Raw genomic sequence first — 278882 nt, 5'->3', positions numbered from 1 at the left:
ACAGTAATGTGAGGACAAGCTTTTGTTTTGCTGTTGTTTTCACGTCCATTTCTGCGGTGCAGAAAGTGGCAGCAGGACAGGCAGGCCGGCACAAAGAAAGAAGGTCTGTCTCAGTGCCAGAGTGAGGTGTAAGGTTTCCTGAGACTTGTTTTCCTGACTTAGGGCTCCTGTTAGCCCCCTCATCCATTTCCCTACTTACAAACTCACACACACACCGACGCACACACTACTCCCCCTCAAATCTCTCGACATATCTCTCGAGATAGAGGGTTTTTTGGAAAACTGAGCCCGGTTCCCCTGGGCTATTCCCAAACTTGATCTCTGGTTACACCACCGTGTTCCAGAGTGCAGTTCCTCAGCGGCGGGCCTCGTTTACTTAGGGAGACCCTTCTCTCCTCAAAAATGCTGCACAATCAACCCCCAGAGAACCTAATCTGTATTATTGGAAACCTGCTCCTATCGGTCTCCTTCCAGCTAAATATTATTAGAAATAGATATGATAATTAGCTGCAACAAATATGTGGAATAACACTGGGGAAGCTCAGCGTGCTCTCGACTTTGGCAGTATAAATTTATGTTAATTTGAGAAGTGTCCACATGTAGCTGTTGGCTCAGAAGTGCACGAGTGAAAGCACAAAGTTCAGTGAAGGTGAAAGCTTAGCATGACCGACGTTAATGGTTGGTGAAAGTGACTAAAAGCTTTTAAACAATCCATCAACTTTTTCACAGTGAATACGACATGTAGCTTCTACGTTATAAAAAGTGATTAATGGATCTAAGCAATGCGTCGACTTTAGAAGACAGATGATACAGAAGTTTTGAACCGATCCTTTTCTAACTTCCTGCAGCGGCTACTTGTGCTACCAGTGTAATATGTATGCTAGCTTGGACAAAAAGTGGAGATTCAGTTTTTTAGAGCATCTTGGTTGAGCAAAAATAATACTTTATTGCTGTTTCAGTAAGCTTACTGCAGATTACAGTTTTTACACCCTACAAAGACCACAAGGGGGCAGAAACCCAAGCAACCCCCCACCGTTAAATACAGAGATCTGTATGAAATGGACTGCAATCTCTTAGATTTAATACTAAACACATCTCTTGAAACTCCAGCTCCAAATAGTAGGACTAATACTTTATTGGCATTCAAATTGTATTTTTTCCTGAAGCTCTGGTGAGTTTTATGACAAATTACCTGATAAGTTTGAGGAAAGTAGCCAGTAAATTTCATGAAAGTAACTCAAGGGTTTCTGTAAAAGTTTAAGGAGAAATTATCCCAGAGAGTACACATGTGATGGTAGTTGGCAAATTCAAGTAACTTAAGAGTTTAAGTGAAAGTACCTGGTTCCAAGGAAGATCCTGTAAGTCCGTAATAAGATCTAGAAATAGTTCACGAGTCCAAGGAGCGTTCTAGAAACTAAACTGTAAGTTACATTAAAGTTGCCTCTAAATTCTGAGAAAGCATGGGCTGAAAAGTCAAATATCCAGTGTCATCCATAGTCAAAATGTTTGTGGTTCAAATCATGAGACAGCGCATCAACTCTAAGTTGTTGTTTTTTTCCCTCAACATCGTCGTAGCTAATGTGATGAATGTTTAATTTTCGATTAAAAGAAAGGAAAGCTCTCTGGGCTCTCAGGTTTGGATTCAGGTGACTGTTTGCTGTAAAGCTTGAAATGTCTGAGGGAAAACATTTGCTCTCTGACCCAGTGTGCTACAGAATCTCACGAACAACTTAAGATGTTGTTCAAACTCTCACAAACTCACGCATGCAATGGAAGGTGTCATTTTCTTCACAATTTCTGGAATACATTTGACTGGAGCTTGTTAAACATGGAGTTCTATGCAAAACCATTTGATCACCCTTTTTTTTTTAACGAGTCTAAAGAGCCATACTTAGCTTTAATATTTTAAAGTAGGGTTGATAAATAGCTCTCTAGTTTATGTAAAACAAAATTCAGCATTTTTTCTTTGGACTAGTTGTTATTGTACCCATTTACCCAGTATGTCTCTATCTGTTGATCCACTCAACTCTGACCCGACCTGGAAAGCATTCTGGTCCTTTCCACACCAGCAGGAAGATTTTTTTTTTTTGCTGCATTTGAACCTCTTGTTGAAATGTACAGTTTGGGTAAGAAACCGTACAAGTTATTTGAGATTCCTACGAATACTTTATAAAATTAAGATTTGAGGGGAAAAAAAGTTTAGAAAGAAAACTTTATGGCCCATTCTGCATGCTGCTCTGTGGAGCGCGGAGCAGCATGCAGCAAAACTTACAGCATATTTTGTAAGTTTTGTCTGAAAGAAATGGAAGTCATTTTCTTGAGAGAAAGTGCATAAAAAAACAAGAGCCACAATTGCTTTGGCCCTATATTTTGGTTATTCAGCCTAGCCTAGCATAGCCTTAGCCGTGCCTGTTCTTTTTAGTTTTTGAAACTGTTAATGTTGACGCAATCCCCTCTCACAGATATTACAGTGAGTTTGTCCGGAATGCTGGAGTGCATTAGAAAATAATATCTGTTTTTAAAAAATAAAAATATATACAGTATATATATATATATATATATATATATATATATATATATATATATATATATATATATATATATATATATATATATATATATATATATATATATATATACAGTATGTCGAGTTGTGTAGCTAAAGCCTCAGGCATAGCTAAAGCAATGGACCACTGTCGTGTTGGCACAAAATAGAAAACTTTACCCACTTTTGCAAGCAGTCTGTCAAAAACGTACTGCTAATTCCATTTCTTTCATTTGAACCTATAAAGAGTAAAATTTGACACATGTGAGGGTATTTCAGGCCCTACTAAGTCCCGACGCGTTCTTGGCTGAAAACCTGACATACAGTAGATTATCATCTGGACTATAAAAAATCTGTTTAAGGGTTTTTTTCTGGATTCTTTGTCCCTTTCTTAATGGCACAGCCTCCAGAAGACATCACTTTGGTCAAATGGTAATTAAAAAGCAGCCAAAACCCAAAGAAAAACATTGAAAGAACTTCTGATTGAAACCAGGTTTACGCATTAGACAAAGGACCGACTCAAGCTGGAGTATAATTACCTTGCACAATGTCCCACTGACTTTATGTCTCCCCAGTGTTTAGTGACAAACAGGAAGAATCCTCATGCTAGACAAGGTTAAAGAGGGTCAAATGAAGGTACCCCATGCAACAAAATACTTTGCTATATTTGACACGTTCCACATTGCATACCGGTGGTAGCAATGGCAGATGGACATCACTGGAACTGTAGAAATCCAGAAGCCACAAGTACAAGTTGGTTTTCTTCCTCCTCGCCTTCCCCAAAGCCAAACCACTCTGTCTGAGACTCGGCCTCTCTCCAGATGATTCAGTCAACCATCCACCCACAAAAGAAAACTGAAACAAAGAGAGAACGCAGTACACTTAGCTTATACTTTTCAAACCACACGGTCGAGATCCCTCTCTGCCACACACACACACACACATGCTGTATTTACTCATCCGGATACAGGTTACGTGCGCACACGTATTGTATTACACAAAGTCTTGTTCATCGTTTTGTCTCCATCCACACCGACACATGCTCTGTCTTTTCCTAAAGCGAGGCCCAAACACAACACCCATCCACCGCACCGCAGATCTTGATCCGCTTCAAGCCCCAGACCTGGGTTGGGATGACATCATTCCAGTGTGCTCTCCCCCTGCCCCCCAACTCCTTCCTCTCTGTCTGCAGCCATCCTGCTCTAATAAAGGCCCCAACACAAATCAGCCATCCTTGTTCCTAATGACAGGGTACAGCTAAGTGATGCCAGGGGGGCAGGAGAGCTGGGGGTACTTTGGTCTTGGATTCTGCCCGCAGAGGAATCCTCCCTGAAACATGTGGTTTGCTTCTCTCTTCCTCTCCCTCTTCTGACTGGAGCTCAAACCGAGGGATGGATGGATGAGGAGACCAGGGAGCGGGGAAGAAGGGAGACCACAAAGTAAGCTCGCAGCCCAAAAAGGAAGAGATCCTTTGCAGCTCAGGTGGGATATGATGGCGCTTTCATCTCGGGGTGGCTTTCTCCTGCGGAAAGTGGAAGCGTAACCGTAGGACAAAATATAACGATGAGGTTTAAATGTGCAACTCAATCGCTTTTGCAAATTTCCTCCTGACATCAGGGCATATGGGTGCTATTTAATCCCGTGGTTAGGTTTCGGGTTATGCACATGACATGACCGAGGTTTATTTTTAGTGCCAGGCTGCACGTAAAGGCAATAGATGGAGGAAATAATGAAGTTTTTCAGCAGTGGTGGAGCAGTGGATCTTTTTCCGAGACTTTAAAGCAATACAGATGGATAAAATAGTAGGATTTCCTTAGGGTGATTTATGAACCTGTCCTCTGCAGCTCTTTTAAAGAGTAGGTTGATCCATTAAGTTATGTTTTCACGGACGAGTCCAAACCCAGACGCAGGTGAGGCTTTAGCAGTAAAATCAGTTTTAAACTGTGGCCTCAATTGATTTGGAAGTAAATTTCAAAATGATTTTTTTTTATTTTTGAAGATTGGTTGTGTAGAGTATTAATTAGCAGGTATACTTAAACATCGAAAGGACAAACATATATTGAGTTTAAAGGACAAGATTTTAAAAAGTTTTTTTTTTTTTTTTTTAGAAAAACTAAATTAAAAAAAAGTTACGATTTTGTAAATCCCAATCTGTGCTTTACAAAATCTCAGATCAGTGTAGAATAACTTCTCTGCTCTATATATCTTGTCTGAACCCGGTTTTGGTTTTTATGCTCGTCTTTTTCCAATAATGACCCTACGTAACCCAAATAAAATTTAAAAAAACAAATCTATTTAAGTATAGTTCTAAAATGAGAACAAATAAAGTTATAGTAAGACGTCTTGTGTCCTGAAAGGCGGGTTCAGGTCAGGTCTCGAGTCATCTAGGACCAAAGGAAGTCTCATGTTTTGCGAAGCCAGTTTTAGTTACAGCTTCTTTAAGAAGCCCAGGAACCAGGTAGAAGGAAATCTGAGACAAGCCCAGTATCAAGTCAATCAGATCAAACAGCTCACTAATTAAACCTCAAGTTCTTCAGAAGAACTCGACGCGACGCCAGCAGGAGTAATTACAGTTTAGTCTTGCAACGCAATCCTAAGACTGGCTCGGGTTCACATCACCAACAGCAGCGCGCCACTTTAAATAGGACAAGATGATATTTCAAATATTGCCGACCTTCAGCCACTGAACAGACGTATTACTTCCAATATGAGAGGAGAAAACAAACACCCATGGTTTGGCAATGAACAGATTCTTGGTGGTCAGAACCAGGATCGTGGTTCCAATATTTAGCAACTGTGCTACTGATCCAAAAATTAATAATAATAATAAAAAAGTTTAGTTTTCTGTCCTGGCCTTCATGAAATGTATGATTTCAAGGAAAAGACAGTTGCCCAGAATTCAATTAAACTTCAGAAGAAACCAAACCTGGTGGTAGAACCATCCGATCACAAATTTCTTCTGCTGATCAGAAATTTAAAGGACTCTTGGAGCAAATGTCTGTAAGTTTTTTTTTTTTTTGACACCAATCCTCTATATTTTCCTGTTTCCTAGTCACTAGTTTGTAACCTACCAACATTGTGTCCAATGGGCTGTGGTGGGCAGCAGTTTCTGACAAGCTAACATTTTCTGACGATGAAAAACCCCAACAACCCTAAACATACACCCAGAGATCAATCGAAGCATATTCCTGTGTTGAAATGGCCCAGTCAAAGTCCAGTCAAAATTCTCTATCAAACCGGCTTATTCACACAAAACAAAACTACTACATGGTCTATGTGAAGTATTTGTTCTCCCTACATTCCAGCTTTATCCTCCAAGAAATGTTTAGATTTCCTTCTTCAACATTTTGCCTTTTTCTTTCCTCGTTAAATTCCAGTCTAAACAATAAAAAACCGTAGAAAAGCACCCAAAAGCTTGCGAAGTGTCATGTTTTAATTTGAAAGAAAATATAGCACGAGTTAGCAACATGCTTGTTTTTCCTTGCGTTTAACTAAAACATAGTTATCGTTCCGCACTTATACTGTTTTCTCCTAAATATGTAGCTAAAGAAAGACTTTGCTTGCGTAACATAATAGAGCTGACCTGTCCTGCTGATTTCTAGATAATTGAAGCTTTCTTTTATTTGTCTGACAGATATGTAAGAAAACAAAGGGGGGGGGGAAACCAAACTCTGGGGCTGCTTTCTTCAAGATTGATGCAGTTGTTCCTGTACGGCTGAAAACAGATGTCAGCCACTGGTTACAAATCCAGAATCGAGAGTCATTTTCTCCTCTCGTTTGTAGGCATTCCTCCATCGCCTGCTACTGCCAGGACAACCACTGACTTTAACAACCTGGCAAAGAAAACTTTCAACTGAAACAAATACAGCGGTCAGAGGCAGACAGGGAAAAGCAACTAATACTTAGTTCCTGCAATGAGTCTGCGTCTGACATTGTTTGGGGATCGATGTTGGTGTGGAGATTGTTCCTAGTTTTTTTTGTTTTTGTTTTTTTTCTACACAATGAATTTGTTATACTCAGGTTTTATTTGACAATGTCACAGTTCAACATCTGCCTCGTGCTGACCTATTATCCTTTGTTCAATAGCAGGTACCTCTTGGTGCTTCGCCGTGTGCATGTGAGCATCAGATCTGACCAATCACGGGCAAGAACTGCTTCCTGTCCAGGTAAACACGCTACGGCCGTCCTGAATCTTTGTTTTTATGGCTCTAAAATGTTACGTTGAAAGAGTCTGAATCTTTGTGAGTCTGAATCTTTTATTTTTGAAACATTATTTTTCTTTTATGTTTGTATTTATTTTATGTTTCTTATATGAATTATGGTTTCTTTGTTTGTTAACTAATTTTAGATAATTAGTTACTTGTAAAATCTTTTTATTGAATAGAAAGAATGAAACAGAAGATTTGTCCACCAGGACAATTTGCTTATGTTCTTTGTCATCTAATTCTAAAGAAGCAATAGAATCCATTTTTCTCATTGGCTGTTTATCCCAGTGTTCTTGAAGAAGGCCTCCGATTGGCTGATCGGGCTCTCTTGATGACTCCTTCCTAAAACTCACACACTGTTAGAACATTTGTTTAGTATTTGTCCAAAGTCCACGCACAGATTTTGTTTGAAACTTTATTCACATTAATATTACTAGAGCAATACCAAAAACAGAAAGGACAAAATTAATTTTTAATGAAATCAATGAGTCTCTCTTTGATATTCTCCTGTTTTCTAGGCTAAATTTAGTAACAGTTTAAGCAAATTTTAGGTCAAATCTACACCATGGTTATAGATAGACTTACCATTCACTCATGTCTAAATGAAGTTTAACCTTAGCAGGAAAATAAAGTCTGTTGCTCAGTGGGGAAGCTTTAGTAGCAGACAGAATTATCTTTGTACTGTCTTTGCGTTTCTCTCAACTCAGTTAAAATCGATAGTGATATAGATTAGTGTGATAATCATAAATCATCCGTTAGATAGTATTTTTGTTGGATTAAAAAGATTGATCCTGATTATTTGTGCAGAATAATGTATATTTTGAATGTCACAGCATCATTCGCTGTGATCATTTTTCTTTTCCTCTTGTAATATTAGCCGGTCATGTTTGTTTTCGTCTCTCTGCCTTGGATTAGTCATTAAACCTTTTTTGTTTCCAGGCCCATTCAACCACAGACTGTGACGATTTGAACTTCCGTCAATATTTCTGCTAAAAAATACCCCCCAAAAAACCCCGACAAGCTTTTCATACGCCCGATCCTACGCATTAAAGTTCAATGAAAAACTGAAACGAAAGATTCTTGAATCACTGCTTCATTATCGCATTGTTCCAGTACCAGATGAGGTCAGATATTGAAATCTCATCTGCGAGCCTCCGATGAAGGCGAACCTTTGGGGAGCCAAGTCATAAAGCAACCAGTCATCATCTTCACTTTCATTCAGCTTCACTCTGCTTTCCACACTATCCAAGCCTCTGCAAATTTGAAACCCTTTCTCTCTTTTTTTTTGAGCATTATCTGAAAAAAAATGTCTATAACTGTAAAAAAAATTAAAAAAGAAAGAAAAGAGAGAGCATATCTCTGTGACAGAATCACTAACGATGAAATAAATTTTTTTTATTTTTTTGCTGGCATGCAGGACTAACAGCACGCTGAACACCACACACACTGTCTGGATACTTTTCAGTCCTCCTGCTCTGTCTTACAGCTGTCAGAAAAGAAAAACACAACACACTTTATCCAACATACATGACAATAAGTGATTCCTTACAGATTACCAACATGAGATTGTTAGTGATTTTTTTTTTTTGTAGACTACTTGAAATTAAATCGACCTTGTTGAATTAAATCTGGACATTAGCTAGAATCAGTGCTGGTTTAAGTTTGATGTCATCCACATTTAGGGGTCACATGCTTGGCTCTATCTCTGCAAAACCTATCATTGTTCTGGGCCAGCTCCCTGAGGACGCCCTTAACTCCCACTGCATGGACACGCTGCAATACTGCACACCTCTTCTTCCTCCTCCTCTTGCTCCTCTTGCTCCGTGGGGAAGCAGCCAGGAGCGGACAGTCTGTCTTCCGTCAAGGCGTCCAAAATTCCTCAACTTTCCCAGAATTCCCTCTCAGAACCAAGTCATCTAATGGGTTGTTAAATCCTCGAGGCCCTGATGAAAACTCACGTGGAACACGCAGGCGCTCAACCGCTCGGCGTTTGCTCATAAATACAACACAAAGTTAAATGCAGCTCAACACGCAACAGTTGTCAAACTGGCTCAATTCAAGGACAGTTAAATCTCCTTCTACTTTTGCATATGTTTTGTAACGGTCCACCCACAAACTTCAACGCGTGGAACTGCTTGGGGTTTTAGATGACAGAACGATAAAGTATCTCATAAATGCAGGTGGGAAACGACAGGTCAATTTCACAATTCTTTATAAATGAAAATCTGGATTGTATTTTTATTCCACCTCTTCTAGCTAATCTTATTCGGCGTTATGTTTCTAGCAGTATGGAAGAGGCGGAGACTGATTTTTTTTTTTTTTTTAAATTTTGCCCATTTAGGTTCTTTTAGACTAAAAGAAACGTTTTTCTGACAAATTCTCAATTAGATTTAGGACTGTACTTTGACTAGGACATTCTAACATTTTTATTTTAAAACAGTTGCACATGAGTTTGATATTTCTAATGACTACACAGTATATTATTATTATTATTATGATGATGATGATTATTATTACTGTTGATATTGTTAATCTTGCTTTTTTAAAAATATTTTCTTTTATCACTTTACAAACTTGTTGTGTGAACCTTTACAGCTGATTCTGCAACAGATTCTACTTCTCTGATTAAAGCTCTCTTTGCCCAACCTTTCAGTTCAGATGGACGATCATGTCTTGGTACTTGTGCGGTCATCTAATGGTTAGATGACATCAGAAGGGAACTTACGGCTCTCGGTTTTATTTATGGTTATCAGAGAAAAGGGGGCTGAATCAGATGCATGCTGTTGTTTTCAAATTTGCATTTACAAAAAACAAAAAATAAATAAAAAACAGAGAAGCGTGAATTGTTTCCCATCCACTGAGGAATTGTCCTCCCCTTTGTGTCGGTCAGTCAGATAAAACCCACTGAAGTCTGTTGCAACAATGTGACATGCGAAACGTTTTAACGGGCATGAATCACACAAAGCCAAACGTTTAATCATCTTTCTATTTAAACCAAATCGCAACAACAACACCGTGAAGCCGAATGAAAACACTGTGACTCATTCAGTCCTGTTGCACGCTGAGCTAAACTAAAACATGACTCTGTATGTCACATTAGATCATCCTCGTTGCACATTTGACCGTTATTTTTATTGCACAACACACTGTTAACGAGCTCTGTGAAACGCCGGACATTATGTTGTGCTCCTAGTATAATTCTTAGGCCCTGTTTGGAAGGAGTCCCTCAAACTGAATAGAAGAAGAAAATGTCCCGCCAGGAAATATGAATGAAAACAGCTCCACTAAGAATAATAACAATAATAATAATAAAAAAGTAGTTTCGAGAGCTTTCCACGTTTTCTTTTAAGTGAGTGATGACTTTGATAGGCTGCAGAGTCGTTTAAGCGAATGCATGTGTCAGGCATTAAGGTGGCAGATGAATCATGTCCACTTCTCCCTCCACTCTTCTCTCTTCCTGGCTTTTTTCGAGAGCTTTTGGAAAAGCATAACGTGATCGCTTACAGCTCTGGCCCTGGTTGTCGGTAACCCTGCCTAAATCAACAGCCGGCCTGCAGTTCTGGTGCAAAAAGACGTTTTAAAGATTGTAATGGGCCTGTAAAACGGAAACCTGCCATACACCGCTGATTGACGGCCAGTCCTGCACACACGCGCGGGCCGTGATGTAGTGGTGTGTGCTTGGGATGGGTGATGATAATATTTCACTCGTGGGTGCGTGTGTGTGTGTGTGTGAGAGAGAGAGAGAGAGAGAGAGAGAGAGAAAAAAAGAGAGAGAGAGAACCCTAAGTGAAATGTAATTGTGGTTTGCAGCATTTTGTTTCCAAGAAATCAATCAAACAAGAGACAACCAAGTTAAAGCAGAAATACATTGGCCTATAAGAGAGATTCTCCTCCCATTGAAGGGAGGAGGGGGGAACAAAATCCTATAAAAATACAGGAAATATTAAGGCCTTTTTAAAACTTTGAACTCCAACTGATTGCTCAAATGTTTCCTCCTGAGGTCCGCTCGTGGATACCGGCCAGCAGACAGGCTTTTGGCACTCTTGAAGCCATATTTAAAAATTTCCTACTTACCTCACACAGAAGTGTTGCTTAATCACACTCAGCGCCTGAGGAATCGTGAAGAAATGGGGCTTCATTAAGTTAGGCCACGAGTGCATCTGAGCCCTCTTTGTTCCGACATGTTTTTGCCTTTCTTTGGGAGATTTATCAAGTGTAATGCTCTAAAAAAAAAAACAACAATCTCATATTTGTATTGAAAACAGAACACACTGAGTATTAGGGAGGTACGCTGTCTTGCAAAACCATTGGTACCATTTGAGATTTTCCACATTTCCTCACAAAACAACCACTGTTTTGTATCACTGTGCTGCAATTACAGCGGAAAATCCTTTGCACAAATAGAGGTTGAAAGTTCTGCCAATACTTTTCAAGTCGGACCTCTGATTTGCAATTTGCATCAAGGTCAGGACTTTGGCTAGGCCTGCAGCTTTGATCTGAGCACTTGAACTCTGCGTCGTTATCCAACGTCTCAAGTTTTTCCAGTCTCTAAAAAAAAAAAAAAACACACACGTAGCATGATGCTGCCACCACCAGTTGTGTTGTTGGAACATTTTTTGTCCCAGTTTCCATAGCATCTTATGCAGAATGATTGATTTTACTGTTCATGGATAAAAACAGACTGAAAACTCTGGGGGAGTTTAGATGCAATTAGATAAAATTGAATCCATGTGGAATGGCTGGACGATTTGGAGAAGTAGCCAATTAGACTTAATCTGAAGTTTCAAATAACAAAAGTAAATCTATGTGTTGCATAATAAGCTAAGTCTATTACATTCTAAATATGCTGCCTATAACAAAATGATTTTTAACCTACAGATATAAGAAGAAGGAAATCATAAAAATGGATTGTTCTTGTGTTGCTGTTCCACCTTTTAAGGAACATGGGTAGTTTACTGGTGTAGATTTTTCTCCTCATGTATGCTTTCACTGTAGAAACCAAGGCTGAAACTGAAAAAAGCAGAAATTTTACAGAAAAACGGCACTTAACCATAATGAAATTCTCATAAGTTATTGCATCTTTAGGTAGCCAGTAGGAATCCTGATCGGGGCTCTCCTTTCTGGGTCTATTTAAAATCCATTCCAACACACAGTTTTTAACGGTGGTCTGTGACTGTTAAGGTGTAACCACCGTGAACAAAAAAATTATAATCTGAGAATAATACTGTGTTACTCATATTTCACCAATGTTAAACACGTCCTGAACTCCACTGATTGAAAGACCTGCACGGCATCATGGGGCGTGATCTACATAAACAGTCCAGTTTTCAGAGCCTAGTGGAAATGGTATAACACACACACACACACACACACACACACGCACGCACGCACACACACACACACACACACACCTTTTTACGCACCTGGCTGTTTATGTGTGTTATGTCCGTTTGTTTGTGATACCTTCTGGGGACCATTTCCTGACACACACTACGCTGTGGGGACCCACTGCTCCTTGTGGGGACCAGACTTCAGTCCCCACAAGGAGAAACGCTGTTTTTGGGTCAGAGGTTAGATTTAGAACTAAGGTGTGAATTGAGTTTTGGTGAGGACTAGGGTTAGGATATGGGTAAGGTTTAGGCTGTAGAAATGAATGGAAGTCAATGGAAAGTCCCCACAAAGATAGCCACGCAAACATGCGTGTTCTGGGAAGCTTCGGAGAAACCGATTGTGGAAACACGCCCTTCGACTTCACTTGTTAGTGTTTTAGCTAAATCTATACTGAAACTAAAATGCCTACAAATGACTAAATTACAACTAAATCTTTGTTAGATTTTAGTCTGGATGAAAGATTGTGATTGTAAAAAGAGAAAGTTGGTACAGTGTGATGGCAAAATATAAACACAAAACAAGACAGGTGGAGTGTTTGGAGTTCAATTAAGCCATTTTAGTCACCTTGTGATGCTGCAGGCCCAGCTAACTCCAGGCCATACCGGTGAGTTGGTGTGTGGGATCAACCTCTCTGGCCTGCTGGGTGGCCAGCCGTCGTCTTTCTCCTTCTTCCCGACGTTGCTTCAGCCGGAAACCGTCTGTTTCCACAGCCGCGCGCCTGCTGAGATCCAAGAATGCGGACGGCACTCCAGTAAATTGCTTTTCAAGGCCGTACGTTTGAGATGTCAAACCTGGGGCCTACTTGGTTTGTAAGAGGAAACCTAACTGTGTTGTATTTTTTTATTGATCTTTTTTTTGTTGAAGCACAGGAGGAGCCTTAATACCTTTACTTAGGGAGCATGTTGATGAAATTTGGTCAGGTGGCTGGAGGTACACTTTTGATGTTTGTCACAAAAAGTACAATCAGTATTTCAAAGGTAAGGTACCTTGACAGAGAATGAAAATACTCAGTGCACTCAAACTTTTGTTTTTGGTAGAAAATATGCTCCTACATGGCAACTTTACTACTGGGTGCCCTAGAAAAGTTAAGAAATGATCATTCTGTGTAAGTAAATCATTATATGAAACAGGTGGATTCATCCATTCATTGCATCTGTTTGTCCACACAGAGGGAACATTCAGGTTATCAGTCACATAATTCAAGCCACAGTTGTCTGGGCAAAACAAATACTTCCATTTAGCAGTTTAACTGTTTGTTTTGTTTTTTTTAAATAACTTTAATTGTATGGTCACTTGTTACCATTTTTCTTTGCCCCTCTTCATTTTATGAAAATGTGACAATTGTATGGTAAAGCAATGACTTTTTGACAAATGAAGAAGTAATTTATGTACGTATTTGAAAGTATTGCACAATGTCTTAGCTACGGACAATTTACGATATCTCCAATAGCATTGTACTTCATTGGATTGAAGGTTCTCTGATTGGATTTTATGATACAATATTTTGCCATAATTTCCACAACCATTTTCAACAATGTGCAATAGAGAGGAAATGCCGTTGAAGTGGGTGCTTCAACAACCCCAAAGTACACACCAGTAAGTGAGCAGCATCTTGGTGTAAGAACAATAGAACAATAGGACCTGATCCTCGGTCTTTAATCCAATAGAAAACATCAAGCAAGCTGTTTCTAAGGCAAAACCAAACGTAGAAGAAGTATGGACGGCACTTCAATCACCCTGGGCTCACAGTTGCCAGAATTTGTTGACTCTATGCAAAGCAGTTCGGCTGTACAACTAAATCTTAGTCTGGTGATTAACAGGGTGAGTTTCCAGTTTATTCAGATATTTTTCTTTCTTTCAAGTAGATCAATTTCCCTTCGTGTTTTGATAGTCGTACAAGCCAAATCCCTTCCTAAAGCCTCTCTCCTTTCCCCTTCCTTCAGTTTCGACCCTTGTTCCCATGGCAATTAAAAAGAAACCTCAGCTAATTAGCTTCTTTTTTTTTTTTTTTTTTTACGAGATGCAGAGTGCTCCGAGGACGTGTCGCCACTTTCCAAACCTTCCTCAATAGAGATTTGTGTGACGGGTTAATGGCCGGGGAAGAAAAAGAGCTGCGGTGGCGATATTGTTGCGTTGGTGTTTGGTTTGAAGTGCGCCGTGACCTCTCGCAGTGTTTTATACAGACATGGGATGGGTGTCCCTCCATGTCGCACTGAATGTGATGCGAAGCTCATCAACAGGACTAGACAACACACACACACACACACACACACAGAGAGAGAGAGAGAGAGAGAGAGAGAGAGAGAGAGAGAGAGAGAGAGAGAGATGAAAAGGCGGCCATCAGCTCCAAGGTGCCCCTGTTTCAGAGGAGGAGAGATTTACGCAGTGAGTTTGGGTGTGCACGACTCCTCCGGCAGTCACTCATGAAGGAGTGGGGAGGGGGGGCCTCAAAGCCTAGGGCCCTCGCCTCACGGCCTGACCGGCTCAGCAGCAGAGATCGAGTATCTTTCTCTATTCTGCGTGGAGGTGACGCGTCCCCAGAAGAATGCGCTTCTCTTCCGCTCGTCGTTCGCTTCAGTTTCCCCTCTGGCTGCTTACTTCACTCGCACGGCCACGGAGCTGTCGCTTGAGGAATCTGGAAAACACCAGCGGGGGAATGAGAGGAATTTCTACTTCTTTTTTTTTTTTTTTTCGTTTTCTCCTTAGCCGCCACTTCCCCTCCTCTTCTCCCGCTCCCTCACCCCTCGGCTCTCCTATTTGCTTTAGACGCCTCCAAGCAGCCGCGCTCTTGAGTTTTCTCTTGTTTCTGAACACCGTCCAACAATAACAACCTCTCATAAACACAAGGGGGTTGTTGATTGGTGGTGGGGGAGTGGCGATCACTGGCAACGACGATCCACCCCCCCCCCCCCCCAAAAAAAAAAAAGAGTGGAGGCCACACGGAGGACCGTGAGGGATTTAAGGGGGGACTTTAGGAAAGTAGCATCTCTGAAGAACCATAAACACATGCTTTGGTTCTTTCTTAATCCATCTTTCCCCCAGAAGCACTTTGATGGACAAAACTCCTAAAGTGGAAGCTGGTCAATGTCAGGAAACCACAAAAGTGCAGAAGGAAAGGGGGGAGAAAAAAAAAAAGAAAATCAGTTTAGAAATTCTCTGCTTTTACACCACTAGTGGTCTCGTAAAGGGAGTCTGGACCACATCGAGTGGGTTTCTGAAAGGCCCATCGTGGATCTGCCCCGTCAGTTCAGCCTATGGATAATACTGCATGCACATTAAACCCAAAGTCTCTTGACGGGGAGATGATAATGCAAACCAATCTGTCTTAGAATAACTTCGGCTCTGGGGTTTCCATTTTAGGGGAAAAAAAAATAACATCTTGCACATTACGCTCCTTCTTGCTGTTGAAGTGATTTTTTTGAGTCCCACATCATCTAAAAGCAAATAAAACGTCAAAGAAGGCTCAAAAGGAGACGTGTAAACAAACTTTTACATTTTATTATAATTACTTACATACTGCATACCAGAGTGAGACTTTTAGAAATACAAAGATTCTCCCCCAACCCCCTGTCTTAAAATAAAGCTTTCCCCGGTTCAGTGCCTTTCAGAACAGGAGGGGATAGTACGCCCCCTTATGGTCGACAAAAACACGATCACTTATTACATTTTTAATGGTTGACTTTATTTAAGTAGAAACGCATCCAAAGCAGTCAGAACAATCGGTAAGTATTTCACTCAGGCACACACCAAGCACTCCGAAAACATATTCATGATTTCAATAGCATCAGTGAGCAGGACTTCTGTGGGATGATCCGCCTTCATTTCTCTGCAGGCTTGAACGGATCGGACCAGATCTTCACACCTTCAGACAAAGACAAAACCAAAAAAAATGAAAACACAGAAATTCAGAAAACACAGGAATACCTTTCACATAGCAGTGACAATTCTCAATTGAAGCATTATATTATTTTGACATTAATGATTGGGATATAACTATCTGAGAAGGTTTCTCCTCTTCTATAGCATTTCCTTCTTTTTTCTTCTTCTCTCTTTTTCACTCTAGTCCTAGATGTAAGTGCTCTGCAGGTTTCTGATGCGTCTTAGCTCCAAAACTGCTGATTCAAACGACTTAATCGCCTCCTCAGCATGCTACCTATAGCTCATTAGAAAACAATTGTTTTGATTCATGTGTGCCGACTAGGGCAACATCTAAAACAGGCAGTGCAGCGGTGTTGATGATTGACTTTGGACACCTTTGCTATTGAAGAATTGACTGCATATCAAGTACATTTCGACAATTTAGTTTATGTTTTGGAGCAGGGATATAAACAAAAAATGCCGAACGGAAAAGTTTGACACCTCTGCGTTAGACCTCCTCTTCAAATGGACTCGTCCCTCTGAGGTTCTATAGATCTAAAAGGGTTGTTCTAGATCCTTATCCTATTGAGAAAAGGATTTTCAGTTTTCTAGCTGATTTTTAATGATACTCTCTTGGTATTTCACGAGGTGCCATGGGCGTACATTTTGGGAGAACCACTGTATATGAGAACCAGGTGGGATCAGATAATTGTAAATAAGCTCTGATCAATATTGAACAAGTACTCGCACCATACTGGTTATATAAACCTAGATGTCTGCACCTGTGTGGATGAGAAACTTACACTGTTGCTACTAGTGCTACTTTAGAAAAAAAATTTGTGGGGGAAAAAATCCTGTTTGGCTTTGAGCTTTTCTGATTTATTGTGACATTTAAGTTAGATAAAAGCAGGCAGAACTTTAAGTCTGAGCAGCTTTCTCACCTGCAGGCTGAATATCGGCCTGGTTGATTCCTGCCCGGTTCACCTTCTGGACTTCTCCTAGCAGAGGACAACAGGATCTAGGTTAAATGTTACACTGCGGTCACATGTTTTTATGAATGAACTCCTGAAAAGCACTAGCACGTTGTTGGTAATTCTCATTATTGTATTTCCTAACAAGTCTTCAGTCAGAGGCCTCTTCAGATTCGCTGCAAGGCTGACTGCTACCAGAGGTTCTTCCAGCTCACAACAAACTTTGTTAAGATACTTGAATAATCCGTTATGACGTTTAATTTTCCTTCTAGGTAAATAAAGTGATTCTGGATTGAGTTGAATGTCTAATCAAACAAGCAAAAATACAGAAATCCATTCAAATCGTCTCCAACAACACTTCTCATTGTTGCTCCCAGACAAACCAGAGGACGTTGAACAGAAACCATTAAAACGATTGGTGAAATTACACAAAGACGATTCTGATTGGTTAATTTTATTTAAATGGAAAAACCGACACTGCGTTTAGCTGTGACTTTAACTAGACGTCAACATGATACAAAACTTTGTTTACAACATAGTCTTTGCGGTTACTTACTGTATTCCTCCTTATGTGTCAGAGGGTAGACAAATATGGGATAAAGCGCGGCGGCCACCGCCGTTATAAAGCCTCCAAACACCAGAACTATTTTAGTGTTTTTAGACATCTTTTTGTTACATGTGAAGCTACCTGTCACCTCCAGAAGCTCTCAGGGTTTACTTTACAGGACTGCTTCCGGTGGGAGAGGTTACAGCCAGCGTGCCGGATGAGTCGTCACGATTGGCTGCGCCCCATTTTCCAGCCGGCGAGCCAAACGGGCGCGTGGCGGAGGCGGGGTTAGCCTCTTAAACTTGTACCGAGTAAAGAAAATATTGCAAAATGACCACTAAAAATATTAATAATAGCACAATAATAAAAGCAAAAAAACCAACAAGTGACACAAGTTGTAAAAATTGAGAGAATAAAATAAATAATACACTAGTAGCACTGTGCGTCTATATGTTGTGTATGTTTCAGTTGACCTTATTAAACCAATGACAAAAAGCAACAAGAGCATAAAACAAAAGAAATAAATGAATAAATACAGAATAAACTTTTAAAAAATACTGTGTTCATAGTTTAACACGAAATTGTTACATTTACACAAAATTAATCCGTTTAAATGTGGTAGTTGTAAAAATTGAGTTTCGAAAATTAAACAACGGATGAAATAACAAGAACATGTAGGGAAATGCAAAAATAACCATACAAAATATTGTAGAAGTTACAGAAAATAAGTATATTTAAATAAAACAGTAACAATAAAATTATTAAGAAGATATAAAAAAGTAACTTATAATAAATGGATTTTACTGAACCAATGACAAAAATAATAGGTGCATTAAAACCAAGTAGGTGAGAAGCACACAACTTTTGATATACTGACAAAACAAATAGAGTTAATAAAATAATAATAAAAAAAAATAGATTACTACAGCGGAGTTGTTGATACATGTGTGCTCTTCAATTTTTATCCCTACTTCTTTCATTAAATGGATTTCACTCAACCAATAACAATGAAGCTCTTCGTCCACCTCTTACAGTTGCTAAACTCCTCCCACGCCGCTTGGTCGACGCTGCCACCTACGTCAACCGGCGGCTGACTGTAAAGGAGGCGAGTCCAGTCACATGCTCTTTACAAAACAATAATAAGGAAACGAGGAAGTGTTGGTGAACGCTAGGGAGCTCATCGCCAAAGCTCCTGTCGCCTTTTTGAGCTGACAAAATGCATCTTTTATCCCTCATCGTGTTCGTTTTCTGGTTCTGTTCGGGTAAAACTTCCGGAGAGGACCAGCCCATTCAAACATTTGTGATTCCTCACAGCCACATGGATGTAGGCTGGGTGTACACCATCCAGGTTGTTGTGTTCATGCTACAGTCATCCCATAGAGCGCCGTTTTATTTTATTCTAAACATGAGTGTGTCCTGCAGGAGAGCATGCACGCCTACGCGGCCAACGTGTACAGCAGCGTGACGGAGGAGCTGTCAAAGGTGAAGGAGCGCAGGTTTATCTCTGTGGAGCAGGAGTTTTTCAGACTGTGGTGGGACTCGGTGGCCTCCGACACTCAAAAGAAACAAGTATGGACGCGCATCTACAATCACATGATTAGCTATCTTCTACTGACTAGAAGTGGGCGACGCTGCATATTTCGGCATTGATCCGATACCAAGTAAATATAATATCGGTGTTGCTGATACTGATACCAGTACCGATACTTATTAATTAAGTGTATCAACAAACTTCTGACTTTTAGGCAGTGTTGTAGTTTTTTCTTTGAATAATTTGTTTTTATTAAATCCCAGGACAGGCGTCTACAAAATGATATGTTTACACGATAAGCACCTAAAAACAAAGCAAATTTGTGTGGATTATTTTCTAAAAAGTACAAAAAATAAGTTTCTGAGAGCAAATCACAGCAAAATCTTTTTATGATAGAGTTGAGAAACTACAATACAAACATAAAATACAGTTTCGAGAGGGAATCCACAAAAATATCAATCTTATCAACACGTCAGTATTGATATTTTTGGATCGATCCGCCCACCTCTGGTTCTGACTGTTACAGGCAGGCATACTGTAATCATTTTTCTTTTACTACAGCTCTTGAAAGCTAACCTCCTTGCAATAAATGCCGTTTTGTTTTGTTATTATGAATTAAAAGCACCATGACTGGCACCTTGGAGGCCAAATGTAAACAGAGAAATGTGGCTCCAGAGTTTTTATTTACTCACCATAAAAGCATATATTTTCTGTGACTGAGATCAGTGGCAGTTCTCGCATGTATGATGCCCTGGGCAACCGTCTATTTGTGCTCACCGCCTCAATCCCACCTTCCCACACCACCAAAGAGACATACAGTCCCAGATAAACCTGTTCTGCAAAACTGACTTCTAAATTCCCAGTTAGCCTTGAATGCAGCATCAGAAGTTTAAAAGATCTTTTGGTATTTTGAAATGTTGGCTAAAAAATAGTTGGTTTACATGAACTTACGGAACAAAATACAACTGCAACATGACCTTAAGGAATTAAACCAGTTTCAAACTGCATTTGACTCATTATTAAGTTACCTTCCTTTGAAAGATTTCCTTAAAAATCGAAATGAATTAAGAAAACCTTGTCTTTTGGGTGTTATTTGTCCTGGTGAGTGATTAATATTACTTTGCTGCAGGATTTAAGCTGAACTTGTGAATTCACCCATCTAGGTCCGGCAGCTCGTGAAAGAAGGTCGCCTGGAGTTCATCATCGGAGGCCAAGTGATGCACGATGAGGCGGTGACGGACCTGGAAGACGAGATCTTGCAGCTGACCGGTAACCCTACTCCTGCTCCTCTCGGTCCCCGCGGGTTTGCCGTCGAGACTCACCCGTCCTGCTGACTCTGCCGTCATTTCAGAGGGCCACGGCTTCCTGTACCAAACGTTCGGCGTGCGTCCGCAGTTCTCCTGGCACGTGGATCCGTTTGGCGCCTCGGCCACCACGCCGGTGCTGTTCTCCCTGGCTGGGTTCAACGCTCACCTCATCTCTCGCATCGACTATGACCTCAAAGACGGCATGCAGAAAAACAAGGTGGCCTTGGCCCTGCAGACTGCAATAGGAAGCGGATTGAGGTGTTTTGCTAACTGGTTGTTTTCTGACTTCAGAAACTTCAGTTTGTGTGGAGAGGGTCTCCCTCTTTGAAAGCCCAACAGGAGATCTTCACACACACCATGGACCAGTACAGCTACTGCACGCCGTCTCACATACCGTTCTCCAACAGGTGCTTTATGTTAATATTTCTTTCTTTAACTACAGTGCCTTACAAAGTGATTTGTACCCTTTAACTTTTCTTCATTGTGTCACTTTAAAAGCACAACCTTTATTGTATTTTATTGGGATTTAATACGATGGACCAACAAAAAGTAGAGAATAATAGGGAAGAGATGCATCTATAGTTTTCAATGGGTTTTTACTAATAAAATCTAAAAAGTATGGCATCCATTCATATTGAGTCAGTACTAAGCATAACCACCATCCACAACCAAACCTCCACAAGAAACCTGGTTCCGTTTGTTAGCATAGCAAAACCTAATTTACTCCAGTTTTAATAACTAAAAGCTTGCTCTTCCACCTCAGATCCGGTTTCTACTGGAACGGCGTCGCTTTGTTCCCGGATCCCCCCAAAGATGGAGTCTACCCCAACATGAGCCTCCCCGTCACCAAGGAGACGGTGCACGCGTACGCTCAGACCATGGCGGAGAACATCAAGCAGAGGGCTGCGTGGTTCAGGACCAACCATTTGCTCTGGCCTTGGGTGGGGGAATGCAAACTGTCATTTTCCTGATTTTTATCCTGGAAAGGGTTTTAGTCTTGAAGTCAGTTTCAGAATCTTTGTTGTTTTTTTTGTTTGTTTGTTTGTTTTTTTAGGGCTGCGACAAACAGTTTTACAACTCATCAGTGCAGTTCAGGAACATGGACCCTCTGATGACGTACATCAACCAGAACAGCAAGGAGTTTGGCGTAACGGTGCAGTATGCAACGCTGAGCGAGTACTTCCAGTCAGTCCACCAATCAAATCTTACCTGGGATGTCCGTGGGAGTGAGGATTTTCTACCATATTCTACAGGTGTGTGTAAGCAGTGTTTATTTTCGCAGAGTAAATGATGGGAAGTTGGAAATTCTTTCACAAATGAAGGAATATTTGTTTTTCCAGACTTTATTCCCATCATTGCCATAAATTTATTGTAAACTTAAGTATTTGTTATCTTGAAAACTGTCGTTCAGGACTACAAACTCTGAAAATTTGAGTGTGGAAAAGTTTTTAATTTCCAGATGAACCCTGACAGTTGCGAGTAACATGCACACATACAGGAAGTGTTTTTGCTGCGTTTCCCAGAGCCCTTTCAGGCATGGACGGGGTTTTACGCTTCTAGAAATGTCCTGAAGGGAGTGGCGAGGCGGGCCAGTTCCCGGCTGCGCGCAGCAGAGACGCTCTTCACCCGCTACCGGATCAGCTTCCCAGACGGACCGGTAGCTAAAGACTGGGCTCTGGAGAAACTCAGGGCTCTGCGCTGGGCTGTCTCCGAGGTGATCCGCCTCGGCTTTTGCATCCAAATCATGATGCGCAAAGATATCATTTAACATGAAGAAGTGAATGGGAATTGATACGTACTGTAATTCTTTCCAGGTCCAGCACCATGACGGCATCACTGGTACCGAGTCTCCCAAAGTGGCGGAAATGTACGTGCAGCACCTGCTGCAAGGCATGATGGGAGCTGAGGAGCTTCTAGCCGCGCTCTTCCTGCTGCCGCAGAACCTGGACGTCTCCGGCGCTCCCAGCAGAAGCTTCCAGGGAAAAGGTACGAGCTGAAACCCTTCCATTTTTTTATGAACGTACATTCCTGGGATGATATTTATTGTATTGCTTGGCGTGAGAAATTTCTCATTATGATCGTTTTGATTTGTCGTTGACTTGATAAATTCCAAATCATGATTTTTGAAAGAAAAAAAGAACCCCGGAACTGTTATTTTTACTTTTTTTCTCCACCATTTGCTCCATGAGAGCGTCTATAAATATCAATAAATTTGAAAATATGGTTAAATGCAGTTACAGTGAGCAGTATGATTTAAGAAACTGACTTCCTGAAGAAGTGTATTTCATGTACATTTTACCTAAAAAAGATGGAATAAATAGCTTTTTAAATTGTTTTTTGACATAATATTAGCACCATAAAATATTATGATTAATTTTGAAGCCCAAATCACCCACCCCGAAGTGACGCGTCCCCAGAATTGGGTTCTTATGCATTATTATAATAAATAATTAACACCATGTAAGTAGGTTTTGTCACTGGAATAAAACTTTGAATTAAACATAACTCGGCATGTGGACTTCTGAAAGCGACAAACCAAGAAAACATTGCACAAGGTTTATTTTTTGATGGTTTTTCTCTTATCTTGTAACTGAGAACATTGTACAAACCGAGGTACGGTGGAGGCAGCGTCATGCTGTGGTGATGAGATGGTGAAAAGCAAGTTGCTAGCTCCAAATTCTTCAACTTTAAATCAAGTCCACGCGCTTATTCCTGAAACTCTGAGAAAGTTTTTGTTGCGTCTGACTTTTCGATTTCTTCTTCTTCATGCCTCGTGTTTCTGACATCACCTCTTTGGTTTAACAGAACTTTGATGGGGTTCAGGAAACAAATGGCTTTCTCCAGCATTCAGTTGCGGATGTTTATTTATGTTCCTATTTTAGGTGCCGGTCAGGCTCTGGAGCAACACGTGATCATTTACAACCCGCTGGCGTGGAACATCACCTCTGTCGTTAACATGACTGTAACCTTCCCGAGCGCAGTCGTCCATGACGACGACGGACAGCCCGTCCCTGTGCAGGTCCATGAAAGTCTCCTCCTGTTTGAGGTAATTTAGTGCAACCATCACCTTCTGACGTCAACTTTCTCTCTCTCTCCTTCTGTGTCGCAGATCCAGAGGTCGGCACAGTGCAACGCCTCCTACGACCTCTTCTTTGTGGTGCAGCTCGGCGGCCTTCAGCACAGGAAGTACTCGATCCAGTTTTCTGAGACGCTGTGTTCTGGGAAGTTCAAGTGCAAGCGCACCTACGAAGCTCAAGGAGTTGCGTTCGAGCGGCGGCATGTGAGGGACTGGAGGAAAACGGGAAGGCGGCTTCTGCCCGTTATGAACGGCTGCTACAAACTCATGTTTGACCAGGACACCAACCTCCTGCACAGCGCCACCTACCTGTGAGTTTTACACCTCCTAAACAACCAGACGTTCCTCTCATGTTGACAGGGCACTTAGCATTTTACACGTTTTCAACAGGATGTAGTTCCAGCAGAGAGAGTTTGTCTGTTGATTTGGTCATGAAGGAAAATCTACCAGTCTGAATAATTAAATCTACTTGATTTTTATGTCGAACCTCCCTCCATTGTTCATTTGTATGAAATAAATGTGACAGAATGGACATTAGAAATAATTCAACCCCTCTCCTTTCTTACTTTATTTAAAGACTTCTGTTTGATTATAGAAATTATTTTTAAGCTGCACTTCTATTCAAACTGAAGGGCTTTATACAGTGAGCATTCCTGACTCAGCGAGCCAACGGCTATTCAGCGCCGTAACGGCTGATTAGCGGCAGGCGCTCACTGTCGAGTTTGTCTGTTGTTAATAGTTTTCAACAATAAAAGAACATGCGAAAATCAAACTGATTAATTATTAAGTGTGCAACATAAACTAAAATGCCTCTCTGGGAAAACGGCTTGTGCTTCTTCACCGGCAGAAAGGAGCAAAGGCGAATCATGATGACGCAGGACTTCTGGGAATATGACGCGAATGGAGACGTGAAAGCAGGACCCATCTCTGATAACTACATCTTCAGCGCTAACGGGTCGGCTGTTCGGGCCTATAAGGCCGTGGAAATGGAGATAATCCCGGGAAAGGTGCTCACCGAGATCAGGCAGCGGTTCTACAGGTCGGTGACTGGAGATTGGAACTACGTACACTGCTAAAACACAAAATCGTATCAAGTATTTTTGGTCAAGGTTCTACTGTAAATGTCTTAGTACACTTGAAATAGGACAAACCTGATTACAAGTAACCTTCGAGGAAGATATAGGAGCTTTTTAGGTCAATAATTGCTTAATATTGATGAGAAAGTGCTAGTTCTAAGTTAAATATTTTGCCAGTTGAGCTAGTACTTTTTGTTATCAATATTCTGACTATTTCTTGACGAAACGTTAGTTTTGTACTGAGATATTTGCACTAGAAACTAGATCAAAAATACTTGGTCAGACTTTGTGTTTATGCGGTGTAACCAAGAAGATTTCATCTCCTTCTATGGTGGACGACCAACTCTGATTGACCTCTCTAGAGAGGACGGTGATGAGGACTACGCCTACTCGATCACCACGCGCGTCCCAGAGTATTCGGAGGCCGGGCCCTGGTGCCACAGGCTGGAGCAGACCTACTCTCTGGGCCCCCTGCGCCTCAACACAGAGGTGGTCCTCAGAAGCAGCTCCTCCCTCAACAACAACAGGACTCTGTACTCGGATGACAATGGCTACCAAATGATGAAGAGAACCTACAAGAAGTTCACCAATAACACTGTAGCAAGGGTAAGATATTTGACAAACGGTGTGCTTTTTCAGGTTTGGTGTTTGGTGGTAAATATGCTCCATTTCCCTGTCTGCAGAATTACTTCCCCATGGTCCGAACGACCTACATCCAGGACGACATCAGCCGCCTGGTGCTCCTCAGCGACAGAGCTCACGGCGTCTCCAGTCAAGCCGACGGACAGCTAGAGGTAACAACGAAACACTAACTGCCACTCGCTTTGTGATTTCCAGTCACAGACGTATTTTAGAAAGTGTTCATTTTCTCTCAGGTGATGCTCCATCGCCGACTTTGGAACAACTTGCAGTGGAACCTCGGCTACAACCTCACGCTGAACGACAGCTCGGTTGTGAGGCCCACCCTTTGGATGATCCTTGGTTCTGTGGCTGCAACATCCAAGCTGTACCAGAGGGGGGCGGTAGAGCTGCAGCACAGACCCGTCGTCATGCCAATAGACCGGCCTAGTAAGTATCTTCATAGGAAGGAGACACGCTGATCTGCCGATGCTGGTTTGAGTTGAATTTGTCTTCAAGACATTTTGTCTTAAAGTTCAAAATTATTTTATTGTAAAGGGTTTTAATATTGATGAATAATTACAAAGTATCTTATTTTTTTTTAAATTGCTGTTTTTGTCTACCTTGTTGATAGTTTGGGGTTTTACTTTACTGACAGAACCTGCAGATAAACCCAAACATCTTTAACAATAGACCGTTTGTACTTGCTTAGTACAACGTCTCATTTAGATTGTTGTCAAAGCATGATTAAAGCTATAGAGAGATCACAAACTCTGCTTTGAAGAATCTGTTTTTATTGAAGGATAAGCCATTTCAGATTTCTCAAAGCATTAAAGATTTTGAAATAGTGCTAACGCAAGTTTGTCCACAGATCAAACTTGGATAAACTTGGGTTAGCAAGTTGATCACATTATAATTATTATTAAAGGGATAATGTGAAATATTCTTTTTCAAATTAAAGGCCAACTTTGGCATTGTGGAGTTTCATGAATTAAAGATAATAACATTTGATTACATAAGGAAGTCTATGACTGTTGAAAAGTTTGAAAGTTACAACTGTAAGAGCATATAAGAACAACGTTGAGAACATTTTCTCTAGACTTACTGCTTTTAGTAGGCATTATTTTTCTTATCAGAAGCAAATCAGGATTTTTACTCAAGATGGCGGCGCGCGTAGACGCAGCGGCTTTGTGCTCACCGACTCGAAGTTTGTCTTTTCCACTTTGCGCGGTTAAAAACACCTACAACTGACAAAATTTACTGGCCATTATACACATAACCTGCATCTTAACTCGAGTCGAGCAAATCTCAATCTCGTAATCTGTTGATGATAATGACAATAAATCTTATCTTATCTTAAAAAATGGAGCACTGGCGTTAGCATCTTATATTAGCGCAGTTTGCATAGCATAGTTAGAATGGCAGTCTCTGTGTGCGTTTTCTAGAGAATGTAAATTCTATTACAATTTCAAAAAAGCTGCCAACATTTGCAAACCATTGTTTTATCATAAAACCGACTGATAAGGATAAAACAGAGCAGTGTTTATTGTACTCCTTTTAGCCTTCCTGTTGTCTGCTGGAAGTCTGGCTCGCTCTTACCTGAATGAACCTCAGATAAGCTTAGACTTGCTGTAGAAAACTGTTTTATTTTTTAATAGCCTCTTACACATTTGGTGCTTTCTTCCATTTTAAACACCTCATATGAAAATAAAGTGTTCTTGCATTCACCGATCGGGAAAAAGGTGAAATTCTTACATTTCTGACTGACCCGTCACTGATCAAGCTACAAAATTGTCAGATTGCAGTGACCTGATGCCTTTGTGCATTTTTGCATAAGAAACAAACAAACAACATGTTCTTGTTAGCTTGAGCTTTTTTGTTAGCTTGAGTTTAAAAAGCTGTCTTGTCTTTTTTAATAGGTAAGTCCTGGAAGGACAAAGAGTCCAGATTTAACTCCCCGGTGCCTCCAGTTGTTCTGCCTCCCAACCTCCACCTGCTCAGCCTCAGCATCCCAGGATGGAACTACACCTCCGACCACGATCTTCACCTGAGCCACCTGCATTCAGGTTCTCTGTGACTGGATGACGCATCTGCAGATTTTCTTAACATTCAGATGTTTTTCTCATGCGTTTTTGTCGTCACTGTTTGAAATGTAAACAGGAAGGGAGGTGCGCTCTGAGCCGGACTACGATCGGGTTCTGCTGAGAGTCGTGCATCTGTTTGAGGAGGGAGAGGACCCCGAGCTTTCCAAGCCAGTCACAGTAAACCTAAAGGTACAGTTGCAAAAACACAAATAAAACGTGGATGTATCGATGTAAAACAATTCACACTTTGTCATGTTGCAAGCAACAAACTTCTTTGCATTTTGGCGGGACTTTATTTGACCGACTCTTCTCTTGCGATCAGGACGTTTTAAAGGGGCTCGGGGAAGTGCGGGACCTGGACGAGCGTTCGCTTACAGGGACCTGGAATATCACAAGCCTGCAAAGGTGGAGGTGGAAAACTGCGGACACCTCCGGGAAAAGTGAGGAATGGTCCAAACGAGACAGGAAAGAAATTAGACTTTTTCTTTTTAATTAAAAATATTTCTCGCCTTCTGTTTTAGAAAATGACCAACATAAGAGGAATCAGGGTTTCACCGTCACCATCTCACCCAAAGAGATCAGGACCTTCTTCATTCACTTCAGCTCCAGAAACGATTAATCTTCTGTGAAGATCTCAGCTCTTTTGACAAATTATGTTACTTTGGAAGATTTAATACTTTTGCTGCTCAATGATTCAATGCAGTTTTTTGCACAATGTGTTGATTGTCGTTTTCTAAACAGAGAATGATGTGCAGGAGGATGAATTTGTGACTCAGATGGATTAAAGTGATTATTTCTTTTCCACTTGTCTTAATGTTTCCTTCATTTTTTTTTTCCACAACAGACATAAATCTTGTCAGATTTATGTGGCTCACAGAGGAGGAAGTCAAAAATGTTGGTAAGTTCATTCAACTAGTGAAACAAACTAAATCCAAATGGGTTGTAAAAAATCTTTGAATAAAGACAGAACAATTTGAATGCCAAACGTCTAGAATCAAGGAACTACTTGCATAGAACCCGTCACAACCAAAAGATCCCCAAAACCAACACTTCATACTCTGATGTAAAGAAATTAAATAACAGACGAGAAACAAAGTCACTGATCAATCAGTCTGGAAAGAGTTATTTCTAAAGGTTTAGGACTCCAGTGAAGTGCAGTTGGAGCCATTTTTTATTGTTGTGGTTAAATTTGAACAGTTCTGCAAGAACATTTGTCAGAAATTCATTTACAGCCATATGAAACTCTCGTTGCTAATTGGTGCAAATACCTGATAGAAGTTGTTGTTCCCCAAGCTGGCCCGTCCAGTTATTAGGTTTAAAGGGCAATGGCTTTTTAGATCGAGCCAGGTCGAGTTGAATAATGTTTTCCACTTAATCAATGAAACCATTATTGGAAAACTGTTTTGCATTCACTCAAGTTATCTATGATATTTAGTTTAGTCTGATAGTTTTCACACTGAGTACAACCTCCTCCCCTCCAGTAATCCCCTTCCCCCCCAGCCCTCTCCTACTAACACTGCGATTAATGTCCCCATTTGCCACTTTGCAATTCTCTGGCTGGATATTTGACAGCCCTTCTTGGCAAAATGGGTCAAGTTCCATTTAAGTGGTTTGTTTCCTGGCATTGTATTCAGCTTGTAAACACAGTCCACAAATTTTTTATGTTGCTGAGGTTGGGGCAATTCCAGAAGCTTAATGACTTTGATGTGTGTTTGGGATCATTGTCCTATTGGATAAGGACAATAAACAGCATTTGGAGTTAGTCCCTTTGCATAACTCCATCCGCCTTTGTGCAACACATTAGTAGTGGTTGCAGCAAACTGAGCCCTCAACATATTCCTATTAGACTTTAAGGCCTTGCACGGACTCCTTCAAACATATTTCTTACCAGTGTTGCTAAATGGAGTGCTTTATGTTATTCCTTTAACAATGAAAACCTATTTCCAGAAGGTATTTGGTTGGTCCGTGTGGGCAGCTACATTTTTTTTACACGTCCTGTTAGTATATGAGGGTAACAGGTGAAGTACCGTTTTACTTAAGAAGGGTAATCATACATTTCCGGTAAAATGTATTTTCCTGTCGGTAGATGGTAAAAAGTCTGCTCTACCATGTTGGTAAGGCTAGTTCACTGTGAACCGGAGTTGCAGTTTACGCTGGTGGCCACTAGGAGGAGGCACACCCTCATCATTACACTGCTGCCAACAGCCAATACGGACAGACAACACCCAGGGAGAGCTTCGTTTAGGCTGAGTTAGCTATAAAATACACAGGCTATAGCTAAATGGCAGAGAATATGTTTTTAAAAATGACACGAGTTGATTCATGAGTTGAGCGCCTGCTAGAAGAGAGATTGTGATTTATTATAAGATGAGCAGTGCCGGTGTAAGTAGTGTGTTTTTACGTGTGGCTGCATCTAACGTGATGTTTTCTGTTTCTTCACAGCCTCGTTTGTCGTAGTTTTAAATGGGATATCTTGTAAATGTAAAAGGAGACGCCTTTTAAATGTATAAAGGAGATCCTAGGAAGATGTGAGGAGGCGTTGCTAAGATACAAGACCGGAAGGGTTCTTATTGGTTGCATCACTCGGACGTGCTATGGATCGTATTGGTGTTTTCTTTGAGCCTCATGTTAATTTGTGTCCGAACAGAAGAAAGAGAGGGAGCAGAAGAGGAAGCTGCAGCACTTTTTGAATGACTTGGCTTTACTCGGATCGTTACAGGTTTGGTCATCATCACACACTTTATTCAGAGGTGATATGAAGCAGCTCATGCGCCCCAAACACACACGTCATGTTGTTTATTCCGCAGGGATTTAAATACTTCCAGCCCTGGCTAAGAGGAAAAGAAGAGCTGCTGCTGACTGTAGTCAATGAGGATCTGGTTAGTTTCATTAGGTTTGCAGACTCACACATTCAAAGATAAACTGTTTATTATATAGCAGAGCACAGTCCTGATATTCTATTTTATTTGCTATTTGGATCAGTTTATTTGGATCCAATAAGACATTACAGTGCCATACTTTTTTCTTTTTTTTTTTACCCATTGGTAATTTACACATTACAATCACAAACGTCAATCTAGTGTATTGGGATAAACCCAACATAACAACTGACTTTATTTTTAAAAGATCAATTTGTAATCAGCCCCTTTAGTTGGGTGCCCTAAATAAATAAATGACTCTTTGCTTTCCAATTTTTCCAAAAAGTTCTCAACTAATAATAAAACTGTGGACATATTTTCTACCTTAACCTTAGGTGACTTATGAGGGCAATACTAAAATACTACACACATATACAATTTTTATAAGTCAAAAAAATCATGTATCATTTAACTTCACACTTATGCATTACATTATGGCAGTTTATCATAAATATTCTAATAAAATACATTGATATTTGTGTTTCTGAAGCGGTACAATATGAAAAATATCTATTCCTTCCCAATTTAGAGTAGTTTTGTCTCTCTCCTGTCCAACTTTGCAGGGCTGGCGCTCCCCAGGTTTTTTGGTTTCCAGGGTGTCGTCGTACTCGTCCAGCAGCAGCTGCGTGTCACCCAGCAGCAGCTCTCCTAGCCTGGACAGCAGGAGCAGCTCCCCCCTGCCCAGGGAGCCTCGGGGCCCGCCAGATGTCCAGACGACTAACTCCCATTCCAGGACGCCGACACAAACCGACAGGTGACTGATGTGACCTCGTGTGTGTCTGCTTACATTGACGTGTAGGTGTTTAGTTTCAGAAGAGGGTGTCTTTATTTTTTTTTTTCTGTTTGATTTTACAAATGTCTGACGTGATTCTGAATGTCGGTCCTCCACTAACTCGCTGATCCGTTTTTCTTGCCTATAGGGAACCAAACGGTGAGGAGCATCTTCTCCCAGCCTCTCCCAGTGAGGGGGAGATAGCCGTACCAGTAAGTGCATGCTGACACACACTAACACGTTTCGCTCTGTTTCTCCGGTGAGATTAACTCTTGAACTCCTTCGACAGGAGGTGAACTGCACTCTGTTTCTCCTGGCCGGTTACGTCAAGTACGGACGCCCGTACGCCTGGATTCGCTCCAATCACGAGCGGCTGGTCAGCATCGGTGGCATGGATTCAATGGTCAAGGACACGCCCATGAAGCTGAAGTCCATCACAGACTGGCAGACGAGAGGTATGGAAACAATGCGAGGAATCCAAGCTGCAGGAGGTTACTGTTTCAGTGAACAGCTTCGGGAATAATTACCCGAGTTTCCATGAGTTGGGCCAGAAGAGGTTGGCTTCTGGATTTCTTCTGAGATTGTTTAGTTCAGTTTAGGTATGTGTTTGTTCTTGTTGTTGTTGTTATTAAAAAAAGTACTTTCTTTAATAGCCAATGATTTTAATGATGTTCAGGAGGTAAAAGTTTTTATCTCTGTAGGTATTCGTGTCTGGGACATTGTGAGTGAGCTGGTGTGCCTGTGCTCCGTTCCCTCTCCCTCCAACCCCCTCGCCCTGGACATGCGTTACATCAAAACCCTTCCCCTCCACGACCGCTTCCTAGTCACAGGAGCCCTCCTCAGCTTCCTGGAGACTTATCTGATTTACGGGAATCGGGACGAGCTGCACTATGACAAAGGTGTCTTTTCATGCGAAAATATTACAGTTACTATTAAAGTCTGCAGGTGGTGCTGTTTAGCTACCTTACCATTATAATCAGTATTCGTCTCAGACCACTTAAGGACATTAATCATCATTTCCTTTTCATTTGTGTTTAGGCTCGCGATTGTTTTCTTTCTTTTATTTTTATTTGTATAAACAAAATAAGAAGCAAAGTGAATATCCAAAAAGTGAATCTTTATCGGAATATTTATTTAATATGTAGGAGGAAGTCAGCAAAATGTCTGAGAGTATTAGACTGGAGACCGAACAGCTCGCCATCTTTCTATGGATCTAAATCTTTCTCTTTTAGTCCGTCATACCAATAATTTACTGCGGATGAAGAAAAGGTGATTGTGATAGAAACAAAAATTATGACAGCAAAAAAAGTTAAGCATAATTTCTGCTCCTGTTCTGACCAGCATTGTTACTATGACCTAATTCTACATGTAGGGCTACACACCAGGATCAGATGGTTACACCGATTATGACTGAAAAACAGCATCTCTGGTTAGATGTGTTTTCCTTCATTTGGCTCAGACACAGAGAAAAAAAACCTATGCTGCCACAGTTAATTATTGGCAAATGACAGCATTTTTTGGCCTAATCAACTTTATGCTAACAAACAACTACAGCTGCCTTGTTGGTCTAGTTGTCGAGTACCAGCTTGAGCTATCCGGTGTAGCTTTAGCATTACCTGGGCTCTGTCCTCTTTCCTCAGGTTTAGCTTGTTTCTTCCCTTTAATCCAAGTTAACATAGCCCGGGTACAAAAGTTGGTTCCAGCAGAGAGACTGGTTCAGGGGGATAAATCCATCCTCCCTATATATGTTTACTTCCTTTGAGCTCACCTGCACTTTCTGCACACATTATCTTTGTAACTAAACAGATTGGTTTCTATCAAGAAAACAATCTGTTCTGTGATTTTGTGAGAGATTTCCAAACGGTGCAGGCGTTATATCCATATATGGTAAGGCCTTTCTGTTTAGAGGATGTGGCTTACAGGGATGTCTTTGTGTCACAAAAGTCCAAATTTATTTTAAAATTATGTACCAACTTCAAAAACATTGGAAAGGTCAAATCTGTTTTGTTGTTGTTGTTTTTCTGGCTTCTGAATATGACATATTAAAACTACTGGAAAAGGTTAATTTTTGTTTTTGATTATATGAATTTCTCTTTTCAGTGGTAGAGGAAGTGAAACCCCTGAGGCGTCTGCATTTCCAGGCCCTGCTGGAGCTACAGCGACTCAGAGAGAGAGCGCTGGAAAGCCCAGTGGCTCCACAAGGCAGGACTCTTCAAGATGAAATCCCTTCTGTGCAACAAGTGGCTTTTATTGAGTGATGTTTTATTGGTGCACCGACTGCAGTTTATTGGTCGATCGCCGGTTACTGATCTTTAAAAAACCTGACTTACTGATTCCGATTTTGTCCGATGCCAGTTTTGTTTTTGTCTGAAATTTCACTAGTTAACTGCAAACGTGCAGACATGACCTGGTGGGTCGGTTTATCAGTCGAACCTCTCTCACAGCAGAGCAGAAGCGGACAGTGGTTTATTTTTAGACCTTTGCTGAGGTAGATAAGATCTGCTTCACGTGTTAAGTATCGGCTGATCACCAATCTCCTAAGAGTAAGGAAATCAGTGCCGATAAATCGGTGCACCCTTAGTAATATTTAATTTTTTTTATTGGATTTGATGTTCTCACTTTCTTAATAGTTTAAACTGGAGTTTGGCAGGTTATTCCTATCAAGCTATACCAGTTTTTAAACGTTATGGTTCCAACACTGCAAGCATTTTCCATCATACAGTTCTGATGGTTTTAATATCTCCAACTGTATAACTAAATAGCCATGGTGTACCATGCTTTTTCAAACATTTTTTAAACTGCAGTTAGCTAGTTACCTGAGCGCATAGTCTGACTAAAATGTTTGTCTTATTATGTCACTATGAGCAATTAGTGTACGTTTATTCTGTCTCATCACTTAGATTTGTTGTAATAAATGCTTAAAATGGTGGCTTCATTATCAAGTCTTCAGTGTTATTTTTCTCGTTAAAAAGCGATTACGCCCCTCTGGTTTTAGATTTTTGTCTAAATATCCGATTTAAAACTTCTAAAATCAAGGTTAAACAGTGAGGAACTTTTTCCAGCTCATTCACGGTTTGATCCAAGTCTTAATTTGGGTTTGTGCTACATAGGCTGTTATTTCATCCATATTCCCAGTCAAGCTGCATCTGCAGTGGGAAGGAACTCACGTGAAAAGAGACAAGTTGAAACAGAGAAACAACATTGAGAAATGACTCGCATGACGGATTATGAATCCCAGGACCCTTTTAATAGACCTGCAATAACATCTCCAAAACTCTTCAATCCTCCTCCTTCACAAACACAGAGGACAAGGTTTGTTTGCGTTAAGCTAAATATAGCTCTCAAAACTAAAGTTTGGAAGCAAACATAAGCAGGGTGCAGTCTGGTTTTGTATGCGTTACTGAAACTTAAAAGAAATATGCACATACAAAGCCAGTATAAAAACTTTTAATATTCCATAAAATACATATTTAGATAAATATGTACAGTACAATGATAAAATACATCTTAAAGCAGGCACAGATATTTTCTTTCAGATAGAGCTGTCCCTTTAGTAAGAATCGGTGAACATAAAATCTTAAAATTCACTTTAAAAATAGTGGCACATAAAAAAAACAAACAAACAAAAACTTTAAAAAAAATCAAAGTTTCTAGCTTAGTTTAGGAATAATAAAAATGAGAACATGATGGTAGGCTAAAGGCACACCATTTATCCTCAAGTCTCAATTGTAAACCTAACACATAAATCATCATGAGGAGTACGTTTTACACTGCAGCACACAAAAAAAGATTAAATAAAAGTATGCAGCTGCTGGAGAGGCACAGTTATGGCTGGACATGAGGAATTTGAGATGATTCCTGATCTCAGATTTCTCCTGGCGTGGAATGCAGGTGCATGACTGTGCATTCCTCACCGAGGCTCCGCATGGGAACACAATGTCCTCCGGTGTTTGGGTGCCAAGCTAGCGCCACGGGAGCTTTACGACGTACGTGCAAATTCACGGACGTTTCTTTTTATGTGCAGTTTGTAGCCAGTGAAGATGATTTGCAGTAACTTGGTGATGGCGCAGTAACCAGAGCTGTCATGCAGTTCATAGAAACTGAAGTCCACGTAATGAGCAGAAAACACTTGGGGTTTCTGTAGGAGGTTCATTGGCAGGAGAGCATAGAAAGTGCTCTGGAAGTAACAGGAACCACCTTTACGAACAGTAGAGACAGTTTAACTTCATTTGATGAGCCAACATTCTCCCCTCTGAATCCTAAATATCTGTTTAATAGAGCAGCAAACGTGTAAATGCCACCATGAATATAAAACATGACTTGGTACAAGTTGCCTGTTAAACATTAAAACATCCCACCTCTGTCTTTTTACCCCCAGGTTTGCTGATGGATGATTCAGCCAGCAGCTATCTCGCGTTCAACATCACACACTCTGGCTGCTCAGGACCCAGTCTCGTCCTAAAGCAGCCTGTTGCAAGCCCATCCTCGTTTCCGTCTCGCGTCATTAACATTTAACTCCAAACACTCGTCAGTTATGATGATAACACCCTTACAAGCAGTCATTATGTCACCAAATATGGATCAAGTTGGCAGCTTGAGCCTCTTCGTCTTGTAAGTCAGTCCCTCCCAAATTTCCTTCCTTCGTTCCCTCTTGCAGTGCTTCCACCCTTAAAGTTGTCAGCAGGTCAATGTAGAACCTTTGTCCAATCAGAGGTTCAGCTCCAGCTGTCGGTGGCCGATCCTCTCCTGGTGATGCCTTTGAGGGGGCCTCGGGACGCAGAGCCCGTTCTCTTCCAGCGAACTGAGGAGGAGATAAATGGCATTGATGATTTGAATTTCAGGTATAAACTCGCTTTTTTTAATACTAACTAGGTTAGGGCAACGAATTCTTGACGTAGCGACGCTGTTGGTTGCTAAGGTTTTCCCGTCTCCTCACCTTTTCCCAGCCCAGCCGGCAGCGTTGAGCTCTTGGCGTTGGATGCAGAGTTACAAGACTCCTCCAAACGTTTGACCTTCGCATCTCCCGGGGGCAGAGAGGCCGAGCCATCCTGCCAGTCGTTCAGCGCCCGCTGGAAGGAGCGCGCCAGGCAGGCCGTCATGTCGCGCGCGCGCTCTGCCCGGCTGCACCAGAACACCCGGCACTGCAGCTGCTGGCCCTGATGCTTGCAGATGTACAGGAAGACGTTGGGTCGGCCGGCGTCGGCGGCGCAGTACGCAATGTCCTGCAGGTACGTCTTGGTCAGCTGGCGCCCCGTGCTCAGCTCCTTGACCTCTACGTATCTCGGCCGCACGACCAGAGCGTGATCTTTGCCCAGCTTCTTCCCGTTTGCGATACCTTCAATCAGGTGTGAGATGGCCTCCTGGGCTTGCTCTCGGTCAAGAGAGAAGATCTTCACCGTGCCCAGGTAGTGGACCTTGAACAGAGGGTCGCCGTGGGAGAGCAGCTCCGTCCGGTCCCGGCGGAAGCGGCGTCGAAAGGCAGCTGGGGAGTTTTTGAGGGTCTGCATGAGGTTCAAACTACCGAGAGCCATGGCGCCCTTCAGGTTGGGTTTGGAAGAAGCTTTGGGTAAGGTGTAACTGCTCGACTTGAGCTTGTCTTCTTCTGACTTTTTTCCAATCATCCAGCTTTCTTCGACAGATGTAGCGTAGTCAGATCCAGTGTTTTTATCTGGAAAAATGCAAAAGAAAAGATTTTAACAACAGACAAGACGATAAAACTGTTACATAAAATGAAACAGAAGCTTGTGAACGAAAGGTACAGGACACGGTTTCTGCACGGTCACACTCATCTCTTTGAAGGAAGAAAAACAAAACCTGCAAGTCAGTACGGCTTGCAGTTAAAGGCCACGGAACAGGATTGGTCACAAATGTGACGTGCTCAGAGTCAAATATTCATCTCTTGTAAACACTAATTAAATATTTTCTGACTGGTTAGTTTGGGTTCCAGACCAGCAAACTCATTGATTGAGCTGGAAACAGGCCAAAAATAAATGGAAGGTTACTTTAGAAGAATCAAAAGTAACAAGTTCATACTTCTGTTTAATTTCAACTTGAAAACTTTTGAGACATTTCAAACTCTTGCGTTATGCAACCATAACCAACCTCCCTTTGTTTTCCTCACTTTAGTCCCACTCGACCTGCCTGGTCTCCCATTGTTTCCTTACTTGTCCCCTCTCTGTCTGTTTTTTTTTTGGGGGGGGGGGGCATTCTTTTAACATCCGAGCTTCGTCCTCAGGAGAGAATCTCACAGAGAACCACCAATGGATTTTGAGGAGGTGACCATTGTTAGTAAAACCCCCTGTGCAGGAAACAGCCTTGCATTCCCCGTCCACCTCTCCCCCAAAAATATTTCTCCTGCAGACAATAGAAATGTTTCTGAAACTGCGTCAAGTCACAAAAGTTGATGCACGCTGACCCACAGCCCTGTATACCGACCCAAAACAGCAGATGGCTCACAAACATGGAAAAGTACTCGCACCGCTAGCTTTGAATCAAAACAAAGCCTACGTGAGACTCTCTTACCACTGTGCAGAGGCGTGAAAGTCAACAAGGTAGCAAATGTAATTCAAATGCAAGAACAGTTATGACATAACCTTTATGCTCTGAATGAAGTTTAAAATGGACCAAAAAATTAAAACAAAAACATCTTGAATCCCTTCATTGGCCTTGGCAGATCAAGTCAGATGTATTGATAAATAAATGAGAATAATCTTGTAGTACAGTAAATTCCTGATCAATGCATCTTTAAATATAAGCCACACAGCTTTTCCACACATGCAAACAGCTTTATAGAGTCAGACTATACAGTTGATGCACTTACGAAAGATCTCTGCCTTTGTAAATATTTGCAATATTAAAAGAGCATGTGTGACGAATGTAAACAAGCTCTTGACATTTCCTGAACTGCAGGACGTCTAGCAGCTTTTTCAACTTTCCTAAACAAAAGTGGATATAACTTGAAATATGGTTTACCCACCCTTCATTTCCCCAAGGGATCACAGACATTTATCAGCATCCTAAATGGAAAACAGAAAATATTCTCTACTTGACATTTATTGGGGGCTAAAAAAAAATAGCTGGCATTCACAACAGTATCAGAGTCGTCTATTAAATGGGTGGAATTATAGAGGCAGTGCAGAAAGATAGTCTGTACTCTGTCCCACATGGTCTGTACAGAAGTACAAAAAAATAAAGAAAGATTTAAATTATACAAATAAATACGTTTGCAGTAGTCCGCAATTCATTATCTTGAGCTATGGTAATAGTAATTTAAAATGAATCGTTTAAATTCAATATAATCAATTCTCAAAGCCGAATAAACCGATATGGCATAAGGATGTATAAATAAACTTAAAAAGTCTCAGAATACCAAGTTAATTTGAAGACGTTTCAAACTTCGGGTGAAATTGGAAGTTTTCCATCAGGCTTTTGCATTAGTCAGAGAGCTGTTACATATGCGCATTGATTTTTGCAGTTTTCAAAAAGACAAAGGCATTATACTGGTGAGCAAACTATCGTTGAAGAGTTTTGTTTAACTAAAAGTAGGTACATTTATACGCATAGCGTGTTGTTCTTGTTAATCTTACCGGAGTAGAGTTTCATGCAAACGGCGTCCTCCTAAGCTTCAGGTGAATCACCGCGTCCTGTGAGATTTAAAACCACCAAACGGGCAGCAGCAGGAAACCGACAGGAAACCGCCGTCTTGTTCCAAGTGAAGAAGCTAAATTAATAAACCCTCGCTGAGACTCTTCCATATATGCCTCGGACGCGGACACGGCGACAGAGTGACGGTGACAGACAAACTACCGAATGAGCTCATGTACGCCCGTGTGGACCCGCGTGCTGCTCCGAACCAACTGAACCACGCAGCTCGCGGGAGGAGCTGTTTTAAAAGATGCAGGCGCGCGCGCGCTCGGCAGTGTCGGCGCACGTGAACGAGCATCCGAGAAGGAGCCAGCCTGCCCGCCCAGCTGTGAGGAGGAGGAGGAGGAAGTGCTGACCAGGAGCAGAAAGGTGATGATTTACATCAGAGAGAGGGACGTTACTGTCCCACAGCGTGGACAATCATTGACCTGAGTTTGGTTCACTTACTGGCAGCCACGATTAAACCTGACGATTTAACCCTAACCCTACCTTCCCAAAAACGTTCAGCCATTTTCTTCATCCATCCATCCATCCATTTTCTGGTCACCCTTTGTCCCTAATGGGGTCGGGAGGGTTGCCGGTGCCTGTCTCCAGCTACGTTCCGGGCGAGAGGCGGGGTACTCTTGCCCGGTACACAGGTCGCCAGTCTGTCGCAGGGCAACACAGAGACAGACAGGACAAACAACCATGCACACACACACTCACACCTAGGGAGAAGAAAGAGAAAGAGACCAATTAACCTGACAGTCATGTTTTTGGACTGTGGGAGGAAGCCAGAGTACCCGGAGAGAACCCACGCATGAATAGCGAGAACTTGCAAACTCCATGCAGAAAGACCCCAGTCGGGAATCGAATCCAGGACCTTCATGCTGCAAGGCAACAGTGCCCCCATTTTCTTCAATTAATATTCAAATTCAAATTAATAAAAAAAAAAAAATAGTAGTATATTACTAGATTATTCCAAAAACTTTCAGTTATTTTCTTTTCAAATTCAATTCAAATATATACTATTGATCCCAAAGAGAAATTAAATGTGTATATATAGGGTTAGGGGTTAAGGTTAACTCTACCCTAACCCTTAATCTAGTTTACAGTTTATATAATGAAATAATTTTTACATTGCGCCACACTAAACTTTTTTTCTGGCTTGGTCTGGCCAAGGGAGCGCCAGTGCCTATTGGTAACTCAGCAAGAAATTTAAACTACTATTATAGAGATTCAACATATACATGTATATTTCAAATGATCATTTTTTTGAGTAGGACTCACAGCTAGTTTAAACAAAAAATTAAGTTTTTGAGAATCTTAGAATATTACATAAGATAAAAATCTAAAACATTTTATGTCCTTGAAGAGTTGTGACTTAACTATTGTCATTAACATCCAAGGTAAGCTTCAAAATAGTCGCTGCTGTAGACGCTAGCTGTTCACAGCGTTTTGTTATTTAAAGCATTTTATCAGAAATGCTTTAAATAAATCCCTATAAGGATGGTCAATTTATATATGTGCTCCCAACTTTTTTTAACAGAATTAGTGATATAAGTTTACTCTTCTGTAATATTGTCATTTATTGAGATTCACCTTACTGACACTGTTAATGAGAGCCTAACATTTAAAACATACATTTTCAAATACAAACATCCACTCTAGGCCCCAATGTCTTCTTGTTTTGCTTCCTTTCAAATCCCATGTTCAAAAAGCATCATATCTCATTTTTATTTTTATCTAATCATCCTCAGCTTCTTCTGTTTGCATCAGATAATAGCTGTTCATGCTTATATTTAGACCTTGCTGATTTATCTTTTAGATGGACAACCTGGAATGAATGTGAACTTTTTTAACCTGAACAAAAACTAAGCAGAAAATATTTTTGTCCTGGACTGCAAACAAACCACTCACACAGTATCACCAGCACAAAAATGTGAAATATTTCTAAGGTACAACACTGTTTAGCTTTTAAGGAGATGATGTCTCACTTGCTGATAACTTGTGCATAAATCCCAATTAGCTGGGCAGTTAGCTTTAGCGGCTAAAGCTAACTGCTAATCTGAGAGGAGCCAAAACAGAGGATTGTCCTAAAATAAGTCCACTCTTTAAAACATCACAGTGGGTTAGAGAAATGCAGCTTTGGTTTACAGAAAAGCTCATAGCTAGCAGGTTTGGCTGGAGGCATTCAAAGGCTGTTGAATCAAGTAGAGAAAGTGGAAAATATCAACTGCTATGACATCATTTACATAGATCACTGTTTCAGTAAGTCTAGATTAACTGCTTGATTTAGTCAAATAGCTTTTTAAAACAAAATTTCCTGATCTCAGTTAATCATTCTTCGGTTTACTCTACAGTAGAAATGACGTTCTGGTTTTACCGATGCAAAGTGAGCATTTGCTAGCTGATATTTTCGCTTGAATCCCGAAATGTGCTCTGCACTCTGTGGAAAACGTGGGTTATTTTTCAAACCCAGCGACAGGTTTCATCTTTCTTTATGCCGACATCTGCAGAACCCCATTCTGGGGGAACATCTGAAACCCACTACGTCTCATTATCAGGACATTGCGTCACATCTCATCTGTAATGGTGATTGCCAGCCTTCTTGGCTCAGTAATGTTTGTCCTGGGGACATTTGAACAGTGGCAGGGGGAAAACTCAAATCGGTTCCATGTGTGCATGCGTCTTTACGTGTCTGGTTCTGTGTGACTGGGGCGTGTCTGGCTGGGGTGGAAACAGTAGGGCCCCTGTTCCGTCTGGGTTTGGCCCCAAGTTCTGGACGTCACACTTAGCCTCATTGCTAAACGTGGCACACTGCAACTATTATTGGTCCGCTGCTGACATAATGGACCATCTCGCATGGGACCTGCCCTACATGACGACCACCGACAGCAGAGTCAGCATCCAAGTCATGACACAGGCAGGGCTGCAGCTGGAGACGCAGAACATTCTGTAGAGCTGCATGCTGCAGTTCAGGAACACTGCACACATTTATCTAGCTAAATAGTAGAAGAAAATCGTCTGTTGTGGCCATTTGTGTTAAATTTTGAAAATTGTTATTTCTATCAATTTAATTATTTTTTGGGTGGTTAGAATAGTTAGTTATAACCAAAATCTGTAATAATTTTTTATATTTGGAATTGTTTAGATCACTTTGGTAACCGTTAGACCCTCCCAGAACAGACTGGATGTGCGGTGGAGGTCTATTGTTTGGGCAAATGTCCAGTTTTTGTAAAATAGTTTTTTTTTTTGTTTTTTTTGCCACTTTTGGAACTTGAAATGTCCGATGAAGTTAGATTTTTTTTCAACTAAGTTGTCAGAGATTTTTAGCGACTATTTTGTCTATTTTTATTTATTTATTTATTTATTTATTTATTTATTTATTTATTTATTTATTTATTTTTTACAACAAATAAAGCATATATATTTTTTCAAACAATCAAGTCGGAAGTGCGTGCAAGAATCAAACCACCTGTTAACACCCACAGCGTTTGTTGGATATTTTGGTTTTGGAATCTAAAAGGCTGCAACATCTTCATTTGCACCGTTGATTAGAAAAAATTCTGATGCCCAACACTATCTTCAAATTAGATCAAATAGATGAATGGCATCAATTTGCATGCATCATACTAAAATCTAACCATTTTTCTTCTGAGCTCTTTGAGTATCTCTGAGGTCAACTCCCAAGATGGCTGCTGCATACATAAATGGTGTGAACATTACAAATATAGATTGCTCATGAGAATTCCTGATATTTATTTTTTGCCTGAAGCTAAGGAAGAAATACATTTCACTTGTACTTTGACCATTAGCATCACCACAATCAGCAAATTCCCAACTTAAACGCTCTCAATCTGAGTGTGACATCGTTCTCGGATCCCAGCGCAGACCTCATAGCTGCTACTTTTGTAATCGAAGGTCATTGTTTATCCTCGCTACCTCTGGAGTTCCAACAATAGCCTGTACTGTCTTAGCAGGAATACAGAACCACCCAACATACTTTTCAGCCGGTACGCTACATGCTGGATCTCATACTTCTTTTTAATTTGGGGGACAGGTGGACCATGGGGACATTGGAGTAACGGCATTAACAATGGAGTTGCTACCGACACGCTCTGTTGTTCTGATGTTAATTGGCAGCTATTCATTTTAAATGTCCCGAGTACAGCTTGTGACTGAAACCCAGAAGTTAGCAGCCCTCTTAGGAGGTAATCATGAGAATGATTACCTCCTTTGTGAGCTAACGACATCAATCTCCAACCTCAATGAGCAAAGTGACAACAAAGGCGACATTTACTCCTATTTGAGCTGATCGCTGTCTGAGGCGAGTAATGTTTCTGCGACCAAAACAGGCAATAAAGAGCTAAACACTTGATGAGATTTTGTATAAATAAATATAAATACATGGCCACAATTGGAAGTTGTTTCAAAGGCAAGGAACATCAGAAACTAAAATCCAGCTGAGACCCGAATGAAATGGGAAAAACAAAAACAAAAGATTTTTCTTTCAGTTTGCCAGGTCCTGGTTTTTTTGGGGGGGGGGGGGGGGGGGGGGGTTAGAGTGTATATCTTGAGAACAAGGATGTAACTATCCTATAATTAGAAGCATAGCAAACATAACATTTAGGGAAGTAAAAATTCCCACTACATATCAGCCTTCATCCATTCATCGTATAAGAGTTTTACAGCCAGTTCTCGTTTTCATAAGCATCTTAAATCAAGTGAAGTGTATCTACTCACGAGTATTTACCTTTGGGAGCTATCCTCCACTTTACTGTCACAGAGTTTCATTCAAGGAAGAGAATATGTAGAAAGACTAAAGCTTTTTTTATTAATTAAAAACAAACATGTTTCAATAATTGCTGAATAAACTGCTAAAATATAAAATCTAGGCTTTGTAAAGCAGTAGAATATTCTATCAGCTGTTTTATGTTAAATATGTTTAATGTTTTGTTCAGAGTAATTATTAGATCAAACTTTTAATTTGCACTTCTTCTAAAGAAGAAAACAAAAGGAATTATAAAAATGACAACAAAAAACACAAAGTAAGTTGAACTTATGAGATGAAATACAACATATTGGGGTTATAAAAATGAGACATGATTTTGCAATATATTTTGGAAAACTGAAAATCCCTTTTTTCACAAATCACTAACTGTTATTTTCAGAATCAATGATCAACGTAGAGAATTTTTGTCATGGTTTTGTAATTGTATACATTTTGTTTTCCCCCTTTCTTTTTTCTTAGCATGTTTAACTTTAAAATGGTCTTAATACAAGAAACTAACACAAATGCTTTAATTGTTTTCAAGAATAGGATAATGTTTTCAGACTGTGTTTCAAACAATCTATTCAGAGAGCAGGTTTATCCAGTTAGCCATTGAACTAGTTGTGACCAGATGCAGCACATATTCATTTAGAACCTGAAGTAACTATACTACAGATAGGAAGCTTTGAAGTAGATGCTAACTTTAGCATCGTTAGCAGCTAACGGTTAGCCAGTTTCTGCATTTTCATGGCTCGTATTATTCACTGTGTCTTGCCTGCCGTGTGCCACAACAGTGGACTGTAAAATTATTTAAATTACTCTTCAAGTCCAACAAAATTAGACCGATCACGGGTTCAAAACATTACAGATTTCTAAGAACAGCACAACCTCAAACGACACACATTGACCAAGGTTACGTTTACTTTTCTTTGAATAGCTATATTATAATTTAAAAAAAAGGGAAACAAAATGATTTAGACTTTTCATAAATACGGAGTTTGGAGACGTATTGAGTTGACCACAGAGAGCCCAAACAGAGAAGTGGTTTTAGTGCCGTTTTCTTTACAGTTCTACAGATAAATTAGCTTTGTTAAGGATTAAAAAATATGTGCAGTATATATTTACATCAAAACTCATTTGGCTATGGATAATGTAAGGGAGTAGTTTCAAGTTACTGGGCATCATTCAACCTTCACCGTTTTATGGTTTAAAGTGCTGAGACTCCGGTCATTTATGTTATAAGCTAGATTATGTAGAATGTTTTCTCTTCAGAAGTTTGTTCCTCATGCCTCTTTGTTTCAAAGAACTAAAACTGCATGTAGTGTCCGCATTGACGAGATACAGCAGTGATGCATTTCCAGGGTTGAACTGTGGCCTTGCAGGAAGTTGAACGCAGCTTGGTAATAATGAAAACAGGAATGATCACTTCACTGACTGCTCTGTTGCATCACCATTACGACAATAGAAAACACAAAGGGAGTAGTTTTATTTGTTTTTTCTGCCCATGCATGGTTTTGACAGGAGCCCGGTACAACCGGCTGTTTCTGAGATCGGGGGTTAACTTCAGGTTACGAATTACGCGTTCCGTAGCGTCGTCACTTAATAACCTCAAGGCATCATGAGGTTTTGCTTTGTAATGATGAGTATAATTGTGCCAAACTGAATGAACGTCTCTGTTCTTATGAAATACGAGCGAATGTGAAAGTAACTCTGAGCCGATTCCCCATTTTGTATCCATTAATTGTTGTGAATGATCCCTAAAATGCTTAAATCTCACATAGGATTCAATGCAATAATATGTTCTTGCATGAGGATTGTTTTAACTCCACTGATTGTACTTCAACTAGACCAACCAGCTCTCATGAAATATGACAGAACTCGGCAGTGCCAGTTCCTAGACGTTATTTATAGTCACATAATGACATAACTATTAAGCTCAATAGGAGTAGACTGTAGAAAATGACTGCAGATTATTGTTTGTCAAAATAGAATAAGAACTTCAGATCATTATTTGTCAAAGCTGGTTCAAAAGGCTTGTAAAAGCCTATACATGCTCCAGAAAAACAAAGAAATTAGTTCTTTTACTAGCAGGAACAAGACATTATTCCCAGACATTATTTGAATTTATGTATGATGTAATGTAAATGGATTGTCCCCAGGGCAGGTGTGAAGTGACGAATAAATTGGTACAAACATCTCCGAGACAGATGTGAACTGTGTGGTAGCTTCTTCTTTTTTATTTCCCCGAGAAGGGTAAGAATTATTTTTTGTTTAGTACGAGGTATCTCATGGAAGAGGATTTCTTTACTTTCCAAAAAACATAAAAATAAAATGGTAAAAGGGTTCTGCTGAGTGAAAAGGGAAGAAAAAGAAATTACATTCAAAGAGTGTGATTATGATTGAATTAGGAATAAAATGTCACCAAGGCGGCTATAAACTGTTTGGTACAAAACGTTCCCTGTGTTTATCTACATGCTTTCCAGTGATAGTAGCAACTAAATAAGCTGGAAGCATAAATTCTGGGCTTTTCACTCATGTACTCGCTGATCTTTCTGAGTAAGATTAGCAGTCATTCTGTTTCATTGAGGAAAACTGCTTTCCTAGAATAACGGTAAACTTTTCCTCTTACTTATTGAAGTTTAAATGAATCAGATACGGGCGAAATAAATCAGAGATAAAAGTGTCAAATAAAATTTTTATATATATGTATATATATATATATATATAGCCTGGGAATTGAAAAACTACACCGCAAATATTGACTTCATTATCTGATGGGTGTATGGACTTTACTGGCCTCATCTGAACACGTCCCAGTTTTTGGCTCTGTCCCAGGCTTTGATGCCTCCTTACCGTTTCCTCAGGATGTTTCTGCAGCAGCTCATGTGTTATTGTATGTTTGGAGCTTTTAAAAACACTATGCGCATTACTCAAGCTGCAGGTTCTGCTGCTGCTTTTACTGGTAATTTCATGTTTACGTGTTTCAATGATTTTTACGTATAGCTACAGATTAAGTGGGGTTATGTGTTTCCTCTTTGTAGAAAGTCAGACCAAGCATGTATGGTAATAAAGGTGTACTTGTAACTTCAAATTAGAAAGAGTTCATGAGTGCTGAAAATACAAAAATAAAACAACCTCTGCGTGACCGCTGACATGAAATGCAGATGTTTAATCTTTTTTTGTAATTTCAGTAGTAGAACGTGTGTGAAGCTGCATTGTAGTTAGGAAAATGTAGGTCTTCTAGGAAGGTAAATACAAAACATTTGATAGTATTTCAAGCTTTTTTGTCTTCAGAAGGTTACATTTCTTCCACCGTGTCTTTACTTTAATCAATCTGGTAGCTGCAGCTCATCCAAAACGCTGCTGCCAGACTCCTGACCAATTCCAGGAAAATGAATCACATTACTTGTAACTCACTGCTTTGGTTTCCCATTTGTAGTATGTCTGACTTTCCTTCTTGCTTACCGGTGTGTAGGAACTAAAGGGCCTTGGACCGAAACATATTCCTGAGTTACTTGTCTAACACAAACCATGTAGATCCATGTTTCCTGTTTCCGTCTTCCCAGGACCAGAAGTAAACAAAGTGAAGTAGCATTTAGTCCCTCTGCTCTTCAACTCTGTAATAAAGTCATTGAAAACCTGAGATACTATTTTTTCATTTAACCCTCTATGGCATGACTTTTTATTTTTGTGGGGAAGAAATATTTTCCTGCATTCTTTGGGAGCTTGGTGGTCCCTAATTACATGTCAATCATAAAATCGGACTCTGACACCTCCTGGAACCAGATTTGGGTTTGTTGCCTCAGGGTAACATTGGTCTAGAACACCAAGATTGTCTACACTGATTATGAGAAATGAAATACAAATCAAACAAAAACTATATTCATAAAAGAACTATTTTTTGGACAAAAATATGTCAAAAATCATGCCCCCCAAAAAATAAAATAAAGGAGCAATGTGAGGTACAGCTATGTGGTTTGTTGCCTGAGGGCAACGCCATGCTTAAATCAGGGCTGACAACATTTTTGAGTCCATGCAGTTTTTGATCTAAGTATTTGACTAATGAATTGTTAGAAACATTTGTTTCTTTTATGCACTGGTTTTATGTTCGTTTTTTTGTCTCTCCTTTTGATGCAAAGCCGTTTGAATTGCCTTGTGGTGCATATAAACAAACCTACCTCACATTCTCAGGAGGTTCAATAGGATTCAGGACAAACATTACAAACTTTGAACACTTTGGGCTCTCTCTGTTTGCAGTAAAAAATTAAATTAATATCAAAGTAGCTGTAAGAATTGACACTTTTTGTCTTATTTTTAATTTGGACTTTTTTTATATAATTTGTGCTGTTGCCTCCTTGTGTTGGTTTATGCAATAAAGAATAGCAAAACTAATGGCGTTCTTATCTAACACTAGATTAAAGCCCAGTTAAACTCTTGGGAGACAGATCAGATAGGAAGTGAAATTCTCAAATGATTAAAAAGAAAAGAGAAAAAGAAGGGAGTGACTATTTCACAAGAAAACAAAACACTTATCAGTTGCATGTCTAATCAGGAGCTAATTTGGTGATTTTTTGTACCGTATTTTAAAAGTAAAACATATTTTAATGTGAAACGTTTCATTTTACAAGCCCAGCAATTCCATAAACCAACCGTATTTAAAAAGTTATAGACATGTTGGAAAAGACAGTGGCTCATCTGGAAATCACATAAATCAGATGTGCAAAAAGGTGATGTTGAAACGTTTTACAAATACAGTTACATTCAAACGCATCAAATAAAGCACCACCAGAGACACACAAGGTAGATAAGGAGTAGAGCGATGCATGGAGGTCAGACGCAATGCTTGTCTGTAGAATGTAAATTCAGAGCGCTTTATGTCAGAGCAACTAAACGTTTAGCGTTACAAATCAGTCATACAAGAATGAAACATGAAAATGGGTCAGCTGGACTGAAAAATTGATTAAAATCAGTCAACCCTTTAGGTCGACGTCTGGCTCCTTGGACAGTTGAAAGAAGTGGTGGATGAGCCGAGACGTTTTCGCAGTTCTGCTTGGTCGGACGTCTTCGCCCGTCTGGAGAGACGTCAGTCACCTTCGCGCTCGGAAAGACGCTCCAGGCTACCTGGAACATTTTCACCCGCGATTCTTGTTTACTGTTGAGACAGACTCGCCACGTCACATGTTGTTTGTCAGTAAATGATTCGCGAGGTCGAGTGACCTCAGTTTTGACCCTTCCTTCATGCCTTAAAGTGGAACAGGAAATGTGTTTCTTCTGCAGGCAACAGATCTGGACCCAGAAAGGGAAGCTGCTTGGTTTACATAGCTGTTATCACCAGAGTAGAAATACAACGCTTATAAATGAGTCTTTTTTGTGTGTGTGTGTGTGTGTGTGTGCGTGTGTGTTTGAGGAGTTTATGAATTCTGTAATTTAGCCCACACTGACAGCACAGATTTGATGTTTGCCAAAGGATTACAAAACTCTCCACTGAAACCTTACACAACAGCGTTCAAAACGGACACTACAGTGGAGCCGCGCCAGGACGCAGAACTCGGCTGTCTATTTATCTTTTCCCGAAAATGTACCTGCAGTGCTATTGTTCAGTTTTCTCCTGCCAGCTTCCTCCTCGGCAGGAGCCTCGCAGGGTGACCCGACCTTCAGGGGAGTCACATGACTCAGGCTGTCTGGAGGAGGGAAAGGAGAGGGTGGGGGGAACCAAAAATCAACATCTGCCGTATGACTAGCACCACAACACGCGCGCAGCTGCCGATGTCCTAATAAGGCATGTTAATGGGAGCAGAGGGAATGACACCATGTCTGCCTCCCTCGCCATCAGTTGTCTTGACTTGAGAGTTGCATCAGTCTGCAGATGAGATAATTTCCCTTTTTTTTCCCACTCATCTCTGTGAGCTTGAACAAGCAGACAGACAGGAGGGAAGATCCTGGTTTATTTGCAAAATGTGAAAACCATTCGGCATTCGTATGTTAATTGACTTGGATTTTTATATTTAAAGTATTTGGTATAGAACCAAAAATCAACTAAAAATATGGAATCATTTATGAACAGACATATACTGCTCTCATATTTTATATCATGGATAGAAAGCTGAAGAAAGTGTCCTAAAAAGGCGATTTAAGGAGGATGCAGTGGGAGGAGGCGAAGGTGGCTCCCTGTTGTGTTTTGACTGTTTTTATTTTGGTGCTTCAAAAAAAAAGTTGATAAATGAAATGCTAACTTCTTTCTTGTTCCCATGCTCTCCAGCTCAGGGACCAATCAGAGCTCAGACTAAACAGGAAGAGGATGTGGCTTCCTGTAAGGCCCTCAGAAGCAAATCTTTGTAGGCGTGCTGCATCCAGGCGGTGAGTGCGCCGGACCCACTTTCTCAGAAACAATAGCTCTGCCGACTCAGGATCCAACCGGGGCCTCGCAGATGGGTGACAAGCATTTCTGAGAAGTTTAAAGTTACAGAATGTCTGACCGGTAAATGTGAAACTGAAGATGGTTAAAAAAGTTAAAAAAAGAGACATAATGTCCTGTTTGGAGCTGCACTTTTATTGACAGTCTTCAATCTGACAGTTCAACATGCAAACAAATAACTGGTTTGGTCCAGACTGGGTTGGTCTGGACCAAAAAAATTTTAGAATATTTTAAAAAATGGATTTATACACCTGAGAAATTATCTGCATGGAGTAAAATTGGCAGTACAAGGGACAAGAGGTCCATGCTAAACATCGCTAACGAGTGTAACTCCTAGATTTTTCAAATTGCCTTTTAATAATGAACAGTTTCAGCACAAAAGTAAAGCTTGAAAACATAGGAAAAAAAGGGCAAAAATTAGCTATGTGTGTTGTTTTCAGAGCACTATACATCATCACTTACAAGTCTAAATGCCCAAAGTGGTTTAAAATGTCACTTTTCCCTGTGAAGTCTGTCACTGAAACTAGAATTAATCATCAAATACTCTGTTTCTGTTGCACAACACAGCAGAGAATGATGTTTGGTACGAATACCTGCCTCCTTTTCATGTTATTTTTGCATTTTGTACGTAAAACTTGTTGCAACTCTGCTCTTGTTTTATGTTCAGGGCCTGATTTTCTTAGACTAGCTTAGTTTTAATTAAGTAGAGTTGCTTAATTATGCTATTTTATACATATTGTAGCTGCAGTGTAACTATAAGTACAGTAGAATGTAAGCTATTTTTTTCCATACTCTCAACAAGATCAATAAAAATTGATGAATGTTGCGTAAATGCTGGGTCAGGAAACAAGCCAAACTGAATGGATTTTACCAAAATCTGAGGAATTACAAATAGCGACCAGTGTTGCCAACCGACTATTAGTAGCAATGGATTTAGATTCACACTGGATATCTGGATGCTACTGCTAGCTCAGATTATAGCATGTAATCTGATCAGTTACTATTACTTACTCCAGCTGAACGGAAACAAATTTAAATGATCTCTGTTGTATTAAAACAAACTAAACGGTTCAAATAAACCATTAAAGCCCTCAAATGAACAAATTGCTTATATTCATAATGAAGGTAAGCACTTTTCTTACTGGAAGGGCTGTAATAATTAGAAGAGCTTCCACCAGAACCATAACTGGCCTGGAGAACCCGGGTTTAGTAGGTGGAGCTCACTGAGAAACACATCAGGCTGTGTTAATGAAACCAGGAGTTGGCTGCGCTGCTTTTTCCAAACTGACCTTTTAAAGCTGGCACAGAGGAAGCCATGTATCCTGAGGTGTGAACAATGCCAGTGTTATGTAACCACGGATCTGCTCATGCATTTTAACAGGAGCGAGGCAACTTTGGATGATTAGGTTGGCCTCTTGGAGTCATTCTGAGATTTGGATATTTTGCTTGTCTCTTGCAATATAATCATAGTGTACATATGCATAATGGTGTTGCTTTATTTCTTGTTTTGTATCAACCGTACATCTACAGTACAGACCAAATGTTTGGACACAACTGTGTGTCCAAACTTTTGGTCTGTACTGTATATGTACACAATTCTGCTGCCAAAGGTGCAGTGTCTGACTTTTTGGATTTCTTTATTTTAATTAATCAAATCTCATTCTTTAATTAGTCATATTAAGCAGACAAATGCCTTGCGATGTGTGTCACGTTTTTACAGAACATGCAAAGTCTTTAGAAAATGACTCCAGGCCAGGATTCAAACCCAGGACCCTCAGTACATTTGTAATCATTGCAGTTTGTCAACAGTGGTGTTTGGTGCATGAACAGTGCCTTGGGTGAGAGCCCCGTTTTTGCCTTCTCCACCCATTGGAGAGGGAGGGTGGAGAGACAAACAGACAAACAGCCAAACACAAATCTGTATCCCGAGAATTTATTATTTTTTTACACTGCATCTTATCAGAAACTGATCTGTTTATAGTTGTGTTGTAAAAAATAAAAATAAAAATACATCAAAGACTGACAAGAAAGCATTAGGATAACCACAAACTAAACACTTCCTGAATAAGGATTGGATGAGCATACAATTAATTTTTAAAAATTATTTTAAAGCCTCTGAAGACTTGAAAACGAACATGAATGAGATCAAATTCACACTTATAATGCACGACTGACACCAGTGAGTCAGCAAACCTACGCTGACTGTAGGTGGATCTGTCGCCATTGCTTCACAATTGTTCTTCATTTATAGCGTTCAGGTTATTCTGAGTGTGTCAGGACAAATGAGGCATTTAGCAACATTGTGACAGAGTTCATGTGAGAAACCTGCAACTTAAAATTAGATCAATTCAGAACAGTCTTTAACGCCCTTTCCTCTGATCTTAAGAAAGTTTCCTTCTCCATATTCGCTTTGTTTGTGAATATGAATCTATTCATGTTCTAATCTGTTTTCTGTTCTTGACTGTGGGAAGGAGGAAGTAGACAAGCAAAATGTTTAACTCATACGTAAGATTTCTAGGCAGAGTAGAGACACGGATTTGAAGAAAGAGTTGGGGACAAAAGTCCGAGTCAGGATTGGGGACAAAATCCTTTCAGGCATTCCACAGATTGGGAAGTTAGTTCGAAAACAAACAAACTTATCCAAAAGCTGCGGGCGTGGGCACGCATCCAAAAGCCAAAGAACAAAACAGGGTCGAAAACAATGAGGACTTACACTGGGAGAATAATGGGAAACTCAAAGATGGACAAAGATAATGGAAAATAAACCCCCCAAAAAAAACAAGAACAGACTGTATTCAGGTCACAGAGGCTGAGCTTAACTTCTGCTCTGTGACCCTGAAGAGGCTTCAGTTTGGACATTTTTTGGCCTTTTCGCTCATGGAAATGTGGCTACGTGACTCCAACACATCAGAACCACAGCGAAATTATTTAGCCATGAAACTTTAGGCACTTTGATAAATGTCCTTCTCAAAAATATATCAAAACACTTAACGACCAAGAAACGTACACAGATACTCTGTGATTATGTGTCAACGTACAAAATGTTCTTTTAATAATTAGAAAATTGAGGCTATTCAGAGCCGAGCTTCAAAGCAACTAAATTTAAAAAACTGACCCAGAGCTTTCTGTTATGTTTCTTGTTCTGTGCTTCCAGAGGAACAAGTGGATCAGAAGAGGTAGCAGAACAGAACAGCACCGACGAGGCTGCAAACACCAACAACATGTGTTTAACCCTACGAAATGGGACATTCCTCATGCTTATGTTAGAAAAGGCACCAAAGACTTCCACTCGAAAGCTCACACATGACCAGCTTGATTAGTGGGTTATGTAGGAGAAGGGATAATCTCCAGAGAGCTCAAAATGAGCTAAATTGATCTGGAACCATCTACAGCGGAGAAACAATCCAAAACGTCACCCACGTAACCTCAGTTGAAGAAAAGCAAAAGCATTCCGGGGGTTTACGGATGTAACACTTTCCTCCACGTTATTCAGAGGCATGAGGGAATGAAAAGACACTGGAAATTACGCAGCATTTGGACGCAAGCGGTCATTTTCTCTGAGACTTCTAGCATTGTTATAAAGTGTGTAGGCTAGTAAAAGACCCCGCGGTTTCTTACGCACACTCGACTGACTAATATTGGCTACAATGTCTCTACTCCTTGCTGCCTCCGAGGCCCCGTCTGCGTCTGTACAAACAGTCAGGGGCGTCTCACGCACGTCATCAGCGGTGCCAGAGAGGCCGCTGATGAAAACGGTGGCAATGCTCTGCTTTTTCTGCCTACGTCTCATGAAAGGAACCGTTAGTCAGTCTTAAAGAGACACACCGTCTCTCTCCGGAGCTATTAATAGCCACACAGGCTGTCTTTCTCTTCGCTGACCACCAAGCATTTTGAGGTGAGCCCAGAAAAAAAAAAAAAAAAAAAAACCCATAAAATTCCCCCTTTCTCTGCTCATTTCCTCCCCACCCTGGATTCTGCAGAAAGCCGTACACTGTGACAAATAGCTCACTGGGGTTATTTTTAGCTTCAAGCGTCCAGCGCCTCCTATTTATGCTGCAACATGTGCCCAGAATCGGCCCATTGCGAGGGAAAGCAGCGAGGTAGACATGTTAGTTAGACAGTCAGTGCACTGAACCGCAACCAGGTTAACATACCTGATGGCGTAAGACATATCCGAAATGTGAATCACCCTTTAATTATTAGGCTACAGCAGATTTCCCACACGAAAGAGCCTGCTTTCTCTGTAAAATGTCTGCTTTCTCTGAGGTTTCACACCACAATTTAATGTAATGATTACACAGGGATTACACAGTGAGCTTTGGTGTTTTAATGAAATAATGTACAATTTAGAAAGAAAACAAAGTTCACTGGTTGTTTAGAGTGCAGTTTTTTGTTTTTATTTAAACCAAATCATGCCATCATACTTTTGATCAGTGATGTAAAGTTAAATTTTAGATGGAATAAAAATTAGGTTTATTTTTCTTTCCATGAGCAAACTTACGCATTTTTAGAGATAAGGACAACCTTTGATGAAGTATGGAAGATAAAGACGGCTGCTGCTGAACTTTCAGTAGAGGTCAGACCACTATTGAAACTGTTAGATGTTTTTTGTAACCTATAGGGATAGATATTGTCTAGAGAAGAGAAATCTAGGTTTGTTTCAGTGATTACTTAAGATAGCTACCAAATAAAAAAGAATAACTGTTAAAAACACACTTTTTAAAAAAACAGAACAAAGCTGCAATACTAAAATAAAAGACAAGTTGTACAACTATTGTGTCAAGCTAATTTATGAACTCGTGTTCATAAATTAGAACATGAGTGAGTTTATGCAATAAAATATGCATTTCTTTATTTCTAAGCTCAAACTTAAACTTGTTGTCGTCAAAGATGACTGACAAAAACACTAAAGGGAAGTCAAGTTCCTCTTAGTTGCAAGTTGACTCATTCCTGATGTGAACAGAATCATATTTTAATCCCATGCAGATGAATCGGTCAATATTGGTCAAATGTTTGCACCCATTTGGTGTGACTGAGTCAGACAAACAAACATTTTTTGACTTTGGATTTCACGGGAGAAAGTCGTGAATGTTCATGTGGAATGAAAACCCTATCCGTGCATGATCACAGTTTTTTCAATAATCTAAATTGACATGACAGATTTCTGGTGGGGAAAAAACAAACATGGGAACAACATTCTCATTTTGTTCCTGTGTGGTGAAGAACCCACCAAGAAAAGTCAAAACCTATCAACTATAAACATTACAGCATGAACTAAGTTGATCAAATGTTTTCGTTCAAACAGCAGACGGCTCACAGTTCCTCTATCTCTGTAGTTGTTCCCAGTGGGTTTGTCTCCAATTGTGTAAAATAATGAGATCATCCTTATTTTTGCTGCTGGGGATTCACAGTTTGATGACGTATCCACAATGTTCGTCATCATTCCTGCCTGTTTCACCAAAACAGGAGCCCCACTTGTGATTAGACCTTTTCTAAAACATTCAAACAGTAACGTATGATGAGTTAAAAAGGCAAAGTATGGGCGATGCTTGAACTGATTCACTGTGAAATACAGAGAAACCCAAAGAAATTTGTGAAAGTATGAGTCAATGTCTCAAACTCAGTGCTACATTTATTTATTTATTTTTTACTGTATTATTGTTAATGAAAACACAGAGAAATGTCATCTTTAACAAATATTTATAGAAATAATTTGGGTCAACAGAGGTCTCTGTCATTATGAGTTATTACGCTCATATTGCCTCAGAAAACAAGCTTGTCAAAACTAGATTTGGCAACTACGCCCCCTACAGGCAATCATCATATATTCTCAAAATATCTGAAATTTAAAAGAAAACTTTTATTATGAAGGGGTTGCCTGCTGTAATGCTACTAATTACCATGAATATTTTGACATGCCATCTTCAATAAAATGTAAAAAAAAAAAAAGAAACATTTCTTTTGTCATTAATACTTGTTTTACATGTTTCAACATCCTTTGAGAGATGTTTGTGTCATTGTTTGCCACATACAGTTTTCAATCTATATCTGCCAGGTTGCTTTTGGGGTTAATTGTATGTGAACTGAGTTAAGCTGTAAACCGTACGCTAGTGGAGGAAATTCAATACCAGCAGCGAAGCCACAGGCAAATCAGAGCATGTAGATTTACACAATGATAAAAATATAAAAACAGAGGCTAAGAACAACAGACGACAGGAAGAGCAAGTGTATAGCATAAGAAAATACTGGACAGTTATTAAACATACCATACTCTGACTCTAAAAAATATGAACCTGAATAGTTTTAAGAAATCACAGTTGTGCAAAGAAAAACAGAAGTGGAAGAAAACTGCAAATAACAGCAGGAATGTTATTTGAAAATGAGGAAAAACAGCAGAAGTGTAAACATTTACTGAGTTTTTTGCCTGTCGGGAGCAACAGCTGCTGGGAGGAGGGAGCTATAATCCAGCAGTCTGACACTGACGAGCTCTCTAGTTCAGAAACAGCTGACAGATGATTGGTGTTATTTTTGTTCTCCTAAACATATTTAGATGCTACATTTTTTTAAACCCTTTCACAAATTCCAGTTTTATGTTCTGCTAGATGCTCTCCATGTGTACAAATGGACATTTACTACTTTTTTGTGCATTTCTTTGAAATACGTCCTGCATTAATTCTTTTTTCTTCGATTAGTTAAACCGGGCCGCAGCACCACCTAGAGGATCAAAGAGAGCACTGCAAGAGGAAGAGACGGCATGGTTAAAGTAACAGCGCAGACAGGGTATTATTATTATTATTATTATTATTATTATTATTATTATTATTATTATTATTATTATTATTATTATTATTGCCCTTTTAAACTATTTCCTTTACTATTTCACAGTAAAGGGGGAAAAATTCACAGTAATAGTGAATAACCTCCTGATAATAAAGGTTCAAGCAGGAGCAGGGACTCACTGCGTGTTGTTTCGGACTATGCTTCATTAATATAAAAGAAGAAGAAGAAGAAGAAAAAATCTAGTTCTGATGAGGTACGAGCATCTTTTAGTGTGAAAGCGGGGGCTGCTTCTTCCTCCAGCCCCTTCCTCCTTCCTGGGGGGCGGGGAGGCCGCTATCGGTTCCGTCTCCAGCCTGCCTACGGAGGTCGAGCGGTGGGCTGCGGGTCAAAGTCAAACTCTTCCCAGTTAAACCCCGCCTGAGCAGCAGCAGCAGCAGCAGCAGCAGCAGCAGCAGCAGCAGCAGCAGCAGCAGCAGCAGCTCCGCGCATCCATCTGCGGACATGGACTTCTCCATCAGAGCGGCGAACGTGGAGGACTGCAAGGACATCGCGCGGATGATCAGGGTGAGCGAGACACGTGCGGACCGAGCGGCGTAATTACTCCTGCTTACGTCAGGAGATTTTTTTTTTTTTTTTTTTTTTTGCAAACCAGCCGTTGATATTGTTTTATTAAGCTTGTAAATGCTTCTTTTGGTTTTTTCCCTGGATGTGACCACAGCTGTTTGGAGCTCTGGGGTTTTGTTGCCAACAGGCTTCATGTGAGCGGAAAGACCTGAAAAGACACGTATGATGATGTCAACTGATGTAAACATTTGTTTCCCCTTCCCAGGAGCTGGCAGAGTACGAGAAAGTGGCTGATCAGGTTAAAGTCACACAGAAAGGTAATTATATTGGCTGGCTCACTGCGACAGCCATCTTTTTATGTAATTGGTGCATGAAAGAATGTCCCGGGTGGTACCAGTTTACCGAGCTTCACTAAATCAAAAATAATTTAATTCTGAAAACCTTTTTTTAAGAAAAGAGTCCTATGAATGTCTAATTATCGACCAATAAGAGGAGAATACATCAAAAATAATAATGAAAATCATCATCCAGATACTGAGATTGTTTGCTGTCAGAGGTCACATGGTGTTTCTCCAGCTGATGGAGATGAGTAAACTGTCTGATATCAATATTAATGTGGATTAACAGGCAGCTGGAGTATTTAGCAGCGAAGGAAATGACTGATGGAAAGCCATAAAGCTGATCTGTTATAAACCCATCATCAATATTCATGAACTCTTTTTAAACATAAGCGGTATCTGAACAGTGCATTCGTATCACTTTCACTATTTTCCTCGTTGGTCCTGTTACAAGCATAAAAACCTGAAAAGCATGGAGTGCATTTTTGTTCAGTGGCTTCTGAAGGGAGTGACTGTGTTTTGAGTATGTTTAGGGAAATCATAGTAAAGGGAGCTAAATAAAAATACATGCTAATTTAAAAGAAACAACAACAGGAAAGTCAGTTATAATTTTCCTTCTATTTCATAAGTTACATACGAAGTTTCTGACTGCAACATGACAAAATGTATAAACGGCATGAACAGGTTTTCAAGGTGTTGCGTCCTCTTTTGTTTCCCAGCGACAGCATTCAGATTTAAAGTCGCAGCGAAAAGCAGAATTTAACGCCCTTCGTTTGGAGAAATCGCAGATTTCTCACATTCAGGCTTCTCTCTGTCAACGTTTTCCCAGACTTGGAGCAAGACGGCTTCTCCAAGAATCCGTTCTTTCACGGCATCGTTGCCGAGGTGCCGGAACAGCACAGAACCAAAGAAGGTGAGAACAAGTGTCCGCTAATTGCAGAGCCCCATTGTCTAAGTGGGAGTGATATGGGAGCGTGACGGGGAGGTTTGTGTCATTTCTCGGCGCTCTTAATGTAGCAGCGCTCTTAATGTTGCCTAATGTAGCAGGACGCTGCTACATTGTGTTCTCTCCCTTTATTCACCTCTTACGTAATAAAGTTGATACTCTGCTTCCTCTGTGTGCAGTAATGAGCTCATTAGTACATGCTCCGCTGCTCAGCTCGACCTTTTTCCATGCAGTCGTCACCGATCACCCTCTGCTGGACTCGGATGTCTGACTGCACAGTCAGGAGGGGCGGCATGCTTCCGCGTTAGATACTCCAAGACTCTAACACAGATACTGTTGCACACACGTACAGTCATGGGAAAAAGAAAGTACACCCTCCGTTTGATTCTGACGTTTTAACGTGTGAAGGATTTACACCAGGGATGTTCAAAATGCGGCCCGGGGGCCGTTTGTGGACACACTTTGTCCACCGACCACAATTGAAGAGCGGCACATGTTTGGTCCAAGGCAGAAAACGTTTTACTGACAAAGTCTTTTCAGAAGGAAAATTTCATAGGTTCAACACAAAGCATTCATATTTGCTTTCTTGTTGTTTTTATTATTTTATTTTTTTTTGCATTTTATTGATTTATAAAACTAATACAAACTAAATACTGCAAAAGTTTTTGAAGAAGCTATTTTCTGAAAAATAGCGACTCAGATCCTCTTCTAGCTGCTAAGAATAGACAAGATAAATATGTCTAGACGTGTAATCTAGACATAGCAGATTATACTGTCATTAAAATGATTTTATGTCCTTATTAAACAGAGATGACGCCAAAATGTAAATGTTTGTAAAAAAAAAAACAACTTAATACCCCCCCCCCCCCCCACCTCAAAACACCAGACATGTACTAAACCCTATTGAAAGTGTAAGTGCTGTTTTTGGTAATTTGCAGCGTTGTTGAATTTTTCATGTAAATCTCAAGAAATCTTATTATTAGGACAGCTGGAAGCAGAAAGGGATTGATATAAAGCTCAATATTGGGGGTTTGGTTAATTAAGAATAAGGGAAAATAAGTGCCAAAAACTCAGAGAGCAGAGTTTGAGTGTAAAGAAATCCCTGAACACGTCTAACGGTCACCGTTTCGCTTTCAGGACATACGAAGATTGGCTATGCACTTTACTTCTACTCCTACAGCTCCTGGGCAGGAAGATCCGTTTACATGGAGGACTTGTACGTGATGCCAGAATTTCGAGGTAAATCATTTTCTTCATTGATTGTTGTTGTTAATATAACGATGTGCATCAATGTATCTTAATTTTTAATCTCTGTCCTATAAGGGAAGGGAATTGGAAAAGCACTTATGAGCAAGGTAGCACAGGTGAGCAACATCAGCGCATCGTTAAAAAAAATGAACATGTAAAAGAAGAAAGTGCTAATGTTTAGCTAATGTCTTTTGGTGGCCTACAGCTGGGTCTGGCCGCTGGATGCAACCAGCTCAACTTTACGGTTCTGGACTGGAACAAGTCATCTGTGGACTTTTACCTGAGCCAGGGCTGCGTCGATGTCACGGATAAAATAGGCTACCACTGCATGCGCTGCGAGGGTGAGGCACTGGAGCACCTGGCACAACCGTAACCCGACGCTGCGACTTTTGAAACCCCTGAAGTCGGTCCAGGCAACGCAGAGCTCCACTTTACGGCCCATTGTTTAAAACGTCATGATGGTTTGTAAATCAGTGGCTTTTTCTTGCCAAACCTTTTGCACCTTAAGTCATTAATTATTTATCCGACGGACCTTAAAGCCATTTTAGGGCTCGATTTACCCACGACAATTATGCAAAAATGTCCAAATGAAGTTTTTTCATTATTTTGTATCTTCAACAAGAAAAATCAGGGTAGCCTTTTTAAAATTTCACTCCACAACTATATTTTTATGGTAGTTTTTGGTAGAAAATCTGTGTTTTTAGTCAAGATCCACATTATATCCTTTTAAAGCTACACAGCAATATTTGGAAGATATTGGCAGAATGAACCATCATAAACCAACACAACAGATTTGATGTCAAATCAGTTTTACTCAAAAGTGTGGGAGAACGTTTATATGCACAAAAATCCAGGTTTCTAGATGCAGAAATCAGATTTAATGTCACGGGAAGAAAAGGCAACACTTTCTTTGACGGGGTGTGCATAAGATTGACATGTTCATAAACATGATATAACATCTGTTATGAACATGAAGGAGTCTTCATGAATGCTTATGACTGTTGTCATGTAGTGTCATTTGGTAAATAATGACACTTTTGATCATTTTAATAGACTTTTAATACAACTTTTAAAGCAACTTTGCATTAAAAGTGTCATTATTTGCCAAATGACGCTTCATGACAACAGTCATAAGCCTTCATGAAGGCTCCTTCATGTTCATGACAGATGTTATGTCATGTTTATGACAGCGCCATGTCAGTCTTATGCACACCCATCAAATATAGTGTTACGGAAAAAGGTATCCTTGTCCTTGAGTACAGTGATGGAGAATAAAAACTAAGTACACCCCTGCTGATTTAATAGGGGAAGTAGCACCATTTATGTGGGGTGTACCGTATTTTCCGGACTATAGAGCCTCGCTGTAAGCCACATCTACAATGTTCTTTTTTTATAAAAAAAAAAAATGGAAACGTACATATATAGGCCTCACCTGGAACCAATGATTCACTTCCTGCTAAAGAGCCCCCTGGTGGTTGAAGAAAAATCCTCAGAAAAGCCTCACCGGGCTAAAAGCCGGATGGTTCGAAGCGTGGGGAAAAATGTAGCGGCTTATAATCTGAAAAATACGATACTTAGTTTTTCATGACTGTATTGAAGGTCTCTGATTTTTTTTTTTTTTTTCTCCACCTGACAAGCCAGTGGATTTAACATCAGCTTACTAGCCGATTGCATCTCGCCTCCTCCTTGTATGCACACTGTGCTAATTAAAATTAATTTAACTAAAAATCCAAGCGCATTCAACACATCCTGAAAGAGATTTTATCCTTCGCTGTTGTGCCAACATCTGGATTCATCAGAATAAACCTAAAGCCCTGCGCTTTAGAAATGTACTCGCGCTGATTGGGATTATTTTTAGAGCAACAATTTAGCACCGCATTACTTATTAAAATGATTAAATCATGCATGAATATAAAAGCACAAAGACTTTGTAGAGAGCCACTGCTCAGTTTGTCAAACACTCAAACGAGAGAATCGAGCGTTTTAGAAATAAAAAAACCTCCTCTAAAATAACTGTGCTGCGTTTTTATGTGTTAATAGACCCTGAAGTCATTATGGTGAACCGTTACTGCCATTTCCTCGGTTGAACTCCTTACTAGTTGCCCACTGCTGTCGTTGTGGGCCGGTAATTGGCAATGTTGGTGTTCATAGTTGTCGCTTGGCAGCAGAGCTTCTGGAAAACCCTCACCTGAAGGGCAAAACAACAAAGCAGCACTAATCTGCCCTTCAGCCATCCTCTCAAAATTCAGCTTTCAGATCCACTAATCAACACAAACAGACGTCTGCAGGGAGTTTTTAAAGGAATCCTGTGGAAAAAGAAACTCGCCGTTTAGTGTAAATGCAGGTTATGTTTTTTATTGTTTAGGCTTTTATTTTGTATTAGAATTTTTTGATAAAGTGTTTTTATTGGTACAGTTTTATGCCATGAAGCTTGTTTACTGAGTTTATGGTTTGCTGCTAATGTTAGCTCCTTTAATCTTTTACTCGTTTACGTGTTGGTGATTGAAAAAGCACGCGGTGGTTTTAGGGCATGACACTAATGTGCCAGATCAAAGCTACCGTAAAGGCCCATGTGAATAACACGTATGTGTTGGAGACACACCCAACATTTACCGGCTAAAGTGAGACCTGGCAAAGGTGAAGGTGCTTAATTGGGACACCTGGTGAAGATTTTTAATGGCCGCGATGCTAAAATTCACATAATGGCAGAGACTTTGTGTAATTATAATAAAAGGCAAAAGTGAGATAACCGTAGCTGATACTGACATCAAAATTTTCAGTAATATTAACTTAGTTATGTGGGGTTTATTGGCTATCTTGTACCCCTGATCCAGATGAAATGTACTTTTAAAAACTGTCATCCTGAAACATGAGAAATTTAAATATGAGGAAATATTTAATTTCCCTTTGGGATCAATCAATCGTTTCGTTTTCGAATTCTCTGAACGCCGAACTGGAGCTCTGGGAAAGACGCAGCCTCTTCCAGCGATCCAGAGTCTTCAATGTTTGTAGTTTGTCTTGATATCTCAGTTTCACTTGCGACGTCAAGGAAAACCGAGATGAGAGGCGTCTCGACTTTGATGCAGGTGGAAACTTTTCCTTCCTGCAGTTTTTCCTGCTGTGCACAAACTCTCCGTCGTTGGCTGCCGTCATAAAGCGATTACTTTGCCGACCGAAGACGATCAAATGCCTGAAAACTATGACTACGCGGGTATTAAGCTCTGGCTGACAGCTAAAGTTTTCCATCCTGCCTTTGCTGTAGTTCGACTCGGTTCTGATTGGATAAAACCCGAGCGAGATCAGAGGCTTTTTTTTTAATTAGGCTTTCTGAAGGAGCGCTGAACCTCCTCCTGTCCGTCGGCTGGCCAAAAGAAGGCTGTTTCACGCTTCCATTGCTCACCGCACTAATTTGGCTGCTTGGCAGTATTTCCAATCATAAAAATGTTGTTTAGTTATGTTGTCCAAACTAGACCACCCATCGGTCTTATTAACATAGATTTGGTTTTATAGTATTCTAATCCTGTGAATAACTCTTACTAATCAAGGTGGGATTTGGGGAGCGGAAATAGGATCCTAATTCCTAAAGAGGTGTGTATGTCTTAACGTGTCTGTTGCTAAGCCAGCGGATGATGAGTCTACTGTTTGACCGCAGTTGATATTGTGTGCTCACTCCGTCGTGTTCTTTGTGCACTGAAGGAATCGTTTAGAGCGCAAAGCTTCTCCTATGCAGCCAAACTCGGAGTGCAGCTTTCAGAGAAATGGATGAAGCCCAAATTCAAACCAAAACAATCCACTCAGTGGAATTTGGGGTGGGGGGGGATAGAAAAAAACCCCATAAAGCTTGAAAAGTGGGCTGGTTGCACAACTTTAAGCTTGTCATGCTTAAATGAAAGTGGCATTATTCTGGTCTGAACCACCAGTTTTTCTCTTGGTATTTTTTTTGTACGGTCTTCTGCAGTTTTATGAAAATATGCTAAGTTTTATTTGCATTGTTTCTGTTCCACTCAGACAAGTAAAAACCACTGACCCTTCTTTGCAACGTTTGCATTTTGGCATGGAAATGTATCCAGGAATGCATTTCATAGGCCATTATTCTGCTGCTGCAAACTGCAAGGCGCAAAGACTGAGGGAGCATGAGAGATTTTGATTCTTTTATAGCGTGCAACTTCCCGTCAACGTGAGTCCGCGAGTGCAAGTCATACAAATATATATATAAAAAAACATCTATGAAAAATCCAACCCAATTTAAAAATCACTGTTTCTTCCTAACACACCTGCAATAAATCACCAAGGTGGAACGTTACCGGTGTTTGTTCAGGTTTACGTCGTGTAGCTGTGTGTTTGAGTAACAACTATGCAGTGTATCTGTCAGAATAAGTGGATGAAACATCCGTGTTTGTGTGTTTCGGCGTTCAGAAAGGACGCCGGCGCGTTGTGCACCCGCTCCACATTCGGTGTCGAAGTGTCCTCTACATGTGATTTACTGCGTGCAAAATCATTTTAACATGCGTTTGATTTAATAATAGGTTAAAGGGAGGCCTGGTGGGAAAGTGTGTCTAAAGCTGACACTGTGGCGTTCAGGCTTGAACTGAGTCTTGACTGGGATTTTGTTTTGAGATGCGTCCTGGTGTGAAACACAGAGCATAAAAAAACTGAACATACATATATATATATATTCCGCTGGAACCATCAAACTGTTGTGATTTTACAAAAACACTACACTGTATTCAGTTATGTGACTGTACAAGAAAAAGAAAATGTTTGTTTTAGAAGTATTTAGCAGGTTTTGCGTGATGAACGGGTCTTGTAATCGGTCTGTTTTTATTTCCTGCGTGTGTTGGACGTCTCTGCTCAGTGATCAAAGAAATAAAAACATACACACAGCACCTCAGGATGTGTACGTTTATAGTTGCTCACTTTGTGGGTTTTCTTTTTGAGTAGGTGATTTTCTCATTTTGAGAAATAATAATAATTTTTAAAAAAAGTCCAGTAAATGAAGAAAGTGTATCTTAAATAAAAATGGAGTCACATTCGACCCATAGAGGGCACACTAACACCATCAGTTCCTTTAAACCTCATGTTGTTACAGAGCTTTGATTATTAGTTTGCATACAGGAATGTTAATATTATTTTTATCACGGCGTCATAATTTGAAAACTTTAGAAAAAATCTGTTTGAGATCAATTTGAATTCAGTTATTCAGTGTGGGAAAAAATGCTTAGAAAGAATTGTTAACACAATTTTGTTTACACTTTCGGCACTTGACACAATTTCTGTGCGACACGCTACGGTTACTTTATACTTTAGTCGTGTGACATGATTTGTTTTTTATTAAATCTTAATTTGTAGTCAGTGATCTTTTGTTTTCCTGAGATTTAAATGTAATGTGACAGACGCATTCTTTAAAATGGGAAAGCCAAAAAAAAGGAACCTGCCAGTTAAATGAAGCAAACGGATGCTGATCTTTATAGGTCAAGTAGGGGCTACAAGAAAAAACGTAAACTACGTTCACACAGCAGGCAAATGTGACCCATGTCCAACTTTGAACAACCTAATTCCTTTTTTTTTTTTTAACCTCATCCCAATAAATCCAATTTGGGCCACTTCTAGATGGGGTACTAACTTGAATATGTGCCCAATAGTTTCCAAATCATCTGCAGTCTGAACAGTGTATCGTTGACGTAAGACGCGCGTCACAATTCTGAACCAGGAGAAGCCAGATGCTGTAAATCCAGGTGTAAACATTGGCAAAACCAAGCGGTGCCGACACTTAGCTACTTTTTTGTTCTTAGCGTCCTTCGCCTGGTTCAGATATTGTGACGATGCTGTTGGCTCCCGCTGCTCAACAACTGTTGCAGTTGATCTGTAGGCAGCAGCTGTGCACATGCGTGTCACTTTGGAGTAGCAAACAGAAGCTTGATTTAGTTAGCACTGTGAAAGGCCTCGCAAGAAAAGTCGGATTTAAGCCAAAAAAAACCCCCAAAACAAATCGGAACTGAACATCAGGATTTGCTGTTTGAACGAAGCTTAATTACCTAAACCGTCTCATAATTGAAACATTCAAAACTACTTGAATTGTGATAAACATGGCCGACCCAGGTTTATCTCACAAGTTAGAAAACTTCAGACGCTCAAAGAGCGGTTTCTTGGGATCATGGCAGGAAAACCACATAACGTGTGGATCGACTGGGACTGAAACTGGAACAGATGGCTTCAGTCTGTAACCCTAAGGCGGACCTTTTCTGCAACTATTTTCAGGTAGGTCAGGACGAAGATGTGGGGCAAAACAACTCATTTCCACGGTGGAGGATCTGTGATGCTGTGGGGCTGTTTCTTTTCCAAACACCCTGGGAGCCCTGTCAGAGTCCTTGTCGTTCGAAATCCCTTGAACAGCAAGTTTATCTGAATGAAAATCTAGCGCCATCATTAGACAGAAAAATGTAAGACGACAGTATAAAGGACGTAAACAAAAGACCAAAATCAATGCAAGAGAATTTGCTTAGAGGAATTATTAAAGATTTATGTTTCTTTTTCTGCTCCAACCTATTAAAATGTCCTAAAAGACAAAGGATGTTAAAGGAAAATAGTAGATTTAGCAACAAATAAACACGCAAGCCATAGCGTTAATCAATATTAAATCTACCATCAGCATGAATTATTTATCAATTTCACATATTTTCTGAGAAGTCCTAGATGCATCAAAGCTTTCCCCAAGCATGACACTTCCTCTACCGTTCTACAAAGCCGGAAGGAAGTTTTGGACCTGGAAACCCGTCTGTGGAGACAAATAAAGTCAGTCCCCAAAGATAGTTTTTCAATTCAAGAAGTGATTTTGTGACACTTTTGGATCTTTACTCAGATGTGTTTTGAGCGTAGGGATTCTTCTTTCCATGTGTTTGATCTCACTCAAATGAAAAAAAAATAAAAAATTGATTTATGAGACGGCTGGTATCTGAAGAGGTTACGGATTGAATATTTCCCCGTCAAAATAAAACCAAAGGGGATCAAACTAAACATTTTTCAAAGGAAGCTTGCTTGTATCTGCTCTTGCTGACTCTGACATTCATCAACTGTTTATATCTGAAACATGACCAGAAAAAATGTGGCAATGAGCCAACGCAGGAAGGGAGGAAAAATGCAACGAATAAAAAACCCCAGAAACGGCAAGATTTTTCAGGTTGGTGGGGAGAAAAAGGTGAAGGTAATTCATGGTGACTGCACAAGGTTTTCCAATTTTAGTGGCTTCACTGCGATGCCGATGCTGAAGAATCAAATTCTACTTCTGTAGTTAGAAAACTAGCCGGTGTGTTTTGTTTGTCTTTTCAGGGAGGTATCAATAAGACGATACATCTTATTACGCTTATTTTATTTCATATCTGTTATGAGTTTGTATCTGTTTGTGTTTTCCACTGGGGTATTGAAATTATTTACAGGATATTTATAATAAAGTCCATTTTAAGTTTCGATTGCAGTTTGCCAGAGGTATCGTATATGTGGAGGAAAACATGCTGTGCACCATCCCCACTGTGAAACACGGTGGTGGCAGTATTATGATGCGCGAGAGGGGAGCTAAAATACAGGAAAATCTTGTGAAGAGCTTTTTTTTAAAGAGGAATTTGCACAAATGCAAATTAGACTTGTAGCTAAAACGAGTCTTGTTAGCTGTAGGTAGTTAAAAGACTTACATTAGCTAATTGGAACTTTCTATTTTTCTGTCTCAGAAAGTCCCAGCAAAAAAAAAAAGAAGAATGTTTTGGTTATAATGTCACAAAACGAGGAAAACCTGAAGAGGTGTGGATACTTTTTGCAATTGTTTATTGGTGCATCTTCACCACCTCCTGAAACACAACTCAATGTTGGGATTTGGATTTAAAAATATACACATATATTTTAAAAGCATCTAAAACATTCAGGTGCATTTATTTACTTTTTGTTTGCGTCCCTCGTATAAGTTTCATCTTTCATGACTTTTTTTCACCTGTTGATAAAGTGCAGACGAACTAAAAAACCCCATCCACAGAGTGCCTCTACAGCCGCCTGGTGGCCAGAAGCGGTACTGTTGCCGACACGACTGGCACACATAAATAAGGCAAGTCCCTTGATGAAAGTGATTTGACGGGCAGCAGAAGCTCCGGTGCGCCTCCTGTGCGTTTTCTTTGCGCGCACGCCTTTGATGGTGTCACGCAAACCCCCCACGGCGGCGTGTGTGTGCGTGCTCAGTCCGTCTGGCTGTCTGTCTAATAAGACTGACCCCCCAGCAAGCGGTTTAAAGGGAACACAAGAGCGCTGAGTCAACGAATCGCAAGCAGAAGGATGCAACAGTTGATGTGCGCATAAATGTGCAGAGTTTTTCTCGCGTTTGGAGACGCTCTGCTCACAAGGAGGATGGTGGCCGTGATCCATCAGGGGAAACGGCTCCAATCTTAGATTGCTTTAAAAAAAAAGAAGAAGAAGAAGAAGAAGAAGAAGAAGAAGAAGAAGAAATTAAGAAAACTGCATATTTGTTCCTCCACAAGGCAGTGACAAAAAAAAAAAAAAGAGAGCAAGCGCTGCTCTCTCTACAAATAAATGGGACGTTTTGGACTGAAACGCATTCGAGTGGACTTTCGCGCTCTGCTGGAATGGAGTTAATGCATGAATTTCAGATGGTCTGCGGCGGCGAGTGAGCGATCTGCCGAGCGGAGTGCAGCAAACATGCAGCGGATTCTGCAGAGGAGGCGAGTGCGCAAGCTGCGAGTCGTCTGGGCTTCCCTGGCCCTGGTGGCTCTGTCTCTGGCCGCCTGCAGCGCGCTGTTCACGGCGTGGACCTGGCGACAGACGCGGGACCTGTCCCAGTCCTTCCAGATCCTGCAGGACCGACTCGAGCAGGTTCGGTGTCTCACTTTTGAAAGTAAACCAGGCAGCGCCGCGCGTGCATGCAGGCGTTTGCGCTTTTGCAAAGCGATGATATTCACTCGGCTGCAACTTTGACAGGCATTTTACGGGTTTGTGTAAGATCTTTCTTGGTTGCACCTATATGGCTAAACGCAAATCACACACTTAACCCCAGTGTCTTCCTACTCTTGTTGCTGATTTGTGTCTGATTTGATCGCGTAGTGCTTCCCAGAGTTGGATTAAAGCGTGAGCAACACACAAATACACCAGCGGGGTGTCACAGGAGTCAGGTTTATTAATGCATGCACTTCCTGTGCTTCGCCTGAACTTAACTGAGTTAATATTCTTTGAGTGCAAAAGGCGATATCATAACATGTTAAACAATTCACACAAAAATGGGGGAAGACTGATGACTTGTCCAGCTGGAAGTCGTCGACACCCTGACGAAGTAGGGCAAGGCAACCAAGGTCATTGGTGAAAAACAAAACAAAAACTGGCAGCTGAGACGTTTAGTGGAAGGACAAAGTGTGACAAGTGGGATAATCGCATCTTTCAGAGAGGATTGCGAGCCAAATTCCAGTGGGGGTAGATGCACCAAATGGGGAGTAGTCTGTCCAAGAAAATTATTGGAAAGTTGAGTGGAAGGAAAATGTTGTCATAGGACTGCAGCCTGGAGAGGATTGTCACAATCAAACCGTTGATTGTGAAGGGTTTGGACCTTAACAACCGGACCGTGTCTTACTTTGGCTAGGAAAAAAAAAAAAGAAGGCTTCTGTTCTGTGCTGTTTCCAGATTCAAGCCAATTTCACTTTTCATCTGGAAATCTGGATCCGAAAGTCTGGAAGAAGAGAAAGGCACAACGTGCCTAATATAATAATAATAATAATTTTTAAAAAAAACAACATTTTATCTAATATTCTTATGAAGATGCACCTGCATAGCACACAAATTCTAGAATATGCTGTTGTGGTGGTGAGCGATGGCAGACCGACGGTTCCCCAGATTAGATCCAGTTTCCGTCCAGAAACCACAGCAGTTGATACAGAATCTGCTCATTTTCTTTTTATTATTTCACCCTCTCCTTCCTCCCGCCCCCCACCGACTTGTTTAATCGCCCCGGTGCCAGTTACGCTCTAGTTTTATCTCAACTTACTGGAAAGCCTCAGCTATTTGGCAAATGAGCAGAGATGCCGCCGCTGACTGGCTGGCTGGCTGCGCGCGCAGCCAGGCTTTAGGCGCTGAACGGGACGAGGCGCAGCAAGTGTAAGTCATCCGCAACCCGCGTGGAAACTCCTCGTGCAGCGTGGGTCAGCGTGAGCCGATATTTGAGGTACACTTGCAGAAACGGCAAGAAATATGTAATATTTTTCTTTTTTTTTATTTTTTCGCTCTCTTTGTTGTGTGCAACACAATTTATTGGCGAAAACCCGAGCCAGAACCGGAGCCGATGATAAATTCTTCTGGTTTCGAGTTCAGAGCTTTTTACAAAACCGCTGGATTTCATCAGCGGGTGGGAGGTGGGGGTGTGAAATTGACTATGTAGCATGTTTACTAAACCTGCACAGTCACACACACACACACACACACACACACACAGATTGGAGACGTGGAGTGTTGATGCTGGAGCCCTTCCCCATGGGGCCCCATTCTGTCCGTTAGACAGTTTGCCAACTCCAGATGAGAGCCAGCGAGCGTCTGGAGAGAGAAGTGTGACTCTCTGCCTCCATTTCAACAGTAGCAGTAAATTTAAACACTCGTTTCTATCCCCCCCCCCCTCTCTTCCCCTCTGGAGCAGCTCCTCAACGTCTCTGCTGTGGGGGCCTCCTCCGAGGCTCCAGCGGGGGCCTCAGTCGAGGATTTAAAAAGTCTGCTGGCTTGGAAATCATTTTCTTCCAGACATTTGAGGAATGTAAAGGAGTGAAAACACGCGTTAGGTGTCGCAATCATTCCTCGAGGAAGTGGGCGCTCTAAAGCAAAGGTGGCAAGAGTCGAGGCATTTCTCTGGCGCAGGGACGCGCTCTTAAAGGGCCAGCTCACGATTTTCAACGTGCGGTTCTGTTATTAGACTGTAAGCAATCAGTATTTATTTATTTATTTATTTATTTATTTATTTATTTATTTATTTTACCTGCGCAATTGTTGTCTTCTTATGGCACAAATCCAGATTAGTTGGAACTGGAGGATGTGTTTGTAAAATTTATGTCGAAACAAATAATTTTATGTGATAGAACTTAAACTGGGCTTTGAGATCATAAAAGGGGGTTAAATATGAAGAGGTTTAATGCATTTAAAAATGATTAATCCTAGGAGCTAGGAGAGGTCTGTGTTAAGCTATCAAAGCAACTGAATTTTGCAAGAAGTTTTTATACCAGACCTAAATTTCAAATGTGAAACCAAAGCAAACTAACAGTATACTAAAACAACTCCAGTTTAAAAAAGACTGCATATTTTAAAAGTTGTTGTATTTTTTTTTTTTTTAGCAACTCCTGGTTCTTTACACTGCTGGGTCAATAACACCAAAGAAAAATAAACTAAGTGAGCTTACTAACAATTGTAGACGTTAAAAGAGCTTATTTTTACTGACATCAACTTTGGCTATAGGGCTAACAAACATTTATGCTAATGCTTTACATCAGTTGATTTTTGGCATACAGTGTACCTTTGGCTATTCGTGGTTCGGTATTTGTGGATTCGCCGGCCGTTTTGTGGATCGAGTTACCACAATGTTTGTGTAAAATTTGCCTGTTTGTGATTTTTTTGTTGTTGTTGAAGATATCCAAATTATTCAATTGGAAATGTAGCTGGAGGGGCTGAAATGCATAGCAATAATGCTGTTTATCACACTACTGGCTGGCGTTTGTTGGAGTCATTCATTTTTCCTTGGTGCTGATTGGCTCCGTCTTCACCAGTGGTAAGAGAGCGGAGTGTGTGCCGGTTGGAAAACCAGTAATGTTTGGTAAGTGTTTGGTTGCAGCTACTATTAGCGCATTAAAAGACTAAACAAAAATATATTTATATTGTATGACTGTCTATCTCCACCAAAACTCAGAAGTTTTAATAAATACTTTATTATCTACGTTTTTTTTTAATGCACAGATGCTAAATTGAGTCTTCAGGATACAAACTTCAGTTTTTATACCTGGGATGATAGAAAATCAGATTCTAGATACAAACAGAACCCGCCACTACTGTCTAACAAAAAAAAAAGGAAAAAATATTTATGGCAGTTTAATTAAATCAATTTTGCGACTTTTGTTACCAGAAAATCTCTTTGAAAGGAGGGAAACATCTGCTTCTTTTCTCAGCACGTGTTTCACGCAGGAAGATCATTGGCGGCGCACCGCCTCCCGCCTCCATTTCCTGTATCAGTAATCATCAGTTTCTGTGTAAAATATAAAATAACAGAAATGCAGAGGCCTTGATGCTTTAGAGACTGAAAAACTTCAAGGCATTTAAAGGGCGCTCCGGCGAGCCTAGCTGCTAGTCTCCAAATCTGGAGTATTAATACTGAGTATCAATCCAGATTATGATGTTCTGATCTTCAACTAACTGGAGACTATTTAATTGTGTTATTTCTCTGTTTTTATTTTTGTTTTTGTTTTTTTTTGACAGGTCAACACGCAGAGGAAGGCAATTGTTCAGCTCATTCTGGAGAAGAGAGAGCTGCTGCTGGAGCGAGTGAAGCGAGACGGTAATACAAACCTGCCAGAGCTGCTTTGTCTCAACTCCGGCGCCCCCCCAACTTGAGCTTTTCAGTCGCTCCGATCGCCACAGACAGACACAACACACACATACCAGGCAAACTCACTTGTTTTTTTAGGAAGAGCATTTAACACAAACGGCCTGGACCCACATGCCACTTTGGTCAGGCCCTGCAGGCCGCATGAGCTACCGCTGCTAAAAGTTGACACAGGAAGAAGTAGGCAGCTGGATTACCCTCTCAGAAATTACAGGTCTGACCAGAGCGGTCTCGGAGCCCAGAAAACCAGCTGGCGAGGGGTGAGAGGGGCGGTGGTGGGGGGTGGAGAGAGAGGTCTCGCTGCACGCTTTTGGTTCAGTGAAATAGATTTCGCTTCCCCCCCCCCTCCTCTTTCTCCCTGAGCAAACGTCCAACGCAGCTATGATTTCGTTGTGAAAGCGATGATATTTGATGAGCTTTCATTGCTGTATTTATAGCATCTGCTTGCATCACCATCATGGGACTGCTGTTTCTGTCCGAGAGTAAACTTTAGGTCTGTTTTTTTTTTTTTGTTTTTTTTTTTTTGGGATTCTCTATCCAAATGTGACAAAACATTATTTGAAGAACAGCGTGTCCAGCTCAAATTTACCCTATGCGTGAGATGCTAGAGGTACCGTGCAGAATTTCATGGATATCAATAGGATGGGGGAGGAGGGGGTTATATATATGCCCAAACAGCTTTTTCCAGTTTATGGAAACTTGACCGCAGCCGTCCAGCTTTTTTGGAAAGACACTGCTGTAATGTTCTCTCCTTGTGACTGACAGCGCAAGTCAGGGAAGCCTGGCCACCCTGCGGGCTTTATGCTCGCAAAATCCCAAAATCTTTCAGGGTCGCCCACCTGAGAGTTAATTTAGCAATGGGTTGCAGTATTTCTGAATAATGGCAGCAGTCAGGTGGGCTGGCTGCTCCCTCCTGAAACATAAACTACGTCTTCCAAACACTGCTCAGGTTGTATCAGTGTTTGAAATCCCCTCAGGCTACAATAAACCTTCGCTGAGCAGCGAGAAGGCACGCTCCTCAGCTGTGTTGTTACTTTATTTGTCGTATTTGTCTGGAAATTCGGCCGTAGCTGTTGCTAAACTCTGTTCTTAATCTACTGTTTTGGGTCACGGAGCAGCCAAAGACCTTTTCGACTCTCTTTTTCCAGTGCTTCATTTTTCTCATTTAGCCTTCGAGCCCCTTAGCTGCGCCTCCGAATGCCTGTCTTTAATGCTTTCTTATTCACTTTTCCACTGTCCATCTTGTTTTTATTGCCTCCCCCCTTCACTCTCCCTCCAGACACACAAACCCCACCGTCCTCCATCCTTTCTCTCTGGTCTCTATCTTCGAGATGACTGCGACCAGCTGGCACTAAAATTAGCCCACAGCGGGCCTAAAAGGAAAATAAAAGAGACACGCACTTTTCTGACTTACAATAACAGTTTGAGGAAATATATCGAAAGACGTGAAAGGGAACCCTTAGGCCCATCTGCTAACCGCGTTAAAACCGGCCGGGCCGAATATAAACGGCACCAAATTAACCCACCGTATTATTAACGCGATACAGATGGTAGTGATTGTTTTATCAAAGAAAGAAGGAAACGTCAGCCGAAGTAATTTTCTGATTTCAAACTCACATTCTGCCTGTCTTTGTGTCTGAAGGGGGCTCGGTGCGAGGGAGAAACGGGAATGGAAGGAAAGCGGCGTCTCATTTCGAGAGTAAGTGGCTTGGCAGATCCCCTCTTACGGTCTCGTGTAGCATCTGCTGAAGTGGTTTTGAATCAAATACCCCTATACGGTTGCACTCGTAAAATCTTAATTGACTTTCCCCTTTTTCTGTCTCCATCATTGTCTCCGACTTTCCACCAGTAACCAAACTCTCCTCTCAGCAAGGTATGGGTCCTTGAGATGTTTTTATTAAAAAATATATATATATAAAAAAAATGTTTCTTAACACTTTGCAAGCTGGCAAGAAAGGGCATTGATTTGTGTTGCTTTCAGTCGGAGAAGGGGGCGTGATAAAAGGCTGGGAGGAGAGGACGCTCAATATGAGTAAAGCGGTGAGGTACAACAAGGAGGAAGGCACCTTCACAGTGGAGAGAGCAGGAGTCTACTTCCTGTTCTGTCAGGTGAGCTTCACAAAGTCTGTAAACTGTAAATATCTTCTTCGTTTAAAACAGTATCAATACCTTTTAACGCGTTAACGTCTTAGCATTCTTTAGGTCAGTACCAAACTTGAAAAGGAGTAAATATTTGTAATAACTGAGCAGAGAAACATATTTTGGAGCCTTTCTGTCTGAGTAAAGCTCAGCTGCTCACTTGTGACCAATTTATGGTTATTAAGATTATTTGTGTGTCCAGTCTGAACAGTAAACTCGTTGGAAAGGCTGTGAACGGGACACTAAAAACATTTGTAATTGCTTCTGTTGTACACTCAAAGAAACCGTGATGTGGAGTGTTTTGGCGAATTATGGTTGGTAAATAGGAAAAGCATACAAGAACTCAAACTCTGGTTAAAATGCTGTTTAATTGTTTAGCTTTTTTTCCGTTTGTTCTTTATTTTGGACCAAATTTGCAGCAGAGTATCAGTAGGTTTCCGAGTATTTCTTTGAATCTGTTGATCGTTAAAGTTGGTACAAGACGTCCCGAAGGCAGGTACGGACTTATGCAGGGTTGGTACAAAATGTTCAGTGGCAGACAACTACTGTCTTTACCTCCCAAAATAGGCACCAGAAGACCAAACATGCAATCGTGTGAAACGGCGTACAGATAAAGTCGTGCGATACCCCTCTAATCAGGATATAAAATACCTAAAGTTTGTGAATTCACAATACAACTGAACTTTATCATATTAGGGTAAAACTAAGAATTTCAAATGTTACAAATGTTATCAAAATATAGCAATTCCAAAAGACTACCTGGACTCGGTGTTTGTTTCATGGATTAATGCATATTGATTAAAAAAACTGGCCAGTTGGATTGGCTTTAACTGCCCTGATCTATGTATGCAGTGGTTCCGATGCTAAAGTTAGCTGACTCTGCTATAATAAAGAAAAGAGAAGACTTATAAAATTGTGACTTCATTGTAATCAAAATCAGCTCCGAAGTCCAATAAGGTCAACAAATCCAACTAATCAGTCACAGAAAATCACTTCAAGTTGTATCAAATCTGCCAAATCTCAGTGAAAAAACAGTTCAATCCAAGAACAGACGCTACATCCACAGGTAACAAATAATTACTGACCACAAATATAAATTAATTTTTTATTTTTATTTTTTTGAGAATTGAGAATCGTGCGGCTACTGAGAGCTGTGGTGATTCACAATTGTTTAGTTTTTAAATCATGTAAACTGTAAAAGAAATGCAGGTTGAATTCCTGCAGCATGCTAACTTTGCTAACAGCACGTTTTTGTAGAAGACAAGAGGCACCCAAAAACAAACATGAAAGTGTATTCAGAGGAGATTCTTCCCCAAGCTCCTTCTTGATTTTATTTTGAAGCTTCAACCACATGGAACAGAAATTAAGAGCTGCTGTTGGCATGCTAATAACCGGGTTAGAAGGATTTTGGCTGCCTTTCAGAAAGATTAAAAACAGCAAAACAGAGATAAAAAAGTAACGTGCTCAGATTATGGTTATGTTTAAAGAGAATCGTTCAAACTTTTATGTCCGTTTCCTTTCTTTGGTTTCTTTTGATGCAAAAGAGAAGATGTATGGATTGAATCCCTGCCACGAGCAGGCTCCTGACAGAATGCTCAGCTACAAATCAGCATCAGATTTCAGTTTTGATGGTAAAGACACTGACTTTCAGTGTTGATAGCGAAGGGTACAGCAAAGTAAGGGTCTGTCCTGGTGGACCCTTGCGTTATACTAAAGCGTTTATAGGAAATAGTTCAGATCTCGTCAACAGCAATTGTTGATCTTTAGACGTTCACTCCTGTATAAAACGTTTCTAATCACGCTTAATTAAGCTGTCAGGTGTTTTGACAGGTTATGAACATTCCCGCCAAGTGGACAATGGTAGTTAATTATCAACACTAAGCGAATAACAACCGAGCATCTGTCAAGAGTTCAGGATAATGTGTTTTATGTTGTTTAGTTATGACTTAAACATTTACAGAAAACTCAGTTAAAAAAACTTACTCAAAAGCTTGAGATTTGCGTGTTGTGATTAATATTCCTGATTATTCGTAGCACTATCTCTTCGTATTTTCGCAGAACTCTATTGTTAATGCGCCCGCCGTCTTTCCGCCCTCCTCAGGTGTTGTTCAATGAACAGCAGTCTCAGTATGTGAAGCTGGACGTGGTGACCAACGGGCCCCGGCCCCAGAAGCTGCAGTGCATGGAGGGCTACGGGACCACGCCCTCCGCGGGGCCGCACTCCTTCCACTTCGTGAAGCCCTGCCAGGTGTCTGGCCTCCTGCGGCTGGAGAGGGGCACAGAACTCCAGGCCAAGACGGGCCCATCCTTCAGCCTCCACCCGGTGGCCAATCACGTTTTTAGCATCTTCAAAGTCAACTGAGGATCGGCGCTCGTCTGATCTTAGTCGCAAACTATTCTCGTGTAACACAAATCCAGCAGGACTACTGCAGAATGTAATTGTTTGCATTGAAAATGGATAATATATATATATTTTTTTCTCCTACAAGGCCAAACAAAAGGCTACAGATATTTCCCACATGTGCTTATATGAGAGACAAAGCTGACATTTGTGGAAGCTGTAGAGGATTTTTCTTTTTTTTCCTCTGGACTGCAGCCTGTTTTGGAATTCAGTTTTGGATTAAAACCAAGACCTACAGTGAATGCAAAAAAAAAAAAAAACCCAAAAAAATCCTTGATGAACTTCTGCCGAGAGAACAGATGTGACGGAGGCCGGTCTGTGGATTGAAGAGCTTCACAGAATAAGAAAATTCCTTGGAGGTCCATCTTAGCCCCCGTATAAGTGCGCCTGAACTTTCAGTAAGCTCACATTTAAGATGTGCACCTTCCACAGATTAGAGCACATCTGCGAGAGTCTGACTCTATAAAGGCTTTCTCCGGTTGGCATTGACTGTTTAAATAATGCTGCCTTTGTGTGAGTGCATGTGTGTGTGTGTGTATGTGTGTGCGCGTGTGTGCGTGTGTGAATGAACCCTGATGAATCAAAAACTTCGTGCTGATTTTCTGATCTCGTCGATGCGAGGCCTCTGTGTGAAGTTGCTCTTTTTTTCAAATGTTTTGTATATAAGTCACTTATTTTACAGAATGTGCCTGAAGTCCTGAGTTGGCAGAGGAAAGGGGGAACATTTTTTAGAATAACGCGGATGTGAATTTCTTCTTCTTGTGTTTTTTTTTTTCTATGGAGAAATGATTGTATAGTTTAAAAGTCAAGGTTCAAAGCATTGCAAGCGAAGCATACCGCTGTATATTCTGCTTTATCTGCCATTTTTTCTTTCAGGGTGTTCCTCCTCTGTTTGATGATGCAATGGCTATTACTCATACACTTTTTGTAACTTTTTATAAGCCAAGGCGGCGCTAAAAAAGACTGATTCAAGTAATGCAACTATGCAAGAGTCAAAATGTGTTCTGGCATTGAATTTCAGCACAAGTAGCTGTAAGAACTCTGTTGGCGGTTCCATAGAGATTCTCAAGTGTAGCCATCGAAATGTCAGGGTTTCTCGCAAACAAAAACAGACATGACTATTTCATTGACATTTCAGGTTTGCATAATTATTTTTTTATTATAAAATAAACACAATGAAGGGCTCACACAAGCGTAGATCAAGACGCTTTCACTACAGTAGTTGGACACTATTGCATTTTTTTTATTAGCTTAGGAGTAACACTTAATATCTTAATATGTAAGACTTCACTGACTATCTTATTGATCGAAGCGCATTTATGTCACAGACTCCTCCCATAAACTTCTCTTTCTTTTTATTGGTCGATATGCAGCAGCCTGACGTCAGCCCATGAGGTTTATAAAGTTTATAAAGAACTAAAAGCACAGCTATTCATTTTCTAGCTTGCTAACGCATTACAGAATAGCTCTAAATGTTAGCACTAGCACAGTGTTGGCACAATCAGAAGCTCCTTCAAGCTTTATGTCATGGCGTCAGTGGTGGTTTTTGGTATTTTCAATATGGTTTTCTGCCCAGGGCGGCATAGCACAAGGGAAACAGTTGTGTACTGATTCTTGTTAGCATGTTCAGTCAATGGAAATGGATCCTTGAGGCCTTTTTGGACTGCTGGTGACCTGGCACTGGTTGTGTTTCCATGGAGCAGAATGCTGGGGTAAGGATCATCACTAGACCATGACAGGATTTATCCGACGGTGTCGGTCAAAATGACGGACATCGAGAAGCTCTTACGCAACGTCTGCGGCTAAAGAACCAATCGCAGCAGACTCCTAATCAGTCCCGTCTGTCCGGCCCGAATGGGACTACAGCTCTTAGGGTTCCAGAGAGTGGGCTGAACTGGGCCATAAGGGCTAAGGCAAAGACGCAGAACACAGATATGAATCCACGACGGGTCGGGTCGGGTCAGACCCTGCAGTGCAACAAGGCCTTCAGACATATCAGACCTTTTCTGTTTTCTTCTACAATGAACAGAAAATTGAGATTTACTTATTCCATATTTCAGATATGATACGTCATCAGAAGTAGTTCTATTTCATAAATGGGCTCAATAACGAGAGCGAGTTTGCCTTTGGGTGCGTGTGGATCATCAGAGGGAGGGAATCAACCCAGCTACCAATCATCCAAGAACCGCCACTGACTTGGAAAGTAAAAAAAAAAAAGACTGGATGTTGTCTTCTTTGTGTTTGTGCAACTTAAGTTATGAACAGCTGTAATAGAGTTAGTGTTTATGCCAGACTAAACAAAAATAACTAAAATTCTGCTTTTGTGGGTTTGAAAAAAATAAAAAAGGATAGCTTTGGCAAAAATGACAAAACTGAACCTTGAATGCGAGGTTTTATTTTTTACCATTGAGCAAAGACAATTCAAATATCTTCCTGCCTTAACCAGATTGCTTTTCTGTTACTTTTAAAAATATATATTTGAGTAAATGGAACTTCCTCCTGTGTCTCCTAAGCTGCGGCTTTGTGTAATATTCCCTGTTATATTTCAGGGTGTATTTCTAGCATTGGGATTCAGCACTCCCACTCTTGTTTATAAGGAGTTTTTGTGGCCGGACCGCATTGGTTTCTCCTCAGCACTTTACGGCAGCGATTGTTGTGTTCCTAATTGGACTCAAACGTTGATGTTTTCAAATGGAAATCTTTTTTAAATTTAGACAATAAATCCCTTGTGCTTCCTCTTTCCTTTTTTTTTTTTTTGTCGTCTGTGTAACCCCCACCTCCGCCCACACCCTCTCTACATCCATGTGGACATCATACTTCCCTGTCAGCATTCATCATAACACACGCACACACAGCAATGGTGATCTAAATTTTCACTTCCTAGATCTGAATCTGAACCACACAGTTGAGGAAAAACATGCCTTGTCCCTCCCCCATCTACACACACAGTTTAACACACATCTCTGCCTAGAATCCTTTTTTAAACTTTTTTTTTCTTTTTCATTTAACACCCCTGAATGTCTTGTGAACAGATTTGTAAAATAAATGATGGATGCATGCCCTGTCTGAGCTCATTCCTTGTGAATGTTGAAGAAAAATTCCTTACTGTTCTTTTCTTCACCTGAAAATTAAAAAAAAAAAGAAAATCAAGGTCAGATTTTTGGCAGTTGGATTTTGTCTGAAAGAACTCAACTTAGAAAGACTAGAAGACAATTTTTGTTCATTCAGATTTAAGACACTTAAAAACTTCAGTAATTTAGGCCATGATGAAGTGTTTTAACACTTGTATGACATTTAACTTGAAAAACAACTTCCCTAGAAGGCAGTATTGTTGCATAACCCATGAAACGTTGCTAAAGCGCCTTTTGTTTCAATTTCAGCATACAATCTTATTTGGTTGGACTCTGTCAACGTCACACATTTTTACTATGCAAAATTTACCCATCCTGTCCGAAATTCTCCAAAATTTCTCTCAATTAGCGATTGTTTTGGTGATTTGGATATATTGGTTTGGAGTGTTTTAACAATAATATTAATAACGTATTGCAAAACAGAACAACGTGAAACCACTTTGAACTGAGAAACTGTAAAACAGTATAAAAGTTATTAAAATAGTTTTAAAATCAGAAAATTGCGAGGTTTTTTACACATTGTTGCTTGTCAGTAACTGAAATTTGTTCTCAAGAATAAAAACTAGCAAACTGAAGAAAACTGAGAAAATGGTGTAAAGTTTGATGAACTGTGAGCTATAATTTTTATTTTAAGATGGCTGAAATTGGCATTTAAAGTAGTTACACTCTAACTAGCCGTTAGCTTGATTCTTAGTTGAAAACAACTCTGTAAGATACTGGTGATAAAAACGGAACATAACCTTACATAAAAAAGTAGAACAATTCCTTTAACATAGTAAAATCTAATGTTCACATCTCATTTGATTAATAAATATAGTTAGCAAGCTAACACTAGCTTGCTGGCTAAGCTAGCCTTACTAGCTTAGCCAGGATAAGCTAGCAAGAGATGAATCGACAGATTTAAAAAAACCCACACGTAGGTATTTCCGTCATTTCTTTCAGTTTTATTACAAACAAAAAAAAGAGAAAATAAGGAGAAGTGTCATTATTGACGTGTTTTTACTTCCACTCGTCAGTTCGTCGGCACCACCACATACACAGTGACACAAGATACCCAGAAATCAACCGAAAATCCTGAAACAAGGACAAAATAATAGTGGACAAAGCAATACTTTGTTGTTCTTGACTCAACATTTTAGTTTGGGGGTTGTTGAATATTTATTTTAAAGTAACAGAAATTTGTATAAATCATGGGGAAAAGTTGATGAGCTACGTTGTTTTTAAAGATATGCCATCTTTTCAGTTTTCCACTTGAAACAGAAGATACAGGAATTTACAGGTTGACATCAGTTTCTAAATGTATTTCATTGACTTTACATGTGTTCAGCTATGTTTATTAAGGCGGTTTTAAATGACGCAATATATAAAAGTCCCCTCTCTGATTCTCTGGATAACTCTTGAGTACTTTTAATGGAGCTGAAATGGACTAAGACCTTGGTAGAAGCATTTAGGGTTACATATGACCTAGTTTCTACAGATGTACATAATTAAGCCCCAAAACTAAAAGGAAAGTTTGCTTTCTCGTATTACATATGCACTTCTGAAGTTAGCTCAACTTCTTCGTTTTGTGTTCTCTTGCAACAATGGGACGAACATGGCAGAACTGTGTATTGTGTGGCACGAGTACTGTTGTGTTTTTTTTTTTTAATGTTATAGTTACAAAGATATGTCTCTTTTGGTAGAAGCTCTCTCTCGAATAGCAACGGCGAGAACAACAGCAACATCAACAACAACAATGCTCATAACTGGGAGAGTAAAAATACAAGAGAACACGAATGAGCTGCTTAAATATGCAAAGTATATCACAGGATTTTGTAGAAGGAAACAGAAATAATAATAATAAAAAAAAGGAAACACAAAATAAAATTCTTGATTTAAAGCGCCGGTAAGTAAAGGTAAGAGCAGTGCAGAGGGTTGTCGACAGGTTTCAATAACACTGATTCGTTTATGAAAGGTTATAAACATTAGTAGGGGAATCCTAAAAAATAGCGACGTTTCGAGGCCGTTCCTAAAACGAACCCCGTTCAAAAAACGAACCCCGTTCAAAATACCTCAAAGCTCTGTACATAAACTCAAACCAGGAAAAGCAGATAAGGATGCTGGAAAATACTTTATGGTCAAACAAATCCTGAATATATTTATATCATACTTTTGCACATGAGTTTTATCTGAACACGTACCGTTAAAAAAAAGGTAAATGAAAAAAGCTAATAGCTGGAGCTGTGCTTGGAGCTGCTTATACTCAGACATCGGAGAATCAGCCTCTCTCTGAGCATTAGAAATAGTATTAAAACGAGTTTAGGCACAGCTTGATAACATTTTCTTTTCTTTCTGATTCCACAAGACAGCGTTGTTGTGATAAGAGCATGCTTCAGGGGATGGAGCGCCGTGGGAGAAATGAGTATAGTTTCACATGCAACTTTCTGAGGGAAGCTTAGGAAGAGAAGGAAGAGGATACTGACAGATCTAGGAAGTTTCTGGGGTAAGGTTGGGTTTAGAATTTCTTTATGTTTTTGTGTGTCTGCGCGGGGGCGTGTGTGTGTGTGTGTGCATAGGTGAGGTCTGAAGCATCTCAAGGAGGAGGAGGCCCACTTGAGGAGGCCGTTGTTGAGGAGTATAATGGTTTGAGGCAGTCGTAAAATGGTCACAAAAAATTGGAGGCAGGTTGGACTGTCTGTGACGCTGAGAGTGCGGCTATGTGTGCGGCTGAAGTTATGTTTGTTTCAAATGAAGCAATTACAATCACTATTGTTTGGGTACATTTGCCTTCAGACAGTCAGTTAGTTAGTTGTAATACTGAGAGCGCGGTTCAGTGGTGCTGCTTTCTCCTGCGGAAAAAAACAAAACAAACAAAAAACATTCCTCTGTAGAGGAGTAATTGAAGGTGTCTTTCTAGCAGGAAATGGGTTTCAGGTGTGCAAGCGCGAGTGTGCGTGTGTGTCGTCTAGTCGTCGATACAGATGACCTCTCCGCTGCGCTGCTCCCGTCGGTTCACCAGCAGTTCTGCTTCCCGTTCCTTCTTTACAGACATGGGAGGCCCGTTCAGGACTGCAGGGGGGGAAACAGAAACACAAGCTCAGGTCAGCCGGTTCAGTACGTCTTTGCTTTCTGTCCTTCCACAGACGGAGCACCAAAAGAAAAAAGAAAAATCCATCAGATCAGATGAAGACCAGCACTGTTTCTTAAATTACTAGAGACCAGAAGTCATATATATATTATCAATGTGTGTTATTCTTTAAAAGACATCACTGAGAGACTCGGCACACAGTGTTAATCACTTATAAAGCTGGTGTTTGCAGCCGAAGATATTGTTTTAATCAAGCAACGGGTATGTTTTATGTCAGTGGCACTCTTGTCATCCTAAAAGATGGCAAGAGTGTTGATTTAATTAAGCTTTTTTGTGATCAATGTCATTTTCACGAACCCTTTTCAACAATATCCTCAATCCATAATGACCCAGGCTCAATGGAAATGACCACCATTTCATGGCAACCAAAGTTGTTGATTGTCATGAATCAGTCAATTAGTCTCCTTCCAGACGTGAAGGAGATAAATTGCTTTTGTTCAAACTGAGCAGCTGAACGGGGAAGACGGAGGATTCGAGTGAGTTTGAATGTTTATGTTGGAGCCAGAAGGAATCGTCTCACTATTTTAGACACTGATGAGCTACTGGGATTTTCATGCATAACCATTTTCAGGTTCATAGAGAATGATCCAAAGAAAGAGAAAATATCTAGTGAATGGTAAGTTGTTAGGATGGAAAGCCCTTGTTGTTTGGCCATGAAGGACTGAACTACATACAGGGAACAAAAAAGACTGGTATAAAAACTGTTCATTCCAGAATGCACTGCATTAACCCACTAGTTTCTAGGAGGAAGACCAGGAGTGTCACAGCGTGATCACATGACATGGTTAACAAAACCGGCCTCCATGCCCTCTTCCTGTCCATTTGTCCAATAGTCCACCAGAGCTACATTGGGGAAAGCACATTTCCCCGTCTTTCAACTTCGTAAAAACTGGATCCAAAGTAAATATTCAGTCTACCATTTGGGTAACTGGATGAGGAATAAGCATTGACCCTGGCTTATTTGAAGTTCTGCAAAAAGGATCTTTGAATTAAAGACACTGTTTCTGATCCTGTCACTGAACCGAGGCAGCTGCCATTATCCTGAGATGAACCGCAGCTCTACACAATAAACCCACTTTTGCCAGTCAAGCTGACGTTAACCCAACTGCAAGTATTATTAACCCCCTTGGATGTTTTACCCTTTTTATTGCTGCTGTATACCTATCTTGATCAACAAAATTTAGTTTTGTTTTGGTAAAACAGCCTTTAATATAAAAGTGAAAACATTGATAGAAAACTGTTGAACTGTCTGGGTTCTTCACCAGTCAAGGCTTTATGGGAGAGCGGCAATGAGAAAGTTACTGTTGAAGAGAATTCATATCAAGGCTCGATTGGTTTAAAAAACAGGCATGAGAGTGTAAAATTTTGTCAAAAAAAATACAAACATTTTGTTGTTGATTTGTCAAAGCAATAAAATTGGCAAAACAACAAAGGCGTGAACACTTTTATAGCCACTGCAAATGCAATATCCATATTGAGTAAGACCATGGCTAAAAGGACAAACAAAAAAAGCCTCACACTCGCACAAAAGTATCAACAATTTAAGTTTCCACATTTGGAGGAGATTAAGGTTTAGCTTGACAATGAATGTCTTATTTAAACGTCTGAGCTGTTGGGAGAAGGAATACATTTAAGCCAGTATACTTGTTTTCTATTTTCAAAAATAAAAATCAGCAAATCAGCCATAATCACTGAAAAAAAACACAGCAATCTGTTCCTAGATGTTTATCTGGGCAAACAAAAACATTTGTAGTTGAGCAAGATGCAAACATTTCATTTTGAAGAACATGGCTTGTGGTAAATGTGGCCTGAGCTGGAAGCACTTTTTCAACAATCTCCATCTTTGCTGTGTTTACAGATGTTAACTCTACCGAGACATTATGTTTGAAAATATGACAATAAGTGCACTTAAACATGGTAATCACATGGCTTTTGCAACAATAAGCAGCATTCCAGGGGTACATTACTATGGTTTTTATTTTTTTAAAAACTTGCATATTACAGTACATCAATAATATATACAGTATCATGATTTGTGTTTGCAATAAGGGCAAAACTTAGAAATGTGTAACTGTTGACTGAAAGAAAGCGAGGCCAGCAATGAGTAAACATCTTTTTTTTTTTATGCGCAGGCACATAAGGATACAGAAACACACACAGATGAAAACTAACACCTTTCTGCATGACACACACCTGACCAGCACAGGGTCTGTGTTTCCCACACTGGTGGGTTTTCATGAAAGCGTTCTGGAGGCATTTTTAGAGCTCGTTTCAAAACAAAAAGCCAGGAATAGACCAACGCAGGACGGCTTTCACTTGCACCACGGGGAAAGATAAACAGTCTTAACACTGGCTTGCTGATCAAAGATGCGATAAGCTGCGTATTGAGCTGATGATGTTGGAGGGAAGAAAAAAAGGTGAAACTGTGAGAGGGGACCAGTTATGGGAAAACGTACTGGTATTTTTCCAGCAGAGGCCAAGAGAGGAGACAGAGAGAAATAACTGTGTGCAAGAGTATGGTAGGAGCAGGCAAAATCTGATAAGACTGAAAAAAATCAAGGTAAAGACTGGGAACATAACAAGGGGTGCACAACAGGAAAAAATGCTTTAGAGCCAGAGATGTGGAACAAAGAGACAATAAAAATATAGAACAAAGAGGGAAAAACTGATACTTAACTGAAAACAGATCAGTCTAGAAATCAGGAATGCTCAAAAAGCGATTAAGATTGTCTATCCACAGAAGGGTTTTAGACAGATAATAAAATTGTTCTATCTTAACATTGTTAAAATAGAAGTCAAGGATATAATTTATCACTAAAAGCGCCTGAATATATTTAGCTGGTGGAGGTAAGAACTTTGTGGCTAGGACTCAAAAAACAGTATCCAAGAGGTAGCATATAACTGGAAAACAGAAGGGGACCAAGGATTGATGCCTGTGGCACACCACAACTCATTTGAGCCACTAGGCTTCTTGTGTTAGGGTGAGAGCAATCATTCCGGTTACAGTGTATGACAGCAAATGATCAGTAACACCAACACAGGACTTTAGATGATGGTAGAACATAATCTGATTAAATGATCTCCAGTACAACGTGTCAAAATTAGCTCTCATCAACTTAGTCGCGAGACAAAAATTGTGTCAACCTTCCCCTTCTGGACACCGGGCGAAGGCCAAGCTACTTCGCTCAGGGCTCTGTGCGATGTGTTGTGTGATTGGGCAGAAGACTGTGGGCATGTTTTAGTCAGAAATTTGCTCGCTTCCACTATGCAGTTTTTGTATATGAGGAATGTTTATTATTAGGAGTATTTATGCTGATGGAATTACCTACATTTGTACGATTCTTTACAAAATACTTACAAAGCCTGTCAAATGGCTATATACTTATACTGAGGGAGGCCGGGCATATCTAGGTTGCTGGGCCTGTGTGTGAAAGGTGCGTACAAATACAGAAGTCCCATAACCACAGGAACACAAGTCGACTGTTTAGCTTTTCCTTTATCTGGACTCAGTGCACAAGGGGTGTACAAAACCCCAATTTTGTCATTGTCATGGTCACCATACTAGGGTCACCAAACGCAAACAAGTTATGAAAATAAACCAAAGCAGATTCCCCTTATGACTTCAAGGTGTACAACTGCTGTTTGGTTAACATTAGCATGGTACCTTCACTTCCTTGTAGCAGCAGGTTAATGTTTTCTTACCCCAAATTAAGTTGGCAGTGAGAGTTAAAGTAAAGGTAAGACAAACCCAACATTAAGAAAGAGAACACATCTCTAAGAGCTTTTAAACTCCAAACACAGCCATTAGTCAACTCTCAAAGACCCGAAACTTTAAACTACGTTTGATGGATCATCTAAAGTTCAAACCAGCTATTAAAAAAGCCTGGCCAAAGTCTTGGTGCGTCTCTCCCCTGTAGATGCTGATCGAGGGAATGCTGCCTTCTTGACAGGAAAAGCATTATATTTGCTTCTATAAAGCCTCGCAGGAGTGCATCTCAGGCAAAACCTTTAATCAGGAACAAACGTATGTCTTGAAATTGTCAACTTATCAGCCATTTTAAAGTACTCTGTTGCTGGTTTCAGAATGAATGTCCAACTGAAAAGAAAAAAGCACGTCAACGAATCCTCGGCTAGAAACAGCTTAGCATATGTCCGAGATGTCGAGGGGATGCGGGTAAAAGCATGCAATCGTTCAAGGACTGCAGGTTGATGCACCATTGTACGTTGATGTACATGTGCTTTATTTTATCTGGTCCTGAACATCACCAAACTGTAACAGCTTAGAACTGAAAACCAGAATGAAAGGGAAAATAAAGAATTATTGCCTTCTCTTTTTACAACCATTAATCATGGATATTTTTTTGTTGTTTTGTTCATAGCAAACGTGCACCCCAGATGATGAGTAATCTATCTATCCATTACAATAACTTCAAACTATGTTGTGCAGCACTTATCCAGATAATATTATGATGTAGCCAAAGGTTTTCTTAATAATTACAGTTACTGTTTTTGATCATCCAGATATGTGCAGACTCGGCGCCTAGTACTGAGGCAAGCATTCACTACTGTTTATTACTAACCAAATGATGTCTTTGAAATCAGTTTTAATGTTTTAAGATTCTACTTATTCTATTAATGTTTTAAGTCACAGTTTGGTTTTGTTCAAATTTAGCTGGATAAAATTGTGAGGAGAGAACTAAAGGATGTCAATGCGTTTGCTCGAGTCTATATAAAGTTTATTCAAATAGTACCTTTTTTTGGCACAAAAGCATTAGAAAATTTTCCATTTTCATTTACTGTGACGTGGGGTCAATATCATAGGGCCGTAGTTAGCCATTTCTGGCTAGCATTTTCAAGCAACAACAGTTCTGGTTTCTGGTCAGCTAACGAGAAGAAGGAAGATATTCTGCTGTTCTACACTGATTAAGATGTCATAGTTCTTAATTACAACTTGTTTTTACTTACTAAGGGCTGTTTACATATTAAGGGTATTTCAGTCCTGATTCCTGACACTCCACTAAGCTACGGTGCAACGTTCTTTCCTTTTTTCCTCTGTTTTAATGCGTTCTTGTACTTATCCCATTATCCATTGTTTCTTATCCCAATTTGGTGTGGTAAATATATTTCTTTGGCTAAATCTGATGTGGGAAAAAAAACAACTTTGCACTGGAAAAGTATTTTACATAAAAATATGAACTGGGAAAGATTCCTTGGCACCATGATTTAAAAATACAAAGACGAACTAGCGTTTATAAAAAAAAAAATCCCTAAATTACCATGCACAAATGCACACATTTACAAGGACGTAACACTTGCAAATGTGAACAAATACCATGTATACTTATTGCAGGCCACACACAAACCTTTAAAATTAAAGTGAAATGCCACTCAAATTTAGCGTCATAACAGTCGCACAGCTCTTAACCAAAATTTGAATTTTGCTCCGTCCAGAAACACATCAGAGGGATAGTGCTGTTCTCCTCATGATAAGATGCTAGGCACAGCTTTGCTGCACACACACTGCGTTCGGAAAAAGCGATAATGCAGACAGGAGTGTTTTATTTTCTCTGGGACCAGGGGACATTTTCCACCGCGAGGAATCCATCACGCTGTCACAATAAAGTAGCTCGAGGAACAAAAATGTCTCTTCGGGCTTCAAAGCGAATCTCCCTTTTTCTTTCAGTGACAGATTACAGACTTCATCTATGAGGAAGAGCGGCTCATAAATAGTGCTTTCTGTAGTCATGAGGTCTAAAAACAGGAAATGTGGATACTTCGACAGAGTGGTATCCCCAGCTAGGAGACAATCTCCCATTAAAAAAAAGGTGCCGGCCCAAGTAATATTGTTCCACTTGCGTTACAGTACATATTTTGTTGGCAGTCTATCAGGTTAGGGTAGCTGCTACTGATTCTGTTGAAAAGACAACAAATCAGCTCTCCAAATCCGTGGCTTTTGCATTTATGCTTGGTTGACTTTAGGGATCCTAAAACAAGACGATCCACGGGGTGAAGTGATTTAAAACCTTTTCTCCTATTGCTTTCTTTTTGAACTTTCTCAGCAAGATGAACTTGGCCCAGTTTTTCGTTCTCTATTTTGAGTTTGGATTTCATCTTTCTGCATTCAAGGAGATTAGCAAAGTTCTTTACAGGTTTTCAGGTTGTTTGAGATATCCAAAGTGTTTGTATTTTTATGTGTGTGTGTGTGTGAGGGGGGTGGGGGGTGCGCGCGTGTGTGTGGAGGACGAGAGGACTGTAGAGGAATGAGGGAGTACAGGGTCAGATCGAGGGAACCGGCTTGTTCAGTCAGCCTGCAGATGAAGGATGGATCCGGAGGGAAATCTTTTGGCTCAAAGGGAAAAACAGAAAAAGAAGTCTCAAGAAATCTGTATGAGAAGATCTAAAAAAAAACCAACTTTTTGCTGCATTTTTCTAAAAAACCTTTGATTGCATTAACATTCTCTCCTTTTTTGTCCTCCTGCTTTCATTCCAGACAGATTTGTTTTTAAGCTTTTTTTTTTTCCCCCGTCAGCAGCACCCTTCATTTCTCCCTGTTTATTTTTGGTCCACTCTTTAAGCAGTTGATTGCCTGCTTTCTTTTGTGGGTCAAAGTGCTGCCACTGCTTTTTTATTTTGCGTTTCAAACCTTCAATTTCTGCGTTTTGAGATTGTTCTTCCATCTTTATATACCTCACATTCCAGCAGTGCGTAAGTGCTTTGTTATCAAGTCTTCTTTGGAGCTTCGTCTTATTTGTTCTTGGTTTTAAAATCCAGTTTTTTTTTTCTGTTTCATCAGTTTTGCTACATTCCAGGATCCTCTCCCTCGCCTTCCGTCAAGGCTTTTTTGGTCGCCCGTTACGCGGCAGGTTCTCCACCGTGTTGCTAAGCCGATACTTGACAATGATGCTGTGAACCGTGGACTTGGGCATCCTCAGCTCCAGTCCGATAGCTCCCTCTGACTTGCCGTCTTTCCAGAGGTCCACCACTCGCTGCCGCTGCATCACGTCGTGCTCCTTGGTCTTCTGGAAAACCCCGGCGGCAGTTGACCCCCCTGTGGCTCCACCAGCGGCACCCCAGGTGGCCCCAGCAGCAGCGGCAGCGGCGGCGGCTTCTGTGGGGGCAGACAAGCGGCAGACTTGTAGTGGAGGCTTGGAGAGAGGGGGAGCAGGATAATGTGACACTTTACACATCCCCAAAGGGACTTGTCTTTAACTTCCCTCCCTCCTCTGCAGAGAGGTCAGAGGTCAGAGATGGAGCTACTGGAGCTGGTGGGAGGGTGGAGATATCGGCAGGGCAGGTGCTCCCATGTGCTCTGCTCTATCACTTTAATTTATACGTGTCTAAAAGACGAAGCTTTGTCTAGAATGTGAGTCCGTTAGCAGAGCTGCATAGTTTCCTGATGGCAAAAACAGAATTTCCAAAAAAATTCAGCTCCAGATGTTGCTGATACACAGTGCCTTGCAAAATTATAAAATAAATAAATAAATAAACATTTCCCCATTTTGACTCGTTCTTATTACAAACTTCAATAAACGTTCTTTCAATTTTTATGAGACATAACAAAAGAAATACAAGGTTACTTGTGAAATGCGAAGATGAAGGAAACTGATACATGACTTTAATTTAGCTCTCATTTACTTTAAAACCTCTAAGTAAACCCAAAGCAAACAATTATCTTCAGAAGTCACGTAAATATTGTCAAACATGAGATTAATTTAATTTAATCCCAGTGCGTACGCAGCTGTTCTCTGAAGGTGTGACAACCTCTGCAGGAATGTTGTGGTTAGGCTGGGCATTTATCTGTCACACGCAACACTGATTACTGATACAGGACACCTGAGGATCTGGTAAGGCCATCAGCCTTTTATACCCCAGACCGCCGACTAACTTGCCTCTGCTATAGATCATTTTGATTTCACATAGCAGCACTTTCACATACATCCTCCACTCATGCACGCCATACTGATTTCACTTTCACACGTCATATTAGGAGATCCAATTTTTACCTTAATTTGAGTTGAATAAGTTTATATTTGAGACACACTCCATTAAATGTGTTCCTCTTAAAAGGAGTAAACTGTGTGGGTAACATTTTTGTAACAAGGCGCTGAGATCTCTCCGCCTTCATGTGGAAGTGTAGTTCAGCTAGAGCGGACCTCCGACAAACACGGTTGCAATGGTAGAGACAGAGATGCCTCACCAAGGGTCAGCTCTTAAAAGATTCCACATAAGGAGCGCTAAATTGCTTGTTAAAATTTTTTAATGTGTTTCATACAAGCCCATAAAGGGATTTCAGTGGTTGGCAATTCTTTTGTTTATGTTTTATATTCAATATTTCTTTGGCTCTGTGATGGTTTTCGTCTCTCTGGTGTTTGTTAATATTTATTTTTGTTTGTTAAATAACATGGCTAAAGTTTAATTATGGTGTTTTTTGTTTTCACTTTACTGTATAGATATTGTCAAAAGTCTGACTGCACTAATTTTGCTTGCACAATATGTGGAACATGCAGCAGTCAAATATACTCTGCCAACTTTTTGGGCTGACAAACCTGATGATGATGGAAACATTAGGTTGTCCTGCTGCTCAAAATTGCAATTGTTGGAGGATATTTGTTACTTTTTTTTATTTATTTATGGTATTTTATTATTATTTTAAATTTTCCAAATATTTGATCAACAGCGTTTTGTGTCAGATGCATTTTGGACTTGCTTGTGAAAATCTGAACTATGTTTTGATCACTAATGTCAGGCTGTGCATGAATATTTGTACCACATGCATGAAAAGTTACTTCTTTACAAAGAAACTGTAATGAAAACAGATTTGTAGCCACAACTCACATTTATTGTTTTGGATCCAGCTTGACACATTAATCTTTGATTTAGCCATTAAGCATACGATGTAATGATGAAAAAAATGGGAAATTTACTTGGAGTTATCTTCAAACAGACAAGCATGTGGTAGTAATACCATCGATCACTGTTGAGTTCAGCTGCTCATGAGGTCGGTCACATCCATCTTTTGCATTTTTCCAGACTCCATTTGGGTTTTGGTACTGGAGTAAACTCTTTCCCACCCTCTGGGTAAAGCATGTCTTAAGTGCATGTTCCCCACTGACAGTGTTTAACATTTTTTTCACCAAACTTCTATGATCGCCTGGCATTCGCTAATGATAAACCCAGGAAACTTTAGTTTACTTCAGGAAAATTTGTGACCCCTGAATTGTCAGTTGTTGACAAACCCAGTGGATTAAATGACAGGTGGCGCCATATCAACTGGGGGCTTGTCCGGGATTTGAACCCGGGACGCATCTCAGGTTTTAACAGATTGGTTCAGGGCCTTGTTGGAGAACATTAGTGAACAAAGAATCTCATGAACACCAAAGGACACAGTGGACAGAGCTCAAGGAGAAATGTATGGGGAAGTTTAAAGCAGGGTCAAGTTACTGGAATATCTCAGAACAGAATTTTTTGTTGTGTTTTATGCACTTGGACAATAATGTAAATATTTCGCTTCAACTAGTTCGCTTCCACTATCTGGTTTCTGAATATGCAGGAGAAAAATACTTTTGTGGCATGAGGGATTATGTGTATTTGTATGATTCTTCAATCAAATAACTACTGTAATAATGATTTAGTCAAACGCTAAAATCCCCTGGATGAAAATTACAACATCGTTGTTCACGGAAGAGGCTGTCTGCAGAAAAGTGTGACACTCTCTGTGTGAGCATTTCGTAAAAGCGAAACAGGGGATGCAGGAAAGTAGGAGGAAACTGCAGGTATGGGGCATAATATGTGATGTACCAAAGGAGGTCTGCGCCACTGTATGAAAGGTGTGTGTAAATAATAACAACCAGAAACCATGTGACTGTGCATCAACTGTTCAGCTTCAGATGAAGTATGTGGGTGTGTACTTATGCACCCCACAAATCTAGCCTTTCTGGAGCAGTAGCAAGGGGGAAAAAAATCATTGTTAAAAGAAAGTCACAAATATTTTCTTCAGTGATAGGGAAGCTGGAGATCGTTGGTGGAAAAACGGATGAAGATACATAGAGGCCAAAACTTTAAGAAAACCTGTTGGAGGCTGGAGAAGAGTTGAGACAGGGACAAATATTCACCTTCAATCAAAGCAACAATCCTAAAGATTCAGAGCTAGCATGGAATAACTTAGATCAGAGCATGTTCATGTGAAGGAAGAGCCCAGTTAAAGTGCAGACATAAATCCAGTTGACAATTTTTGTTAAGTTGTGAAAATTGATGTTCACAGACACTGAACTATTTTGCAGAGAAAAACGGGAAAAGTTTTCAGTCTGTGGATGTGCAAAGCTGGTAGAGACATACCCCAAAACAGCTGTGATTGTAGCAAAATGTGGCTAGTAGTATTGACTCTGGAGGCCAGTTACCATATTGTTGTGCCCTGGTTTGTGTTGGCCCAGCAGATGAATCACAGTAAAATAGATAATAGTTTGTGACTCTAATGTGACAGAATATGAAAGACTTTAGGGGCATGACTACTTCTGCATCCATGTATGTAACTTGTAGCAACTGGTGCATTCTTACATTTAGAAAATGCAGCTAAAACAGCAGATGTGGACTTAGGTAAGAATATCTTTGGAGGTATTTTGTTTACCCGAGTGTGGGACCTTCTTTTAGTAAACTCCCATTAATGTAGGGGAGTTACAAGGTGGCAAAAAATCTGAGAATTGTTATTTTAGCTCCGGTCCACCCTGCCTGCTTCTGCTGGTTTCCCCTCTCACTGCCTAAATCATAAAGGTCAGGAAGCAGCATGACCCCAATCAAGCCCGTAAATGTGGTCTCATAACCTGCCAGAGGTCTCGGACTGCACACGGCTCGGTTCGGCTCAGCCCGGCTTACGGCGGCGAGGGCCCCGGTGAGTCAAAAAACCACGGAGAAACACAACTATTTCTGAGCGACCAAACGCCGGGCCCAGCCCTCCGCTCGTTCACAAGTCACAACACAACGTTTACACAACCAGGCCTGCTGCGGTCTGCGTCCCACTGAAAATACCTTGGTACAAAGTCAGAATGTTTTCTTGGCACATTCAGTCTCAGACGGGCCGAGCATAATGACATTTTCAGCGATAGGCCCCTGGCTCGCTGAAATGCAATGCCTTTGACAGATGTCTCGGTCTGCAATTACAAAAAACTTAAGATACACCAAACGGGAGAGAGAGAGTCAGAAAGAGAGAGAGAGTGAGTGCTGGGTGTTGTGGTTTCTTCTGGAGGAAAGCTACTGGGGGAGTATCAGGTTCTACCGGTTATCTCTGCCACATCTCAGCTATCTAAACATCTCCTAACACGAAAGCACATGCAGGACAGAGAGTGCGTCTGGAGAGCACATGCTGTTGCCGAACTAATTATGGGAAAATAAATTCACCCAGCTGACAGTGAGCTGTGATAGAATGCAGGCAAGAGTGGTGGGATAAGAGCCCAAACAAAAAACAATAATAATAATAATGTTTTAGTCATTGTGCAAGTTTAATTTAAAAGCTCTTAAGTTGGCAATAATCAAACTTTTCAGGAGAAACAATGCCTGCCTGGCCAGACTGAGCTTTATTATTGCACAATCTGTCGTTAGATCCTATAAATGCTGAGCTGGCTGTTGAGCTTTTGAGAATGCCTTAATATAGAAGTGCAACACGTTCGTGTTTGATTTTCTTTCCTTTGGTAATGTCTATTTCAGGTGTCTTTCTGGCAGCCACATCAGAAACTCTGCCACAGATGTTTTTTTTCCCTAGATATGAACTTCTTCCCCCTCCCCTTTTTTTTTTACAACTCAAGCTGCTCAAGGTGATAAAGTGCTGCAGATATAAAAACAGTCCTCCTAGAGCAAAGTAGTTCTCAATGCCACTAATTTAAAACCTAAATAATTCTATTACACTAAGTAAAGAGAATACAAACTAAGATTTATGGCTTTCTTAGGAGGCCTGAACATGTTTTTTTTGTTTTCCCAATTCCCTTTGCTAAATGTTTTTCCCACAGCGACAGCACCATACAAAGACAAAATTCCTGACATTTCTGTTATGATTGGACCACATTTTGGCCCATTTTTATACCTTGCTTTATTGAGCATAAACAGCTCATGTTACCAGCTAATCAAGTCTCGACCTTTATCGGGATCAGCGCTTCTTCAAAACCCACCGATGTCAAATGTTTCACCACTGGGGCTGCAGAAGAACTGTGAGGGTAGAGATAACAGAGGCTTGCGAAACTATTCACAGTTCCTTAACCTTTTCACATGTTGACATGCTCCAGCCACAAACTTCAGTGGATTTTGCTAGGATTTTATTAGACCATCACAAAGTAGTGAATGGTTTGAAAGCAGGAGGAAAATGATGTTTTCAGTGTTTTATTACATAGGAAAATCTGAAAAGTATGGAGTACAATTCCATTCAGCTTCCCGAGTCACTGAAGTCACATGAACACTTTTTAAATGTAAAAAACAAAACTTGAAGAGCATGTATCCTCTTGTTCCCATTTCACTATTATGATTTTAGCACATCTTAAAATATTAACAAAATACGCTGAAGTTTGTGGTGATGATGTGACAAAATGTGGAAAAGTTCAAGACGTTTGAATACGTCAGCAATAAACTGAATGTAGCATTTTTGCTTTTAACGTTTCCTCCTCTGCAGTCACATTACACAATATGTAAGTTTGTGGGTTTCTTTCAGGGAAGTCTCTGTGTTTTTAGAGCAATAAATCAGTTTCCTGTTGCAATCACAGGCCAATTTGCTACCTTATCATGAAGTCAAATGTAACAGAAGATAAAAAGAGTATTCATGACTACTATTGCAGAAGGTTTATGACAAACACCAGCTCACACTCCGCACTGAGATCTAATCGGTTCCTTCACCCGAGGCAGCAACAACTCGATCTTCAAACCTCCCCGTCTCCGCCAAGACACATAAATCCCTCTTAAATCATCAACTTGCCAAACTGTCGCACAGATCAAGCCCAGTGGGATTTTGCTTCTCTAAATTATCTCTGACTGCTGTAATTATCAGAGCCTCAGAAAATCACGTGTTTTTTTTTTGTTTGTTTGTTTGTTTGTTTGTTTTTTCTTTGAACTCATCTCTTTTTCCACTCACTCACAAATGTGTGTTACGTATCACCGCTTTGGACAAACCAGAACCCGTAAACACTGACCTGATATGAAGGATCCCGGCGGCATCTGGCTGTAGTTGGCTCCTCCTATGTGCAGGGCGCTCGGCGGGGCCGGGGTGAAGGGCGCGCCGTAGTTCTGAGGGGTGGCGTAGGGTCCCGGCGGTATGGGCTGCGCAAAGACGGAGAAAATCGTGTTATTAAAACAAAAACAAAAACAAAAGTAGCACCTTGACTGGGTGTTTTGCAAGCTGAAAAAGAAATGCTGAATAAGTGATTGTGGAGTCAAGAAAAGCAGGTGGGTGACAGAATAAAAAGCCTGTGTGTTTTCATTGGACGCCCTCCATCTATTGCTTTTCCACTGGCGGACAAAGCAGGTTTCAGCTTGTGAGTGAACCTGTGTGTCGAAGTGTGTTGGGGTGTGTGTGTGTGGGTGTGTGTGTGCGTGTGTGTGGGGGTGTGTGTGGGCTGCTGACCGGGGGCGTGTGCGTCTCAGTGCCCTTGCTGGCGAGCCGGCTGAGGATGCTCCGCTCCGACATCTGCAGGCGGGCGGCGATGGGCGGGACTCGGGACAGTGTGGCGGGCAGCCGGGTCACGTCGGCCTTCATGTCGCTCAGCAGCTCCTCCAGCTGGTTCAACACTGCAGCGACAAGAAGCAAGAAGTTGTTACATAACAGCTTTCAAATGATGCTAGACGGTTTTCCGAACAAATCGATATTTTCTTATTCTTACCACCCAAAGAGAAATTTTTAAATTCTACTTTTTTCTCTTGACACTGACGTTTAGATAGTATCAGATTTCTAAGCCATGAGAGTTTATTTTCTCGATCTCTCTTTCATCACATCCTTACATGAAATTAATCATTGATCACAAGCTCAGATAAAAACGAAGATAAATACTGGAACACAAACATGGACGGGCTCACTTGGGAGCCAGAGAGGAAGTGTTTGGAGCTATCACTTGACACAGCGAAAGCTTATCTTCTCTACATGACCGAAGCTTTCTCGGGGCGAAGCCGTGTGGTCGGCACGGCAGGAAAGATTGCACAACAGACGGGTTGATCTGTATCTCTTTCATTGTTTGCCTGTGATTATCTGTCTGCCAATTTTTGTTTTTTTTCCTTCAACTTTTCCCTGAATCCGGTTGCCTAAAGATCCTTGGCCGAGCTTCTCGCTGTCAATTATAAAAGGAAATTAAAGTCGGTTCCCATCCCAAAATGTGACAAGGTTTCTGACAATATGGGATTGTTCTGATGAGAGACTTTTTCGTTTTTGGTTGATCCAGTTGAGTTGTTCTCTTTCTAGAGTGAAATCAAGACTAGCCTAAAAACTGAAATCAGAAAAAGTTTATTTAATTCACACGGGGTCGCATGACGTTAAGATAAATGGGCCTTCGCATGTGGCAGAGAAGCCACACACCTTTTGCGTCATCTTTAAAGTTCTGGTCATGATTCTACCTGTTTTTGTAAATCTTGTTTTTTGTTTTTTTTAAAAAACAACCAAAGATGTGCTAAAAATGACCAAATACTCAATCACTGTCAGGATTTTAACCTTTAAGATGCCACTTTAATTACTTTTCTTTTGTTATTCATTCCAAAAAAATGAAAACCCCAACAAACTCAAAAAATTAATTATTTTCCGGAAAACAATAAGCAGGACGATGGCGATTAAAGGCCGGGATGAGTCAAAGATTAACAACAAAGCTGATTTGATTGCATTCATATTTTTAGTAGTGACACCTTCCTGCCCAAAAATGCTCCCCAGATTGCCATAAAAAACAGAAACTTCTTCATCTCAGGGCCATGGCAGTATTTTGGAGAGCTGTTTGAAGGGTCATAAATCTAAGAACTCCAACAGAGTTAGACTGGCCGGTTTTCCTGGTCCAGACTCGACTTAAACTCATACTCCATAAATTTTTTAAAAGGAGTGAAGGTGGATCCTAGCTGTCGATTTTAGGGGGAAATATTTTTTGGACATCGCACTTTCTTTTTCCACAAGATGTTAACTAATAAATATCATTTGATCTAAACCATTCCACTGTAGCTCTGGATGTGTCTTGTTTTGTTCTTCTGGAATGACAGAAGAACAAAACCTCAGGCTGAGAGTGGGAATGGATTCTTCTTAAACACTCCGATCGATTTTCTTCCATCAGAGGGTCACTGTTTGGGGTCAGACGATTGAAACTTTGTCTATTTGTGTCTATATTTACGAGAAAACCCACAGTAAACTGAAACGTCAGCAGCAAATTCTTGTTTTCAAAAATAATTGAAGTTGTCTGTTGTACAACTAAGGGAGGATATTTATTCATGTATCATTTATCATGAAAGATTTCTCATAAAAAATTACTGTTGTCTAGGTCATTTTCAATTAATTAAGTAAAAAAAAAAACGTACAGTATTATCGGAAATGATTTTTTTTTTTTTTTTTTTTACCATTTTCACCACTGTTTCATCCACGAGAGCATCAATAAATATCAGTGAATTCCAAAATATGATTAAATGCAGTTACTGTGTGCAGCTTAGTGATGGAAATCACACTTCTTTAAGTGACTGGTGTCCTGGTGAAAAATGTTTCAAATAAAAACGTTTTTCAAGAACAGTATCTGTGTTGGTGGCGCTATGAATGCTGTGCCAAGCAGACATAGCTACACAGTTACCTAAATCTATATATTTTTACGTAATTTCCATCTCTATTGCAATATTACCACAAAATATTGCAATAAAATTCTAAGTCCATATTGCCCTCTACATCCTGGAAAAAGAAAAAATGGTTAAATCAGGAATAAAGTACCAAAAAAAAACACCACATCCATGCCCAAGACGTGCATCTAAAGTTCTGACCAGAACTGTATCCCGTATCGACGTAGCGGTGTTGTCACCGACCTTTGTGCAGAACAGCGTTGGCTGGCTTGTTCCCTGCCAGCGACTCCTTGCTGAGGTGCTGGTGCGACTCCGCCAGGCACTCCACCTCAGCGAAGCGAGCGTTGAGCGCCATGGCCGGGTGGCTCGGGTCCTGGGTCATGTTTAGGTAAGCCGCCCGCCGCAACTGCTCCTCGATCACCAGCGCCTGCTCCAGCAGCTGCCAGGGGCCAGTAAGGAAACGACTCGTTACATATTGAAAAACAACAGACCGGGGGTTCAATATATGGATGGAAGCTCGGATGAAATTATGTCTTAGAAACCTAATAAAATAGATGTTTATATTACATGAAGAATTGACAATCTGACATTAATTATTAAGCTGTGACACTAAATATTTAACTGATTCTGCAAGTTCCTATGGAGCTTGCAGAATCAGTCTCCACAGGAAATACTTCAGCTTAGATATTAGGCAACTGCAGAACAGGGGATATTTTAGTTTCAGGTCTGAAAATGTTAACAAATTCCTATTTACTGAGTGGGAGGAAAATATGTCACTTCTTCCATACAGGAAATCTTTCTTCCTCATTTTTATTTATTTTTTGTCCACTGAACTATAATGTCAAGTCATGCTGGTTTCACTGTTCCTTGGAAATGGGGCAGCAACAAATTTTTTTCTCTCTCTAGAACTTTGCTTTGTTTTCTCGGAGAATCCCAGACGACTAACTTATTTACAAACAGTTTATTGAAATTTTGCCAGGTGATGCATCTAGAACCAGAAAAAAAAGTCATGTAAGACTTGCGAGACAAAGCTTCGTGTTTTTATTTTTGTTACTAAACAAACCATAAGCTAAATGAGAACACTGAAGACATTTAGTTGTTCGATTAGCTAATTCACAAAAAAGCAGAAGTTCCTAAGATTAATCACAACATTAGTCACTGAAACTTCAAAAAACCCCAGGATAAAGGAAATTATAAAGTGGTCTATATATTTGGTCACTCTCTTGTAATTGTTTACCGGTTAGCAGTCTTTTCCTCAGGTCTTGTCAAATCCTAAGTTGTCCTTTGAAATAACGGTATCAGTGTAGCGAGACGTATTCTTCAAGCTGGATGCAACAAAGTCCATAAAGATCCGATGTAATAAAAACATCTTAACCAATATCCCAGGAAAAATCTTGGTAAGACCTTCAGGGTAAATTAAAGAAAACATTAAATGATTGATTAAATGATTAAAAACTCTTGATTCCCTGGAAGAAAACTATAAAATCTTGAGAAAATGCTATAAAAGGGTACTTTGACCTTGTCGTGGTTTGACCGAAGTATTAAAAAGCAACATTTTTTTCATTTTCCGAGTCTGAAAATCAAAGATCAACAACCAATCAAATAGGAAAGACGAAGGTTCCCGTGTCACCCCGAGTTCAATATGTAATATGGATGGCACGGGTACAAAAGTTGCAAAAAATAAACTGCTTTTACACGCTCCTCAGTCATAAATAAAGGACACACAGTACTGTACAATCTGTAATTGTGAAAATGCTCTTTTATTGTTTGAAAACGTAAAATAAGCACAATTTCACTCCTATTGGCTGCGCAGCTGGAAGGACGTGGGGTCAGGATGGATGGATGGACGGACGCGCTGAGGTCAGCTCGGATTGCTCACAGTAGTTTTCCAACTCGCAGCACGTCATTCCCAGATGCCAGTTTTGACATTCCAGACAAACTGAAACACAGCTCTACCTCACAATAACGACACGCTGTTACAGTTAACAGTTTCTGGAGCTGGAAATTGGATTTTAAAAAGTTTTTTATGTATTTCTTTTTATTATTTTTTTTTTACACAGTGCTTCATATTTTATGTAAAAAGTTTCTGCACTGGCACAAGTTTATTTACTTCCAGGGAGAGAGACAAAGCTCTAGGAATCAATTGGCAGCAGCAAACTTTTAGTATTGAGAATACCAGATAATCTTATTGATTTATCAACTGAAGTTATTTTCTCAATGTGATAAGTGTTGCTTGCGTCCTAATCTGCTTTAGCTTTGAATGTGCTTGTGCAAGAATATTCTAATGTGCAACAATGTGTACAAAATTTAAATCTTAAATTTGAAGTGTTTAGTGACATTGTAAACCTTTAACTTCTAACGGGGTGTCTTGCAGCAAGTTGAACTTTTTTTTTTCTGTATCACAGAAAACAAACTCTGTAGGAGACAAATAATGATAATAATAGAAGTTAAAGAAATGACACTTGTAGTGTCCAAAATGGGTATATTTTCGCTCGTGTTCCGTTTTCCACAGTTAAAGCACGTCTTGTTGACATTCCTCCCCTGTAATCTGAAACTCTGTATCCTGTGTGCAACAACCAATCACTACTCACCATCTGTGATTCTATCAGGACAACACATGGGTCATAAAAGATGGAGCAAAGAATTTGATTACAAGTTTATTTTCGAGTAATGCACAATCAACAAGGGATTCAGCGTTCAGGAACAGAATGAGTTTATTTATGCTAATGGAAAAAAAAAATGAACAAAAAATATAAGTAATCTGCGCCTCATTTTCCTTACGACGTTTAAAGTTGTAAAAAAAATCCGTTTGAATTGTTTCAAGGTTTCAGTCGATGCAGAATCAAATGTAATTTCTGAACACCTTGTGTAATTTCAAGATGCATTTGACGAATTTAATGCTTATAACAGTGGACAGCCATCGACTGAATGTGAAAGCTTCCGCATTAAACTGACAGTCGGTACCTCAGATAAAATGCGAGTTTACTCAGAAATATTCTCTTTGCACTGATTTTTTTGGCACACTGTTAAAAAAATGTGAATACATCAAACATAAATAAAAGAAAACCTAGGAGCCTGGGTCAAAAAAATATAAACTTCATCTCATATTTGTCAGCAAATCCACTCTTGTTTACAACTGTATTGCAGGCATTTTATGACTAATTCAGACAAACTGTGAATTAGTAGTGAGTCCAGGAAAACCTGGCTATATATAGCAGTGTTCCAAAACAGAGAGTCGTATTGCACAACCAATCACAGCTGACGGCATCCTGGAGGGAAATTTATGAGAAGTTTTCCGGTTTTTTGCGTGTGTGTGTGCACTGTTGTCACCAGATTTAAGAAAAACTTGAAGAATTTGGTAAAGGGAGATGGCAAGAAACAGTAGGAGAGGGAGATGCAGTAAATGAGGATGTTGAGGGAAGGATCTGAAACATGCGAACCGCTCAAAAACAGGATGAGAGCCCTTACAGAAGTGCAGCGATCAGCAGTACCACTCAGTCAATATGTGGGTCTCAGGGCATCCGTCATACAACCACTGGACGCAGTCAGGTGACGGAAGATGCTGAGACATTTTAGCCCGTTTTTTTTTAGCAACAGAAATAATTTATTTTTGTGAAGTGAAAATGTGAAGAAAAAAAAATAACTTGGATAAATTAGACAGCATGTCTCTAATATCAGACATCAAACGCAAAGCGTAAAAAAAAAAAAAAAGTCCTACCTTAAAACGCCGAGCCAAAAACTTGTTTTTCATTTCCAAGAAGTTTCCTTTATTTGCCTGCGACTTGAACGGCTCATTGACGATTGCGAACTGTGGATCGTTCTGGATGTCCTGCCAACGAGCGTAGCCGTGTCTGGTGAACAGGTCAAGGGTTGTTAAACTGTCTGAGTCAGAGACGGAGCTCCTGTTTGGAAATTTCACCTAAAGTGAATGTCCCAACTTCTGATTTTGACTTAGTATTTAGAGACGATAGCTTATTGTACTGACAAATCATAGCATAAATGTGTATTATGTATATTATTAACTCATATTACTAGGTTGCAGCTAGCAAATATTGTTAAGACATATGAATAGAATTTAAGACCTGTATCTCATCAGAAATGAACAAACTTAGTCCAGCCAATTGGTGATAAATTTGCACTTAATCATGATAAGTGCAAATTTATCATTGGCACTTATGATAAATTTGTGCAAATGATAATATATATAAGCTAATGTTAGCTTATATCAGATCATACTTACTAATATAAGCTAGTATTAGCAATTAGCTTATATTAGCAGCTAGTTAATGGTAGCCTCAACCACCTCGAGTCACAGAACGCTATGAAGTGACGATGTCTGTGAGCAACTCAAACTTTTGCCTCACAGAAAAGTCCTGCAAGAAAAAAACCTCCCACATAGAATTATATAATATAATATATTAAATGGCTTTGCCAGGACAAAATTTAAGATCTGTGATTAATGTTTTTCCTGGGAAACGTACTTTTTAAAATTGAATTTAAGACATTTTAAGACCTTAATTTTAGATACGCAACTTTAAGACTTTTTAAGGATGCGCGGACACTCTGGTACTAGTTTAATTTAAAAAACCTGCCTGTATAGAACAACATCAACTTCTAGCAGACACATATTGCCGTTTACAAAGCTCTTTCTGGCTTGTTGACTTATTAAGCTGCCTTTCTGACTTCCAGTAGAAAAAACCCCCATAAACAAACACAGCGGGGTCATCACCCGGGCAACCGCTGTCAAGGATACACCACGATTCCCGCCAGCAGCCAGAAGTCGTGTCGACGGTGCCAGATCTCGTTCATCTTACCCGAGGAGATGGCAGCCCGCTCCTCGTTCTGCCAGAGAGTGTGCAGCTCTGCAGGAGGAAAACAACGAGGTTGCTTTCAGATCGCTTACCTTCCAGAGTCCCGACTGCAGCAGGTGTGTTTTTCCGCCACACACCCGCAGCTTTTCTGGGTTCATGATCAGGTTCAGGGCAAATTTGGCTCCTTGGTGATATTAATTTGGAACCCTCTGAAAGCAGGACTTATGTTTCATATGTTTATATAAGTGGCACATTTTATGTTGTTTAGACAACTGCACGCATGTTTCGGTCAACCGGTTAAAAGTATTTCCTGAATTACGCCTTTCTCTTCAAATGAGCTCATGTTTTTCTTTAAAAAAAAAAAGTAGAAGTTGAATGCATTTTCCTGAAAAACGTGACTATTAATAAGAACTAGTAAATATACTGTGGACAACATGCGGTCATTTCAAATTTAGGAGTTTTCCCTATCAAAGACATTTGAGTCATTAATAACTGGAAGTATGACACTGCATTTCCCATGAAATGCTGGTCATCCAACATAACACAATCTACTTTTACAAAGATGTTGCTTCATTCTTAGTTCTCTATTTTCATCAAATGTCATGTGTAAACAGCTGAAATCACACATCCACACAGACAAATGCTTCTACAATACAACAGCAGTGCAGCCCTCATCTGTATCTGTAAGTCCTTATATTGTGAAGCTCAGGGATTGCTTCAACAACGTTACATGAATCATAAGATATTTTTTTAGTGACTGACAAAATATTCTTCTATAAAAGCCAAAAAAAAAAAACAGAGCTGACCTGTGAAGCCGCCGTCTGCGATGTTGAACATGAAGCGCGGCCGCTCGGTCTGAGGCTTCCCATTACCCTTTGTCGTCTCCTCCTTGGATGCTTTGATCTCTTTCCCAGCATCCCTTTCACCTTTGACCTCTTCTGTTACAAAAATAGACACCTAATTAGACAAAAATAACAAACTTATTTTAGCATTTTTAAGCAGCGCACCGCACCTCTCTTCAGGTCAGACGCCTCGGTTTTTTCCCTGGCTTCTGTTGCCTCTGAAGATGTTCGCATTTCATCCCTCTTTTCTTTCTCCTTGTCCTCCCCAGGCCTCTCTCCCTCTGCAAGTACAAACTCTCTTAAGTCACACCGATCTTTTTTTAAAAATTATTTTTATCCATCAATGTGGAGCAGCGTAAACGTGATTTACCTGACTTCTTTTCTGTGACGTCGGTGTTTTGTTTAGTCTCCTCTTTACTGTCCTCTTGTTGTTTGTTCTCCTCTGATGTGGCGGCTGAAGACTCGGTCGATTCCTCCATGTCATCCTCTTTGGTGGTACTCTCTTCTTTGCCGTCCATCTTTTGACTTGGAGATGCCTTCTGCGACGATTCTTTTGTTGAGGATGAAAGCTGCCAAGAAGAGTGACACAATCATTTTTAGTATATTTAAAAATTTTACGCACAGCTTTTAAGATATTTTAAGAGACATGAGCAAATCTGATTGTAGAACTTAATGGTTAATTCCAAATTTCCCCAAAACCTTTTCAGATTTCATTAGTATAAAAGTGCGAACTGAAGTCTATATTCATTAGGATTTTATGTAATAAACCTACAAGACATCTTATGAATTTCTTTTACAATTACAGCTGAAGTCTATTGAGATCGCAGCATGTTTTGAGCTAAACCTCTCCCCTGTAACTGTGTTTATCTGCTGCGACCTCTAACACAGTTTCTTCTTCTTTTCCTCTATTTAGCTCATCCAGCTTCCCATCGACTCTGACCTTGTTTCCTGTCACTCCAGAAGAAATGCATAATGCGGCCACCACCGTGTTTCGCCATAGGACTGATAATGTGTTAGTTTCTCGTCACATGTAAAGTTTTCCATGGAAACCAAAGTGTCTCATTTTGACCTGATCTGATCCGGTCACCTATTTCCACATATTTGCGGCGTTCCCTATGTGGGTTACGGTAAACTGATAATGGGAACTCTTAACTTCCTGTTACCAGCGGGCTACTCCTTACAGCTCTTGCATAAAGGTCATATTCTTGGCCTAGAAGTCAACCTACTGGAGTGTTGCTCATTATTGGGTTTCCACAAAATTTTAGAGAAAGAAAACATTTGATGGCTTTACAGTTAAATAACTTGAGATTGTGTTGCATCCGTTTTGGTTGTGGATTGTTTTGTTTCCTTTCTGTACTGTTTTACTGATTTATATACAAGAAGTCATATGATTTGAGCTTCTTATATTAATTTTGTTTAATTTGATGTGTAGAACAGGCATAAATATATGAACCTCGTGCTTTTGTCTGCACGGTTTCAGTCAAGTTGTTGTCAAGTTTATTGTGTTTTGAAGTATGGGTAAAAAACTATTTGATGACTGATTGAATAAATAAAAAAACAATAAATGAAGTTTGTGTTTGTAAAGAAGGAAAATGTTAAATGGTTCAAGGGGTTGTGAATACCTTTGCGAGGTATTGTGTCATATATCATCTTACCTTGTTTAAAAAGCCTATATTTGAGGCTTAAATGGCCACTAAATGTGTTAGCTTTACTTTCACCTTGTTTGACACCAGCCTATAATTATATATAAAAGTTTATGCTTTAATTGTGAAAACGAGGAAAATATTTTCCGGTAGTTTAATTTTTCTGTCAATCTCACATAATTTAGACTTTCTTCTTACTCCAGCTGTGTGGTTGGGGTTTTAGGGACATTGTCTCACCTCCTCAGCGTCGCCGGTCTTGTTGCCGTCCACCTCTCTCTGCTGCTCCTTCTCCTTCACTTTCTCCTTTTCCGCAGAGGCATCAGCGTCCCCCTTCTCCTCCTCCTTTTCGCCCTCCTTCCCGTTCTTCTCCAGCCTCTCCGATGGAGCAGGAGTCGCTGTGTGTGTTCAGACAAACAAACGTGAACGATAAGTACACTCTGGGTGCCTTTAGTTTAGAGCACCCCCTGCTGGATCTACAGCCCGTGGGGTCAGCTACCTGGCTTTGAGGTGCATGGCGTGTTGTTGAAGCTTGCGTCGGGTGTGGGAGTCGCGGTCTTAGCGGCGGGAGAGGAGGCCCGGGAGGACGATTTGTCAACGGTGACCTCGGGTTTGAGCTCCGGAAGGCTCCACCGTCCGTTGATGTGCTCAAACTCTTGGATCTGAACACGAGAAAGCCAAAACTGAGCAAAACATAAATTGAATAAAAGCCTGAGACGTGCATAGTTTATCAATTACAATTTTTTTTCCTAAATAAACCAAAGGCATGCCATTTGGACTTGGCAGATTATCAAACATTACAGAGGGCAGATCAGGACGGCTGCAGGTCTAAACAGGTTGGACCGCAAACTGGGTGGAAGATGTTTAAATGAAGTAAAATAAACTGGCAAACTGGAAGCTGCAGAAATCAAAACAACTCGCTGGAGGTCTTTGCAAGAAAGAAGTTTGGAATTTGTGTGATTCTTTTTTATTATCCACCTGCAACAATTAGTGTTTCTAACCAGTTAACATGCATTTTTACTAAAGTTGTTTTCTGACTGACGTTGAATTTTAAATATCAGAATCCAACCTCGTTCTGTTTCGGGGAAAACGGCTGCACCTCTAGAATGCTTATTTAGAGAAATTTTAGTTTGGATCACAATTATTTATTTTGTGCTTGTACTTGACACATTGCAGCCAACACTGTCGCCCGAGCCGCAGTCGCCCTCGGTCTGAAGCGTTTGTTTAAAAACTCATTTCTAAAAGCTCCAGACTGCTGCTAGTGATCAGGAGGGTCTCATTCTTTGGGCAGAGTTAGACTAAACATCATCCCATGGTGTTGCATGATGATCGTGAAACAGAATGGGCAAAAAAAACCCAGGAAAGATCAAATTGGCTTTAAGTCTGGTCAGACTGTTTAGAACTGTGTGTTCTTTGAGGGAGATGTTGTCTTTTTGGTTTTTTAGTTACAACAGAGTTTCTGCAGGCCTCACTAAATCAAATTTAAGACCTTTTTACAACCATTATGAATGGAATGCAAGACTTATGTCCACAGAAATTTATGCATTTTGTCCAGCCAAAAGGTGATAAATTTGCACTTAATCGTGATGGACACAAAAATGCTAGCTAGCTAACTAGCTGGCAAGGGGATGTTAGCAGTGAGATATCGGTAGCCTCAGCAGCAGCCTTTATTGGAGGAATCGAATAAAAATGTCTGAGTACAACTCAGACATTTTCTGAAAAGTCCCCATAAAACAGAATATACAAGATTTAATAGTCCAGTCTAGACAAAATTTAAGACCTGTAATTAACATACTAAAGGCCAACTAATTTCCTAAATAAATTTAAGATATTTAAAATGCCTCAATTTTATACACACGAAGTTAAGACTTTTTAAGACTTAACGGATGTGCAAACACTCTGTGTGCTAACAAAACTAGCCAAAGGAAATCTTCATTTGACACCTATAAATCTGACATGTTCTCCATTTGTCTTTTAGACAAACTGCCTGTTTCAGATTAGCAGAACTAAAATGTGGTCACTGTTCTGCCCGTCTTTCATTTTCTGACCTTCTTCTTGACCAGAGACATGACGCCAATACGCGTCAGGACGAGCTGCCGACACAAGCCCTCCCTGGGGACGCCGTCGGCAAACGTCTCGGCCCCGTCGGCGACCGGCTCGCACAGGTGACGCATGAAGAGAGACACGTAAGCTCTGCGTGAAAAAGAAAAGGCAATACGTTGATAAAAAATAAATAAAAAATACTCAGTCAGATGAGGATAAGCATACTTGATGCCAGCTGTTTTGTTGTTTTCACTTACTTGAATTCCTTCTCAGTTTTTCCCCTGAGGTCCCTAACGAGCCACTGAGATGAGAACGCGTCCTGAGACGGCATACCCCAACGCATCACCGCGTTCAGGAAAGCTTTGCGCTGCCGTGTGTTGAAACCAAGAACCTATTGAGGGAATAAGAAGCATTTCATTTTTCTACAAGTAAAGGTGGCGCTGAGAACAGCTGAAAAGCTGAAAAAACACCTGGAGTTTGTAAAAGTGTCTAAATCCCTTGAACTTATTTCCATTTTTTCACACAACTGCAAACTTCACTGTAGTTTACTGAGGCTTTATGGCATACAGGGACAAATCAGGACATAATTGTGGAGTCAAAGAAATAGTATTCATAGTTTTCAAAGATTTTTGTATATAAACATCTAAAAAGTGTGATGTACCTTTGCATTAAAACGCTCTTTACCCCTAAATCCAGCATGAACAATTAAATTTAGAAGTTCAACCCACCAAGATACAGCTACTTGCCTAAACTGTGAGGTTGGCTAAGGAGACCATTAATCAGACAAGAAGCCAAGGAGCCAAAGATAACTCGGGAGGAGTGGCAGACATCCACAGCTCAGGAGGATTCTGCCTGGGCCGCTATTAGAGATCAAATCTGGTCTCAGCTGTTTAACAATAAACACAGTAAATCTATGGAGGACAGATGTTCCATTTAGATGAGATCAAAATCAAACTTTTTAGTCGATAAAAACTTCAGCCTATCAAAGTGCAACGTTATTAGAGGCAGTACCCAAAAGATTTGCGCTCAAAGGTTGTTCAACAAAATATTTCCTCAAGATCACTTATTACAAATGCACTCCACACTTTTCAGATGTGTATTCATACAAACAATTGAAAACTATGCATCATTTTGCTTCCACTTTTCAATTTTTGCTGGGATCACACAGAATCCCAGCAAAAAGTACTGATGGTTAAGGTTGTGACGTAAAAAAATCTAAAACAATTCCGAGAGATGTGAATACTTTTGCAAGGCACTATGTAGCTCCAGGAGGTGTTATTATATATGCAAAAATGTCTTTTTCTGAGAAAGTTCAACAACTTGATCATGACAAAATAAACTTAGAGTCAAAACATGAGCGATGGAGACCAATATAATTACACTACTATCAGGATAAACAAGAAAGTTCACTTTTTTTTTGGAGATGGATTAGCTTTACAGTGAACTCTAGTTTAAGATAAGATTTTTCACATTAATTATGAAATAAACAGAGAGCCAGTTTAGACCCATTTCCAAAATAATCACAATCAAACAGCCCAGAAGTTGAAGAAGGACTTGTTGGTTTGGTGGACAGACCTCTATGTTGCCTCCCACTCTGGCCAGAAGAGGAGGCAGAGGTTTATCTTTCTCATTCCTCAGCTGACGACGTGACTGCCTCCGACCTGCGAACAAGAGCAGCCAACAGAAATCGTGTGACAAGCCACGGAGGAATATTAGCTGAGAGGGAGGAGAGATTATTAACATTATGTTACAGATTTATCCCTAGATTTATCGCGAGTGGATGTCAAGGAATAAAAAAACACACTCCTGATATGATTTAAGTTTTTTCTTCTATCTCTCTCCTGTAGGAGATGGTTGGAATCCTTGGCAGTCTAACTCATGCACTTCTGCCAGAAAAAGCCGCAACGACTAAATCAAAGTCAGACTGTGATTCAACGCAGACCTGCGAGTGTGTCGGACAATCTTTCACGAGCAGTTTCCTATCGACTTTCACGTGTCGTCTTCTGTATTTCGTTCTTTGTTTTATCGCTCCTTACCTTCTGGCCGATCGTCGAAGTCCTCATCCTCCTCCTCGGAGCCCACGGAGTATTCGGACTGGTTATCTGAAATGTCAGCATGCCACTCTGAAACAGCACACGGTGCTTTGTCAATAGGCCAGGCCCATTCCCTTCCACTCTGCAAATAATGCCTTACACCCCCAAACTTCTGAAGTAAAACACCAATCCAGTAAATTGCAGTTATTCTTAGGGTTGTCCTAAACAATATTTCTTTCTTAAACACAAGCTTGATCCTCTTCCTACAGCATCAGTAGCGTGAAACAGCTGGTAGAACTTTGCCAAACTTCTGTGAGCCTCTCCAGATCCAAAGCCGGTCATTACCTTGGTCTTCCTGCGCAGCGTCGTTGTAGTTCACAGGCTTGCGGTTCCTCTTCCCTTTACCTAGCTTGCTGGCCAGGTCCTCCTGCTGCTGCTCGTAGTGATGCCGCAGCAGTTTCTCCCAGTAATCCGGGTCCACGTTCTCCTCCTGCTTGATGATCTCCCGCTCGATCTCCTCAATCTACAAGCACACAGATTGGAAGAGGCTAATTATCTAGACTCACCGAGGCATCGTACTGTAATGTGCAGTAGCGGGGACGGTTTGCCAGAAGTCACGTCGGGGAAGAAGCAAGTAAGGTAAGAGCACAACTGGATTTGTGGCAGAAATCTAAAACAAACTGGGGTGAGAGATCACCTTCCAACACAACGACCCTCAATATCATTTGTGGTCGATATGGACTTGACGTTTTATCATGATATTTTGCGGTACTATTGTGATAGCAATAAAGGTTGCTATCACAAAAGGTCTTAAGAACTATTTATTACATCTTTTTAGGTAACCGTATGGCCGTGACTATAGTCATAGAAATACAAATAACGCTTTTGAAAAATATTCCCAGGGTAATTTGTATCACTAAATTGCACACGGTAACTGTATTTCCAAATTTGTTGGTATTTATTGATGCTTCCATTGAACAAACTGTGGAAAACATAGTAAAACTATAAATTCTGAGAATAAAGACATTGCTGGGGGTGGGAGGTTTTAAAGATCATTAATTAGAATTTATCATAATAATGATAAATCAAAATTCTTGTCATGATAAGAAATTTGTCACGAGAAATGCTAAACAATATACATATCTATAATATGTATATCTAGAATCTACCATATATCTACCATTGTAGATATATCTATTGTAGATAGGCACCACCATAGCTACATATCTACACTGTGACCCAATGACTCAGCAGAACCGCAAATCAAACTGAGATTCTGCTACAAGACTAGACTATTGTTCAGGAGCTGGTTAGACAACCTGAAAACAATTTAGCATTGGATACAATAGGAATTAAAAGCCAACACGTTTAAAGGTGAATTTGAAGGTTTAATCTGGACAAAGATGATGCCAAGGTTCCTGACATCATTGGTGGAGGTCAATTTAATCCCATCCAAAGTCAGTAAGTACAGATGTTTTTAGATGTTCTGGTCCAAAGACACCAACCTCTGTCTTGACTGAATTTAAAAACATTATTTAAAAGCTATAAAAAGTTTGGATGTGTTGAGGCCTGCCTGCAGTCTAATTAACTCGTTGGATTCATCATCACCCTGCATCGCTCTATAATTACTTCTGCCATGAGAGGAAGATTTATAATTTAGATTAACACATAAACTGACTGAACTCTGTCAGACAAAGGTGATGTAAACAAGCCTAGCGCTATTCTCGTGACCCCTGCAGCATGTTGGAGCTGCGGTATTCCTGCCAGCAGATGCACTGCTGGCACCTTAGTTTATTAATGCCGTTTCAAACAACAAGCGAAGCGGTGCTTGTGAATGCTGCACAATCCTAATCATCTGACTGCTCATCTGCACCGGCGGCTGGCAAACAAAAACATTCATGAAATCAGGGAAAAGCTTTAGGCACGGCTATAAATAGCGTATTGACGTATTTAAAGTCTCTGACAGGTGAAGATAAGGGACCAGCCTGAGTTATAATGATGTTAATCAAACTTTCTCTTTTTGCTTAAGTACAGTGATTTCACTCGGTTGTGTTTTTTTTTTTAAAGCAACCCTAACCTCTGGACTTTTAAACATGGCGTACCACATGTTTTGATTGGCTGCTGTTACCAATGAGCCCGCCTCCATCTCCTGTTGAAAGACGCTTTCCTCCTGTTTCAGCAGCAAAACTGGTGCTGGGTTAGAAACTGGGCAAAAACGCCCCTCATCGACATGGTACCAATTTATTCTGACACAGTCTTTATCTTTTACATGCTACTTGTCAGATGTTTTTTTTTTTTATCATCATTGCCTTTTAATAAGAAGAAGAGCTCTCTTTTTTCTCATTGTAGTTTCCAGGAAGTTTGCAATATGACTCCTGATATAGAGATAGTGTCAAATGATACAAAGGATAAACTTGGCAGCGTTTAATTTCTAGGTTAACTAATATTCTCTGGAAAGAAAACGACTGCGTTGCCATTAATCTGCAGCAGAGCAGCCTCCCTGGAGTGTATACAGTTTCTGGGCCGAAGACCAAATAAATTAAAATGTTTATTTTGGATGATTCTGCTCTGCATCCTCAATTCTAGAGAACTCTAGGTCTCTCCATCTTTCTGAGTGTGTGTAAGTAATGCAAATTGTAAAAGAAACTCTAAACCAGAACTTTCACTGTTTGTGACAAGTGTGTGCAAACAGAAAGAGTTTGTTTTAACTCTAACATCCGAAATACAAACAATACAACATTGCATACCCCAAAATTCTCTTTAGCCCTGCCAGGAAGCAATCCATTCAGTACACGTCAGTACAACTTTGTGACTGTGTCGCTCCTGCTTCCATCTCACCTTGTCCTCCTCTCGGACCATGTACTGGGCAACCTTAAAGGAGCTCAGGTACTCGTTCATGTTCTGGACGTCCGAGTCGTCCGTGGCGTCTTGGCTGCGATCCAGCAGCCTCTCGATGGCGGTGCTGTCGTAGTGAATGACGCTGCCCTCATCCTCAACTTTGTCCCGAGAGTTGTTCTTCATACCTGGCAGAGGCAGAGTCATAAAAGCTCATAGAGGGTTCTGTTGACATTAGGGCTGCAGCTAATTATTATTTTAGCAATCGATTATTCTATCGATTATTGTGACGATTAATCAGAGAACAGAAATTGTCATGTTCTGCAGATTTTTCATTTAATTTTTTTAACTTATTTTACATACTAGAAATACATTTAGAAACATGCACTTGTTAACTGTATTCTTTAGTTGGCTGTTAATCGAAGTATTAGTTGACAGCTATTTCGATTGATTCATCACAATTAAACCGATTAATCGCTTCAGTTGATATAGTTTCAATCAGCAGAGCAGGCTTCGCTAAAAGTCCATCCCAACACGCGTCATTTCCTCACCTTCTCCTTCATCCTTGAAGAGCTCCTCCGTCCCAAACTTGAGGATGTCATCCAGCTCCTGCTTCGTCATGGAGCCGGCCTTGGATCCCAGACCTGGCCGCACCACCAGGTGGGTCAGCATCATCTTCCTTTTGGCTACCTGGGTGATGCGCTCCTCCACGCTGGCTCGCGTCACAAAGCGGTAGATCATCACCTTGTTGGCTTGCCCGATGCGATGAGCTCTGCTGAACGCCTGCACGGGAAACAGCCCCGTTTCTGTTAAGGAGCGAATAAAGGTGATACCGAAAACCTTTACTGTGGAGGAGCTGAACTGCACCTGAATGTCATTGTGGGGGTTCCAGTCAGAGTCGAAGATGATGACCGTGTCGGCCGTAGCCAGGTTTATGCCCAGACCTCCGGCTCTGGTGGAGAGCAAGAAGCAAAACTGACACGCTCCGGGAGCTGCGAGTGTGAGAGGCAGAATAAAAAACGCAAATAAATGTGGAGTCAATGCACTTTAAATACCAGCATAACTGGGATTGTATCAACAGAAATAAAATGTGCCATGATATGCAAAAAGGCAGTATGAAGTTAAGATCTAAACACTAATAAACACACGACTGTGTGATTGACTGAATGGATGTTTATTAAAACACTAAGGTGTAAAATCTTTTAATTTCAATGCTATTTAACGTGCTTGAAAAATGCAGAACGCTGAAGTGAAACCTGGATGGAATTAAGAAACTGACAGAACATTTTTAATAAACACAGATGGGGACTTTATTTAAGCGCAAAAAGGGGATCTCTTTGTTGTTTTTCAAAACATCTGAACCTAATATTGTGTAACTTCTGATGCATCACTACAGCCTTAATAATGATAATAATGACTCTCCTGTGTTACCGTTGAATCTGTCGATGGCCTCTTGTCTCAGTGCGCCTGTGATGCCTCCATCAATCCTCTCGTACTTGTAACCCTCATAGTCCAAAAAATCTTCTAATAAATCCAGCATTTTAGTCATCTACAAAAAGAAAGATACAGAGGAAATCTTTGATCGCCCATCCTGAAATCGCAGTCTGCTGCTGAAACTTCAGAGTGTGTTCATGAAGTGCTCAGAAAACATAAATGTGGATGTGTTTCTCCGTGTTTCTCCAGGGTCTGTGTGTGTTTTCTACCTGTGAGAAGACCAGCACTCGATGCCCCTGATCTTTCAGCTTCCTCAGCATCTTCTGCAGCAACGTCAGCTTCCCAGAGGCCTTGGTGAGGGCTGAGCCTTCGTACGCCCCGGTGGGTGTTTTCTGGGCTTCCTGCAAGAACACATGTAAAACAAAAGAGCTAACACTAGGCGATTCATTTGAGTTTGCCAGTTGAATTTAGGGCTGGGGAGTTCAAACAGCTACAGGATACAACCAAGGTGTGTCTTTACAGTGACCTTTCTGTGTAAGTGAGTCAGCCACAAGGGAAACAAATCACCATGAATAAAGATTTCGCAGCTCTATACAGAAAAAATGACTATAAAATGACTGCAAAGATCAAATAAAAGAATAACATCAAGATTTGTCATTAGTTATAATGTTGTAATTAGTTATCAAAAATGTTGACGTTCTCGAAAACGTCAACATTATATCTTGCTGTATTGTGACTTGCACTACCACATCTTACCACAGGATGTCCCCATACAGCAAGTTCAGGTTTATTAAAGTTATTTGCTCAACAAAGTTGGTTATTTGAAGAACAAACTTCAACTTTCTAGGTTTTAGAAAGAGTTTTAATTTTGTATATATGTTTTTCTTATGTTCATGTAACTATGTTCTTGCTCTCACCATGGAGGCGACAGGGAAGAGGTACGGGTGGTTGCAGCACTTCTTCAGGTCCATCATGATGTTGAGCAGAGACACCTGGTTTCCTCCGCCTTTCGAGTTCAGAGCCTCGAAGTTCTTGGTCAGAATCAACTTGTAGTATTTCCTGTTTTTCAAAGCAAAACAACAAAGCCATGAAATTAGGAAAAAATAATCATGCAAAGCAAAACAAAATTCTTTTAACGAGTAAATAAAAAAGGAAAAAAAGGACAATGAAATGAATGAATCGTATTTAGTGAGAAACACTCTAAGGAAGTCCTGTTAAATTCACTTTGCATTTAAAAAAAAAAACATGTCGAAAACTTTCATCCAGTTTGAATTAAATAATGCCCTAAGGGTTATTTGTCAAGCAAACATTTTATTAAGTCCAAAACTGAAATTTACTTCTTATGAAAATAGAGCAAACGTATTAATTAATGTTTCTTTGAAATTCTCTAGCCTTAACTTCAAGTCAAACTAAAAAGCAACGCTAAAAATGTTTACAACCGTGTAAGGACATGTAAAAGAAAGATCCATAGGGTTTAATTCAGTGTGTGTTGGTGCCTGATATTTTATGACATTAGCTACACTGAATCAGACGTAGCAAAGCACGTACAGCAAGTTAGTAACCAGAAGGCAAAAATGACACTTTGTAGCAAGGACACAGAATAAAAAACACAAATGTCTTGCCATAAGAGCATAGCTACAAGATCTTTTGTATGCCGCAGTAAATAAAACCAAACGTGTGGCTCTCCAATCAACTGTGCTTCATCATTTCTAGCTATTTTGGCATTAGTTTGGTGCGGAGTGTCTTAACTCAAGGTAACACCATCTCAAGGCTCAAGGCTTATTTTCAAAACACAATAAAAACACGTGTGCACCTTCTTAATAAGTCACGGTCACCTGTGACTGATGGTACACACACATCTACTGCTACAGCCGTTGCATTTAGTTGTTAAGCTGGTTATTTGTGTGACACGTACTTCTGCATGGGGCTCAGCTCCACTCTGACAATCAGCTCGGTCTTAGCCGGCATGTTCTTAAACACGTCGGCCTTGAGCCTCCGCAGCATGTGAGGCCCCAGCAGGTCGTGGAGCTTCTTGATCTGGTCCTCTTTGGAGATGTCGGCGAACTCTTCCAGGAAGCCCTCCAGGTTGCTGTGCAGAAGAAGAGACTCAAATTAAAAACTGTCATTCTTATCCTACTTTAATAACGATTATTAAGGGAAAACATTTGCTTAATAAAAAAGAGTCATACTTGAAGCGATTCGGGGTGAGGAAGTTGAGCAGGTGAAACAACTCTTCGAGGTTGTTCTGCAGAGGAGTTCCAGTCAGCAGCAGCTTGTAGTCAATTTTGTAGTCATTTAAACGCCTGAAGAACTACAAATACACAAAGAAAGAACTGAGCTCTACTGATCATGGTTCTGCAGAAAAAGACAAATCCGTCTTTTATCGTCATTAACAAAATTAGTCTTTCAGCATGTTTCTTTAGGAAAGATTGTTTCTATCACACATCCTGGCTATAACAGAAAACCCAACAATTGTTTTAGGAATTGATTGTTCGGATGATTAATCAGATAAAACAGTGGGCACAATCAGCAGACTTTTCATTTAACCACTTAAGCCTTCTCTAGGCGATATTAGAAACACATTAAAAATGCAAATAAACAAATTATTCAGTTCCTTTTTTAAATAAAGAAATATTTTGTCCAAAATGCAATAACACAGCATTCTTTTAGTTCACGCTTTGTAGATTATTTGACTAATTTTGCATCAACCAATTTAATAATTGGACAGCAAAAGACACTTAATAGGAGATTTAGTTTTTTACAGAATTTGAGCCAGGTGAAGCTAACAGCATAGTTCTAGATGGAACATATTTACAGACAAGAGTTGTTTTTTTATCTGGAATGCAAAATTTATATAATTTTTGTACAGTTTTGACATAATGACTGCTGTGACTATGCTGCTCTTCAGCAACTGGCTTTCGTTTAAGTCCATATAGTCTAGTTAACGATTAATCTATTACTAAATTGGTTGATCATTATTTCAATAATCGATTAATCGTTTCAGCCAAAGCATTAACAGTGACAGACAGAGCAGTGGCACCTTGGACTGGTTGTTTTTGAGGCGGTGAGCCTCGTCCACCACCAGACACGCCCAGTCGATGGACTTGAGCGCCGTCTGATCGATGGTCACCAACTCATAGGAGGTCAGAAGGACGTGAAATTTAATGGGAGCCTCGCGCTGCAGCAAGGGAAACAACAGATGAAGAATAGACGGATGCTTTTCTGAAAAATACAACAAAAAAAGTCAAGTCGGAGTTGTTAGCAACCATTAGTCCCATCTGACCCTGAGTTTGAAGGCCTTCTTTCCGGTTTTGATGGAGTCGTCGAACGTGAACTCGTTCTCTCTGATGATGGCTCGGCTGTCTTTGTCTCCCGTGTACGTCACCACGTAAAAATCAGGCGCCCACATCTCGAACTCCCTCTCCCAGTTTATAATAGTGGAGAGGGGTGCACTGACCAGGAAAGGACCCTTAGTGTGGCCCTGAAGGAAAAGCAGGATGGTGTTGATGCCCCTTACAGAATCCGTAATGTGATAAAGCAGAAACGATCCCAGCAGTACCTCCTTGAACAGTGAATAGAGAAAGACGATTGTCTGGATGGTTTTGCCCAGACCCATTTCATCTGCCAGGATGGTGTCGGTGCCCTGAGCCCAGGAGAAGCGCAGCCAGTTGAGGCCCTCCAGCTGGTAGAGGTGCAGGGTGCCGCCTGTCGCCGTGACGAAGTCGGGCTGCTCCTCGTATTTGATCGTCGGCTGGAGCAACGACAGCCAACAAAACAGCGAGGCTATTTAACTCCATTCTACAACGATACACTACTACAACGGTCAAAAACGATTAGGCTTCAATTAGTCATAAAAATAAAAAGGTATCATAATCAGTTTACAAGAAGCTTGGTTTCATACAGTTAAGTCATAACAGCTGTGTTCAGCGATGTGGAAAAAAATTCAGGTTCTCTCCAAATTCAAATTCTTTTCACATTTTCCAACAAGCAACAACGCAAAGGTTCACTATGACAGATGGTCCAGCAGAGTTTAGGTTTTAAATGTGGGGCTGGAAAGGAGCGAAGGAATATAAGTATTTCCCGTCCTTTTCTCAGACTTAGCTCTCCAGAGTTCTCAGTGATTTACCTTTATTTTAATTATTACAATGAATTTATGATGAATATTTATATAGCAAACAGGCTATATATATGAAATATGCAAAGGAAAAAAAGAGAGAAAGACAGACAAATAAGAAAGATTGAAGAAATTAAATGGTAATTAGAGATTATGATTAAAAAATATAGTCTGAAAATGTTTCCATAGTTCTCCACATCTGGAAGATACCCATTTCCATACGTTTCTATAGTTTTATAGACTGTCGAAACTCTGTGAACTGAATCTCGTCAGAATTGTCGGTCCACATAAAATGAGTCTGAAATCATAACGAAATACAGTTCTGAAAGTGTTTTCCTCTATAAATTTTGCAGAAAAATGTAGAGTTCAGGAAGCAGACACGTTTTTTTAAGGAAACCGCAGCCATTGTTCACCTACATCTGTGAGTGGGGAGGGAAGAGACTCCTCCTCTTCACCGTCTCCCTCCTTGCTCATCATTTTCCTGGGTTTATCGGGGTCTTCCTTCAAGATGTTGTCCCTGTTGAAAGACAACAAAGACATCATTGAGACTCTGTTAATGCTGCCTTAATTCTATCAGGAACGATTTGTGACATAGGGCAAAGTTAACAACGAATAAGTTTATTAATCCCTTAATATAAGAAGCCTTGGTCTTTTTAAATCAGCTTTTGTGTATTTTCTTGCTTCTAAACCAGTGTGTGTTCAGCATGACTGTGCAGTCCAACCTGTGTCTCCAGTAGTTGGTCTTGTGGAGTTCAAAGTCGGGTACATCCATGTCATCTCTCTCCCAGGTGCACTGGTCATAGGTCAGATCTTTCCACTTTACCAAGTAGTGGTACATCCCCTTTTTATCCACGCTGGCAGAGGGACATGTGGAGGACAGTGAGCAGCGTCTCACACAGCCGTCTCACACAGCCGTCTCACACACTCTCAGAGGTGCAATCAACCCTACCTGTGGTTTATGATGCGGTGAATCATCATCCACTCGGGCTTGATGCCGTATTTGTAGTATTTGTCTTCCAACAGGGCGTAGTGGGGATCTTTGGCCCGCCTCTTCTCGCTCTTGCACACTCCGTTCTCGTCCTCTGCGCCCGATCCGTAGTCCAGGCTGGGGGGCTCGTCCATGTCGGTCTTCCTCTGGTAGTTTCTGTACATCACCGAGTGGAAGATCTCCAGCTGAAAGATGAATAATAAGTGAGTAATAAGAAGACGCCAGATTTAATCGCCGCTCAGAGCTTGTTGTTCGTTCTGCAACAAGTATGCTTTAGAGATTATATATTCCAGTGAATGATTAATTAATTAGTAAATTATATAACGATTATTTTAATCATGATTAATTCATTAATTGTTTCAACCCTACTCTTCTGTAGTTTAAAGCAGAAGAGTTGTTTAAAGCATCCTACAGTTGTTAGGTAAATTGTATCTATTATTATCAAATATTTGTTGTTTCATGTGACTTATAATGTTCTTGTCTTATATGCCTTTATTTGTTTTGTTTCATCTTAAGCATAAAGAATGTTTCTGTGTTGTTGAATTACTTTGATTCCTTTCTCAGAAAGCCTCTCTGAGGAAGAGCAGACAACTGTTTTCAACAGGGTTGTTGCTCAGCAGAAACCTCTGCATCCTTGACCTGCTAGATAGCTATAAAACCATCGCCGTGAAGACGTACAACATGCTCTGTTCTACCCTGTTTCTGGAACAGAATAATCTAGTGCAAGATACCATGTGTCTTAGTTAGTGATTGTCATTAGCACTGCAACTAAGTGATGAAGTGTTTTGCCCCCACCCCTTAGAGTTGCAGTGTTCTCTGTGATAGGGACTCCGAAAGTAATCAAAAGAGAGGAGCGGACAAATGTGCTTTCAGAGCTATGTTGGAGATTTGTGACTGGAAACACATCTCGAACTGTTCTCCTCGCGAGATGAAAAGAATCTAACTCTCTTGTCTTTCCTGTGTTTGTTTAAATCTGTCTTTAATAGGTGTTAAACCTGACAACAGTTTAAAGCATATGTAGATGTTAAAATGTCCCAGTCAAAGTTCAAATCTACATCTAATTGAAATTGTGTGGCAAATTGTGAAACTTGCTGGCAATCCTCATAAAGAGTCGGGTATTAATACTTTTGCAAAACTCGAGTGTATGCTTACTATGTTCACCAGAGATCGGCTTTTTCACCTTTGGGTTTGGATATTATTTTGTGCCTTATTATGTGTTCTGTAGACTAAAAAGCTGTTTTAGGCTACACCACCAGGAGGCAGTAAGGAGCCTCCAAAAGCTGGAGGGAAAATGAGAAAAAAAATATAAATATATGTCAATAAAAAAAATTATCATAAAGTTTTAATCAGAATTTTGTATCGGAAAATGTAATCTGTTTTTCAATCATTATTATAAAATATACGTAAAAAATAATTCATTGAATTAATCAGGCTGCTTTGCTCCTCAAACTAACACGGCTAATGTGAAATGGACAAGTTTCTGACAAGAAAAAGACAAAAGGAACCGTCCAGCAGACTTGCTGTGAAGGATACTGCTGCAAAAAATGCTGAAAACTCACAGCCAGATGAAATCAGAATGTATGAGGCTGTTTTTATGTTAGACGAATGTAATAATTATTCAACAGACAATAAAAGCCAAAAACATGATTTTGAAGTTAATGTTTCTTTACATATTTTGTAGTGTTGTCTGTAGGTATGCGAAGGGCTTCCCCTAAAAGCTAATGGTGTTTGGGGGACTGTGGGATGGAAATGTCTGGGAATCCCTGGACTAAAAACACAAAATGTTATTGCTGTTCCCACCTGCAGCTCGGTGATCCAGGTGCAGTGCCAGTACGACTGGCTGGTTAGCTTGACAAAAAACTCCCTCTCAGCTCTGCCCTTCATGGGCGGCAGTGGAGGGGCATCGGGAGGAGCGTCAGGGGGCAGCGGGACAGGAATGGGAGGAGGAGGCTCGCCCCACCTCCAGTGGAGTATCTTCTGGACCCTTCCTTTGATTGGCGGGCACTGCAGCAAGGACACATCTCCAAATCGAATCTCAAAAGCTCTTCCTCGAGTTAAAAGCGACTCGTGCAACGTGAACTGACCGTGCATCGCGGACAGAGCCACTCTCCGTTGGGGATCTCGGGCAGCGGAGGGTTCAGACAGTGAATGTGGTAGGAGGACGTGCACGTGTCGCAGCACAACAGTTCGCCGCCGTCCTTGCACACCCGACAGAACTCCATGTGGTCGTCCTCCTCCTCCTCTGCGCCAGTGGGAACCCCGATGCTGACCTCAGATATCACTCTGTCCTCGCTGTCCTCCTCGAAGTCCTCAAAGTCTTCGTCTTTCGCCTCCCATTGGATTCCCTCTTTTTCCTGCATGAAGAACAACAACAAAAAAAAAACTAATGACAGAAAGGGTAGTTGGGGTCATTTATATCTCTGTACTTGAATCTGGCAGTAGAGATAGGAAAGTGAGAGCGATTGGCTCAAAGGGTTCAGCCTCTAGGGCAAAAAGAACCTGGGCTACAGCTGAGACGCATTGTTCTCTTTAGTGTGAATGTGAGTGGGACATGAGGTGTCAGAGAGTTGGACTCAGGAGACTCTGTGAGGAGTTCATGAAAAATAGATCAACGCTTCATGTCAAACCATCAGGAGGCTCAGCGTATGAAAAAAGGACTGACAGAGTCATGTAGCGCCTGCCTCCAGCGACCCATTTTCCTGGTCAAGTGTCTCAGAGTACAACCAAAGGATGCACCAAGTGCACATGGGAGTAGTCTAACCACACTGTACAGTTCACTTTTACTTGAGTAATAATATTATGAAATATGGCTACTCTTCTCCTCTATCCATCATGAGTTATTACAAAAGATTTTTAAAATCTTTTTTGTACATCTTTACCAAAGATCTGAGCGTCACTTTATTTAAGATGTGCGGCTATTTAGTTTAAGCTACAATAATAGAGTCTCTGAATCGTCTGAAAAATATTTTCGTACATTTTTTTAAGCAGCAGTTTCACACTACTTCCCTACGTAGTGATATTTAAATATATATTTTTGTCGTGGCCATTTATGTTGATTTTTTTTGTAAATCGTAATTTCTTTCAATTTAGTTTTTCTTTGGGCAGTTAGAATAAATAAAGTACATATATTTTTTCAAACAATCAAGTCCGAAGTGCGTCCAAGAGAAAACTACCTGTTGCCATCCACGTCCCTTCGTGGAAAATTTTGGTTTGGGAACTAAGAAGGCTGCGACAGACTTTTCTATTTTAATCCTCTCTGATTCGGCATCTAGTAGAAACTGAGCACTAGAAATAACGATTGATTAAGGAGTGATGTAGCTTAGCGGTGAATAAAGATTAAGAGAATAAGAGCAGACGATGCTCTCTGCAGGCTGTACTCACACAATGCGGGCAGCTCCACTTGCCCTCGGGGGCCTTGTCCAGCTCAGGCTCAAGGCACACGAGGTGGTACGCTCGAGGACAGGTGTCGCACAGGATGATCTCTCCGCCCTGCTGACACACCTCACAGTAGTCCTGGTGATCCGTCTCATAGCCGTCGCCTTCTTCCTCACCTGGAACTGGAAACAGAGCCACAAACCATATCGAAATAAACAAATATACACATAGATTAAAAAAAATGTTACGAAAGACATGAGGTATCTTTAAAGCAAAAGCAATAATATCATCATCTAAAAAAATCCACACAGTGATTGTGTCTTTAGTTATACATGTAAATATGTGGACCTTATTTGTAAAATGTGCCAGAAATGTATTCATTTTTAAACTAATTCTTTCCCAGTGGTCTTTTTAAGACAGATGTATAAAAGAAACATGAGGCATAAAAAAAACACTTCCTGAGAATTGACTTCAAATCTCAAGGTCATAAATGTGACATCTTCTCAACCAGTGCCAACATAAACAAGGGTTTAATAAAGATTAGACGTGAACCAAAAGACAGAAAAAAGAACTTCATTTAACGGAAACATTTAGAAGAAAAAAAACAGAGGTTACAGTTCACAAATTGAAAGGCAAACAGAAAAAAAGACCATAGAAAAATGTTAGCAGATGACAGAATAAAGTACCCATTGAAGGTCTAACCATGTCAGTGAATGTGAGCCTGTTTTTCAGCTAGAACTAATTTAGAACTTGGTAAAATGCCTACGATGCAATGGAAAGTTGAGGATGCACAACTGCAGTTTCTACTACTTTCAACAAGCACAAATGGCTAAATTATTACAAAAACAAGAAAGTATTGTGATTTGTATAGAGTAACAGGAGTTTGGGCAGTCAGCCTGTAACCAGCCTGCAGTCTGCTGCTTAACAGAAATGCTGCTTGTATCTTCCTACTTGCAGTTTCAAACCAGCATCGTCTCAAAAAGAGAGGTGGGCTGCAGCTCTTTTAGTTTCCGAAATTTTAATTTTCAAAGAGTTGAATTTCTCGTTCTTGATAGCAAAGTGCAGAAGCTTTCCTACTGCCAGCTGTTTACCAAGCTTCTTTGCATAGAATGAATGGAGCATCGTACAGGTTGGCAAAAAATAAACGTCGTCCAGGCAACTGGTGATAAATTTGCACATAAACCAAAACAGACGCAAAAAAGACAGTTTAGTAACTTTTTTTTAGCTAGTTAGTATTTTTCCTCTCTCTATTTCCAATCCAGGGATCAGAGCCAATAATTCTTGCTGATATAGCTGCTAATATACCTTTGCTTAGCTAGCAAGGGCACATCAGCAGCTAGTTACCAGTAGCTTCAACCAACGCAATGAAGCGAGTCAACATGGCAGAAAAGTCTCACAAGAAAAAGAAAAAGCTACATAGAATATGAGATTAAATAGTCCTGCCACAACAAAATTTAAGACCTGTGATTAACATATTTAAGGCCAACTTTCCTTTCCCCCCCAATAAATTTAAGACATTTGAAGGCCTTAGTTTTAGATGCTGGAATTTAATACTCTTACACTCTGGTATAAGAATTACAATGTCAAATATTTTGGATGGAGAAACTCCAAACACAAAATTTGGTATAAATTGTAAAAATGCTAAATTGTTAAAAAAAAATTTATGTGGGATTCATTTAACAAGCAGGCTCACTCTTATCTTTCTTCTTCTTCTTGGCAGGCCGTCCCCGCTTGTTCTTTTTCACTCGGCCGGAGCTGTCGGAGCGAACGGAGGAGCTGTGAACGCTGGAGTCCTCCTGCTCTGACTCTTCCTCATCCATGTCGTCGCTCTGACAGAGGAGAACAAATAATCAGGCAACAGAGTGAAAGGAGGAAAAGAGGGGGCGAGCGCTCCAGTAATACAAAAGGAAGACAAATTATCTCCATCAGTTAAGCAAAATGTAAACGTCGGACTCACAGAGCAGCTTTTCTTCCTCTTCCCAGCTATTGGTAATAGTTTAATACGGATGGGAGCCATCTTTTTAGCTTTAGATAGGGCTTTCTTCTTGTCAGGCACTCTAGGACTTTTACTGCGCTTTTTATATCCTGGACCTGCACAGATAATTAGATCAAATCCAAAGTGAACTGGAAATGTATTGATCAACCACTATGTGGCCAGTGTCAACAACAAAGTGGTAACAGAAATTGGATGAATCCTTTATCATTAAGCAACAAAAACAACACTAAACGGACACTACAGAAGATCTAAAGCTGCCACTGACCTTTGCCCTCTTTCGTCTTGGCCTTTCTAATGGGCGGCGGCTGAGGCGGCGGCTCGGGCGAGGCGGTCGCTGCAGAGACCTGCTCGGCGACAGCGATGGCGGCGGCGGCAGCAGCGGCTGCGACGGCAGCGGCGTTGCCTTTGAAGGGGTTGTTGGAGCTGAACTCCCTCCACTTGGCCCCCAGGATGGTCATCATCTTCGACATGGGGATCTTCGGGTTCTTCTTGGCTATCATCGGCCTGGGAGGAGTCGAGAGACACACGGTCATCAGGAACTCAAACCATATTCTCAGACTCTGTGGCTTTACGCTGTGTTAGCAAACTCGGCTTTGGCTCAGTCAAATCAAGACAACCAAATCTCAAAGACCACAAGAATCCCCAACGTAAACATGGTACTGTAGCTTATTTACGTTGTCAGAGTCAACACAGGTATGAGCTACCCACACAGCTTGAGGCTCAGGGTGTTTTTCACACAGTGTTGGTAACGCTGCCCCACAAACTCAACAAGCTGGCCTGATACAGTTTAACAGGAAGACAGGAGCAATTACCAGAAGTTGACTATGTAGCCTACTTTGGCTACATAGTGAGCAGTAAAGCTTTGTAATAGGATTAAACACTTTTATATTGCTGCTTGTTGTGGAGGCAGAGCTGTAATTTTTAATAACTTCATTCCAAACTGCTTAAACAGAGGGCAGGTTATCAGGTCGAGGGACACAGATTCTCTAGTTGATGTAGTTAAACAAGACACAGTGAGTAAACAGAATATTTTTGGTTTTGTTTTTCAATGTCTTTACATAATTTGGAGTGTTTAAAGCAAAACTCTTGTTTAATGCAGCCATTTTGACTTTGTTCTTTTTTCTTTTATCACTCTACCTGAAAGTGACCCATTAACAGGTGCACTGGAAGATACATTTTTCCAGAGAGAGATGTAGATCCAGTGGTTAAATTAAGCTGATATATAAAATAAAATGTCACATGCATTTGTTTTCTACATGTCACGCATAAGGTTAGCTTGAAAAGCATTAGAAACAGGTGAGCTACACCTTTACTGCCAAAATTTTACCCATCCAACACACAAATGCAAGACCTAACGATAGCATGATTCAGTCATATTTTTAACAAATTGCTTATTGAATGGCAAATGGCTAGCTGTGCTGCACTGCAAAGTCTAAATTGCAATCACAAATCAAGGTTTATATTCATTTGTCTTATATTTATTTTCTGTCCCCTTCTATGACAGATCTGTCCTTAACAATGTTTTTGCTAACATTTCCACCAACAAAAAATACAGGATGTTTTGCTACAGTTTTATTTTTTGGCAGGACGTTTCAACTGTGTTAAATAACTGCATCCATTATTCACCACAAGGGAGATACAGTTTTTCGACACCGTCTTAAAAATTAAGGCAATACAAGGGCATTAACCTTCAAAGAATGGAAAAAATTGGCTTTTTGAGTCTTTCTTTGCTTAAAATAGAGCTAAAGATTCAATATAATATTGAAGAAAATCTTTGTAACTCATCATTGTTAAACTGTTAAATATGTAAATGCTAATTCAGGCAAGAATTTGCAATGAAAGCAAAGCAATAGTGTTTTCAAGAATGTTTGGGACTTTTTAGGACTAAAAGTTGGAGTGAGAGATTTAAGCATTTTAATGGTTCATCCAACGTGACTGAGAAAGCATACCGAGTATAACTCACTCAAAGCACCGGAGCCGGTCTTGATGTCGCCCACACTAGCAACCACAAGCTCAATGTTAATCCTCGGCAAGCAGACAAGAATCCATACCTCATAAACTGGCTGAAGGCTTTGTAATTTGTGAGCTCCCTGTAGTCGTCTTCTGTGAAGGTATGATCAACATCCTCCAGGCCCCACTCCTTTGCCAGCTGGGCAGACGTCTTCTGCTCTATCGGCTGCTGAGAAGAAACCACCAATCGAACAAAAAATGTTTTTTTTTTTTCCAAGATGGTTTACTACTACTATGCAAGAGAAGCAAATCGGGGATCTTTACTTTCGTCGTTTCCTCCTGGCTACTGTCTCGGTCCCCGTCATCTTTTTTCTTTTTCTTGGTTTTCTTCTCCTTCCTTTCTTTATGTTTCTTCTTTTTCTTTTTCTCGCCAGAGCCATAATCACTGGCGATGCTGTCTGAGTTTTCACCATAGTCTCTTTCTCTGTCTGAGACTCGCTCTACATCGCTGTCCTGAGGGGCAGATGGGATTTTTTTTTTTAAGTTAGAATAGTGAATAGTGACAAAACCCACATATGTAACCCGTTAAACTTACAATCTTCTTGCGTTTCTTTGTTTTGGCAGGTTTCCCCTCTTTCTCTTTCTTCTTTGTGTCCTTCTTCTTCTTGGGCCGGCCTTTCTTCTTGCACGGGACCTCTCGGTCTGATATCTCTGGGTCTTCGTCTGGGTTCAAGAGAGCACAGAAATGAACAACGGCTAACAAACTGAGCTAAATAATCTTGTCAAAACGCTTCCCAGTAAACCAACTAATCCCTGCTGATTATAATTGCCCCCAACAAAAGACCGAATGATAAAGCTGCAGAGGTCTCAGTGACCTTTGACCTTATCTGAACGATGACAATTGGTGAATTAGTTCAATTGGGGAGCTCCAAGGAGATCTGACAGCTGGTACCAGATGCTACAAGTCAGGGATTATTGGTTTACGGCAATACACTTAGCGATAATTACCGACAGCGCCTTGTGAAGATATTGTCAGGTTATAACCACTAAAATAAATATATTTTATGGACATAGTTAAAAGAACATAAACTAGTGCAAAATTGTAAAGTGGCAGAAAAAACATGCATGGTTTTCAACAACTTTTGAGTAAATCTCCAACTTCCTGGAGAAGTCAACTAATTATTAAGCAGGCACATCTGACCTTTATTGAACAGCTATTTTTTGGGAGGCTTCTAAAAAATGAGACTGGGTGGAGGTTCAGTTTTCAGGAGAGCAATAACTATAATGATTTAAATTAAATTATATTCATGCGATAGAATAACTCAGTTGAATCCAAAAGAGGATCTGTGCCAAAACTGGCTGCAGTTCACGGATATTTTCTGACTGAGCTTTGGCTATTTTGGAAAGAACGATAAAAGATTCAGTCTATATGTGCCACACAGGTGGAGACAACCCTGAGGATCTGCAGGTGGAAGTGCATCATAAGGTCTATGCAATACTTTATACTAGTCTGCCATATGAAATCCTATTAAAAATATTTAAGTTTGTAAAGTTTATGGTTGTAACGTGACAAAGTGTAAAAAAGTTACTTTTGCAAGATACTGTTTGGTGTTTGTTTTAGTTATATTCATAAAATTTGATTGGTAAAAAGAAAATCTGAAAAACCATAAAAGTTTTAAAAGAAGGAAATTCTCATCATTTGGAAACTGTGAAGACAGGTTGGGACTAAATAATTCTCCTTCCCTTTCAATGAATAAATTATGTGAATATGTCTGACCGTTCTACCACTCAGTTTTCCCGTTTAACCTGCAATCTGACCTGGGTTTATGCAGCGAGGAGAGCCACTGATAGGCAAGTGGAGATAGCTGCGCCTTTTTTTAAAAAAGAAACAAGCTAAGCGTTAAAGCGCAGCCAAAATACTGGCTGCTTGATAAGCTAGGTCTGTCAGATTTTATTGTGTGCCCGCCTTTGTTAGTGCGCAGCAGCAACAACAGCCTCCCTCCGCCTCCTCCTCACTCCGGAGCCTCCGTGATTCCCGCCTAGCCGTGCAGCAGTGCGGTCCGCCGACGAAACGCCGGGGGGCGGCCGCTGCATGCACGCAGGGCTCGGTGATTCAGAGAGGCCCACCAGTGTAATGAACTGGAACGACTCCTGCAATTCCCAATGGAGATGTGGGGGTAGCGGTGGTGGAGAAGAGGGGACCGAGACCACCGCTGTGGCCGCTGAGAGAGGTCGTCAGCGGGTTAAAGTCCTCGACACAAACACTCATTTATCCGTCTGGCACGTTTCAGCGGCGATAAAGACAAAGCAATGGAGGACTGCTCCGTTATGTTCATTCATGAAAGTAGAACCATCCTAGCTTGCCAAAACGGCTACATTTGTTCCTTTCTTTAACCTCTAATAACGTGTTAAAACAAATAATATACTCATTTTCATACGAAGTTTAACAGTTAGCTCACCTTAATTAATTATTTAAAGCAAATATGTGTCTTTGTTCCCTTTACCGTTACAGGCTGGCCAGCCGACCGTTAGTTCACGTTCAGTGCAAAGTGCAAGTTCACTGCCAGGAGAAACTTCCAGAATAATCACGTTCAGCTAGTCAATCACAGAAGCTAAAGCTACACTGTCGTTCAATTTAACGTCTAATAAAGTCGCCATTAAGTTGTGTTGAACAGAATTGGACAGGCATTTACAAGGAAGCCTCGTTTCGACCTGTATGTCAGAGGACGATACGACACAAATACTGTGCGGTAGTTTCTGTCTCGTTTGACTGCACTGCGAAACCAGCTCCTCGGGTATCAAATACATGCAGCCTCCGGCGGGGGAGTCCATGTTTGTTTTGTTTTTGAAGCAGCTTTTCTACACCTTCGGGGCGACCTTATTACCCTGCGGTTGCCCGGCGTCTTCATTTGCATGTGTCCCCCCTGTCATGTCAGGGAAGCTGCTGTCACAGCAAAGAGGTGGCGGATGGGGGGGGGAGGATTTAACTGCAACTTTCTGGAGGATGGCTCTGCGGGCTCTCTGTGGCGAGTTTGGCTAAACTTTACAGGGAGGTGAAGAGGTGAGATGGAGGAAGTGGCGGGAGCGAACCGGGGGTTTTTGTCGTCCCTTCTACTTTAAATTTAGCTGCAAATATGGCACCCAATTCACAGTTAGGTTCTGCAAACTATTTCGTGTTGCGTTTTCGGTGTGCGCGCGCACCCGAGCTACTCTACTGTACGGTCCAGGACGTGGATAGAGATAGCTCAGATAACAAGGCTACTTCTGTAAATAAATAAATAAATTTAAAAAAAAAAAAACAATCTTCAGCCATTAAAGTGAGTTTTATTATTTCGTGTGATGTTTTCTCGCGCGTCCCCGACCGCGACCTGTCCGCCTGTCTTTTTTCCTGCCTTTCTTCTTCTTCTTCTTCTTTTTCTTTTTTAGCAGCTAGTCTACCGTACCTGGCGCGGCTGGTGGTGTTGCAGTTTCCCGAGGCGCCGCCGGCGAGTTTATGTCGCTTGCGTTCTCGTCCAGCTCTCCGTCGTCCTCGTTGTCTTCTTCATCAAAATCTCCTCCCTCGGAATTAACCACCATGCCCTCGTCTTCCTCGCAGGAGCGGAGAGGAGAGGACATTATTATATCCCTGCTGTCATTGGCGGCTCCGTCCTTGTGTTCAGTGTTTTAAAGAAAAAAAAAAAACATAAAAAATGAAACACAAAACAACGAAGCCGTAATTCTTGCAGCGGATGGAGTGTTATTTATTTAATATTCAAATCGGCACGGGAGAAAAGTAGGGGGGCGTTTTGGAATATTTTACACTAAGGCTGAGCAACAAAGATGGCCGCCCTCTTATATTTATTTTTTAACAACCCCCCCAATAAGAAAAAAAAATCCCCTTACATAAAAAATGGCTGACTATATTATTTCAGAACGCACCCCCTCCCTTTTTCTCTATCTCTCTCCCCGTCTCTCTCCCTGTGCGCGCCCCCCTCCCTCGTTAAAAACGTACACATTGTTACAAGGAAAAAAGGGGTGTGTGAGTGCATGTAAGTTACATTGTTACTTGTTTGTTTCTTCTCGGTCTGCCCCCCCAGTTTTTCTCCCTCTCTCTCTCTCTCTCTCTCTCAAGTCCGGATCAGTCACGAATCCGGATCTGTCAGTGTCACTGCCAAGATCACACACACACACACTGTCTGCAATGCAGAGCCCGACACAAATATATCAAGTATATTCTCCTGAGCCCCCCTGCCGCCGCTGGATATAATAAAATATATTTTGGAGCAGCGGTGTTTGTGCGTGTGCGCGCTCACGAGTCTGTGAGTGAGTGCTGGGGAGGGATCCAGAGAGAGAGAGAGAGAGAGAGAGAGAGAGGGGGGGAGTGGGGGGGTTGGGAAAAAAAATCTGCCGCAGCCATGCCCAGCCTTACATCAGATTGTATTGCTTAAAAATTAACTGCTTGTGGTGGGGATTGAAGTGTTTTGGTGAAATGCAAAACTATGTTTCCACTCCGACGCACGGCCGCAGCGAGCGTGGCAGCGCGCTGAAACGTGAGAGTGGGAGTCGTGCAGAGGTCTGAACCAGGCGCAGAGATGGTTTCTGAGCTGTAAATCTGAGCGCTCGTTAGCAGCGGGATGTGTCGGCCGGATGGCAGTAAGGCCATGGGAATCCCTCCCCAGACAGGCCCCCTCACTGCTGCTGCTGCTGCTGCTGCTGCTGCTCAGGGCGCTTTTTTTTTGGACTAAATTATTATTTTTGACCGCCTTTGTGCACTCAAGCACAGTCGGAATGAAATAAATAAATAAATAAATAACATATCTGGATGTTAAACGTCTCTTTAACCTCTTCACGCGACGTGAAAGCGCGTTGGGTTTCACTGCGATTTTATGAGACCAACACAAAGAAGGGAAATGAATGAAAAATTTCGTACAAAAAAAAAAAAAAAAAAAAAAACGCTTACAAAGAAATATCTGAAAAGTGTGGTGTACATTTAAATAGGGTTATTACACCACTTGTAAATGATGCTCTCCTACTAAATAGGTGAAAATGAAAAACTGTGTGGCTTTTTCTGTTTGTTTTTTTTAAAAAGAAGAAAAGTAGAAGAAAAAAACTGGAAAAACTATAACTGAGTGTCTTCAGTCAGAGGCTACTTCAAATTTGTTGCGACACAGGTGGCTACAGGAGATCTTTCCTGAATTTGAATTAATTATGCGTTTGTTTCCAGGTGAATGTTTGACCTCATTGCAAGACAAAAATCCCAGCAGTAGGAGGCTCCAAAGGTCACTTTAGGGTCACGCGATTTACACTTCCTAAAAGAAAGAAGCCGGTTCATTTAAACAAGTGAAACAGCGCTGAGGCGGTGACCCCATCCGTGACCTTTTTCGCATGCTTCGCCCCTCTTCCCAGGTCAGCCGCTGAGGCGCCGACACCCAGAAGACAACCTGCTGATCACTTCCAGCCTCGTCTGCCGCAACAGGTGCCGGATCCGCTCCGGCTCGGCTCCTGCGAATGAGAGAGGAGGAATTTTTCAGTGCCCCGATCCAAACCCAACATCTGCCAAGGCGGCGGGAGACACTGGCAGAGCGGCGCGTGTGCGACGAGGAAGATTGTGTGCCTGCGGCCCACCCTCACCCCTCCCCACCGCCTCGCACACTGAGGCCCTGGCCACCGAGGTGTCAGCGGGTGCCAGACTGAAAGGCTGGCGAGACGACCTCACTTACTGTGCAGCTTGTACGCCCTCAGCCACATTATCTGCAGTCATAACTGTGCGCGTGTCTCACTGTGTGACTGCAAGATGAAAAGGGGGTGAAGCCAGCCAGGAAGCTCCCCTCCACCCTCCACCCCACCCGCCTCCCAGACAGAATTTGGACTGCTGTGCCGAGATTACCCAGTAGCCTCCCTCCTCCCCCCCCCAAAGCCTCCCGTGTCCGTTTGGCAGTAAGACGTGTCAGGGATCAGAGAGAGAAAGTGCCTCCCCTGGGTGCTGTGCTCCAGCTAACCCAGATTTTATGCAGTGTGACACAGAGGAAGACACCGGCTCCTGCGCCGCGCTCGGAGCTGGCTGTCTGAACCCGGGCGGCCCCGCGAGCTCAAACAGCTTAAATAACAGCCAGGCAGAGCAAGTCAGAGCAGGAGCCCAGAGAGGAGTCCATTATTGCCTGGATTCGTTTTGGTGAGGCAAGTCCCACTCTCAACAGGGGCTTACATAAGAGGAGTTCTTCCAAATTATAGCCAGTTTGTTAATTTTGGTTATTTTATTTTTTTTCTTCTTTAAAGAGATTTAGAAGAGGTTGAATCTGTGCCTTACTTGATTTACAGATTTTGCTTTTGGTGTGTATCCACTCTCATTTCTACAATAGACAGTGATAACCTTTAACTGAAAATATTACGTTTTTTAGATCATTTTTTCTTACTTTCTTTAAAGGACTTTCCATAGCTTCCCTTACTAGTAATATTAAACTGTAGGACTTGGCTTAATAATTTTAGCTGTTAGAATTTAGGCCCATTCCTGCTGTCAGAACCGCTGTAAGTGGGTCAGGTTTGTGGGCCGCCTCACTGGTGCACCTTCTCTGCTCTGCACACACACATTTTCTAAATTACTGAAATCAGGGCTTTACAAAGGGCCCTTCAAAACAAAAGTGTTCTTAAGCTACTTTGTAATTATTTGGCTTTCCATTCAAGAGACCCGTTTGTGCCCAGGCTTTAACTTCCAAGTTAACATCTCGAAATGTCGCTGCCATATTTCCACGCGATGTTTGTTACCCATCATGCCATCTGCTTCGTGCACCAGCAAAAATAGATATCAGCAAAACACCCCATACGGTGACGTTGCTACACCTTCACAGTCGACACGTTTCACTTTCAGCAGCTTTCACTCTAACAAAGGTACATTTTTGAGAGTGTGGAGCCACTAAATAACCCTGAGGTGATAAAGTTGTGCTGGCGGATAAGTTGATTGTCTCTAAAAACCATGAAAACTGTGAGAGATCATGTTTGACAAACTGACAACTCTCCATATATTGAGGTATTTGTTCCTGAGTCCATTTGCAAACTGTATTTTTTTTTTTTTTATGTTGCTTTTGGAATAATCTTCCTCTCTGAGTGGCCCTTTAGCTCATGCAGTTACATGACTCATTTCCTTGTGGATAATAATGTTCTCACTTAGTATTTTTACGAGATATTGTCCTTTTACTCTGGGGTTGATGCATTTCATGTTAAAACATGTTTACATATCCGTGACGCACAAGCTGATGGCTGGAAATTCCCATCCTGTTTTTACATACATTTGTAGTTTATAGAAGCGTGCCATGGCACCTTCACGGATCTGGACAAACCAGACTTGATTAGGACCATCATTCTCTTCCTGGTGTCTGTTGATTTTTTTTTTTGTATCAAAAGTTGATTTGAATTCACAAAATGTTCCTCTACCGAAGTCAAATAGCGCGAATTGTTCCATCAGAAGCTTACAATGTCATGACATCGTCACTGGTAGACAGTAATCGTAGCGTATGTACATTTTTAACTTTAAAGAGAGTCATAAAATATTCAGAATTTATTTGGTAAATAGAAATAACTGTGTTACTCTTAATTGACCTAATACAGAAAATATTTGATCTGATTAAATGTTAGACTTTGACTGTAAAAAAAAAAAAAAAAAAAAGACTTCAAAAATACTAATATTTGTGATGTTTGTCAAAATGATTTTTGCTTTTGTTTCTTTCATGTCACTGAGGTTACTGCTAAATAGTATTTTTCTGGAAGAAAGCAATGTTCATGGATTGAAATGGCTGTAAACGTAAGGAATATTTTTTCCAAAACAGAATAAATAATAATCTGATTGTCATCATAACTCATTTTAGCAGCACTATAATATTTAAACCAAAGACTCCTCTGCTTGTTGTCAGCTTTTGTGTGCAAACAGTGCAGAATCAAGCTGTGCAATAAGGATTTTCCTGCAGTGAGGACTTGTAGACTTAGTGGTCTAACTTTAATAAAGGTTATTTATTTGTAATATTTGCAAGACTTTTATTTGTGCATCCACAGTGTTTTTTTGTTTTTAGCCTGTGTTTGTTTGTTATGATGTAAGGCACTTTGAAATGCCTTGTTGCTGAAATGTGCTATACAAATAAGATTTGATTTGATTTGATTTGATTTAGCCTAGTACTCTGAAAAAAAATGTCGGGGGTTTTTAAAAACGAACTTGTCCTTCTCCATTCTGACTCAGTTGGATGTTTCTATATGGGCCCACAGCACTGTTGACTTGTGTTAGTTGCATTAGTACGCCCCCTACAGGAAACTCTGGAACAGGGATATTTATCATACCGTTTTATTTTTGTAAAGAAATCTAAGAGATTTGCTTTAATAAATCAATAGCCCTGATTTATAAATACATTAAAAATCTAATATATATATATATATATATATATATATATATATATATATATATATATATATATATATATATATATATAGAGCTAAGATCCTGTGGGACTTCCAGATCCAGACAGACAAAATGGTAATGGCGAACCAACCAGACATTGTCGTAGTGGATAAACAACAGAGGAAAGCCGTTGTGATAGATGTAGCAATACCAAGTGACTGCAACATCAGGAAAAAGGAGCACGAGAAACTAGAGAAATACCAGGGCCTCAGGGAGGAACTGGAGAGGGCCTGGAAGGTGAAGACCACAGTGGTGCCTGTGGTCATCGGGGCCCTCGGGGCAGTCACCCCCAAACTGGACCAATGGCTACAACAGATCCCAGGAACAACATCAGACATCTCAGTCCAGAAATGTGCAGTCCTTGGCACAGCCAAGATACTGCGCAGAACCCTCAAGCTCCCAGGCCTCTGGTAGAGGACCCGAGCTCAGAGGATAAGAACCACCCGCGGTGGGTGAGAAGGGAATTTTTTTTTTTTTTTATATATATATACAGGAATTGAACTTCAGTATCAACCTTTTTGAATTATGTATGTATACAATTATTATTAAGAAACGACAGTAGATGACTTCATCTTTTGATGTTTTTCCTGTCTGAATGACAGTGCTGATTTTGTTTGACTTCCCTGTGAGTAAATCCTTAAGAAAATCCATGTTGTTGTTTCAGCTGGCCGCTCTCCTGACAAAGCTTTATTTCCTGTCAGACATCCAGGTGGGACGATGAGCTCAGTTGTTTGCATATTTAGAGTGGAGGCATTTGCTTCAAGGGTCTTGGAAAAGTGTGGAATTGATAAATATTGGATTTTTTGTGTTTGTTTTTGAAGGTTTTATTGCCCGCCATACAGTCATAGAAACCGAACTTGTAAACTTTAATCTGAAAAACCTTTTTTTTTTTTTTAAATGCTAAGCGCTGAAACGATTTCCGGTTCCGCTTGTCCGCCCCCAGAATTGCTCCCTAAGCAACAGCAAAAGGAAAATCGGACACAATGATTGAGGAAAATGGTCCTTCGGTACATGTATGTATAGCTGTAATATTTTCTTTAATATTCATGTTAACATGTTTTTTTTCTGATGCTAATATGACAAATGAGAGAATAAAGCTTTTATATTAAATAAATGTAGCTTTATAAGGGCTTGAGGTGAAGCTAAACGTTAGCTTGTGGCTAACAGGTTAGCTTACGTTTTTTTAAAAAAAATGTATTTATTAAACAAACAGTATACAAAGACTCGTTGAGGTATAAGAACATTGCAACATAGGTAGAAAAATAACAAAAACAAGGGGCTAAAACTAAACACAAGCACATAGATAGTGAGGCAAATGAATAACAATAGAGCAAGATTTGAAAACAAGAAAAGTAAAGATACTGGCAGTTACTTTTTTTTTTGCAGAAACAGATTTCAAATGTTTCAATGAGGTGTAATACAATTTAAATTGGTTAAGAAAAAAATCAAAACAAGGTGTAGAACCTCTCCATTTACAGCAGTGTGTATGATATTTAACAAGCAAGAAGACAATATTTACCATGTCAGATATTTGACTATCAAGGCCATCACAGGTCAGCTTACGTGTTCTCAGTTATATATATTTTTTTAATGTTCAGATTTATTGAAATTGTCCAGCAGCAAAATATACCAAGTGTCATAATGATTCCTGTAAAGTATTTCTGATTGTGAGCTGATCCTGCTGAATGTAAACACTGAAGAGATCTGATTTGTTTTTGTTAGTTATTAAATTAGTTTAAAGCCCTTTTCTGAAACTGTAATGGAAGCAGTGCATTTTGTACACCATAAATGAGACATGTATGCCATACTTACGATAAACTATTACGTACGTCTTGATAGCAGGTGGCAAAGTCACTAGAGAATCTCAGTATTAGGAGATTCTGCCTGAATCATTTGATGCTATCTACTAGTTATGAATGCGGCAAAAAATATATGACACTAATGCATAATTATGACATACTATCATGTTTCTAATTTACTACTTTATTGTGAGACGCAGGGTTGTAATTATGGGACGCTTTGTCAGTGGTGCAAGGTAGTCCCCCACAATTATTAGATAGTTAAGTGGGAAATACACAATACTAGCTCTTCTTTGAGATACGACGAGTAATGGGATAGCATTGCTTATTTTTGATTTATTGTTACAAGATATGTCATAATTATGAGACCCAAATTATTTGTATTGTCTTAATCACGGTAGCGGGAAATGAACGTCTGTATGGATTCAAATGATTTCTCACAGAATCAGTTCTTCCTTTGTCTCCTCTTATCCAGGAGCAGCCCGAAGTGTCCTCCTCTTCCCAGGCCAGACAGAAACTTGAGGGGCTCCTGAACAAGAACATGAGGATCCGCATGACAGACGGACGGACACTGGTGGGTCTCTTCCTCTGCACGGATCGGGACTGCAATGTGATCCTGGGCTCGGCTCAGGAGTTCCTCAAATCCTCAGGTAGGGACGCTTTGTCAGATGTTGGAAATTAAACTAATGTTTAATGGTTAATTTTCAACATCATATTTTCTCTTCTCATATTCATGAGTTCACTTGAAAATGTAGAAATAGAAGTATTTTAAAAAAGTATTTTAACAGTTATTTACACTTTTAAGAGCTACTATTCATGTAAAACAGGGGTGCATATCTAGAAGTTTAAGTTTGAAGCAGAAAAATCTCAATCCAAAAAGCAAACTGCATAAGTTAAAGATTAACTTCACAGAAAACAGTAGAATTTTAGTATGAAATGGAATTTCCGTCATTTCTCATTATTTTTGGTAGAATTTGATCAAGTTCACCTTAATAATTAGTGTTTAGAACCAATCCAGTTATGTCTCAGTCAAGCTTGGCAAACCACACACCTGATCGCTGCCGTTTTTCCTGCTTTGATGGAACCGGGTCCTGGTTTTATATGCGTTTTCTGCCCTTAGACACTTTCTCCCAGGGTGAACCCAGAGTCCTGGGCCTGGCCATGATCCCCGGTCACCACGTGGTGTCCATCGAGGTGGAGGCCGACAGCCTGGAGGACGCTGATGGGTTTGGAGCCTGCCACTGACGAAGAGCTGTCCATTGCGCTTGTTTATTTTTAACTCGACATTCATGTGACTGTTTCCTGTCGAGGCCTGTGTCTGGAAAAGAAAAGATCGAACTGTTCTTGGAGGAGTTTTAACTGTTTTTGTGGCTGAAACAGAACCTCCGTGCCAGAACTCTGGATTTATCCATTTCCCCTGAGAATGAACGAAACCCTTCAGCAGCAAGCGGGGTGAATGCGTTTCTGACATGTTTCGTGCAAATATATGGATTCAAGTTTATGTATGTTGTTAGTGTTTTTAAAATAAATTCATCTATTAGATCTTTTGTTTTTGATCCTAAATGCTGCAGTTTGTGAAGTGCAAAAATTTAGAAGCTCTGCAGAAAGTTGCAACAAAAAAAAAGATTACATATAATGCTCAAACTTTTACTGTACAATCTGAAAACTGCTCTAAAATTGAGTTTATCTGCGAATCACTGGTTGAGTAAAATTTATTTGCCAGATATCTAAATTCTACCCAAAGCAGGAGGAATAATGAGTCCAGTCTGGATGGTTTTCATCCTTTAATACACGTCAGCATGTCCACCGAGTCAATTTGGCAGCAGGAAGAAAAAGTTATGCCACAACCAGAAACCGTAAAAATAAAACAGCTCCTTCTTATCTTTAAATGCAAAGAGCTCCGTCACATTTTGGTTCACAAAATAAGCAGTTACAGTCACTCTGTCTTCAAGATGTCGGTAAGAAAATAACTTAAGTTTGTGCAAAAACAAACAAAAAAAAAAAAAAAGGCAAAACTACTAAGTACGTCTTTCGTGGCTGCAACACCAGAGCCTTAAATATAAACAAATCCTGCAACAATTTAGTTGTATGTTTTAGATAAATATTATCCAAATATTCTCGTTAAGATACTGAAATTCAAGCTTCAGCTGAACAGTTGCTATTTATAAATGAGGCTCTTAGTCACTGAAGATGCATTCTCTATGAAAGGCTTAAAAAAAACAGTAACATTTCAGGAGAGGAGAGGCTGTGGAGTGTTATTTTCCCCTCAAATAAAAAGCGTAAAATCTCCAAAAAAGGAAGAAAGGCAAAGAGAAACACCAGATTCAGTCAGCTACTGCTTTCATTCCTTATTGTTGCTGCTGTATACAGTACAGACCAAAAGTTTGGACACACCTTTTATTCAATGACTTTCCTTTATTTTCATGACTATTGACATTGTAGATTCACACTGAAGGCATCAAAACTATGAATAACACATGTGGAAATATGCACTAAACAAAAAAGTGTAAAACAACTGAAAATACCCCTTATATTCTAGTTTCTTCAAAGTATCAACCTTTTGCTGTGATTACTGCTTTGCACACACTCTGCATTTTCTTGATGAGCTTCAAGAGGTCGTCACCTGAAATGGTTTTCACTTCATAGCTGTGCCCTGTCAGGTTAATAAGTGGGATTTCTTGCCTTATAAATAGTCATGAAAATAAAGAAAACCCATTGAATTAGAAAGGTGTGTCCAAACTTTTGGTCTGTACTGTATATACACTTAATTTTCCACTAAATAAGCTTTCGAAACCAATTTCAGTTTAAATCAAAAACACACTGGTAGAAGATCCACAGGATTCCAGTGTGTTTCACCGTTTATCCAAGAGCTCAACGGAAAGCTGTTGATTTCAGAAACTAGAGAAACGTCTTGATTCTCGGGTGTAGAGATGCTGCTGCAGTCAAGATTGTTGGCTGGAGTTAGTAAAGCTGGGATTCCTTTGAAGAATACTGCGAGCAAGAATAAAAAGCGGCACGTTGACGTTCGTCCTCCGCCACCACACGGTTCAAAGATAGGCACAAAGAAAGAGAGGGGAGCAGAAACATCCACAGCTTGCATCCAGCACCTTTCAGTTTCTTAAAAAAGAAAAGATTTGAGGTTTTAAAAAAAAGCCTTCACTTTCTTCAACCACCTTTTACCACAGTTAAGTTCTCTTGTGGTTCCTTTCTGAAAAACAACACAAGTTTATGTCTCTGAATAAACAGCGTCCAGGCTGATGTACAAATCCAGTGAAAGAGCCGACACACGTCCAGAGTCGAGTCCTGCTCTCTAGTTGTACTCAAACTTGAAGTGGAAGTTGCCGCCGGACTCGAAGGGGTTAAAGTGGAACGGCCAGGCCCTCTGTCCGCCTCCGCCGCCCTGCTGGGTCTCCGGGTCCAGGGGATCCTCGCCTGCGTCGAACTTCTGCCTCATTTCTGGAAAGACATCGGAATGAAGTTAGGAAGAGTCCTGAGAAGGAGTTGGAAGTAGAAAAATAAACTAGACTTTTAATTCCCCCCCTACCCCCAAAAATAATCTGAAAAGTGTGGCATGCTCTATTTTCACCTTGACTTAGGTTTGCGCAAGAAATCAATTTTGTTGATTAATGACATTTTGGCTTTTGAAGATTTAATTTTTGGATAATTTTGGGATTCCTCCCCCACCAAAGCTCTCCTTGGATTCCCATAGTTTAGAGTGATGTCAACAGGTCAAAGGTCCACCATCTTGTTTGATGTGTGTGTGTTACAGCTTTGTTTATTTATAAGGGTCAGGCTACGTTTTTAATTTTTGCAAAAATAGTCGATGTTGCAGGGATACAGTTGAAATAAAAATGAAAATAAAGTCTTAGTATTACCAGATTAAAGTCGTACAATGAGGAGAATGAAGTTTTAATTTCATTCTCCAACACAAAAAATGTAAATAAAAAAAATTATCCAAGCTTTTTTTCCTCATTAAAGTAACTTTTTTATTTTAAGAGCTTTCTTCTGGTAAAACTGCATCTTCACTCTAATAGTGTTATGACTATATTCTTATAATTAAACAAAACTTCTTGTCGTTTGGACCCAATACGCCGTTGTAAAATCACAGAAGGCAATTTATTAAAAATGTTTTCTGTCAACTGGAATTTCAGCTATAAAAAAAGAAAGGCTTAAAAAAAGAAGAAAAATCTATTAAAATCAGAAATAGGGAATCTGAGAATTTATTTTTAAGCCGTACTGCCCGACCTCGAGTTGACACTTGTTTTCTTTTGCCTACTAGATTTGCATATGTGGAGATCGAAGTTTTTGCCTGTTTTTCTTTGCAAAACAGATGGAAGTTCAGTGAACGTGGACGAAGAGGATCGTTTTAAAATCGCTCTACATCTTCTCAACTGGGCCTGATGCTGTCAATTCACCTCAGTATAAACCCAGCTGTTCTCTGAAGGCCTCAGAGGTTTGTTAGAGAAGATCTTCACAGAGCGGCTGGATTCATACCGACATTAAACCAGCAGTGAGACATCCTCACTGTGGATTTCAGTCGTCGGCCTCCTTTGTATTTTGTTGCTATGTAATTAACAACAAAATGAATTGTTGCTTCACAAAGCTGTGTACAGTATTTGAAGGAAACCGGATTAGCTCGATTGTTTCTGTTTTTCCCTCCCTATTGCAAGCTGCTTCCTGTTCCTACCACAAACACACACACACACACACAAGTGTTGCGTGTGTAAAATGGGCTCCTGACCTGGGTCGGTAAGGACTTCTTTAGCCGAGGCGATATCGATAAACTTCTTCTCCGCTTCTTTCTTGTCGGCTTTGGACTGGAAGTTGTCAGGGTGCCACTGCTGCGCCAACTTCCTGTACGCCTTGATGATCTCCTGCTTATTAGCGTTCCTGAGGACAGGAAGCACAGATGGTTTGTTTTTATTAAAAGAGTTGTACAGTCAATTGCGATTCCAAAAAAAAAAAAAAGAGCTGGATAAAACTGCAGAATGGATCCAGATGGAAGCATCACCTGCCAACTCCCAGGATCTTGTAGTAATCCCTTTTACGGGAGACTTTGAGCAGCTTCTGCGCTCGTTCGAAACCCTCTCTGATGGCGTTGTTGTCGCCGTCGAACTCCCGCGCCTCCTGGTAGTCTTCAACAGCTGAAATAAAAAATACGAAAAAAGATAAATCTGAGGTAAAAAAACAAAAAAAGTGGGTTCAATAAATAAAGCTGCAGTTTTACACCAATAACAGAATCAGCAGAAATTATCCTGCTTGAATGAAGATGAGTTAGGCAAAGAAACAATCATCAAAGAAGACATTTGTGTTTATTTTTATTAGTGTGTGTTTATAACGTGGTTGTGTGATCAGATCTCTACCCAACTCTCATAAGACCCTGTTTACAGCAGCGACGGCGTTCAGTAATTGAAATATTTTCCCCAGTTATCGTGTTTGTCACAACTTTACATCAGGGTCTCATTAATTTGGTGTTTTGCTGACTTTTTTTTTTTTTTTTCCTGGGTGGGTTATTGAACCAACCGTCAATTTCAGTCAATTTCAAAAGCAAAATCAGGTTAGAGTTTCCATCCATTCCACAAGCCTAATGGTAATTTGCTTAATCTATTCTGGTTTTAATGTGTTTGCCATCACTGTTGAGTTGAAAAAGCAACATTTATCCAAACATTAGTGGGGTGTCTGTATTTATTTGAGCTTGTGTGAAACTCAAATTCTTGCTAGAAATTCACTGGCGTTCTTTTGTTGCACATGAACATTCGCGCTAATGGCCGCTGTATGACTGGAACCAGATGTTCCTCAGGCTTCTTTTAGACAGTGGATCAAGCCAAATTAATTATCCCACTGCAGCAGTGCCGTCATCTTATTTACCTTTCTCGTAGTCCTGGTTGAGGATGTAGGCCTCGGCTCGGTCTTTGAGGATGTTGGCATTTCGAGGGTCTCTCTGGTGGGCCTCTGAGCAGACGTCTATGGCTTTGGTCGCTAGCTGGAGCTACGACACCGACAATAAATTGAGACAAAACCAAGATAAAACTGGCCGTCTCTTAAGTTATTTAATCCTAAATTCGCAGAGGCGTTTTCTTTCTCACCTTAACAAGACAGAAGCAGATCCTCTCTTTTGCCAGGTTGGTGTAGAACTCGACGTTCGGCTCCGTCTTCATCACCGATTCATATTTCTCAATTGCTTCTTGAAACCTGATTGTGGAGAAGATGGAGAACGTGAGCCGATATTAGTTCAGTTGTTTCCTTAACCTGTCTGAATAATATTGATTAATCAGTATTATTAGTTAGATTTTTCTTCTTTGGGGAAATGGAAGAAGGAAAAAAAAATGTCCAAACTCAATTTTACTTCTATCCAGTTCTTTAAAACATTAAGAACAAATTTCAGACTTTTAAAGAATGAGTGAAACCTGGAATGAAATCTCAGATGAAAATCTCTAATAAAGTGTGGATCTTCAGCTTTTAAATATTCCATAAAGGGTTGATAATGTTTCACAAACGTTTTAAAGGAATCATGAAGGTCACTGACCTTTCCCCCTGGATCAGCTCCTCTGCAGAATCCAGCTGCTTGCTGAGCTTCTTCACCTGCTTGTAGTGGCTGAAACACTCCTTGTCATCCTGGTCGAGCTTCAGACATTCCCTAATGTGGCTGGAGAGAAACAAAGCGACAGATGGGAGTGAAGGAACAGGAAGGCCAAACAAATTATCAGAGGCTCAAAAAAGGAAACCGCTCCGTTTGCACGGCAGACGGCGCGGCGCTCACTTGAGGGAGTCGTGATGCTCTCCCAGGTTATACAGCAGCCTGCTGAGCTTCAGGAAGGCTGCGCGGTTGTCGTTGCGTAGCCGGGCTGCGGGCGTGAGATCCTGGATGGCTTTCTGAGGATCCCCCATTCGCAAGTAACAATCTGCACGAAGCTCCCTCGACTCCGGATCCCAGGGAGAGATCTGAGACAGGAACGGACATTAGCAATTTTGACAAAAACAACAAGAAACCCAACACTTGAAGGACTTCAAATCCTATTTATTTTTCTTCCAAAGATGAACATGTTGATGGAACTACTGCTGCCTGTAACTTTGTGGACTTCCTCTGCCGTGAATTGGCGGCAACATACAATAAAGTTCGACAAATGATGCAGTCCATCGTACCTCTATGACCCTCTCCAACGCGTTGATGGTGCCGCTGTAGTCGCCCTGGTGGTAAGCAGTTTGGGCTTCTTCCTGGAAGATCTCCAGATCTCTCGTTTTCATCAGCTGCTCCTGGGCTTCTTTGTGGTCTGCAGAGCGCTGCAGCTGGGAAAAAAAAAACAAAAAAAAAAACAATGGGATTCCATTTTCCTTTGATAAAAGTATTTCCCACAGTGTCCTATTTAATATGTTGTGTTTCAGTACAAACAAGAACTGAAAATATCAAATTTAACCTGGATATCAGCTTAGCTAAGCTACATTTGATGTACACGGGGAATGTTTTGCCAACATTTGAGAGAAGTAGGGAGGTAACAGATGATTATTTTAGTGAATCAAATATTCTGACCATGAATCGGTATGAAAAAAGAAACGGTTTAAATTCCATCCGAGTGTGTCGTTTCAGCAAGTGGAGTCTGTTTACTCCAGTTAGCGTTTAATCGATTACCAAATTAGCTTATGATTATTTCTATAATTGATTAATCGTGATTAATCTGGTTAATCGTTTCAGTCCTAGTGAGAATATTGTTCAAAGTAATGGCCAGTCATTTGCGGAATCCACAATAGATTAATTGCAATTTAAATCGCAGAAAAGTATAAAAAAGGTGCAACATTTTCGCTAATTCACGGCACCAAAAAATGTACGACTGTTCCATTTATTTCTAGATTCTTGGTCAGAAGCATTAAAACCCTAAAACTGAAAGGTATAATGCTCAAACCTAAGCTTGAGCATTCCTCCGGATTAAGTAAATGTTGTTTTTTTCCACCCTTAAAATTAAGTGTTTTTCTTAAAAGGTGGTTAAATAAAATAAGTGTAAAAAAAAGTGTTTCCACTTTAAAAAATGAACCAAATAGCAGCATAAATATTAAACATACCACCATTCTAAAGTCCTCCCTGGCCTCCTGAGTGTTGCCCTGCTTCAGCAGGATGTTTCCTCGCTGCAACCGGGCCTGAAGCAGAAGTGAGATGGTGTGAGAAAGAACAGTGTAACGGCATTTCAAAAAGCTTCGTTGAGGTCCTTTAATGACTTACTGGCAGGAAGTCAGGCTTCAGCTGGATGGCCCGGGTCAGATCGGGCAGAGCGGACTTAGATCTTCCCATGGCCAGGAACACAGCAGCCCTCTTATAGTAGGTCAGGTAGTTCTCAGAGTCTCCCTCTGGGAAAACATCATGGGAACTAACTTACAGCAGGGTCAAATGTGAGACTTGAAAGTCATGCTAGATTCAAACCACAAAAAAAAAAAAAAAGTCTGTACGGGTAATTTTGTACCTAGTAAGTATTAGAAAACCAGGTCAAAACAGAGCAGACGCAGCGATGAAAGTGTTAGGATAATCTTACCCACGGCTGAGTGGTAGTGGGACAAGGCTTCAGCGAGCTGACCGGCCGCCAGAAGTTTGCGACCCATCTCCAAGTGGTGCTCGATCTCGGCGTGAGTCGCGCCCAGGACACCTGTAACACAAAACGGAGCTTATAATCCCGCTTGGAACAACAGCCAGTCAGATGAAGGCAGCTTGTGTTGTCGGTTTAGAGGATTTTCACCTGTTCTCACACTTCTCTGATGACTAAGCGACTGAGTGGCACCTGTTGAGCCAACACGGCTTCAAGTCCAAGTGCAAATAGCTTAACTGAAGCTGAAAATTTAAACTTTCTAGCCAAATAGATAGAAAAAATTGCACAGTATTTGCACATTTTAATACAAAAAAAATCTATTGATCTGACCGCTTGTATTTGAAAACAGAAACAAAACATATATTTCTAAAATTATACAACCCATCAATTCTTACAGTAAAAATAACTTGATTATTTTCACACAGACTTAAACAAAAGTATCTTACCAACGCCTATTAAATTTAAAGCGTTTGCTCAATAAGAGCAATCGATGGTGCTTTTTTAGTTTCCAAACCATAACTTTTATGACCAGATTTATTATCCAACATCCAAATGCGTCTTACTTGTAAGTTAGAAAAACATGCAGTAGCCTTGTTTGCACCAGCTGACCGGCAGTGTGCAGCGCTACACAGTCTGGTTACTAACGACGAAGGCACTTTCTCTATTATCTCATCAAGGAAAATTTTGAACTATAGGAACAGTATGCTGGAAAATTAATGCGATTTTCAAATTGTAACTTTTTAAAAAAAATCTTGGTATATTTTGATATCAGTGGAACACTATGGAACACCTTTAAATAGTTTCTTTTTTATCTTACACAATTGCCAAAATATTTAGGGAATTTGTGAAAATATCTTTATCAAGACAAACTGATGTTTTCTCAATTTAAATAAAAAAAAAGTTTTTATTTTACAGATTCTGACTAATTCCAGTTGTTTTTGTTAAATAATGAGTGAAGGAATCAAAAGAGACATAATAATGAACTGCAGGTTCTTTGGTAGAAACAGTGGTTTTGAAATACATTATTAGATCAGCTTATGCAACAAAACATATTCTACAAATCTATTTTTTTTTCTTTTTTGGAAGTTCTGCTTAGCCCAAATCTTGTTATAAATTAGTTAGGTTTTCATTTCCTTGTATTTTTCAGACGTTTGGTTTCGTTTTAAGGCTATGTTGCGTTTGCGGCCGCTGGACAAAGAGTCTCTGTCACAACATGAGCTGCTAAAGTTTCATCTAATGCAATAAAATATAACTGTCAGGTGGTAAATTATTTTTAAAAGCTACTGAACATTGGGAGGGGTCTTCCAGCGTCAGGACAAAACGTCCCTCTGTGGAAGAGACGTAAACTTTGGAGACATGACTTTGTCATGTGACAATAAGACTGCAACCTACCTAAACCTACTGTCATTGTATCTGTCAGTGTGTTTTTTTATTAGTAATCCACTTGTTTGTAGCTCTAATAGCGGTCTTACCGTCCAGCTGGATGTCCAATAGGACACAGAGCAGAGACAGGGAGCATAGCAGCCCGCTGGCTCCTCCTGTCCGCCAACACCACTCCATGTCTGGGTCTGCTGACACCGGGACCCCGGAACAGACGGACTTCACGGCTCAGCTTGGGCTCAAGCTGCTCCTCTGGCTCATTGAGAACGACTGAGCCCGTTCTGACAGACCTAGGAACTGTTCCTAAGGTGTATTTACGGTCCCGTCCCCACAGTCCTCCGGGCGGAACAGAGGGGAGCCACTGAAAGGTTCCTGAGCCCGAAACAGATGTTTGACAGCAGCTCCAACAGACAACCAGAAGACTTTACTTGGAAGCAAATAAGCTCCTTCTAACCAGAGGATGGTGAAATCAAACCACTGACACTCTGTGTAGTTTGTAAGCGATACCTTTCAGTCTGCTCTCGGCTTCGCTTTCCCTTTCTGGCCCACATTATTCTGATTGGTCCACATGGCTTCTATCCGGGTTCGTCTGTAGACGTGGGCTGCTCTGATTGGACAGCCTATTTTAACACTGGTGGCACTCCTAGTATGTCTCAAGCCACTGCTAGAGGAGCTGTCGCCCTAAAAAAACTTAAGGTCTGCCTGATAGTGATGGGAAAAATGACTCTTTCCCAATATCCAGTTTCTTTACAGGTCCATTTGAATACATTTAAATAAAGTTAACTTATCTCAGTATTTCAAAACCCAGCCAACAAAGGATTTTTAATACAGAAACACCCATCTACTAAAAAAGTGTGTGTAAGTACTAATACTTGGTTAGAGCTTCTTTTACATAAATGCTGAATGAATGCAGTGTGGTTCTGTGATTCTGCCGAGGAGGCCGTTGGTTTTGGTATTTCACTTCATTCTCTTAACAATACTCCATAAATTCTCTGAGAATGAGGTCAGGTGAGCTTTAATCAAAGCGGGAATTGGTACATTTGGCAGTAAGGATAGATCCCAATAATGGGAAATATACGGGAAAATATTTTTATTAAAAAAGCATTAGAATCACAACATTTTGTGATTACAAAAATATCAAGTCAAACTCCAGTTTTCACTTATACACATATTTTATTGTCTTCAATAGTAAAAAAAAACAACAACACAATTGAAGCAAAACAATTGTTCTCCATCCTCTCCTTACGGCACATTACAAAACTGTACAAAACAACACAAATTAAACCTGAAACATCTCTATTTTGACCGCATAAATATCTGTCCTTGTTTATGAAGATCAAAGCATGATTTATTGTTTTGGTAAATGCCCACATGTTGATTTCATCAGTGAAATACAAACAGAAATGGTAAAATGACTGAGTCTGTGTTGTGGCAGAGAGAAAAGCAAAACAGCTCTGTACAGTGTTTATATCATCGGCCTTAGTAATGATTTATACAGGAAATTCATCAGAAATTGTGATTCTATACATTACAGTTACTGCCAACAGTAAGCAAATGGTGCAAGTTCACAGCCATGGACAACAAGGCCAGCAGAAAGAGTAAAAAAACCCCAAAAATGAACGATTTATGTACAAGAATAAAAAGTGAGAAGATGTCAGAAAAATGCCATCCTGCTCAGACGTAAGCGTTTCGTTCATAAGTGCTGGCTGCGGCGCTTCTGCTTGGTGCAGCTCCAGAGTACACTATTCCTCTGTCATGATAACGCAAGGGGCTGCAAAAAACAAAACAAAAAACAACAAAACACAGTTGATAGTTGAGAGTAACGCACTGTAAGACAAATAGATTTACACACTGGTTCTCTCTTTTGATATCAGAGACAGTCATGTCAAAAGGTTCACTCTCAGTTTTTATATTATATGTTGATGCATCAACTAGTAAAAGAGTTGGTCTTCTCTGGGTCTTAAAGTAAAGGTAAATGTGAACTCAAACATAAACACATTTATTGTTAATTTACCAGAAAGAAATCCAAAATGCCAAACTTTGGATTGCCTCATATTTAGCTCTAAATATGGTTTGGTATACAGTGAATTTCATGAGTGACTCTAAGATTGCATCATGTCCCGTGTCATCACTCTTCCACCACTGTGCCTGATACTTTGCATGAGGCTTTGACCTGATGTGCTGTCTGGTTTTCTGCAAACATGGTGAAGGGCATTATGGTCAAACTTCTCTTCTCTCCATTCACATACAATTTTTCAAACTTATGTTGTTCAATTATTTTGTTGATGATTACTTCATTAATTACTTTGCAATAGCAGAACCTGATTGGCACTGACTGATTTGGATTCAAAAGGAAACAAACTTTGTCATCGTAAAATACAATGTTTTTGCCTCCTAGGGTTGATTTTTCACACGTTAGGACAAAATTTCAGTTTTGTAATGTATTTATAACAATATCCTGATAAAGTGAGCCTTCTAAGGTTACACCAATAACATATTTTTGGATTTCTTTTGCTGCTGTATTTGTAAACACTTGATTTTATGCAATGCATACAGGCTGGTTGTCACTCTGTTTTTATTGCAACACTAGATGGCGCTAAAGTCGAACAGTTTAAAACCAAGTGAATGCTTGAATCTTTATTTTTCGCCTAAACCAGGAGTCTGGAGCTACTTATGGCTCTTTTTCCACCTGACAAACTTTACCAAAAATTATAAAGAAATTAGCCCTCTTCTTTTAAATAACGAGGTTACAATAAATGCTAAATTAATCAGTCCATGTGTCTGATTCAATAATATGTATTTGTATTTGAAACGTAATCAATTACAAATTTATTGATGGAACTTGACTTAATGTTGTGTTTTGATTGTTGATTCTATGTTGCATTGTGTTTCTGTGTTTGATATGATGTAAAGCACTTTGAAATGCCTTGCTGCTGAAATGTGCTATACAAATAAAATTTGATTGATTGATTGATGTGTAAGATTTCCATTACAGATGGCACTAATGGTTGAAATGTTTTTTGGCAAGTCCTTTAAAGTCACTCAGATGAAATCTGTGTGATTTATTTAATCTTGTTCTAGTATAAAAAGTGTGTTTTTTCAACAGTGAACACATTTTTTTAAATTTGCTTTTTTTTTTTTTTAGAGCCAGATTAGTTATCTTTTTCTTAAGGGTCAAGGAGGATTTGCAGCTCTAGTGGGATCAATGTTACAAATGGCTCTTTGGACCGAACAAGTTGCTGACCTCTGACCTCTTCCTGGTATTTCCACCTCAAGACCAAATCAGTCTGCAGCGTTTCCAGTAGCTCTGATTGAATCTCATTTTTGTTTTTACTCTTGGAGTATTTGTAATGTTTCAGCCAGTTCACAGCCATTCGAGCCATGCTTCCCAGTGTGCAGCTTATTAAGGACTTTGATTAATTGCAGTTAATCAACAACTTGGTCTCGTCAAAATGTAACTGCATTCGGCAGACACCTGTTTTCAGCTCTTTGAGTATTAAACACAACATGGATGGGAACTCACTATTTTTCCTTTGTGCCTGCTTTGCAGGAGCAGGAGAGACAGACTCCTCCGGCAATGGCGAGCACGGATGAGCACCAGCCGATGTAAAGTCCTTCTCCTATTTCATACCTGAGGCGTAGAGACAAACGGTCAGCTGATGTCTTACTTAAAGCTCTGCTGTGCAACTTTAAGCAGCTTTACTGCTGCATCTTACTTGGTTCCCGGATAGAAGGGGTCAAAGAAGTCCTGGGTGATGTTGAAGGCGTACCACGACACCGAGACCATGGTGCAAAGACCTTTTGATAGAAATAAAAATGCTAGAAAGCTGCCAGTCCGTTTAACCCGGTTCTTTAAGGAACCCAGTGAAAATTTTATGGAGGAATGATTTAAATGTGCAATAAAACCATATCCTGATTTATTGTCCCTTTAGAGAAGTTTCTTTATCTTTCTATAGAGCAGTGAATCAGCAAGTCGTAATTATCAGCAAGCTTCCCTGATGGACGTTCTTGAATCTGTTTTCTTACCTTGCAGGATGAAGAGAACCCCGGCGGTGCCTGCAATCCTCCCTTTGAGAACATAGTTTTCTCCCCCTGCTTTCGAACACTTGATTCCGACCAGGGACCCCACAAGGCCGAAGGTGCCCAACAGTATGGATGCAATCATCAGGGCACGGGAGGCCTGGATATAACCTGGAGGAATAAACCAGGAAAAAATGTGTAAATTAAAGTCCTTATCTGTGGCAGTGGAGGAAAGTTTATAGTCTCCTCAAACCTATAAAATCTTCTTATCATTTAACCTCCACATCTCATTATATAAATCTTTTTTATAGATTCTTCAAGGTAAAGTCTCTGGTATTTTGAGTTGGTAGAATAAATACATATTTATATATAAAGTCTCTTGTTACATCTTTTGTTGTAGATTTTTTTTAAACCTACCATTCAAGGCAAGCAGCGATGGGAACTCCCTGCAGTTATGGACCCCGGTTGAATCCGTGGCGCAGGACATCCACAGGTTTTCGTAGATGGTGGAGGTGGTGATGACGTTCCCGTCCACGGTGGACACCTTCCAGTAACGATTCGGCAGCGCGACCCCGACCATCACCCATCCGACGAACCCCAGAATCAAAGCCACTACTTCCACAATTGGATCCATGACCGTTTCTTCAGTCCAACTCTCAGATAATCAAAAGAAAATGATAGAATACCCAGATCCAAGTCTGTTTTTTTCCCTTCTTCTCTCTTTTTGGTTAATTTGGAAAAAATATTAGCTCCGAAAGCGAGACCCTCCGTTGAGTTGACAATAACCTCTGTGTAATGTGTCTGGATCCTCAGATATGTATAATCATTTATAATACTAGCGGTTTCTCCTCCCACTACCCTCTATCTTACTCTCTCCCTCTGTCCCACACACACACACACACACACACACAATACACACGCCCACCCACGCAGACACACACACTATCTGCTTTTCTATTTTTTTTACACCTCTGAAACTGAACAGGTGTTTATCGGCTCACTTTCAAGGTCCAATGGTCATCAGTTGTCCTTAATGCTTTTTTACGTATGCCTCAAAAATGTTTGCTCATCACATTTAGATTATTACCTGCTGAACATATGTGGATTTTTCAAAGACATGGTCAGAATTTTGAACTACTTTGTCAAAGAATCAATTTATTTGTGCGATTTGAACGAGCAATCAAAGTTCATCAGCAAACGTTGATACGCTGACGGTTTCTCTTCATGTGGGAACCCAAATATTGAGTCTGAACGTGGCTGAACGCAAGTTTCACAATGAGGTGTGGTAAAAGATGTTTCTAGGCTGGTTTTATTGTTTTGAGTTGAACATCTGAAGGCCACGGGACATGAACACACGTTCACCAAGTGTCACGCCTAGCTTTTTGGAACAATGTTGTTATGGATAAATGATTCTGTATTTTTCCTCTATCTATTTTAGCCGGTTGATGCTCGCATGCGCACACGCACACACACACACGTACGCACACCCCCACACACACACGTATGGGTATGGAAATTGCACTACAGGGGAACGCTCTCTTTAGGGAGTAGCTTATCTAGGAGCTGGAAGGAATCAAAAGCTATTGTCCGGGTCCCTTAAGGACGTGCAGCAGTGGACCAGCGCTGTAATGGTAAATTATTTCTCTGTTGATCCTAAACAATGGATCACTTATTTGGCTTTAATAAATTGGACTGATGATTTGAACTCTGTTTACTTGGCTATTTGAGAAGATCTCTCATAAAAAAATAGAACGCAGGGCAACAACGTCAACATCTAACTGGAATAATCTCAATGGTTAACAAGCAGAAATGCAGAGACAAAAAGTTCACAGTTCTCTAGTTTATCTCAAAGTTTCTGTGTTTGTTGGACCTCATTAATAACACCCAGTGATGGAATCTGGGTCAGCGCTGACAAATCCTCTGATTGCTTTAAGTTGGCCCAGCTGATAATATTGAAGATAAATCTTAGCCTGCAGTTGAGACCCAGCTGTCAATCTGGTAGAAGAGAGAGAATTCATAAAGGCGCAAATTCATTTGTTTAAAGGTCAACAAAAAAGATCTAGAAATAGGGCAGGCCAAGTTTCAGGGAGGAACTTTGTTTTTTTTTTTGTTTTTTTAGAAATCTCCAGAGCATGTTTGAAGTATATATATACAGTATATAATCAGAGCATGTTTGAAGTATATATATACAGTATATAATCAGAGCATGTTTGAAGTATATATATACAGTATATAATTATCAGACATTGTCAGAAATGTCGAATAATTATCGCTCCTGCTCAGGACAAAAGGTTCTGGGAATCCAACAACTGAATAAAAAGGTAATAGAGTTAAAACAGAATAACAAAGAGTAGAGAACAAAATACACAGAGCCAGGAAAACACAGGTTTCTAAAATTACTTTACGTCAGTCATCTCTTGCTGCAAATGATGTATATATATATATATATATATATATATATATATATATATATATATATAAAACTCCAATGTCTTTCCACATTTCCTGAACTGAATCCAACTGAATCCATTGTTTATGAGGGTTTCTGCAGCTGATTAGTGTTTCTCTACTTTTATAAGATCAAAACTGATCCAGCAAGACAGGATGTGCATTGACCTTCAGAAATGTGTAGGAAATATTTTGTGAACTGTTTTTTTTTAAAATTTATACTAAAAATTTGTGATGGTGGTGTAGGGGATAGTGCGACCCACGTTTGGAGGCCTTGAGTCCTCGACGCGGTCATCGTGGGTTCGATTCCCGGACCCGGCAACCTTTGCCGCATGTCTTCTCCCCCTTTCCTGTCAGCCTACTTTCATATAAGGGACACTAGAGCCCACAAAATGACCCCCTGGAGGGGAGAAAAAATAGATAAAAAATTTGTGATGAAATTCTTTAAAAACAAATAAATTAGATGCATATAATATTCTCTCCAGTCGCAGCCTAAATATGGATTTTCATAGTGTTTGTTTCACAAAATAAAACATTTGCATTTCAAGTAAAATAAAAATAACTCCAAATTGTTAGAAAAAATAAAAGAGAAGCAACATATTGTTATCTGTAAAGTTTAAATGCTCAATTTTAAGCTAAGTCCACATGTGTGTTTCTGTTTCAGAAAGATTTGTACTCTGGGTAATGAGGTGTACATTACCTCTACAGTAATTCTCTCCTGTCACAAAATCAAATCATATCAAAACTGTTTTTATTTGTATGCTTCCAAATTAGATCAATGTGAAAAGATATTAATATTTATTTACAGTGGTGTGGAATAGTGTTTCCTGATTTCCCAACATTTTGCATGTTTGTCACACTTAAGTGTTTCGGAACATCAACCCAATTTCAAAATTTAAGACAACACAGGAAAACACAAAACACAGTTTTTAAATTAAAGTGTTTGTTATTAAAGAAGAAAATAATCTAACAAATTCACATGGCTCTGTATAACTGTTAAAGTGTTCCTTATTGTTGGAGCTCTGTTTAAAATTGACAGGATGTTCAAGATTCAAGATTCGTTCATAAAAATGGGTTTTGAGAGTTTTCTGGATTTGCTCTATGGATACTTTTATTGCTTGATGTTTTTAGCTTTTCCTCACATTTGGGCTTGAAACATATTTACTGCCTTTAAATGTATTTTAAAACAAAGTATATTCCAAACTCTTAACTAAAAGTTGAATGTAAATGTGCGAATTATAGTCTACAAATTGTACTGTAAAATTATTCACATCAATTTTAGTCACTTTTAGAAATCTCTGGAATGCAGAAACAGTCAGAATAACTTGTAATGTATCGAGAAAAAAAACAAAAAACAACCCAACCAGGGTGGGCGGAGGGGCGCTGGACGGAGGGCAAGAGTCCACAGAAAAAACAGAAAACATCCCAACCAGGGTGGGCGGGCTGTCGACCCCTAGATTGTTCCCACAGCTGGGAACAATCAAGGGATAGACAGGACAACACGGAGACTCAATAGACACAGAAACCCAAAATAAACACACAGAAAAACTCAAATCCTCACACAATGGAGGTTTTCAAACATAAGATTTGAGATTAGATTTCACCTCTCAACAGGAAAAAGAGCCTTAATGTACAGCCATCACGTTTTAGATCGAAACATGTTGTTGCTTTGGAATGACCTAGTCAAAGTCCAGACCTACATAAACTTGAGAGCTGGTGGCACAACCTGAACACTGATGTAACCATTTATCCTTTGGCTTCCCCTTCCTAATCATGCATTACTTATTGTTGGTCTATCACAATAAAACCAAATTAATAATACACTGAGGTTGTGGTAGAAGTGGGACAAAAGATAAAAAATATAATGCTTTAACAAAACGCTGCATCATTTTTCAGAGTACAAATACAAAGCTTTGGCTTCGCATTGAACTGGCAAGTAAACAACACGTCTAACAATACAATGGAGAACACTACAGCTATAAATGACAGGGGATTACTTATAGCTCTGCATCCTGATCAATATATCAAATTTAGACATTTACATCCTTGTTAAAACCAAACAAATAAAACACCCTCACCAATGTCACTGACACCTGAGCTGCTCTAAAACACGGGTCCTGCTCCATGTCCATAAACGGCCCGTTTTACGACCAAACTGTTTGCGAAGCGTGTTTTACAGCTCCTCCGACTGCATGAGTGACTGCTGAGGGTTTGAAAGTTTAAAATCAGATTTCACTCAAGCTTTGCCTTTGAAAAACAATAATTTATATGACTTGTGAAGTGATACCTAGAAAGGCTGTAAGTTTTTCCACTAGCTTTCCAGGAACGGACCACGCAAAGGGACATCAGATGAGCATGCGATGATGAGGCGCATCATGGAAGAGTGCACAGATAAATGTTTAAACAGAGTCTGTTCTGAACTGCTTAATAATTATTGGACCAGATTTCTGGAGGAATATTTCATCTATTTCGAGAATCCCTTTTCTTTAATGACACATAATGTTCAAAAATTAACCAAACATTCGAGATACACCAAAGCAGTGATGGAAAGTCGAAAATAAAAACAACATTATAAGCCAAAGTTTTGGATATGGCAGATTATGTGTGTCATGTCAAACAGTTCATTGTAGTGGGAGGATTCAAAGGTCTGCACTGTGTTCTTTCTTTTTTTTTTAAGGCAGCCTTTCAAAAAGAACGGAAATGATTCTACATTCTCTCCACCAATCAGATTCGGGCAACATTCAAAACACAATAATAATTGATAGGCTGTTGCCAGGCAACTGTCAGATCTGACCAACCGCTCCCACAAAATGTGGATTTGAGCTGTTGAACACTTTCCAGACGCACCTTTTCACGCTGTACTTGACCCTGATTGATTTAAACTATATCAAATTATAGAAACAAATTCTCTAGAAGTCTTAATATTAAGTATTTAAGTAGGCTGACCTATAATCTGATTTATATGGCGAACAAAGCAGCTGGTTTCACATGAGAAGAGCTTGATAAATAAAGGTTCTTCCATGGGAACCACAAATAACCCTGAGACCTGCATCTGCTAGCTATTAAAAATACATTTTAGTTTAGTTATTAAAAGCTTTTTCTCAATGGTATCTCTAATAGGGAGGTTACTTATCTTAAAAAACATAAATCTGGAAGCTTCTCTATTAATAAGAACCCCAGATTATATATCACATCTCTGAGCCGAGAGAAAGCCGTCTGGTTGATATTCCCTCTGGAAGTGTGCAAGAAGTCAAGGCCACTTCCTGGTGAAACTTCAGGTAACTTTAGTCAAATCTTTCAAACTTACATGTCGTGTTTACATTAGCTATTAGCAGAAATTTATATGTAAGAGAAACTGCTTGAAAATATGTTTCACTGTTTCATTTAGTGAATTAAATTCCTGAAGTAAATGAATCTTTACACAATATTTTAATTTATTGAATGGGCCTGTAAATATGAGATGTTCTGGGCAAAAATATGCTCAGTTTACTTTTGTCTGTCTTGTAGCAAAAGTTCAGAAATGTCTTGAGTGGCTTCTGCTTTCCATAATTCAATCTTTTCTAGTTAATTTAATGAATTTCTTTAATCCTCTTACTTTTCTTTTTTACCTGGGCGAGTCATAGTTGGTTGCAGCTTTACCATTCAGACTGAAACAGAACAGGCCTGTCTCTTTTGAAAAGGATTTTCACTTATTACGCTTCTCTCATATAGAGCAACATTTAGATATGACAATTAAGAGTGCAGCCTTCTGACAAGAAAAAATGTGAAAAATCTAATCTTTTTCTAATCCCAATCAAAACTCTTCAAAATGGGGAAGACGGGAAAGGCAGAGGTATGCTGATCTTGATTGATCAGGAAATGGCTACTTGCTGAAATAACTCTTTTCTACTGTCAGAGCAATGTTTTCAAAAAGTCTGAAACATCTGGGACTGACCCAAAAAAGCTTAGATGGAGGACATTAATAGGGTTTTTAAAGTTTAAAAACAGCAGCAAAATGTGGCCACTTGGTCGCCATAAGAATGTATTTTTTAAAGGATTTTTATGCTTCCTTTCTAAGGAATTGTGGATGACTCTGTTAGAAAAATGCTTGTGAAAACTAATGTGGGAAAATACAATTTTAGCTGAGTTATGTAAATAAGAGGAGTTATTTACGAGTGGCTCAAAGCAAAGCGGATACCTGAACTTTGCGTAAGTCCTTGTCCTTTGTTCTGCTTTGAAGAGCGGAAAATTTTCCAGTTATCTGAACCCGCTGCTCCTCATTAATTACGCCAAAATTTCAGTCATTAGACTCACAATGAGGCTAAAGTCCATCATAGTTCCAGCCTAATCGACGTCTTTTATTGGCCTAATTAAAAATGGAGGCGGACACCGGCAGCATTTAACGGCCTCACTGATACGGGTTTGGACAGAAACACGCTGCCCAGGTTCTCGGAGGTTCTATCAGACATGCCTCAGACTCCAGAAAGATTCAAGTTCTCGGCTTGATTTTACAACAGGAAGGCTTATAGAGGCTATCAGCTGCTTGTACTGTTTTCAACTTCGGGAGGGGTAACTCATTAACCCGTCTGACGACACCGAAACTCACCAGACCTGTCAGGAAAAATGATCTGTTTACCGGAAAAGATGTCGCTAGGAGAGAGAAACGGGAACATATGAGAAGAACCCAGGAAACCTGAGACTGAAAACACATTTTGCCCTCAATGATTTATCAGAGCAGTGCTAATTCAGATACGCTCCGGTGAGTTTGAGTTACCGGGCCAACGTTCATTGAGTGCTGCAGGATATTAATGTGTAATCAACATGTAGAAATGCAACTGGGAACAATGTGCATGCCCCCATCACGCTGTAATCAAGGTTATTGTGTAATCCAGTACGACAGCACTTTATTGTTTGACACCGAGCCTGACGGCCCGTACCAACACAATGGAGCAGCACATTTGGATTTCAGTCAATTTCATGTCCAGTTAATGTGTAATATTTCTTTTATGCACCTTTTTGAAATCAAAGTTTGCAGCAGATCCTGGTTTCCAGCAAGTTGGCGGAGTAACACTGAGGTGCCACAGGGTAAAAGTAAAAAATGAAGCAAAATATATTTAATTTATTTAAACGCAGTGTCGTCTGATGAATTTGGTTCTGCAACTCAGCCTTTATATCTTCATTAAATCTCTAAAAATAGCAATAGGTATTTTGTTCCATATAACACAGTAGTATGGATGCAAACTCGACTAAAAACCCACCTGTTTAGGATTGTATTTGAAACGTAATCACTTACAAATTTATTGATGGAACCTGACATAATGTCATGTTTTGATTGTTGATTCTATGTTGCATTGTGTTTCTGTGTTTGATATGATGTAAAGCACTTTGAAATGCCTTGCTGCTGAAATGTGCTATACAAATAAAATTTGAATTTATTTTTTTTTGAAAAATGAATTTATCAGTCTTTATGATTTGCAGTAAAAAAACATCAACAGTGACATAAATATTCTCGCAGTCATTTTATCTACCAAGATATAAAATAATTAAACATAGTAAATATCAGGAAAGCTTTTAACACGAGTAAATGTGTAAATTCTATTAGTTCTTATTCTTAATAAACAAAAAAAGCATGTCTGAAATAAATGTTCACTGCTTTGAGCTGAACTTCCCTGCAGACTTTAAGCCAGTATCTCTTCATGTTACCTCCTATTGTTCACACAGCATCAGTAACGCTTTCCTTTATCCATAAACAATGAAACAAACCTGTACATTCTTAGAAATACATACAGAAAGCAAATGACAACCTATTCAACTGAAGTAAGATAAGTAGCTAGAGACTGACATGTGTGAACAGAAGAAAATGTGATTTTCAACCCTGTTAAAGAATGAAACATTTTTTTCCAACCATCATTTGCTGCAAATGTGTCGCAGCACAAATTCAACTTCAAACAAACCTCTTTTTAGCACTTGGTTATTTGTTTTTTTCTTAATGGAGGTCAACGTATAAGTCCAGAACACATTTTTTATCCAGGTTAGGATTTCGCTGCTCCCTTTGACACCGCCAAGCCGATCAGACCCGCCAAGCCTGCCACGCCCAGTCCGATTCCCCCAACAATCGCCATGCCGACCAAGCTGTCTGGACAACGACAAGCGGGCGTGAGAGTGGGGATTTATAGAGCGTTTTCAGAACGCTGTTTTTCACACGCTTACCTTTCTTCAAAGCCTTGTCGATGAGCTTCTCCAGCTCCAGAGCCTGCTTGTTCCCCGGCTCGTTCCTCAGGAGAGTCCGGATGAACTTCAAGGCTTTTTCATATTCCTGGGGGGGAAAGAGAGAGAGAGAGAGAATAGAGAAGTCACCTAAAATTCTGAAAACAAATCAAATCTGCCACGATCAAAGTCGATGCAGATCAGACGTGAGGTGAATGAGGCACGTGAGGTATAGTTGGAGAGATTACAGCTTAAAAGCAGAGAAAGAGACCATTATAACCTGCAGACCATAAAGTCCTGATTAGTTATCTTCAGAGGACAGTCAGGGAGGGAGCAGAGGCAGGCACACTGCCGTACCAGAATGCAGGTGAGGAACAACCCCCCCACAAACACATAAATCAGATATTAGAAACTCTGACAACAAGCTGTCTAATTAGTCCACCCTGGTGTAAAAAAAACACCAGGTAAATGGGTGTAAACCTCTGACAGACACTTGAAAATATTTGTGAAAATATTTGAAATAGCAAAAGTTAAAATACTTAAGGGTTATTATTAGCCCAAAACGAAACAATTTTTCAAATTAAAGTAGTGTTTCATCTCAGTTATGCAAAAAGAATGGATCCGTGACTGAACATGAAACAATCAATAGGAAAAAGTTAAAATATAACAGTTAAATATACACATTAAAATAGTTTAACTTTAAATGTACTGATGCCAAAAGAAAACCTCAAAGTATTAACTTTCCAGACTCACAGTGACATCTAGCTGCATCACCGGTAACATGCTTGAATCAGCAGACACTGCCTTATTGTTTTAGAAGTCACTCAGTGTTTGTATCAAAAGAAGGGAGTAAGAATTATAGGTAATGAAATCATCCATTAAACATTCTTAGACATCTTTCTTTTTCATTCTTTTCTTTACTTTTGGGGTTGGAAATTTCACCCTATTTATACTTTACATTTTTGATCTAGTTTATGCCTGCCAAGCCTATGGTTTCTAGTTAGATAATTTTGTAACCACTGACTTAAATTAGTTAATTCATTTTCTATAATCTACATACATCCGGCTACAAGAAAGTGTGGTTTATATAACTCCAGTAAATAACATGTGTTTGCAGGTTGTCATTCAGAGTTACTTTGGTTTGAGCAGGAGTCAAAATGACAGGCAATAGAAACAGCACACAAAATCCACTAACAACAACATACAACAAAATTAAACAATGTGTTCATTAAATATTCAAATACTAATAGAAATGACCCAATATGCAATGGTTAAACATATGGGTATGAATAGTTGGTTCATTAGAAGATAACAGAAGTAAACCTGTTTATAAATAGTGAGGTGTGGGTAGGAGACACCACAGCTATTAAGTTCTGACCATTCACACAGAAGAGAATATTTTGAACACGTTATGAAAGAAAATACAATATCTTTAAAAATATTATATTTGGAAAGATGACTGACTTTGAGTCGGTAGTTGGCCACTGCAAGGTAGAACAGATAGTCCCGGGAGTCGTCCTTTGACGATTTGTGGACAAGTTCTGCAAGACAAAAAACATATATGTTTGCTAAAGCAGTCAGTCCACAGAAAGAATGTGACTGGTTCCTACAGGTTTACTTAGAAGAAATAAAGGAAAATAATATGAATAATTTTAATAATAAACATTTATTTACCAGAGCAACACTCCCTTCTTGATGTCGTCTGTGTATTTACTCCTGATTAAACACCAAGCATACTCAAACTTTGTTTCCTTAGAAACAGATCCCTTCAGCTGCTCGTTGTTGTACTTCTTCTCGAATTTCTGGAACAGAAAAACCACAAATAAGTTTCATAAAAACAGCTTAAAATTACAACATATCAGAAAAAGTATCGACTTTTAGCGTCTGTTACATCCTGGTGGGTAAGATTTACATTAATTGTTCTACTATGTGCAATTTAATGTAACCACATATAAATGTAAAACTCTTTTTGGCACCAGGTACAGATTACTAAAGAGAATTTGATTAAGACGGCAACCAAGTGTTAACCCAAAACATGGACATTAGCATTAGCATGCTACGTGACGCTACAGACGTGTCGACGTGTTGAGTTTTCCCACAATGTCAGCTTTTACCGAGACAAGTGAAGGTAAGAGGATATCGGTGCTACTTATTAACTGGCTTATATGTTCGCTCTGCGACGAGGTAAGAGGTTTAATAATGTAAAACTTACTTTGAGGTCCTCAGGAGCTACAACATCACTCAGAACAGCCTCCATGTTTCCGGAAAACGGGGCTGGGACACGCCCACGTCACAACGTCACATGACACAACAACGCTTACGTAATGTTTTCCTTTTCACCCCCCTAGAGCTGAAGGATAAAGACTTTTTTTCCTACTTCATCCAACTCCAACTTTTTCTAGGTAAATTTCACACTCACGTGGTGACATGAGAAGAAAAAATAAATAAATAAAAATCGTGGCCACCTATTAACTAAGTCGTTGAAACGAGTTATTAAGTCGTGCCCAACATTTATTTTCTTCTATGCATCTTAGAAATGGTCAAACTCCAAGCCAAACATAATCCACTTTAACAAGGAACTCAACATTCAACACCACGATGAAAGGGCTTGACAACAAAAAACATTTCGGTTCTAGTTACTTAATGTGAATTTATCTTTGTAATCTGTTATTTGAGCAGGACAATTTCTTTCCTGCTCGTCATTATACCTCTGACTGACAAATAAGTTTGTCCTGTTGATGGAAACAAAATAAAGAGTAAAATGTAGCTGTTTAAGGAACCTACCACAACAATAACAGCAACAACAACCATAATAGAAATAATAATATTTTTTTTATTGTACATTTTGATATTAACAAATTATTATTATTATCATAACAGTTATAGTTATTATACATTATTATAATCATTATTATGTATAATAGTATTATATAACAGTAATATTTTATATCAATTTAATATTAATATTACATGATATTAATAATCTATTTCTTCTAATTTGATATAGGCCTGAAAATGAAGTTGAAAAACAAAATTATAGTTTTATCAATTTCTGGCTTACTACAAACTTGACAGTTGTTTTTTCTTTTCTTTACTACAATAGACTTACTGTACATCAACTGCATGGTTACATGTTTGTAGTAGGTCTACAGCAGGTTTTCATATTTACTGTTTTTTCTAGGCTAGTTGGAATAAAATCATGGAGCCTCAGGCCATCCAGAGGTGCAGTGGACGTGTTTTCAGTTCTTTGCGAGGTGTTCAGGGGAAAATGCTAAAGGCAGCAGTTCATGAAGATGAGTTTCTTTGTAAGTTCCATCCGGCTTAGTCAAATACACAGTCCAGTTTGATCCAAACTGTGGGGAGGAAGAACAGGAGAGAACCAGTGATGTAAGAAGAACTGCCATCACTGTTATTCACCGGGCAATTTAATTTCAGACTGAGTCAGGAACTATTTCCCAAATCTTATCAGAACAGAGAGTCCTCTGGTGCTCTGACACACCTAACTCCCCCTGAAGTTTAACTATTTAATCTTTGCCTACTGAACTCAAGCGCTTATTAAACTTGAGGAATGAAGTCTAATAAGTTCAACTTTATATGTGACTATGTTGTCAACATTACATATGAGAGACAGAATTGGAAGAAAAGGTATAACTTTTGGGTCACTGATTAAGTTCAGGCCATCCTAAAATTATTTAATCCATGCAAAGATGTGTAGAAAGCATCAAAATAAAAACTAATCTTCTATTTCAGTGGAAGAATACCAGAAACAGTAAAACAAACAAATGAAAAATAAACATAAACATCTTTTACTAAACAAAGAGACATTTTTTTCTCATTTCCAGTAAATTCTGTCTTACAAAATATCTACACGACCTTTGAATGATTCAACTTTTCTAAGCGCCTTCTACTTTCATGCAGATGTTTAAACTCTATGCAGAACTTATGAAAACACAGAACAGTTCTCTGCATAATCTCACCTCCATCAGAACCTGTCTGCATGCTCCACACGGTCCAACAAAACGGTCTTTGATATCACTAAGTAGAAAGGAAGATGAATAAATGACTATGATACTGTTTGAATTTTGACCGGCATGAAGTTCTGAGTGTCTCACCATGTTACAGCGATGGCAGTGAACTGTCTATGTCCCTCAGCTACAGCTCTCTGGATGGCCGTCCTCTCGGCACACACGGTCAGACCATAGGAGGCATTCTCCACATTACAACCTGGAAATAACAAATCATCTAAAGCTGTTTTTTTTTTTAAATGTAATAAAAATTAACACTTTTTTTTAGTGTATAAATCTGCCATTTTTTCCGCCAGTCAAACTTTACCACTCTCTCGTTGCCATTCCCCATGTGATTTATTTAATTTAATTTATTATAATCACATAACAGCAGGTTGAACACTGTATTTACGCGATTTTCTGTTGAAGCCACCTGTTTGTTTCCTACCTGTGACAATGGCGCCATCTGCTGTTAAAAGAGCAGCACCGACAGGGAAGCGGCTGTAGGGACAGTAAGCCAAGTCTCGGGCCTGAAGGCACTTTGAGACCAGCTCTGTCACTTTATCTGAGCAGAAAATACAGGATTAGCCTTTAACAAAACAAATACTGTATTTAAAAAGAGCCACAAGGCTAATAAGAGAGTTTTTAAAGAGACGAGACTCGATGGACGTACCCGTCATAGTAGCAGATTGGTCGCTCACTTTGTTAGATGGACTGTTCTGGACAGTTTCTCTGTCTAAAGCTGAACTACCACGTGACGGACAAATGAACTGTTAATGTTTTAGAGATTTTGTTTTTTTTCTGGGTGGTTGACCTGAGCTGGTTTTCATGTGCACGGCTGCACTACCTTCCACCTGATTGGCTGATCAGGGATGACAACGTCCACATGTTTCTGATAGGATCAGTTGTGGGACTCCCGTTCAAACAGTAAATGAATTGTCCAAAGCAACAGTGGTTCTGCCCTCAGGAAACGTTTTTAAGTAGAAACATCTTTATTTGGCATTGCAACAATCAAATCCTCTTTTGTGACTATTTGGAAAATCCAATTTGGGAGCCTCACATTTGCAGTCTAACGTTTTTTTTTTTAAGTGCTGCATAATTTCTACCCACCTACCCAAAGCCAGTTTAATTTTTATAAATGAAATTGTAGTTGGAGTTAAATTTAATCTGTTTGTCCTGTAGAGATTACAATTGATATGAACTGATTTGTACAAATAACCTGAAGGTTATTTCTGTATTAATAAAAATTAACACTTTTCTTTTAGTGTATAAATGCAAATCTGCCATTTTTTTCAGCCAGTCAAACTCTACCACTCTCTCGTTGCTATTACCCAAGTGATTAATTTAATTTATTATAATCACATAACAGCAGGTTTTACACAGTATTTCAATGAATAAATTATGTGAATATGTCTGACCGTTCTACCACTCAGTTTTCCCGTTTAACCTGCAATCTGACCTGGGTTTATGCAGCGAGGAGAGCCACTGATAGGCAAGTGGAGATAGCTGCGCCTTTTTAAAAAAAAGAAACAAGCTAAGCGTTAAAGCGCAGCCAAAATACTGGCTGCTTGATAAGCTAGGTCTGTCAGATTTTATTGTGTGCCCGCCTTTGTTAGTGCGCAGCAGCAACAACAGCCTCCCTCCGCCTCCTCCTCACTCCGGAGCCTCCGTGATTCCCGCCTAGCCGTGCAGCAGTGCGGTCCGCCGACGAAACGCCGGGGGGCGGCCGCTGCATGCACGCAGGGCTCGGTGATTCAGAGAGGCCCACCAGTGTAATGAACTGGAACGACTCCTGCAATTCCCAATGGAGATGTGGGGGTAGCGGTGGTGGAGAAGAGGGGACCGAGACCACCGCTGTGGCCGCTGAGAGAGGTCGTCAGCGGGTTAAAGTCCTCGACACAAACACTCATTTATCCGTCTGGCACGTTTCAGCGGCGATAAAGACAAAGCAATGGAGGACTGCTCCGTTATGTTCATTCATGAAAGTAGAACCATCCTAGCTTGCCAAAACGGCTACATTTGTTCCTTTTTTTTAACCTCTAATAACGTGTTAAAACAAATAATATACTCATTTTCATACGAAGTTTAACAGTTAGCTCACCTTAATTAATTATTTAAAGCAAATATGTGTCTTTGTTCCCTTTACCGTTACAGGCTGGCCAGCCGACCGTTAGTTCACGTTCAGTGCAAAGTGCAAGTTCACTGCCAGGAGAAACTTCCAGAATAATCACGTTCAGCTAGTCAATCACAGAAGCTAAAGCTACACTGTCGTTCAATTTAACGTCTAATAAAGTCGCCATTAAGTTGTGTTGAACAGAATTGGACAGGCATTTACAAGGAAGCCTCGTTTCGACCTGTATGTCAGAGGACGATACGACACAAATACTGTGGGGTATTTGTGTCGCATATATATTTGTGGGGTATTTATAAAACCAAATTTCTCTAATGTTTGAAAAATAAAATTATGTTCAATTATGTCAAAGGCTTTACGGAAATCTAAAAATAATATAAGGCTGTCATCATGGCACAAATCTGCATAGTCAATCAGATCCAACACTAGCCTGATGTTGTTAGCTATATGTCTTTGTGTCATGAAACCATTTTTAGTTTCATCAATTATAAGGCTAAGAACACTTTTCATCCTCATTACAAAAAATCTAACTAGAATTTTATAGTGGTTGTTAAGAAGGCAGATCGGACGCCAATTATCAGTCAGAAGGGGGTCATTCCTGTCCTTATGGACACACAGCGGTGACTTGACTTCTTTTCCCTCAATGATCACGCAGAGTCCAGCAACGTGGGCCTTTTTTCCTTCCTTCCTGGCTGCCTCAATTAATGGCCAGTTTTTCCAGCAGAGCTTTGTCAGCTGTGGTGAGATCCTCCGTAAACCTCAGCCTGTTTTCCTTCAGATAGCTTGTTGCGTTGTCTTGTTCACATATTTTATTGTCTTCAATAGTAAAAAAAAACAACAACACAATTGAAGCAAAACAATTGTTCTCCATCCTCTCCTTACGGCACATTACAAAACTGTACAAAACAACACAAATTAAACCTGAAACATCTCTATTTTGACCGCATAAATATCTGTCCTTGTTTATGAAGATCAAAGCATGATTTATTGTTTTGGTAAATGCCCACATGTTGATTTCATCAGTGAAATACAAACAGAAATGGTAAAATGACTGAGTCTGTGTTGTGGCAGAGAGAAAAGCAAAACAGCTCTGTACAGTGTTTATATCATCGGCCTTAGTAATGATTTATACAGGAAATTCATCAGAAATTGTGATTCTATACATTACAGTTACTGCCAACAGTAAGCAAATGGTGCAAGTTCACAGCCATGGACAACAAGGCCAGCAGAAAGAGTAAAAAACCCTCAAAAACGAACGATTTATGTACAAGAATAAAAAGTGAGAAGATGTCAGAAAAATGCCATCCTGCTCAGACGTAAGCGTTTCGTTCATAAGTGCTGGCTGCGACGCTTCTGCTTGGTGCAGCTCCAGAGTACACTATTCCTCTGTCATGATAACGCAAGGGGCTGCAAAAAACAAAACAAAAAACAACAAAACACAGTTGATAGTTGAGAGTAACGCACTGTAAGACAAATAGATTTACACACTGGTTCTCTCTTTTGATATCAGAGACAGTCGTGTCAAAAGGTTCACTCTCAGTTTTTATATTATATGTTGATGCATCAACTAGTAAAAGAGTTGGTCTTCTCTGGGTCTTAAAGTAAAGGTAAATGCGAACTCAAACATAAACACATTAATTGTTAATTTACCAGAAAGAAATCCAAAATGCCAAACTTTGGATTGCCTCATATTTAGCTCTAAATATGGTTTGGTATACAGTGAATTTCATGAGTGACTCTAAGATTGCATCATGTCCCGTGTCATCACTCTTCCACCACTGTGCCTGATACTTTGCATGAGGCTTTGACCTGATGTGCTGTCTGGTTTTCTGCAAACATGGTGAAGGGCATTATGGTCAAACTTCTCTTCTCTTCATTCACATACAATGTTTCAAACTTAAGTTATTTAATTATTTTGTTGATGATTACTTCATTAATTACTTTGCAATAGCAGAACCTGATTGGCACTGACTGATTTGGATTCAAAAGGAAACAAACTTTGTCAGCGTAAAATACAATGTTTTTGCCTCCTAGGGTTGATTTTTCACACGTTAGGACAAAATTTCAGTTTTGTAATGTATTTATAACAATATCCTGATAAAGTGAGCCTTCTAAGGTTACACCAATAACATATTTTTGGATTTCTTTTGCTGCTGTATTTGTAAACACTTGATTTTATGCAATGCATACAGGCTGGTTGTCACTCTGTTTTTATTGCAACACTAGATGGCGCTAAAGTCGAACAGTTTAAAACCAGGTTTTTAACTGCTTGAATCTTTATTTTTCACCTAAACCAGGAGTCTGGAGCTACTTATGGCTCTTTTTCCACCTGACAAACTTTACCAAAAATTATAAAGAAATTAGCCCTCTTCTTTTAAATAACGAGGTTACATTAAATGCTAAATTAATCAGTCCATGTGTCTGATTCAATAATATGTGTAAGATTTCCATTACAGATGGCACTAATGGTTGAAATGTTTTTTGGCAAGTCCTTTAAAGTCACTCAGAAGAAATCTGTGTGATTTATTTAATCTTGTTCTAGTATAAAAAGTGTTTTTTCAACAGTGAACACATTTTTTTAAATTTGCTTTTTTTTCTTTTAGAGCCAGATTAGTTATCTTTTTCTTAAGGGTCAAGGAGGATTTGTAGCTCTAGTTGGATCAATGTTACAAATGGCTCTTTGGACCGAACAAGTTGCTGACCTCTGACCTCTTCCTGGTATTTCCACCTCAAGACCAAATCAGTCTGCAGCGTTTCCAGTAGCTCTGATTGAATCTCATTTTTGTTTTTACTCTTGGAGTATTTGTAATGTTTCAGCCAGTTCACAGCCATTCGAGCCATGCTTCCCAGTGTGCAGCTTATTAAGGACTTTGATTAATTGCAGTTAATCAACAACTTGGCCTCGTCAAACTGTAACCGTGCATTCGGCAGACACCTGTTTTCAGCTCTTTGAGTATTAAACACAACATGGATGGAAACTCACTATTTTTCCTTTGTGCCTGCTTTGCAGGAGCAGGAGAGACAGACTCCTCCGACAATGGCGAGCAGGGCCGAGCACCAGCCGATGTAAAGTCCTTCTCCTATTTCATACCTGAGGCGTAGAGACAAACGGTCAGCTGATGTCTTACTTAAAGCTCTGCTGTGCAACTTTAAGCAGCTTTACTGCTGCATCTTACTTTATTCCCGGATAGAAGGGGTCAAAGAAGTCCTGGGTGATGTTGAAGGCGTACCACGACACCGAGACCATGGTGCAAAGACCTTTTGATAGAAATAAAAATGCTAGAAAGCTGCCAGTCCGTTTAACCCGGTTCTTTAAGGAACCCAGTGAAAATTTTATGGAGGAATGATTTGAAATGCACAATAAAACCATATCCTGATTTATTGTCCCTTTAGAGAAGTTTCTTTATCTTTCTATAGAGCAGTGAATCAGCAAGTCGTAATTATCAGCAAGCTTCCCTGATGGACGTTCTTGAATCTGTTTTCTTACCTTGCAGGATGAAGAGAACCCCGGCGGTGCCTGCAATCCTCCCTTTGAGAACATAGTTTTCTCCCCATGATCTTGAACACTTGATTCCAACCAGGGACCCCACAAGGCCGAAGGTGCCCAATACCATGGATGCAATCATCAGGGCACGGGAGGCCTGGATATAACCTGGAGGAATAAACCAGGAAAAAATGAGTAAATTAAAGTCCTTATCTGTGGCGGTGGAGGAAAGTTTATAGTCTCCTCAAACCTATAAAATCTTCTTATCATTTAACCTCCACATCTCATTATATAAATCTTTTTTATAGATTCTTCAAGGTAAAGTCCCTGGTATTTTGAGTTGGTAGAATAAATATATATTTATATATAAAGTCTCTTGTTACATCTTTTGTTGTAGATTTTTTTAAACCTACCATTCAAGGCAAGCAGCGATGGGAACTCCCTGCAGTCACTGACCCCGGTTGAATCCGAGGCGCAGGACATCCACAGGTTTTCGTAGATGGTGGAGGTGGTGATGACGTTCCCGTCGTCGCTGGCCACCTTCCAGTAAGGATGTGCCAGCGCGACCCCGACCATTATCCATCCGATGAACCCCAGAAACAAAGCCACTACTTCCACAACTGGATCCATGACCGTTTCTTCAGTCCAACTCTTAGACAATCAAAAGAAAATGATAGAATACCCAGATCCAAGTCTGTTTTCTTTCCTTCTTCTCTCTTTTCGGTTAATTTGGGAAAAAAAATTAGCTCCGAAAGCGAGACCCTCCGTTGAGTTGACAATAACCTCTGTGTAATGTGTCTGGATCCTCAGATATGTATACAGTGAACCCTCGCTATAACGCCGTTCACCTTTCACAAACTCGCTGCTTCACGGATTTTTTTGTGCAGATTTTTTTCATAGAGCATTGTATTCTGTGTCCTGATTGACTAAACAGTCTCCGCGCTTCTTCTCTACCTGTGTGCCAATAACGTTGTGGTATTTAAAAATACGTAATACAGCAAATTTTTAAAAATGTTTTTGCCCAGAAGAAAAAAAGAGCGACAACAACTACCGATAACTATGTTCTTCTTTCAAAAAAACACACCTGCATTACAGGCTTCAGAAGAAAAAGACACTAGAGAGCGGGAGTCAGGCTGCAGCGTCACAGTCAGAGGAACAGTGATAGATTACCCAGATCCAGATCCAAGTGATGCGAGTCACAATTCGTCCTACTGTACTTCGTATTGATGATTAAAATGATTGTTTTACTGTAGTTATTTGTAAGAAAGCGTTCTATTTGCTAAAAAAAATTGCTTAGGCCTGAAAACAGGCTTTGTTCTTTGGTTTCAATGTAAAGTATTTAATTATGCTGTATAATAATTGTAAAAAATAAAGGTAACTACTTCACGGATTTCGCCTATAACGGGTTCTTTTCAGAACGCAACCCACGCGAAAAACGAGGGTTCACTGTATTCATTTATATGACTGGCGGTTTCTCCTCCCACTACCCTCTATTTTACTCTCTCCCTCTGTCCCACACACACACACACACACACACGCACACACACACAAACACACACACACCCACACACACACACACACGTACACGTACGGGTATGGAAATTGCGTCACAGGGGAACTCTCTCTTTAGGGCGTAGCTCATCTAGGTGCTAAAAGGAATCAAAAGCTATTGTCCGGGGCAATAATGTGTCGTCCCTTAAGGACGTATAGAAGTGGACCAGCGCTGTAATGGAAAACCATTTCTCTGTTGATCCTAAACAATGGATCACTTATTTGACTTTAATAAATTGGACTGTTGATTTGAACTCGGTTATATGAGAAGATCTCTCATAAAAAAATAGAACGCAGGGCAACAACGTCAACATCTAACTGGAATAATCTCAATGGTTAACAAGCAGAAATGCAGAGACAAAAAGTTCACAGTTCTCCAGTTTATCTCAAAGTTTCTGTGTTTGTTGGACCTCATTAATAACACCCAGTGATGGAATCTGGGTCAGCGCTGACAAATCCTCTGAATGCTTTAAGTTGGCCCAGCTGATAATATTGAAGATAAATCTTAGCCTGCAGTTGAGACCCAGCTGTCAATCTGGTAGAAGGGAGAGAATTCATAAAGGCGCAAATTCATTTGTTTAAAGGTCAACAACAAAGATCTAGAAATAGGGCAGGCCAAGTTTCAGGGAGGAACTGTTTTTTTTTTAGAAATCTCCAGAGCATGTTTGAAGTCACAAATGTAATGCTTTAAAAAAAAAAAAAGATCAAACTGACGGTTCCTAGAAATGTCTGATAATTATCGCTCCTGCTCAGGACAAAAGGTTCTGGGAATCCAACAACTGAATATAAAGGTAATAGAGATAAAACAGAATAACAAAGAGTAGAGAACAAAACACACAGAGCCAGGAACACACAGGTTTCTAAAATTACTTTACGTCAGTCATCTCTTGCTGCAAATGTTGTATATATATATATACTGTATATACACAGTACAGTACAAAAGTTTGGACACACCTTTTATTCAATGACTTTCCTTTATTTTCATGACTATTGACATTGTAGATTCACACTGAAGGCATCAAAACTATGAATAACACATGTGGAAATATGCACTAAACAAAAAAGTGTAAAACAACTGAAAATATTCTAGTTTCTTCAAAGTAGCAACCTTTTGCTGTGATTACTGCTTTGCACACACTCTGCATTTTCTTGATGAGCTTCAAGAGGTCGTCACCTGAAATGGTTTTCACTTCATAGGTCAACCTGCCCTGTCAGGTTAATAAGTGAGATTTCTTGCCTTATAAATAGTTATGAAAATAGAGAAAACCCATTGAATTGGAAAGATGTGTCCAAACTTTTGGTCTGTACTGTATATATACTGTATACGGTATATATATATACCGGTAACTCCAATGTCTTTCCACATCTCCTGAACTGAATCCATTGTTTATGAGGGTTTCTGCAGCTGATTAGTGTTTCTCTACTTTTATAAGGTCAAAACTGATCCAGCAGGACAGGATGTGCAAAATAAATAAAAAATTGTGAAGAAATTCTTTAAAAACAAATAAATTAGATGCATATAATATTCTCTCCAGTCGCAGCCTAAATGTGGATTTTCATAGTGTTTGTTTCACAAAATAAAACATTTGCATTTCAAGTAAAATAAAAATAACTCCAAATTTTTAGACAAAATAAAAGAGAAGCAACATATTGTTATCTATAAAGTTTAAATGCTCAATTTTAAGCTAAGTCCACATGTGTGTTTCTGTTTCAGAAAGATTTGTACTCTGGGTAATGAGGTGTACATTACCTCTACAGTAATTCTCTCCTGTCACAAAATCAAATCATATCAAAACTGTTTTTATTTGTATGCTTCCAAAATAGATCAATGTGAAAAGATATTAATATTTATTTACCGTGGTGTGGAATAGTGTTTCCTGATCTCCCAACATTTTGCATGTTTGTCACACTTAAGTGTTTCGGAACATCAACCCAATTTCAAAATTTAAGACAACACAGGACAGCACAAAACACAGTTTTTAAATTAAAGTGTTTGTTATTAAAGAAGAAAATAATCTAACAAATTCACATGGCTCTGTATAACTGTTAAAGTGTTCCTTATTGTTGGAGCTGTGTTTAAAATTGACAGGATGTTCAAGATTCAAGATTCGTTCATAAAAATGGGTTTTAAGAGTTTTCTGGATTTGCTCTATGGATACTTTTTTTGCTTGATGTTTTTAGCTTTTCCTCACATTTGGGCTTGAAACATATTTACTGCCTTTAAATGTACTTTAAAATAAAGTATATTCCAAACTCTTAACTAAAAGTTGAATGTAAATGTGCGAATTATAGTCTACAAATTGTATTGTAAAATTATTCACATCAATTTTAGTCACTTTTAGAAATCTCTGGAATGCAGAAACAGTCAGAATAACTTGTAATGTATCGAGAAAAAAAAACAAAAAACAACCCAACCAGGGTGGGCGGAGGGGCGCTGGACGGAGGGCAAGAGTCCACAGAAAAAACAGAAAACATCCCAACCAGGGTGGGCGGGCTGTCGACCACAGGTGGGAACAATCTAAAAAAATCCCTTTTTTTTTTTTTTTGTTAGGTTAGGTTATCAAAGTAGACAACACAGAGACTCACGTGTCTCCGTGACACGTGAAAAACTGTGACAAACTGACAAACACAAAAAAAACTCACATCCTCACACAATGGAGGTTTTCAAACAGATTTGAGATTAGATTTCACCTCTCAACAGGAAAAAGAGCCTTAACCTGCAGCCCTCACGTTTTAGATAGAAACATGCTGTTGCTTTGGTATGACCTAGTCAAAGTCCCGACCTACATAAACTTGAGAGCCGGTGGCACAACCTCTGGATATTTCTGAGTTGTGGGATGTTAATGCAGCGAACTCATCAGGGAATCTTTCCTTTTGGCAAAAGGAAATTATGGTTTAGAGGTCATCCATGTAAAAGTTTTTGTTGACTGTTAGTACAACATCTGCTGAGAAGCTGGACTGATTATCCTCAGCAGTCTTTCTGAGAGCATAGCAAGCACAGCTCGGTGAGGAGACTGCACCAAATAAGTGGACAGTCATACGGTATTCCTCAAGGTCTTGTTCTAGATTACCTTGAGGCCACCACATGAAGAGTAAAAAGTCCACATGCTCCTCAGACACCTTAACCTGGTGGAACATGGATTTTATGTCTGCCATTAATGCCACATGTTCCTGCCGAAACCTCACCAGAACCCCCACCAATGAGCTAGTTAGGTTTGGGCCCTGTAAAAGCTGACTGTTAAGCGAGACCCCTTTATACTCTGCTGCACAATCAAACACCACACGCAACTTATGTTTTTGTGGATGGTACACACCATGATGTGGTATATACCACACCTTGCCTTTCTGCATGTCCACTATTAATGGCATTAGTCATGAAGTTTGTGTACTCTTTATGAAAATTTCTGTTCTTTTTGAATTTCCTTTTCAAACCAAGTATGCGCTGCAGAGCAACAGAAATGTTATTTGGCATAAAGAGTTCTTCCCTTTTGAAAGGCAGTTTCGGTTTGTAATGTCCATTTCCTAGCTGCGCAGAGCGATCCATTATGTCTAGGAATTTTTGTTCCTCTCTTGACATTTAATCTTGTTCTGTAAAGGACTTCTCAATAAAGTCATAGTTGTATTGGCTTGTCAGAAGCTCTTCAATTTTATCAACTGTAGTTCTGTTGACATGAACTGAAGGGTAGCCATTTTCAAGATCCTTGTAACCTTCTGCTGAAGCATTTATAACCCATCCTAGGAGGCTTCTGATTGCATATGGCCCTTCACCTCTACTATTAACCACCTCCCAAGGTTCCATTAGTTTAGATGCATTTGTGCCCACTAATAAACCAGCATGTATGCGAGGAAACTTAATGTTTCCCACATTTGTGGGACTCTGCATCTGTGTAATGGCTTCTACCTTGGTCGGGTCCGGTTTAATGCCCTTCACACTGATGATTTGACCGAAGTACCGAGTTTCTGATTTGCTGAAATGACACTTTGCTTTGTTCAGCTTCAAGTCACTGTCTTGATGGTCACCAGAACTGCATTCAGGTGGTTGTTGTGTTCCTCCTTAGTCTGTCCATAAACAAGAATGTCGTCCATGACTACGACAACACCTTCACGGTCCTTAAGCAGAGCGGATAACTGTCTTTGAAAAATTTCTGGCACTGACGTGATTCCAAATGGCAGTCGTCTGAAGCAGAATCTACCAATAGGGGTTATAAATGTTGTCAGTCTTCTGCTCTTTGCATCCAGACGGATCTTTCAAAATCCACATGAGGTGTCTAAGGTGGAAAACATCTTAGCCCCTGCCAGCTTTGGAACAATGCCTTCCAAAGTTGGTAAGATGTAGCGCTCTTGTTTAACTGCTTTGTTTAGGCGTTTCAGATCCACACATACTCTTACTTGATCTCTGTTTTTCTTTTTGACAGGAACCATCGAGGCGCACCAATCAGTGGGCTCAGTAACCTCTACTGTTCTGTTTCAACCTTCGAAGGAGGAGGAAATGGGACGCGGCGTGGCGTCGTCAGGCTATAGGGCTCTGCGTCTGCTTTCAGTTCTATTTTGACAGGGTCTCACTTAAGCAGGCCGATTTCCCCAAATACATCCCCTAGGAGGTCTTTGTTTATGTTGTTGATCCTTCTGACCAAACCCATCCTCATAGCAACACTGCCTCCCAACAGGTTGTGAGCATAGGGTTCCTTTATGACAGTAGCTGATATATTGTGAAAATCCATTAGAAATGATGCACTAATCGAGTCATTTTTACATAGAAACAACGCGCCGCAAGGTTTTGTTTGTGAGACTTGCGGTCACGTGGGTCAGTTGTGGGCGGAGCTTGGTAAGGTCATCAGTCTGCCCCGGGCTACGGAAGCCTCACTGTGACATATCACTACACCGGGCCAACGTTCATTGAGTGAGGATATTAATGTGTAATCAACATGTAGAAATCCAACTGTGCATGCCCCCATCACGCAGTAATCAAGGTTATTGTGTAATCCAGTACGACAGCACTTTATTGTTTGACACCGAGCCTGACGGCCCGTACCAACACAACGGAGCAGCACATTTGGATTTCAGTCAATTTCATGTCCAGTTAATGTGTAATATTCTTTAATGCACCTTTTTGAAATCGAGGTTTGCAGCAGATCCTGGTTTCCAAGGTAATTGTCCAGCACGTTGGCGGAGTAACACTGAGGTGCCACAGAGTAAAAGTAAAAAAATGAAGCAAAATATATTTAATTTATTTAACGTAGTGTCGTCTGATGAATTTGGTTCTGCGGCTCAACCTTTATATCTTCATTAAATCTCATGAACTGTTTAGAAAACATTTTTATTTAAATTTTTAGTAGCTTTGCTGATCAATCTTCACACTTCAGATTTGTGGTGCAATAATTTGCCAGTAACTGTAGAGGGCGCTGTACAAATTAGGTGCATGCAGAGATGTTTAAATTATTGTTTTTCAACACAGGTTGTTTTATGCAATTGTAAAATATCAAAGGTAAGAAACTTTGCTTGTTGTGAATTATGACCTGACCAGCACACAAGTCTCCTCTCACCAATTGATTGAAAAAAAAAACATTTTAAAGAAGTTTTGACACAATAAAGTTTCCATAAACCTTGACCCCGGTTAGCAGTGACTACCTAAAGAATATTTGAATTATTTGAAGGAATATTTACTACGGTTTGGTTAATTCAGCATCTAGATTTTAATCTTAACCCAACTAAACTTGAAATGTCTTTACAATTGTATTTTCTTCAATTGTTGCTTAAATGTTGAAACCAAGCATAGTTACACTGGAGAACTGTTTTTTATTATTATTGTGATTTGAACATAATGGAGAGTGAAACAAGTAAATCTTTAACACAGAAATAAATTGAACATCTTTCATGGTTCTGTGCTGCTCTGCTTTGTTGTTAAAGCCAAATTACAACCAGCCTGCAGATAAAATATAACAAATTTAGTAGATATTAATGATGATTTAATTAAAAAGGTTCAATTTCACCAATATTTTATGTCCCCCCCAAGTCTTAAAAATTTATTTATCACTCTTTATGATTTGCAGTAAAAAAAAAAACAACAGTGACATAAATATTCTTGCAGTTGTTTTATTTACCAAGATGTAAAATAATTAAACATAGTAAATATCAGAAAAGCTTTTAACACGAGTAATTGTGTAAATTCTATTAGTTCTTATTCTGAATAAACAAAAAAAGCATGTCTGAAATAAATGTTCACTGCTTTGAGCTGAACTTCCCTGCAGACATTAAGCCAGTATCTCTTCATGTTACCTCCTATTGTTCACACAGCATCAGTAACGCTTTCTTTTATCCATTAACAATGAAACAAACCTGTACATTCTTAGAAATACATACAGAAAGCAAATGACAACCTATTCAACTGAAGTAAGATAAGTAGCTAGAGACTGACATGCTTTAATATGTGAACAGAAGAAAGCGTGATTTTCAACCCTGTTAAAGAATGAAACATTTTTTTCCAACCATTATTTGCTGTAAATGTGTCGCAGCACAAATTCAACTTCAAACAAACCTCTTTTTAGCACTTGGTTATTTGTTTTTTTCTTAATGGAGGTCAACGTATAAGTCCAGAACACATTTCTTATCCAGGTTAGGATTTCGCTGCTCCCTTTGACACCGCCAAGCCGATCAGACCCGCCAAGCCTGCCACGCCCAGTCCGATTCCCCCAACAATCGCCATGCCGACCAAGCCGTCTGGACAACGACAAGCGGGCGTGAGAGTGGGGATTTATAGAGCGTTTTCAGAACGCTGTTTTTCACACGCTTACCTTTCTTCAAAGCCTTGTCGATGAGCTTCTCCAGCTCCAGAGCCTGCTTGTTCCCCGGCTCGTTCCTCAGGAGAGTCCGGATGAACTTCAAGGCTTTTTCATATTCCTGGGGGGGAAAGAGAGAGAGAGAGAATAGAGAAGTCACCTAAAATTCTGAAAACAAATCAAATCTGCCACGATCAAAGTCGATGCAGATCAGACGTGAGGTGAATGAGGCACGTGAGGTATAGTTGGAGAGATTACAGCTTAAAAGCAGAGAAAGAGACCATTATAACCTGCAGACCATAAAGTCCTGATTAGTTATCTTCAGAGGACAGTCAGGGAGGGAGCAGAGGCAGGCACACTGCCGTACCAGAATGCAGGTTTGGTTTGAGCAGGAGTCAAAATGACAGGCAATAGAAAGACCATACAAAATCCACTAACAACAATATACAACAAAATTAAACAATGTGTTCATTAAATATTCAAATACTAATAGAAATGACCCAATATTTCAATGGTTAAACATATGGGTATGAATAGTTGGTTCATTAGAAGATAACAGAAGTAAACCTGTTTATAAATAGTGAGGTGTGGGTAGGAGACACCACAGCTATTAAGTTCTGACCATTCACACAGAAGAGAATATTTTGAACACCTTATGAAAGACAATACAAGATTCATATTATATTTGGAAAGATGACTGACTTTGAGTCTGTAGTTGGCCACTGCAAGGTAGAACAGATAGTCCCGGGAGTCGTCCTTTGACGATTTGTGGACAAGTTCTGCAAGACAAAAAACATATACGTTTGCTAAAGCAGTCAGTCCACAGAAAGAATGTGACTGGTTCCTACAGGTTTGCTTAGAAGAAATAAAGAAAAATAATATGAATAATTTAAATAATAAACATTTATTTACCCTCTAAGAGCAACACTCCCTTCTTGATGTCGTCTGTGTATTTACTCCTGATTAAACACCAAGCATACTCAAACTTTGTTTCCTTAGAAACAGATCCCTTCAGCTGCTCGTTGTTGTACTTCTTCTCGAATTTCTGGAACAGAAAAACCACAAATAAGTTTCATAAAAAGGGATTAAAATTACAAATCCAGCTAACAGGAGCCGCTCTGTTTCACTCAACATATCAGAAAAAGTATCGACTTTTAGCGTCTGTTACATCCTGGTGGGTAAGATTTACATTAATTGTTCTACTATGTGCAATTTAATGTAACCACATATAAATGTAAAACTCTTTTTGGCACCAGGTACAGATTACTAAAGTGAATTTGCTTAAGACGACAACCAAGTGTTAACCCAAAACATGGACATTAGCATTAGCATGCTACGTGACGCTACAGACGTGTCGACGTGGTGAGTTTTTCCACAATGTCAGCTTTTACCGAGACAAGTGAAGGTAAGAGGATATCGGTGCTACTTATTAACTGGCTTATATGTTCGCTCTGCGACGAGGTAAGAGGTTTAATAATGTAAAACTTACTTTGAGGTCCTCAGGAGCTACAACATCACTCAGAACAGCCTCCATGTTTCCGGAAAACGGGGCTGGGACACGCCCACGTCACAACGTCACATGACACAACAACGCTTACGTAATGTTTTCCTTTTCACCCCCCTAGAGCTGAAGGATAAAGACTTTTTTTCCTACTTCATCCAACTCCAACTTTTTCTAGGTAAATTTCACACTCACGTGGTGACATGAGAAGAAAAAATAAATAAATAAAAATCGTGGCCACCTATTAACTAAGTCGTTGAAACGAGTTATTAAGTCGTGCCCAACATTTATTTTCTTCTATGCATCTTAGAAATGGTCAAACTCCAAGCCAAACATAATCCACTTTAACAAGGAACTCAACATTCAACACCACGATGAAAGGGCTTGACAACAAAAAACATTTCGGTTCTAGTTACTTAATGTGAATTTATCTTTGTAATCTGTTATTTGAGCAGGACAATTTCTTTCCTGCTCGTCATTATACCTCTGACTGACAAATAAGTTTGTCCTGTTGATGGAAACAAAATAAAGAGTAAAAAATAGCTGTTTAAGGAACCTACCACAACAACAATAACAGCAACAACAACGATAGTAATAATAATACTATTTTTTTATTGCACATTTTGCTATTAACAAATTATTATAATTATTATAACAGTTACAGTTATTATACATTATTATAATCATTATTATGTATAATAGTATTATATAACAGTAATATTTTATATCAATTTAATATTAATATTACATGATATTAATAATCTATTTCTTCTAATTTGATATAGGCCTGAAAAATGAACTAAAGCCCACATTAACAGATAAATTAAAAGACATTGGCTGTGTGTTACTTTTGGATTTCACTACATGAGGTTCCAACTATATATATATATATATATATATATATATATATATATATATATATATATATATATATATATATATATATATATATATATATATATATATATATATATATATATATATATATTAGTTTATTTAATCAGCCATTCTAAAGTTGAATATTTCTACAGGGTGATGCGTAATGAAATTTGACACAAACACATTTACAGTCAATTGTGGTAGATATAAGTTGAAAAACAAAATTATAGTTTTATCAATTTCTGGCTTACTACAAACTTGACAGTTGTTTTTTATTTTCTTTTTTTTTTTTTACTACAATAGACTTACTGTACATCAACTGCATGGTTACATGTTTGTAGTAGGTCTACAGCAAGTTTTCATATTTACTGTTTTTTCTAGGCTAGTTGGAATAAAATCATGGAGCCTCAGGCCATCCAGAGGTGCAGTGGACGTGTTTTCAGTTCTTTGCGAGGTGTTCAGGGGAAAATGCTAAAGGCAGCAGTTCATGAAGATGAGTTTCTTTGTAAGTTCCATCCGGCTTAGTCAAATACACAGTCCAGTTTGATCCAAACTGTGGGGAGGAAGAACAGGAGAGAACCAGTGATGTAAGAAGAACTGCCATCACTGTTATTCACCGGGCAATTTAATTTCAGACTGAGTCAGGAACTATTTCCCAAATCTTATCAGAACAGAGAGTCCTCTGGTGCTCTGACACACCTAACTCCCCCTGAAGTTTAACTATTTAATCTTTGCCTACTGAACTCAAGCGCTTATTAAACTTGAGGAATGAAGTCTAATAAGTTCAACTTTATATGTGACTATGTTGTCAACATTACATATGAGAGACAGAATTGGAAGAAAAGGTATAACTTTTGGGTCACTGATTAAGTTCAGGCCATCCTAAAATTATTTAATCCATGCAAAGATGTGTAGAAAGCATCAAAATAAAAACTAATCTTCTATTTCAGTGGAAGAATACCAGAAACAGTAAAACAAACAAATGAAAAATAAACATAAACATCTTTTACTAAACAAAGAGACATTTTTTTTCTCATTTCCAGTAAATTCTGTCTTACAAAATATCTACACGACCTTTGAATGATTCAACTTTTCTAAGCGCCTTCTACTTTCATGCAGATGTTTAAACTCTATGCAGAACTTATGAAAACACAGAACAGTTCTCTGCATAATCTCACCTCCATCAGAACCTGTCTGCATGCTCCACACGGTCCGACAAAACGGTCTTTGATATCACTAAGTAGAAAGGAAGATGAATAAATGACTATGATACTGTTTGAATTTTGACCGGCATGAAGTTCTGAGTGTCTCACCATGTTACAGCGATGGCAGTGAACTGTCTATGTCCCTCAGCTACAGCTCTCTGGATGGCCGTCCTCTCGGCACACACGGTCAGACCATAGGAGGCATTCTCCACATTACAACCTGGAAATAACAAATCATCTAAAGCTGTTTTTTTTAAAAAATGTAATAAAAATTAACACTTTTTTTTAGTGTATAAATCTGCCATTTTTTCCGCCAGTCAAACTTTACCACTCTCTCGTTGCCATTCCCCATGTGATTTATTTAATTTAATTTATTATAATCACATAACAGCAGGTTGAACACTGTATTTACGCGATTTTCTGTTGAAGCCACCTGTTTGTTTCCTACCTGTGACAATGGCGCCATCTGCTGTTAAAAGAGCAGCACCGACAGGGAAGCGGCTGTAGGGACAGTAAGCCAAGTCTCGGGCCTGAAGGCACTTTGAGACCAGCTCTGTCACTTTATCTGAGCAGAAAATACAGGATTAGCCTTTAACAAAACAAATACTGTATTTAAAAAGAGCCACAAGGCTAATAAGAGAGTTTTTAAAGAGACGAGACTCGATGGACGTACCCGTCATAGTAGCAGATTGGTCTCTCACTTTGTTAGATGGACTGTTCTGGACAGTTTCTCTGTCTAAAGCTGAACTACCACGTGACGGACAAATGAACTGTTAATGTTTTAGAGATTTTGTTTTTTTTCTGGGTGGTTGACCTGAGCTGGTTTTCATGTGCACGGCTGCACTACCTTCCACCTGATTGGCTGATCAGCGATGACAACTTCCACATGTTTATGATAGGATCAGTTGTGGGACTCCCGTTCAAACAGTAAATGAATTGTCCAAAGCAGCAGTGGTTCTGAAACGTTTTTAAGTAGAAATATCTTTATTTGGCATTGCAACAATCAAATCCTCTTTTGTGACTCTTTGGAAAATCCAATTTGGGAGCCTCACATTTGCAGTCTAACGTTTTTTCAGTCTGTATAATTTTGACATGTATCCATGGTGACAAACTTATTTTGAATTAATGTAATCTACCTTTGTTTTCACCAAGTAACTGTCAACCTCTTAGTTCATTAAAAAACTTGTTTAATTCATATTCATATTGCATTGAGTTTACTGAATAGACACAACAATAATCAAGATCAATATGTTAGTTTCTCAGATACAAAACACGATGTTGCCACATTTGTTTTTTTTACATAAATAAAAGCGTACATTATCTTTACAATACCTCAAACATTCCCGTAAAAATCTCTGTCTACTGGACTCATGTTAACATAGCACAGCATTCCTTTGCAGAACTTGGCCAGGAGGACTCCAAATCCAAACGTCTCAAATACGACGTTCCAGAAGGCAAACGTGCACAGGGTTTTATTACAGTAAAGGCCATCAGCGGCAGAGGGGTCATAGTTTGGTTGATAGACCGAGAAAACCCACACATCACCTAGAGAATACACGGGAGACAAACACTGTAATTTTGCACTGTCAGTGTTTTGTTCATTCATAAATAAACCTGCACAGTGTCATTATGTGCAACAACGCAATCTCAAAGACCTGCTTGGATTCAATATTTGGTAATATTTTCATTAATTCTTCCGTCCTTACCTAAAAGAGACCATATGAAGATAAACAGGCCAATAAAACCCTCCATGCATGCTTTGAAACCTCTGGGACGTTCTCTTGTCTGAGCGCCATAGCTCTCACAGGGCAGAGTCACAAAGGGAATCATGAGCAGGGGAATCAAAGCCAGCCCCAGCAGATAGTTGGGAATGTTCGGCTGCTGAGGGCAGTCCCTGAAATACACAACGCCTGTCGACAGATGGCGAGGTCAGGGCGTATTGTTCAAAGACAGCAAGACAAAATGCTACTGGAAAAAAAGTGGTTTACCAACCAAAGGTCACTCGAGTCACAGTGAGGCAAGTCCAGGTGATTACAGCTCCAACTGCAATCATCAAACAGGAATGCTTAAGACGTTGATGTCGTTGTGACTAAAAGAGTTTATGAGTTCAGTGTGTTTATATTGACAGTAGTTTCACTTCAGTCAGCAGATGGGTTTTCTCTGTTAATGATAGTTTTAAGGTTGGATTTTTGTGGGGATCAGTTAGAGTCGTAACAAATGGCAGACTGGCCACCTGTCTGAAGTACGACCATCTAATACCCACTGGAGAACCGGTGGGTGTGGTTCACTGGAGCACCCCACCCACTGGGACTCTGCATTGACAAGTAGCCTCTGAACATTGATTGATGGATATAGTAACCACACAGTGTCTCATCCTTACAGCTTTAAAAAAAAAGACATGTAAATGTGCAGCTGGTCTGTACTGAACTATCCCGGGGAAGTTGGATTGATAATTGATAATCGATCACCTGACAGTCTGATGGGCGTTGGCGGTGACGGGTTCAACTGAAGCTTCCAAACGGTTCCAACCGTTACTGTCACTGGACGGCCTGCAGATGGAGCAAAGCAGCAGTTTTTTTTCCCGTATTAATGTTCAGTTGAATTAAAAATAATCAAAAAGTGTATAGAGAACAATCTCTCTAACCATATAAATAATGCATGAAGCTAAGCTTTTTTCTACGTAACTCAATTCCAGTAACTGCAGGTGGGAATCTAGTGTAAAAATAATTGACATTTAGGCACATGACAGCTATGCAAACATGCCCATTGGATTTCTCTCCATGGCTTTAAAGAAAATACCTTGTGTCATTTTTAACATTACAAGCTAACAACTACAACATTATTAATCTATGCTTGTACCACATATCACTCCTACAGATGCATCTCTTCTGCCCGACCTCACATTTCAACGAATTTTTTATGAAACTGTAAAATGATCCACTTACCTGCCATTTGCACAGAGAGGACTTCCTTTCTCCAAATCTGGCCGCTCAGATACTTTAAGTTGCGCTCGATTCCTGTCAAAAACAAAAGGGGAATTCTTCGATGAGCTGATTGTGTTTGTTTGCTGTAACTTGACGAGCCAGTTTTGAAAAAATAGGCACAAGTTGAGATGACATTAAAATACAAAGAGAAAGTAAAACCAAAACAATGGAGTCTGAGCCTGCAGTTTTATTGAGAGGTTGAATATTTACTCAGAAGTCTTTCATAAAAAGCCAATAACTACCATACGGAAGCTCATTTACACTTTTAGTAAAACAATTTTCCTCCACAAAACATATAGACCTAAAACTTTATGGTCCACATGAAATGAATGTAGACAAATATTTAGTTTTACTTGATATTTTGTGGCGCGGAAACTCTGGAAGCTAGTATACGTGTTTCCAGAGTATACGTTTCCAGAGTAACACTCCCACATGGTTAAACTGATTGCTTAATGTAGTTCAGTCACTTTACCTGAGCATTATTTACTGAAACAAGGGCCTTTATTTTTATTTAGCCACATTGTAGTAAGAACATTCAAGGAGTTCTTAAGGTGGTCCCATGGATGTGCTTAACGTCGTAACAGAAATTAAACTGCAAACCTGTTAATGTTGTCAATCTTATTTACTCAAGCAGAGTAAACGACATGCAGAGAACTGACTGCCTTGTAGCAGCCCAGTTGGTTTTCATGGTGACAGCGGCACAATTTAGCCTCCACATTAATGGCTGATCAGAAGTGTCGCCATTCACACAATTTTTAAATGGGAACCAACAGAAGTTGAGCTGCTAGTGTTCTCGTTAACATTCAAAAAGCATTTCACACACCTACTTCAGTTTTAATCCACTGTTTGTTTTTATTTAAAATAGAAAAATGTTCAGATAAATCCAACACAATTCCAAAAAAAAGGCTCAGATTTTTGAATTACTAGGAATCAACAGGTGCAGAGAAAATGGCAGACCGATGGATGGATGGATGGATGGATGGATGGATGGATGGATGGATGGGCGGCACTGAAAGTCAAAACCTACTTTAAGTAAGATTTATCAGACTCCCTTAATATTTCAATTGTTCAATAAAGGTTGCATTGATTATTTACAAGATCACAAAGGTGATATTGTTCTGCTGACCTGCATATGTAGAGTACGGACGTAACAGACAGTTACAAATATTATAAAATTACAGGTTGCTAAAAACGTACAGGGAGGATCTTTCTAATGAGAAACAAGATCAACTCTGTGTTTGTGATCTGGCTGCAGAAACTAAATTTTAAAACATCAGGATGCAGCATGTGAGGATGACATGTGACAGCAATACAGTTTTCTTTAAAAAAAAAAGGATTTTTGTCATGTTTTCTGTTCTTTACTCAATAGATAAATGGAACAATCACAAAAGACTAAAAGCAAGAATGTTCTTTTCTTTGTCAAACTTATACAGCCATTTTTACTTGAGCGTATTTCAGACTTTTTTAAATATCAATAACATTTTACAGTTTCTTTGCAAGCAGTCATACAGAACCTCAGACATTCCTGTAAAAATCTGCGTCCACTGGACTCAAGTTCACATAACACACCAGTCCTTTGCAGAGTTTAGCCAGGATGACGACAAACCCAAAAGTCTCCACTATGGCATTCCAGAAAGCAAATGTGTACAGCGTTTTATTACAGTAAAGGCCATCAGCAGCGGAGGGGTCATAGTTTGGCTGGTAGACGGCAAAAACCCACACGGCACCTAGAGGTGGGTACATGAGACAAAATCATAAAGTTAGATCCAGTAACATGTCAGGTTTATTGTGTCCATACACCTTTTTAAATCAGACAAGTTGGACCAAAATAGTAAAAAAAATAAACCCCAAAAAAACAAAAACAAGCAAAAGGAAGTATAAAAAAAACATAGTATTAGATGGAACAAAGAGTAAGCTGGCTTTCTACAGAGTGAGCAAGTGCTGCAAATTTGATTTGTTTATTTCAGAACTCATTTTTAATCCCAGATATATTTTTATGCCATTTGCACAGACATAAAATGAAATCCTACATTCATTAAGGAGTGACTCCAAAGGGCAACATGTAAAATAAGAACAGGACGGAGGTGGTATGGATCCCTAAGGAACTCCATATTTAACCAGACCTCAACGTGTCATGACAGCCCAGAGCAAAACAGTACATTTTAAAATAAACTGTAAAGTGTTTAAGAAACATTTCTGTGGTTTTTCTCAGTACCTAATAGGAGCCAAGCAAACATAAACAGGCACAGAAAGCACTGCAAACAGGCGTTGAGGCAACTGGGATGCTCTTGTGGTCGGGCAGCATCTTTCGTCAGAAGCGCAGCCAGCAGGGGGAACAGAGCTATCCCTAAAAGATATTTAGGGATGTTTGGCTGCTGAGGACAGTCATGGAAATACACGAGACCTGTGGGCAGACGGTGAGTTCAGAAACTGACGATCGAGCTTGAATGCTGCAGAAGGAGTTTACCAACCGAAGATCACTCGAGCCACGGTGAGGACGACCTGTATCACCGCAGCTGCAGCTGTAAGAGTCAGAACATTATTTTTCACTTAGTTGGAGATGCCACTATAAGAATGCTGTTAATAGCAGAAATAATGGAAAAATAAGTAAAGGAGCAAGTAATCTGCAAATTGGGATTAGGTATTTCTGTTGAACTGAATTAATATTTGTGTCTTTGGAGTTGTCAAAAATACCAGCAAGAAATGCAAAAAGCTGGCCAGAAATAATTTGAACGGTTTGATGGCAGTAACGCAAATAAAGCTTGAGGAAGGTAGAAATTACTTTTAACGTGCCATTTCTGAATAATATGCAAATAAAAGCACATCATTCTTGTTTTTCCAAAATCCAACTCAATTAAATTGCCATTTAAACAAGCTTCTTGGTTGAATAAAACCAATTTTCAATCTTTTTCGGATAAACTCCCTTCTGTGAAGTGAAAGCAGTTTCATTTGTGTTCATAGCCTGATTGTTTCGAGTATTCAGAGGTTACTGAGCAGACTAACTAGAAATGTACAGGGCGCTGGAGCATAAAAATGTTTCCCAAAAAACCCTTTATGCAAGCAGAATTCACAGCAAAACAAAAACATCTGTTACACATCCAAGATAATATCCTTAAACAGAGTTAGAAGGCAGCTAATATATACATATATATATATATATATATATATATTTGTTGTTGTTGAAGCTTTGGCTCATAAACTGTGACTCTCTGCTCACCTGACAGTCTTGGGGGTCTTGGTGGTGGTCGGACCAGCTGAAGCCTCCACGCAGTTCCAACAGTTACTGTCACCGGATGGCCTCTAGGTGGCGCTAAAGATGGACGTATTTATAGTTGTAATGGTGTCCTGATTTCATTGAATAGCATGACCTGCTTCTTTTTTTCTGTGTACTTGAATACAATGTAACATTCTTACACAGAATAAAGTGAAATATGCTAAACAATACAACAACGCAGAAACTAATACTCTATCTATAGATCTCAGTTTTACCGTATCTAAAAAACCTTTACTCGTCAAACACCCTACAATGGCCATGTTCAGTCCTGAAGGAATGATTCCTCTGTCAGGATTCCTCGTGGCTAAATATACGGTATCTGTTCGATATGTTTGAATATTTCCCTTACCTGCCATTTGTTCCGACAACACGTCTTTCCTCTGAGTCAAACTGCTAAGATGATTTACGTTACACACATAAAAGCTGCCAAGAACAAATGGGGATTTCCTCCATCAGCTGTGTGTTTTATTTTCTGCTTGGTTTTATTTCTCTTTCGATAGGCTGGCAAACAATGAAAGTGAAAAAAAGGGAAAGTAAAAGTAAAAGAAATTACTGAGAACTTCCAGACGTTTAACATTTGAACAGACGTCATCCATTAAGAAGTAAACAAATAGATTGCATTGTTGTGCCTCGACACTTTGAGGCCTTAACAAAAAGCTGTCTGGTCAGCGAACAACCAATCAGAGAGAACGTTTGGTTCGGCATCCTGGCATTACAGTAATAAGATATTAATTCTTAGTGACTTTTGAACTCTTACAGGATTTGCTCTTTGTTCCCAAATCTGTTCATGATCTCTGCAGGCAGAATAACTAGTTACATTAAGGATCTCTGGTAGATACTGGCACCAACTCCAAGTCTAAAGCAATGGTCCTCAATGGGAGAAAGGGAGGCGCTGCCATCTTTGGATGGGGAATAAATAAATGTCTCAAATGGATCAGACACATCCTGATCAGCAAATGGAGATTTATTGAGAGACCAGCTTAGCTTCTAAAATGGCTCTGCTGTTCTGCATGAGAGATACAAGAGGCCAAAGTTTCCTCTGGAGGCTTTGGCTTCCTTGCTGGAGCTTGAACTAGAGCCACTGCTTCTCACCTCAAAAGTAGCAGAGTTGGGTCGTAACCAGTTACGTTTACTTCAGAAACATTTGGGGAAAAAATGTGCAAGGAGTATGTCTACTACGCTGTATTTATTTATTTTTACTTTTACTTGAGTAACTTTATGATTAAGTATTGCTACTCTTACTTGAGTGAAATGTCTGGAGACTCTATGCACTGTGAGGAACTTCACTGAATGATGGACAAGCTTGTTTTGACCCCAAAAAATCTCCAGACACAGACATACCGTAAGCCTGCAGTTGTTGTTAAAGTTTTGTAAGTTTTATATTGAAATAAATTGATTTGAAATTTTCTTTTGTCTTTTGCCTGATTTTGTTATTGTGTTATTTATATGAGTTATTTTCATTTTGGGCTCTAAAATACCAACATTTTCACATAACTTCATATTTTGGTCTGTCTGATGATGCCATTTTTAAACATTAAATGGCTGATGTTAATAATAATTTCTTGGATGACTACTTTTTACTTTTACTTAAGTAAAAATATGTTGAAGTTCATTACTATTTTCGTCTATACTCTGTAACTCTAGAAACGAGCCAGTTGAGGTGATTCTGGCATCAGATCAGGATTCTCCCTGATCGCCTCACCTGGACCCGTCCCACCGGGGGGAGACGCCGCCGTGGGAAGACCCAGAAGTCACTGGAGAGTTTATAACACACAGCAGAGCTGATCGGAACAACAGGCGTCAGCCAGCAGAAGGTGTAACGTCAAAATATCTGGACCTTAAACTCGCTTACATCACATAAATCATTACCCGCTTGATGTTTGTCACCAATTGAAAACAAGGGAAGATTGTGGCTGTTGAAGAGCCTGAAGCTATTGAATTCTCCATGTATGTTTACTGGAAAATGTATCGCTTAGAAAAAGTTTAATATGCTAAAGAGGTATAAAAGCCATAAACATGTGACATATCCCAACAGAGCTGAACATTTGATGTTTTAAAGGGCAAAAATAGCACAAGATTATATAAGTGGCTGCAGACCAAAGAGCATAGAGCAGATTTCTAGAGCAGCATATCAACAGTACCACTGGTGGACAATTAACAACTTCCTTTAAAGTCACACATTGAATTTTAAATCAGTAATGATCACCTTGTTGCATTCCTAACTAAATGTTTGCCTCTGTCCAAATTCTTCATTTTTTTTTTCCTCCGAAGACTCGTATTTTTCTACAGTAGGCAGACAGGAAGGAGGGTGAGGAGAGGGGGGAAGACATGCGGCAAAGGTCGTCGGGACCGGGAGTCAAACCCGCGACGTCCGCGTCGAGGACTAAGGCCTCCAAACGGGGGGCGTGCTAACCCCCTGCGCCACCACAGCACGCCCCCAAATTCTACATTAATGAAATATTTTACATTTCTTTATTGAAAAGCTTAGTTTTTGGGTTTTGTTGGGTACCATCTTTAGAAAACAATCACTTATTAAGGCACCAAACCCACATATGGGTGTGTATCGACACACAGATCGAACGCCTGAGCGATAACAAGCTCAGCGTGTATCAAAAGCACATCAGCAGTAATAACATTATGAGTTGTTCTTCATGTTCATCTAACCTCCTCTGAGTATTTTCATGTTTATTTTTGCGTTATCAACTATCAGGCAGGTGAACATATCTGATTAGATTGGGGTAGCTGCACTGACTCTTGCCCTTTGTTCCCTTCCTGCTGCAACCGTCACTCGCTGTGTTTGACTTTCGCCTCGTCACAGTCAGCCTCCTCTCTCGTTTACAGCCTTTTATGGTGCAAATCACTTTTCCTTCGCTCGCATTCAGCTAGAAGAGGCGATCAGAGGAGAGAGAGCGGACAGTTCGATAACTCTGACAGGATGTGTTGTGCTGGAAAGTGTGCCCGCGTGGTGGGCCTGATCCTGCTGCCGTCGGCCTTCATCTGCATGATCTCCAACTTGCTGCTTTTCTTCCCCAATGGGGAGAAGCTGGAAAGTGACCAGATCACCCTGCAGGTCTGGCTCATGGGGGGGATCATCGGCGGAGGCCTCTTTGTGAGTTTCAGTTTTATACAGTTGTTAACTGTTTTTTATTGGGTCTTTAACTTGCTCATGCGTAAACTTGTAAATTCAAATGTCCTGCTTTTTATGGCGTTTTAATGAGGAGCCTGATAGAATAATGAGGCGTTATTTTAGTGCCTTAATCCTGCTTTCTGTTTTTTGTCATTTGTAGTAGTTTTTTCTGTTAGAACCCTTCTGATCGTTGCCACATTTAGGTTTTGTTTTAGGAAAATCGTAATCCAATACATCCTTGTACTGTCAAATACCTTAGTTTGAAAATATGAAAAAACTCCAAAAGCATTTAAACAAAGAAACAAGCAGAAAAACTATTTGAAACAAGATCGTTAAGCAAGCGGAACCTTAATCAAAAAGAAAAAGGAAAACTTTTCCCATATGAAGAATTGATTGAAGCCAAATTCAAAATGTGGAATTTCTTGTAGTTTAACAATGTCTGAGTGTCAATATTCTTATATTTATTTTGCCATATTTATCTGTTAACAAAAGTTACTTTTCATGTGAAATGAAAATGAGAAATCTCTGAGATTTATGATGCAAAAGATGCAGAAAACATTACAAGTCTTTCTAAAATTCTTGGACCAAAATCCACAGCAATATTTTTGTAAAAAAAAAGATCAACAACAAGGCTGCATTTTTTAGGTGTTTTTTTTTCATTACAGTGTTATAAATTTATTGACATTACATAAATTATGAACAGGAACTCTAAATGACTGTTGAAGCAAAGGGGTTACAGTTTTTAAGTTTGAATGTAAGAGAAAAATTAAAATAAACTGTTAATTTATATGTTTTTTCTCAAATGTGAACTTTTCAAGTTCATTTTAGTTCAGTTTCATTTGAACAAGTTCATGCAAAAGTAACAAAAGTATCATGCAATCACAACTGTAGCGTTGTCCACTTAATATAATATAATATAATATAATATAATATAATATAATATAATATAATATAATATAATATAATATAATATAATTGTTCCAGAAGTTTCTTCTGATTGAAAACTCCAGTTTTTGTTTGTTTTGAACATAAAGTTTAGTTATTATAAAGTTGTTGAAGGTCAGTGTTACTAATGAATCTGCTTATAGGAAACTGAAAAATACCCACAGAAAAGCGTCAGTCTGTGAATGTTTATGGACATTATCTCAACATTCAGAGGTTATCTAGATAATTCATAAATATTTAATCTAGTAAAGCAGTTGTGCCACCCCTAGCTGTTGTTTCCCCCACATGATAAAAACACGAGACAAAGACCAGGAAGTTCAATCCCTTTTCCTTTGATACCTCTAACTGTGGATGTCGGGCCCAGTTAGACACAACTGGCTTCAGGATTCACAAATATTTGCCCAAGGAGATAAGAACACAGTCTTATGCATTTACTGGAGCCTGTTTGATGTTGGCATACAATTTAATCTCGTAGTTTAAGCTTTTGTCATGACAAGTGAACATCAAGCCCCATTTGTGATGTAAACCTAAACATAAAGACGTGTTTCAATCATAAAACAGAAGCTTGAAGGTGTAGAGTCTAGCATTTAGGAGGCAACATAAGTATTGCAAGTATTTATTTTTTGTCATGAATCCCATCTTCAGTTCAATAACACTGATGATCTTTTGTTTTTGTACCTTTATAGATGCTGTGCCCGAGCTTCTCAGCTATCAGGGCCGGGGGCAAAGGTTGCTGTGGGCAAGGCTGCTGTGGCAATCGCTGCAGGGTGAGTGGAGACGTTCGAAAAAGAAACACAGTGGGTGTTATTGTGGGGATTGGTCTGATAACGGCAAAATTATGCAGCATATTTACAACCAAGAAACATTCAGCTGCATCCTTAGAGGAATACATTACCTTCACTTTTCACATGATTCTCTTCAGGTATTATCTTTTTCTAAATATATTGTTCAAGAACGGATACTGCGTCATTACTTTTTATAGCACTTCTTCTTATTTATCAAGAATTAGAATAGAATAGAATAGAATAGAATAGAATAGAATAGAATATACTTTATTGATCCCCAAGGGGAAATTGCTTATTTATTGAAAGCTACTGCATCTTAGGTAATAAATACAAAGTTTGTAAATATATATATATATATATATATATATATAGAGAGAGAGAGAGCAATAAGTTCAAAATGACTAGATATAAGCAAACAAATAAATAAATAACAAGCAATCACATGCAATATATTAATCAATAAATAACCAGAAAACTTTGAATCAATCACTCTCTTAATTAAAGCACTGGAGCCCATCAGTCTGAAAAGTTAGCAGAAGTCTAAAACAGGACGTCTTGGTTTGTAACATCCTGATTATTTTTAACTATAAGTACTTTTATTTCCTTCTTGTTCTGCAGACTGAAATATTGCCCATGTAAAATACCGCTTTCAAATCAACGATGAAGAAAAAAAACACTTTTCCAATTCCAGTTAACCTTTGCTGTGAAAATGAAATCACATGAAACAACATTCACAAGAAAAAGAAAGTATACCCTCTGTTAAATCTAGCATTTCACTCCCAGATCCCACTTGCCAGGTTCTTTAGCTATTTCTATCATAATTTACCAACAACAAAAACATCTTTCAAATCATAAATATTGTTTCTATGGATATCTCATGTCTCTTTCAGATGCTGAACTCAGTCTTTTCTTCTGCCTTTGGTCTGCTCGGGGGGATTTACTGCACCAGTGTGGCCACGGCTGCGATGGCGGTGGGACCTAAGTGTGAGGTTGATGGCAAATGGAAATACCCCTTTGAGGACTTGGGCACGTGAGTCTTCCTCCCATCCTGCTGTGTCATTTCCACTAATGACACAGTGTCATTAGTGGAAATGACACTAATGACACTGTGTGTCATAATGCTGCAACTCTGGGACCTTAAGAAGCGATAGCTGCATATTTCCATGAGCGGTTATTCATTGTTCTGCTATCTCAGTGGTCTGATCCGTTATATTACTCTTATCAGACGAAGGTGTCAGGATCTGTGTTTTCTGTGTTCATTTAGAGTTTTTTGTGTCCTTGCGTCTCTTCGTTGTCCTGTCCTCCCCTTGATTGTTCCCAGGTGTGTCTCGTCTCTGTGATTACCCTCCCGTGTATTTAACTCCACCTGTGTTCTTTGTTCCTGGTCGGGTCCTCGTCGAATGTGTGTTCTCTCTTCCGAGTTTCTGTTTTGTTTAGCGGTTGCTACCGGCGTCGAGCCCTGGCTTCAGCTCGGCCGTGCGGCCCGTTCCTAGAGTGTGTTTACCCTTCATTAAAAACATCATATTCATCTTACCTGGGTCTACAGCGTCTGCCTCACCACCTCTACACACCGCGGCATGACAGAAGGACCCGACCAGACCGAACGGTGAGGCACGCTATTTTTTACTTTTCACCATGGACCCGGAGGAGTTAAAGGAGCTGACGGACACGATCGGGGAATATAAGGAGGCGATGGCCAAACCGTACGCTGCCTGCAGACGGCTCGGTTTCGCCATCCGCTTGGGGCTCCTACTGGACTACTGGGTTCCTCGTTTTCCGCACCCGGGGTTGGTGGAGTTGCAGAGGGAGGCAGAGTGGGAGCGTATGGCGGCTCTAGCCGTCATGGCTGGCGAACCTCTGCCTCCCAAGCCGCACAGTTTCTCCGCCAGCCCGGATCCAGCTCCAGCTCCGGGACCAGCACCCCCAACCGGTGCGGCCGGCGCACCCGGGGCCGTTTCAGCCGGCGTTACAGCCGGCGCACCGCAGGCCGAATCAGCCGGCGTTCCAGCCGGCGCACCCCAGGCCGCCCGGAGACAGCGACGTGAGCCGCCGGTGGACCCGGCCCCTCGTCGCCTTCCGGAGCTGTCACCTCCGCAGCCGGTTCCAAGGCTTCGCTGCGGCTCGCCTCCGCGGCCGGTTCCAAGGCTTCGCTGCGGCTCGCCTCCGCGGCCGGTTCCAAGGCTTCGCTCCGGCGCACCCGAGGCCGAGTCAGCCGGCGTTCCAGCCGGCGCACCCGAGGCCGAGTCAGCCGGCGTTCCAGCCGGCGCACCCGAGGCCGAATCAGCCGGCGTTCCAGCCGGCGCACCCGAGACCGAGACTCCCTGTGTTCCTACCGAGACTCCCTGCGTTCCTCCAGAGACCCTGACCTCCAGCGTTCCTCCAGAGACCCTGACCTCCAGCGTTCCTCCAGAGACCCTGACCCCCAGCGTTCCTCCCGAGACCGAGACCCCCAGCGTTCCTCCCGAGACCGAGACCCCCAGCGTTCCTCCCGAGACCGAGACCCCCAGCGTTCCTCCCGAGACCGAGACCCCCAGCGTTCCACCCGAGACCGAGACCCCCAGCGTTCCACCCGAGACCGAGACCCCCAGCGTTCCACCCGAGACCGAGACCCCCAGCGTTCCACCCGAGACCCCCAGCGTTCCACCCGAGACCCCCAGCGTTCCACCCGAGACCCCCAGCGTTCCACCCGAGACCCCCAGCGTTCCGACCGAGACCGAGACCCCCAGCGTTCCGACCGAGACCGAGACCCCCAGCGTTCCACCCGAGACCGAGACCCCCAGCGTTCCACCGACCGAGACCCCTGCGCCGACCGAGACCCCCTGCGCTCCGACCGAGACCCCCTGCGCTCCGACCGAGACCCCCTGCGCTCCGACCGAGACCCCTTGCGCTCCGACCGAGACCCCCTGTGCTCCACCAGAGACCCTGCCTCGGGGGGCTCGTCGTCGCCGTCTGTGGGCGGCCCCCGGGACTCATCGCCACCTCCAGCGCCGCGGACGGCCGCCGGACCGCCTCCGTGGTTCCCGCCTCCAGCGCCGCGGACGGCCGCCGGACCGCCTCCGTGGTTCCCGCCTCCAGCGCCGCGGACGGCCGCCGGACCGCCTCCGTGGTTCCCGCCTCCGGGGTTCCCGTCTCCGTGGTTCCCGCCTCCAGCGCCGCGGACGGCCGCCGGACCGCCTCCGTGGTTCCCGCCTCCAGCGCCGCGGACGGCCGCCGGACCGCCTCCGTGGTTCCCGCCTCCAGCGCCGCGGACGGCCGCCGGACCGCCTCCGTGGTTCCCGCCTCCGTGATTCCCGCCTCCAGCGCCGCGGACGCCGGACTGCCTCCGTGGTTCCCGCCTCCGTGATTCCCGCCTCCAGCGCCGCGGACGGCCGCCGGACCGCCTCTGTGGTTCCCGCCTCCAGCGCCGCGGACGACCACCGGGCCACCTCCGTGGTTCCCGCCGCCGCGGACGACCACCGGACCACCTCCGTGGTTCCCGCCTCCTTTGCCTCCGCCCACCCTGTGGGTAGTTTTTTTGTTTGTTTATGGACTCTTGGCCCTTCTTGTGTTTCCGCCCACGATGGTGGGTAGTTTTTTGTTTTTCTGGACTCTGGCCCCCCGTCCAGCGCCCCTCCGCCCACCCTTGTTGTGTTTTTGTTTTTTCTGGACTCTGGCCCCCCATCCGGCGCCCCTCCGCCCACCCTTGTTGTGGTTTTTTTTTGGGCGTCTGGTAGCCGCCCTTGAGGGGGGGGTACTGTCAGGATCTGTGTTTTCTGTGTTCATTTAGAGTTTTTTGTGTCCTTGCGTCTCTTCGTTGTCCTGTCCTCCCCTTGATTGTTCCCAGGTGTGTCTCGTCTCTGTGATTACCCTCCCGTGTATTTAACTCCACCTGTGTTCTTTGTTCCTGGTCGGGTCCTCGTCGAATGTGTGTTCTCTCTTCCGAGTTTCTGTTTTGTTTAGCGGTTGCTACCGGCGTCGAGCCCTGGCTTCAGCTCGGCCGTGCGGCCCGTTCCTAGAGTGTGTTTACCCTTCATTAAAAACATCATATTCATCTTACCTGGGTCTACAGCGTCTGCCTCACCACCTCTACACACCGCGGCATGACAGAAGGACAGTTTTAGTTCTTCTTGGAAACAGTTATAAATGCAATACTTTTAACATCCAGCAGGAGACGCACAAAGCCAATGATTTCTTTTCTAAGGCAACAACTTCTAGTTGAGAGGAGCTCAAAATCCCAAACAAGCAGTATTTAAATGCATGCGTTGTGCTCTTTACATCAATATGAAATGAAAAAGTATAATCTTAATACTGTTTATCTTTGCGTCCTTGGCGGCCAATAAAGAATGAGTTCACACAAGATCCACCCAGTAATAACGTGATTGGCATCAGTGGTTAATTTCATGAGCAGATATGATTTAACACACCTGATCAGGAAATTAAAACCGTCAAGCTAAAATGACAGTGCAATAAATATGGACGGAGCCTGCCAGCTGTTTAAAAGCCATCACCGTTTACAGGGAGGGAACTTTTCATTACGCAATTCATGAAAGGGTGTTATAATTTAGCCTCTACTTGTGCTTCCTCCAGAAAACCCCAGTTTCCTCTTTCTTTGTTTTTGGTTTAGCCAGCACAGGATCCTCGGCCGCGCTCACGGTGACCCTGTACTTCTCTCAAACCAAAAAGGACAACATGGAAAAACAAGAACTGAGTCCTTCTGATCACAAGATATAATCGTTTGTTTGCACAGATAACTGGTGTAGCTTAATTTTAGGCACTCTCCATGTTTCCTGGCAACATTGTGTGTGTTAAAATGAATTTATGTTTTAATTCAGCAGCATAATCTGACAGTGAAATTCTTAGAAAGATATAACCTATAATTTCAGTACATTTATTCAGTGGGAATAAAATTAAACAACATAAATAAGAAATTTGACCAAAATCGCTGATACCAAATCTAACCACTGATACAAAACAGATGTAACCAAAGTATCTTTTGAAGTACACATAACTATTTATTGATCATTAGTGTCATTAGTTGTTACTCAGGCAACTTTTCAATATCGAAGAAAACATGGCATTCAAGTAAATCAACTTTGTGTTGATCTTCACGAGTCGGGAAATGACTAAACAGAAATCACTGCGTGTATAAAGTTGACCACATGTACAACCAGAGCAATAATTAACCTGAGTGAAGTTGGCCCCCCCACCTTCTTCAAATTAGACAAAATTGGTGTCAATCAACTCGGCTACGTTTGTGCTGGTTTGTGCAGCAAAGATTTTTGTTTGTGCTGCTTCGGTTTTGAAGATATTAAGAAATGTTTTAGAGGTCATCAAAGGTCAACCAGTCCTCTTAATATCTTTAAAATGATAGCTGCACAAATGAAAATCTTTGCTGCACAAACCAGCACAAATGTAGCCGAGTTGATTGACACCCATTTCGTCTGATTTGAAGAAGGTGGGGGGGCTGGTTGACCTTTTGACCTTTACCCTTTCCTTAATATCTTCAAAACCGAAGCAGCACAAACAAAAATCTTTGCTGCACAAACCAGCACAAACGTAGCCGAGTTGATTGACACCCATTTCGTCTGATTTGAAGAAGGTGGGGGGCTGGTTGACCTTTGATGACCTCTAAAAACATTTCTTTATATCTTTAAAATGATAATGGCACAAACGAAAATTTTTGCTGCACAAACCAGCACAAACGTAGCCGAGTTGATTGACACCAATTTTGTCTAATTTGAAGAAGGTGGGGGGGGGCCAACTTCACTCAGGTCAATAACCTAGTAGTTGGAACTGTGACAATGCTGGGCAAGGAGGAACAAGTTTATCTTGATGCTACGCACAGCGTCAGGAGAGGATGAAAAATGACCGAAGTTCAACATTTACAAAAAAATCTCCAAAATAACCATTAGGCGACACCTGAATGCAAACTGGTTGCTTAGGAGTATAAGGAAAAAGTCTTTTAAGTCCTACTATCACAAACTTTACTAGGTCTTAAAATTTGTGAAACTCCAGTGTTCACATGGGCTATGCAACTACTAGCTAATACTTAAAGCCCTTATAAAAATGCTCATAATTGCCTAACTTTATAGTTCAAACAATAAATGTACTTTTACATGCATTAATAAGCATCGTGTAAACCGCCAAGACGGTTTACACGGTGCTAACAGCTAATACAGTTAGAAGTTAGCTAACTATAGTAGCTACGGTAAGCTTACAAATAGATGTTAACCAATGTTAGATGTTATCTACAGGTAGATGTTAGCTAACATCTATTTGTTACTAACCGTAGCTACTATAGTTAGCTTACATCTAATTGTATTAGCTGCTAACACCTGAGCTAACATCTACAGGTAGATGTTAGCTGTAAATGTTAGCTACAGGTAACTGTAGCTAACATTTACAGTTATCTGTAGCTGTAGTTACCTGTAGCTAACATTTACAGTCTGTAGATGTTAGCTAACTGTAGATGTCACATAAGCTAACATCTACAATCTTCCTTACTTCAGTTCTTGGGGGCTACAGCCAATCAGAGACTAGAAAAACATGGCATTACTGGATTGACTTCTTTGCAAACAGCATTGTACCTCAGTGTCTCAGTTTCTCAAGTGTGTTTTTCTTTAGAATATTTGGATACATTGCACAAAAAGATCCACAAATGGCCAGGTTTTTGTCAAATTTACTTCAAACAGAAAAACTAGTGAACACTGAATGTGCTTTGGTCCGATACCACTGAGCCTCTTAGCAGCAAACGCTCCAGGTGGGTCGTGCATAAGGATGACAGAGAAAACTTACCCCTGCGCTCCCTGGTAGATAACACATGATTGTATCTTAAACTGATAACATTTGTATTGACTTTATCTTTACATAAAGATAAGGTCTTTTACTATCTAAGAATCCTGTTAAAGCTGCACAAGATACATCTAAACTGAGCAATGAGCCTCCACTTAAATACTGTAAGTGGAGGTAAAGTATTGTTTTCTGCACTCGGTGCTGCCAGTCAAAAAACAATTATACTTGTTTACAAGAATTTCAATACTTGTTACAGAATCAAGAGGCTTCAACATCGAGTCAAATAATTTGTCTGAATAAAGTAATAACACGTCACAGTGCTGTTTTCTGTTTATGGGTTCATAATGTAATTCATCTCTGATGTAACAGTGCTATATAAATCCTGGCTGAACTTCAGTAAGAACGTCGTGATCTGACCAAAACTTCTTTAGGATTTCACTCTAAATAAAAAAAAAACATTTTGATACTTCTCTCTCAAAATATTCTTTAACATAAATTATTTTCCAGTAATGTGGTCAAGACGGAAAACACAGTAAGGAGTTGTCATTTTAAAGTCTTTCTAAGTGCCAACGGAAACAGTGGTTTAATGTAGATTGGAGAAATTTCTGCTATGCTAGTTTCTTACTTTTCCTTTACGTACATTTCTTTTTGTTTCATTAAAGTAAAACATGGTTTCCAACCCAATCAATTCCCTCTTTTTCCTCTGCCAAAAGGAGAAAAAAGACCAAAAGATTCCCACATCTTACCTATCAAACATATCTGCGTCAGTGTTGTGCATCCTGAACAATCCTCCGCTCTTCTCTTTCTCAGGGGTAACAGCAGCTATCTATGGGACCAGACCATGTGGTCAGAATGCCAGAGGCCTGAAAACATAGTTCTGTGGCACATCGTGTTGTTCTCCATACTGCTGGGGATGGGCTTGCTGCAGCTCGTGCTCTGCGGCATCCAGGTGATCAACGGCTGCATCGGATGCATCTGCGGCGACTGCCGGGACGACAGCGATGTGAGTCCAACGAATCCGCACTCAAACAAAACAGCTGGATCGGTTTGAAAGAACGGGAATGAGTTCTTTACTAAGAACATTTCTGAGTACCAGAGACGGTGAAAGCGTAAAAAAGCTCGCCGGTCAGCAAAGTCTGTGTGTGTATTTCCTACTTTTGTTATCACAGTTTTCAGTTCTTATCAGAGGAAGCAAGACAGAGGTGTATAGGTGCATGAGTTTTGAATCTGTCTTAACTCTGTGTGTGAATTGGCAGGAATTGTTCCACTAAACAGGAAACAGTTACCTGACGTGCTCTCATTTATTGCCATGTTTTACACAGAAAAAATAAAAAGAATATCATGAAGCTTTGAAAGGATCATCGTGTCAGGTGAGATCCATGAACAACAATCCATGTCAACAAATCAATTATTTGCAAATTTCAATAAAAGCAAACAAAATTAAACATTAAGCAGGCGAGAAATGTCTCATGCTTTTGTCCAGTTTTATTTTCTGTAGCGCAATCAAGCATGTCAGCATGATTCTAAATCACTTCTGAACTGAAATTTAAATGCATGCAATTGTTTGATGACGACACCGCTGGAACATAATTGATCTAATGTGTTTTTATCTGTAATTATGCACGAACACAATGCATTCACAATGTTGCAAAAAGAAATTGTGCAAACCTGCACAACTATTACAATCAACCGGTCCATAAAGGATCACAACCAACTAAATTCAAAATAACAAGTGATAAAAAAATCTTATGTAATCAATATCAATTATATTTATTATGATTACTTATCCCTGTATTCATCAAAATGACCTAATTACAAAGGGAAATTAATTAATAAGTACACTGGAAGGAAGATGTTAGTCTTTTGTGTAAGAAATAAAGCTTTACAAAGGCATCAATATTTAAAAACGGTGTTTTTGCTGTAGGAGTTGTTCCTGTGTGCATTAACGCAGAAAAGAATATGTCTGAAATGGCAAAATATTGTGAAAAGACACATCTTTCATATGTGTCAGTCATTAATAAAGATAGTAACATTTTTGAAACGCAAATATGAATGAAATTGTCTAATTTCAATTTATAGTACTTCCAAAATACCGACAAAAATGAACGCATCGAGAAGGATTTCTTTCCGTACAAGTCAAATATTGAGGGAAACCCGTCTGCGCTGCTTCGAGTTTAACAATTACCCTTCAGATCCGACATTAGTGGCTAAAACGTCACGTAGAGACGTCCAGCAGTGGCCACATGTTCGTGAGCTGTCAAAACATTCATGAGTGAACTGTGCCATCAAAATGGTACACATTAACACCGAGCTCACACTTATTAACAGCTCACAGCCTGAACTGCCTGTCAATGGAAAGAAAAGTATATAAACATGTGGCTTTTGTGCCATTGCAGAGTGAAAGTGGACTATAAAGGTGAAGCAGAGGAGAATCCTGCAGAGATCGTCCATCACCTCTGGCAATGTGACTCTTGGCTCAAATGTTTTGCTGAATAACCTATAATATGTTTATTTTCTTTTAATTTGTTTCACTTTGCAAAAGTGTCCACCCTTTTACTCCATTTTGTACTTTTTATTTTGCTCATGTGTTCTGGTGGCAGATCATTACTGAACCCAATAAAAACTCCACTTGTTGAATGTAGCTGTGTTCGCACACTATTGTGTTTAGCTTCATCCCTCAATGTTTACCAGCTGAAAATGACTGGGTAAGGAAACCTCACAAGAATTATTTAGATCTTAAATGAGAATATGAGAATTTGTTTTCTAAAAGACAAGCTCTATTTTAAGACATTTAGCCAACAAAAGACTGAAATTAGCTCTCTCTTCAAGTTGCTCTGTTTTACCTTAAAACGTAGTGAGGATCTCCTTCATCACGTTGGAGACAAGAGTAGTCACCGCTTCTCCACACCAATAGGATGCTCCTTAGACGTCTGTATGGGTTGTTGTAAATAAATGAATAAATAAGCAAATTTTGGAAAATATAACATACAGCTCTGAAAAAAATTAAGAGACCATTGCACTGAACCTCCTGATTTTTTCCACCAAACATTGATCTCTGAACTCTTCCTGAGTTCAAACATTAGTATTGTTGTTTCTAAACAAATAACTTGTTTTCTTTGCATTATTTGAGGTCTGAAAGCACTGCATCTTTTTGGTTATTTTGACCATTTTTCATTTTCTGCAAATTAAATTCTAAATTTTTGCTTGCAACTTCAGAGACACGTTGTCAGCAGTTCGTAGAATAAAGGAGCAATGTTCATTTTACTCAAACATTTACCTGTAAAGAGTAAAATCAGAGAAGCTGTAAATTGTTTGGGGAGAAAGAAGACTGTAATAACTTCGTTGTTTGTGATTATCCTATTATTTCCAACTAAGATGTTATGGAACAAATGAGCACAAGTGCTGAAATAATTCCTCAACAAATAAACTTTTTTAATGTTTCATTTGATCGTCCTGCTGATGGCTCTATAATGCATAATGTAGGCAGACATTAAACAACAAGGACACAATCCAATGAAACATCTCTAAAAGTTTGGGACTTTAACCCTTTCATGCATGAATTATGATCCTTTGTGTCAGAATTATTTTTCCATTTTTTAAAATTTTTTTCTTAAGGCATAAAAAAGCTAGGACATTTTTTTTGTAAAAAATATTTTTTTTATTTTTATGTGATCAATTGTAATTTTGTCCAAATACAAAGTTGTTATTTGAAAAATACATCAGTAGTATTGTTCCTTAGGGGTTATCTGATGTCACAATATTTTTTTTACTTGCAAGAGTCGTCTACAGTAGAAGGAGGGACCGGGTCGGTTCTTATGCTTTTTTGTCTGTCGGCCATATTGTATTTAACAAAAATTATTTCTTGCATTTGCAGCTGATGGCCAGTAGTTGATGGTATATTTTATGATGCATTAGCGTCCACTTCAGTGGTCTGTGTGCATTTATAACATAAAAATCCACAGGAAGCACAAGAAAATGGCTTTTAGAAAGCTGTCCACTGTAGTGACCACTATGCATGAAAGGGATATTCAATAGAAACAAATATGTTTTACAGTGAAGCTAAATTAGCAAACAGAACGATGAAATCCACCAAGTCTTTACTCAAACAGAACGATACGTTTTTGATGAAGTCGATTTCAACCTGTTCACAGTTAACGTTTATAATGAGACCAAAGATACAATATCTTGATCTACTGTTTCCAAATTGAGCTAAGAAAACTTAAATCCTGTGTTTCTGGGTTTTAAATTTTTTTTTATATCATCAACTCACTATTTCTACCCTAAAATAAAAGTTTAAGTCTGAACTGAGTCATTTTATGCTTTCTAAACCTACAGCTGTAATTTAAATACACTCAATCACGTCTTCATTAGGTTTTTTAAAATGTCCCTGAACCCAAAGCTGTCTGACAAAGCTGTACGGGTCACAGAGTCCAAAATTATGTCAGTTTGTAGGATGGTGGCGTTAGAAGGTCATGTTGTGTTTACTGATGCAGACAAAACAGTTGTTGTGTTCAAACACAATAATGAAGGTTATCACCATCAGGACCAGCAAGGCAAGAAAACCGAACTAAAATAAAAATACCATTTTTAAAATGGACTCGGGGTCACATTTTGATAGAAGCTCCAGTTCTACTAAGAGGTCTAACTTTCGCAAAAATAATCCTAAATTATACCTTTGCACAAGTAAAGTAAAACCCAACATGGCAGGTAGGTATTTAAATACAAAACGGACCCATCTTCAGCCTTTCTGAGAAGATTTAGTTTCTGGTTTCTTTTATTCAGGACGCCTTCAGTTTTAGCGTTGTTGCCTTAAGATCCACTGATTGATTGAAAAAGCGTTGTGAGTTTTACATGCATGTTTTAAACTATTCATCTACTTCAAAGAACAATCTGTTCAATTTGAGTCACTTTGGTGAAATCTGACTTGTTGTCGTCATCAACCTGAACATTTCCTCTTCATTTAATGAGCTTTGGCCTCGTTTGGGTTTCTTGAGTTCTGTATGAAACTTTTTTTTTTCATGTCTGACGTCCTGCTAAACCCAGATCATAATGTAACTTAACACTCACGTGTCACTTCGTAGCTATAAACAACAATTTCCTCCTCCTAATTCAGCGGTACTAAAACCATAGTGTACCAGTTTATTTTTACCGGCCGGTTACCGTAGAAACCATATATTTAGACACACACGCCGTATAAAACGTTTGTTCATCTTTTTTCCTCTCACTGATTAAACTTTTTTTTTTTTTACAAAAACATGCCTTTTATTTGCTAAATGTCAAAAATACTGAAACAGAGAATTAAAATAAAATTCAAACTGAGGTTTTCTCGTTAGTTTGCTGATTTTTTTATTGTGAGGAAACTGGTGTAAGAAAAGCAAAGCAATATTAATTGCATATTGTTCTTTATGGGCACAAATGTTTGCCAAATCTTGCCAAATTTAACCCAGTTTTTTTTTTTTTTTTTGACCCATTCTTTTTCTCCAAGCTCCATTAACTGGGTTTGGACCTTGCTGCGTGCATTGTGCACAGATTAGTCCACGTGACATTGTGCCAGGACAAACGTGCACACACACACACACACACACGCCTGTAAACACAATCAGAGATGCGGCTATGAATCGTCTGTACTGTCCCCTCGCTGTGATTATCCCATCTGGGACGTTCTGCTCCTTCACTCAGAGGAATCTCTGTCAATTACTCCCCCCCCGCCCCTCGCTGTGGCCCCTGCAGTTAGACAAGCCAGCTCTAACAGGATTACCGATCGAGACAGGGTCAAAAGGTCAGAGCGCCTCCTGTGGCCACTGTGAACGCTGCAGCTGACGCTGTATCTGCACAGGCAGTTCCTGTTAGTTTAGGTGCAGGTTAAGCTCATAATCTTTTGTTGCCATGGAGCCGCTTCTTGGTAATTGTTACCTAACTTTCAAGCTAAAACCCTGTTATAAAGCTGAGGTAAATATAGACCGGGTCTGCCGAGAGGCCAAATAACCCAAAGCTTTCAGAAAGTAGGAGACGCCTAGATGAACGCTTCCCTCAACCTGAATTGTTTAATTGAAATTGTTCTCAAATTGCGTTTTTAACACAGATTTGATCAAAACGAGACCCATGTGTGTTGCAATTGTTAACAAAATAAAGATTATCCTATATTATTAAGTTTAAAAAGGCAAAATTGAGGGAAATATCAGGGAAACAAAAACAAGAAACAGGTGTACGTGTTTGGATGAACCTATCCTAAAAGAGTCTAAATTATGCATACAGGTTCACCTGCTCTATAAACATGCAGCCAAGGGGGAAAAAGGAAAAACGTCATGTTATGTCCTGTTTTACACAGTAAGAGTTAAACAGTGTGATCAGTTCTCCTTGCTAATCAGCCAGTGCTGTGCAGTCCTCTTATATAATGTGGAGCACAAAGCAAGGAAGGAGGAAGTGTCCCACAGTTCTTTGGCACAAAGAACTGTGGGACAAAAGAGGCTAAAATGGGGACGGGGTTTCTTCTCAGGCCTGAATAAAAAGCCAGTGAAGAACCGACCGCTTCGAACCAGAGAAGTAAAAACAAAACATTTGCTCTGGATGACTTTCTGTTCCCCTTTTTGCGTTTTGGATGAAATCTCGCAGCTCAGTCATGCTGTCACCTGCAGCTTTACTCACTTTCTGACCAAAACACTCATCTCTGATGGCTCAGCAGCATCAACCACCCGGTAATTTGTTTTCAGCCTCGCGCTGAGTGACTCAGACTGAGCTGCAAAGCGACCCGATGACCAAAACAAATCCATTCGGTCTCAGATTATGCAAGCGTTTGACCAAAGTGTGAATTAGCGCACACTAAAATGGATGGTTTACACTTTTATTTTTAGATATTAATATGTGGAGAAAGTGTGAAATAACTTACAGTGGCCAAAGATAACCAACCTTGTTCTCCATGGATGTTGATACTATCACCAGCCAGGCCGACATGAGGAATGGACAAAATCTGAAGACAAAATATAAAAGATTTTTTTTTTAAATGCACATTTTCAGACAATATTTGATAGTTGACTTTAAGACTGGTTGAACTGAAAGACCGATTTGCTCTTACGAAGTAGGATTTTCTTTCAGTTCTTCTGTCTTTATCGTTGTGTGACTTCATCCTCAGACCATTTTAATCATAAAGTCATATATAACGGATCAGATTTATTAGTTAAAAACTCTTCAATATTTTAAAGCACACCGATGTTTGTAGATACACAATGCAGCTGCAGGAGAAATTGAACAACTGAATGATATATGACAAATGTACAGATTTATTGACACAGGTACATTGGTACAGGTCAGTTCACTTTTATTTTTATTTTACTCTTGTCTGAAAAATTCATCATCATTACATCGGCCTCTTTGTTGACTTTATAAAGTTGAAGTTTGAGTCAGTAGGAGAGCAGCAGGCCACCAAACAAACCATGTAGCTAACTCTACGTCACACAGTTCATTATATATATATAAAGGAATAATAATAGTAATTTGCTTAAAAAATGTGATCGCCTAATAAATCCCAAACTATTTGGATTCTAGGCATCTGAGAAATTAAAATGAGACGTACAGACCTCCACGGCCAACATCATGTCTCATTTCCACAGTATTTTTGTGGTGGAAATACACACCACATAAAAATTAAGCTGCCAGTCAGCTTTTCTTTTTTGATTTATGAAATCAGTAATAATTACATAAACAGGCTGCTAATGTACACTGCGTTCCAGATATTTGACGGAGGTGACGCGATGTATTGAGGGAGGGGACAGAAAGGGAACCAGCAGTGAGCGACCTCAGCCAGTTCGTCCCAGCGTCATGGAGCCTGAACAACAGCAGGCTGTGAGTGTGGGAACAAACTGAGAGGAGGAAGGAGGGAGGAGGACGTATGGCTGCAGGCGGAAAAGACCGGTTCCATCCTGATCCTCAAAATACCTCCTCTGAGTGACATTTTAATTTATTTCTGATTTGAATTTAAACTCACAGGGCGGCTGCATATTAACTAAATGTTCTATTTAATGTTTTTTTTAAAAAGTAAGCCTTATATAACCAGGACAAACTCTTGAGATTTAAAATCTAAATGACAAGTCGCCTGGCCAAGATGACACCGGCACAGATACACACACACAGACACACACACACACACACACACGCACACACGCATACACACACACACACACATTTAAAAGCATAAAGGGCGACTGACAGTGTAAGTAATAAACCTGAATAGTCAGATGTGCCGATGTGGCTGGCCAACGTCTGAGCAAAATCATCAATCAAAACATTTAACTCCAGATGCTTAAATGTCTAAAACAGGCATAAACTCAGCCAATAGGGCAAGATCCTTCAGATTCATCTGATTTCTGTGCCAATTTCAAAAATGTAGAGCAGAATATTTAAACGTTTGTTTACACTTCCCTTGGTATGAGCTGGTGGCATTAACACATTTTGTAAGTTTATGCGATTTTTGATGTTAGATATGAAGGTAGAATGTCAAGAATGGCTTCATAAAGTGGTTCAATCTTTACTCAAAGCAAGCAGATCAATCAGTGTTGGAATAAAGCATGCATTAGTTTGACCTTTTTGATTCATCTTCAAGTTTTATAACAGAGATCACTGAGATGTATTTAAGAACTGAGCAAGTGTATTTAAGCAAGTGAGTTTGATGTTTTTGTTTATTTTTAAACAAGTGCGGGGCCAGGTTTACTGGCACCACATGTAGAAATATGTATATGAATGCCTAAAAAAAGGCATTCATATAAATTACAAATCTATATCCAAGCAAATTCATAAAAACCACTGTAATGAGCCACAAAATAAAGATAAGACCAAATATAATCAATAAACTGAGCTCCAGTGAATTTCTACCAGTTGCTCCATGACCCTTTCTATGTAAACACTAACTCAACCTCTGCAGCACCAGTTTTGATTTTGACTTGAAAAACCGCATTATTTTGCTTTCTATCATCCAAAACAAGCTTAGAATTTCACAAAGTCTGCTGGACATTTTCAAAAATGTTCAGCAGGAGCTGTTGAAGCATAAGGAGTGGATCTAACAGCATCGTCAGCATAAAGATGGAAACTGGCACATATTAAGACGGCTGATATAGAAAATACAGAGGAGCCCCAGAACAGATCCCTGGGGAACACCTTTAGCTGCACAAACAACACTAGAAGTGACTGATTATTATTACTTCATAATTAAATCAAATGTTTTTGTCCAAAACTGACATGTGCATTAATGCATAAAAAGGTAAGTATAAGGGTCATGACTACTAAATATTCAATTTACCTGAATTGTTCCGTCTTTGTATGAGTTGTTTTGATCGATAGTTAAACTTTGGTCTTCTATTCAACCCTTTTGGTCAGCTGAGCAGGAGCCATGGAGATTTAATTAGCAGAGGTCCAATAAATCCCTCAGGTTGTGGCTCCAGAAACGTGACAATGCTAGTTTCCACTTTTAGCTCACAGTGTCTGATATCACAAGGGCGCTTGAGGCCAGTGGTTCAGGTTTTATTAGATCCCAATACCTGAACTTACGACTCATGTGAAGCTGCATGCTGTTATCTCATAGTAATATTTCAGCCTCCAGCAGACTGGCAGCAGCACTTATCACCTTAGAAGGACAGGAAGGCGCTGCACGCATGCATCAAGGTAGCAAAATTACTACGCAATCACTATCACTTGGCAAAAATCTTTGTGAAAATGTGAACATCGATGAATGAAAAGAAGAAGAGAAAATCCTTGATTTTAGTTGGTAATTTAAGCATTTATTTGAGATTGTCTAATAATTTTAGCTTTTTCTTCTTAGAGGTCATGATGAGTTTAGCTAACTTGAATCCTGATCGGCCTGCAGTTCATCGTCAGACAGCAGATTTAAAATTAGACACATTATTCCACTGAAGCACGCCTGCCCTTCACCCACATCCACAGCTGTAGATCTGGAGGGCGGAGAGCACAAAGAGGCAAAACATCGATCTGGAGACACGATGAATAATCAGTAACACGCACGTTCACCATGATCTCGAAACACAATCTGTGCCTTCTTTGATATGTCCGTACATAAAACGGACATTTCTGCATATTTAGTGGGATTTCCTGTAACAGACCTAGACATAATTGTGACGTGAGGGAAAAGAGCACATTGTTTTTCCTGTTGTTCTTGTTAGTAAAATCCAATTCAACCAAGAGGTTCAGAGTCAAAAAGAGGAAGGATGGGTCAAAGCATATCCCTGTGTTAGAATGTCCTAGTCAAAGCTCAGATCTATGTGTGGTTCCAGCACATCAAATCCTGATTAAATGTGCTGAAGCTTTTGGATTTAACGTCAAAACATGTGAAAAAGTTTAATGAAACGTAAAGGCACTATATCGCTGTTAGCCCAAATTACAGATTTAGCTTTTGTGTCTCAGTTAATGTACTTTAAATCTGACAAATTCCTGCCTTAATGCTGTTATTTTTAGACTAAGTTTAAAAAAAACACTCAACTATAATCATACATAAGACAGTAACAAAGCAGCATGAATGTTGAACAAATGAAAAAATTAATTTTTTTAATCGTCTTTGTGATTTTGACAATAAAAGCTCTTTGTTAAAACACGCTCTCGTCACACTGTTTTCCGAATACGAGTTCTTGTTGTAGCCACACAATATCCATGTGAACATGTTTGGATTGGGGTGAACAAAGCTGTGAAAATGAACGTCTGCACACGGATTAAAAGCTTTTTCAAGTCGCCGTGCAGGAGCGGCTTTCTGAGCCGTGCCTGCTTTCTCTCAAATCGATTCCTTTGATTTCAGACCAGCGGGATCAGACTCAGTCTCAGACATCATTCGGGTAAATTTCCACTGGACTGAACCACTAACTCGCCTGCCCTCAATATTTTCCTAATACAGGCCACTGGGCTTTCTGTGTTTATCACAGAAAGACTCAATAGGTGCAACAAAAAAACAAACAAACAAAAAAAAACCACTTTGTCCCAATCAGCAGCAGCAGAATGACATTAGAGTTTCCTTTGACATTAGAAAACGTAGCAGTGTGTTTTTATTTTTTAACCCCTATTGTTTTTGTTCTTGGGACGAAAGCGGATAAGATAAGATAATTTTTTTCTTCCTTCTGCTGCCTTTCATTTTATTGATTTGTATAATCCAGGGAGTCATTTTTGCCCTCAGTTCAGCTAAATTGGCTAAAACTTGCTTGAGGACACAAACAGGACATTTTGAAAAAAGACAACTTCAAAATTTTACTGGTTATTTAGTATGTTTTAGTTAAGGAAATTCAATGCAAATATTCCAGAAAAGAACTGCATTTTTATATCTATATTTAAAACATTAGTTGTTGTTTTTTTTTTCCTTCAAATTTTTGCCTAACGTTACTAACAGGTGACAGGTTGCAGACCCTTTGCTGTAGCTGATAGTGACTCTGTAGTATTGGTTGATGTAGACAGGTACAGAAACAGATTTGTCTATGTGTTGTAAGGTTATAACAGGCAAATCAAAACTGAACAACTTGGACATTTGCTGCTGATGTTCAACTTAAGTTCGAGTAAACGGTTCCTCAGTCAGAGTCTGGTGTCTCTTGACAGTTTCTATGGTCTTTCAAAGAATAATCATGACGGAAATACTCACTACAGCAGCCATGCTTTTATCAGAAGTGTCTGAAGTGTCTGCTGACACTCGTCTCCATCCTCCCTGTTGCCTCTTCATGATCGATGCCAGGTTACTTAAAATCCTTCTCCTTCAACACCTGGACTCGTTTACCGTTCAAACTCTTGTTCACACACATTAAGGATTGCTTTTCTTTCTCTAATTGGGGTTTTTGTACCTATTTCACTTTATTTCTGATGATATTATAATTATAATAACTTTAGTTACATCTAAAAATAAATTATTGTGCAAATTAAATAAATCTCTTGAACGTTTTTTTTTACTGTACAATACTTTCTGGAAATGTTTTACATTTTCTTTTGCTGCAACTTTACAAACCAACGTAACTCTTATCATTTGCATTATGTGCTGGAATCTCACAGTCGTTCTAGTCGACTTTAGATAGATTTCGCAAAACGGGGTGGAATAGTTTGCTGTCATTTCCTACCCAAAACAGTCTGGCAGGAAGCAAACAAAAAAACTGCCAAAGCACAAAACAGAGACGGAGCGAAATGACCCGCATCCGTCAGCCCACATTCAGGAGCTTCAGCGAAATCCAGTTGATGTCGAGGCAGTTTGCAGAATTTCACAGCTCCCCCTGATTGTACTCGGCAGTAACCTGCCGGGCTGTTCTGACGATATTTAGAGAAGCAGGAACTGACTAATTTATCTCTCGAAACCGTAAAGTTCACAACGTGTTCCTACTTTTTTGCGAAACCTAAAAACTAGTCTCCGTTTAAGAAAGAATAAGTACCAGACTAACCTCCTGGTTCAACTTTAATAAGTTTTACGCTGACGGGAAATATGTTCATGTAAACTCAGAAACCTTATTCTCCTGTAATCAACAGGATGATTGTAAATATATGGACACACACCATGGTTCTGACCAACAGCTAATTGTTACAATGACAGTCATGCTGATGTTCTGTTTGTGGTTAAACAGAAAAGAAAAAAAAGCTTCACAGCACTGAAAGCGTCATCCTATCCTAACAAGGATGGGCTTCCACTGATTCTTACAGACGTCTTCCTCTTACATTTTATTATTATCAGCTTTGTGAAAATGTTTAAAATTTCTACCTTTCTGCTGCCCCAGTTTATTTCAGAGCTTTCACACATTAAAAACCTGATCAGGGTCAAGTTATTGCACTTAATTTAGACCTTTGACCTCACTAAACGATCACTAGGTTAAACTTTGATAATCAAGCTCTTCAAAACAACATGTCTGGATTTTTATGAAAAACATTTAAAAAAAACTATAGGAAAGTTCACACAGTTGCAGCTATTTATAAGGTTCTTTCAGATCACATGGAGGCAAAACAATGCGGAGCATGCAGGAGGAAGCATGCAGGTCGGCGGCACATGGCGAAAGCTGAATGGAGGGAAGGAGGGAGGGAGAGAAAGCAGGCGTGCCCATTCAGCATGCTCCGGGGATTACAGCAGCCTATTTAGAGTTCAGCGCCACGGAAGCTTCCCCCCACGCTAAGAGGACAGGAGGCAGATCCCCGGGACGTGCAGGACGTGGCGGAGCCGCTTAACGCTCTGGAGGGTTTTTAATTTAGACAGGGAAGGCAGAGGAGAAGGACTGATCAGAGCTGGAAAACCCACCAAATATTTTTCATTAAACAGACCAGGTAGGAAAAGCAACTTCCTTTGGATTTGTAATTAAAAAACACCTTTCAGCATCACCTTTTCAGCGTAAAATAAGTACAATAGTTGTGGCGCCGATTGTTACAAAACTGATGTTGTGTTTGCAGCAATAGGAGGTTATGCACTGATTAGTTTCTAAGAAGAAAGGAGGTGTGTCAGAGCCGCTTTTGTACTCTTTTATCGAAAACTCTCTTGTCGAGCTTCATTCTTTACACCTGAATCAGTCACTTATTATTCCAGTTAACTGTCTGCAGGTGATACTGACCTTTTTCATAGATGTTTAGCCCTCCCTGCGCTGTCACACTGAGGCAGCACCGCTCTCTCTTAGACAAGCAATCATGAAAGCTGAAAATGCAAACACAGACACGTATTGCAGTGTTTATTCGTGCAGGTGACGAGATTACTGAAACAGTGTTTGATGAACGAGCGCTCACACTTTCCCAAGTTTTATCCAGAGCAGAGAACAACCTCTTAAAATCCATCAAAATGGACCAGAAGGAGGCGAATGATTTCATTAAAGACAACCTTAAATGTTTGAAACGCCGAGTCTTGATGTAACTGATGAGGCTTTGTTGCTGTTTTACTTGTGCCGCTTAAGTAAATGTGTTACATCACTATGAGTAAGTACTGACAAAAAGAAACTGTATGCAGATTAGAAAGGAGGGATTTGGAAAGAGGAAGAATTTCCTTCTTTTGATTATGTCAGAAAAGTGTGCTCCATCCAGGCATTGTTATATATATTCATCAAACACTTTCTTTCACTTACAAAACAATTGACAGATCTCTTGCTCTAACTGTATCTCTTTGGTAGAAATGATAGTTTATAGGGTCTTTAGATGATATTAATGTAAATAAATAAGAAAGCAGGACAGTTGGTCTGAAGCATAAGCAAATGAAGGTGCTGCCTGAGGCCTCCAGGCCAGCAGGGGGCCTAAACGAGCATCAAATCCCAAAGGATTTGCTAATTGTTGAGGTGTTTACCATTATCAGAACTAGCTAATAAGGTTCCTTGTTGTTGTTTTCATATTTAAAATGGTTGGTCATAAGTAGATATCGTGAGCGCCAACGATTTAGTGTGATGCCATTCCTTCAACTGGAATTTGAAAATTCTGCTTTTCCGGTTTTAAAATCTATCATAAACGTCACATGTGTCGTTTCCTAATCATATACTTTTAGATAACGCTGCTCTTCACTTTTTAAATTTGTTTTCATTTTAAAAACTTGAGAAATGAATCAGCTGTTACCATACAAATGTATATATTTATAGCGTAAACGTCATGTTGACAGTCAAAATTATTTTCAAGTTGTTCAATAATTTATTTTTGCGTGTGTCTGTCATGGAGTCGTGTGTTTTCCAGAATGTAGCTGCTGCTGCTGCTGCTAAAAACGGTATTAAAATTTGGATTTTGCTACTTGCAACAACTTTTAGGCAACTGCCCAGGTCAGCATGAATAAGGGGTAGAAAATAAATGAAAAAACATATTAAAACAGTAACTTGTGCCACAAACAGGTTTACTGTTGCTTTTATGAGCAATACAGCCATAAAAGAATAGAAAAGTGTGGACTTTTCCCTCATTTCAGTTGCTTTGCGGCTGCAGATAACTGTCACCTGCAAACACAACCTTTTATTTTGGCAATTTCTGTTTAATACTTTGAATTTAATGTGTATTTAAGAATTCACTAGTGAACTAAAATTGCACTTAAAGCAGAAAGCTTTTATATTTAAGCTTGGGTAATTTATAGGAAATGTTTGTGGCAATGTTGTGGCTAATCTGTGTCATATGGCCGCTCAAATACTTTGTTCAACTTTGGGCTTATGTCACTTTGTGCTGGTTCTGCTGCTGTGGATAAATGATAGAAATGAACACATTTTAATCCTTTCTAAATGAAAGGATAAAAAAAGCATTTTTTCAACATGTTTTAGGCCTTATAAATTAAGAGATGTACAAAGCAGAGCGGATCTTTACCAGAACAGGTTTTCAGCTGGAAAAGCTTTTCTTAAAATATAAAAAAGCTATGATGCCGTGAAGAACAGCCCTCACTGGTCACAGAGTGGAAAAGACTCAAATTTATCTAACTTCGCCTGTATAAAAATGCAGTCAGAGGAAGAACTGAAGGTATTTCTCCACATGGTTTGCTTTGTCTGCAAAAGAGTGAGAGAGAGCAACACTTCGAGCACAAAACCACAAGACTGAATGTATTCAGTCTTTCAGTTTCTGAATGTCTTTCAGAAATTTTGTTAAATAATTCATGACTGCTCACAGAAGACTTTAAAGAGATCGTTTGAATTAAGTTCTTATATCTTATTTTCCTACAGTTGTTAAAGGGAAATCAAAATCGGCTGCAATCCTTATCGCTAAGTTTTATATATATATAAAAACAACAGAGATTGAAAATTTAATAAGAATATCTTTGAACAGACACACCACTCGCTGTTCATGCAGACATTTGGAAACGGTTGGACGGTAATTGTTGCAGACAGGTTGAACTGAAAGTGACTGAATTGCTCGAGTGAACACCTCCACAGACGTGCAAAAACATGTTATTAAAACGATGAAAACCTGTTTCGATACATTGGAACAGATCACAATCAGGCCTCCAGCATCGAGTGTCGCCGCTGCTGAATGAAAACGGAAAACCACATTTTAAGTCCAAGCATTAATATTCTTCACTCTAATCTCTCCCATCCTCTACCACCGGCCTGTTTTGTGTTTTTTCTTCACAACTTCTCTTTTCCCCCTGCCCCTCTGTGGCCAGTGTGCAGGTCTACGTGTTTGCCATCTGAGGTTATTTTTCCCCCCCAACATCCCAGCTCTGCGTTTGCTGCCAGACCCTGACAGCCAATCCGGATCTGTGCCCAAAAATTCCTCACCACTGACCAGGGCCTTAATGTTCTGGGTGTTTGTGTGCAGAAAAATACTAACTCGGTATTGCCCCCATTTTGTTTTTTTCTTTCGTCTTTTAAAACAAGTGCTACACTTTCTGAGCCCCTTGTTTCTTGGGTAGGATGTATAAATCCAGCTAAACAGAAAGGACTCGCTGTCTGTAAGACGTCTAACGTTACAGAGCCACACCTGTGTGACACAGAGAGGAGGGAGGAGAAAGTGAGGACGAAATGCAGCTTTTTACAGCTGAAGATGACATAAGTTTCTTAAGTTTATTGGTAAAGTCTCAGCAGCAGCAGAGTCTGTGTACGCTGTCACGTCTCCAATGGAACCGCCTCACTGAGTCAAGCACTAGGAAAAAAAAGCAAAAAAAAAAAAAGCACACCGCTCTCCTTCATGTTGCAATCACACTTTAGTGTTTGTCATTAGATATCCAAATCTGTCCCTCTGTGAACAATGGGGCTCAGGGGATTAACACACTCGAAGGTTTTCCCACAGACCAGCGCTGAGGTGGGCATTTTATTTCAGAGAGGCCTGGGAGAGCTCAAATGAATCCTCCAGGCATCTGAATCGACCTTTATGCTTTCTATTTGTGACTGTAAAAAGACCTGAAGGCTTTATTTGCAATTCCCCTAGATCACCAGGTGTTTGTGGTGTGAAATGTGTTAAGAAATCGCACCTTGGCAACACAACTCTCTGAACCGCATTCGCGCTTCAACTCGTAAAATCAACTTTAGTGATTTGCTCGACGTCGTACCCAGCACTGTCACTGTCGGTTCAGATTAGTAACGTATAGTCGTCTACGATAGTCTACAACATTTTAAAGACAGACTGAAATTCAGATCTCAGATTGATCCGAGTTATTAGACAGTACAGTTAAATGGGTCAAAGTTAGCTGATTGCAGGGAGTCTTTGGCTTTGCAGCAATTCCTCATGCAGAGCAACCATGGGAAGGCAATTTCATCCTTTTAAGAGGAAGAAGAGAACCACACGAACACCTTTCTGTGTCCACATGGTTGACAGCAGCAGCAGCTTCGTCGGTGGAGCAGCTAAACTGATAAACTCTGAGTCAGTGGAACAAGAAGTAAGATAAAAACTGGGACCATCTCAGGAGAACGTGACATCAGAAACACAACAAACCGTATCTTTCCCTAGGTTTTGTGCACTTTGAGACCTTGTTGGACTTTTGAGTTTGGAGTTGAAGAGAAAACTTCAGGAGCTGTTCCTTTTGATGTTTGTAACCTGTAACCTAGAAGCGTCGCTCACGCTACAAAAAGACATAATTACACAACTTCCTTAACGCCTCGTGTTACCTTATGCCTCTTGTACTCAGATTGGGCTCCTTTGTTGTTAATAAACTGAAGCAATAGCTGAAAATTAGTGTTTTGAACAGGGAGGATGAGTTTGTAGGCAAGGCACTTTGCCAATGTTAAAAATGTTACAGTACTCTGGGCTTTTTAGGATGCTGACTGTTCATAAATATCACATACAACCACATGAAATCATTTTGAAAAATGCATCATTGAAACTCCTAGAAGAATAAATCTAAAAATATAGACTGGATCCGTTTATATTTAAGTTTTGGATCACTAGGACACATTCTGCGTCAAACGCTTTCAGTTTTATGGCCTCATCAAACAGTTAACAGTGATTTATTAGAGGAGTACTGACAACTCTGACAATCATCCAGTCCTTGCAGACCGTAAAAAGAAACTGTAATCGTCTCTCTGGTCCCTGCGCTCCATTTTTAATGACCCATTTGTTAACCTAATTAGACTAAAATTAAAAAAAGACACTTTGTGTCTCCAGGCGAAAGACTCCATCGTCTTCAGTCCGATGAATTGTTCAGAAATGGTCTGACTTGTGTTGGTCCGGTAGAAGAAACTATCCTGACTGAATGGTGCAAAACTAAACGCTAAAAAAAAGAGAGAAAGCCTGTATGAATAAAATAAGCTGGTTGGGAAGAAATTTGTTTTCCTGCAGATATCTGGACTTGTCCGCCTGTTTTAGCTGGGACATGTTTGCATCACAGTAACAGTCGGCTGCGGTGTAAATCCACAGCCGACTGTTACTGGGCAGCTGATCCGTTCCTTGAAGTGCATTAGAGCTCTGACGTCCCTTCGCCAGGATTAGGGAGCGGGAGGGACGGCGGCGGTGATGGCACAGTAAACAGCGACTGAGTGGCGGGTTGCTGGGCCACACTGCCATTCAGTGATACTGTCAGCCCACATTAAGCCGCCGTGGCTCTAAAGTGCAGCATCATAATCCCATTAAACTGTGACCAGGTGACGAGACGGGGAACTGCGAGCCGAGCTGCAGGCGGATAAACCTGCTTTATCAAGAGCTGGAGAGGAAGTGAAAGGCACTGTCGGGGTTCTGGTTATTCGTTTTATATATTTACATTTGTTCATTCCTGTCTGCCTGCAGACGGCGCGGCCATGGGCGTGAAGATGCTGCAGTGCTTTCCTTTCTACAGACGGTGCAAAGAGCGCTGCAAGAGCAGGGAGGCCCACCCGGCAGCAGGTGGGAAAACTGTTGCCATTTTGTCAGGTTAATACAAACTTCTTTGTTGGGATTTCACATGGCTGCCACAACTTAAACAGCAGTAGTAGTAAGTAGGGGCGAGGATATGGACTTTTATGTTTTATCGTGATATTTTGTGGTGCTATTGCGGTGACTGTAAAAGTGAAGATAAGAATTATTTATTGCAACCTTTTCAGGGAATAGTGTAGATACCACTTACTGCTAAATTGTGGTGGTGAAGTGGGGATGGTTATCTTGATGCAGGGAAACGAAAACTAGCCAGAGTTGAGATGAATGGAGGACAATCCTGTCAGAAGCAGCAAAAGACATTTTTCAGCTGAGAAAGAGGAACAACAGAATGGGTTTACATGCGTATTAAAAACACGTTAATGGATTCAAAAAGAACATGTGAAAATATTTGAAAAACGATCACTGATGCTGTCCAATCAGTTTGACTGAGCTTCAGCTATTTCGCTATAGGAGTGGGCAAAAGTTTCAGTCTCTAAGACAGAGGCGCTTCTACAAAGTATGAAAATGTATGCAACACTTTTCAAATCATTGATAGGATCGTTTCAAAGCATTATGGCATTTTTTTTTTATCACATATGTGACGGTACCTATGCTATCCCGATTGGCAACTTGAATTTTAAGATAACTAATTTAATAATACTATAAAGTTACCTTTAAGGCGCACAGGCCCGCTACATATGAGGCACGAGACAATTCCACTCAGTCCAATCAGTTTATTATTTCAATCTTCTAGTCAGAAATATATTAGTTTAAAATCACTCACACATTAAAAGGACATTTACGGCTCAGCTCGAAGCTGGCAGGGACCTACGAAGGAAACACAGCAAACCAAATAAAAGAAAATCGTGCACCAAACCAAAGAAAATACCACCACCCAGAAAGTCCACCACGAGCTGGCCGTTCCTGTCAACAAAAGAAAAGACATTCAAATTACATACATTTCTTGGTTATACAGTTCAGTCCTCACAAATCAAGCAATAGCAGTCCAAGTTAGGAGTCCGTCCTGAGACGAACCGCCGCGCCACAGCAAACGCCAGCCAGAGCGATCAGGACGAGCTGGCCATAAACCAGCCTGAATCAGCCACACTGGACGAGAGTCAAAAGCCAGCTTACGCCGACCAGGACAGCGGGTATGAAGCCGACAACCAGGGCGACGGGCAGGCCGCCGTCAGCCGACGACGAATAACCAGGTCACAGGCGGACGGACCGTCCACCAGGGACAACAGAGTACGGGCAAGCAGCCGGCCAAAGACAAACAGCAGCGTCTATCAAACATACATGTCAAAAATAGAATCTGGAAGCATACGTAAAATGAGCTTTCGCTTACCACTGAGCTTGATGCGTTATGCCTCTGGCAGGGAGAAGAAGCAGTCAGCTGGTACAAGTCACCTAGATGTTACAAGTAAAGCTGAGCTAAAGCTAGACTTACAGATATTAAAGGTGTGAGAAACTTCTTACCAGAAGAAGGCTTGAACAGCAATTAATGTATTAAGCGCGTCAGTCGTATAGCGCCAGTAAACAGTCAAGTCTGAACCGGAAGGAGAACGTGTTGTCTACCAGGTGAGGGAGGGCCCTTTATATACAGACAGCGCTACAACCAATTAAAGTCAGGCACTTGTGTGGTGCGTTCAGGGCCCACAGGGCATACTGCCACATTCCACCCCCCCAAACTGCATCGACGTCCCGACGATGATCCAACTTAACACCAAGGTCGAAATACCGCAAACATGGTACTGGATGAAGGTGTTTCTCTTACTGCTGGCCTTGGAAGATGATGGAGATTATGATGCTGGCCAGCAGTTGATCGTACGGATTTACGCACCGACACCCCGCTGGGACCAGACTCTGCAGCTGGTACAACTGGTAATGAGGTAGGTTGATTTGTGGCCACGCTAGGAGCCACAGCAGATCCTGAAGCCCTAGGAACCGCATCAGAAACCACAGCAGCAGGTGGTGCAGATGTTACTTGCTCCTCAGGCCATGGCCTCAAGAACAAATCACCCTCAAATGACAGCTCACCATCTGAAATGGAATAATGTTCAGGAGATGCAACTTCAACAGAAACTGGAATAGGTGCATCAGCACCAATTAAAACCTTCAGCAAAGAGCGATGTACCCTTCTTACCCTGGTCTGGTCATGAACTGGTGCCACTGAATACACTACCCCACCCTCTCTTGGGACTTGAACAACTATGTGTTTCACTGAACTCCACAAATCCTGAGTTTTCTGACGACCTTTACTCCCCAGATTTCGGATCAACACAAGCTGGCCCTCCTTAAGAGGAGCTTCTCTGATGTTTTTATCATGATTAGCTTTTCTGCGTCCTGCAGAAGTCCTCAGTTTTTCTCTAGCACCCTCAAATGCTATTTGCAGGCGGGTCTGATGTTCTTTGACCCACTCATGAACAGTTCCAGCAACTGGATTTTGAACTCTTCCCAACAAGAAATCAACTGGAAGACGTGGTTCTTGACCAAATATCAGGAAAAATGGTGACTCACCAGTTGATTGATGAGGAGTGGTGTTATATGCATAAAGCAACTGGGGCAAACAAACAGTCCAGTTTCGTTTCCGGGACGTGGGCAAAGTTCTCAACAGGTTGTGAAGCGTCCTGTTAAAACGTTCACATTGACCGTTACCAGCTGGATGGTAAGGCGTGGTACGAGATTTAATGATACCGTATAGACTGCAAAGCTGTTGGATCAAATTGCTTTCAAAGCTGCGGCCCTGGTCTGAATGGATGCGTGCTGGTACTCCAAATTTTGCAAACCATTCCGTGACCAGGACCTGCGCTACAGTGGAAGCGCGCTGATCCCTGGTTGGGACAGCCAAGGTATACTTGGAAAAAACATCGGTCATTACCAGTACATTCTCTAGCCCAGATGGAGTTGGCTCTAACAAAGTAAAATCCATTGCCAGAATTTCATTTGGTTTCGATGCAAGCAAATGGCCCAAGAAACCACGAGCAGGTGGCTGGCTATCTTTGGCAACCTGGCACCGCTCGCAGATTTTACACCAGTCTGCTACCTCTTGTGACATACCTGGCCAATAACAGCGAGACCGTAGGAACGCTAAAGTCCGATCCACTCCCTGGTGTCCATGTTCCTGATGGACCTGAGTCAGTACGTCCTTTATCAGGGCCTTTGGCAGGAGAAGTTGGTACACTGCCCCACCACCATCGGAACGAAACACCTGCCGATATATTAGGCCATCCAACTCAGTCAGGCGATCCCACTGGCTGAGCAATGCAAGAGCAGATTGTGAAAGCCCTTGCCGCTCAGTACGGTTTGGCCGCTCTTTTCTCTGCCAGAAGGAAAGAACCTCTTGAAGAGCTGGATCAGCCTGCTGGAGAACACGGAGATCACCAGGGTCAAAAGAGGGAAAGACAGTCACAGAAGACTGGAAGATCTGTATTTGCTCACTTTTCACAGCTTGCTGTAGTGGCTGAGGCACAAGAGTACCTGAACCCAAAGAAGTCACTTCCGGGGGAGCCGGCCAAGGCCGGCGAGACAAAGCATCAGCATTTTGATTGGACTTAGCAGGCCTGTATTTTAACTCAAAGTTAAAGGAAGCAAGCTGGGCTGCCCAGCGCTGCTCTACTGCTCCAAGCTTGGCCGAGTCCAAATGGCTCAGAGGATTGTTGTCTGTATAGACAATACACCTGTGGCCCAAAAGGTAATCTCTAAATTTTTCTGTCATTGCCCATTTCAGGCCCAACAGCTCCAATTTCATTGAGCTGTAATTTGACATATTTCGCTCGCTAGGTCTTAACCCACGGCTAGCAAAAGCAATGGGTCTTATCTTACCACCTTGCTCTTGTGACAAAACTGCGCCCAACCCACTGTGACTTGCGTCCACCTCTAAAATGAAAGGGAGGGAAAAATCTGCATAAGCAAGGACTGGAGTAGAAGTGAGCTTGGCTTTAAGAGCCTCAAAACTCTGTTGACACTCCTCAGTCCAGGCCCCAACAATACTCTGGGTAGCCTTCCTTTTAGGCCCTTTACTAGTTAGCTCTGCTGCTCTACGATGCAAGGGGGCAGCCATCTTAGCAAAACCTTCTACAAACCTACGGTAGTAGCTAGCGAATCCCAAAAAGGAACGCAACTCAGTGGCTGTGGTGGGCACAGGCCAATTTGCTACCACCTTGATTTTAGCAGGGTCAGTGGCCACTCCCTGGTCAGAAATTACATGACCCAGGTAGTGCACCTCCTTCTGGAAAAAGTGGCATTTGCTCAGTTTGGCTTTAAGGCCCTCCTTCTGCAGCCGTCCCAACACCACATCCAGCCTCTCAAGATGTTGCTGTATAGAGGATGAAAACACAACAATGTCATCTAAATACAGTAAAAGGGATTGGCATTGCTGGTCACCAAAAATGCGCTGCATTAAGCGTTGGAACGTGCTCGGGGCATTGCATAGGCCGAAAGGCATGCGATTCCACTCAAAAAGCCCGAAAGGTGTACAAAAAGCGGTTTTATGGCGATCACTTGCTGTGACAGGAACCTGATTATAACCACTAGCCAAGTCCATAGTGGAAAACCACTGGGCCCCTGTCAAAGCATCAAGGGACTCCTCAATGCGAGGGAGTGGAAAAGCATCCTTCCGTGTCTTGATGTTAAGTTGACGATAATCAACACAAAGCCTGATGCTACCATCCTTTTTGCGCACAAGCACAATTGGTGATGCATAGGGGCTGGAGCTTTCCCTAATGACATTTGCTGCCAAAAGCTGATTTATGTGGTCCTTCACAAGTTCATACTCTGATGGAGGAATTCGACGGTAACGCTGCCGAACGGGAGCGTCATCAAGAAGGGGAATGTCATGACTGATCAGGTTGGTGCAACCCAAGTCCTGATCATTAGTGGCAAACACCGAAGTGTATTTACCCAAAAGTGCTCTCACCCGACCCTGTTCCTCCGCAGGCAAAGATGATAAATCAATTGCCTCGATCCCATCTGCAGCAGGAGCAGCCGCTGTTTGGGAAGACACATTCACAAATAATGGGACTTCAGTTACACCCGCTGGAAGACTCACCACACTAACACTATTTAAAGTTCCCACAGTGGTACGAGGGTAAAGCAACACATCCGTGTGGCCCACATTTACCACTGGAACATAAGCAGTGCCCCGGACAACCTGAACTAGCGCAGGGGATGCTAACAAACCAGCTGGTAAGCCAGATTCCGATGGTTCAAACAAGACAGTAGTGCCTGAGTATTTCTCACAGCAGGTGGTAGGCACAATCTTCATTACACCTCCTGGAATGCGGCAGGCCCTCCCACCACGCACCCTAACCTTACTAGGCTGCTTAGGAGTCTGCTGCATTTCAGCTGCATGACATTTCTGTAAAGCATTAATCAAGGGTTTGGGAGATGCCACAACCGGAGTCGTATTAAACAAAGCATGACCATGCTGTCCAAATAGCTCTTGGTAACACTTATTTATGACGTTCATCCCCAACACACCAGGAACAGAAGCTGACCCACTATCTGGAGGGTTTCTCACCACCAACACCCCACAGTGGGGCACCAACTTACCACACAGTTCAATAGATACTTCCAAATAGCCGATGTAAGGAATAGGGAGACCATTGGCTGCTTTTAGCTGTAGCCAGTGGCAAGCTCTCAAACGCTCTTCGCCCCAGGGCTCAAAGAATTCAATAAAAAAGCTCTCTGTAATAGTGGACACCATTGAACCAGTGTCAACCAGGCACGGTACCTTTACCCCAGCCATGTCCACTTCAATGTGTGGGCAAGAAGCAATTAATTTAGGCGCATCTGCTGAATACAAACCATTAGTTGAGCCTATGAATGCCCCACCCGAGCTGTGGCTCTGCAACGCGGTGGGCGCTAGTTTTCCGGAAGCTGGCTTCCCTGACGTGACCCTGAGAGAGATTGCTGACGGAAGGCAACGCGGGGCCCCCCACACTCCCTAGCAATATGTCCGGGCTGTTGGCACCGTCGACATATAATAGGACCGCGACGTGGAGAGCGGCTACGCCCTTGTGCAGTTTGAAGGAGGGAAATGCTTTGAGTAAGCTGATTAAGTTGCTCCTGTTGCTGTTTTAAAAGCTCTTTTAACTCATTAACCTCTCTCTGAGTGGGGCCAACAATAGATGGTGCCCCACCACGCACAGCAAACTGAAAACTGGACGCTAAAGGCAGAGAATTACTCCTGCCTCGCATACTAGCTGGCAACCCCTCTAATTCCCACCTCATTGCCTCACCTCTGACATCAAGCAGTGTTGCTGCCGGTTTCAGACGAACATACTGTTTCAGCGCACGACTGAGCGCACCATCAAGGACATATTCTATGAACTGGTCACGCAGGAGAACTTCAGTATTAGGCATATCCCTAGGAGCCTGTGCTTTTACTTTCTCCATGAGGCTCATCAAAGCAAGGGAGAACTCTTGCAATGTTTCCCCTTCTAATTGCTTTCTGGAGAAAAAGGCCTCCTGTAATGCAACATGTGACTCATTACATCCATAGAGTTCCTCGAGGATAGAAATAATTTTAGCTGGATCCCCTCGTTCCTGACTAGAGCGATATTTGATTTCATCCCTAGCCTCTCCTTCTAAATGGTCGTACAAAAAGAAGGCCTGATCTGCTGCTGACAAATTTCGTGCCCGTATACACGCCTGTACCTCCTCAACCCACTCGCTCACACTAATCCCCATCCGTCCCCTAAACATAGGACACTTACGATCACGTGGGACAAGCACTAACCTGTCTGTTACTTGGGCAGTAGGGAGTGCAGAAGCTGAAGATGGCCCAGCACTGGAGCTAGATGTGGAAGGCGAACGCTCTGCACGCAGCTTCTCATTGTCAGCCTTTAATTGAGCAATCAGGGTCTTCAATTCCAGTAGTTCTTCCTCCATTACTACAAATAACCAGCTCAAGAAAATAAATCAACCGCTGCTGTTTGTCCTTAGAACCAAAAAAAATAAATAAAAACTACTGCTTGACCATTAAATAGCACAAAATACAATGAAGTAATGGAAAAGTCTCAGCCTCAAGATTGTAAAAAAAAAGAGATCCTGCTTACAGCGCCAAATGTGACGGTACCTATGCTATCCCGATTGGCAACTTGAATTTTAAGATAACTAATTTAATAATACTATAAAGTTACCTTTAAGGCGCACAGGCCCGCTACATATGAGGCACGAGACAATTCCACTCAGTCCAATCAGTTTATTATTTCAATCTTCTAGTCAGAAATATATTAGTTTAAAATCACTCACACATTAAAAGGACATTTACGGCTCAGCTCGAAGCTGGCAGGGACCTACGAAGGAAACACAGCAAACCAAATAAAAGAAAATCGTGCACCAAACCAAAGAAAATACCACCACCCAGAAAGTCCACCACGAGCTGGCCGTTCCTGTCAACAAAAGAAAAGACATTCAAATTACATACATTTCTTGGTTATACAGTTCAGTCCTCACAAATCAAGCAATAGCAGTCCAAGTTAGGAGTCCGTCCTGAGACGAACCGCCGCGCCACAGCAAACGCCAGCCAGAGCGATCAGGACGAGCTGGCCATAAACCAGCCTGAATCAGCCACACTGGACGAGAGTCAAAAGCCAGCTTACGCCGACCAGGACAGCGGGTATGAAGCCGACAACCAGGGCGACGGGCAGGCCGCCGTCAGCCGACGACGAATAACCAGGTCACAGGCGGACGGACCGTCCACCAGGGACAACAGAGTACGGGCAAGCAGCCGGCCAAAGACAAACAGCAGCGTCTATCAAACATACATGTCAAAAATAGAATCTGGAAGCATACGTAAAATGAGCTTTCGCTTACCACTGAGCTTGATGCGTTATGCCTCTGGCAGGGAGAAGAAGCAGTCAGCTGGTACAAGTCACCTAGATGTTACAAGTAAAGCTGAGCTAAAGCTAGACTTACAGATATTAAAGGTGTGAGAAACTTCTTACCAGAAGAAGGCTTGAACAGCAATTAATGTATTAAGCGCGTCAGTCGTATAGCGCCAGTAAACAGTCAAGTCTGAACCGGAAGGAGAACGTGTTGTCTACCAGGTGAGGGAGGGCCCTTTATATACAGACAGCGCTACAACCAATTAAAGTCAGGCACTTGTGTGGTGCGTTCAGGGCCCACAGGGCATACTGCCACACATATATAATACATGGACTATTCCAATATATAAAACAATAAAGTCAGCGGCTGTAAAATGGAAAAATGTAAACAACAAAAATGAAAGCGTATGAATACTTTTGCAAGGTCATGTCAGTGCAAGACACCCAAATCAAAACACTACAAGTATGAAAGCAAAAATGAGTGTAAAATTAGCTTCTTTTTTTTTTTTTTTTTTTTTGGCTTTTACACTAAGAAAAAATGAGAGTAACGTTAGCTTAATTGTTTTGTCCTTTGTCGCTCACAGTTCCCACAGAGGAGACGAAGCCGCGTCTCTCCTCCACGACGTCCTGGGGCAGCGAGAGCGAAGGAGCGGGGAGCCTCAGCCGGGGGTCCCAGCTCTACTTCTCCTCCAAGGCCCGGCTGTCCTTCAGGCACCAGCTGGACAGCAACATCAACGCGGTGGACGCCACCTACTGAGCAAAGCGGAGAACTGCAAGGGAGGCAAACGGACTGCGCGTCATGCCTGGTTGGGAGTCTTCAGGCGTGAGCTTTGCCTTTTCCCTGAAATCCTGAGAACTGTTGGAGGATTTAAGTGAGAGGAAAACAGACTGGATGTAACAAAAAGAGAGGACTCGTTATAGAAACTGATGGGAGAGCAAAGGACCGTCGTTTACAGCTTTCTTCACCAACAAGTGCATTAGTTTTTTTTTTCATTTTGCAAGTTTTCTATTCAGCTCTTTGTGTTTTGATATTTGTGAGTTTTAAAAAAAAGAAGAAGCTTGTTTTCTCTTTGCTCGTCAGATCATCATGGCTGATTTTAAATTAACCTTTTTTTTTTTTTTTTTTAGTTGTAGAGATTGTCATGACTAACTCAGTCTGAAGCACAGAACTAATATTAACTGGTTCCTGTACATTTAACTTTCTAAATTCACAAGCTTGTAGTGAATTACTAAGGAGTAAAAAAAATGATTTTTAATATTTTTGTTACAAAGGTCAAATATCCCTGAAATCGCACATGAAAACGTCACTCCAGCTGTTTTATGTAAAGTTTTTGAAAAGGACAAAGTAAACTGAGCCATACTGCGACTTTTCTATTTCTCTGCTGCTATTTAATTTTCACTCTTTTCCTTCCAAACTCTCAAACATGAAATGTTTTAATGGTACTTTAATGTGCTTAGATACAATGAACTGACATGATGACATATGTGGGGATAATTTCCTCACTGACAACCTAAATATATCCTGAGCTGCAGAGGTCTGCTAACAAAATTTGTAATAAAACCTGTTTTTACATCAAGTGACTCTGATGTTTTGCTTTCTTTTACATTTTCAGTTAGAAATTTACAGTCACTCATCACAGGCAATAATATTATTGATTTGTGGGTCTTTCCTTTTTTTCCAGTGAGGATTTACTGACTAGAAAAAAGTGGTCAAAATCAATTTCTCTGTTTCTCACCTGCACCAGGAAATGGAAAAACTGAAAATAAACTCCTGGGAAAGAGCAACAAATAAAGCCACAAACAGAGTTCAAATATCCGACCAGAACAAAGACAAGAGATTATTGATGGACACAAACTGATGTGTGATTTGGTGAGGAACAAATGAACATTTCTTAAAAGAGTGTGTATGCGTACATTTGGGCTTTTGTGGATCACTTTCCCCTTGTGTGAATTAGAGAAAAACCCAAAATGAATTTAAACTTGTCCTACCAAATCAACTTCCCTAGACTTGTTTATTGCTAAATCGTTCCGAGGTGTGAAATAGACTCACATCTGTCATTAAATGCCCAAAATGAATATAAAATATTTGGGTTGCATAAACATTTTCCAACCAAGTAGCAAAAAGTCCTCTCTCCACATTCATCTAAAACACAACACAGACGAGGCGTCTTGTCCCGAAATGTTTATTAAAAAGAGTATTCACAGTTATAAAAGAAAAAAGAAATCAGTCCAAAATCAAACTCCACACACACAGTGACATCCTCACTGTGTGTGTGGCTTGGAGATGACTCCGTCTGGGTATCGCTCCTTAAAGCGGGCCACGACCTCCGGGTCCAAGAGATGAATGCCGTCCAGCTGGTTCCCCAGGGTTATCCTGGACAGAGCGTGAGAACGGCAACATTTAGTCCTTAAAACAGGTTTAAGATTTACATTTCAAAATTCTACACTCATATTCCTCCTATTTTTGGAACATTCTTGACCTTTGAGTGGAAAACCTTTACCAGAAACCATGACACGGCACAATGCTGAAACGCGAGTCTGATTAGGCGATACGGCGAGAGGCTACATCACCGCTTTAAGGCCTCTAGACTGACTTTTATAAGATTTATTTTAACATTTGAAACACCTAAGGATTCTTTGCAGCATCGTTACTAATTTTTGATATATATATATTTTTCTTTTCCTAAAAAGTGAGCATAGAGGTTTAATGTTTTGATTTAAACCCTGATTTAAGGTAGCATATAGTAAAATGGCCCCGGTTTAAGATTACATTTATCTGTAGATTCTTCCAGTAATATAAAAAAGATCCGTGAAACGAGACATAAAAATTATCGGTGAAGCGACAAACAAACCAAGAGCAAGAAAAAAAGAATGAACGATTGAATAAATCTAAAAAACAATCGAATTTTTTCCAGATTCAGATCAGAATCCGTTAAGTAACGCAACAAAAAATTCAAATTCAAAAACACTTTATTGATCCCACAGGGAACCTAAATGTTGACGTGACTCATATCAATTCCTCAAAGAGTTATTATACATAGTGATGGCAGTAGGCAGGAAAGGTCTCCTGTAGCAGTCTGTGTCACAGCAAATTTGAAGAAGCCTCTGACTGGAGACACTCGGCGACAAAGAGGATGCTCAGATAAACTGTTTCCTCCTAAACAAGTAAAGAGTTACCAGTTGGGCTGGACGTTGTGCGGTCGTCCGAAGAGCTCGATCTTCCTGGTGCCGGGCGACAGCCGCTCGATCATGCCGTAGATCTCATCCGGTTTGTGGCTGGTGGAGCGGACCTGAGTCAGAGAACGCAGACGATTACGTGCTGCCAGGAACTGGAAATAATAACCCGCGGCGGAAGATGATTGGTGCTTTACTTCGGCCACGATGACGTCGCAGTCCAAACCTCGGTTGAACCCCTGCGTGCTTCCCTTCACACCCACCTGAAGACAACCAAACACAACGCCCCGCTGGTTTTCAGGCGTTCGCCTTCTGCAGCAGCAGGAAGAACGACTGATTTGACTTCAGGTTTACCAGACAGTGCTCCTTCCCGTGGTTCAGCCAGTGGCCCGTCCTGCCTGTGCGAATGATCCGCTGCAGCTGGTTGGTTTTCACCCAAATGATCTCATCGACGCGCTCGTAGCTGAGGGGACGCCATGTTGAAACAATCAGGAGGGGAGAAATAAAGAGCGGGCAACATGACAAACAGCAACACCTACCCCCATTGGCTGAGACACTCCCGGCCCAGCTCCATGGCCCTGCGAAACGACAAGATCCATCTGTTAAATTTGGTATGAATTAACTTGCCTAAATTTGAGACTAAATACACACTTGATGGGTATGAATGGAGGAGCAGTCTTATGACGGACGGAGTGTGTTTTACTAGTAAACTGAGGGTGGAGGGTTGCTTCGTTTACCTCCCAGTGACCCAGAGGAAGAGGAAACCATCATCCTGCAAGGCGGGAATGCTGAGTTTCCTCATCTCGTCGTCGGTCAGCGTGCCGTACGGCAGCTCCATGTGGATGTCCCAGGGCGGGTCGGCCATCACCACGGAGAACTTCCCCAGGATGGCCATGTCCAGGTAGCGGATGTCGCAGCAGATCCACTGAGGACCAAACAGCAGCTTTACAATCCGTGGAGGAGAAACCCCCTCGTCCTTCTCGGCGGCGGGTTTTTCTTGTTGCTCACCTGCGACGGGAAGAGTTTGCCCACGTTGCTGTCGGCGTCTTCGGCGTGCAGCCCGATCTCCGGGGTCCCCGACTGGGGCCCCATCAGGCTGCTCTCGGCCTCGGGGGGGCTGTCGATCTCGTAGTGCACGTACTTGCAGGTGTCCATGTGGAAACAGGTGTTGAGGAAGGAGCAGTCGCCGAGGCTCTCGTCTGTGTGCTTGTTGATGATGCGGCTGAAAGACAGAAGTTGGGAGATAGTTGACAAAACGCTTGGTGCTGTAAATCTTTGCCATATATTTTTAAAAAATATTTAAAAATGTGTATTTAAAGGATCATTTTAAATGCCAGCAAAAAAAATAAAAAAAGCTATCAACCTTCTCCTTTGATGATGAATTTGATATTTAAAGATATCAAATTTGCTCTCAGGAACAGCTTAACCCAACATGCAGTACATAATGTGCTTTAATATTCAAACCAACGTTAATAGTTTCTCATTAGTTTTCCTTTCTAAAATGAACCTCGTTTTAAGAATTTAAATTAAAACAATTTTCTTACAACTTCCTAGATGACCAAAACCATGTAGATAAACTCATAGAAAACACCACACTGTCTGAGAGGGAGGCATGTTTTTTATTTTCTTTGCTGAGCACTAATTCACTATTGATTCTTCTACAGATTTTCCATAAATAAAGAAGTAAATAATAAATAAAAGCACAAATTAACAACACTAGTAAAAATTTGTAGTATCAGTTGATGGCTGGAGTTTCTACAGATGAAACATGCCTTTATTTGTAAAAAAAAACAAAACAAAAAAAAAACAAACACAAAAACCTTTCTTTTGGAGTTTTTTTTTGATATTACATTTTATTCATGTATTTATTTTAACCACTAAAACTTTTCAAATGAAGATTTTTAAGCAACTCAAGATTGTTTACACAGATATTTGACAGCAAAAACGTCTTCCTACTTCAATAACTGAGTGAAAATGTACACTGGTCGTTCTGATGCTGGTGTAGAATAAATATGTATTTAAAGAGCAATTACAGCTCCATCTTCTGACTGAAAAGGGCATTTTGCATTCATATTCCACTGTGAAGATGTGGTGTTTAATTTCTTATTTCCATGTACTTTTTAAAAGCATATACCGTATTTTTCGGACTATAAGCCGCTACTTTTTTTCTCCACACTTTGAACCATGCGGCTTATGGCCCGGTGAGGCTTTTCTGTGGATTTTTCTTCAACCACCAGGGGGCTGTTTAGCAGGAAGTGAATCGTTGGAAGTCAACATTGGAAATCAAAGAAGAAAGCGCTGATTTTCATTTAGAACAAGCACATGCTAGCAGCTGGAACAACGGAGAAATGTTTTCAAACTCATATGATGCAGCTTTTAAGTTGAAGGCTATCGATCTGGCAGTACAGATCGATAGCCGCTGTACGTAAGCTCGGCGTGAACGAATCCATGGTTCGGCGTTGGAGACGCAGGGCTGCGTCCTTAATAGCAGATTTATTAAGGACGCAACCCTCTGCTGTGTCCCTGAGATACCAGTGGTTTATAGCCCGGTGCGGCTTATGTATGTACGTTTCCAGTTCTTTAAAAAAAAAAAAAATTTGTAGGTGTGGCTAATAGTGTGGTGCGCTCTATACTCTGGAAAATACAGTATATGTTTGCACTAAATGTTGTAAGAGAAAGTCAATATATTCAGAATAAAACCATGACAACAAATTGAAAACCATAACTAAACTACAATGTTTGTCAAGCAGAAGGCGTAAACAACCTACCGGAAATGCAGCTTGGTGCAGGGCTGTGGTGTGTCTCCGGAGCGGACGCACTCCTCTTTTGTCCCGTGATCGCAGAACTCCTGGACCTGAGCTCGGCCACGAGACCTGAACTTCTCCACGATGGACTGCTCCTTGGCTGTGCTGGCATTAAGGAGCTCCAGGATCTCCTGACTCATCTTTAAGACAAAAATAAAATAAAAGCACTGACAATGAGACTCCTCTGGTCACTCGCCTGCCTATTCGGGGGCTTCCTGAAATATCTAACACAACTCCTAACCTTCTTGCTCTGCTGCTCCTTGGTGGACTGCTGGTTCAGGAGACTCTCGATCTCCATGTCCATGTGAGACGACTGGCCCTTGCTGCTGCGGCCCTTCTTCTCGGCTCCGCTTCCTGTCGCCGAAGTTCCCGGCAGCTGCAGGGAGGAAGCCGGCGTAATGGAGGAGGAGGACGCGTGAGGAGGAGACGCGGAGCTCTGAAGTTTAGGCGAAAAGCCACCTAGGGTCTGGTCTTCGGCTTTTCTCTTGACCCCGGCTCTTTGGGCTCCAGACACAGAGCCGATCATGGCCCACAACTTCGTGTGGTCCACGGCTGCGACGACGGTGGTGGGCGGAGAGGAAGAGGAGGAGATGGAGGTAGGCTGCCGGACCTCAATGAGCTCCTGGGCGGAGAACTTGAGCAGCAGGCTCTGGATGCATCTGTGAGTAACCGTACCTTCTGCCTGTGTTGATAAACGCGACATGAACACACTAAATAAAGGGACAAAAGATGCAGTTAAATAGCCTTACGTCGCTGTTGGGAGACTTACACTGTTGAGCTGATTTGTGATGGCCAGCGAGTCCGTGGGCAGCGAGAGGCTCAGATCGGAGAGGTATCCCAGCAGCCTCTTCTCCAGCTCAGGGTCCGGTGGCCTCTCCGTCTCCTCCTGAGAAGTAGAGGGAGCTGACGGAGCTGGGCTGTCGCTGCTGGCTGTGGACCCCTCAGCGCTGAGCCCGGACTCTGAGTGGAGAACAAGACTGATGAAATTTGTATGGAGAAAATATATGTTTTTTCCATTTGCAGGAAAGGAATCACATGGAGAACATCCAGGGCCCTGAGGCACTTTTCATGTCAATATTCCACAACTTTGACTCATGTTTACTGATTTACTGCATAACTATTTGCTATGTTTGAATGGAAATATTTGAATCTAAATGTAAACTTTTGTCTCTTGTGTTGGTCAGTGTTTTGTAGGTTGGTATTTTGTAATACAAAATCTGGATGGAGATGGATGGGTACGTGGATAGCAGATTGGTGGATGATCAGCTGATCAGAGGATCGATGGACAATTGAGCAATGAATAGTGGCTTCATGCTTCGATTGATGACTGGATTTGATCGTCATATGTTAAAACAAAAGGTTACTTTTTGGTTAGTTTTCGTATAACTTATTATCGCTAATAAATGTGAGATCCTAATGATAACATTTAAATAGCCCGTTTTGCCATCGGTCGTTCATATCAAATTTATAGAAAGTCAGCCATCGGGTCAGTGGACTCCTGAACAGGTTGTATAATTTTAAAATATTCAAAATGTAGAAGGTATACATTAATTATAAAGCAGTAACAAATATTTAATTTTAACAGACACACAATAAAAGGCTCTTTGAATATCTGATGCTTTCAATTAACCCTAGCAATGATCTCGCTTTGATCAAGCTTTCTATTGTGTAAGCATAGTAAATACAGGAAGAGAAACGACGTCCGCAAGCTGCAGATCCCGCTCCCGCCGCCGTGCACATCCCGAACCTCACGTACCCGACCCGGACAGCTGCGCCGGGTCCTTCCGCCGTCGCTTCAGCCTTTCCCGCAGCGAGTCCAGCTGCTTCTTATGGGCCTGGATGTTACTCCATGTGTCCGACATGACGAGCTCGATCGCCGAGCTGTGCGACCACAGAAACCCGTCGCAGTGGACCAAAACACAGGGTGAAAATAATCCGCGCTCCAGACAGTGACGTATGCGGTGGTGCACATGATAAAAAGCGCCGGAATGAAATCCTGTTTGACCAAAGAACCGTTCCGTTTTGCCATAACGGGAACGGTTATGACAAATTCCGAAAAGCACGGGTTGTTATTTTTGTAATTTTAAGAATAACTTTTCTTTGTTAGCATTCATTAAAAATATAACAGCTATGCTTAAAATAAAACACTTTTAGATGGCATGTCCTGGTTTACACTCCTTCTCGGTTGGTGGCGGTATTGCACCAAATGCTTTCTCCCAACCATCTGAAGAAGAAGAAACGTATCAAAGACAACTTCCGGTGTCTCTAAAAGTAAAAGCCCTTTTCCTTTGTGGAAAAATTGCTCTGTAATATTAAAATTATAATTATAATAAAAAAAACATTAGTAGCGGTCCATACAGCCAGGTTTTATGTTTAAATGTAGAACTTGTTCAAAGATACATCTGAGATTTTTTTTTCTTTTTTTCCGTTGCTCGTTGGGTTCCTCCGAAGCTGTTTTTCAAGCGAAACCGTAGCAAAGATGGCGGAGAAAGAGGAGAGTAGTGGAGCTGGAGAAGCCAAAACTGAGCTGCAGATCATCAAGGTAGGTTGTCCTTTATCACCATCACTCAGTTTGATGTAAGCAAACAGAGCCTCAGAGCACTGCGGGTCTTTGGTATGATATGAACTCATAGTTTGTTATTTTCAGTCAGCTGTTGTTATACTGGGTCCCTGTTGCCTTCTTAAAATACACGCTTAAATAATATTCATAAGAAAGTCTTGAATTGCGGACATGTAAAGTGAACTCTAAAGGCTAGTATAATTATAGGCATCATAACAGACAGCTTTATCATTAGGTAAGTCACACTCAATGTAGAGCTCTATTTCATGTCGTTTCTCCTACATTTTATGTCTGGTGTTCGCTTAAAAAAATGTAAAGAAAGAGATTTTTGAAACAATGTCACCAGGCAACTATGAATCTGTTCAGATGTTGAGCAGATCCACGGAACAATTCGTTCATGGATGTGCCATAGTTTTCTTCAGCTGAACAGAAACACACCGCTTCAGTTATTGTATCTAGAAACTAGGGATCAGGCCTGACATCTGGATATAGTGATTCACTCAGACCTCCTCAGACATATAAAGACAGTTACAAAGTCAGCCTTCTATCACCTGCAGAACATTTCCAGGATTAAAGGACTATCTTTAGTCACATTGATTACTGCAGTTGTGTCCTCAAAGGTCTTGTCTTGTTTTGGTTTTTCTGTCATTGTATGCTTTTTTTGTATCAGTGGCCTGAATTGCTCTCACCACTTGTCCTCTACCAACACAGGAGCTGGTGGACGAACTTCATAACTACAGAGATTGCTACTTTGAGACGCACGGCGTGGAGGAGGCCGGTCGGAGAGACGGTGACGTCAAACAGAAGATGGAGGAAACACTGAAGAGGCTGGAGGAGAAAGAAGGTGGCTCTTAATTTTAATAATCAAAATGTTCATAACATTAATACTGTAAAATATCATTCACAAGTAAATTTTTTTGTTTGTTTGTTTCCGTCAGACATCTTAAAACACAACGCAGAGTTTCTGCTGCAGAAAGGCAGGTGTCTGAACGTGACCCCGGACTTCAGCGCTGCGGCCGAGGAGTGCTTGTCCCGAGCGGTGAAGCTGGATCCCAGCCTGGTCGAGGCCTGGAACATACTGGGGGACCAGTACTGGAAAAAGGGAGACCTGGTTGCATCCAAGAATTGCTTCACTGGTGCACTTCAGCATGTACGTCACTTAGACAAGGAGCAGTGATCGTTTTCTCTGTAATGCTCCACTTCATCGCTTATTTATCTTTTTATTGATTGTAGGAGAAGAATAAGGTGTCGCTACGCAACCTCTCCATGGTGCTGAGGCAGCTGCCAACACCCAACAAAGATCAACACGGAAAGCATGTTCTGGAGAGTGTGGACCTGGCCAGGGAAGCGGTGCAGCTGGATGCCGGTGATGGGACTTCATGGTGTGAGTAGAATACTAGTGAGTAATGTCTTGGTGCTTCTTTAAATACTTTACTTTTAATTCATTGTTCCACGTTTTTCAGGCATTCTCGGAAACGCCTACTTGTCTCTGTTTTTCAACTGCGGTCAGAACCCACAATTCTCCCAACAAGCTCTTAGTGCCTATGCAAAATCTGTGAGTTTACACAAGGATACCCTCATTATTCCCGCTGTTAAAACTGAAAAATTCGCTAATATGGTTTCCTTCTGATTAAGGCGACGGATAGGATTGCCAGCAGCATGCCAGATCTGCACTTCAACAGAGCCAACCTCTTCTACTACGAGGAGATGTTCGGCTGCGCGCTCGAAGGCTACAGCCGAGCGGCGGCGCTGGACCCAAACTGGGCGGAGCCGCTGGAGAAGGAGAAGCAGCTGCTGGAGTATCTGGAGAAAGTGACAGAACTCATCCAGAACAAGGTATGATGAACATGCTGCTCTGTCCCACCACTACCCTATGATTTATTGTTGTTTCTTAAGTAGTTCTACAACAAAAAGTTTTAAGTTGCTCCGTAGTGTTTTTTCAAGTTATTGCAGGGTTTCTAAAACATTAGAAAGTTTGCTATGTAGAATGCAACCATAAAACATTAACATTAATAAATTATGTAATTCAATAGTGAGTTGAACTTGTCTTCTTTAGTTCGCTTGTATTGTTTTTATGTGAAAATTTACATTGAGAATGCTTGAAAAGTTCTTCAATTGTACTGTGGAAAAAGCGTGCAATCCCTGTTTAATGCTCAAGAAGTTATTTTTGACCACGAGGTGGCAGCAAAGTGCAGCTATGGTTGTTCTTTTTCATCCCTTCTTAGCCCAAGACCTTGTTTTGTGTGTGTGTGTGTGTGTTTGTGCAGGGCAAGGTGAAAAGCCGTCGGCTGAAGACGATGTTGTCAAACCTCAACACGTCCGCTCTGGGGCCGTGCTCGTCCCCGCAGTTCCGCGCTCCGTCCGGTCGAGTGGGCAGCCTCGAGCCGCGGCCTCTATCCTCCCTCACGCATGGCCACAATGGCGGGGTGGCCGCCCTGGGGAAGGTGGTGTTCAGCCTGGCCTCTCAGGGTCGCATGGCCTTGTAAGTGCAACTACTCTCAAACTTTACCACAGAATAAAAAAAAAAACAACTTTAGGCTTTATAGTTTGATCTCTCAGTCAATACTTTCCTGAGTGCTGTCTAATCATCATGTACTTAGAAATGAGAACCACGGCGGTTCCACTTTGTGAGATTCTGGTTTTTGTTACCACCTTACTTGTTCTCTGCAGTACGTTTGGGATGGTCGACAGTGAGGAGACGTGTTTGGTGGTGATGGTTTACAACACGGCGGACAACTGGGGCGTCCTGATCGGCGACTCCGTGGTCATCCCCGAACCCAACGTCAAGCGTCACAGCATCACACATAAAGACAAGGTCAGCATTTCCTGCGTCGTTTTGTCAGATTTCGCTGTAGGGCCTGTGGGTCTAACCTCCTCATGTTTTCTTTGCGACAGTCGTACGACTTTAAAAGCATACGCGTGGATTCTCCGCTGCTCCTCGTCGTCAACGGGAAGTTACAGAACGCCCAAAGTCAGATCCCGGTTTCTGTCAGCTACCACTGAAACCTTCAGCTGGAGTGAGCCGATTGGTTAGGTTTTTCAAATTTTCCAATTCTGTGCCTGATTTTTCACCTTCTTTTCTGTAAATACCCCTCACTTTTTGGTTGTGTATATTTATGATGTTAGTTTTTTCAAAACAGGGTTATTTTATAAATGAATAAGCTTGTAATGTGGCGTCCTGAATTCTGTTTACTTGACGTAAAGAATAATTTTTTTTCTGTGAAGTTTTTGTTTGTGTGGTTTCTTAAAAAATAATCCTTATGGTTGAATCAGCGTAAAGCCGGACATCTTACAGACAGCTCTACATGTGGCACAGCCGTTTGCATATTTTCAATAGGTAAATAAAGTATAAAACTAAGTGCAATTCATGTTTCATTCTGTAAAACTATTTCCAGAACATTTTATTTAATATTCTTTAATATTCTCAAACATTCAGTCCCACCCTGGGTTTCACATAACCACCAGCTTTGATTGTTCATTACAGTGCACTGGTAAACATGTTTACAATTTATACCCTCAGTAATAAGTCTATCAGTTAAATAAAAAAAAAATCTATATAACTACTGAATTATATTAGTCAATGTGAACCAAATCCACATTTAGCGATGGCCTGCCAGGCCATCGCTAAATGATCTACACAGATGAAAATAAAAGTCACCAAAACCGAAAAATCTACTATTGTATCTAGAAAATATAATACAGTCAATTAATGCAAGAAATACACTTATAGTATTTATAAATCATCAGAACATACCAGGGAAAACATCTGTAAATTTGACAGCAAGCATAAAAGTAAAGATTTGCTTTCAGTGCTTATTGATGAAGGGCTGGTTCTTGTCCCTGGCCGGAGAGCTGAACTGGAAGAAGGTCTTGGCTCCGTCGGCCTCCAGGCAGGAGAAGAAACGAGAATCGCCGAGGGGGGCAGGTGAGAGGAACTGAGGGCTTCTCTGAGGGGTCGCCTGCCGGCCCATCGCTAAGTGAAACCCAGGAAATAGACGGATGGTATTTATTGTTTTCCGATGAAAGAAGACAACTTCGATTAAACGAAAGAGTTTATACAAGTGTCTTCTCATCACTGCCTTGCATTATGAGTTTGTTATTTTGTTATATCTTCTTTTGCTTAAAGGTGTTTCACCTCTGACCCCGGCCTGCCTCTAACGGCATAAATAAACCGCTCAGGTATAGAGCAAAAGTTGTTAAAAACATCCTACTTTTGTTACTCATTTTAAATGGACAAAAAATAAAGAGCTTTAACACCATGCACAATCATCAGAATTATTTAAGATTTGGGTGAATTAACACATAACGGTAAGGTATTATTTTTATAGATCTTTCTTTAAAGGGGCTAGAAAATACAATTTATTGGCTCTGGCCTGATGGTCTGGAAGGCTCTGGTCTGATGGGCATCACTGCATGACACCAGGAAGGATCTGAAACTACATTCAGGTAAAACTCAACACACTCACACGCAAACCACATCGTCTGGAAGTGCTGATTCCAGTTTTACCTGGTGATATAGTGACTAATATCTTTGGGCTTTTTTTTCCACAGGCGCTTGCAAACTATCATTTAGGGAACCTGGTTTAAAAACATGAAAAACAGGACGGTGTGTTTGCAATACCGATGCTCAAGTCTCGATTTCCATGTTGTTGTGGCATGTCTCGCTCCCCGGTTCCCACCACCATGTTACGCAGCCTCAGGGAGTCGTACAAGCCCTGTAGCTTCTGGTACTGCCTGTTCCTCTCCATCAGCCTCTCTGACACCTCACTGTACTTCCTCTTGTACTCCTCCATCACCTGAGGAAAAAAAAGATTTAAAGAGTTACATCATTTCCAAAAGTTCAAAGCCGAATTGGAGGTATAACAACGATCTCTACCGATCTCTGAGCATTTTGTGCAAAATGCATCAAATAGAAATTGGAGGATGTGGCGAAGACTTTGTTTCTTAAAGTAAGCTGCAGCTAGAAGATTTGCAGCTTACTTTCTTCAGCGAGGTGATCTCCCCCCTCATTGCGGTGAGTTCTAGTTCTCTGCTCTGGTTCTGCTGGTTCAGAACTTTCTCCATCTGCTTCAGCTGTGTGTCAGCGCGGGATAGACTGTACTCTTGGTACATACGCTCCTGATGGACCTGCACACACAAAATTTGACTACTTAGGCTTTGCTTTAACAGAGCAAGTTTTATGTGCAAATAATGAGATACTTGACCTGGTAGCTCCAGAAGGCAAGAGCACGAGAACTGATGTCCAGGACTATGTCTGGTCGCAGACCTGCCAGCACCATGGCTTTATACTCCTCGGTGGGCGACAGCTCTGTCCTCACAATGTCCAGCTTCCCGGACAGGGCAGTGGAGCACGCCGGGCAGATGGCAGGAGAGCGGCTGAACTCACCGGATCCGTGCTGATCACAGAACACGTGGGAGCAGGATGTGACCCAGGCGAAGCCGCTAAGCTTTGCCCGACACTTTGGGTAATTGCACAGCAGTGTGTCGTCGCCGAGAGACATGGCCATCATTCTGGGGGAAAAAAAGAGCAAACTTTCTCCGAGTCCAAAATATTAATACTGGGATAATACATCTAGAGTGGGAAGGCTAAAAAATCCTGGGCAATATATAAAAGTTGACAGCTCAATATCAACAAGTTTAGATTTGATTAAAGAAGTAAAATGTAGATTTTAATATTTTTTTGGTATGTCATCAGTATCCATATGTAGAGTATTTTATAAAACGATTTGTCTCAATTTTGCCCAGTTTAAAGAAAATATAACAACCCTGCCAATTCTTCCCAATTGGCCACAATGTCTGTTGTTTTCAAATTTTAAAAAAGAAGAAATTTAAAGTGAAAATAATTTACTTTGAGTTAGTACAGAATTTCTAAAGTACAAAAAATTTTCTTATAAAGTACTTTTTCCACAGTATTTCAGGAAATAATGACCCTTGAGTGCTTAGACTACGTTTCAACTACTACTTTGGCTGCTAATGCTAACTATGTAAGTTATTACATTTTATGCTTCTTTTTACCAACTTTTATTTTTTTTAAGGCCGGAAGGCTACAATATAAATTTACATTGTGTTGTTATAAGGTAAATAAAAATATTTATACATTTAAAATTAAGCTATGTTTACAGCAATTAAATGCTAAAATTAGCTAGAGAGCTAACAGTGGTTTAGCTTGCCCACTAACTAAAGCTAATTAGGGTTGGTTGCTGTCTTCTGTGCTTATTAAAGGCGTTTTCTATTATTTATTTAATATTCACATTTTTAACACCACTTCTTACAGCGTTTTACATTAAAATACTAAAATAAAAAAATAAAACCGAGGCATAAAACTTATTTTTTTATCATCCAACGGCTAACTCTTACCAGTTAATTCTTCCTCTAGCAGCTGTTAGCATCAAGTGACGCTATACTAAAGATTGAATCTGACTGTTAATACTAAAGATTATATTAGTTATATAAATGTAGCTAATATATTATATAATTAGTTATATAAATATAACTAATATGTCTCAGTATTACAACCTTCAAACGACTAACGTTGATTTAATGTACCATAAGCTATGAAATATGTGAAATATAACTAAATGGTGTGAATCGGTGGCTTTCAAAGTGGGTGTCGCGGCCCCTGGAAGGCCACAAGGGGGAGTAAGAGGGGCCAGAGAAAGCTGAAGGAAAGATGAAAGCAGAAAAAAAATAAAATAAAAATAATTATCTAATGAATTACACTAACCATACATTTTTAATCATATTTTTTTAAATCATAAAATCAAATCTGTCTTTTAATCATTAATAAAATCTAAGTTAAAGTAATTTATTGAAATGTTATTTACCATGCTCATCTTCCTGATTGGCTGCCAGTCAAATTTATTAAGCTTCTTTGCTCCTCAAGCTAATGTAGCGAGTGTGAAATTGACACATTTCTGACTAGAAAGACAGAAGAACTTTTGGCCAACTAAAATCAGAAGGTATGAGGGAGCATTTATGCTAAATGAAGGTAATAATTATTGAACAGTGATTGAAAGTGAGAAAAAGAACGTTCTAAAATTTGATGTTTTTTACTTATTATGTAGCATTGTCTGTGATTTTGCCTATAGGGGGTTTCCACCTAGAAGCTAATGCTGTTTGTTGTTTGGTCATGGCATGGAAACGTTTGGGAACTCTTTGTATAAGTTACTGACCTACAGCTGGGTTATTTTAATTTAGACAGAATTAAAATGACCTTGTGATGACTATATATCAACCTTATTTGACAGGTTTGTGTACACACACAGGACATTTCAAATTTTTACAACTTTGCTCTCAATGAAGACGGTTAAACTATAAGAAAGTTAGTTAGTTAGTTAGTCAGACTTTTCTATGTTGCTTTGGCTTCTTCATCTCTTAGTGGATAATGACAATTTCTTACCAGCTTCATCCAAATTCATCACAAGGTCTTTTGCTTTTGTCCTGGGGTTGATTTTCACATTTTGCACCAAAATCCGTTCATGTCTGGGGCACAGAATCTGTCTTCTTTGTGAAACATATAACGGCTGGACATTCCCATGATGTTTATTCACATAAATGTTCAAAATGCTGGAAGGTGTCACAAAACTCATTGAGGTTCACAATCCTCTTCTTGATAAACAGCCTGATTTAATTAGATTTTAAATGGTGTCACTCAAGGAAGCAAGGTGTTTAAATGCGCTAGATCCATTGACCTGTCTCTGATTAACTCAACTGATTGTGATAAGCTTGCATACTTATCTGCAGTCTCGCACAATTGTACAGGGAATTGTAATCTTGACTTTGAGGAGTAATAACAATCTCTCTCTTTTGATGGCACTCAGGAAAAAAAATAATTCTGGCAATTCTAGTAGACCTAAACATGAAAGGTTTAGTCTGGTTTAATAGTCAATGAGAGAAAGACCTGTTGTTTCTCTTATGTGCTGTAAATATCTGGTGATAACTTAGAGGAATTTCCCTTTTGGAACTGAATTACATGAATAAATCAGCAGCTGTGTTTTGAAGTAAAGGCCAGGTTAAACTGTAATAGTTGCTCTGCGTGTTTTAAATGCTACTTAAACATGGTACCTCCACCTCCTCCTCCTCCTCTCTCCCCCCTCTGTAGCTTTTTTATCCATCCCTCCACGTGGTACAGGAGTAAAGGCAGGGGGTGAAAGAGGGGCATTGTGCTGTGCAGCAGTGGATCCGGGGGTTCATAGTGAGAGAGGGGAGATGCTCACTCAACTGTGTCCAGCTCGCCATTGTCGATGATTCCCCGTCTATTCTCTTCCTTTTAAATAGAGCTCCAGTGTAAGATGCGGGCTTTTTTTTTTGTTGTTGAAGGGGTAGTGGTAGTGGGGGGTAGTTGTATTATGGGCTCGGTGATAACACACGAATTACATACGTGGATGTGGAATGGCCCCACTTTGTGCACAACGCTGCTGTTGATAATTGGCCCTATGGAAAGCAAAAGGTTAGAAATATTGACCGTGGCGCAATAACAGCACTACCAAGTCAGAATTTTATAGAGATCAGATTATAAGGCAACCTGCCATGCTTATAACGAGACTCGCTTTCTTTAATAACTGAGGAAGCCAGGAGTCACCCGTTAGATTTGTTTTTACTCTTTATTGTAGTTTGATCAAATATTAGATAATAACCATTATGGAATGATCACAGTGTTCTCCCCCTCAATTAAAAAGTCAGCACTTATGTCCTACTAGATTAATTTTTTTTAGGGTGTCCAGTAGCCTTAACGCCTATTGTCACTTTTTATTTATAGTTTATAGGTTCGGTGTGAGTGTCAAAAAGGGCCAAAAATAAATAAATAAATAAATAAAGCTGAGAGGGAAGGGAAGAGAGAACCCAGGGAGGTTGTGAGTTACACGCTATTGAAATGCAAATATCATAGAACAAGGAGTGGTTCAGTGTGTGTGTATATGCATGCAGCGGAGCAGCAGTAGGAGAGGAGGGGCACAAATTGGACAAGTTTTTTTTCTTTTTGAAGCTGGGGAGGGGGGGGAATGGACTTTAGAAAACAGCCACACACACACACCGCAGCTCCATATGACACGGTGCGGCCAGGCGGATTTCCATATAGCAACTCTTTTTTTGATGTTGTTGTCTTTAACTTTCTTCTACAAAATCCGGCGCTGCAGAGATTTCTCCTTTAAGGTTTTACTTAAGAATTTGTGAAAACTGCGCTCATTTGGGAGGTTAAATGCGCGCAGGAGCTCGTTCAAGTGCGCAAAAAAAAAAACAAACCCGTGTCTGGTGCCATTCGAGCGACTGATGCCCCCCTCTCTGTCTGACTCGCCGTGAATCATGTCACGCCGGAAACAGAAGAGACCCCAGCAACTCGTCAATTCAGATCCGGGGGGCCCGAAGTTGCTGCAAGGTGAGAGACTTACCTTTATCTTGCTTTTGTCGTTTAAATGCTGTTTTAATTCAGGGGAAATAAAGCTAGAAGAGCAATTCACTTTTAGAGTTGGCAACAAAACTAGAGAGAGAGACACTGAAGAGCACCGATGTTCACGTGATCACGTTACAAACAATGCATCTGAGTTGATGGACCAAGAAAAGTTTACACGTGTGTGTTAGGTTTAAATTAGGCAGACTGTCTAGCTAATTATTTGAGTGGCTTCCCACTCAAAGAAGCCAGTCACTTTGGTGGATGCCTACAAATTTCCTCTCTGTGTGGTGAATAGAGCAGGATTAGCAGACATACATCTGTGGTCATTTTCACGAGCTGCCCATCCTTTAGGAAACTAGCAGGCTGCTTAAGGCTGACTGCTGGAGCTCTTTTATTAGCATGAAGCCCTCACAATAACCTGCGTGGTCAGGGGGAAGGGAAGGCAGTGCTTTTTTTTTTTTTTGAGGTAAAGATTAATCTTCCTCTCCTGAATTGTCTTCAGTCTCTGCAGTCCATCTATACTTTTCTTCCTCATGCACCCCTCTTTTCCCATTTTCAACCCTCACAATGCCTCCTCCCTCCCCTTTTCTTTCCCAGCTCTATTGACTGTATACTTCTGCACAGCTGGGGGGTTGAGATGGATAAGAAAGGGTTTCACGCATTATTACCTCCTGCGTGCAATGCTTTGCAGGTAAAACTTTCAAAATCAGGAGTGCAAGTTTAGATTTGTAGTTTGTGATAGGTTTGCTGCAGGTGCAGGTTTGTTTCTAAATAACAAGGAGGGAATTTCTGCGAGGTACAGTCTTTCATTCCATCACTATACCTCTCCAGGAGGGAGTAGTTAGTTTGTCTCTCCTTTGTTGTTACCCTCCCCCTTCTTTTTTTTCTTTTTACTCTTTCTCACTCTGTGCTCAAGATTCTGAAAGAATTTGACCCCTGGGCGGCAGAGGTCAGATGAGTTGACCAATCAGAGCATGTGGACAGTACCCAGAACCCTTAGCATGGCCTGACCCTCGACCTCCACTGTGACGTAAGGGGGGAGGGTGAATGAGGAGATGAAAGACGTAACTGCCGCAGGGAGGGGGACTGGGTTAAGAGGGGTTATGGGTTGTCTAGGTGATGTCCATTGTCCTTTAAAATGTGCTGCCATAGCAACAAGGTGGTCTGTGAGCTTTTTTGTGTGCGCAAGATGTTTGAAGAGTTTTGCTCCAGGGAGCACAGATTGAGACAAGACATTTCAAAGACTGGTGGACTGTGAGTTTCTTCCACTTGTTTATTTGCTTGTTGGAGGTCATTTCCAGGCGAGCGTTTCCTTTTGAAGCTGTAACTATATCTTGTGGTATGCAGACAAGTTTGCAAACTAAATTTTGTAAACAATAACTAAAGTCACTGAGATAAACAGCCTTGGAACGTAACTGAATATGTGGGTTGATATTGGGAACAGAGTTTTACACAGTTGTTCCTTTTTCCCATTTTCTGGTTTTTAATAAGTGTTGTTTCTTTCTAATCGATCTTCAGATGACCACCTGAGCTTAAAGTCACCATCCACATCTCTGGGATCAGACCTAACCTCATCAGGTTCTTCCTCCTCCTCCCCCACCTCACTACAAGACTGCCAGCCGCCCCTGGCCACTCGCCCGTCTCCTGGAGGGCTCCACGCGCCTTCCTTGCCCAGTGAGAGCTCACCTCCTCCCCACTGGCCCAGTCACATTGCTCCCTTTACCACCTCCCTCCCCAACACCCACTCCTCCCTCTCCCCTGACTTTCCTCACCCATCATTGTCTTCCCAGACACACTCACCTCCTCCCCTGGATCAATCCTCTGGTACCCACAGCCTGAACCACCAAGTTAACACTCTCTCCATCATGACCTCTCCCCCAATGGGCAGCTCTGCCACAACAAATACCTCGTCCTCCTCTTCTTCTTCCTCCTCCTCTCAGCAACCTCAACCAGACAGCTCCAGTCCTGGTCAGCAGCAGTCTTCCACCTCATCAGGGGAGCGGGGGCAGATCCAGGTGCCCCCAACCCTGGCGGTGCTTTTAGAAGAACTGCGGGTCCTGCAGCAGCGGCAAATCCACCAGATGCAGATTACAGAAGAGATCTGTCGGCACGTCCTCAGGCTCGGAGGAGCTGTCTTTGGCCAAGATAACAATGCACAAGCTAGCGGTGCAGACTGTAACCAGAAGTCCACTGGAACAGCATCTTCATCACCTACACATCCTTCAACCAATACTCCAGTAACCACAGCTTCATCCCTGTTGAGTGGACTTCCTTCTTCCCTCTTTCCTCAGCCCGCCATCTCCAAATCAGGTACTTCACTAATCAATGGAGATAGACCCCAATCCTCCTCAACTTCTAGCTCATTTTCATCATCCTCTTCTTTAGCCATTTCTTCCAGCATCAATTCATCTGTTGCCTCCCTGCACCCTCTGTCCTTGTCCCTGGGCCTGTCACCACGCTACCTCCATGAGAAATCATCCAACACCTCTTCGTTTGGTCACAGCAATAGCATCAGTTTCCAAACTCCTTCCCTTCCCACGACCAGCCACTCACAAGACATTCAGTCAAGCTCATCTCTTATCTCTGCCTCCCCGTCAGGACGCCCTCAACATGTCTGCAGGTTCTGTGGGAAAGTCTTGAGCAGTGATTCCTCCCTCCAGATTCATCTGAGGTCACATACAGGTGAAAGGCCCTATCAGTGTCCGGTGTGCCTGAGCCGTTTTACAACAAGAGGAAACCTCAAAGCCCATTTCCTGAGACACAGAGAGCAGAACCCAGAGCTGTCCCTTTCTCTGCTACCCCCTGCGCTGTCAGAGCAAACACAGAGTGGATCAGCCCCAGGTTCAGTTCAAAGGAGAAGAAAACGGCGGGTTGATGATGACGAAGCATATAATGGAGTGAAAGGAAGTGTTCCCAGTATAACAGAGAGCATGGCTTTAGGATTACTGTCTGGTGGTTCGACTAGGCCTTCACCTTCCTCTCTACCTCTGCCTCCCTCAGTGGACATGGCTCTTCTGTCCACAGCCCATTCACTGTTACAGCTAAACAGAGCATCAGCAGCTGTTTCTAGCACATCTAGCACTGCTCTCTCTTCATCATCTCCATCTTCCTCTTCTACTTCTAGTCAGTATAAAGGAGCTAAACAACAGCGGTTTGATGAAAACACTCCTCCTCACTCTACTCTTCACACAACTTCCCCATACTCCCAACTTGCCCACCTCCCCAAGATACTTTTTCCGGGAGGTGCATCCCCCCACCACCTTGCACTTCTCAGGCCTCCAGGTCACCCATCCACTTCCCACCTCTCCTTATCTCATCAGCTACCATTCCCATTCCCTCCTTTCCCAAAACCGCCCACCTCTTCCCCCTCCTCCTCCTCCTCTCCCACCACCTCCACCCAGACCTCAGACACTTCCAAGTTGCAGCGGCTGGTGCAGAAGCTAGAAAAGCAGCCACAAGGCGGTGCCTCCTCCTGCCCTTCTGCCTCCTCTCCTTCCACCTCCTCACAAACCTCTGCTGATGTTAATGGTGATACAAGTGTGCGTGACCTGACTACCACCTCAAGTGCCTATCGCAGAGAGATGTTGGCTGCTCTCGGACTGAGCCCAAGTGTCAGCGCTGCAGTGACTGGTCAGGGAGTCTCAGGTTCAGGTCCTACAACTACCACTTCAGCCCTGCCCACAGCCCCGGTTGCTAATCAGTGTGGAGTGTGTATGCGTGTTCTCAGCTGCCCCAGAGCTCTTCGGTTGCACCAGGCCACACATTTGGGAGAGCGCCCCTTTCCTTGTAAGCTTTGCGGCCGTTCTTTCTCCACAAAGGGCAGCCTTAGGGCACACCTGGCCACTCATCGTGCCAGGCCCCCGAATGCCCGTGCCCTGAATTCTTGCCCACTCTGTCCTCGCAAGTTCACTAATGCCTTAGTTCTACAACACCACATTCGTTTGCACCTTGGAGGGCAAATACCGCCTGATGAGGAGATTCCTCCTGACGATGGAGCAGAAACAGAAGGCGCTATCTTTAAAGACAGTCGTGGCGAGCCTATTAGCTCCCTATTAAAAGTGCAAATCCTTCCACTTGCCTTAACAACAGGGTCCAAGTCTTCAGTGGATGCTCTCAGCTCAGGATCCAGTTTTAAGCAGTCCAAAGCTACTGATTCAGATTCTGTCAAGAATGAAGAATCTGAGCGTTCAATTCCAAGTGTTAGTCCACCTTTAAGCTGTAATCCCCCCTCAGCAGGAGCTGATAAAACTCTGCAGCTTGCAGTAATTGCCTCAGCTGAAAGCCCCACAGAGGAGAAAACCCAGATTGATCTGGGCTCTGCCAGTCCTTTCAAAGCACCCTTACCTAGCTCTCATTCAGTTGTAGACAAGGTAGAATCTGATGATACTCCTCTCTCTCTATGTATTTCAAAGCCTGGTGTTGATAATACTACAACTAGACTAGTTAACAGTGATGTACAACGTTCCCCAAATGAGCATACACAGAGTCCCAGTCACACTCCAGACCCCCCATCTGCGGATCCTGCACCTTCACTTTCACCGCCCACCAGCCCTGGAGCTACCCCAGAGGCAGAGGAGACTGGTAGTGGTGTTAAACAGGAGCTGAGAGGGAGAAACACTTCCAGTAGTAAAGGGAAAAGCGATGCTACTACATCCAGAGAGTCTCTTTCTACATCTGAGCCAGAACTGGGTAAGGAAGCACCAGTGAAGGAGGATTCAGCTGCCCTAAAAAAGCTGTCGGATAACCCAGAGGCTCCTGCAGGGGCATCAACACCACATGCCCAACCTGCTCGACCCGACAAGCCCTACAGCTGCTCCCACTGTGGAAAGGCGTATGCCAGCCGAAGTGGACTTAAGGTATAGTTAAACAAATAAACATTTGCTAGAATGTCTTTAAAGTAATCCATTCAAACCTATTGGTAACTAGTTGTTGTGTTTCTTCTCATCAACAGGGTCACATGAAAACGCATCCTGGAGTGTTGACGACTACCCCTAGCAAGGCTCAAACCAATGAAAGTGACCCTTCAGAGGACCGCGGTACTTCAAATAAAATCTCCGCGCAGCAGGAGGAAAAGCAGGGACTGGCCCCTGAGAAAGGTGACAGCACAGCTCTGCTCCCAACCAGTGGTGGCTCTGATGTGACCACTGACACCATGGACACCACAACATAGGATGTGTTTCAGTAGATCCTGACAAAGGGAATGTATTTTTAATAGAATGAGAATTGTTTTGTAGAGTCTGTAATTCTAACTCATAATTAGTATTTGAAAAAGAAAAATAGGTATAGTTTATTTTTAGTACTATGACAAAAAAAATGTTGAATGTAGTATTTCTGCTGTCTATTTTTGTACTTCAAAGACCACAGTGAGGCCTTATCCTACACCCTTCAACGCATTGTCCACTTGTACTTTGCTGACACATTTCAGCATGTACTGTATAATATCTTTCTTACAAGAAGTACAGTATACGTTGATGTTTTGTTTGTTTGTTTGTTTTGAAAAGGAGTGTCCAGAAGTTTCATACCAAAACAGGCCACGTTTATAACGGCCACTGAACTGTACATAAAAACTGCGGTTGCCTTTTTTTTTTTAATCGCTACTGTTTTCTTTCCTTTGTTTCAATGCTGCTTAATGAGTGTTTTCTTATGTACTGAGTTGCACTGTGTCCCACGCTGCCGAAACATCTGCTGAACAAACTCACCCCTACGATGACTGTAACTATGATGATTGTATTATCAACTCCGGGTGGTTACAGTAAAACCTTTTTGATGATGGTGAATGTCTTCCCTGTTTTTTTTCTCTTTTTTGTGGTGCTATCTGCAGTTCTGAAACCTCCAACAAGGATGAGCCCCATCCTCTTACTGCTCCCTCCACTCGATCCGCTGCTCTCTCTCTCTCAGCGCACTTGAGGGTGCTTCACTGCTTCGTAAATCGTATGCACTCACTGGATTCTCTGCTTTGCTCAGTTTAGTATTTGTATGCGTTGCCTTCTCCCTGTTACCCTCCACCCCCTTCTCTCTCTTTCTTGTAGCAATGACAGAATGTGTTCCCACGCTTCCCATGTGATGTTAAAAAAAAAGTAAATAAAACAGTGGCAATGTGAAGTGGAGACTGGTTTGTTGCTTTTTTTGTTGTTGTATGTTCCTGTTTAAGCCTCTGTCTCTGTGAATTCATGTATCTGTTTAAGCATTCTGGTTGCATGACTCTTGTTCTCTGTGAGCCTGTATGCACTCTGTTGGTCAGTTTTCTCTTGTTTGTTCCAGTTCTCTGTGTGTCTGGATTGGAGGAGGGAGGCTGGTTGAGGGGGTCTCCTTTGTTTGAGGAGCTGGGCTGGCTGTCTCCTAATTCTGTCTTTTAAGCCCTCAATGTCTTATAATATGTTTCAGTTCCCCAGCACTGTGTGGGTGTGTGTGTGTGTGTGTGTGTGTGTGAAAAGAATAATCAGAGCCTGTATGAGTGTTATTGAGGGTGCAGCTGTAGAGGCAGCCACCTCCCTCCCTCTCCCCGTGTCATTCTCTCTTTCATACGCAGTCTCTTTCATTTTCTCTTTCATTTCCCTCCATCGCTCTCTGCATTCACCCCCTCATCCCCTCCTTCCCACCCCATGTAATGAGCTGACACACAGGAAGCTCTAATCCTCTCACAATGCCTCCCCCTCTCCCCCATCAAAAAAAAAAGTGACTGGAAACGGGACAGGGGGCAACAGGGACCAACCTGGTCCAGCTGTCCCCAAAATGGCCGCCTTTAATCCGCCAACCCCCTCCGTAGTAGCTTTTTTTTTTTCTTCTTCCCTTTTTTTGAGCCTGTAGGGGATCCAGAAACCATGACGACCGGTAACCAGGGGGAAAGAATGGCCAAGAGCAGAGAGAAGGACAAAAGCTGTGAAAGGAGCCATGTGTGAGAAGTTTGTCCACATGCGTTCATGAGTGACAAGAGACGTGTCTCAATCAAACGGCAAAGAGTGAGAAAGTCGGTGGTTTTGAGAATCCCAGAGAAGCAACCATGAAGGCCCTCTGGTGTCCCAGCTTTGATCACATGTAACCTGGTCGTGACTCATGGGCACACATTAATCACCATCGGCCTTTCACTGTAAAAACTTATTAAAGGTCTTTGAGGACACATCTAGAGCCCATTAATGATGAATCAACACCAATTCAGTAGACAAAGTGGCTGCTATCTCTTCATTGGCCTCTAATTCATTTGATTACAGTAATTAAAGCTGCCATTCAGGCAAGACATGAGCACATCCTCAGATCAGTAACAGATAAAGAAGAGGGAGAGTGCTCTATTTATTGAGGAAAAAATGGAGCTGCAGATGTTGTAGCAAAATTTCTGTCACTTAGTGCTACTGCATACTATTGTAAACCACAAAAGGGTCACGCATTATCGACAAAGAGGAACTACTTCAGCTAATGTTTTCATCTATTTGAGTCTTGATTTTTTGCTTCAAAGGCTCTCAAGAGTGAAATTGAAAAATATTAGCAAACTTCCAGCATTAACTGAAGTCATGGCCCAGGAAGACTTTTCCTGTTACCTATCTGAAGTTTGGTGATGTGAGAATAACATCGCAGACAACATTACTATTCTCTATGTTTGCATTCAAAACGTCCAACAACATGAACTGTTATTAGCCATACAAGCTAACGGCAACGAACACCATGTTATGTTAGAAAATAAAATAAATATTCTGTATCTACACTATTACCAAAAGAACTAGACGCAGCATCAAGTTATTCAACTTCACTTTAAAGCCACAAGAGGGAGCCATAGTACACCAACTATGTTGGTCTTGTTGCTATAACAGGGAAAAGTTTGAGTAAAACGTGACGCCACTTTGGCTACGTCATAAAACTTACTGTGGGTAAAACGTGACTTTTGAATTGTGTTATTTTTATGAACCCAGATTAAACAATACATATTTTGAGGCTAATATTCTGTTTTTGACGTTTTTGTATAGGCCTGCTGTCCAGTATTTAACATAATTTTAGCTAATATTAGGGCTATTTTAGACTTTCTACGGTAGGTTTCTCTTTCTAAAGTTATTTATAAGATGTCTGATTTAAAAACGTCTCCAATAGTTTCTTAAATCTTTTTTTTGTTTTAAATCTCAGGACGTCATTATTAAAGGGACCCCGCCTGGGTGTATCAGTCGTTCACCTGACCTAGGACCTTGTTTGGCTTTCGTTAATAAGTTTCCTCATTGATTTTTAACTAAAACACTAAAACACAGCAATTAGATAATTAAATAATAATTATCTAATTGCAGGCCTTTTAATGTCCGACCCGAAACTCACTGAAAGGAGACACACTGTCTCAGTCTTCCTCCTGCTAACGCGTCAGAAAGCAGAAGTGCAAATAAAAGGCACAAGTGCATCATCAGCTGGGCAGAGGAGCGGCTGTGAGCAGAGTCAAAACAAGAGGAAACAGCAGCACAAAGGCAGAAGAGAGGAGGAACACACAGGAGGGGGGCTTATTATTGACTGTAACACTGAGGAGGAACAATGATATCTCAAGCTGGCTCCCATTACTGAGCAGAAACAGGACTTCACCTCATTTGTAGAAACGCTGCTGCCCCAGCCTCCAGGACATCAGCAGGACTGGTCCTAAAGGCACAAGGTGAGTCTTCCTCTAACAGCTGCCTGTAATCTGACATATCGAACCTTTTCCCTACTGATCCCAACAGGAGGAGCTGATAGAGGATAGTAGAGCACAACACCGGCTCCATTTAGCCCATCATTTATTAACTTGTAGTGTCATTGCACACATGTTTGATTGGTTTCTGCATGTGTTGCTAAGAATTATAGGGGTTGTGTTTTTTGGATTTGTGTTGTTTTTAAGGTGTAAGACAAGAGATGTGCAGATTTGTTGGATTCAGACAACCAGGTGTTGTGTTGCTACATCAGGTCCATCTGTTACAGCTGAGCTGCCATGTAGGAAATAAAGGGATAATAATAACATAATTGGGACAGACTGGCGACCTGTCCAGGGTGAACCCGCCTCTGGCCCAGAACGTTAGCTGGAGATAGACACCAGCATCTCCTGACCCCACTAGGGACAAGGGTGTTAGAAAATGGATGGATGGATTGATGGATGGATAATAACATAATGTCAGTATGCTTTGTTTTTGATTTGCTGATGACTGGTTGAGTGGTTCTAGGATGTAACCTTCACGTACTTATCAGCAGCTTTTGGACCTTGCTCTCTGTTTCTGAAAGAGCCTCACCTCTCTGTGTCTTTGGCACATGAACGGGCACTCAGTGCACTGTCCTTCTTCGCAGAGACTCCTTCATGAAGCCACGTGCTGCTGGTCTGCTGCTCCCTCCAGGTTTCCGAGACGTCCAAGGCTTTTACTGTCTCCTTTTGAGATTCTCTTTCAGCTGTTTTTCATTTTCACTATCAGTTTCTGGTGTCAACGCTCAAATCAGGTCTGATTACCCTCTTCAGTGTCTGGTCAAATAATTTCCTTATTTTGTGTTTATTATTTCTGAATGATCAAACCAGATTAAACCTTAATCTGTCCATTTGAGGAACTCTTTTTTTTTATCCTTTTTAGCCTTGCCTCTTTTCACCAAGAGGAAATAAAGGCTAAAATGTGGATAAGAAGTGATCAAATTCTAGACATGTAACATCCTACAAAAGTGTTGGATGTTGAATGTTTCCGAATTTTATCACTTTGTAGCTGCAAACTTGAATGTATTTTAATGGGATTTCATGAGCTAGACCAGCAAAAACACTTCATTGTGAAGTGGAAGGAAAATTATGTTTTCGAAACTTTTGATAAAACCTGATCTGAGTCTGTGTCAACACTTTGTGGAACCACCTGGCACTGCATGTCGTTATACGTCTCTACCAGCTCTGCAAATCTAGATACTTACATTTTTGCCTATTATTCTTTGCAAAACGTCTTAAGCTGAGTTAACGACTGAATGAAGAGCATCTGAAAATGACTATTTTCAAGTGTTGCCACAGATTCCCAGTGGGATTTAGATCTAGGCTGACTGAACCGTAGTACCACATGGATATGCTTTGATGTAAGCCGTTCCCTTGTTGCTCTGGTTGTGTGTTAGGGGGTCACTGACCTGCTGGAAGCTCCAGACTCAAATCTGTGCAGCTTCTAACAGAATTGCTTTCAGCGCTGGCCCTATATTTATCTTCATCCATTTGCCAAGGAGCTTTGAAGAGCTTCTGTGTCCCCACAGAAGAAAAGCATCACCACAGGATAATGCTGCCTCCGCCGTGTCTCACAGTGGGGATGGTGTTTTCTGGGTACGGTGAAGTGTTAGTTTTCCATGCCACAGTGTTCTTCATGTTGGTCGCACAGAGGCTGAATGCAAATGTGATTACCCTATTTCTATCACTTCTTTCACCAATCAAACTTATAAGGTTAATCACTTGTTGGAGGTCAGAGCTGATTACCCAATCAGAAATGTGAAAGGATTTGCTTCTTGCGATGTCTGCCTCATCATCATTATCATCATCAGACTTTGCCTGCTGAGGATGATGAACTTTGGAAATCATGTGACCTGTATCCCCTGTGCCGATACTCTCAGTGCGTGGGCGGCTCTGAGGCTCAAACGTGCGTCTTGGTCAGTTTTCCTTCCTCAGCTTTTGGTTACCAACGAGGAGCGTGTTTGCTTCCCCTCCCCGTCTCTCTGTAAATACACTCAACCTTAAAAGGCCATTTGCAGCGGGCCCCTAATGGTTCTGCAATCCACAAAACTGCCCTCCAATCCAGCAGTGTCCTCAGTGTAATATGTTTTCATGTATGTTTGTGCTTCGTTTGGCGTCCCGGGTGTGGGAAATATGTTTTTATTTGGCTGGCCTTCTTGAGGTTTTAGAGTTTGTTGGGTGTTTTTGTGGCCGGGACTCAGTTTCCATGGTTGCAGCCTCACTGATACCTTCTTGTGTGTTTCCTTCACAGATGGCGGGAGATAAACGAAGATAACCGAGGGGAGTAATTTCATCTTCAACCCCATTTTTGGGAAAAAAAAAAAGTTACCTCTGGGACTCCAAACCCAACCTAAAAAACTGCTAACTTGAACTTGAACAATGGCGTCCTACACCCCATCTCCCACGGAGGAAGGGGCCAACGGGGGCCCAACGTCTGCTAAACCTGAGAGCTGCGAGGAGTCCATGAAGCTGAAGAAGGAGATCTCCCTCCTGAACGGGGTCTGCCTCATCGTGGGGAACATGATCGGCTCGGGGATCTTCGTCTCGCCCAAGGGCGTCCTCATCCACAGCGCCTCCTATGGCCTCTCCCTGGTGGTGTGGACCGTCGGTGGGATCTTCTCCGTCTTCGGGGCCCTGTGCTACGCCGAGCTGGGGACCACCATCACCAAATCGGGGGCCTCCTACGCCTACATCCTGGAGGCCTTTGGTGGGTTCCTGGCCTTCATCCGTCTGTGGACGTCCCTGCTGATCATCGAGCCGACTAGCCAGGCCGTGATCGCCATCACGTTCTCCAACTACATGGTGCAGCCCATCTTCCCCACCTGTATCGCGCCGTACGTGGCCAACAGGCTCCTGGCTGCCGCTTGTATATGTAAGTAGACGCATGTAGGAGAATAAAGTGTGGATTGTATTACTGTGGTTGCACATTGGAGAGAAATCATGTGAGCTTTAGGGAGTGGAGAAGTGAAAGATGGTGACACCATGGCTGCAGTCAGCAAGTCTGGAGCAGAAAGAATTGCTGAGCTCAGATGAAAAGGGGAACTGAGCCGCCCTGAAACCTCAGTCAGGAGTAACCAACCAGGGGAAAAGTTATTTTACTCAATTTAAGAAATTTAGAAACCGCGTTCACGGGTGGGCCTTTTTTACTGAGTGGGAAACACTGCAAGGTTCTTCATAGATGTTTGTTCAGGTAACTAGAGCCAAACAGTTAATAAAACGATCAATAACTCATCAGACTGCTCACCTGGGAGGATTAGTAGAGAGGGAACTGGACTCAATGTTTTAATAATGCTTATTAAAACATTGGCTCACAGATAAGACGATGGATTCAAGATAAAATATGCTCACGTTGTCCTCAATAGCTGTCAGAATTACTCCTTCTTACCTGGAAGGAATGCATTAACAGACACAGACTTTAAATATGAGCACCAACACACACACACACACACACGCACGCACGCATGGTCCATTCAGCGATAAGCAGCACTTAAAGGCGGAGCAGATAGCAGAGAGGTAAAGTCCTCGCTGCAGGGAGACTCTGACCTGAGAGGCCATCAGGCAGCTGACAGCTCAGCACAACAGCAAACCATAAAAACCCACTTCCTGTTGGTTCCACTGAAAACAACATGATCAACTCTGGGCATCCACAAAGTTTCACACCCCTGGTTAAATGCCAGGTTTTATGATCAGCCTGTAATAAAAAATCATTTTAAAAACACCTTTAGAGTGACGCATATCTTGTAGAATTCAACTGGAAAAAAGAAAAGCAGATGTAAAGCTAGCATTTTCTTTAAAATTAATCTTATTGGTTAAATTTAATATTCAGCCTTCTTCAGCCTGCACCTCCAACACATAGTAACTGGTTGATGAAAAATGTTCAGCTGTCCTTGTACGACAGGATGATACTGAAGCCACCAGTATTTGGAAACTGTATTTAGACACAGCTACATACATGTTTACTGATGATTGTTTCAGTAAAGGATTAGCTTAAAGTTGCAGATAGTTTAGTTTATTTTTCATTTGACTAGTAGAGGATTTATTTCACATAATGGTGGAAATCATTTAGATTTATGCAGCTGGTTGTGGGTTTCATAGATCAGCTGTATCAACTGGTTCTGTCAAAAACAACTTAATCTGTTATGAAACAGATGATTCTCAGTTTTAATTTAACTCCACACTATCTTTTACAAACAATACAATCTGGATCTATTGATGATGAGTAATTGATGTTTTCAACTTGCTAAAACTTAGATACTTTAAATCAGATAGATAAAATCTATTCAGTCTTCTCCACTTAGCCTAAAACATATTGTTTTCCCCTTTGCGACTGGATTTAGAAACTTCCTTACTGGGATTTAACTAAGTAAATACATAGGGGCCTCCCATTGGATAATTACTGTTTCTGCCGGCAGCAAATTATATTTAACCCTAACTGATTCAGTTAATTGTTTCTCATTTCTTAAACAGTCATGTTGGAAGACAGATACTGTAACCATGGAAAAAATGAGGATCTGCAGCCATGCAAAAAAACACATCTAAGGAGATTACTGAGAGTATTGAGTGTAAGACTGGTCAAGTCCCATTAAAGGGGGGCCGTACTTCTATTTGGGTCTCAATTGTTTCTAAAAACATCCCAAGTGTTTAAAAACCCCCACCAAGTCTATAAGTAAATGTTTTTTTTATGTCTGAAAAATGAGTCGTTTCAAAAACCAGCCGATTGTGAAGCGACATTTGACGGGCACTGTGCTGTTACCTAGCAACCCCAGTAAAGCCCAGCTTGTCACCTTGCAACCCACACTGAGCTCCAGTACATTTGGTCAGCTGGTTTTACCGCTGTATCTGCCGTACAATGGCTGCTGGAAAACCCCCCCCCAAAGTTTTGTTTTTGATGTTGTTGGCTTACCGTCCAGAAACTATCGAGCACTCTTGTTGGTTCTCCAGGAGGTTCAACCTCTGCTTTTCATAGATGTACGGTTGTATAATTGAGCATTTTTACGTGCCAGTGTAAACATTGAAGTGGAGGTTCATGGCCAGCAGCAGCTCATTTGGATTTAAAGTGACAAGAGGCCTTAAAAGGCCTCTAATTATAACTAGATATAAAGTGAGTTTTATATCTAATTATTTGAGTTTCCTGACTGTCTCTCTGCAGTCACACCAGTTTAAACCCACAGGGGTTAAACTAAATCACTGTAAAACCTCAGCAAGTGCTCTTTAGTAATTACCCAGGAAGCAGAAACTTGTATTATAAATTGCAGGACACTTACCAAACAAAAACCCTCACATGCAAGGATTTGTGGTAAAACAAAGAAAAATAAAGGAAGATTTATTCAAGCAAAAAACCGTTACAGGTTCGCATTTCCAAAACAAAAGTACATCCTAAGAAAATTTTTTCTTTCACATCCGAAAATCCTCTAACAGAAGAGAAGCCCAGCCTCAAAATGCAATATCAAAATTCCCCAAACAAAAAACTCCTGCAAAACTCCTGACCAACATTAGTTCTCTAAGCTTTTATATGAGTGAATATGTGTGATTAACACATAAGGAGGGTTTACAGAGAAACATGAGAAAGTGACAGCAGAGTCTGAGCAGAGGGAGAACGTGTTGATGCCTTCTATAGAGTTGCTTTCTGTCCGTATCTCAGTTTCACCCGTCTCCTTGGATACTTGTGGGAAGCTCCTCCGTCCAGCGCCACACGACTCCTCCTCCTCACTTGGCCTTGAATCCTTTTCTGTGGCTTCTGCTTGCTGGGAACTGAATCACCTGAATCCAATAATCTGAAGGTCTTTTCATATCAGACAGAGGGCTGACGTCAGGGCCGTCAGCACCAAGACATGGCAGTGGCTTGAATCTTTTAATGTTAAAAGTTAGCATCACATTAGGACTGAAACGATTAATCGTGATGAATCTATTATTGAAATAATGAAGTCAGTAATCGATTTAATTAACTAGAGTATAGAGGCTCAAGAAAAGGACATTTGCTGAGAGAACAACACACTCAGATCAGACACTAAGCCAAACCTGTACAAACACATTTTACATTTAAGATCAATTAAAAACTTTGTCTGTAAAGATGCTCCATCCAGAACTTCTCAAGTTGTTTTAGCTTCACCTGATTCAAATTCTGTCACAAAAAAGTCTCATATTAAGCAGCTTTTGCTGTCCACAATTATTAATTAGTTGATATAAAAAATAATCTCCAGATCCGCCCAAATTAGCGTTCACTAGAGAGATGCTGTTGTATTTTTTTAAAATAATTGTTTATTTGCATTTATTAATGTATTTCTAATATTATATAATAAAAACTTGAGAAAAATCTGTATAATAAACCAGAATGTTTTTAGATTAATCCATTAATCATCAGGATAATCGACTGAATTTTCGATTATTGAAGTAATCTTTGGTTGCAGTCCTACATCGCATGTCTAGAAAGTTAAATATTTATTTATTCTAAACCTTTTAAAGCATTTTAATCAAACTGAAGAAATAACATTTTATTTATGTTCATTTTATATAGTTTACATCTGGTTGTTTTGGAGCTTTTTTCTAAATATCAGAATTCTGCAATGTTTTCAGGATTCTGACTTTTAAGCATACGCTTAAAAGTAACTCACAAATATGTGATGCTTGTTTGTTTTATTGCGTTTGAATAGACTTCCTGTTGATCTCAGGCCTGTTGTGATCCTCTAAGTGTTTAAAAGACAACATTTTTCCCCTGTTAAACTAGAGACACTCATAATTAAACGATGTCTCAGACTCTTCCAAAACCATTTTACGCAACCGTTGAAGCGTGATGAGTGAAAAAGCTGAGACTCAACCTGCTCTGTCAGCTGCTTTGGAGGGCAACTTATTCTATCAGCATTCATAAAACTTGCACAACAACTAATACTCCCTCTGGAGAGGGAGTGAGATAAAAAAAAAAAAGGACATTTGCAAAAAAGTGCAACTATGTGTGGATATCTTCAAGTTTCTGTCTTTATGGATTAGCTGCTGATAAGAAGACAAACACTGTGACGCTGCTCAAGGTGAAGGAAGACAACATGTCAAAGGAAAGCAGCTGAAATCAATTTTCTTCTATCGCTGGTTTGATAGGAGCGTAAATAGTTACAAACTTAAATACCGAGCTGAAGTGTGGTCACACACACATGAGGTCAGTTTGGGATTACAAATCTTCCTCTGAACCTTTTGAAAGCTGCCTTTGCAACAGTATCCAATCCCTTTGAGTCTCGTCACATTGTGTCGTGTTATTCAGCATTCAACACTCTGTAATGTGAATTACAAACAGAATCGTGTTTAGTTTAATCTCAGTATATAACTCTGCGAAAGCCTTAGATCTTTGTTAGGGAACATTAATGAAACGGCATCAACATCTCACAAAAAGAAAAGGTTGAATTCATTAAGTGAAAAAGTCGAGGAGTTTGGCGCAACTGCGGTCCGAGCGAAACATGTTTATCAAAAATAAAATAAAATAAAATAGCTGTGCCATCCACAAATCTGGCTTTAATGGAAGAAAGCTGATGTTCAAAGAAAGCTGAATTTAGTTTTCTGTTTGGCTCAAACCATGTTGGGGGAGTAGCTAAAGTGGGACAAAGATGCTCTGGTCAGATGTTAGCAAAATGAAACTTTGTGTTCTGCGTGTGACTCATTCATTATGAGTGGAGGACAGTTTCCTTCTGAACAGAAAACCCCCAGGGTGATGCATAGTGGTGGCAGCATTATGCAATGGGAATGCTTTTTTTTCAGCTGTGACAGGGAAGCTGGGTAGAGTTAAGGAGAATATATATAATGCCAGACGTTTAACTGCTGCAAGCTACAAAAAGCCTTACGACTTGGGCAGAAAGAGCCTAAAAGTAGAGCGAGAGCTCCGGAAGATTTGTTTAGATCAAAGTATGTACATTTATTAGTGGTCCAGTCAAAGTCCAGATCTACATCCAGTTTACAATATGTACAAAAATATTAATCTTGAGGTTCACAGATGCTCAGCGTAAGCCGTCTTGTAGATTCAAATTCAAGCCGCACTTTTCAGATGTTCGTCTTATATGGAACAAAATGTAAAACGCTGCATCAGTTCTACACTTAAAATCCCAGCTAAATACACTGAAGTTTGTGGTGGCAGTGTGACAGAACGCGAGAAGGTTTAAGGTCCTGAATCCACGGGCAAGGCGCTGTACCTGCTTGTGTCTGTGTGTGTGTCTCAGTGTGTGAGCGTCCGCCTGTATGTGCTGCTCTCAGCTGTTTCCTCGCCTGACAAACAACAGGCCGCTCTGCTTGAGTCAGCAGCAGCGTTTCCTTAGATCAGCCACACGGAAACATGCTGGCGCACGCTGGAGTTTACAGACCACACGTCTCCACGGACTCTCCTCTCTGACTGACTGTTTGGCGGCTCCCCTCGCAGGTCTGCTGACCTTCGTGAACTGCGCCTACGTGAAGTGGGGCACCAGGGTGCAGGACTTCTTCACCTACGCCAAGGTCATCGCCCTCATCGCTGTCATCATCACCGGCCTGGTGAAGATCGGACAAGGTCAGCTCAGCGAGTCGCCGAGCCGACAATAAGCGTCAATGATTAGATGATGGGCAGAAAATTCTGCTGTCTTCTCATTAAAAACAGCTTAATGATTACTGAAAGTGTTTTTTTCATATATATATTTTCATTTTCCAGGTTACACCCAGAACTTTGACGGTATGTTTGACGGCTCCTCTCAGGACCCAGGACACATCGCTCTGGCTCTGTACTCCGCTCTGTTCTCCTACTCCGGATGGGACACGCTCAACTTCGTCACAGAGGAGATCAAAAACCCAGAGAGGTGGGCAGGCCAGGAAAAACGACCTATAGGGCTGGGGAGGTCCGTTATTTGATTTAAAGTGATAAGCCTCTCTGTAGCACCCCAAATAGTTTATCATACAAATAACAATCAGCTTTTACAGAAGTGCTGACTCCTCCTGACAGAACTACCAGAGTCAGTCCAGATAAGATTGGACTCACCCTAATAAACATAGTCGATTCAATCAGGTTTAGATCAGGACCTTATCCATGTCAAAACCAGTTTTGATGATATTTCAAATCATTTTCCTGCTGGAGAAGCCAGTAGTGTCAATATTTCAACTGACAAGCTGATTACTTGAGGTGGGAATCGGGAAAGTGGAGGTTGTCCTCCCAGCTGGTCATGCTGTGCAATGCACCAGTCACTGTTGCAGCAAAATCACACCAAAGCATGATGCCTCCACCGCCGTGCTTGATAGTTGGTGCAGTGTTTCTGCAGTTCAGCTGCAGATTTCAGTTTCTTTCCTACTCACCACCTCCTCAGTCTATGATAATATTTAATTTCTTTACTGTGGAGAGTCACACTGCTGTTCCAACAGTTTCCAGTTCATCATAGGCTAGAGCCTTCGTAGTTCTTTGGTTTTTCCTGAACATCCTGATCAATTTCTTTTATCTGAGGGTGACTGGTTTGGCCAAAAGATACAATTTTAGCAGGGTGTGTTTATATGTATGTTACATAATGTGTAAATGAAAGAAGTCCACAACAAATACCAAGTTTTACACCTACTGTTGTTATTCTTTTTACAATCACTGCAGTTATGCTTTGTGTAATTATTAACCCTGGAAAAAAACAGTAGCTTAAATAAATCATTTAAACCCTCAGATTAATATTTTAATCCTCCACATCCAACTTTCAGCTGTATCAAAACTAAAATTTCAGCTTAAAATTCTGATTAGCAAACGAGTAAACTGATCACTTTCAAACTGTTCTCAGTCAGATTGATTGAGTTTCTTAATAGCATCAAAAAGCTTTGAGCTGTGGAGCGTTTCACAGAAATGGGGATTTCAGGTTTTGCCTTCCGTTGTGTTGGAAGTCGTCCTGGTGGCTGATTACATGGAGTAAGGCTGCATGAACTCAGGAGGAGCTAACTTCTTAGTCTAAACCAGTAGATTTTTTAATTATTGACTGAATAAAGAAAGTCACATTTAGTCAGTAAATCTAATTAAAAAATTTGAATAAAAATTTTAACCAATACCTCCTGATACTAATCCTTCAACGTATCATTTTTACCTTTGTTTCTCTCATACGGTCCTAAATGCATTGATTTTAGTGCCTCGTTGACACTTCTTTGTTCTGCTCTGATGCTATTTAGTCTAAATCTTTTCCTCCTGTTTTGTTTAACCTTTGTGAAGAAGAGCAAGGCTTTTAAATCAAATTCAAAGAAACCTTTCACAAGAGAGTCGTTGCTTTAATTCGAACAAAGGCCAGCCTGATTACGTCTAGATCTCCAGACTCTCAGGGTTCCCAGGCAGATTAGGTGTCAAACATCCTCATCTCAATTCCTCTCTCCCTCTCTGAGCTGAACTTGTTGCGCATCTCTTCTGCTTTGCTTCCCCCTGCTGGTCGTCTCTGTGAACTGCAGGAATCTTCCCCTGGCCATCGCCATCTCCATGCCCATCGTGACAGTGATCTACATCCTGACCAACGTGGCTTACTACACCGTCCTCCCCATCAACGCCATCTTAGACAGCGATGCCGTCGCCGTGGTGAGTTCCTGGATGCTTTCAGTTAGTCTTGACCTTCGTGACGGAGGGATTGTGGTTTAAAACCCGCTGTTGTTTCGCTGCAGACCTTTGCAGACCAGGTGTTTGGCGTGATGAACTGGACCATTCCTCTAGCGGTGGCTCTCTCCTGCTTCGGCGGGCTGAACGCCTCCATCGTGGCGGCCTCCAGGTGAGGCGTTCAGATGAACAGAACCTCAGTAGGAGTCGTGAAGCAAACCCATACTAACCCACTTTCTTGTTTTTCATGAACAGGTTGTTCTTCGTGGGCTCCAGAGAGGGACACCTGCCTGACTTCCTGTGCATGATCCACGTCCATCGCTACACTCCCATTCCTGCCCTCCTCTTCAACGTCAGTCATCTACAATAACTTTTAATCTTATCTGTTTATCACCGGTTTCCTGATGTAACCAGGTTTTATGTCTCCCTTCCCCAGGGCTTTATGGCTCTTATCTATCTGTGCGTGGAAGACGTCTTCAGGCTGATCAACTACTACAGCTTCAGCTACTGGTTCTTCGTTGGCTTATCTATCTTAGGGCAGCTCTACCTTCGCTGGAAGCAACCCGACAGAGAGAGACCGCTAAAGGTAGATCAGTCCCAGTCCAGATGTAGTTTCAGTTTAAAGACTCAAGTCTTCATCTCTCGCCTTTCCCTCTCACAGCTCAGCCTGATCTACCCCATCATTTTCTGCCTCCTCACCATCTTCCTGGTGGTGGTGCCCCTCTACAGCGACACCATCAACTCTCTGATCGGCATCGGCATCGCCCTGTCAGGAGTTCCTGTCTACTTCCTGTGCTGCTACACTCCGGCCACCAAGAGGCCGCTGTGGCTGCGCAGCTTCATCGGTAAGGCAAACCCAGGATTCCCTCGAATTGAGAACAATTCAATCATGAATTGAAGGATTGTAGGAAGTTTTTGTCATGAATTGGTTGCAGTCTTTTGGGTGAGTCTGTTGGGGTACAAAGGAGTCATTTCATTACCTCAAGCATTTATTTATGCAGGTTTTTTGGTGAAGTTTATTTTCTAGAACTCCAACTCAACCAGATATTCATCCCACCTGATTCATCACTTTGTAGAACCGTCTCAATGAAATTACCACTGCACATATGTTGAGGCATGTCTGTACCAACTTTGTACATGTAAAGGTAGAAATCTTTGATTTTTTTATTTTACATTTTCCTAAATCTCAACAGCAAGTAGTTCTCTACAGCAACTTTCCAATTTTACTACAGATTCTTGAAGGGATTTGTTTCTTGACTTTGACCGGATCCCAACACACGATTATGTTTTAAGTTAAACTGCTCAGTTTTACCTCTTGCTCTCTGTTTAGGGTTAATAGACCAAATGGAAGGTGAAACTTTGTCACAGACACAATTTATTTTCAGCCTCAACCAATATTTCCTCTTGGATTGCCATGTATCCATCTTTCTTTTAACTCTGGGCTGCTCAGGAATCCCCATATCATGCTGCTGCCATCACCATGTTTTACTGTGAGGATGGTGTGTTCAGGTTGATGTGCGGTGTTAGTTTTCCTAACTCCCCGTATTTAATGTGCCACATTTATCAAAATTTATACGCAGTAGTTCTCCACTTAGTAGTTTGGTAAAATTATCTGAATGGATCATTTTCTTGTCAGCCATATTTGTAGTTCATTTAAATTGTTTTACTGACAAAACCTTCCCACATGGATGTAAACTTAAATCTTCCTTTTGTGTGTTTCTTTCAGCTAAGTGTGGCATCCTGATTCAGAAAGTGTGCTACTCGGTTTTGACTGAGATGGACGACAAATCAGAGTAGAGACGTTTGCTTTCCACACCCTGACGGACGGAAGACGGAGTCTGAACTCTGCTGCTGCTGCTGAAAGGCCCCGCAGGACGAACATCTGGGCCTGAGCTGGACGCAGCGCTGTGCCTCGTCAGCCATCTCCAAGTTATTGGGAATTCGTTTCTCACGGCGGCCGGAGCAACTTCAGGAAGAACATTGACATGAACTCCAGAAGAAGTCCGCATGTGCCTGAGCGTCTCAGTGAAGAAACATTTAACTAAACCAAGTATTTTGTGTGAAATCACGGAAATGTTTGATTTTACTTAGAGGCTACAATTATTGATGAATTTGTTTTTAAGTTAGGATTTTTGAAACTGAAAGCACTGCTGACCGTACAAACAGCCTTAATGTTATTTGCACACAGAAGGAAGAGAAACTAAATAAAGTGTGACTTTATGTTTTTGAAAATGTTTTATATTGTCAGCTGTGAGGTCTGCTAAGGGCTATTTTTACATAGAAACTGTAGAGTTTGATCATGTTCAGCTGGAAAAGTCTATTTATAATAAAAATTACTTTAAAACTTTAAACAACTCAGGTTTGTATGTAATAAGCAAAGATTTGATTGTGAGCACAATAAAACATTACCAAACATTGTGAAGTTTTAAAGCAGAATTTATATTTCCTTAGAATACATAATCACATCCCAACACTTCATCCTTCTCTTCTCTCTATAAATATGTACATAATTCTCTACAGAGGAGCAAAAAAACAGCTGGATTCATCCAATCGTGTCCTTCCATGGCTTTGCTTTGATTTTCTGTTGCTTAGCGCCTTGAGGTGTCTGCTGCAGAGGATTATGGGTAAAAGTCTGCCTCAGTGGACCTGCAAGGCCAAACAGAAAAGTTTAGAAATACTTAGAGAAAAACATCTATTATATCATTCTTGAAAAAACTCCCATCTCTTAGCACTGGTGTTGAAATGTTAAGCAACCCTTGGATGCTTCAATAATAATAAAAAAAATTTAAACGTAAAAGACGACAAAAGATTAAAAAAAATAACAAAGAGTAAAGTTTCTGCTTATGATTTGATAAATATAACATTTTCAAATGAATCAGTCACCATTTTCAAGTCCAGAATGACTGAAATCAGTTCATAAAGGAGCTGAAATGTCCAAATCTGTTTTGTGATTTCTCAGCTCTAAAGCGGTTTCTGAATGTTGCACCTGAAATTTTTCTTGTTAAAACTCAACTTATTAGTCTTATTGTACAAGAACTGTGAATTAACTGAATATATAGAGAGCTTTCCAGTCATACTGACCACTAAAAGCAGAACGAATTTTAAAAGATACTTCATACCGACCATGCATCACTTTGTACTTGGCTGAGAATCTGGATGTATATAGAATAAAAATGGTGCCTGAATTTGAGAAAAGTCTTTTAAACTTTTCTTAAATAATTTATAAAAACAGAAAAACACATATAGATGAAAAATATTAGTTACTGAAGAAAAACTAAATTCTCAAGACGTTCATCTCTTGTCTGTAGGAAGTCAAACTAACCACAAGAGGGAGACATTTTCTGCAAAGTTTACATTAGGACTGTGGTTTCAACTGAATAACTTCAAAGATTATTTTTATAATGTTCTATAATCTTCACACACAATCCTGAACAGGCTACACTTTGATTCAGGAGGCGTGGCCTAATCCTGCAGACCCATTAAAGAAAATATAGATTATAGTTCAACTTCAGGGTGTTAAACACTCGTTTACTTATGAAAATTCAGATTTTATTTGATTAATTTACCTTTAGAGGAAAAGTTTACCATTTTAAAGCAGAAATATGTTGACTTGTTTTTTTTCTTTTCTATTGAGTTAAACAATATTTGGGTACAAATTCATAAAAAATTGTTAAGATATAAGAGAAAAACACACCCTTGTGTGTCTTTCAGAATTTTTTCATGCAGCTCCAACGTTTTTGTTAATTTAATCCTTCACAGAAAGCTAGTTTTGAAAGCGAGGCGGCTCAGACCTTTAGCTGCGATGTCCAGGTGACTCTTTATCCTTCTCTCTCTCTCCTCCAGCTGGTGAGCCAGCTGAGCGTTCTTCCATCCTGGAGACCAGACGAAACCAAGCTGCGCTTTACTAAATCTGCTGCCCAAATTAAGCATCAGCCGGTTTATTTCTGCAGCACTGACCTTTCTTCATGCTCTCAATAAGTCCATCGCTCTGAGGCAGCTCTGCGGCCGGGTGTTTGACCCTCTCTGGGATGTTGAACCTCCGTCTGACTGCAGGATGCCTGAGCAGAGCCACTTGACCCAGGGAGAAGCAGTTGGAGGTGAGCCAGTAGGTGAACACCGCCTGGGAACAGACAGTTTAACACACACACAGGGTAAGCAGCAGAGTTTTATGGCTTCCTGGGGTGTCAGGGTTGTGTTCTGGGGTAAATCCACACCAACCGTGGGGAAGTTGATGGTGAGAGGGAGGATGATCAAAGGCATGATTCTGAAGACGGTCTTCATGGTTCGCAGGTTTGGGTTGTCGATGCCAGACTCTGCTCCCAGCTGATGCATTTAAATCAGAGTTTTAAGAAAATGTTACTCTGATTCTGTCATTAGGTCAGAAAAACTGAATCTGAGGAGCGGTAAAGGTTCATCTCACCTCCAGGATGAAGAACATGGTCCCAGTGACAACGAAAGGAAGGATGTAAAACGGATCAGCTGCACTCAGGTCAGTGAACCAGAGGACGCCTCCCGTTTGTAAGCTGGGCACCGGCAGATACGCCATCTTCCTCAGAGCGATGAAGAACGAGATGAAGACTGGCGCCTATCGGAGATCAACACAACCAGTACTTTATTTATCAGTATTAAGGAATTACTGACTCAAAGCAAGCTGCTATGTCTTGCAGAAAAGCTACTTGTAGGATTGTTTTGTCTTATTTCCAGTGTACTCAGGCATTTGCACAAGAAACTAGACAGAAAATACTTAAGATTTTGTGTTTTTGCAGTAGGGTTGGAAATCTTGAGGTATTTAAATCACAATTAGATTTTTTTACATTAGATTAGAAATGAACAATAAGATAATCGAGTTTTGACAATTTTAAATCATCCATGTCTGCATCTCAATATATATAAAAAACTAGGTTTTAGACCTCAACACTAATGATTTAAGCTTTCAGGAAGACCCTTGACTCAGTCCTTAACCCAGCCTGCCATGTCCGGCTGAAATCTTAAACAACATATAGTCAGGATCACTGGGGCAGGTTCATGTTGACATAAACACTAAACTATAAATCCTCATGCACCTAAATAGGCAAACTGACCTGGATCAAAGGAACCAGGAAGCCTCGTAGAGGATTCACGTCGTGTTTCTTCTGGAACAGGTTCAGATCAGAATACGCCTTGGCAACTGTGAAACAATTAATCAGCAGCTTAGAATGAGAGAAACGGCTGAAGAGCAGAAAGACGGCGAATACAGCAGAGAGAGAGGAGACGCACATTCGTATTTATTTCCGCTCTGCTTGGCCTCGTTCATTTTTTCGGTTAGCTTGGTCATCTCGGGCAGGACGTTGTTCAGTTTGGCCGCTTCTCTCTGACCTTTCACTATGACGGGAAACACGGCCAAACGGGCCAGAACCGTTCCTGGAACCAACAACAGAACAACATATAAATAGCAAAACACACAATGTTGGATGAGAATTTCAGAACAGGCACCTTAAATTTTCTAAAAGCAGAACTCAAGATTCATAAAGGTCCTTTTGCTCACCGACGACGATAGCGCCCCACCAGGGCAGGCCCAGGTCCATGTGGAAGAACTCCAGGAGATTCTGGATCAGACCCACCGGAGTGTAGCCGGCCAGGCCCAGCTCCGCCAGCCGTGGCTCTGCAGCCACGGCCTGCAGGATGTCTGCTGCGACCGGAGCGGCGTCGGCCGCCTGCTGCGCCAGAACGGCCAAGGCGTCGGCGGGCAGAGAGGCAGAGCTGTCCGCTACTGAGGCGGCCGCAGAAACACCTTCAGCTGGGATCTGGAGGTGGGAGTTATGAAGAGTTAGGATGGAAAACCAGATGACAGATAAGAGAGAGCTGCTTTATTGTTCAGTGACCTGTTGGGAGGCTGTCTGTGTGAGGAAAGGGGCCGGGTCAGCAGGGAGGGATCCTGCAGAGGACTGCAGGACAGCAGCTGATGTCGATCCATCGACAGGCTGGATGTGGAGGAAACCATCAGAAATTCAACTTATCTGTGACTGAACAGAGTTTATTTAAAGACTAAAATATGAATAAAAACTTAACAATCATGAATTTATGTGGCAGGAGAGAGGTCGACATGCAAATGAAACATATTTAAAATCTTAAAAGAGGTGGTTGCTATGGAGACCTGGAGACTCTTAGCTGTGGTTCCAGCTGTTTCAAACTTTCCAACTATTGAAGCCGGTTACAACAACAGTTTTATTAAACATGGAAGCAATCAATGCCACTTTAACTCGCTACAATATGCTTTTAATAGTTTACAAAGGTGTGTTAACTGACCTGTGAGCTGTTCTGTCTGACTGCCACAGCGCTGACCCAGACGAACTTTCCACGGTGTCTGCAGCTGATCTGAGACCTGCTGAAAGGACGGCTGCAGCCGAACAGTGTGTGCAGGCTGGAGCTCTGGAGCAGCAGCTGTACGGACAGAAACAAGAGATTCAGACCAAAATAAAAGGCAGGTTTTCATCCAATTCTGCTAGAAGCTAAACATCGTTTTTTTTTTTAGTTAAAAAGAAGTTATATGCATCCATTTACACTTTATGTCTGTACGCTAAACCGAAGTCAGATTCCTGGTTTGAGCACACTATTTTGGTCAACAAAGCTATTCTGACACTGGAAATCTATGGATAATGTCTGAAGCTACACTGAAGGGGCGATAAAATCATTTAAATAATGTTTATAAACCTTCCAACAACGAGGTTTGGAACAACCGACTAAACTACAACGAAGTGGAAAATCCTTTATTTGCAGCATTTAATCGACTTATATTGACGTCTCTGCAGACTCTGTCAAAGTCACACTCATAACGCAGTGAGGAGGCTAACCGGCTAGCATGCTAGCAGCTGAAAGCTGTTGGTTCTGCCTCTGTTTCAGAAGCAGGAACTGAACTTCTCCAGCAGAACTGTGAACAGAACATACTTGGTTCTGAATGCCTGAAAGAACGGGACTGCCCCGGCTCGGTTTCCCAGTCTGTCTCAGGAAACATCTTGCTAAGCAGCTCGGTGTCACCCCGCTCCTGAAGGCAGCCATGTTGGGAGGGAGGAGATAGAACTACGGAGCGTGTGAAGGGACACCCTGCCCAACCGCGAACGTGTTTTTCTCTGCGTGAAATGTGTTTAAACAACATGACCCATTTTGACTACATTCGTACTTTTTAGAAATCTCATTTATCATAGAAATAATAAATGTCTAAGCTCGTTGTTACACATTGAACTATCCTGGGACACAAGATCTGGACTAAAGTTCCGCTACAAATTTGTAATTTATTTATTTTTAATGGTGTACATCTCTGAAAATTATTATGCTGACGTAAAAAATCAACAAATACATGTTTTAAATTAAAAATTACATTTTAACCGTTCCCTTAACTTGCTCCCTTAACTGATTGTTATATGCTTAGCTCCAAATTTACTTTCACTTCAAAATTTATATGACGTCAGCAGGTTTTTTTTTTTGTTGTTGTTTGTTTGCTTGACTATAGCAACAACTCACCTGCTGGGTGGATTATGGACTGAATTTATTTTTTCCTTCTTATTTCAAAATGTGACTATAATAATTGCAAAACGTTTTTATTATTATTATTATTATTATTATTTTATCTTTTCTGAACGGTGTTGCAAAAATGAATTTCTTATAATTGCACGAAGTTGGTCTGTGGGTAAAGTAAATACTGATTTTTCAATTATTCAAATAAACTTGCTTGCATTTCCTTGTAGTATGTTTTCTGTTCGTTTTCTTTTTAGAAATAGTGACGTAACATTGTGACTTAATGAGACTTTGGTAACTGACTTAGGGGAAATCCACACATTTCTCTTTTGAACGAGAAAAATCCTCCTGCCTCTTCCTTTGGTGCTCAGATCGCCTCTCCAGCAAATGTGGTGTTTTAGGGACATTTTTGACTGGGAAATCCCCGCTTTGCATACTTTAACTTTCATTTTCGGTTAGAAGTAATTTATTTGAATTAATAAGACACAAAGAAAACATCCTGAATTGAAGCACAGCGGCAATGTACAATGCGTGATATCAAGCATTCAAATCTGTCCTAAACTATTTATTTTCTGAGATCGACGTAATAAAGTGTCTGTTCTTTTTCTGACTGCATGTAACGTTTTGCACTTTATTCTTCCGACTTTGAATATTAAGGGGGGGAAAAACATATTAAAAAGTTAAAAACAGAGAGTCCTTGGCGCAAACTCAGATCATGGTTTCTAGTCGGAGCTGACGTCTGAGTCAAAGTGCGTCTCTGTTTGGGTTGTGAACGTGTCGAGTCCGAAAACGAAAGATGTCCATCGATCCCTCTCCATACGCAGCGCTGGACAGGTAAACCGCGTCTTTATTCAATCACAGAAACTCCGGGGCGCATTTTAATTTGTGTTTTTTTTTTATGCTGAATGTGCCCAACATTTAGTCTCAAGTCAAGGTTTGTTGCTGCGTTCAAACTGCTGCGTAAAGACACAGTTTCACCTTTATCTCCGTTTCATTGAGGGCTAATTACGCATGAAAAACGCGGCATACCAAACAATCTGTGCTCCAGAGAAGGAAAGCGAACGTTTTTGCTTCATTTGTATTATTTCACTTCAGGCTTTTGCTGGGAATAAAAATGGGCTCAGCTACATCGAAGGAGAAGCGCTACGATCCCAAAGACTCGTCGCTGAAATTTGTCGATGGAGCTGATGATATGGACTGTAAGCAAGCTGCTGCTCTTCACTTGTTTGAACTAATCTGTGGATTAATGCTGGAAATCCTCTTAAAAGGCATCTACTGAGTTACTTTGTTTGTTTTATTGTCTATAGTTTTGTGCGAAGGTTTTCAATCGCGCAGAGCGCAGATGTCCTGCGGTCACTCGGTGACCCCGACGTCTCTCACTAACTGGTGTCTGCAGCAGCTGGACGAGGTAAGAAAAAAATGATAAAGCTACAAATAATAGGGAATATGTATTCAGTTTTATGTAACAGTCACAGCCTGTAGGGACATGCAGAGCATAAACAAAACCTAATATTGGAGGCCATTTACAAACCAACATACAGTCAACACGTCGCCACCGACCAACCGTTTAATTTAAGTTAATTTTTTCTTTCCCTTTTTAACAACTAGTATATTCTTTTATTGTTTTAAAGGAGATTCTTGCTGTTAATATGAAACACTATGTTCAAACAGTGTTATATCCAAGCACAGACGTAGAAAATTGAGTGGAAGGAAGACTGTGGTAGATGAAGGTGCAAAAGCAACAGGTGCAAGCACAGCTTATTATTATTATTATTATTATTATTATTATTATTATTATTATTATTATTATTATTATTATTATTATTATTATTATTATTATTGTTGCTCTTCCATAAAATTCTTATTGCCTAAAATGAATCCTGGATTTTCATTAGATGTGAGTCATAGTTGCAAAAGTTTCAATAGTAAAATAAATGATTGAAAACATTCTTTGTGTGTTTAATCCATATAATCAGAGGCAGTATGGTGTCTTGGTTCCCTAAAGTTTCTGAGGCCCATTCATCATGTTTATGTAATAAATAACTTGAATAACAAAAGATTTTAAAGATGCTTTATTTCTGCCATCATATGCATTTGTGATCTCTAGTGAGCAGTGTGTTATTAATTTAAGAGACATGAAACTCACTGATATCAGTGTAAGCTCTTAAAAATGCTGATTGTGTTTTTTTATATCTCAGCTCTACTGACTGATGAATCTTTTCTCCTTGTTTTAAAGGGGAAAAGCACGTTTTTATGTGGTGCCTGTAAAGCTGTGTGGCCTTATGAGGAGGTCTGCAAGATGGCTCTCCTGAGCCCTGAAGAAATGAAAACCTTTGAGAAAACGATGAAGATCAATGCCGCTGTTAGCAGAAGAGTAGGTCTTCTCTGCATTACTTTGAAGTTTATTCATTAAAAATGCTTTAGTTGACAATTTATTCTACATCTCCGTCTTCCTCCAGTGTCCTGGATGCAAGTCGTCTGTTGCAAAACAAGACAAACTTAATCTCTGCGTCCGCTGCAAAGCCTGCACAGAGAAGAGAGGACACTCGTATGAGTTCTGCTGGCAGTGTCAGAGGGAGTGGAAAGGTCCAAAGCCGCGTTCGGACCGCTGTGAGAACGACGGCTGCTGCGACACGGCGCTGCAAACTCTGAGGACCTGCCCAGAAATCGTCTTCGACACGGTGAGGGGAATCAGCGGGTGTCCCTCCATCCGGGCCTGCCCCACCTGCGGGTCACTGCTGGAGCACAAGGGAAACCACTGCAAACATCTCTTCTGCTCTCGATGTGCGGTCAAGTTCTGTTTTGTGTGTCTGAAGACTTTTGCTGAATGTTCGAAAACAAGTAATATATCAGAGCCGTGCTCCAGCGGCGTCGCTCCCAGACAGACAGAGATCCCCGTGTGGAGAAAAACCTAAACGCTTCGTCCACAGAGTCCAGCACTTCTGTTTGTGAGCGATTAATCAACGCCGATGTGGCCAGCTGTGTTTTCAGAACCTTCTCTGAGAGACAGACAGTATTTCTGCTCAGAAATGTCAGAAATGTTGAGCGTAAACAATTTAAACGATAAAACCAAAACCTGGAATCGTTTGTTTCAGATCATGATGGATTTGCACCTTGCAAAAGCATTAATACTCTACAAATTTGTCCACTTTTGTCACTTCCACAGTCACTGCAGCGTGTTTTCATGACGTTTTATGTCATAAACTAAGAAAATGTAGCCAGAAATGTGGAGTGGAAGAAAAATGATAAATGATTTACAGTCTTTCCCAGCACAACAGGGAAATCTACAATGTTAACGATTTGTTTTTTTCTCTATAAAAGTTTGTAAATTATTGGAATTTATTTTCTTGCTTTTGCACGTCCAGAATAAACATAAACAGCTAGTAAAAGCCAACTTAATTATCATCATGCTTCCTGATCTCTTATTGTCATTAAATTGACAGAAAATGTGAAACTTTGGCACTTTATTTAAACCTTAAAAAGTGTCTAATTAATAATTTGGCCTACATTTCTCACACTCTTCCTTTAACACATTTTTAGATATATAACATGACAAAGAATATTAAATGACTTTTTAAACTTCACTGTGATGCTCCATTTTTTATCAACACTACTTTGGCCTCCTAATGGCTGTTAGGCAGTTTTTCACATTCAAAGAATTTATTGTATTTTTTATTAAAATTTTTTTTTAAACTTGACCAACTCACTAAAGAAGGCTTTATAAAAGTTTTCTTTGCTTTGGAACTGAAACTCCACTTCATCTTCTGTACCACATTTTCTTTATTTACTCCAAAAATAATGTAATTTTTTTATTACTCCATTCAGTTGCACTTATTTTTTACTGATGTGCTATTTTGTAATAAAAATATGGTATTTTTCTCAAGCTGTAAATGTATCACTTACTGTAAAGTCTATTATTTTTACTTTCGGTTTTTATATTTTTATGTTTTGACTTGCCTGTCACGTTACTGCTGGTAAACTGGAATCCCCCCTCTATTCTATTCTATTCTATTCTATTCTATTCTATTCTATTCTAAATATGTTTTTGTCACTGAATTCTGGAAACTTTAGTCAATATTTTTAGTTTTATCCTTTTGCCCTTCACTATGCTGAAAACATTCTGTTGAGAGACATTAAATGAATGATAAATTAAATCCAAACTACAATCATAAATCTAGCCAAATTATTATACAAATAAAATAAATGCATAAAAAAAACAGATAAGCAATATGTTAGTTAAAACAGCTAAGTAAGTAAATTAGCTGAATAAATACAGTACAATAAGGAAAATATAGAAACATTTTATTAGATCTTTCCTTATTCATGACTTCTTCTGTTACTAAGCTTTAGTTATTGCTTATCTAGAGCTTAGTAACACATTTACTTATGGCATAAATGTTACAAAAAAACATGAGTTTTCAACCTTGTGTGGGATCAGATCAGGATGCATCACATGTTTATAGTTTGTTTAGGTCTTCAGACTGATATTAAACAATGATGTGATTTTTTTGTGTGTTATTTACAATAAAACTTTATACAATAGCTACAGATTAATATTACAATAAGAAACATACAAACAACTTTACAAAGAGCTGATTTTATACGGAACGTGTCATTACCAAAGTTTAGTTATTGTATTGATTGCAAAGGAAAATTGATTTGATGCTTCTGGGAAATGGTAATTCCAAAGAGAAATAAAAAACATGAGTCATAAAGTGCAGAAGACGATAATGATTGGATCTTTGATGTGCTATAAATAGTCCTGGATTTTCCCCGCTGTCCTCTTCCTTGTCCTTCATCGCTGTCCACTCCTGTCTGCAGGTGTCTCTGTCCTCTGTCTCTCAGCCTCCGTTCACCTTCTTCACCATCTGGACTTTGCTGTTGGACTTGATGTTATAGTCAGACAGAGAAGCTGAGTCGTTGTCCAGAGGTTTGTTCTCCACGATCAGCCGGATTTCCCCCAGAGAGGACGCTGCATAAATGTAAACAAGAGCTCAATTTGTTGATCAGAGAATCTAATGGGAGATTCACTTAAAGCTTCACTGCATTTTTGTACATAAGAATACAAATATAAAAAGAAATTAGTAGTCAGGGTTACTACTGTTAATCTGTAGTTAACAGGTTAACTACAGGTTAGGTCCCTTATGCATTTCATGTAAATTGTGTTTCAGTCTGGACATGCATCTCAGTGGCTCTATAACAACGTTTTGCAAATCTTATTAGTTTCCAGTATTTACCTGATTTAGGGAAAGTCTTCACTGCGTATTTCTTCAGCTCGAGGACGGTCATCTTCCCCAGAGGACCTTTAGTGTTCAGATAGCTGACCTCTCCATTGTTGGAGCAAATGACGATCTGGTCTGTTTTGCACATGTTGGCTTTGTCTCAGCTGCTGCTCGATGCTTCGTTTGCTCTGACTTACCTGAATGCTCAGCTGTTTAAATAACAAGTGGGTTGTCTTATCTTCATTCGTCGCAACGGCAGCCTTTCAAAAAGCAAAGTGAAACCAAAGTCTACGGGATTTCCAGAACCTTATTGTATTTGTTTGAAAACACATGACCTTATTTGAATCTTGTGGCTTTTATGCGTCTTGTAAAGAGGATTTTCTTTAACTAGTCGAGAAATATTTTCAAAATGGATTTTCTCCAGATGATTATCTGTTAATATTCTGTTCATCTTATCAGAGCATTTAGATAAACTCCTGTGCAACTGGAGGATTCTACACAGAAATAAGACAGAAAGTGAGGAAAGAAGAACAGATGATTGTAAAACTGAATAGCGCAAAACATACAAATGTCTATTTCAAATGAACAGAAATAAAAAGGGATTGATTGATTGTTGTAAGTTGTCTCCTTCTTCTGTGACCCTGATCCTAAACAGATAAAAAGTAAGAAAGGATGTAAATAATGTTTCTGAACATGTAAAAAAAAAAATGAGCAGATGAAACAAAATGGTGAACATCTTAAGACATTACTTCAAGCCGTCAGGAAAAAAAGAATGTTGAGATATATATAGAAAAAATAATTTTACTGACCCGGTTCTACAACAAACATGGGCCATCCCAGCCTTTACTTGACTTCAAACAACAAAGGCTGTGTGTTTGACTTGGCATTTTGAATCAAGTTTCCAACTCCAGGATGTGGGTTAGAGTGGCTATAAAGTAACTCAACCAATAAATATGTTAGAAAAGAATAGCACACAACCTGGATTAAGCAAGTAATAGTGAATCATTTTATCATGCATTTCAATTCTGCATTAAAATGCACAGATAAAAAAAGTAAAGACATTAAACCTCAATCTAAGGTGCTTATGTTGAAAGATCCTGGACTTCTCTTATTTCCTGAAGAAGTTTCACCTTTCATGCAGAGGTGAGATCAAACTTATATTGCAAATACTAAAAAGAAAGAATCTTTTTGATCAAAGTGCATGTAAAACTTTCCATTATTATTATTATTATTATTATTATTATTATTATTATTATTATTATTATTATTATTATTATTATTATTATTATTATTATTATTATTATTATTAATAAAATATTACCTAAACACCTTGAATGTTATAAGCTGGAAATTCACAAAGAAGAAAATTTCCCCAAGTTGGAAAAAGTTCTTAAGCTCAAAGGTAAAAATTATCTGGAAGACAATACTTCCTTACAGGTAAGAAAATGCTGCATTTGGCACAAACAGCCTGCTTTACTTCCTCTAACATGTATTTCCTTATTGTAATTCTCTTCATTTGGCGCCAACCAAACGATTACTGGAAACTACCTAACTCACCGGCTTTGCTGTTGTGTAACCAAAATGGTTTCGCTTTGCTTGTCGGATCACATCTGATGCATCTAGAGTGAGAGCAACAGAAACCAGCAGGCATAATAATCTAATCATGAAGCTTCCTTCGGTTGCCAGGAGAAACTTAAGAGATAAAACATTGGAAATTTATGGTGATTCCCCTGAAGGGGGTGTGACATGCAGGATTGGTGTTTGCCGCCATGGGCAAGATATGTTAGTGGAAAATATAAAGTTCTGCAGATACATCTTACAACATGAAATATCAAAAATTGTAAAGGGACAATGTTTCATCTAATTACTGAAGGCCACCCTTTATGTTTTCTATTCAGTCCTGTGAGGCTACAATATTTTTATTTCACCGTTTTATTCAGTTTGAATCAATTCACAACACAAGTAAAAAGTCAAATCGAATCAAAATCAGTTGAGTCATACAGACAGATTCCAGTCAAGTGCATACATTACAAGAACTGGCTTTATGCAATTTATGTATTGATTTCTATGAATTAATAACAAAAAAAGTTTTGTTATTAATTCAGGACTTAGAAAATAACATTCTTAGTTCTGTCATTTCTGACTGACCAGTAAGTCTGATGCACACTCACAAGCCCAGTAGGTGGCAAAAATGCACGTGAAATTCAGTTTCCATTTTCCAGCACAGAACTAAAATAAATGATGATCACTTCCAGTTATTCATGCACCTTCATATTTTTGCAAACGTCACAATTGTCAGCATTTCCATTGCAGATTTTAATGTCACTTGGAACCTCTATGCCCCTCAAGACATTAGCATACTTTGCAACATTTTTGGTTCCTCCTTATTAAAAAGTTGCAAATTACGCTCAATACTTGGGGCCGACCCTCGCATCTCAATAAGATCAAGGCTGCATACTTTAGCATTAGCAACATAAACCCGCATGGCAGACCAATGGAGGACATTAACTACTGAGAATAATAAATCTTGAGTTTTCTGAAAAGCTACCAGCTCCAGGTAGGGAACCATTTTACACATCACAACATGTTTCAAGCCCTTCCTCAGTCTTAGTTTCTGATAAAGAAAACCTTTCACTAAACCCACACTGTATCTGACAAAACTGAAGGATGCTGAAAGAGTTACCTACTGTACTTAAGATATACTTAATCAAATTAACAGAGGCCCACGCTAAATTATCTGAACCTTTAAGTCTAAATCATCTCCTTCACTAGCTTCCACTGTAGGAGTCCACCACCAGAATGAGCCTTCACTGTCTGCCACCGTATGACAGTCTGAACGAGTCTGCAGTCCACTGAAAGTAAATAAAGTAAAAGAGGTGGATTGCTTCCACAAATGGTTTCCTCCATGTTGGTTTTTAATATGGATGATGTTGTCCGCTGTCCGGCAAGTACAAAAAAAGAAAAACTGTCCTCATCAGCATCTCGTTGTTCACAAACTGGGACACAACAGGAGTTAAGATTTTTCTTGCAGAAATTTAAGTCATAATCAACAAATCCTGTTATTTCAGTAAGTACATTTTATTTATATAAAATATAATATTTTGCTGTTAATATTATATAATATTAACAGCAAAAAATAAAAAAAGAATGACACACCAAACCACAACTGAATTAAAATATAATTAAGAAGAAACATTAAATTAACACAATAACTACTTATTGTGTTAATCACAATAGTTTTTCATTTAGCTTCTGATAAAGAGAATCCTTCACTTGAACCCTTTTATTGCTTATGATTCTAATAGTTGAGGTTAACAAATTGTTAACTTGATTAAATCTTATTATATGACAAGTAAACAAGTAACATTTGCACAAATTCAATCAATAAATGTCAGATTATTCAGCTTAATACAAAGTTACATAAATATTTTATGACACAGACGTTTG

General features: G+C 40.5%; 24 protein-coding genes across 37 annotated transcripts; 10 read left to right on the top strand and 14 right to left on the bottom strand.

The window, feature by feature from the left end:
• Nucleotides 1–15801: 15801 nt before the first annotated feature.
• smim20 (small integral membrane protein 20) lies at nucleotides 15802–17708 on the bottom strand. Its single transcript, XM_014474502.2, has 3 exons — nucleotides 17527–17708; nucleotides 16941–16997; nucleotides 15802–16003 (listed from the first exon to the last, which is right to left on the bottom strand). Exons 1-3 carry the CDS (start codon nucleotides 17633–17635, stop codon nucleotides 15960–15962), a joined length of 210 nt encoding a protein of 69 aa, XP_014329988.1. The 5' UTR covers nucleotides 17636–17708; the 3' UTR covers nucleotides 15802–15959.
• A 943-nt stretch (nucleotides 17709–18651) lies between these two features.
• On the top strand, nucleotides 18652–28016 carry man2b2 (mannosidase alpha class 2B member 2). The gene is made up of 19 exons (XM_023347127.1): nucleotides 18652–18865; nucleotides 18940–19086; nucleotides 20212–20317; nucleotides 20400–20572; nucleotides 20647–20762; nucleotides 21119–21296; nucleotides 21410–21608; nucleotides 21879–22069; nucleotides 22170–22341; nucleotides 23238–23374; nucleotides 23465–23742; nucleotides 24279–24470; nucleotides 24870–25113; nucleotides 25191–25301; nucleotides 25383–25575; nucleotides 27045–27191; nucleotides 27286–27398; nucleotides 27532–27649; nucleotides 27731–28016. The coding sequence occupies exons 1-19, from the start codon at nucleotides 18734–18736 to the stop codon at nucleotides 27826–27828; spliced, it is 3045 nt and encodes a 1014-aa protein (XP_023202895.1). The 5' UTR covers nucleotides 18652–18733; the 3' UTR covers nucleotides 27829–28016.
• Nucleotides 28017–29396: 1380 nt separating this feature from the next.
• On the top strand, nucleotides 29397–33328 carry LOC106700147. Its single transcript, XM_014474503.2, has 8 exons — nucleotides 29397–29591; nucleotides 29857–29928; nucleotides 30017–30088; nucleotides 30691–30881; nucleotides 31048–31111; nucleotides 31189–31354; nucleotides 31601–31798; nucleotides 33000–33328. Exons 1-8 carry the CDS (start codon nucleotides 29577–29579, stop codon nucleotides 33155–33157), a joined length of 936 nt encoding a protein of 311 aa, XP_014329989.1. The 5' UTR covers nucleotides 29397–29576; the 3' UTR covers nucleotides 33158–33328.
• A 1003-nt stretch (nucleotides 33329–34331) lies between these two features.
• LOC102221773 lies at nucleotides 34332–38782 on the bottom strand. The gene is made up of 3 exons (XM_023345590.1): nucleotides 38486–38782; nucleotides 35836–36567; nucleotides 34332–35700 (listed from the first exon to the last, which is right to left on the bottom strand). The coding sequence occupies exons 1-3, from the start codon at nucleotides 38499–38501 to the stop codon at nucleotides 35615–35617; spliced, it is 834 nt and encodes a 277-aa protein (XP_023201358.1). The 5' UTR covers nucleotides 38502–38782; the 3' UTR covers nucleotides 34332–35614.
• Nucleotides 38783–56622: 17840 nt separating this feature from the next.
• Nucleotides 56623–60573, top strand: LOC102220989 (diamine acetyltransferase 2-like). Its single transcript, XM_005813946.2, has 6 exons — nucleotides 56623–57055; nucleotides 57321–57372; nucleotides 58223–58306; nucleotides 59477–59578; nucleotides 59663–59703; nucleotides 59793–60573. Exons 1-6 carry the CDS (start codon nucleotides 56993–56995, stop codon nucleotides 59958–59960), a joined length of 510 nt encoding a protein of 169 aa, XP_005814003.1. The 5' UTR covers nucleotides 56623–56992; the 3' UTR covers nucleotides 59961–60573.
• A 7111-nt stretch (nucleotides 60574–67684) lies between these two features.
• tnfsf12 (TNF superfamily member 12) lies at nucleotides 67685–79799 on the top strand. Its single transcript, XM_005813948.3, has 6 exons — nucleotides 67685–68455; nucleotides 72074–72152; nucleotides 73843–73899; nucleotides 74050–74073; nucleotides 74182–74309; nucleotides 76441–79799. The coding sequence occupies exons 1-6, from the start codon at nucleotides 68222–68224 to the stop codon at nucleotides 76699–76701; spliced, it is 783 nt and encodes a 260-aa protein (XP_005814005.2). The 5' UTR covers nucleotides 67685–68221; the 3' UTR covers nucleotides 76702–79799.
• A 1001-nt stretch (nucleotides 79800–80800) lies between these two features.
• On the bottom strand, nucleotides 80801–130707 carry chd3 (chromodomain helicase DNA binding protein 3). Of its 6 annotated transcripts, none has more exons than XM_023346121.1 (40): nucleotides 130259–130703; nucleotides 127411–127538; nucleotides 127140–127328; nucleotides 126917–127044; nucleotides 125131–125369; nucleotides 124827–124960; nucleotides 124563–124698; nucleotides 122876–123051; nucleotides 121579–121848; nucleotides 121295–121498; nucleotides 119456–119679; nucleotides 119229–119360; nucleotides 118924–119023; nucleotides 117952–118143; nucleotides 117676–117873; nucleotides 117433–117570; nucleotides 116582–116703; nucleotides 116308–116481; nucleotides 115310–115451; nucleotides 114662–114793; nucleotides 114390–114507; nucleotides 113826–113950; nucleotides 113510–113741; nucleotides 112962–113146; nucleotides 110469–110646; nucleotides 110127–110213; nucleotides 109666–109751; nucleotides 108348–108481; nucleotides 108096–108240; nucleotides 106547–106709; nucleotides 106288–106445; nucleotides 104778–104976; nucleotides 104578–104688; nucleotides 104372–104503; nucleotides 103508–103616; nucleotides 102473–102605; nucleotides 98998–99193; nucleotides 96593–96756; nucleotides 96162–96288; nucleotides 80801–82919 (listed from the first exon to the last, which is right to left on the bottom strand). In XM_023346121.1, exons 1-40 carry the CDS (start codon nucleotides 130428–130430, stop codon nucleotides 82816–82818), a joined length of 6216 nt encoding a protein of 2071 aa, XP_023201889.1. In that variant the 5' UTR covers nucleotides 130431–130703; the 3' UTR covers nucleotides 80801–82815. The 6 variants fall into 6 exon arrangements, with proteins under 6 accessions (XP_023201889.1, XP_023201890.1, XP_023201887.1 ...); XM_023346122.1 differs by lacking the exon at nucleotides 80801–82919 and adding an exon at nucleotides 84434–90106 and having other exon boundaries at nucleotides 104372–104500; nucleotides 110127–110192; nucleotides 126917–127041; nucleotides 130259–130707; XM_023346119.1 differs by lacking the exon at nucleotides 80801–82919 and adding an exon at nucleotides 84435–90106 and having other exon boundaries at nucleotides 104372–104500; nucleotides 130259–130706.
• A 5439-nt stretch (nucleotides 130708–136146) lies between these two features.
• On the top strand, nucleotides 136147–138575 carry naa38 (N(alpha)-acetyltransferase 38, NatC auxiliary subunit). The gene is made up of 3 exons (XM_005814725.3): nucleotides 136147–136247; nucleotides 137509–137683; nucleotides 138154–138575. Exons 1-3 carry the CDS (start codon nucleotides 136218–136220, stop codon nucleotides 138276–138278), a joined length of 330 nt encoding a protein of 109 aa, XP_005814782.1. The 5' UTR covers nucleotides 136147–136217; the 3' UTR covers nucleotides 138279–138575.
• Nucleotides 138576–139722: 1147 nt separating this feature from the next.
• LOC102235000 (dnaJ homolog subfamily C member 3-like) lies at nucleotides 139723–147524 on the bottom strand. Its single transcript, XM_005814728.2, has 12 exons — nucleotides 147076–147524; nucleotides 145553–145663; nucleotides 145246–145370; nucleotides 145089–145163; nucleotides 144177–144320; nucleotides 143794–143975; nucleotides 143560–143679; nucleotides 143120–143225; nucleotides 142902–143022; nucleotides 142045–142177; nucleotides 141775–141923; nucleotides 139723–140489 (listed from the first exon to the last, which is right to left on the bottom strand). Exons 1-12 carry the CDS (start codon nucleotides 147161–147163, stop codon nucleotides 140344–140346), a joined length of 1500 nt encoding a protein of 499 aa, XP_005814785.1. The 5' UTR covers nucleotides 147164–147524; the 3' UTR covers nucleotides 139723–140343.
• A 607-nt stretch (nucleotides 147525–148131) lies between these two features.
• cldn15 (claudin 15) lies at nucleotides 148132–153097 on the bottom strand. Its single transcript, XM_023346105.1, has 5 exons — nucleotides 151421–153097; nucleotides 151010–151174; nucleotides 150700–150781; nucleotides 150507–150614; nucleotides 148132–148754 (listed from the first exon to the last, which is right to left on the bottom strand). Exons 1-5 carry the CDS (start codon nucleotides 151635–151637, stop codon nucleotides 148658–148660), a joined length of 669 nt encoding a protein of 222 aa, XP_023201873.1. The 5' UTR covers nucleotides 151638–153097; the 3' UTR covers nucleotides 148132–148657.
• A 6183-nt stretch (nucleotides 153098–159280) lies between these two features.
• On the bottom strand, nucleotides 159281–161946 carry LOC111610944 (mitochondrial fission 1 protein-like). 2 transcript variants are annotated; one of them, XR_002753826.1, is made up of 5 exons: nucleotides 161850–161946; nucleotides 161312–161439; nucleotides 161102–161178; nucleotides 159641–159746; nucleotides 159281–159566 (listed from the first exon to the last, which is right to left on the bottom strand). XR_002753826.1 is itself a non-coding variant. In XM_023346109.1 (5 exons), the coding sequence occupies exons 1-5, from the start codon at nucleotides 161892–161894 to the stop codon at nucleotides 159463–159465; spliced, it is 465 nt and encodes a 154-aa protein (XP_023201877.1). In that variant the 5' UTR covers nucleotides 161895–161946; the 3' UTR covers nucleotides 159281–159462. The 2 variants fall into 2 exon arrangements, 1 of the variants encoding a protein (XP_023201877.1); XM_023346109.1 differs by having other exon boundaries at nucleotides 161102–161186; nucleotides 161315–161439.
• Nucleotides 161947–162715: 769 nt separating this feature from the next.
• On the bottom strand, nucleotides 162716–165731 carry LOC102234480 (cytidine deaminase-like). The gene is made up of 5 exons (XM_005814726.3): nucleotides 164315–165731; nucleotides 164090–164206; nucleotides 163750–163861; nucleotides 163615–163672; nucleotides 162716–162990 (listed from the first exon to the last, which is right to left on the bottom strand). The coding sequence occupies exons 1-5, from the start codon at nucleotides 164319–164321 to the stop codon at nucleotides 162877–162879; spliced, it is 408 nt and encodes a 135-aa protein (XP_005814783.1). The 5' UTR covers nucleotides 164322–165731; the 3' UTR covers nucleotides 162716–162876.
• An 848-nt stretch (nucleotides 165732–166579) lies between these two features.
• On the bottom strand, nucleotides 166580–170300 carry LOC102235263 (claudin-15-like). Its single transcript, XM_023346106.1, has 5 exons — nucleotides 169670–170300; nucleotides 169260–169424; nucleotides 168949–169030; nucleotides 168756–168863; nucleotides 166580–167179 (listed from the first exon to the last, which is right to left on the bottom strand). The coding sequence occupies exons 1-5, from the start codon at nucleotides 169884–169886 to the stop codon at nucleotides 167083–167085; spliced, it is 669 nt and encodes a 222-aa protein (XP_023201874.1). The 5' UTR covers nucleotides 169887–170300; the 3' UTR covers nucleotides 166580–167082.
• Nucleotides 170301–176884: 6584 nt separating this feature from the next.
• Nucleotides 176885–179169, bottom strand: LOC102235524 (mitochondrial fission 1 protein). The gene is made up of 5 exons (XM_023346107.1): nucleotides 179073–179169; nucleotides 178496–178628; nucleotides 178286–178362; nucleotides 177599–177704; nucleotides 176885–177524 (listed from the first exon to the last, which is right to left on the bottom strand). Exons 1-5 carry the CDS (start codon nucleotides 179115–179117, stop codon nucleotides 177421–177423), a joined length of 465 nt encoding a protein of 154 aa, XP_023201875.1. The 5' UTR covers nucleotides 179118–179169; the 3' UTR covers nucleotides 176885–177420.
• A 920-nt stretch (nucleotides 179170–180089) lies between these two features.
• On the bottom strand, nucleotides 180090–199874 carry LOC102235776 (cytidine deaminase-like). Of its 2 annotated transcripts, XM_023346104.1 has the most exons (10): nucleotides 199801–199853; nucleotides 184114–184185; nucleotides 183637–183717; nucleotides 183161–183211; nucleotides 182875–183078; nucleotides 181842–182713; nucleotides 181617–181733; nucleotides 181277–181388; nucleotides 181142–181199; nucleotides 180090–180516 (listed from the first exon to the last, which is right to left on the bottom strand). In XM_023346104.1, the coding sequence occupies exons 6-10, from the start codon at nucleotides 181846–181848 to the stop codon at nucleotides 180403–180405; spliced, it is 408 nt and encodes a 135-aa protein (XP_023201872.1). In that variant the 5' UTR covers nucleotides 181849–182713; nucleotides 182875–183078; nucleotides 183161–183211; nucleotides 183637–183717; nucleotides 184114–184185; nucleotides 199801–199853; the 3' UTR covers nucleotides 180090–180402. The 2 variants fall into 2 exon arrangements, with proteins under 2 accessions (XP_023201872.1, XP_023201871.1); XM_023346103.1 differs by lacking the exons at nucleotides 180090–180516; nucleotides 181142–181199; nucleotides 181277–181388; nucleotides 183161–183211 and having other exon boundaries at nucleotides 181638–182713; nucleotides 182875–183062; nucleotides 199801–199874.
• On the top strand, nucleotides 190281–201695 carry LOC102234738 (transmembrane 4 L6 family member 5-like). Of its 2 annotated transcripts, XM_023346101.1 has the most exons (6): nucleotides 190284–190535; nucleotides 192185–192265; nucleotides 193174–193313; nucleotides 199865–200057; nucleotides 200377–200424; nucleotides 201451–201695. In XM_023346101.1, the coding sequence occupies exons 1-5, from the start codon at nucleotides 190362–190364 to the stop codon at nucleotides 200383–200385; spliced, it is 597 nt and encodes a 198-aa protein (XP_023201869.1). In that variant the 5' UTR covers nucleotides 190284–190361; the 3' UTR covers nucleotides 200386–200424; nucleotides 201451–201695. The 2 variants fall into 2 exon arrangements, with proteins under 2 accessions (XP_005814784.1, XP_023201869.1); XM_005814727.2 differs by lacking the exon at nucleotides 200377–200424 and having other exon boundaries at nucleotides 190281–190535.
• Nucleotides 201696–223596: 21901 nt separating this feature from the next.
• On the bottom strand, nucleotides 223597–225641 carry LOC111610943. The gene is made up of 3 exons (XM_023346100.1): nucleotides 225578–225641; nucleotides 225014–225057; nucleotides 223597–224652 (listed from the first exon to the last, which is right to left on the bottom strand). The coding sequence occupies exons 2-3, from the start codon at nucleotides 225015–225017 to the stop codon at nucleotides 223622–223624; spliced, it is 1035 nt and encodes a 344-aa protein (XP_023201868.1). The 5' UTR covers nucleotides 225018–225057; nucleotides 225578–225641; the 3' UTR covers nucleotides 223597–223621.
• Nucleotides 225642–226683: 1042 nt separating this feature from the next.
• Nucleotides 226684–233549, bottom strand: mettl3 (methyltransferase like 3). Its single transcript, XM_023346099.1, has 11 exons — nucleotides 233323–233549; nucleotides 232336–232526; nucleotides 231808–232248; nucleotides 231531–231706; nucleotides 229771–229984; nucleotides 229500–229687; nucleotides 229302–229340; nucleotides 229117–229225; nucleotides 228960–229025; nucleotides 228766–228878; nucleotides 226684–227962 (listed from the first exon to the last, which is right to left on the bottom strand). Exons 1-11 carry the CDS (start codon nucleotides 233426–233428, stop codon nucleotides 227851–227853), a joined length of 1755 nt encoding a protein of 584 aa, XP_023201867.1. The 5' UTR covers nucleotides 233429–233549; the 3' UTR covers nucleotides 226684–227850.
• A 262-nt stretch (nucleotides 233550–233811) lies between these two features.
• ttc5 (tetratricopeptide repeat domain 5) lies at nucleotides 233812–237350 on the top strand. The gene is made up of 9 exons (XM_005807211.3): nucleotides 233812–234108; nucleotides 234838–234970; nucleotides 235065–235276; nucleotides 235360–235510; nucleotides 235590–235681; nucleotides 235762–235962; nucleotides 236394–236608; nucleotides 236797–236941; nucleotides 237022–237350. Exons 1-9 carry the CDS (start codon nucleotides 234046–234048, stop codon nucleotides 237127–237129), a joined length of 1320 nt encoding a protein of 439 aa, XP_005807268.1. The 5' UTR covers nucleotides 233812–234045; the 3' UTR covers nucleotides 237130–237350.
• Nucleotides 237351–237438: 88 nt separating this feature from the next.
• On the bottom strand, nucleotides 237439–240523 carry ccnb1ip1 (cyclin B1 interacting protein 1). The gene is made up of 5 exons (XM_023345843.1): nucleotides 240484–240523; nucleotides 239331–239637; nucleotides 239107–239253; nucleotides 238748–238922; nucleotides 237439–238099 (listed from the first exon to the last, which is right to left on the bottom strand). The coding sequence occupies exons 2-5, from the start codon at nucleotides 239634–239636 to the stop codon at nucleotides 237933–237935; spliced, it is 795 nt and encodes a 264-aa protein (XP_023201611.1). The 5' UTR covers nucleotide 239637; nucleotides 240484–240523; the 3' UTR covers nucleotides 237439–237932.
• Nucleotides 240524–243146: 2623 nt separating this feature from the next.
• Nucleotides 243147–249616, top strand: sall2 (spalt like transcription factor 2). The gene is made up of 3 exons (XM_014471829.2): nucleotides 243147–243499; nucleotides 245033–248370; nucleotides 248466–249616. The coding sequence occupies exons 1-3, from the start codon at nucleotides 243427–243429 to the stop codon at nucleotides 248682–248684; spliced, it is 3630 nt and encodes a 1209-aa protein (XP_014327315.2). The 5' UTR covers nucleotides 243147–243426; the 3' UTR covers nucleotides 248685–249616.
• Nucleotides 249617–251910: 2294 nt separating this feature from the next.
• slc7a7 (solute carrier family 7 member 7) lies at nucleotides 251911–265139 on the top strand. 6 transcript variants are annotated; one of them, XM_023346478.1, is made up of 11 exons: nucleotides 252748–252837; nucleotides 253994–254098; nucleotides 254434–255054; nucleotides 260575–260700; nucleotides 260839–260983; nucleotides 262584–262707; nucleotides 262791–262894; nucleotides 262978–263074; nucleotides 263159–263308; nucleotides 263384–263567; nucleotides 264449–265139. In XM_023346478.1, the coding sequence occupies exons 3-11, from the start codon at nucleotides 254562–254564 to the stop codon at nucleotides 264517–264519; spliced, it is 1494 nt and encodes a 497-aa protein (XP_023202246.1). In that variant the 5' UTR covers nucleotides 252748–252837; nucleotides 253994–254098; nucleotides 254434–254561; the 3' UTR covers nucleotides 264520–265139. The 6 variants fall into 6 exon arrangements, with proteins under 6 accessions (XP_023202249.1, XP_023202250.1, XP_023202246.1 ...); XM_023346479.1 differs by having other exon boundaries at nucleotides 252759–252937; nucleotides 253994–254088; XM_023346477.1 differs by having other exon boundaries at nucleotides 252759–252937.
• Nucleotide 265140: 1 nt separating this feature from the next.
• Nucleotides 265141–269766, bottom strand: oxa1l (OXA1L, mitochondrial inner membrane protein). The gene is made up of 11 exons (XM_023346483.1): nucleotides 269647–269766; nucleotides 269008–269142; nucleotides 268584–268682; nucleotides 268247–268505; nucleotides 267979–268122; nucleotides 267804–267889; nucleotides 267143–267307; nucleotides 266941–267045; nucleotides 266680–266842; nucleotides 266514–266594; nucleotides 265141–265368 (listed from the first exon to the last, which is right to left on the bottom strand). The coding sequence occupies exons 1-11, from the start codon at nucleotides 269755–269757 to the stop codon at nucleotides 265265–265267; spliced, it is 1452 nt and encodes a 483-aa protein (XP_023202251.1). The 5' UTR covers nucleotides 269758–269766; the 3' UTR covers nucleotides 265141–265264.
• An 847-nt stretch (nucleotides 269767–270613) lies between these two features.
• LOC111611018 (E3 ubiquitin-protein ligase RNF19B-like) lies at nucleotides 270614–274498 on the top strand. The gene is made up of 5 exons (XM_023346572.1): nucleotides 270614–271047; nucleotides 271309–271412; nucleotides 271521–271621; nucleotides 272450–272587; nucleotides 272673–274498. The coding sequence occupies exons 1-5, from the start codon at nucleotides 271010–271012 to the stop codon at nucleotides 273126–273128; spliced, it is 837 nt and encodes a 278-aa protein (XP_023202340.1). The 5' UTR covers nucleotides 270614–271009; the 3' UTR covers nucleotides 273129–274498.
• Nucleotides 274499–278882: the final 4384 nt, after the last annotated feature.

This window comes from Xiphophorus maculatus, chromosome 14 (genome assembly GCF_002775205.1).
Source record: "Xiphophorus maculatus strain JP 163 A chromosome 14, X_maculatus-5.0-male, whole genome shotgun sequence".
NCBI classification, from domain to species: domain Eukaryota; kingdom Metazoa; phylum Chordata; class Actinopteri; order Cyprinodontiformes; family Poeciliidae; genus Xiphophorus; species Xiphophorus maculatus.
The sequence above is the reverse complement of the archived record's forward strand: the minus strand, read 5'-3'. Positions and strand labels throughout refer to the sequence as shown.

What these genes read in the sequence shown, in the direction of transcription:
- LOC102235000 (XM_005814728.2), bottom strand. Translation starts at nt 147,163, where the DNA reads ATGGAGTGGTGTTGGCGGACAGGAGGAGCCAGCGGGCTGCTATGCTCC. An exon ending in CGTTGGAGAGGGTCATAGAG is followed by an intron (nt 143,976 to 144,176) that starts GTACGATGGACT and finishes TTCCTGTCTCAG; the next exon opens with ATCTCTCCCTGGGATCCGGA. An exon ending in AGAAGTCCTTACCGACCCAG is followed by an intron (nt 140,490 to 141,774) that starts GTCAGGAGCCCA and finishes ATGTCTTTCCAG; the next exon opens with AAATGAGGCAGAAGTTCGAC.
- chd3 (XM_023346117.1), bottom strand. Translation starts at nt 130,430, where the DNA reads ATGTCCTCTCCTCTCCGCTCCTGCGAGGAAGACGAGGGCATGGTGGTT. An exon ending in AGACCGGCGACGCTGAGGAG is followed by an intron (nt 104,977 to 106,287) that starts GTGAGACAATGT and finishes TCTTCTTGGCAG; the next exon opens with CTTTCATCCTCAACAAAAGA. An exon ending in GCCGGGATCCTTCATATCAG is followed by an intron (nt 90,107 to 96,161) that starts GTCAGTGTTTAC and finishes CTGCCCCCACAG; the next exon opens with AAGCCGCCGCCGCTGCCGCT.
- cldn15 (XM_023346105.1), bottom strand. Translation starts at nt 151,637, where the DNA reads ATGGATCCAATTGTGGAAGTAGTGGCTTTGATTCTGGGGTTCGTCGGA. An exon ending in CCCTTCTATCCGGGAACCAA is followed by an intron (nt 150,615 to 150,699) that starts GTAAGATGCAGC and finishes TCTACGCCTCAG; the next exon opens with GTATGAAATAGGAGAAGGAC. An exon ending in GCAGGCACAAAGGAAAAATA is followed by an intron (nt 148,755 to 150,506) that starts GTGAGTTCCCAT and finishes TGTTTTTTGCAG; the next exon opens with CCCCTTGCGTTATCATGACA.
- naa38 (XM_005814725.3), top strand. Translation starts at nt 136,218, where the DNA reads ATGATTGAGGAAAATGGTCCTTCGGTACAT. An exon ending in AAAATGGTCCTTCGGTACAT is followed by an intron (nt 136,248 to 137,508) that starts GTATGTATAGCT and finishes CCTCTTATCCAG; the next exon opens with GAGCAGCCCGAAGTGTCCTC. An exon ending in GGAGTTCCTCAAATCCTCAG is followed by an intron (nt 137,684 to 138,153) that starts GTAGGGACGCTT and finishes TTCTGCCCTTAG; the next exon opens with ACACTTTCTCCCAGGGTGAA.
- LOC102235776 (XM_023346103.1), bottom strand. Translation starts at nt 199,832, where the DNA reads ATGCACAACACTGACGCAGATATGTTTGATAG. An exon ending in CCTCTCTGTGCAAATGGCAG is followed by an intron (nt 183,718 to 184,113) that starts GTAAGTGGATCA and finishes CTCCATCTGCAG; the next exon opens with GCCGTCCAGTGACAGTAACG. An exon ending in CTTCATATGGTCTCTTTTAG is followed by an intron (nt 182,714 to 182,874) that starts GTAAGGACGGAA and finishes TGTATTCTCTAG; the next exon opens with GTGATGTGTGGGTTTTCTCG.
- mettl3 (XM_023346099.1), bottom strand. Translation starts at nt 233,428, where the DNA reads ATGTCGGACACATGGAGTAACATCCAGGCCCATAAGAAGCAGCTGGAC. An exon ending in AGGAGCAGCAGAGCAAGAAG is followed by an intron (nt 231,707 to 231,807) that starts GTTAGGAGTTGT and finishes TTTGTCTTAAAG; the next exon opens with ATGAGTCAGGAGATCCTGGA. An exon ending in TTCCTCTGGGTCACTGGGAG is followed by an intron (nt 229,341 to 229,499) that starts GTAAACGAAGCA and finishes GTCGTTTCGCAG; the next exon opens with GGCCATGGAGCTGGGCCGGG.
- tnfsf12 (XM_005813948.3), top strand. Translation starts at nt 68,222, where the DNA reads ATGAATTTCAGATGGTCTGCGGCGGCGAGTGAGCGATCTGCCGAGCGG. An exon ending in GGAGCGAGTGAAGCGAGACG is followed by an intron (nt 72,153 to 73,842) that starts GTAATACAAACC and finishes TTGTGTCTGAAG; the next exon opens with GGGGCTCGGTGCGAGGGAGA. An exon ending in AGCGGCGTCTCATTTCGAGA is followed by an intron (nt 73,900 to 74,049) that starts GTAAGTGGCTTG and finishes ACTTTCCACCAG; the next exon opens with TAACCAAACTCTCCTCTCAG.
- smim20 (XM_014474502.2), bottom strand. Translation starts at nt 17,635, where the DNA reads ATGTCTAAAAACACTAAAATAGTTCTGGTGTTTGGAGGCTTTATAACG. An exon ending in GACACATAAGGAGGAATACA is followed by an intron (nt 16,998 to 17,526) that starts GTAAGTAACCGC and finishes GTCCTCTGCTAG; the next exon opens with GAGAAGTCCAGAAGGTGAAC. An exon ending in GGCCGATATTCAGCCTGCAG is followed by an intron (nt 16,004 to 16,940) that starts GTGAGAAAGCTG and finishes CTTTGTCTGAAG; the next exon opens with GTGTGAAGATCTGGTCCGAT.
- LOC102235263 (XM_023346106.1), bottom strand. Translation starts at nt 169,886, where the DNA reads ATGGATCCAGTTGTGGAAGTAGTGGCTTTGTTTCTGGGGTTCATCGGA. An exon ending in ATCGCTGCTTGCCTTGAATG is followed by an intron (nt 169,425 to 169,669) that starts GTAGGTTTAAAA and finishes TTATTCCTCCAG; the next exon opens with GTTATATCCAGGCCTCCCGT. An exon ending in GCAGGCACAAAGGAAAAATA is followed by an intron (nt 167,180 to 168,755) that starts GTGAGTTTCCAT and finishes TGTTTTTTGCAG; the next exon opens with CCCCTTGCGTTATCATGACA.
- sall2 (XM_014471829.2), top strand. Translation starts at nt 243,427, where the DNA reads ATGTCACGCCGGAAACAGAAGAGACCCCAGCAACTCGTCAATTCAGAT. An exon ending in GGGCCCGAAGTTGCTGCAAG is followed by an intron (nt 243,500 to 245,032) that starts GTGAGAGACTTA and finishes ATCGATCTTCAG; the next exon opens with ATGACCACCTGAGCTTAAAG. An exon ending in CCAGCCGAAGTGGACTTAAG is followed by an intron (nt 248,371 to 248,465) that starts GTATAGTTAAAC and finishes TCTCATCAACAG; the next exon opens with GGTCACATGAAAACGCATCC.
- LOC102220989 (XM_005813946.2), top strand. Translation starts at nt 56,993, where the DNA reads ATGGACTTCTCCATCAGAGCGGCGAACGTGGAGGACTGCAAGGACATC. An exon ending in CGTGATGCCAGAATTTCGAG is followed by an intron (nt 59,579 to 59,662) that starts GTAAATCATTTT and finishes CTGTCCTATAAG; the next exon opens with GGAAGGGAATTGGAAAAGCA. An exon ending in TTATGAGCAAGGTAGCACAG is followed by an intron (nt 59,704 to 59,792) that starts GTGAGCAACATC and finishes GGTGGCCTACAG; the next exon opens with CTGGGTCTGGCCGCTGGATG.
- LOC102221773 (XM_023345590.1), bottom strand. An exon ending in GCCGGCTGGGCTGGGAAAAG is followed by an intron (nt 35,701 to 35,835) that starts GTGAGGAGACGG and finishes TCTCCTCCTCAG; the next exon opens with TTCGCTGGAAGAGAACGGGC.
- man2b2 (XM_023347127.1), top strand. Translation starts at nt 18,734, where the DNA reads ATGCATCTTTTATCCCTCATCGTGTTCGTTTTCTGGTTCTGTTCGGGT. An exon ending in CGAGATCTTGCAGCTGACCG is followed by an intron (nt 20,318 to 20,399) that starts GTAACCCTACTC and finishes CCGTCATTTCAG; the next exon opens with AGGGCCACGGCTTCCTGTAC. An exon ending in CATGCCAATAGACCGGCCTA is followed by an intron (nt 25,576 to 27,044) that starts GTAAGTATCTTC and finishes CTTTTTTAATAG; the next exon opens with GTAAGTCCTGGAAGGACAAA.
- LOC111610944 (XM_023346109.1), bottom strand. Translation starts at nt 161,894, where the DNA reads ATGGAGGCTGTTCTGAGTGATGTTGTAGCTCCTGAGGACCTCAAA. An exon ending in ATCAAGAAGGGAGTGTTGCT is followed by an intron (nt 161,187 to 161,314) that starts CTGGTAAATAAA and finishes ATATGTTTTTTG; the next exon opens with TCTTGCAGAACTTGTCCACA. An exon ending in TGGCCAACTACCGACTCAAA is followed by an intron (nt 159,747 to 161,101) that starts GTCAGTCATCTT and finishes TTTCCCCCCCAG; the next exon opens with GAATATGAAAAAGCCTTGAA.
- LOC106700147 (XM_014474503.2), top strand. An exon ending in ACGCCGACACAAACCGACAG is followed by an intron (nt 30,882 to 31,047) that starts GTGACTGATGTG and finishes TCTTGCCTATAG; the next exon opens with GGAACCAAACGGTGAGGAGC. An exon ending in CGAGCTGCACTATGACAAAG is followed by an intron (nt 31,799 to 32,999) that starts GTGTCTTTTCAT and finishes TTCTCTTTTCAG; the next exon opens with TGGTAGAGGAAGTGAAACCC.
- LOC102234738 (XM_005814727.2), top strand. Translation starts at nt 190,362, where the DNA reads ATGTGTTGTGCTGGAAAGTGTGCCCGCGTGGTGGGCCTGATCCTGCTG. An exon ending in GCTGTGGCAATCGCTGCAGG is followed by an intron (nt 192,266 to 193,173) that starts GTGAGTGGAGAC and finishes TGTCTCTTTCAG; the next exon opens with ATGCTGAACTCAGTCTTTTC. An exon ending in CCCTTTGAGGACTTGGGCAC is followed by an intron (nt 193,314 to 199,864) that starts GTGAGTCTTCCT and finishes TCTCTTTCTCAG; the next exon opens with GGGTAACAGCAGCTATCTAT.
- LOC102234480 (XM_005814726.3), bottom strand. An exon ending in ACTGCCATCGCTGTAACATG is followed by an intron (nt 163,673 to 163,749) that starts GTGAGACACTCA and finishes CTTTCTACTTAG; the next exon opens with TGATATCAAAGACCGTTTTG. An exon ending in GCAGACAGGTTCTGATGGAG is followed by an intron (nt 162,991 to 163,614) that starts GTGAGATTATGC and finishes TCCTCCCCACAG; the next exon opens with TTTGGATCAAACTGGACTGT.
- oxa1l (XM_023346483.1), bottom strand. Translation starts at nt 269,757, where the DNA reads ATGGCTGCCTTCAGGAGCGGGGTGACACCGAGCTGCTTAGCAAGATGT. An exon ending in CCATGTTCTTCATCCTGGAG is followed by an intron (nt 267,046 to 267,142) that starts GTGAGATGAACC and finishes TAAATGCATCAG; the next exon opens with CTGGGAGCAGAGTCTGGCAT. An exon ending in TATTGAGAGCATGAAGAAAG is followed by an intron (nt 266,595 to 266,679) that starts GTCAGTGCTGCA and finishes TCTGGTCTCCAG; the next exon opens with GATGGAAGAACGCTCAGCTG.
- LOC111611018 (XM_023346572.1), top strand. Translation starts at nt 271,010, where the DNA reads ATGTCCATCGATCCCTCTCCATACGCAGCGCTGGACAG. An exon ending in TGGAGCTGATGATATGGACT is followed by an intron (nt 271,413 to 271,520) that starts GTAAGCAAGCTG and finishes TATTGTCTATAG; the next exon opens with TTTTGTGCGAAGGTTTTCAA. An exon ending in ATGCCGCTGTTAGCAGAAGA is followed by an intron (nt 272,588 to 272,672) that starts GTAGGTCTTCTC and finishes GTCTTCCTCCAG; the next exon opens with TGTCCTGGATGCAAGTCGTC.
- slc7a7 (XM_023346481.1), top strand. Translation starts at nt 254,562, where the DNA reads ATGGCGTCCTACACCCCATCTCCCACGGAGGAAGGGGCCAACGGGGGC. An exon ending in CCTGGCTGCCGCTTGTATAT is followed by an intron (nt 255,055 to 260,574) that starts GTAAGTAGACGC and finishes CTCCCCTCGCAG; the next exon opens with GTCTGCTGACCTTCGTGAAC. An exon ending in ACAGAGAGAGACCGCTAAAG is followed by an intron (nt 263,309 to 263,383) that starts GTAGATCAGTCC and finishes TCCCTCTCACAG; the next exon opens with CTCAGCCTGATCTACCCCAT.
- LOC102235524 (XM_023346107.1), bottom strand. Translation starts at nt 179,117, where the DNA reads ATGGAGGCTGTTCTGAGTGATGTTGTAGCTCCTGAGGACCTCAAA. An exon ending in GGGAGTGTTGCTCTTAGAGG is followed by an intron (nt 178,363 to 178,495) that starts GTAAATAAATGT and finishes TTTGTCTTGCAG; the next exon opens with AACTTGTCCACAAATCGTCA. An exon ending in TGGCCAACTACAGACTCAAA is followed by an intron (nt 177,705 to 178,285) that starts GTCAGTCATCTT and finishes TTTCCCCCCCAG; the next exon opens with GAATATGAAAAAGCCTTGAA.
- ccnb1ip1 (XM_023345843.1), bottom strand. Translation starts at nt 239,636, where the DNA reads ATGATGGCCATGTCTCTCGGCGACGACACACTGCTGTGCAATTACCCA. An exon ending in AGATCACCTCGCTGAAGAAA is followed by an intron (nt 238,923 to 239,106) that starts GTAAGCTGCAAA and finishes TTTTTTCCTCAG; the next exon opens with GTGATGGAGGAGTACAAGAG. An exon ending in AAATCGAGACTTGAGCATCG is followed by an intron (nt 238,100 to 238,747) that starts GTATTGCAAACA and finishes GGTTTCACTTAG; the next exon opens with CGATGGGCCGGCAGGCGACC.
- ttc5 (XM_005807211.3), top strand. Translation starts at nt 234,046, where the DNA reads ATGGCGGAGAAAGAGGAGAGTAGTGGAGCTGGAGAAGCCAAAACTGAG. An exon ending in GAGGCTGGAGGAGAAAGAAG is followed by an intron (nt 234,971 to 235,064) that starts GTGGCTCTTAAT and finishes TGTTTCCGTCAG; the next exon opens with ACATCTTAAAACACAACGCA. An exon ending in CAGAACTCATCCAGAACAAG is followed by an intron (nt 235,963 to 236,393) that starts GTATGATGAACA and finishes GTGTTTGTGCAG; the next exon opens with GGCAAGGTGAAAAGCCGTCG.